The following is a 270,987-nucleotide window of genomic DNA, read 5'->3' as shown; positions in this document are numbered from 1 at the left end:
GTCATACTAAGAGATCGCACTATGATTCTGCCTTATACAATGTGGTAGCTTTATATGTTGAACTTTAATCGAAGGGGTTCCAGTTTTACTGCACATATGCAATTGTACATGCAAAGTTCTGTTTTGCTGATATACTGGTGCCTGGGAGCGCGGGGTGATTTTATTGTTGCGCATGACCTGGAGACACAACCATAAATAGAACATGCCGGGGAGGGGGGGGAATGGTCACAGCCCAGAAAAAAAGTGAAGTCATGCATGCTGAAACGATGCCTGTATCACTGAGACTGATGCAGACATTTCTGGTTGGGTATTATGTTTTCATCTGTTATTAGTTTTTTTAATGTTTTTACATGACATTGTTGTAATGTTGGGAGCAAACTGGAGCAGACATAACCGAGTGGCAATCATAGTAGCGGGGCATTCGTAGCCAGACATAGATATATATGAACGGTCATTATCGATTCTTTTAGCGAAACATAGAGTATGCAGCTGACCTCTTGGAACGTAAAGGGGCTCCGTTCCCTAAATAAACGGATGATGGTACTTCGACATCTAAAGAAAGTTCATACCGATATCGCTCTCCTACAGGAGACTCCTATGGAGGAGAGTGACTTCCACGGCATGAGCATGGGCTCAGTATACGGCTCTTCAGCTTGTGGCCGTAATGCAGGAGTACTCCTGATCAGTAGAAACCTGGTACATGAGGTGCTACACATAGATTCGGACAAAGAGGGACGTCTGCTCCATATTGCTCTTAGCACCCCTTGCGTGGTTTTAAGCATTTATAACGTCTATGGACCCAATAGTGATAATGTTTCCTTTTATAGCAGACTAGAACAATCCTTGTTCTCCGACACTGTCCTACATAAACTAGTGGGGGGTGACTTTAGCTCTGTTCTAGACCATAGAGAGGATAGACGCTTACCCATGACTCAATGCCTTGATTCCATCCCTAAAGGGGCCCCGAGAAAACACGACAGGGTATTGGGCCCTTTATTGGAGAGTACTCAACAAATAGACCCATGTCGGGTAGGTAACCCAGATGAATGGGAATTTACTCACTATTCCCACACCCAACAGTCTTGGTCCCAGACAGATTACTTTTTCATGGCCCAATCCTTACAGCAAAGGTTGGGGTCCTCTACTATAGGAGACTTGGTGATCTCGGATCATGCCCTATCTCTCCAGGAAATATAGAGGCGCTCTGATTTTATATGGCGATTTCTGGCTCACTTGGCCTCTGATGACTCATTTATACGGTCGTTACAGGGATGGTGGCTGGAATACGCCTCAGCGAATGAAGAACATAGGGCAAATACGTCACTATCATATTCTGTGAACAAAAAAAGGGAAATAACGCTAAAATTTAATACCTCTAGCACCGCATTGAGGAACGCTTACATGGTTTACCTTACACACTCAACGTTAGAGGCTAGACGGGCATGGATACAGGCTAAACAATCCTTTGATGAGTGGGCTTCCTAGAAAGGACTACTCCATAGCCATGATTTTGAAGCTAAACTGCATAGATATGGTAATAAGGCGGGAAAGTTGTTGGCTTAATGTGGATCGCGGAAAGCGCACAATACACAGCAAAACTGCGAGACTACCGGAAACGACACTAGTGATCCTTCACGTATTAATGCTATTCTGTCTCGACTCTGAGGAACTGTGTTCAGATGACTTTTCCCCACAATGCAGTATATCGTGCAAGCGATCGAACGATCGCTAGTTGAAGACCCCTAGGGGGACTAATAAAAAAAGTAAAAATGAGAAAGTTGTTTTTTTTTGTGTAAAAAAAAAAAATAAAAGTTCAAAAAAAACCCTTTTCCCATTTTCCTCCTAGAGCATAGTAAAAAAAAAAAAAAACAATAAACATAATTGGTATCGCCGCGTCCGTAAATGTCTGAACTATTACAATATATCATTATTTAACCCGCACGATGAACACCGTGAAAAAAAAAAAGAATTGTAGTTGCCAGAATCTGTATTTTTTGGTCACCTAATCTCCCACAAAAAATGAAATAAAAAGTGGTCAAACCGTCGCATTTACACCAAAATACCACTTAATCGACGGAAAAATAAAAAAGTTGTGGCTCTGGAATTTGGCGACACAAAAATTTTTTTCTTTTTTGCACTTAGGTTTTTAACTTGTAAAAGTAGTAAAATATAGAAAAAACTATATATATTTGGTATGGCCGTGGTCGTATTGACCCAGAGAATAAAGTTAACATGTTGTTTTAATTGCACAGTGAATTCCGTAAAAACGGCGCGCAAAAAACCAAAGTGGAATCGCTGTTTTTTTCATTTTTTCCACATTTCCTAGTACATTATATGGCAAAATAAATGGTGCTACGAAAAACTACAACTTGTCCCGCAAAAATCAAGCCCTCATAGGACTATATCGAAGGAAAAATAAAGACGTTATGGCTTTTGGAAGGTGGGGAGGAAAAAACGAAAATGAAAATCTGAAAAGGGGCTGCGGCGGGAAGGGGTTAAACTCCTTTTTTCACTCCAGTTCACTGGCTGGTGATGTCACTGAGAGGAGGCTGTTCATATGATAATGAAGCATACTCCTCCCATTACACAGTTGTATTTCTATAGAGAAACATAAAAGTGGTCATGTGTCCTTGCAGGAATCCCCTAGAAATATAATATTACCTGCATTCACCTGTGCCGACATTTACCCACCCGGACATATCAAACACCGCTGTAATAGGCCCATGTTTTTAGCCAACAGTCAATTCCAGTTAGTTCCTCTGGGTGTAGGGATGTGACATATATATATATATATATATGAGGGCTATTTCCCCTGATCATAACTAGCTATGTGGGTCACTACAAATATCAATTATGATGGGGTTTGCCTTGATGTATCATATTTTCTTTGAACATAGGCCATTGTCACATGTTTCACCTGGTCCACAGGGCAGACACACCACAGGCATCCATTTGCATAGCTTTAGATATTTGGTCAGGATGTGTGGGCAATTACTTCTAACCCTGGGTGAGAATGCTATCTAATGCTAGATACAGGCCCTAGTGACAAATTCTTAATCAACACATCTCGCACCTTGGTGAGGAAAGGGCTAATTAAACATTTGTCAGACCGTGGACGTCCTATGATGGCCAACGATATGCATTTCTTAGGTAAATCAGATGTATCTTCTGTGTCAGAAGGGGTTGTGAACGGACCTCTTAATAACCTACTTTTGATGATATTACCTATAACACCACACCTCCCCCTTAAGACATGGCATGGGATCATTGATATAGCAATCAATATCCCAAGCCAATCTCCTGATGGCACTGGTACACACAGCATTTGCATCTCTCCCGACAGCTATTAAGAGGTCATCTCTTTTACAAGATACCATCATTACTTGGAAAATATTGCGCAAACACTATAGTCTTCTATATAGGATTTCAAAACACATGCCTCTATGGAAACACTGAGAATTTGAAGCAGGAGGATCCAATAAATTACTGTCATATTGGAGAGAGGGAGGGATAGCGACACTGGGGGATATGTTTCATGAGCAGGAGGAGAGGTGGTTGTCCTTACAGGAAATTCAGTCCAAGTTTCACTTCGAACATCACCAGTATTTGCAGTATTACCAAATACTAGCACACTGTAAGCCTAAACTTATCAATATAGCTAGTGAAATACCATCTAACATGTTTGACTCATGGTTCATGGGCACTCAGAAGATCCATATCGCTAATGTACAGCACTTTAAGGCCGCTACCATTAAAGATGTCCCCTAAACAGGCCTTTGGGAGATGGGAAACACTGTTCAGTATGTGAGGTATCGAAAAATATATTGAAATGGGGTTGGTAGATCTCAGGGTCCATGTTACTAACGAGAAGTGGAGGGAAACCCATCTGAAGATCATTCATCAGGCAATTTATGTGTTTATTTTACCCCCTTCCATAATCAAATCCGATAGGAAAACTTCCTGTCCTAGGTGCATTGCATCACGAACAGACATATATCTTGGTTTTTGGGCCTGCCCGAACATACAACAATTTTGGAGGGAGATGGCTTCCTTGCTGTAGCAAGTGAGTAAATTTAAGGGGGTATTTGGACCAATGGAAGTATTTTTTCATGTACAACATGATGGAGAACTGGAAGATGCGGAGGTGACACACCTTCCTCCCATAGCACATGCTACACTTATGGTGGCAAACCGGTGTATCCTTCAGAACTGGTTGACAGCAGATATCCCGATCCAAAGTTTAGTTATCCAAGGGATGAGGAAATTGTTCTATCTAGACAGAATCAGCATCTTAAATCGCAATGATACACAAGGCAAAAAAAAATTTGGGGAAATGGAAGCTGTTTCTTACATGTCATTTCTCTATTTCGGAACTATGAAATGTAATTGACCCATTCACTGGTTTGCCTTGGTATCTGATAGAAGACCTCAAGGACACATTAGGGGCACTGAAAGTTCCTTAAACATAATATCTATATTTTTGACGTCATTACCTTGCTGACTTGTGTGTGTATTTTGCTACATCAGGCTCCAGTTTAGTTAAAAGTTTAATGTGAATTGTTGACATGAATGCTTCGAAATAGCGACATCTAGGTGGCGACACTGTCAGATGTGAGATGATTGGGCTGGATGTCACTGTTTGCGTCTTCCTGTCCATATTTGTATGACAACGACATTGCATTTTGTACTCTATGACATTGTGGAGATTTGCTCAATATTTCACAAGCTATTGTATTCATGTAAAAACACAAACAGAAAAAATGGGACATAGATATCATCAAAACCACAAAAAAGGCCATACTTACTAGGTAGGTGGGTGGGTGAAAACCCGTTCCCATCAGGACGCAGACGGGTCAAAGAATGCTGCAGAAGGAGTGTGCATTAAATAGTGATAGCCCCTCCCACTAGTCTTGAGGGGAGTGGCGAACTAAGTGCTCAAAGGTGTGCGATAAATGAGTGTCAGTGTAGTGCTAGGGTGTGAATGGATGGTAAAAAATAAATATGTATGTATGAAAGTGTCAGAACTGTGTAATAATGTAATAAAAATAAATAAATAAATAAATGTGAGGAATAGGGGTCAGTGCTGTGAATAGTACATGGGGTGTCAGTACTATGTGTAATACGTGGAGGGATAATGTGCTGGTCGTCAGGCATGGTGTATCTTGCCGAATAACAGCCTATTTGTAACGCCGCTAGTGTTAGCTAAAGCGGGCTGCTCTGCATTCCAAACCAAACGCCAGCACATCATGCCCTCTCAGCATATAAGACCCGGCTGCGTCCTGAAAAAAGTGTAGTATACGTAGTAAGAAATATCCATGAAACATGGGGTATTAGTTGTTATTTTGGCCAAAATACGCAAAGCTCGCAACCCAACGTCAAGGGTCCCCAGTGCCTTGCGAGTCCCTAACCAGAACTTTTCGTTAATAATTTAAAAACACAAACAGAAAAAATGGGACATAGATATCATCAAAACCACAAAAAAGGCCATACTTACTAGGTAGGTGGGTGGGTGAAAACCCGTTCCCATCAGGACGCAGACGGGTCAAAGAATGCTGCAGAAGGAGTGTGCATTAAATAGTGATAGCCCCTCCCACTAGTCTTGAGGGGAGTGGCGAACTAAGTGCTCAAAGGTGTGCGATAAATGAGTGTCAGTGTAGTGCTAGGGTGTGAATGGATGGTAAAAAATAAATATGTATGTATGAAAGTGTCAGAACTGTGTAATAATGTAATAAAAATAAATAAATAAATAAATGTGATGACCCGTCTGCGTCCTGATGGGAACGGGTTTTCACCCACCCACCTACCTAGTAAGTATGGCCTTTTTTGTGGTTTTATTGTATTCATGTAATTGTTTTCTTATTTTGTTTTTTATTTCTTGTATGTTGTGAAAAAATTCTAAAACAATAAAAATATATTTTCAAAAGAATCATTAAAAAAATTAGCATACGGCTGCTACGGATGTTCACATGCTTTGTCAAACTAACTCTTAGGACCAAAATTATTCTTCCTATGCCGGAGTGGACCTGAAGGGGTTTTTCAAATCTGCTAACAAATATATGAAAGACCCTTGGTAGCTGGCAGGCTGGATATATGAACTAACAAACAGATGCCAAAAGGCAAAATAGCCTTATTTCCCAGCTACATGAATAAAGGAACGGGGAGTAGGAAAAGTAGTGCGTTTCATCAATGTAAAAAATAAAAAATACTTTATTATTGAATTATTATTAAAAACAATGTTAGATGAAAAGTGACGTTGCGCCAAAGTCCCCTAAATTGGCACACTATGACAAATTTTGTCTAAATTGGATTGCTCCGGATTATTAAAGGATATATGTGTCTGGCCTCCCCCTTTTTATATAATCGAGAAGAAACTGTAATAGTCCCTGGACCAGAGATTGAAATGTACAGCACAATAAAGATTATAAAGGTCGATTTTGAGGCCTCCCTTTTATTAGGCACCATGTCCGGTTTGAATAGGTTTTGTGGTGCCAAAACAGTGGAAACCCCCCAAAAGTGACCCCATTTTGGAAACTAGACCCCTTGAGGAATTCATTGTAGTTTTCATGGGGTGCATGCGGCTTTTTGATCAGTTTTTATTCTATTTTTAAGTGGCGTGGTGACTAAAAATCAGCAATTCTACTATTGTTTTTTTATTCTATTTTTTTACAGCGTTCACCGTACGCTATAAATGACATATTCACTATATTCTGTGGGGCGATACGATTACGGCGATACCAGATGTTTATAGTTTTTTTTATGTCTTATGGCATTTGCACGATAAAATACTTTTTGTAAAAAATCATTTACTTTTTGTGTTGCCTTATTCTAAGAGCCAATACTTTTTTATTTTTCCATCAAGAAAGCCGTGCAAGGACTTGTTTGTTACGTAACGAACTGTAGTTTCGATCAGTACAATTTTAGGTACATGCGACTTTTTGATCTCTTTTTATTCCATTTTTTGAGAGGTAAAGTGACCAAACAATTCTGTTTCTGGTACGGTTTATTATTATTTTCTTTTATGGCGTTCACCGCGCGGGATAAATAACGAAATAATTTTGTAGTTCAGGCCGTTACGGACACCAATTATGTATAGTTTAATTGTTTGTTTATGTATTTTTATTAATAATAAAGGACTGATAAGGAAAAAAGGGGAATTTTTACTTTTATTACTTTTAAAACGTTTATTTTCACACATCCTTTTTTTACTTTATTACTTTGTCCCACTAGGAAACTTGAGGGCATGCGTAGTGCAGTGTATTAGAGCTGTCAGCTACTCACTGAGTAAATGAATGGAGAGGAGTGCATGAGGTTGATTGGTCAGCGTCATACACTCCTCTGTACAACGCCCACTTGGTCTAAAGTAAAAACACGCCCACTTGGGCATTAAGCAACTCATTAGCATAAATCTAAAATCGCTAATAAAGTGGTAAAAATAGATCGTTTTTTTTAAATAAAAAGCACTGCTGTCACTTACATTATAGCGCCGATCTGCTTATGTAGGAGATAGGCCACTTATAACGTGGTGACAGAGCCTCTTTAAATATAATCTGTTGACAGTTGAAATGTACTGCCGTATAGCTACTACAATATACATAGAGAAAGTCTATAGGCGCAACCCCAACACCCGTCTTTGCATGACAGTGAGTTTAAATATGGTGATGTCTTGACTATTATGAGGGTTATTTCAGTTAATGGTTATAGCCAGTAGGGTTATAACAATACTTCTAAAGAATTATAATACATGTCTAGCATGACATTATATTAATGGGACATCACCTTTAGATGTTCCAAGTTTACATTATAATATGGTGGAAAGTATCTTATTCATAAGAAATCATGATATAATGGAATACCATACAATGCAAACTTGTTTATAGTAGACATATTGAGGATTAAATATTTCAAACAGGGAGAAATGTTATCAAATATACATATGGAAACGAATTTTGACCTATACTAGATCCCTCAGTAATGGAACATGAGTTCCCTTTTTAGATTGAGCCCCAACGGAAATCTGGTTTTGAGACTGAATATTCACAATGCTTCTCTATCTAATAGTAGCTGCTTCTTGTTGCCACCCGCACAGTGAACAGCGTAAAAAATAAAATAAAAAACAATGCAAAAATTGCTGTTTTCTTTAAAGCCTGCCGTAAAAAAAATGTGATAAAAAGTGATCAAAAAGTCGCATCTACTGCAAAATGGTACCAATAAAAACTACAAGTCGTCCCGCAAAAAATGCCCTCAAACAACTGCATCGGCGAAAAAATAAAAAAGTTATGGCTTTTCAAATATGGAGACACAAAAACAAATAATTTTGAAAAAAAAGTGTTTTTACTGTGTAAGGGTATGTTCACACGCCCTATTTACGGACGTAATTCGGGTGTTTCAACCCCCGAATTACGTCCGAAATTACGGCTTGAAAGCGTTAACAAACATCTGCCCATTGAAAGCAATGGGCTGAAGTTTGTCTGTTCACACGAGGCGTATATTTACGCGTCGCTGTCAAAAGACGGCGCGTAAATAGACGCCCGCGCCAAAGAAGTGTCATGTCACTTCTTCAGACGTAAATGGAGCCGTTTTCCATGGACTCCATGGAAAACCAGCTCCAGTTACGTCCGTAAAGGACGCGGCGTTCAAGCGCCTGCACAAGCCGTTACGGCTGAAATGACGGGGCTGTTTTCTCCTGGAAACAGCCCCGTAATTTCAGCCGTTACGGACGCTGCCGTGTGAACATACCCTAAAAGTAGTAAAACACACAAAATCTATATAAATTTGGTATCGTTGCAATAGATTTTTTGTGTTGGAAGTACCAGGTGAAACGGAGGAGAACCGTGGATTAAACCCAAAGTTAAAGAAAAAGGGGGAGACCCCTGACGAGTTACTGACCCGGTTATTAAGGGAAAATTCGGAGAGGGGAATGAATGAGACCCAATCATGTTGACAGTCAGAGATAAAACACCTTAAATATTTTTCTAGAGACTGATTAGTCCTCTCTGTTTGGCCATTAGTTTCAGGATGGAAAGCTGAGGAGAAGGACAGATCAATCTCCAACTTTTTACAGAAGGCTCTCCAAAACAATTAAACAAATTGTACCCCTCTGTCAGAAACGATATTGACAGGAACCCCATGGAGACGCAGGATGTGTTTGACAAACAAGGTAGCTAACGTCTTAGCATTGGGTAGTTTCTTGAGGGGCACGAAGTGGCACATCTTACTGAAGCGGTCTATAACAACCCACACCACCGACTTGCCTTGAGATGGAGGGAAATCGGTGATAAAATCCATGGAGATATGGGTCCAAGGTCTCTGGGGAACGGGCAAAGAACATAGTAAGCCCGCTGGTCGGGACCTGGGAGTCTTGGACCTAGCACAAACCTCACAAGCGGCGACGTAGGCCTTAACGTCTTTAAGAAACCCAGGCCACCAGTAGTTTCTGGCAATGAGGTGCTTGGTACCCAGGATGCCTGGATGGCCAGATAGTGCAGAGTCATGATTTTCCCTAAGTACCCTTAGCCGGAATTGCAGGGGAACAAACAGCTTGTTCTCAGGAAGGTTCCAGGGAGCTGAACCTTGATCAGCCGCAATTTCGGAGACGAAATCAGAATCAATAGAGGAAATGATTATACCTGGAGGCAAAACACAAGCAGGATCTTCCTCCGAAGGAGGGCTGGCCATGAAGCTACGCGACAGTGCATCAGACTTAATATTTTTAGACCCAGCCCTATAGGTGACCAAAAAGTTGAATCTGGTAAAAAATAACGCCCATCGAGTTTGTTTCGGGTTTAGCCTCCGGGCAGATTCTAAGAAAACCAGATTCTTGTGGTCGGTAAGGACCGTTACCTGGTGCCTAGCCCCCTCCAGGAAGTGGCGCCACTCTTCAAATGCCCATTTAATGGCTAAGAGTTCGCGGTTGCCAATATCATAGTTACTCTCAGTGGGCGAAAACTTCCTGGAGAAGTAGGCACAGGGACGGAGATGGGTGAGGGACCTGGTACACTGGGACAAGACAGCACCCACTCCCACCTCGGAGGCGTCAACCTCCACGATGAATGGCTCCATTTGGTTGGGCTGAACCAGCACTGGGGCCGAGATAAAGCACTTCTTAAGGACCTCAAAAGCCTGGACAGCCTCAGGGCAGTGGAGGAGATCAGCATCTTTGCGAGTGAGATCCGTAAGAGGCTTAGCGATGACCGAGAAGTTAGCAATAAATCTCCTGTAATAATTAGCGAACCCCAGGAAGCACTGTAACGCCTTCAGGGAGGCAGGTTGGACCCATTCCGCCACAGCCTGGACCTTGGCGGGGTCCATGTGGAATTCATGAGGAGTGAGGATTTGACCCAAAAATGGTATCTCCTGCACCCCAAACACACATTTTTCGGTCTTAGCAAACAGTTTGTTTTCCCAAAGGGCCTGGAGCACCTTCCTGACATGCTCAATGTGGGAGGATCAGTCCTTGGAAAACACAAGTATGTCATCAAGGTACACTACAAGAAATACCCCCAGGTAGTCTCTTAAAATCTCATTTATGAAATTCTGGAAGACCGCGAGAGCATTACACAACCCAAAGGGCATGACGAGGTATTCGAAATGACATTCGGGCGTGTTAAACGCAGTCTTCCACTCATCCCCCTCTTTGATGCGGATAAGGTTATAAGCCCCCCGTAGATCAAACTTAGAGAACCATTGGGCCCCCTGAACCTGATTGAAGAGATCAGGAATCAAAGGAAGTGGGTACTGGTTCCTTACAGTGACCTTATTCAAGTTCCGGTAGTCAATGCACGGCCTAAGACCACCATCCTTCTTCCCTACGAAGAAGAAGCCAGCACCTACCGGAGAAGTAGAGGGGCGAATGTAACCCTTAGCCAGGCATTCCTGGATATACCCTCTCATGGCTTCACGTTCGGGACAAGAGAGATTAAATATCCTACCCTTAATGAGCTTAGCTCCTGGTACCAAATCGATTGCGCAATCGTATTCTCTATGAGGAGGTAACACTTCGGAGGCCTCTTTATAGAAAACATCAGCGAAGTCCTGAACAAACTCAGGTAGAGTGTTCACCTCCTCAGGGAGAGAAATAGAATTAACAGAAAAACATGACGTCATGCATTCATTACCCCATTTGGTAAGATCCCCACTATTCCAGTTAAACATGGGATTATGCAACTGCAACCAGGGAAGGCCTAAAACCAAATCGGACGATAATCACTGCATCACCAGTACAGAGCACTGCTCCAAATGCATGGAGCCAACAAGGAGTTCAAAAACAGGGGTATGCTGTGTAAAATAACCATTAGCAAGAGGAGTGGAGCCGATACCCACTACCGGGATAGGTTTAGGCAAATCAATCAATGGCATAGCTAGAGACATAGCAAATTCCACAGACATAATATTAGCAGAAGACCCTGAATCCACGAAGGCAGTGCCGGTAGTAGACCTACCACCAAAAGAGACCTGAAAGGGAAGCAAGATTTTATTAGGTTTCATATTTATGGGAAATACCTGTGCGCCCAAGTGACCTCCCCGATGATCACTTAGGCGCGGAAGTTTTCCGGCTGCTTATTCTTACGCCTAGGACAGTTGTTCACTTGATGCTTGTCATCCCCACAGTAGAAGCAGAGACCATTCTTCCTGCGGAACTCTCTACGTTGTTGGGAGTCTTCCGTGGAAGAACGAAGCAACGGAACCTCGGGGGGCATCATGGGGGAGTCAGAGGAGAAGGCACAAAAACGTTCAAGTCGTCGTTCCCTGAGACGTCGGTCAAGTCGTACCGCTAAAGCCATAACCTGATCTAGGGAGTCAGAAGAGGGATAGCTAACTAGCAGGTCTTTCAGGGCGTTCAACAGACCCAATCTAAACTGGCACCTCAAGGCAGGGTCATTCCACCGAGAAGCTACACACCACTTCCTAAAGTCAGAACAATACTCCTCAACAGGTCTCTTACCCTGACGTAAGGTCACCAGCTGACTCTCGGCAAAGGCAGTCTTGTCAGTCTCGTCATAATTGAGCCCGAGAGCAGAAAAGAAAAGATCAACGGAGGAAAGTTCAGGGGCGTCAGGAGCCAAGGAGAAGGCCCATTCTTGGGGCCCGTCCTGGAGCCGGGACATAATTATACCCACCCGCTGGCTCTCAGAACCTGAGGAGTGGGGCTTTAAGCGAAAATAGAGCCTACAACTCTCCAGAAAGGAGAAAAAAGTCTTCCGGTCCCGTGAGAACCGGTCAGGCAACTTGAGGTGGGGTTCAAGAGGTGAGGTGGGGGGGCACTACCAGGGTAGCATCATGCAGGTTGTCCCTCTGAGCCAGGGCTTGGACCTGTAGGGAGAGGCCCTGCATTTGCTGAGCCAGGGTCTCAAGGGGGTCCATAGCTGTGTCAGGGACCAGGGTAGACTAGGTATATGGGCCTGTGATTATGTAATGACGGGTTAGGGAGACAGACAGGTAAGCCCTAATCTACCCGCCACTCAGTCCCTGCCTACTTGCAACGGCCCGTCCTAGGCGACGGGGTACAACAGGGCGATGGTCCCTACGCTCAGTAAGTGCACGACACACAAACGGACAAGGGTACACAGAAGCTAGGGAAACGGGGCAGCTGCCCACGGAGACACCCTGAGCAACGAGAGTAGTGAACGAGCCGAGTCAAACAAGGAGTGCACGAGGTACAAAACGCTGAGCAGGAGAGTGGTCAGTAAGTCAACGTCAATAACAAGCAGAGGATCAGTAGTTCAAACAGCAGCAGCAGAGCCAGGAAACAAGCAGAGCAGAATCACAGGCAAAGGAGGAACAGGAAAGGCAGGTATAAATAGACAGTGGGCGGGAGCTAGCTCCGTCTGGCCAGGCTTTGATAGGCTCTCCCACTTCTAAGCCTGCCATCCTGAGTGGTGGAAGATGGAGTCAGTCTCACAGACATAGGTGCAGGTGCAGACTGATTACCCACGGGCGTCGACACAGAAGCTGTGTCTGGCAGATTCTTTACAATCACACTGTGCAGTGTATACTGACACAAAATACAAAACATGGAATTTTGAAATTATTCCTTCGCACTCTTCACCAGTAGAACTAAAATGGCAAAATATCCAAAAACTGCTCATAGATATTGAAAAAATGGCTTACATTTTTTTTTTAGATAAAGGTACAATTCATAAGTGCTTAAAGTGGTTTTCCCATCAGAGACATTTATGATATATCCACAGGATATGAAGAAAAGTAGAAGGTTTTGAAGCAGCACAAGTCCCGAGTCTGGTGCGGTGCACGCTGTCAAGCCAGGCAAACCCACTCCGGCATAATGCAAATTCCAAGACAAATAGTAGGACAACGGCACACGTCTCCAGATCTTCACAGTGGTTTTATTGTCAAAACATCCACGACAAACAGGCAACGTTTCGACCGATAGTGAGTGTAGGGTCTTTGTCAAGCCTAACATTATGTCTAAAAACATCATCTTAAAGAGGCTCTGTCACCACGTTATAAGTGCCCTATCTCCTACATAAGGAGATGGGCGCTATGATGTAGGTGACAGTAATGCTTTTTATTTAAAAAACGATCTGTTTTCACCACTTTATTATCGATTTTAGATTTATGCTAATGAGTTGCTTAATGCCCAAGTGGGTGTGTTTTTACTTCAGACCAAGTCGGCGTTGTACAGAGGAGTGTATGACGCTGACCAATCAGCATCATGCACTCCACTCCATTCATTTAGTCAGCGCATAAGGATCCTTTTAGATCACTATGTGCTGTCTTATACTAACACATTAACGATACTGAAGTGTTTAGACAGTGATTAGACATTCCACGGGATGTCTATTCACAAGCTCTGCACTTCGTTACTGTTTCTGTGGTAGTTACAGCAGAGGAAGCGTGATCTCGCTAGATTACGCGGTAAATGACAGGTTACAACGAGATTACGCTTCCTCTGCTGTAACTGCCACAGAAACAGGAACGAAGTGCAGAGATTGTAAATAGACATCTCGTGGAATGTCTATTCATTGTCTAAACACTTCAGTATCGTTAATGTGTTAGTATAAGACAGCACATAGCGATCTAAAAGGATCCCTATGCACTGACTAAATGAATGGAGAGAGGTGCATGACGCTGATTGGTCAGCGTCATACACTCCTCTGTACAACGCCCACTTGGTCTAAAGTAAAAACACGCCCACTTGGGCATTAAGCAACTCATTAGCATAAATCTAAAATCGCTACTAAAGTGGTGAAAACAGATCGTTTTTTTAAATAAAAAGCACTGCTGTCACCTACATTATAGCGCCCATCTCCTTATGTAGGAGATAGGGCACTTATAATGTGGTGACAGAGCCTCTTTAAGGCCTCATGCACACGACCGTAAAAACGCCCGTTATTACGGGTCGTAATCACGACCCGTAATAACGGGCTCATAGACTTCTATTGGCGACGGGTGCCTTCCCGTTTTCTCACGGGAAGGTGCCCGTGCCGTTGAAAAAGATAGAACATGTCCTATTTCAGGCCGTAATAACGGCACGGACAGTCCATAGAAGTCTATGGAGCTCTCGTAATAACGGGTGGCTACATGTGTGCACCCGTCATTACGGCAGCGTTGCTAAGCGACGTCAGTAAATAGTCACTGTCCAGGGAGCTGAAAGAGTTAACTGATCGGCAGTAACTCTTTCAGCACCCTGGACAGTGACTACCGATCAGTATAAACCTGTAAAAAATAAAAATAAAAGACGTTCATACTTACCGACAACTTCCTGCTTCCTCCAGTCCGGTCTCCCGCCCGTTGCCTTGGTGACGCGTCCCTCTCGACATCCGGCCCGAAGTCCTGGATGACGTTTCAGGCCATGTGACCGCTGCAGCCAATCACAGGTCAATCACAGGCTGCAGCGGTCACATGGACTGCCGCGTCATCCAGGGATGTCGGGCTGGATGTGAAGAGAGGGACGCGTCACCAAGACAACGGCCGGTAAGTATGAATTTCTTTAACTTTTATTACAGAAAAGGCTGTCCCTTCTCTCTATCCTGCACTGATAGAGAGAAGGGGGTGCCGATTAGTGCAGTGCTATTTTGCCGGGCACGGGTTCGTAAATACTGGTGCAAAACGGGTGGAATACGTGTGACACCGGACCCGTATTTACGCCAGTATTTACGGGTGGGAAAAAATACGGTCGTGTGCATGAGGCCTAAATAGGTGAATTCAAATGATCACATGGTACATTTCAGCCAGTGAAAATCGTGATCAGTGTCTCCCAGGTGAATTATACATTAATCTTAATGACATCCGTCAACTTGTTACATAATAGTAAAAATGTGTATAAAAACGACATACAATACATCTTCAATCAACAGTTAATAGAAATGCATCAATCGTTATTCTGGTAATAGAAAACGAAGAAGGGAAGTTCACCACACTCCAGGTTCCAGCTCCGATCCTAGGACGCTACTGCGCATGCTCTGCAATCAATAAATCGCTGAGGCACAATAGAAACAGGGAATTGACCACCAACTGAACAAATCAGCCAGGAATATCAATCAGGTACCTATAGAAGCCATAATATCCTCGATCCCACATCTTGTGGCTCAAATATATTGACCACAACAATTGTAATTGTAACAGTGAAATTTGTAAAGGACGCTGTGGGACATAATCTGTTGTGTTGTCAAGGACGCCATCACTACGTAACAATAAGTCACATGTTTCCAAATATCCAATGAGTCAATGGGAAAAAGGGAGGGGGGTTTGGGGGGGGGGGGTTTATTAACCGACCCCTAACTATATGTATGGATCAATAAGTAGTTTAATCTTTACTCATCCAATCAGTCATCTACTATGTTAAACCGCCTATATAAACTAGATCACAATCAAAGATAGTTGCAGGGAACGCTCGTAATATGTGTCCGAAGAAAATCATCAGATAGATATACAGCATAATAAACACAAGACTTCTGATTGGCTACTGATCGTCTCCTATAGTGGCTCCCTTGAGACCCATATGATCTCTTCAATTATTACAAAAATCGAATAAAAGCAGTCGCATTTATGACCACAGACAGACGATTGACAGAAAGAGAGGAAAAATTGTAGTCTTCATCCTGGTCGTATGTTCGCTGGTGTGTGGTGAACGAACCTCCAAAAAGGACAATCTTCAACTGTAAAAAATATATATATAAAAATGAGAGTATATTGAAAATCACCCATGATGTGCAAAATATTAGATAAAAATGTTAAAAACAGCAATGAAATCTCAGAGTCCAGGTGTTATCTTATACTCTAGATTCAGACCTCTGGGGTACAAGGTGTCAAGTTCAAAGATCCAACGAAATTCCTTTATTTTTAATAACTTCTGTCTGTCCCCTCCCCTTCTGAGTGTTGGAACACAATCTATTATCCTAAATCTTAATTGATTTAACTGATGATTTTTTCCAATAAAATGTCTCGGTAATGGTAGTTCAATAATTTTCTTCCTAATTGTACTCTTGTGTTTATTGATTCTCAATTTAATGGGCATAGTCGTTTCTCTTTGTAAATTAATGAACAATGACATGTTATCATATATACGACGAAATCCGAGTTACATGTAAACCTGTGTCTAATATTGAAAACCTTCCCAGTGTAGGGGTGCTGGAATTTATTACCCTTCAAGATATTGTTGCAATTACAGCAATTCAAACACGGAAAATTTCCATTTTTAGGGGGGCAAAGTAACAATTGTGTATTTTTCTTTTTACTACCCACATCCGATTTAACCAATGCGTCTCTGATATTCTTGGTCCTACGATGGGACAATGGGTGTACTCAATGTGTCAATCTCATTGTGTCCCTTCGACACTATCGACCAATTCTTTCGCAGAATGTTACCTATGCGACCACTCAAGTTGCCAAAGGTTGAAATAAAGGGTATACCTTCAACCTGTTTATTCTTAGTTTTTGGTTCCAATGGATTAATGTCTAATCTATCCCTATGTTTCTGCACAAGATTCCTAGGGTAACCTCTCTTCTTGAATTTATTTCACATCTGTGTCAACCTAACCTGTTTCTGTGTTGTATCTGACACAATTCTATCAACTCGTATCAGTTGACTCCATGGTAAAGATTCTATCATGTGTCTGGGATGATTACTGCTATATAAAAGGAGATTATTTCTGTCTATGGATTTCACTAATAAATCCGTAGAGAACAATCCATCTTTCAATTGTACCAATCTATCCAGGAACTGCAGCTCATGGTCATAGCAAACCATTGTGAACTGCAGGGCCGGGATATGTCTATTCAACTCCAATCTATCTCCTTCCCAGATGACAAAAATGTCATCAATAAATCTCCACCAGCAGAGGATGTGACCCATATGTGTAGAGGTGTGGACGTGCTCCTCCTGAAAGGTGGACATAAAGATGTTGGCATACGTTGGGGCCACATTGGAGCCCATCGCTGTCCCCCTGAGCTGTAAGTAGAACTGGTCACCAAAGAGGAAATAATTCCTCCCTAGTACCAATTCCAACAGCTGGAGGATGGCGAGACAATTCCCTACTGCCCTTAAACCTCTATCATGTTCAATGCTATTATATAGTGACACAATATCGAACGATACAAGCAATAGTGAACCTCTAACCTCGATGTTCTGTAATCTACTCAGAAAGTCAGTCGTATCTTTGATATATGATGATGCCTTAATGGCAAAATCTCTCAGAACTTTATCCAAAAAAATTGCAATGTAAAAATACGCCGCAAAAAACGCTCCGTCGGAACAGAACGCCGATTTTCCATTGAAATCAATGGCCAGTTGTTTGGAGGCACTCTGCTTCCGATTTTTCAGCAGTTTTTGGGCGTTTATGGCCCGAAAAACGGCCGAAAATAGGCCGTGTGAACATACCCTAATACTTCTAAGGGTATGTTCACACGGCCTTATTTCGGCCGTTTTTCGGGCCTTAAATGCGGAAAAACGGCCAAAAAATCGGAAGCAGAACGCCTCCAAACGTATTACGCTGCGTTTTTTTATGCGTAAAAAAATGGCCGTGAAAAAGAGATGCAGGACACTTCTTGGGACGTTTTTGGAGCCGTTTTCCATAGACTCTATTGAAAAAAGCTCTAAAAACGTCCGTAAACAAACACTGCGAAAATCGCCGCGAGTTGCACAAAAAACGTCTGAAAATCAGGAGCTGTTTTCTCTTGAAAACAGCTCCATATTTTGAGACGTTTTTTGACTCTGCGTGTGAACATACCCTTACTAGAGACAAATATATATATACAAGTGGAGAAAATCGATATCAGGAACATCGACAAAAGGAAAATGGTCAATACCGATATGAAAATCAGGCCAGTGATTTTTTAGGAGGAACAAGTATGGAGCACAGAAACCAAAACCCACCAGGAGGGCAGGACGTAAAAGAAACCGAGGAAGGAAGAACCCGCTCACAAAGGCAACAGCGTCAAGTGAATCAGAGGACTGTGTACAACAACCAAAAAAGGAATGTAGTGAAAACGTGGTAAATATCTCTTCTCATATATTGTCTGATGCACAGTTACAATTGTTAGCCAGAGGCCTGTCTTTTTGTCCGAGTCAACGCTTAGATTGGTTTCAATTAGAACTGGATTTATATAATTTTATTAGATCAATTAAACTGAAAGTGTGGTTTGATTCTAAGCCCCACGACAATGTAGTGGAGACTGAATCTAAACCAATTTGTCTTAAGGACTTTGGTTTATTTAACAAAAGTGGCTTTCAGCCGCCTGTGATATCTAATTCTATTGAGACATATGTTGAGTTAGTCAAGAAAGATCTGTCTAAATTACGTGAACAGAATAATGATTGTCTTAATCACCCTAACGTCACTACTGCAGAAATGACGGCTATGCATGAGTTGATCCATAACCACGACCTCACCATCAAACCCGCTGACAAATGGGGTGCGGTCGTGGTTATGGATACCGTAACATATATGTCAGAAGCTCATAGACAACTGAGTGATACAGATATTTACAAATTATTAAAAACTGACCCTAGGTGTGATATTGAGAAGAAGATTAGAAATTTTTTGACATCAGCAGTTGATGAGGGCATTATCGACTCTGCGTTACATGCCTTCTTGCTTATAGATCATCCAAATACTCCTTGTCTTTATTTACTTCCCAAGATTCACAAGGGATTAGTGAATCCGCCAGGTCGCCCGATTGTATCTGGTAGGGGTTCCCTTTTAAACAATATCTCGATTTTTGTAGACAAGGCATTGAGACAATTTGCAACAGGCACTAAATCCTATATTAGGGACACCACAGATTTCCTTCAGAAATTAAAACAGACAAGACCCCCAGCAGGAGCACTGTTGGTGTCTTTTGATGTTGTCTCCCTCTATACCTCTATAGGACATGATAGAGGTATGGAAGCAGTGAGACGGAGACTAATGGATTCTGATTATGATATCCCGTGTAGGGAATTCATCATGTCTCTCCTAGAACTGATTTTGACTAACAATTACTTCATGTTCGATGATAAATTTTACATTCAATTAAAGGGGACGGCGATGGGGTCCAATATGGCCCCCACCTACGCCAATATTTTCATGGACATGATGGAGGAGACATGCGTCTATGTGTCCCACCACTTCACCCATGTACTGGGGTGGTGGAGATACATAGACGATGTCTTCCTCATCTGGACGGATACTGCAGCAAATTTGGAGTCTTTTCATCAGTTCCTTAATCAGATTGATCAGAATATCCGATTTACTATGACCTATTCCAATGAAATGGTACAGTTTTTGGATGTCAATGTAATACTGAGGGACAATGTCCTAACCACTAGGTTATATACGAAGGATACAGATCGTAACACCCTTTTACAATTTGAGAGCTGTCATCCTAAGAACATGATACGGTCTTTGCCATTAAGTCAGATGATGAGAGCAAAACGGATTGTGGATGATCCGAATGATTTAGATACGTCCCTAGACCTCATGATTTCCAATTTTGCTCAAAGGGGATACCCTAAACATTTATTATATACTCACAAAATGAAGATCAAGAGTATCCCGAGAGAAACATTGACTAAACCATGTAAGCGCATTAAAAGCAAAAGATTACCATTCATATCTACATATAATGTGTTGAGCGGTAGTGTATCCAGCATTTTGAATAGACACTGGCCTATCATTAAAAATAGCTATAACCATATTTGTGAACTTAACAACCCGCCCTTAATGTCTTACCGTAGATCTAAGAATCTGCGGGACAATCTTGTCAGAACCAGAGTTGGTGTACAACAGCTAAAAGGGACACAAGCGTTATTAAAGTCTTTAAGACCAGGAAATTTCCCATGCCATAGATGCATCAACTGCAATCTTATGCAGAGGGGTAATATTTTTGATCATCCTGTGACACATAAGTTATTTAAGATTAAACATCATGTAACCTGTGATACAGACTGGGTTATTTATGTACTTTGGTGCCCCTGCCATTTATTGTATGTAGGGGAAACTACATGTGATTTTAAAACGAGGTTGAATAACCATCGGTACTCAATAAGAAAAAAGAAATGTGACTTACCTGTTGCAAAACATTTCACTGATCATGGCCATACTGAGAAGGATCTGAAATTTATGATCCTTGACCATATCCCTTTATCTTATAAGGGTGGTGATCGACATAGGGCACTACATAAATGTGAACTTAAATGGATCTTCCAATTGAATTCCTTGCGACCTAATGGTCTTAACGTTGAATTTAATGTATCTAGAATTGCTCCCTGAGTCTGTTACCTTCTGTTGTGTCTCGACTTCTGGTGATGTTCTCCTCTTTAAAAAGATAATGTGTGATACATGAACCTGACATGTTTTTAATAAAAAAATCTTCTATTGTAGATAAACATGGGACTGCAGGACCACTTCAGATCGACTTCATTGATATTATGATAAACCAATATTAGCTATATCTGCGATGGAGAGGTGGTTGAAGTATTCTCTTGCTCAAGGTGTCTGTTTCTCAGCATATTTGATATTTTATTAGTTTCTTCCATTCCCATGACTGGGTTGTATTTACGGCACATCTTTTCTCTTTTTTATTTTTATGATTTTAAAATATTGTGAGTCCGTTACACGTGTTATAGGCGATATGGTTGGGACCGCGTACACGATGTTGTGTGCGTTTCTTTCCACGAACCTGAATGACGGAGACCGCCGTACACGGAATGTGATCGGGATCCTGTCTTCCTCGTGTGGATTCTATTGGTTATTTTCTTATATATTACCATGAATGAGCTTTTGACACTCTAATTATGATGTGCAGTAAATTGCCTATTTCCATGTAGGTATAACATTTGGGTATATTTACCCTGTAGGTGCTGTGTAAAGACAAGATGAGCAATATTCTTATTTGATTTATATTTCCTACCTGTATTATACGCAATGGTCTTTTCGGAGGATCGATATGTTTAATTCTTGAAGCGATATGTCATTTCCGGGTTATACTGATCGACCAAACTGAATGCTGAGAGGACTCTGTTTACTAACGATCGGTATCCTAGTTACTATAGCGAGACGTCATATCCGGTCCGGACTGATCCGACGCATGCGCAGTGGAGCCGGACAGATACGGGCTGTGAATGACAAGTGTTATATGTCTAACAACAATACCTGCATTCTGATTGGTTAAGTGGTCGTGCAGTCTCCGTATTTCACCCAGCTGGTGAATATTGTGATTTATGGAATTTTGTATTTTCTTGCATAAGAAATGTATGTTTTATGTTGTTTTTAACATCAACTTATTGTTTTCACCATATGTATCGACTTATGTCACTTCGATACTCTTTCTTTGTTTATATCACGTTGTTTTAAGATGTATATATCAACCTCATTTTCTTAATGAGATTGACGACACTGATTGGATACACACTATATAAATCACTGAACTTGTATGTATCACTATGCTTGAGAAAGGTCCCAAGGTGGGACGGAAACGTTGCATTGCCATGTTGGCACAATAAATTTCACCTTTTTTTCACCTTGATTACTGGAGTGCTGCTGAATTTTCTTCTTGGATATATATATGATTATATATAAGGATCCATGTTTGGCGGCACACAAAGTTCCATGTAATAACCTGTAGGCACTCAAGGGGGGAATACATCCAAAATACGACATGCGATGGGAGTATTTTTTATTTCTAATGGATTCCGTATGAATCTGTGAAAGAAAACCTCTGTGCCTCAGTGTAAAATCTGAGGAACGCAACATTACAGGATGGGCACATAGCAGTCTTGCTTTGCGGATCCGTACAACACAAATCGTAATACGTCAATGTGCATGAAACCTTTTTGTGTCTCCGAGCTTCTATTCAGAAGTATGTACCTCAATGGTTAAGTACTAACAAATGGTAACAAACCTTGTGTAGTCTGGAGTCTGCAGTCATGACCCTGCCATCTGTCCGCTTCTTCTTGCTAATGTACTGCAGGGGACATAAATAAGAGGGTTAGACTGCTGAATCTGACTACACAAGGTTTGTATGTAGTCTGTAACCATTGAGACTAAAGTGACTAAATAAGCAGATTTGCTACAAAGAATGCCGCCATATTGTCACAGATTTTCCAGCTATCTAAGAAACATCTGAATAGAATTGTATAACTTCACATAACGTTTTATTTCATTAAACTGAAGGAAGAAAAAAAAAAAAAAGATTCTGCTGGGTAGCGTGAAATCCAGTCTCTAAAGCGCCACGGACTGGAGACGCTGCACTAGTTGTACTTTTCCCTCTAGTGTCCGGACGTCGTGCGTACCGACGCTAATGACGTGAGAGGGTAAAGGGAAATGATATTCAAAGCAACATGGCGGCCACCAAGCGGGTGTTGTACGTGGGTTAGTACTAATGAAAGTAACTAAGTCGCGCTAGGACGGAACTAGACGACATTTAATGCACATAGCGGCGTGTTAATAGCGTTACATAAGAAGTTACTATGACTGGCGTTATAGGGAGGATAGAATTTTTTCTCTCTGTGCAGTTGTAGTGAGGGCTCTGCTGATATTACAGCTGTTCTCTATTGCAGGCGGCCTGGCCGAGGAGGTGGATGAGAAGATCCTACACGCTGCGTTCATCCCGTTTGGAGACATCACAGACATTCAGATACCTCTGGACTATGAAACTGGTGGGTACATCCAGTGTCTTCTCTTAATTTCACTCTACACCCTACTGAGTTTACCAGCCCCCCCAGCAACTCTATGTAATTAAAGGGGTTATCCGACTTGTACAATTTTTAAATGAAAAACTAATCGTAGTCACTTCTATCCTCTGGTGATCCAACGCACGATCGGTCCTCCCAGTATTTGGCTGCAGCAGTCGCTTGTAAATAATCAGAGGCCTCGGCGGTAACGGGCTGTATTCCTGGTATTCTCGCTCTGCCGTGAAGCTAGGAATACGGCACGTGACCGCTGAGGCCACTGATTGGTTGTAGTGGTCACGTGCTGGCCGCTCATAGAGAGAGACTGGAAGGACCGCTGGAGTCGGATAACCCCCTTTAATTTCTCCTAATAACAGATATTTCCCAGTTTTATGTGACAAAAGCTTAAAGGGGTAGTCCCAACGTGGCAAACCTTGTCCATACTACCTACTAGGACATCATAAAGGGGAGCAACCCTCGATTTAACAGGGTATCCTGATGATGAAAAGTCAAACCGTTTTTCACGATGCCTTCTTAAAGGTTTTCAGGATCTCTTCTAGGAACCTTCATTGTTTACTTCTAGAGGATGAAAACCTGTCCTGGATGGCTTTCATATCCCAGCACAGTTCTCATTCAATGCATGTGAATGGGGTTTTGGTAACCTTGTTCACATTCAGTACACAAAAAAAATCACCGAAAACAAAACCCCATGAGCATGCTACTTATATCGGTGGATTCTGCACAGAAAAAAACAGCGGTTTAGCCCCATTTCTGCCACTGATCCTGTAGTAAATACGTGTCCGTGTGAAGGGTACCTCAGATGAGACGGCTCTGATACACCTACTGTAACTCTAATCAGTCCTGTACCTTTGTGTCCATTACATGCATCAGACAGATTTCATTCTCTGGAAGTATTGAGTGACTGCAAGCAGAGATCTTAAAAACCGTGAGAATTTATACTGAAAGTATATCGGTAAATTGCAGAACTTTTCATTATACCAAGAATAAATTGTTTGAAATCGGACAACCTCTCTTAGGCCCCATGCACACGAACGTGCTTTTGCAGCCGCAATTCCCCCGAAAATCCACGGGAGAATTTCGGCCCCATTCATTCCTATGGGCCCATGCACACGACCGTGGTTTCCACGGTCCGTGCATGGCCCAGGAGCCCAGACCGCAGAAACAACGGACATGTTTTATTACGGCCATGTTTTGCGGTCCAGGCTTATATGAAATAAGGGACGCGGCCATGTGCACGGCCCTCGGCTTGTGGGTGTCACAAAAATCACGGCCGTGCACATGGCTATGGTTGTGTGCATGAGGCCTTAATCTCTGTATAAATTAAAAGTCTGAGGGCTTGTTTACACGAGCGTGTTATTCGTCCGTGCGACGCGCATGATTTTCACGCGTGTCGTACGGACCTATAATAGCCTATGGGGCCGTGCAGACAATCCGTGAATTTTTGTGCAACGTGAGTCCGTTGCAAAAAACTCATGACCTGTTCTATATTTGTGCGCTGTTCACGCATCACGCACCCATTGAAGTCAATGGGTGCGTGAAAACCACGCATTTCACACGGAAGAACTTCCGTGCGAACAGCGTGATTTGCGCAACAGCTGTGAAAAGGATGAATGAAAACAGAAAAGCACCACGTGCTTTTCTGTTTACAAACATCCAAACGGAGTGTCATAATGATGGCGGCTGCGGGAAAATCACGCAGCCGCGCATCTTGTGGTGATGACACACGGAGCTGCTAAGTGCATTTTGCGCGCGCAAAATGCAGCGTTTTTTGCGCGCGCAAAACGCAGCGTTTTTTGCGCGCGCAAAACGCCGCGTTTTTTGCGCGCGCAAAACCCACACGCTCGTGTAAATGAGGCCTTAGGCCGGGTTCACTGAGTTTTTTGCAGGAGGAAAATCTGCCTCAAAATTCCGTTTGGAATTTTGAGGCAGATTTTTCTCTGCCTGCACGCCGATTTTTGCTGTGTTTTTCGCCCACGGACATTGAGCGCCGCGGGCATAAAACGCAGTGAAATACGCTTTCTCTGCCTCCCACTGATGTCAATGGGAGGTCAGAGGCGTAAACGCCCGAAGATAGGGCAGGTCCCCTCTTCCTGCGAGCAATTACGGACACGTTCATTTCTTTTGACCCTGGACACCTTCCCGTATAAGCCCCCGCAAAAGATAAGACGTGCTATCTTTTGCTTTTTACGGACCTCCTGGGATGACTCTGCATGTTATGTGACTGCTGCAACGGTCACATGGGATGAAACGTCCTCCCGGCAGGCTGGCCTGTAGAAGAAGCAAGGAACTCTGGGCAAGTATAATTATTTTTTTTTCTTTTCCGTAGCAAACGTCACAACACACGCTACTTTATTGCGTGTTTAAGCTCCCCATTGAATTCAATGGGAAAAACCTGCAACAGAAGAGCAGCGATTCCGCAGCATTAATTGACATGCTGCAGTTGAAACTGCATGGCAGGTTAATTTTTGTGCGTCTTTTTCGTCTGCATTTTTCCGCAGTGTGGACGAAAATTGTTGAAATACCACCCACACTGCTGCTACTGTAATACATTGCAGATTTTCTGCAATTAATCCGTTGTGGAGAATCGGCAGTGTTTACGCTGTGCGTGTTCGTACCCTAACCAAGTATCTGCTATTCCTTCTTGATTGTTCCCTGGTTTGCAGTAACTTATTGTTGTATTTTATTTATAGAAAAACACAGAGGATTTGCTTTTGTTGAATTTGAGCTCCCGGAGGTTAGTTTGCACTATTTTTACTAGTTTCCCTTCTTTGCTAAATTATATTTTTGGCATTTGTACGTAATAACGTATGTTTAACTTCATCAATTTCTGTATTCTTTCAGGATGCGGCTGCAGCTATTGATAACATGGTATGGACGACTTCCGTTATGGTGGTGATAAACTTTACTTTTGCTGAAATAAAAATATGCATGTACTGTATTTTTCAGACTATAAGACGCACCCAGGTTTTAGACAACAGAAAATAGGAAAAAATGTCATATTTTACTACTTTTACAAAGAAAAAGCTATTTGTTAAAAAAAAAGAATTTGTTCATTTTCACCACATTCTGAGAGCCGTTTTTTGTTAAATTTTTTTTTACATTCTGCTAGGGGAAACTTGGGAAAAGGTTTCTTTTTTTAACTCTTAATATTGTTTTTAGACTCCTGAAAATGTATTAAACTTTTTTTTTTTACACATTTTATTAGTTCCCCTAGGGGACTTGAACTAGCGATCACTAGATCGCTGGTACAATACACTGCAATACATGGATGAGTTACAGAAACTACGCTGTTTCCGTAACTCCCGTAGTAGTGAATGGCAGTTACATAAGCGGCGTAGCATTCTACGCTGTTTCAGTAACTACTATTCAGTTCTATGGGAGTTATGGAAACTGCGTAGCTCAGCAAGCAGTCTGCTTTTTCCCTAAGGGTATGTGCACACACACTAATTACGTCCGTAATTGACGGACGTATTTCGGCCGCAAGTCCCGGACCGAACACAGTGCAGGGAGCCGGGCTCCTAGCATCATAGTTATGTACGATGCTAGGAGTCCCTGCCTCTCTGCAGGACAACTGTCCCGTACTGTAATCATGTTTTCAGTACGGGACAGCAGTTCCACGGAGTAGCAGGGACTCCTAGCATTGTACATAAGTATGATGCTAGGAGCCCGGATCCCTGCACTGTGGTCGGTCCGGTACTGGAGGCCGAAATACGTCCGTCAATTACGGACGTAATTAGTGTGTGTGCACATACCCTAACACCCGACCACCTAACCAGGAAGTGGCCGTGAGACAGCGGAGTGAGTAAGCTAGAACGGAGTTTAGGGGGGCCCCGTTCTAGAGATAGGTGCGGGTCCCAGAGGTGGGACCCGCATCTAACTGACATTTATGGGAAGACCCCTATAAATGCTGCAGTCGCTATTGACCGCGGCATTTAACTAGTTAAACGGCCAGGAACAGCGCCATCGATGTTCCTGGCTGTTAGAGCAGCGTGTCCGCTGTAAAACACAGCGGACACCTGCAGTGTATGAAGCGGGCTCGGCGTGTGAGCCTGCTCCAAACATCATCCCCTCCCTGCTCCATGATGTGCCAGGTCGGGAAGGGGTTAAGTAAGGAGCAGTCAGGGGGCCCGGCGCTGCCGACTATAAGACGCAAGGAATTTTTAGCAAGATTTATTCTTGCTGAAAACTGCGTCTTATAGTCCGAAATAAGTGTGTGTGTTAGTTAAACATTTACCGCTCTCTGGGACTGATGGTAGAGAGATGTGTTTTTGTTTGCTCCCCTGGGAGATAGGTGGTGCGGAGCAGCAGCTTATCTCCAATTGAGAGAATTTATGATCAGTCATAACATTAAAGCCACCTGACTAATATTGTGTAGGCCCCCCTTGTAAAGCCAAAACATCTCTGACCTGCCGAGGCATGGACTCCACACCACCTCTGAAGGTGTCCTGTGGTATCTGGCTCAAAGTGCAGCCCTATTGGTTTTTATTTTAAAGGGCACTACTCCCCATGTTACTGTGGATTTCCTCCCACACCCCAAAAACATACAGAGAAATGAATTGGTTTCCTATGAAATTGTCCCTAGTGTGTGTGTGTGTGTCCAAGACTGAAGTGAATGGTAATTTCTAGTGCTTCCTTCATTGTTCAAAGGTGATATATACCGGTTTGTACATTTTCTATTAATAAAACCAAAGCTCAGTAATTCTTCAATGAATTTGTTGTGTATGTTGTGTTCTACCTTTTGAGGATGGTATTATTAGCATCTCTGTGCTAAAATCAGTGTATGGTTTGTGGTGTCATATTTCCCTATAGCCTCTAGATGGTGCTGTGTTCTTTGTGTAATTTATATGTAAATATTGACTCCGTATTGAAACTTTTTGCTCTAGGCTACGGTCACATGGAGACTTTTGGTAGTAAGATTTTTTTTTCCCACAATGCAATCAAAGCAAGAATAGATTTATAAGGCTTTAAGGAATTATTCACACAGTGCGTCAAATAGCACTATTTTTCCACTAAGCTGCGTATGACCACAATGTGTGAATAAGCCTTTAGTGTAGCTTTCGCCTTGGGCTTTAGATATGACCACTTCTAGTGTAGTATAAATTTATTTTAATCTTGTGCCATATACATGTTTTGTTAATGCTTCACCTTTTATAGTTAGTAACTAATTCTTGATCTTTAATATCTAGAATGAATCTGAACTCTTTGGTAGAACCATACGTGTAAACCTCGCAAAGCCTATGAGACTAAAGGAAGGCTCTTCAAAGGCAGGTGGGTTCTGCTAATGTATGTAGTTTTACAAATGTTTTTCGCTTTATTTCCTTTATCTAATGTTTCTATTTCTTGCTCATAGTTTGGTCTGATGACGACTGGCTCAAAAGATTTTCCGGTAAAACGCTGGAGGAGGCTGAACAGGCTGAAGGGGCAGAAGCTCCTAAACCTGCAGCACAAGAGGTATACTCATCATAGCTCAATGGCGTAGTATAGATATCATTTATATTATGTAGATACAGGGTGTTATTTCTTTCCTAGCGTAAAATGTAATGTTCAATGAGTCTGTCCGAAAATGTCTGCTTGTGAATTTATTAAGGATATGTTAACACCACATTTTTGAATCTGGTCTTGAAGGTCCATTTTATTTTTTCCCTAGTCTAAAAAAAAACCAAAACATGACCTTTTTAACAGGATGCAAAAAAATGGTGTGAACATAATCTTACTGTTATAGTCTATCATATCTCGGTGCCTCTATTTTTATGCAGGGAGAACCACCTCTTAAAAAAGTACGAGCTAACCCCCAAGTCTACATGGATATCAAGATTGGGAACAAGCCTGCTGGGCGTATTCGCTTTTTACTACGAGCAGATGTTGTTCCCATGACAGTAGGTAAGTGTCTAAATCAGATATTGCATATCAATAGTGAGCGCCGCATTTGAGTGGTTTTGGAGAGAGGGAGGGAGCTCCCTCTCATCCCACCGGCGATAAGATCGCCGAGTGTCTGTGTCTCTGATGGCAGCCGGGGGCCTAATCAAGGCCCCCAGGTCTGCCTGTATTGTATGCCTGCTAGGTCATGCCAGAGGCATGGCCTAGCAGATGCCTGTCCATTTTACACAAGACAGGCATAATACACTGCAATACAGAAGTATTGCAGTGTATTATAAATGCGATGGTAGGATCGCATAGTGAAGTCCCCTAGTGGGACTAGTAAAAAAAATAAAAATGAAAAACCCACTTTTTCCCCTTACAAACTGCTTTATTATTAAAAAACAAAATAAAGTTAAAAAGTTACACATTTGGTATTGCCATGTCCATAAAGACCCCATCTATAAAGTTATTACATAATTTAAAGGGAAGGTGTCGCGAAAATAATTTTTTTTTATGTTATTGCTTTTAGTTTCATTAAAATAAATATTATTTATTTGTGTTTTTGTGTTGTACTTTTTTTCTTTTTTCTTTCTTTTACTTCTCTATGGGGGTTTCCATTTTTTTTTTTTTTAAATCTGTGTGTCGATTAACGACACATACAGAGATGGAATATGGCACATACATCCCCATAGAGAATGCGAACGGGAGCCGTTCCATTCACTATATCGTACGCGGTCTTGTGGGAACGGCGCATGCGCCGTTCCCACACAGTCCAAAACGAAGGTCTTCGGCAGAGCGACATCCGGCGCCATTTTCATGTGGACCGGAAGCCGCGGCCGGACAGTAAGAGGACTACTTCCGGTCGTGGCTTCCGTCCATATGTTCAGAAGCAAGGACTAGGAGCGGAGGCAGCGACGGCGGCAGGAGCAGGTAAGTTATGTTTGTGTATACGTTCGTGTTATACTGTGTGATTACTACTGTATGTAATCCTCCTACACTGTGCATTCGCTCAAAAAATGGCGGCACACAGTGTAGGAGGTTTGAACATTCAACCCCCTCCTTTCTCCTGGCACTAGCCAGGATAAAGGAGGGGGGATTGTTTGAGCACACTAGAGCGAGTGTGTCTTCTCCAATTTTGCAGCATAAAGCAATGAGGTTGCTTTACCACATGCCAATGCTGCAATTTTGGGAATTGCTCCCTCTAGTGACCAGCACATGGAAATGTTATAAATTAGAATCTAATTTATAATATTTCCTGACTTGTGAAAAAATTTAAAAGTTAGAACAATGTGTAATCATTTATATACTAACAGTTTAACTAAAAAAATAAAACCATTTTCTAGCGACACATTCCCTTTAACCCGCACAATGAACGTCATAAAAAATAAAATAAACAATGCAAAAATTGCTGTTTTCTTTAAATCTTGACGTGATAAGTGATCAAAATGTCGTATCTACTCCAAAATGGTACTGATAAAAACTACAAGTTGTCCTGCAAAAAAAAAGCCTTCATACAACTGCATCGGCGGAAAAATAAAAGTTATGACTCTTCAAATATGGAGACACAAAAACAAATAATTTTTGAAAATACAAGCGTTTTCACTGTGTAAAAGTAGTAAAACATACAAAATCTATATAAATTTGGTATCGTTGCAATCGCAACAACCCACTGAATAAAGTTATTGTGTTATTTATACCACACCGTAAACGGCGTAAATTTAGGACGCAAAAAAGTGTGGCGAAACTGCAGGTTTTTTCTATCCCCCCCCCCCCCCCCCCCAAAAAAAAGTTAATAGTTAATCGATAAATTCTACGTACCCCAAAATGGTGCTATTAAAAATTACAACTTGTCCCGCAAAAAACAAGACCTTATACAGCTATGTAGACGCAAAAATAAAAAAGTTCTAACTCTTTGAACGAGACGATGGAAAAACGTAAATAATGGCTTGGTCATTAAAGAGGCTCTGTCACCAGATTAAAAATTCCCCATCTCCTACATCATTTTATCGGCGCTGGAATGTAGTTAACAGCAGTGTTTTTTTATTTTGAGAAACTATCTTTTTTCAGCAAGTTATGACCTTTATTACTTTTATGCAAATTAGTTTCTTAATGCCCAAGTGGGCGTTTTTATACTTTTAACCAAGTGGGTGTATTACAAAGAAGTGTATGACGCTGACCAATCAGCATCATACACTTCTCCATCACACCCAAGCTTGTTTCACTGAACAGCGTGATCTCGCGAGACCACGCTGTGACGTCACTTCCGCCCACAGGTCCTTCATCTCTGCGTCTGAAGGCTGAACATAGATTGTCTCCAGGCGTATGAGAAGTTAGTCGTCTGATTCGCAGCAGCAGTGGAGGAGGCAGCATCACACAGTGCAGGTAAGCATATAGAACTCCCTAGAGACGAAGGACCTGTAGGCGGAAGTGACATCACACGAGATCACGCTGTTCAGTGAAACAAGCTTTGGTGTAATGGAGAGAAGTGTGTGATGCTGATTGGTCAGCGTCATACACTTCTTTGTAATACACCCACTTGGTTAAAAGTTAAAAAACGCCCACTTGGGCATTAAGAAACAAATTTGCATAAATGTAATAAAGGTCATAAATTGCTGAAAAAAGATTGTTTCTCAAAATAAAAAAACACTGCTGTTAACTACATTCCAGCGCCGATAAAATGATGCAGGAGATGGGGAATTTTTAATGTGGTGACAGAGTCTCTTTAAAGGGAACCTGTCACCAGCATTTCACCTATTAAACCAGCAATACCTGGTGGTAGTGGGTGAAAAATCATTTCTATATAACCTATAATTATCTTCTTAGTCGGCTCTGTAGCTTTAGTATTCAGTTTTTTACTGTTCCCACACCGTATGCTAATGAGCAGAAAAGAGTCAAATCTTCATTTGAAAAGAGTTATATCTTCATTCCTCAAGTCTTTCTGAGTTTACCCCGCCTCCTTACTTTTGATTGACAGCTCCTCGCCTTCCCCCAGCACACAAAATCCCGCACTTGTGCATTGATGTCCTCTTTTGGTGTGTGCGCACAAAGGGACACCGCATAATTACGATAAAAGGCGCAAAATGTTTGCAGACCGATATTTACAGTCGGAAGAGGAGTTTAGGAGCGGGGATAACGGCAATGAACTTTTTATAGCAGCGGCCAGTGAGGGAGAAGTAAAGTTCAATAGGTGAAATGCTGGCGACAGGTTCCCTTTAAGGTCTAAAATAGGCTGGTCATTAAGGGGGTTAAAAATGGTGAGGTGAATTGAGGGAAGCTACACACGAAGGTTCCAAGCTGGTACAAAACTGCTAATACAGATTTCAATACATTCATCCTGAAATACACTAAACATCTACGTGTAATGTTGGCTATAACATTTTAAATCTGGCACTTCAGGTTCTTTTACCCACATTCAGACGCAGCTGAAATCTTTCTGCTGTAGGTATGCAGTAAATTCCACGATTTCCATTGCACGTGTGAATGGTGTCGTAAAATTTCACTCACTGGCAATGTACTCTACTTTGTTCGTGGATATTTGCCACCAAAGTTCTGCAACAAATCCGCCATTTCTGAAAGTACCCTATCCCAAAGGGGGTGAGCTTCAGGAGTTGGGCTGCATTCAGACTTCCATATGAAAAGAGGGTAGGGGATGTAAGGATAGCTCTGTTGTACTGCCAGAATACTAGATAAAGGCAGGATAGTATCACTAAACACAAATCAGGCTCTATATACATCTCCATGGTCTGTGGGGTATGGGGGTGTGCCCAATCACTTCCTGGAGACTGACATTTTTTTGTGTCAATTGATTTCAGCTGCCATAAAGTGCACACACCGTGCTGCACTGTCTATACAGGAAAAAACAGGAAGGAAGTGTGTCACCAATATCGCTGCTTCCTGGGAAGTTCTTAAATTCTAAATAATAGCTACAATATTTAAGAAAATAACAAGTTATTTCTTATACATGAAACTATTAAATACATGAGACAATCCCTTTAAGAATGAAAGATCTAAAAGTAGAACATTTTGTCCTAATTTATATAAAGAAAAGGTGCTTCTGATTTCAGACAGCTGTTTTCTGAACTACCTCTAAAGTCCTGATCGTGTCGAACCAGTGCCCAACTCATTAGAATAGAGTGCTGCTTGTTGGAAATGGTCAAAACAGGTTTTCAGCCTTCAGGATATAAGCAATGCGTCTATCGTTAACTCACAGCAAGCAGGGATCTTGAAAATGCAGCGCAATTGAAATAGAAAATCGCAGAACTTTATTTTTGTCTTTTTTTATTGCACAACTATTGAAGGGGTTTTCCACTACTGGACAACTGATGACCTATCCACCGGATAGTTCAGCAGTATATCATCGGTGTGGGTCCGGCACTCTGACTCCGAACCGATCAGTTGCTCCGGCTGCCTGTGGGCGCCGGATGTCATTGCACAGTATGCAATGTCCGGAGCTGGAAACAGTTGGCTCCGTACTTTGCATAGCGGCCGTGTTGCCAAACTGCAGCTCTGCTCATTCACTTGAATAGTAGCAGAGCTGCAGCTCGGCTGCTATTCCGTGGCTTGAGCCATCTGCTTCCGGCATGGCAACCGGTGCCCAGAGCAGCTGATCGGTGCGGGGTCCGGTTGTCGGACCCCCACCAATAATATACTGATGACCTATCCAGTGGATAGGTCATCAGTTGTCCGGTAGTGGACAACACCGTTCAGCTTTGTCACACTGGATGTGGCTTTACTTTTATTTTATTACTTGAGCCAGTTGATTTTAAAAAGATTGTATTCTCTTTGGTAATAAAAGTATAAACTTCTTCAGTAATGTCGCACACTCTGTTTTTATGTTCTCTATTTGTAACTTACAGAAAACTTCCGCTGCCTCTGCACCCATGAGAAGGGTTTTGGTTTCAAGGGAAGCAGCTTCCATAGAATTATCCCACAGTTCATGTGCCAGGGAGGCGACTTCACCAATCATAATGGCACAGGGGGAAAGTCCATCTATGGGCGGAAGTTTGATGATGAGAACTTCATTCTGAAACACACCGGTCCAGGTGGGCACGCGGGGTTAGCGTTTTATGACAGATTTACTGATAAAGTTGGTCCCCTAAATTTTACCTTCTAGATGTTTTAACTTAAACTGCAGTATACAAGAAGAAACTAAAAGCAAGGGTATAGCTACTACTTAATCTAAAATCTAGAAGCTACATCATAGTTTACTTTACTACACTGCAGCCAATGTGAGTTTAAGGGTATGTTCACACGTCCGATACGCCTGAAATTACGGAGCTGTTTTCAGGAGAAAACAGCTCTGGAATTTCGGACGTAAAGGCAAGTGCAGGCGCTTTTCGCAGCATCCATTACGGACGTAATTGGAGCTGTTTTTCTATGGAGTCAATGGAAAACTGCTACAATTACGTCCCAAGAAGTGACAGGCACTTCTTTGACGCGGGCGCCTTTTTTACGCGCTGTCTTTTGACAGCGGCGCGCAAAAAAAAATAATGGTCGGCACAGAACATCGTAAAGCCCATTCAAATTAATGGGCAGATGTTTGCCGGCGCATTGGAGCCGTATTTTCGGATGTAATTCGAGGTTAAAACGCCCGAATTACGTCCGTAAATAGGGTGTGTGCACCCAGCCTAACCGTGTATATGCTGTATGCTGCCCTTCTCGTGCCCTTCTCTGTGACTGATGGACTGCTGTGTATCTGCTTACACAGCAGTCATCTGTCAATCATTGTGAGGGAGGCGGGGAGATCTGCCCTTTTTATAGTACTGCATATTTAGTTAGATGTGCTCTAAAGGGAATCTATCGGACGGGCAAACCCCCTGTAACGAAAGACATCTACCATACTAAAGAGTCGTGGTCTGACATGCAGTTTGCATACGGGGGACAGGTTCTGGTGTTGCTTTGAACAGTTCAGAAACTCTCACTTATTTTTCTTCTGACATGAATTAATTGGTTAGGATTTTGCGTATGATCAAATTGTAAGCTTGTAGGACAACATATTAATTATTGGATGTGCGCTACTATAGTTGTAGAAGGTTGAGATTAAATGTTTCGTTTTCAACACTAAAGTTCTCTTTGTACAGGTTTACTGTCTATGGCAAATTCTGGTCAAAATACAAATGGATCACAGTTCTTCATCACGTGTGACAAGACAGACTGGCTTGATGGGAAACATGTTGTATTTGGGGAGGTGATGGAGGGAATAGATGTTATGCGTCAGATGGAGGTCAGTGTTTCCATATTTCCCTCACAAATGCTCTACAATTCATTTGTCCTTGCTTTTAATTTTACAAAAATGGTGCCCCATTTAAAGGGGTTGTGCAGAATTTAAAAAAAAAAAAAATAGCTTTTTCCCATGGTTTTATGGACTGTCTGGTATTGCAACTCATCCCATATAAAGTCTTATATTCATGTAGAAATCTTTTTTTTTTTTTTTTTTTTTTTTTTTTCCAAAAATAAAAAATTGTTTCCGAGATAATGGATGCATGAAAATGCAAGAAGTCCAGGTTTTACCCATGAACTCTACTCCTTTACCACCACCCCAGGCAGAAACCTATTAAATATATATATATATATATATATATATATATATATATATATATATATATATGTTTGTTTTTTGTTTTTTTTTTTGTGTGTTTCATGTGTTCTATGAAAACTCTTCCATTCCAAATATGGAAAATGTATTATGGAGTCATGTACATATGTGTGTTTTTTTTTTTTATTTCAAGGCTCAAGGTGTCAAGGATGGAAAACCAAAACAGAAAATAATCATCTCAGACTGTGGTGAATACGTATGACATTGGATGATGGTGCGTTGGTTTGTACCTTTTCCACACGATGACCAACAAACGTTAAAAGAACACTTAACATTTTCCACAAAAAATGTTTGTAAATTATTCATTTATTAAAAATAAATATTTTTGTTTTCTAGCCTTGGTTTAGCCATTGATAGATCTCTAATTAAAAGGCTAGGTTCTGAGGAATAACGGTGAGAAAAGGACAGGATTCGTTTTATGGAATGTGGGTAGGTTTACCTAAAAAGTTCTGCGATTAATACACTGGATGTTGGGAATTCAAGATTTTTCCTGGGTAGCACATTCAAGATAACTGGTGCAGCACAAGACAAGTCTTGGAGACAGGAGGGGGAGGCTCGGATTATGGAGGATGTTAATCTTCGATCGTTAGAAGAACGTAGAGCACGGGTAGGGTGGTAGACAGAGATGAGGGAGGTGTGCCACTATGGAGAGCTTTGTGGGTGAGAGGAATAAGTTTAAATTGAATTCTAAAGTGAATGGCCAAACAGTCATTGGTGTAGCGGTTGGTCAGAAAGATGAGCCTGGCTGCTACCTGCAGGACAGATGGGAGAATGGACCGTTTAGTGAGGGGAAGACCGATTAGTAATGAATTACAGTAAAGTTTTGTGTTTTGGCTTTTTCCACAGTAAGAAAAGGGCGGATTCTGGACATGGTTTTTGAGGTGTAAATGACATTTGCGTGGTAGTGATTGAATATAAAGAGTAAAGGAAAGATCAAAGTCTAACATAACCCCAAGACAGTTGGTGTACAGCTGATTTGCAGGGGTTCACACTTTGAGCAGCTTATTGCCAAGGGACCTTTCTAATAGTCAGCAGTACCTTGCATTGTGAATCCAGGAAAGGACTCAAACTACCACTTCCCTCTATAAGCAGTGTATTTCTATGGTAGCCAGAAATCAAATGCATCACTGAGCTACCATAGCAACTGCTCCATTCAAGGTGTGTGATTCCAGATAAAAAGCTTATCCGCTTAGAACACTCTTGTTGCTAGGGGATTTTGGACATTGTGCACCTTCTAGTAGCCAGAACATTTTTCACACTTATGACATGTACAAAAAAAAAAAACGTAAATTATATTAAAAAAAATTGATATTAAACCCCCTTATCCTGTATATTTTCTGAGTGTATACCTGGCACATTGTCAAAATGCCACTCAGCACTTTTATAGACACGGGCATCGTAGTGCAATTTTGTGTCAAAGTACATGTTTTCTTAAAACCATTTTATATTTGTGGTTTTTAAAAGTTGTCGTATATCACATTGTATGCAAATTCAACTTTGTGACAAATGCGTACTCAAGCAGACCCCTTATGCAAACATGCTCTGCAAAGAACTGTAATATGTGTGAAATGTCATGTATACCACACATGTCTACATTCTCATGTGCGTGTGTTAGGCTCTTTTCATTCATGCGTTCAGTGTTTATATTGTTCCACTCCATCATAGGAGCAGAACAATAAAAATAACGGAAGAACCGAATCCATTACATGATTGACGCCAACGGTGCCCGACGGAACGCATTGATTTTTTTTATGGGATCTGGTGGGTTTCTGTCATTCTGTCTGACGTTGACCCGAACAAAATGGCCTCTGCATGCTGCCCTAATTTGTCTGGCAAAAACGATGAAATTTGCGCTGGGTGCTCTGACAGAGCCTCAAAGGCAGATGTGAACATAGCCTAAAAGAAACTCCAAAACCACCAGGATGCACCAACCAATTTTTGCATGCAAATTAAATTTGGGATTATATAATTTTCCGTCCCCCTACACCAACTCTAAGGCTGTTTTCACATGTCACAATAAAATCAGGTTTATCTACGCAATTTTTGAAATTTTTTTGTAAAACCGCTCCATTTTGTCCAGGTTCTGTGAAAATCGTGGCAAAAAACACATTGACTTTACCGTGAGTCAATAATTTCAAATCCCTAAATTTAGTCTAATGCATTAACTAATACAGATTTATTTAGTGGAGGTGGTTGGAAACTATCATTTATGGCAACAGTCAGTAGATGAAAATTGTATTTTCTAAACTGCCGGAAATCTTTTACATCCATTCTAAATGTTTTAGACATTCCTCGCTAGTGGTCGTTATTGCTATGACTGTAGCAGGTATTGCTGAAGATCTGGATAGGATAGGGATAGTGTAAAATGTACAAACTTTGTGTGTGTGATCCAAGTGCTTGGTGTACCTTATTTGACCTTGTGTTTCTGACGCTGGTAAATGTTGCAGTCGCGTAGTCAATAAATGGCCTAATTAGGTGCAGGGGTGATTAGATGAGCTACTTTCCATTGAACGCCTTTTCTGAAAACGAATGATGCTGCACCATATGTGACAGAGTGCAAGTATGCTCTCTGATTGATGGTGGGGAAATAACATTTATGAAATTTCTTGGTACCCCTCCCCCTGGGCTAATAATCCACAGCCATACAGGGACAGGAGGAGGATCACAGCGTCTCCTCTTCTCCCTGCAAGCCTCCAGCAAGTCCCCTTGCTTTTCCTCCTTTCCCAGCACGAGCTGATGTGAGTACTGCAAATATATAGTCATGAGGAAGTACACCGTCTTGACTTCATGGTTTTTCGGATCAGGATATAATAAAAAAAAAAACATCTAGACCTTAGAAGTTCCTAATACTACATAAATACAACATTAGCTGAACAGCATCACATGACAAGTTGCACTGTCATTATTTAACAAAAACTAGGTCAAGATAGAAAAACCATCTGTGAAAAACGAAGTACATCCTTACTGTTTCCATAGGAACTAAGAGGGTAAGTAGCAGCTAGGTGCTGCTAATCAAATGCCTTGATTAATTGATCATGATCAAGTTTGACCACCTCTATAAAAGCAGAAGTTTTGGCAGTTTGCTGGTGTAAAGCATTCAGGCGTGTGTTAACACGATGCCAAGGAGCAATTCCTGCTGCCCATCAATCTGGGAAGGGTTATAAGGCCATTTCCAAACAATTTGAAGTCCATAATTCCACAGTGAGAAAGATTATTCACAAGTGGAAAACATTCAATACAGTTGACAATCTTCCTAGGAGTGGACGTCCCAGCAAATTCACCCCAAGGTCAGATCGTGCAATGCAAAAAAAACAGCTACATCACGGACTCTACAGGCCTCCGTTCATGACAATACAATTAGGAAGACTGAACAAATATAGCTTGTTTAGAAGGTTTGCCAGGAGATGGCCTCTTCTGTCTAAAAAGAACATGGCAGCACAGCTTAAGTTTTCAAAGTTGCATCTGAACAAACCAGAGAGGGCATCCTCTATGTCTAGAGGAAAAAAGGCTTCACCATCATCACAGTAAAGGGGATGCCTTTCTTGAAAAATATAATATTACAAGTTATGAGTACTAGATTCTGGAGATGGGACATTGATCCAGGGATTTATTCTGATTGCCATATTTGGAGTAGGGGAGACATTTTTTCCCCTAATGAGGCAGTTGGCATCAACCTCATGGGGGTTTTGCCCTCCTGGATTAACATGGTAGGATTATAGGTTGAACTTGATGGACCTGTCTTTTTTCAACCTTATCAACTATGCAACAAGGTTTCTGGAACAATGTCTTTTGGTACAGACCAGATCAAAGTGGAGAAGTTTGGCCATAATATCCAGTGCCACTTTTGGAGAAAACCACAGCATATCCGCACGATCACCTCATACCATACCACTGTATGGAGGGGTGGTCATTTGTCTTGTTTTGCAGCCAAAGGATCCCTGGGCACCTTGCATTAATGGAGTCGACCATAAACTCCTCTGTATACCAAAGTATTTTAGAGTCAAATGTGAGGCCTCCTTTCCAATAGCTAAAGTTTGGCCGACACTGGGTCATGCAACAGGAAAATGATCCCAAGCACCCTAGTAAATATATAACAGAATAGTGGAAAAAGAATCATGGTTTTGAAATGATCCAGATGTCCACTCAATTGAAATGCTGTGGTAGGACCTTAACCCCTTCCCGCAATTTCACGTACAGTTACGTGATGGGAGATGGTGTTTTCCCGCAACTCCACGTAACTGTACGTGAAACAGATGGAGCTGAGCCAGCGACATCACCGCCGGGTGGCAGCTGTATGTTACAGCTGGCACCCTGCGGTATCAGCCAGGACCGGAGCTAGCCTCCGATCCGACCGATTAACCCCTCACATGCTGCGTTCAATAGAGATCGCAGCATGTGAGGAGTTTATAGCCACCGGCACCCCAGCAATGTGATCGCTGGGTTGCCGGTGGCTGCAAAGGCGATCGGAGGGCTAATACTTCCCGGTCCGCCAGTAATGGAATCCTCCTATGCCCCGTCGTCGGCGGGACCCAGGAGGCTTCCGGTACCATCGGCAAGATGGCGCCGGCTCAGAAGCTGAGCCGGTGTCATCAGCAGTGGGTGTCCGCTGTATGTTAAAGTGGACACCCCGATCAATTGGCAGGAACCGGAGCTAGCTCCGATTCCTGTCATTAACCCCTTCAATGCAGCGATTCAATGCAATTGCTGCATCAAAGTGGTTTGTATGAAATCAACAGCCCTGCCATGCGATGGCAAGGCTGGCGACTGTTACTATGGCAACAGGATGCCTAACAATGGCTTCCTATCTGCCATTACGGAAGCCGATTAAGCCCCGCCTTGAGGCGGAGCCTGATCGGCTTGCTGTCAGTGAACAAATGACAGTTCTAATACATTGCACTACATAGGTAGTGCAATGTATTAGAACATCAAACACACAGTTGGACCTTCAAGTCCCCTAGTGGGACTAAAAAAAAGTGTAAAAATAAAAGTTGTAAAAAATACAATAAAAGTTTCAAATAATGACACAATCGCCCTTTTTCCCTTATCAAGTCATTTATTATTGAAAAAAATAATAAAGCCATACATATTTGGTATCGCTGCGACTGTAACGACCTTAACTATAAGTATTATGTTATTTATTTTGCACAGTGAACGCCGTAAAAAAACAAACTAAAAAATACTGACATAATTGCTATTTTTTGGTCACTTTGTCTTCCAAAAATTGAAATAAAAAGTGATCAAAAAGTCGCATGTACCCAAAAATGGTATCTATAAAAACTATAACTCGTCCCGCTAAAAACAAGCCCTCATACAGCTCCGTCTACTAAAAAATTAAAACCGTTATGGCTCTGGCTACCTGGCAACAGAAAAAATCCATTCTCTTTACAAAAGTTATTTTATTGTGCAAAAAGTTGTAAAACATAAAACGTGCTATAAATTAGGTATCACCGGAATCGAACTGTCCTGCAGAATAAGGCTGGGTTCACACGAGCACATTAACGTCCGTAATGGACGGACGTATTTCGGGCGGAAGTCCCGGACCGAACTCAGTGCAGGGAGCCGGGCTCCTAGCATCATAGTTATGTACGATACTAGGAGTCCCTGCCTCTCTGCAGGACAACTGTCCCGTACTGTAATCATGTTTTCAGTACGGGACAGTAGTTCCACGGAGAGGCAGGGACTCCTAGCATCGTACATAACTATGATGCTAGGAGCCCGGCTCCCTGCACTGAGTTCGGTCCGGGACTTCCGCCCGAAATACGTCCGTCCATTACGGACGTTAATGTGCTCGTGTGGACTCAGCCTAAAGGTAACATGTAATTTATAACGCATGGTGAACGCTGTATAAAAATAATTAAAAAAATATGCCAGAATTTCTGTTTTTTGGTCACCTTGCCTCCCAAAAAAAAAAGGATAACAAGTGATCAAAAAGTCGCATGTATGCCAAAATGGTACCAATAAAAACTACAGCTCATCCTGCAAAAAAAACAGCCGTCATACCACTACATCTATGAAAAAATAAAATTAGTTAAGGCTCCAATAAGCCAGGAAATAAAAATATGCAGTTGTGCCGGCCCAAGGGGAACGTTTCTTCTGTTTCAAATGGTGAATTATCGTAGGGCCCTAAAATTAGGGAACCAGGAAGGGGAGGGCCCAAACGTATCTGCTGGAAGGGTGCCCGTATTATACCAGGACAACACTTCCCAGCAAAATTCCTCAAACTGCAAAGATTCCGAGTGTGGACCAAAAGGGGAATAAGTAAGGACCATTTATTAGTGCGACACCGGCCTGTGCAGAAAGGATTGTGTCACAGCGTAACAAATATCTATGGATTATTTTATCGGTTTTTTTTACCCCATTATTATACCACCTGACTATGCCCCTTATATACTCCGCCCGGCTTACATGTACGGAAAAACCAGTAAGACTCCAAACAAAACTACTACAAGCAAAATCCACGCTCCAAAAGCCAAATGGCGCTACCTCCCTTCTTAACCCTACAGTGTGCCCAAACAGCAGTTTACTTCCACATATATGGCATCGCCATATCCGGGAGAACCCTTTTAACAATTTTTGGGGTGGGTTTCTCAAGTGGCACAAGCTGGGCGCCACATATTGGCAGATCTATGGAAAAAAAATCACATTTTCACTCTGCAACATCGAGTGCACACCAATTTCTGCCAATCACCTGTGGGGTTAATATGCTCACTACACCCCTAGGTGAATACCTTGAGGGGTGTAGTTTCCAAAATGGGGGGGATCCACTGTTTTGGTACCACAGGGACTTTGCAAATGCGACATAGCGCCCAGAAACCAATCCAGCAAAATCTGTACTCCAAAAGCCAAATGGCGCTCCTTCCCTTCTGAGCCCTACTCTGTGCCCAAATAGCAGTTTATGACCAAATATGTGGTATTGCCGTACACAGGAGAAGTTGCTTTACAAGTGTTGGGGTGCTTTTTTTCATTTATTTGTTGAGAAAATGAAACATTTTCAGCTAAAACTGCTTCTTATTGAAGAAAAAGGATTTTTTTTATTTTCACTGCCCAATTCTAATAAAATCTATGAAACATCTGTGGGGTCAAAATGCTCACTACACCCCTAGATGAATTCCTCAAGGGGTGTAGTTTTGTGAATCGTGTCACTTTTGGGGAGTTTCCACTGTGCTGGTACCTTAGGAGCTTTGCAAAAGTGACATGGTGTCAAGAAACCAATCCAGCAAAATCTGTGCTCCAAAAGCCAAATGGCGCTCCTTCTGTTCTGATCCTTGCCGTGTGTCCAAACAGCAGTTTATGACCACAAATGGGGTATTGCCGTACTCTAGAGAAGTTGCTTTACAAATGTTGTGGTTCTTATATTCCTTTATTTTTTGAGAAAATGAAAAATTTTGAGCTAAAGCTACGTCTTATTGGAAAAAAATGATTTTTTTTTTTATCTTCCCTGCCCAATTCTAATAAAATATATGAAACCCCTGTGGGTTCAAAATGCTCACTACACCCCTAGATGGATTCTTCAAGGGTTGTAGTTTCCTAAATGGAGTCACTTTTTATGTGTTTTCACTGTTTTGGTCCCTTAGGGGCTTTGCAAATGCGACGTGGTCTCTGCAAACCATTCCTGCTAAATTTGAGCTCCAAAAGCCAAATGGCGCTCTTTCCCTTCTAAGCCCTGCCGTGTGTCCAAACAGCCGTTTATGACCACATGTGGGGTATTGTTTTACTCGGGAGAAATTGCTTTACAAAAGTAGTGGTGCATTTTCTCCTTTTAGACCTTTTGGAAATTAGAAAAAAATTAGCTAAACCTACATTTTCTTTGAAAGAATGTAGATTTTCATTTTCACTGCCTACTTCCAATAATTTCTGCAAAAAACCTGCGGCCTCAAAATGCTCATTATACCCCTAGATAATTTCCTCAAGGGGTATAGTTTCCAAAATGGGGTCACTTTTGGGGGATTTCCACTGTTTTGGCGCCGAAAGAGCCTTTCAGACCCGACATGGTGCCTAAAATATTTTCTAATAAAAAGGAGGCCCCAAAATCCTCTAGGTGCTCCTTTGTTTCTGAGGCCTGTGTTTCAGTCAATAAGTGCACTAGGGCCACATGTGCGATATTTCTAAAAACTGCAGAATCTGGGTAATAGATATTGAGTTGCATTTCTCTGGTAAAACTTTCTGTGTTACAAAAAAAATAGATAAAAAATGAATTTCTGCAAAAAAAAAAAAAAATATTTGAAAACTTCACATCTACATTGCCTTAATTCCTGTGAAACATTTAAAGGGTTAAGAAACTTTCTAAATGCTGTTTTGAATACTTTGAGGGGTGACGTTTTTAAAATGGGGTGACTTATCGAGGGTTTCTAATATATAAGGCCCTAAAATCCACTTCACAACTGAACTTGTCCCTGTAAAAATAGCCTTTTGAAATTTTCTTGAAAATGTGAGAAATTGCAGCTAAAGTTCTAAGCCTTGTCATGTCATAGAAAAATAAAAGGATGTTCAAAAAACAATGCCAATCTAAAGTAGATATATGGGTAATGGTAATTAGCAACAATTTTGTGTGGTATTACTATCTGTCTTACAAGCAGATACATATAAATTTAGAAAAATGATAATTTTTTAAATTTTTCGCTACATTTTGGTGTTTTTCACAATTAAATACTTAATGTATCGAGCAAATTTTGCCAGTAACATAAAGTCCAATGTGTCACGAGAAAACAATCTCAGAATCGCTTGGATAGGTAAAAGCATTCCGAAGTTATTACCACATAAAGTGAAACATGTCGTTTCTGTTCGGCTTTTTCCGGAAATCAATGTATTGGAGGATGGACTCAATAGTCTATGAGCCCGTACTCCGATACATCGGCTTTCCGGAGAGAGCCGAACAGACACGAAGCAGCTGAGCGCTCACACGACCGCTTCAGCTGCTTGGTTTTAGCGATTGGTTAGGATCCGATCACTGAGACCCCCACCAATCAAAACTTCTGACATGTCACTATGACATGTCAGAGGTTTGTTAAACATTTAGCTACACTTTAAGGGGGCTGTGCATAAACGAATGACCACAAACCTTAAAGAGACTCTGTCACCAGATTTTGCAACCCCTATCTGCTATTGCAGCAGATCGGCGCTGCAATGTAGATTACAGTAACGTTTTTATTTTTAAAAAACGAGCATTTTTGGCCAAGTTATGACCAGTTTTGTATTTATGCAAATGAGGCTTGCAAAAGTCCAAGTGGGTGTGTTTAAAGTAAAAGTCCAAGTGGGTGTGTATTATGTGCGTGCATCGGGGCGTTTTTACTACTTTTACTAGCTGGGCGTTCTGACGAGAATTATCATCCACTTATCTTCAGAACGCCCAGCTTCTGGCAGTGCAGACACAGAGCGTGTTCTCGAGAGATCACGCTGTGACGTCACTCACAGGTCCTGCATCGTGTCGTACGAGCGAGGACACATCGGCACCAGAGGCTACAGTTGATTCTGCAGCAGCATCAGCGTTTGCAGGTAAGTCGATGTAGCTACTTACCTGCAAACGCTGATGCTGCTGCAGTATCAACTGTAGCCTCTGGTGCCGATGTGGCCGACACGATGCAGGACCTGGGGCAGGAAGTGAGTGACGTCACAGCGTGATCTCTCGAGAACACGCTGTGTGTCTGCACTTCCAGAAGCTGGGTGTTCTGAAGAGAAGTTGATGATACTTCTGGTCAGAACGCCCAGCTAGTAAAAGTAGTAAAAACGCCCCGATGTACGCACATAATACACGCCCACTTGGACTTTTACTTTAAACACGCCCACTTGGACTTTTGCAAGCCTCATTTGCATAAATACAAAAATGGTCATAACTTGGCCAAAAATGCTCGTTTTTTAAAAATAAAAACGTTACTGTAATCTACATTGCAGCGCCGATCTGCTGCAATAGCAGATAGGGGTTGCAAAATCTGGTGACAGAGCCTCTTTAATGAACTGAGGCAACGTAAAAAAAAGAGTGAGCCAAAATTACCCCAGAACAACGAAAGAGACTGATGAAGAAAATAATTACTTGTAGTTATTGCTGCTAAAGGTGGTTCTACAAGCTATTGATTCATGGAGTGTACTTTGTTTTTCACACGTCTTTTCCATTTTGGCCTAGTTTTTGTTAACTAAATAATGACACTGTTTAATTTGTCATGTTCATCAGAGATGGTATTTACCTAATTTTAAGACCTTCTAAGGTTCAGATGTTTTTTGTTTTTTTTATTATGCCCTGTAAAGTAAAACCATACAATTCATAGAAAGTGTACTTTGTTCTTCTCATAACTGTATGCAGCTCCCACTTTAACCTGCCCTAACGCAGGCCATGGTAAGATTTAGTGAGAAGAGGTAGAGCAGCTTCAAGCTGAAATTTTTTTTGAAATAACCTCATCTGAGCTTTAACGTTTCACATTCCAAGCTCTAATGTGGGTGAATAAAACTGAATGGAGGCTTCAAAACTTGCTCCTCGATAGTTCTGATGCTGTTGTGCAAGATAAGAGAATCAAAACCTGCAAAAACATAATAACGTTTGGAACATGAAATGTATAGAGCCTCTATCAAGGGAAGCTTAAAACTGTGAAGATGGAAATGGATCGCTTACACATCAATATCTTAGGCATAAGTGTACTGAACCAGTCTTTCACACTTTTTTTTAGGAGAACACACCATCTATTATTCAAGTCATAAGCAACATAGAAGAAATAGCGTGGCTGTCATAGTCACTAAAGAAGTTAATACGATTTTTATTGTCTCTAATGTGAACGACCGACTGCTGATCGTTCACATTAGACACACTGACAGCTCGCTCATCTGCTGATCGTATAGTTTAAAAAAAGTTAAATGTTATCGTTGTCGGCAGCACATCTCCCTGTGGGACCTGCATCTACCTGCCATTTATGACATATTCTGTGGATATGTCATAAATGTCCCTGATGGGAAAAACCTTTTAAGTAAGTCGGAACAACTTACTGCTGCGAGTTCTTTTCAAAACGTACTGACTGACTAACGCAATATCATCAATACCAGCTAACATCACACGCCTCACCAAAGAGAAGCAGTTCCAGACATCACATTAGGGGTGAGTTAATTCAATGTTTGACCATACATAGCAGGCGAAGTTGATAATTATGTGTGGCCCGTGAATAATTTTATAAATATCCAAATGGCCCTTGACAGAAAAAAAGTTCCCCACTCCTGGCCTAGCAAATGCCTATTCGTTTTACATGGACAGGCAGTAATATACTGCAATACAGAAGTATTGCAGTGTATTATAAAAGCGATCGGATGATCACATAGTGAAGTCCCCTAGTGGGACTACTAAAAAATAAAAAAAAAAGTTTAATAAAGTTAATAATAAATAAAAATCCAAAGTGAAAAAATACTTTATTATTATTAAAAAAAAAGCAAAACGTAAAAAGCTACACATATTTGGTATCGCTGCATCCGTAACGACCCCAAACTTTAAAGATATTACTTCATTTAACCCGCTCGGCGAGTGTCCTAAAACATTAAATAAAAAGCAATGCAACAATTGCTGTTTTCTGTGAATCCTGCGTTAAAAAAATGTGATTAAAAAGTAATCAAAAAGTCGCATGTAATCCAAAATAGTACCAATAAAAACTACAAGTCGTCCCGCAAAAAAAAAGCCCTCATACAGCTGCATCGACAGAAAAATAAAAAAGTTATGGCTCTTCAAATATGGAGACACAAAAACAAATAATTACAAAAAAAGTGTTTACTGTGTAAAAGTAGTAAAACATACAAAATCTATACAATTTTGGTATCGTTGCAATCGTAACAACCCGTTGAATGAAGTAATTGTTTTATTTATACCACACGGTAAACAGCGTAAATTTAGGACGCATAAAAGAGTGGCAAAATTGTCTATTTCTATTCCCCCCCTAAAATGAAATGTTAATCAATAAATTATATGCAACCCGAAATGGTGCCGTCAAAAAAAAAAAACAACTTGCCCGCAAAAAACAAGACCTTAGACAGCTATGTCGAAGCAAAAATAAAAGATGTATAGCTCTTTGAATGAGATAATGGAAAAACTTAAACAAAATAGCTTGGTCATTAACCCCTTCCCGACATTTGCCGTATGGGTACGTCATGGAAAGCGTTGACTTCCCGCAAATTTGTGTACCCATACGCCAAATGTTTGGCACCAGCTCAGAAGCTGAGCCGGTGCCATCATCGTCGGATCTCAGCTGTCTCTTACAGCTGACATCCGACTGTAACGGCGGGGACCGAAATTAGCTTCGATCCCCGCCATTAACCCCTTAAGTGCAGCGCTCAAACGTGAGTGCTGCACTTAAGGTGTTTGCAGCTTATCGGAACCCCAGCAATGAAATTGCCGGGGTTCCGGTGGCTGCAATGGCAACCGGAGGCCTAATACTGGCCTCCCGGTCTGCCTAGCACGGAAACCGGTCAAGATCCGCCCGGCGGCGGAGCCTGATCGGCTTCCGTAGCCGCCGGCAAGATGGCGCCGAGTCAGGAGCTGATCCGGCGTCATCAGCGGCGGAAGTCAGCTGTATGTTACAGCTGACATCAACCTGTAATGGCAGGAACCGGAGCTAGCTCCGATCCCTGCCATTAAGCCTTTCGATGCAGCAATCGAAAGCGATTGCTGCATCCTAGCGGTTACTAGCAGATCGCCAGCCCTGACAGGCAATCGGGACTGGCAACTGCTGCTATGGCAACAGGAGACACAATGGTCTCCTGCTCTGCCATTACGAAAGCCGAAAAGGCCCCGCCGGGAGGCGAAGCCTAATCGGCTTGCTGTCAGATGAATAACTGACAGATCTAATACATTGCACTACGTAGGTAGTGCAATGTATTAGAAAAAATAAATCTGACAGCTGGCCCTTCAAGTCCCCTACTGGGACTTGAGAAAAAGTGTATAAAAAAGTGAAAAAAATAAAAGTTTGAAAACAATAAAAGTTGCAAGTAATAAAATAAGAGTAAAAGAGGGATTGTGTTTTATCAAGTCCTTTTATTATTGAAAAAAAATAATAAACCATACGTATTTGGTATCGCCGCAACCGTAACGACCTGAGGTATCAAAATATTATATTTATTGCACGCGGTGAACCGCATAAAAAAAAACGTAAAAAAACTATACCAGAGTTTCTGTTTTTTGTTCACTTTGACCTATACATATAGGAATAAAAAATGATCAAAAAGTCGCACGTATTCCAAAAATGGTACCTATAAAAACTATAGCTCGTCTCGCAAAAAACAAACCCTCATACAGCTGCGTCGACAAAAAAATAAAAAAGTTATGGTTCTCACAACTTGGCGACAGAAAAAATATATTATTTTTACAAAAGTAGTTTTATTATGCAAAAAGTTGCAAAACATAAAAAAGTCCTATAAAATAGGTATCGCCGGAATCGTACTGACCCGCAGAATAAAGTTAACATGTCATTTATAATGCTTGGTGTACGCTGTATAAAAAAAACTAAATAAAACTGTGCCAGAATTGCGTTTTTTAGGATAAAAGGTGATCAAAAAGTCGCATGTACCCCAAAATGGTACCAATAATAACTATAGCTCGTTCCGCAAAAAAAAGCCCTCATACAACTACGTCTATGAAAAAATAAAATTAGTTATGGCTCCAATAAGTCAGGAAATAAAAAATATGCAGTTGTTTGAAGAGGCGATTTATCAAGGACCTAAAATTAGGGAACCAGGAAGGAGAGGGCCCAAACATATCCGCTGGAAGCGACGGTGCCCGTATTATACCAGGACAACACTTTCCCACCAAAATCCCCCAAACTGCAAAGGTGCGGAGTGTGGACCTTGAATGGGCATAAGAAAGGACGCCATATATCAGTGCGACACCGGCCTGTGCAGAAATTATTGCTTCACAGCGTAACACAGATCTATGGATCATTTTATTGTTTTTTTTTACCCCATTATTATACCACCTGACTATGCCCCTGATGTACTCTGCCCAGTTTTCATGTACCCCCACATTATAAACGGAAACACCAGCAATACTCAAACAAAACTACTACCAAGCAATATCCGCTCTCCAAAAGCCAAATGGCGCTCCCTCCGCTCTGAACCCTACAGCGTGCCCAAACAGCAGTTTCCTTCCACATATATGGCATCGCCATACCCAGGAGAACCCTTTTAACAATTTTTGGGATGTGTGTCTCCATTGTCATAAGCTGGGCATGACATATTTGCCACTGAAATGGCATATCTTGGGGAAAATATACATTTTTAATTTGCACTATCCGCAGCGCATTCATTTATGGAAAAGACCTGTGGGGGTGAAATGCTCACTACACCCCTTAATAAATTCATTGAGGGGTGTAGTTTCCAAATGGGGTAACTTCTCAGGGGTTTCTTTTTATTATTTCACATCAGAGCCTCTGCAATTGTGAACCAATACTTTGTAAATCGCCAAATTAGGCCTCAATTTCGCATGGTACTCTCTCACTCCTGAGCCTGGTCAAATGTCCAGGCAAAAGATTAGGGTCACATGTAGGGTGTTTCTAAAACCGGGAAACACCGCATAATAATTAGAGGGCTGTCTTGTTATGGTGGCACAAGCCGGGCACCACATATTGGCATATCTATGGAAAAAATCCCATTTTCACTCTGCAACATGGAGTGCACACTAATTTCTACAAAACACCTGCGGGGTTAGCATGCTCACTACACCACTAGGTAAATGCATTGTGGGGTGTAGTTTCCAAAATGGGGTCACTTCTGGGGGGTTTCCACTGGTTTGGTCCCACAGGCGCCCATAAACCAATCCAGCAAAATCTGCACTCCAAATGGCACTCCATGCCTTCTAAGCCCTTCCGTGTGCCCAAATAGCAGTTTCTGACCACATATGAGGTATTGCCGTACTCGGCAGAAATTGCTTTACAAGTGTTGGGTTCTTTTTTTTTTCCTTTACTTGTTGAGAAAATGAAAAATTTTGCGCTAAAGCTACGTTTTATTGAAGAAAAAGGATTGTTTTTATTTTCACTGCCCAATTCTAATAAATTCTATGAAACATCTATGGGGTCTAAATGCTTACTACACCCCTAGATGAATTCCTCAAGGGTTGTAGTTTCCTAAATGGAATCACTTTTTGGGAATTTTCATTGTTTTGTCCCCTCAGGGGCTTTGTAAATGTGACCTGGCCTCCGCAAACCATTCCTGCTAAATGTGAACTCCAAAAGCCAAATGGTGCTCCATCCCTTCTAAGCCCTGCCGTGTGTACAAACAGCCGTTTATTACCACATGTGGGGTATTGTTTTACTCGGGAGAAATTGCTTTACAAATTTTGTGCTGCTTTTTCTCCTTCAGTCCTTGTGGAAATGAGAAAAAATTAGCTAAACCTACATTTTCTTTGAAAAAATGTAGATATTAATTTTCACGGCCTACTTCCAATAATTTCTGTAAAAAACCTGTGCGGTCAAAATGCTCACTATACCCCTAGATAATTTCCTCAATGGGTGTAGTTTCCAAAATGGGGTCACTTGTGGGGGGTTTCCACTGTTTTGTCCTCTCAGGGGCTTTGTAAATGTGACATGGCCTCCGCAAACCATTCCTGCTAAATGTGATCTCCAAAAACCAAATGGTGCTCCATGCCTTCTAAGCCCTGCCGTGTGTCCAAACAGCCGTTCATTACCACATGTGAGGTATTGTTTTACTTGGGAGACATTGCTTTACAAATTTGGTGGTGCTTTTTCTCCTTTAGTCCTTGTGGAAATTAGAAAAAAAAATGCTAAACCTACATTTTCTTTGAAAAAATGTAGATATTAATTTTCACGGCCTACTTCCAATAATTTCTGTAAAAAACCTGTGCGGTCAAAATGCTCACTACACCTCTAGATAATTTCCTTGAGCTGTGTAGTTTCCCAAATGGGGTCACTTTTGGGAGATTTCCACTGTTTTGGCACCGCAAGAGCCCTTCAAACCTGACATGGTGCCTAAAATATATTGTAATAAAAATAAGGCCCCAAAATCCACTAGGTGCTCCATTGCTTCTGAGGCCGGTGCTTCAGTTTATTACCACACTAGGGCCACATGTGGGATATTTCCTAAAACTGCAGAACCTGGGCAATAAATATTGAGTTGCATTTCTCTGGTAAAACTTTCTGTGTTATAAAGAAAATTGGATTAAAAATTAATTTCTGCAAAAAAATATGAAATTTGTAAATTTCACCTCTACTTTGCTTTAATTCCTGTGAAAAGTCTAACGGGTTAAGAAATTTCGTAAATGCTGTTTTGAATACTTTTAGGGGTGAAGTTTTTAAAATGGGGTGACTTTTTGGGGGTTTCTAATATATAAGGACCTCAAAGCCACTTCACAACTGAACTGGCCCCTGTAAAAACAGCCTTTTGAAATTTTCTTGAAAATTTCAGAAATTGCTGCTAAAGTTCAAAGCCTTGTAACGTCCTAGAAAAATAAAAGGATGTTCAAAAAACGATGCCAATCTAATGTAGACATATGGGGGATGTTAATTAGAAACAATTTTATGTGTTATAACTGCCTGAGTTACAAGCAGATACATTTAAATTGAGGAAAATGATAATTTTTGCAATTTTTCGCTAAATTTTGGTGTTTTTCACAATTAAATACTGAACATATCGAGCAAATTTTGCCAGTAACATAAAGTCCAATGTGTCACGAGAAAACAGTCTCAGAATCGCTTGGATAGGTGAAAGCATTCCGGAGTTATTACCACATAAAGTGAAACATGTCAGATTTGAAAAATAAGGCTCTGTCAGGAAGGTCAAAAGTGGCTAAAGAGGGAAGGGGTCAAGGCCTAATAAAAGGCAGTGGGGACCCTAAAGCGGCAGATCCACGGCATAGGGGAGTAATTGGAGGGCACAAAGTAATATTAGTCCATATACCAATCACATTTATAATCTTGTCCTGAGACCATAGGGTGCGTTTTAAGGATCCTATCAAAGGACTCCCCCCAAATGCCTTCATATTTCCCTGTTTGTTAGAAATTGTGCTCTTTGTAAGAGATAAGGACAGCAACCTAGTCTACCATTTGCCTGAATGAAACAGATGCAGATTGTCAAAAAACTGTGTAATTGTTCATGAAGATCGAAAATAATAAAATTTTATATGTGTAAAGAGAGTCTTGCAATGAGTCATTTGCTATCATTAACCCTTTCTGTGCTAGCCATGTCCTAGGTGCATGAGTGAGAATACATTTACTCATCTGGACACACCATGGGGAGATTTACTAAGGCCTTATTTACACGAACGCTGCGCTTCTCGGACGTGAAAAACTGCTGTTTTGCATATCCGAGGTGCATCCATGCTCAGCACTGCGGGACGCGATGTCATGCATTCCCCATAGTTGAGTCTATGGAGGGATGCGTGATGCGCGAAAAGAACGGACCCTTCACACGGTGTCCGTTCTGACAAAGCAGTCAGAAAATGCACCAAATTTATCAAAGTGTTGCATTATGTATGATAAATTTGACGCATTTTGCTAGACATCCTAGACACTTTTCTCTTCTGTATACCACCTATTGGTTGGCTAAGTCTACACCAGTGTTTGGATACCAAATTTGAGCGCATGGTGGCACGTCCCAAGCCACGCCCCTTTGCAACAAACCGCATTCATTTTACAATAAACCACACCTCCTTGTCGAGAGTAGTGCAAAAAAGTGTCTAAAATTTTTAATAAATGTGGCGCACAGTAATCTGGTTCTTCAAGCTCCTTACAGTTCAATCCACTTTAAGACTATGAAATTTCCATGTTAGATTTAAAATATCCCACTTTTCTAACAGTGTTCCCGAGGCCTGTGTGCACAGCAGTTCATTCATTTGGCCAACTTAATAAACAATTCTCCTTAGCTACTTGCTGGCTCAAGTAGAAGGATTACTAACATAACTAAATGAGCACACTAATAAATTGCTGAAGACATGCCAAAAGCAAATCCGAACCAGCAGCAGACGCTAGGGCGGTCTCCTTCTCAGTTGTATCCACCTCGCCCATAATGCGGCACAGCAAATCCCCTTCTTTTTGGGTGACATTATAAACCGATTAGGACAGTGTCCTTCCCGAAGCCAGTAAGTTATTCCTTTAGTTAAGCTGGCCACACACAGTCCAATATTTCAGCTTGATCTGATGTTCGTGCTGATAATAGGCACTTCTGATAATCAGCAACACTAGTCATCACCAAAGAGAGACTCATAATGTTGTAAAACTCCCAGCAGTATAAACAATCCATGTCCTGATACAAAAAGGAAGAACTCTAGCGGCTAGAGACATAATAGGTTCTGGGAACAGGCCAATGTTTCGTACTCCGTGTCATCCAGCCATTGGTGACTAGCTTTAGAGTCATTAGCTCTTTTGGTGCCAAACATGAAGAGGATAGAGATTTCCCATGACTCCCAAGTGTTTATCTTATGTCATAAGTCTTCTGTCCATATATGGGGAATTGACCTATTTTTAAGGCTTTTTTTTCCACTTGTAGATTGTCAGTGATGAAAGCTGAGGGTTTCAACAGCAGACAATCCTCTTATCGCCAGTGGGAAGTGGGGTGGTGGTGTATCTTAATATGGGTTTGTTTATCTACAGTTGACAACCCCTTTAACCTTTTCTCTGTCAAGAACGTATCTCATATGTCCTGGCAAGGAGGCACTTCAGTAGCCAAGGACGTATCTGATACTCCCTTGCTAATAAAGGCTCTAGATCCAGCTGGATCACAGGTAAGATTCTTGGCTATAAAACAAGACCTAAATCGGAGCTCTAGTTGCGATCTAGCCATAGTTAGAGCAGGTTGAAGTGGAAGTTGCATATAGTTGCAGCTCTCACGTCAGCCGGTGTGAAGTAGGAGGGGGAGGGCAGCAGGGTGCATCGGAAAGAGGAGAATCTGTGATCTGTGTACTGTTCCTGTATGGCTGCAGATGAACCCAAAGGGGAGGGCTAACATGAACTTTTTTTTAAGTTATCACCCACTATATCTATCAGAGAGTATACGTTCTCCCAGTTACATAAAAAGGGTCTTTTATTTCAGAAAAGGAGTAAGACGATGAGCAGTAGCCAATCTTATCACCCCTCTGCACCTTATTAGGCCGTTTATTGACTCCATGAACCAGACGTTTACCAGCATCCGGTATTAGGAAACTCCCATCACTTTTAGGTTGTCATGACTACTAGCCAAGCTTCTGGGTGGCCCTGGTTTGAAATGCGTGTATAGCAATTCCATAAGCTTACACTCTGGGGAATTGCTCAAGTAGTGATTCCTCGACATCCGGATTGAGGCATCGACTAACTGTCACACTGTCCATAACCGATCTTTAGCATAAAAGTCACTGACCACATCTCTCAGGGTATGTTCACACGTCAAACAAAAAATGGCCGTAAAATACGGAGCTGTTTTCAAGGGAAAACAGACTCTGATTTTCAGCTGTTTTTTTATGCATTTTTTATGCCCGTTTTTTGAGCTGTTTTTCTATTGAGACAATGAAAAACGGCTGAAGAAGTGACATGCACTTCTTTTTTACGGGGCAATTTTTTTTAAGCCCGTTTCTACAAATGGCCGCGTTAAAAAACGCCTTGTGGGAACAATACACAGTTTTTCCCATTTTAAATCAATGGGCAGATGTTTGGAGGCGTTCAGCTTTTGCATTTTTAGCCATTTTTCAAGGCGTTTATGGCCCGAAAAACGGGTGAAAATAAGCCGTGTGAACGTACCCTCATAGTACTAACAATTATCACTAGAGAGGAATGTTTAATACACTTCTGATGGATCGAAAAGATTTCCGTCGGTCAGAAAATTCCTTTTTATCCACTGACGGTCGCCATAAATGATCGTTTTCAACTAGCTCCACAAAAAATATTCAGTATTAGTTAACACATTAGTTTGAGATTATTGATTAGGGTTAGGCTGTGTTCACACGTTGCAGTAAATGTGTGATTTCTTGCTGTGAGTTTTTTTGCAATTGACCACGACATGTGAACAAAGCCTTAGAATCTGTATAGAGGGATGGAAATGATATACCTATATAATTATCAATAACATTTGCATGCAAAAATCGGTTGGTGCATTCCTTCATTTTGGCGTTTCTTTAACACATAAACCTGTTAACGTAGATGTCTGGTATGTATCAACACCTCATATCTTAGTTTTTTTGCAGGGCACATTTTGTTTTCATAAGTCTTCTTGAGTATGCATTTCAGTGGCAAAGTTGAATTTTCATGCAATTTTTGTTTAGAATCACTGTTTGATGCAAAGTTGCATGAGGGTAGTTGTGTGTATAAATTAATATATTGTACTTTTATACCTTTTATGCAGCTGTTTGCTGTGTGCAGTTTATATTTTCCATATATTTGTGGATAATGGCCAAACATCACATGACCTCTGTTTCTTCCTTTTTTGAGAGAATAAGCTCTTGTTGATGTAGACGCTGCTTGGCTCTTTCCGGAACAACACAGATCAAATTGGAGAGAGCTGCATACATGCGTGTGGCCCCCTCTCCAATAGTCCACGTCCGGAATAATCAGTCAGCGGCTGCCTCACCAGGCGAAATGGGGGTCAGGTGACCACCGTTCTCTTTATAGTGCGGGTCCTGGAGCATCTATCAGACATCCTGTGGATATGCCATACATTTCTAAATTGGGAATAACCCTTTATGTAAAGGGGGGCATGGCTGTTAAATGCACGTCAGGACAACTGCAATTGTCAGGTTGTCTGCTTTTTGGAAATATATAGAATCTATAGCGCTGGCGGCCGTTCTGGATACGGGAGCCATGGAGATGAGCAGGACGCTCTGTCTCCCACTGAACAGCTACTTTACACAGTCCGTGCTGCTGCTCGATGCAGAGTCGCTAATAAAAGTTATTTATAAAAACTATTATTGTGCACACTCCTGAACTATAATTGTTTTTTACTAAAAGTAGATGTACACTTTAAGCAGAAACGCTCTTCAGGATGTTCTTCTAATTCTAGAGTTAATATTCTCAAGGAATCAAGCACTTGCTACATATATACTGTGCTCTATGCATTCCCTGTATTATATTTCACTGTGGTGTTGTTGTTAGGGCAGATTCAGACGAACGTTGCGTTTTTGCGCGCGCAAACCACGCGGCGTTTTGCGCGCGCAAAAACCATTTGACAGCTGCGTGTGTCATCCGTGTATGATGCGCGGCTGCGTGATTTTCGCGCAGCCGCCATCATAGAGATGAGGCTAGTCGACGCCCGTCACTGTCCAAGTTGCTGAAAGAGCTAACTGATCGGCAGTAACTCTTTCAGCACCCTCGACAGTGAATGCCGAACACAATATACAGCAACCTGTTAAAAAAAAAGAAAAAGTTCGTACTTACCGAGAACTTCCCTCCCGGCCGTTGCCTTGGTGACGCGTCCTTGGTGACACGCCTCTCTTGACATCGGGCCCCACCTCCCTGGATGATGCGGCAGTCCATGTGACCGCTGCAGCCTGTGCTTGGCCTGTGATTGGCTGGAACTGTCACTTGGACTGAATTGTCATCCCGGGAGGTCAGACTGGAGGAAGAAGCCGGGAGTTATCAGTTAGTGAGAACTTCGTTTTTTTTTTACAGGTTCATGTATATTGGGATCGGAAGTCACTGTCCATGGTGCTGAAACAGTTTAACTCTTTCAGCACCCTGGACAGTGACTATCTCCTGACGTCGCGTACCGGAAATTTTTTTGCCAGGTTCGGCCAAAACGAGTTCAGCCGAACCCGGTGAAGTTCGGTTTGGTTGTCCGGGTTCGCTCATCTAAAAAGACACTCCGTTTGGATGTTTGGAAACAGAAAAGCACTTGGTGCTTTTCTGTTTACATTCATCCTTTTGACAGCTGGTGCGCTGTTTCAGTCGGTTCGCACGGAAGTGCTTCCGTGCGACCTGCGTGGTTTTCACGCACCCATTGACTTCAATGGGTGCGTGATGCGCGAAATACGCGGAGATATTGAACATGTCGCGTTTTTTGCGCAGCTGACAAACGCTGCGCAAAAGCACGGACTGTCTGTACTGCCCCATAGACTTGTATTGGTCTGTGCGTGGCGCGTGAAAACCACGCGGCCCGCACGGACCGAATACACGTTCGTGTGAATCCCCCCTTACTGTGTTGTTGTTACTGTGATTTTATACACAGTAAATATATGTATATTCTGCTTTACGTCGTTTTGTTACCATTTTCATTCCCAACAAGCTGTGTTCTGTATCGATTTTCACCTAATGCTTCATGTTGTGTTTACCCAGCGCCTGTATGAATGGTTGTTCTCAGTGACTGAACAGGGTGACCTGCTGAACCAAGTGCTTCTAAATGAAAGCATACAGAAACAGGTAAAAAAAAAACAAGGCGTTTGAATTTCCACTTGGCAGAGCTTTAAGGTTTGGTCATGTTATTCTAGCCCACTTAAACTGCAAACCTTTATAGACTCAGATCACAAACTGACAGAAACACTGGCTCAGGTCTTCAGGATGTGAAAATAGGCTGATGGCTGAGGAGCAATGACCTGATGACTTGAGGCAAAGAAAACCCCTTCACATAGTAAATATACCCTCGCATAAGTGAGTCGCTTGATTCCTTCCATTCCAAACAATACCAGTAAAGGCAGCCCTGTCACCATGGTGGTAATGCATTGGGTTTGCCCATAGTGGAGTTGTTTGGAGTTAGTCCAAGTATAAATTATATAGCCAGAAATGTTTACGGACACCAGAAGTGTATAAATGTGTGTATTATACAAGTATCCCTTATGGCAATGAATATGCTCAATGGATCCTACTAAATAAATATATCACTGTATAAAATAACACAATCATTTCGTAGCGAGTGAGAAATTAAATTGAGTTTATCTTTTTTCATGCTCCTTAATCATGTGACTCGATGGGTTGGGAAGGTACCACTAAGGGTATGTTCACACGACCAAATTTCAGACGTATACGAGGCGTATTATGCCTTGTTTTACGTCTGAAAATACGGCTCCAATACGTCGGCAAACATCTGCCCATTCATTTGAATGGGTTTGCCGACGTACTGTGCAGACGACCTGTTATTTACGCGTCGTCGTTTGACAGCTGTCAAACGACGACGCGTAAAAATACAGCCTCGTCAAAAGAAGTGCAGGACACTTCTTTGGACGTTTTTGGAGCTGTTTTCTCATAGACTCCAATGAAAACAGCTCCAAAAACGAGTTGGTAAAAAAACGAGTTGGTAAAAATGCGAGTTGGTAAAAAAACGTCTGAAAAGCAGGGTCTGTTTTCCCTTGAAAACAGCTCTGGATTTTCATACGTTTTGGTTGACTACGTGTGAACATACCCTAAACGCACACAGAACGGTATTTTTAATAGCCTGTAGCCGGTATTTGATAAATAGGGATTTTATAAATTTCCACCGAAGCGTTGATTTTTTAATTTTTTTTTTTAACCGCAGCATTTTCTAGCTGTGGAGTTTTTGTGCCTCCTTTCCTTATTAATTTAATATTGTTACCTGCGATTCTTCCCATGAGAAAATTCCATAGGATCCATGGTAGGATCATGGTAGGGCGTGTATAGTGAGTTATATTATATCAATAAGTGTTAAAGGCACATTTACACAAGTATTCTTATGAATACTCATTTCCAATTATTGGACCATGTAAACATGACAGCGATCAGCCGACAAACGAGCAAACGATCGTCAGTCTGCTAATTTCATCTTTTATCCTGCCCTGAAAATCATTGTTGTCAGCAGCACAACTCCCCTTGTAAACAGGGGATGTGCTACCGACATTATGTAAACTGTATGGGGACCAAATGATCGTATTAACAATGTTCGTCGCCATACAGTTTACATTGACTCGTGAAAAGGGCCTTTTAAATAAGCGCCGACCGTCATGTAATTATCGGCGCTCAGCTCTCATTATGAGCACGTATTTGCCCTTATAGACCTGCCTTTAGGTTTGCAATCTGAGGCTCTAGTTCAATGATAATTTTGCTGAACACTATGATGATGTAATTTTCTATTCTATATGACATCTATAATGTGATCATTATACCCCTTGAAAAAGCTGACAGCGAAACATACGTCGGGGGTGTCTTGTTGTGGTCTGTGGTTGATCCTTTAAGGGGCAGACATGCAAAACATGGGTTGGTATAGTATATGATCTTGGTCTCTATATCTTGGATAACTCTCTGACCTTTTCATTTGTACTCTGTATCCAGTGATTACATATCTATATATCGATAACTCTTTGTGATATTTTTGTACAGTATTCTCAATACCTTGATAATACATTGACTAATCACATGTATGTGTAATATGATACATTTACTGCTCCCTTGTACCACTACCACATTTTTATGATGTGTTGTTTTATAGTGTATGTGATGGTCTATGTATGTTTTTAAATATTTTCTAAATAAAGATATTTTTTTATATATTGGTTAGTGCTTTACTTGTACTATTGGTGACTTATACTCTTGATTTGTTATCCGTATATATCTTGATAGGTATTCTGTATTCAGTTATTTCACATTTTAATGGATTCATTATTTTCATGCATGAAGTTTTGCCACTTATGTGAATATTTTATTTTTATTTTATGATCTATACTGTCAACTGTATGGCCAAATGTTGTGTGACCGTTGCCTAACAAATTCAAAAGATATTTATTCTGTAATTATGTAATCTGAAAATCCGTTATTTTATAAAATTAACCCTTTTACAACCAACAATGGTACGTATACGTCATAGGGGAGGGAGCTTGTATGGAGCGGGCTCATGGGCTGAGCCTACTCCATACGCTGTGGGTGTCAGCTGCTAGCAACTGCGGCATCTAAGCTGTTAGAGGAAATAGCTCCCTCTGATAGCCAATCACCCCCCCAAAATGCAATTGCAGGGTGCCGATGTTTGCCCCCAGGTCTGCCATTTGCAATACATAAGTACTTCAGTATATTGTGAAAGCAATCGCTGCAAAAGTCCCATAGGAGGATTAATATAAAAAGTCAAAATGTTAAAGTGTAAAAAAAAAAAAAAATAAATAAATAAATATATATATATATATATTCAAGGTTTAAAAAAAAAAAAAAAAAAACTTTTCCCATTTTCCTCTAAAAGCAATATAAGAAAAACAGAATTGGTATTGCCGCATCCTTAAGGGCATGCCCACACGTGGCGGTTTTCCTCCGCAACTGTCCGCATCAATGCCGCACAGAATCTGCGTTGCAGATTCTGTGGCGGATCTGCCCAAAATGTGCAGTAAATTGATGCGGATTAGCTGCTGCGTACTGCGGTAAAAGTGCTTCCCTTCTGTCTATCAGTGCAGGATAGAGAGAAGGGACAGCACTTTCCCTAGTGAAAGTAAACGAATTTCATACTTACCGGCCGTTGTCTTGGCGACGCGTCCCTCTTTCGGCATCCAGCCCGACCTCCCTGGATGACGCGGCAGTCCATGTGACCGCTGCAGCCTGTGATTGGCTGCAGCCGTCACTTAGACTGAAACGTCATCCTGGGAAGCCGGACTGGAGACAGAAGCAGGGAGTTCTCGGTAAGTATGAACTTCTATTTTTTTTACAGGTTGCTGTATATTGGGATCGGTAGTCACTGTCCAGGGTGCAGAAACAGTTACTGCCGATCGCTTAACTCTTTCAGTACCCTGGACAGTGACTATTTACTGACGTCTCCTAGCAACGCTCCCGTAATTACGGGAGCCCCATTGACTTCCTCAGTCTGGCTGTAGACCTAGAAATACATAGGTCCAGCCAGAATGAAGAAATGTCATGTCAAAAAAGCAAGACGCATCCGCAGCACACATAACATGTGCATGACAGCTGCGGACTTCATTGCGGAATTTAGAATCTCCATTGAAGTCAATGGAGAACTTCCGCAATGAGTCCGCAACCAGTCCGCAACATCCATTGTATGCTGCGGACACCAAATTCCGCACGGCAGCCTATGCTCCGCAGCGGAATTTTCAGCCTCGTCTAAACGAAGCCTACTAAAAAGAAGTGGAAGGCAATGGAGAAACGGCTCCGCTGCGGATTAACGCTGCGGAGTGTCCGCAGCGGAATTCAAGAGCAATTCCACCACGTGTGGCTTTGCCCTAAAAGTCCAAACTATTACAATATAACATTATTTAAACAGCACAGTGAACGCCGTAAAAAATTAATAAACGCCAGAATTGCTGTTTTTTGGTCATCTCATCTTCCACAAAATTTTTTTAAAAAGTGATCAAAAAGTCTTATTTCCATTCCAAAATGGTACCAATAAAAACTGCAGCTCGCCCCACTAAAAACAAGTCACCACACAGCCCATTGATAGAAAAATAAATAAGTTCTGGGTCAGAATATGGTGACACCCAAAAATGATTTTTGGAACAAAATGTTTTTATTTAGTAAAAGTAGTAAAACATAAAAATAATAATAATAATAAATATCGTTGTAATCATATTGACTCACAGAATAAAGTTAACCTGTGATTTTTACCGCAGGTTGAACGCCGTAAAAATAAAACCCAAAAATCTATGGGGTAATTGCTTGCTTTTTTTCCATTCCACCCCACAAAATAATTTTTCAAAGTTTCCCAGTACAGTATATGGTACATCAAATGGTGCCATTAAAAACTACAACTTGTCCTACGAAAAAATGAAAAAATAAAAAATGTATGGTTCCTGGAATGCAAGGAGGGAAAAACAAAAATGAAAAAACTAAAGATTAAGGCTGGGTTCACACGACCTATTTTCAGGCGTAAACAAGGCGTATTATGCCTCGTTTTACGCCTGAAAATAGGGCTACAATACGTCGGCATACATCTGCCCATTCATTTGAATGGGTTTGCTGACGTACTGTGCAGACGACCAGTAATTTACGCGTCGTCGTTTGACAGCTGTCAAACGACGACGCGTAAATTGACTGCCTCGGCAAAGAAGTGCAGGGCACTTCTTTGCAACGTAATTTGAGCCGTTCTTCATTGAACTCAATGAAGAGCAGCTCAAGATTTACGAGCGTCACAGACGCCTCGTATATTACGAGGAGGAGCATTTACGTGTGAAACGAGGCAGCTGTTTTCTCTTGAAAACAGTCTGTCTTTTCACACGTAAATGCCTGCTATCGTGTGCACATACCCTAAAGGGTCATTAAATGGATAAATTGTAAATAAATTTTGTTTTCATCTAAAAAGACATATGGGAGAATGGATCTCCTGAACGTAATGTGAACCTAGGCTAACACAAGTCATCCTCACTGCTACTCTACTATTGCCTGAATGTCTTCTGTGCAACACCCCCCACCCCCTAAGAATTGCTCTAACAATTCTCAAAATGTATCCAATTATTTTTAATTCTTCATTGTATTTAAAAATGTCATTTATTTCGTCAGATGATTAATTTAATGTAACATTTTAACATAAATATATTCAGCAAATCTTTCATCTTGTTCAGTGGCATCCACAAGACTTGACCACCATGTTCCGGTGCTTCTTTAGTATTACGTTGTTATTGTTGTCATAATAAAGGACTGATGTTGCTGAGAGTTTGGTGGGAGCGCAGCATGCTTTGGGAACGCTTTCTGGCTTCATAAGGTGAACCTGCGGGGTAAAACAGCAGCAACTGATAAATACTGTACAGCTTTACTATATCTTAAGTAAAACAAAGCATAAACAACCTGGCCAGCCAGCAAACCACACACACCCGGAGAGTCTATATGAAATACACAACTCATAAAAAGAGCAATTCTACTCAGCCAGAAGGCTACGATTCAGGAGTTATTTTATTTTCAGAATCTTGACTGTTTTTCTTGGCAGAATGTTTGCTAGTTTACATTGGATTCCCTGCTTATTTCAAAGCTTGCCTTGAGCGCTTCTCGGTAATTTGCCGGTAGATGGCTTCATCCTGCTGGATCGGTGGCAGGCACACATGTTGATTTGTCTTTTGTGTTGTTACTTTGTAGCGACTTTATTAGGCTCAGATCTTATTCGCTTATCCTGGTGGTGAAACTTAATAAACTAGAAGTCTGAGATTTGGCTGTTTTTATCAGTTCATTTGCTTTCTCTGAGTTAATAAAATAAAATAAAAAATCCCAAATATAAACCATTGCACACTGCTGTTACTGTTTTACTTCCTTCTATTCATGTTTTATTTTACTTAGTCTGGATAGAAGTTGACTACATGGTAACACAACCCCCTAAATGAGGCACATCCGGAATGTAACCTTGTATTTGTATGCAGGGAGAAAAACAGCACACTTTCTGATCTTTAACGGAATAGGAAGTTCTTCAGACCTAGGGGATTAGTCAACCAATGACCACAGTAGCAGTAATAATATTGTAATGGGGAAAGGGTTTGGGCGGCCTCCTTTGGTAAGTTGTAGCCTTCTTTTGATTATTTTTCTGTAGAAACCTGAGACATTTTGGCCAATGAAAACTATGTTCATGTTTTACACATTTTTGACTAAAAACTATATGATTTAGCTTCATTACTAGCAAAAAACTCTGTTAAAAATATATTATTAATTCTGATCATTATTATGTAGACTCTCTTTCATTCATAATGCGCAAACTAGTAAAGCAAATACAAAAGTACATAGTACACTATGTGACATTTTCTTTACTTCACTGACAGTAAGTAATTCTGGTGTTCATGTGAAATACATTCCACATTATATTAATGATCACTTAATTTGGGTATTTCCATAATTTACATTATCACCAATCACTAGAAGGGGGGGGGGGTGTCCTGAGCCCCTAGTTACTTATCGCTGCACCCCCTGCAGTGAGGAGAAGTTTGAATGTGGGGCAGACGAGCATGCACCCTGTCGCTTTATTCAATTTCTATTGGACTGACGGAAACAACCAAGGTGCCTCCGTCAGTCCCATAGACTTTGAATAGGGCGGCACCACGCATGGAAGGGGTCGCAGTGATCAGAAACTTATCATCTATCGTGTGAATAGGTGATAAATGTCAATTCTGGGAATACCCCTTTAAATGGGTTTCCCACAATCAATCAGCTATGCTATGTGTGTGATTGATGGACGTTTGGTGGAAGTTGCGTGCTTGGATGTGTTTTCATATCTCTCATAGAGTAAAATTGATATGACATACACATGTGTACAACCCTCAGCCAGGAAGGGACACAACCATATGGGGTTAAGAAATTGTCCGCACATATAGAAGCAATAGGATTTTATATAATTTAGTTTCTTCTCAGTAATTTACATGTAGACTTCCATTTGTGTTTTGGATTATTGCATCACTTCATAACCCAGTTACCCTTCAGCTTCTGGACTAATTATTTTCTGATACAATGCCGTTTACCATGTTTCATTGCTGTTGGACTCTTTTCTTTAGGCTCTAGAGGCACCTGCCCAGTGAAAGGGCACATGCTGCCCCGGGGCACTAATTATTATTGATGTATTGAAAGTTGGTAGTGTAGTCTACATTCAGTACTTATATACATATAATGTAATACTATTGGTAGATGATTACTATTCTGGTGGCTTTGGTGGTGGATTTACTAATGAGAGGGACCTAAGGCATAATGTGCCTACAGACTCCAGATATGTAATACATCACTTACTTATTGCATGATGATCATACCTTGCATGCTGTTGTGCATACATACTGTAATTGAGCATGTTTAGTCTTAATAGTTCCACTTTTGACTTCTTTCATAATACAGTATCATAAATGGCTTGGTTCCAGGTTATTCTTGGAAATGTGAGACAGGCATTGATGCTACCCTTCAAAAACAGGCTTTCAGCCTTGTGTAATGTAGACTGCCCTTAGCTAAAGCCAAAGAGGCCTCAGCTCTTTAGATGTCTATTTGGTATTTCATGTTGTAGCGTCCAATGCCATGGACAGTCGGGATTACTCACCCGCTGACGCCCGCAGCCATGGATCTGTGAGTGCTGGCCTGCATCTCCTCCCTATGAGACGCCAGCACTCCCTTCCGCTCCTTTCTGCTGTGTCCCGCACATGAAAATCATCATCTATTAGCCCATGATTCCCTGGACTTTATGAAGGGCCCTGCCCCTTAACTCCTTGCCTGAGCGTTGTTGTGTTTACCCGGGTTAGTCTTGCAAATGGTCCCTTAGTGTTATCCTGTTACCAGTGTTCCTGTACCTTCTACCTTCTACCTGTATCCTGTATCCCATGCTACCTTTGTTCCTGTGCCTTAGAAAGTTGGAGTCGTGTTGTGCCACCGATCACTCCTGCGGTGTTACACCACGCCTGGTGTCTGCTGCCAAGGTCCTATCTGAGCCTAGACGTTGCTACTGTCTGAACTACTACAGGTCAACCTAAAAGCACAGGGAACATAACACCCAATTAGAATATGAAAATATGTAGCTAACACGTATCGTCAAAAATAGTAATCTTTATTGATAATAAATAGCAACAATACATGGTATCACATAAGTATATATAAATGAACACAATAAAACAGGTCATATACGAAGAGCAGCACAAGAGAGGTATAGATGTATTTATACCCAGAGGTAAACAGAACAACCCTATTCAGACAAGACATACCATGCCATAGCAACATATGTTTTGTATTTTATGGTGAGGTAGGGTATGGTATGTCTTGTCTGAGATGGGTTGTTCTGTTTACCTCTGGGTATAAAGACATCTATACCTCTCTGGTGGTTCTCTTCGTATATGACCTGTTTTATTGTGTTCATTTATACACCCCGTTCCAAATTATTATGCAAATGTTATTTTTCGCTGATTTTCCTAAATAGTCGATGCAAATGACCGTCAGTATAATCTTCAAGCCATCAACCGTTGGAGTATAATGCAAATTTTATTGAACAAATCTCCTAATGATAACAGATTTTTTTTTAGAAGTAAAAAACTCAAAATGCACAGTTTCAAATTATTTTGCACAACAGAGATCAAAACATTTTAAAGGTTGTAAAGAGAACTAAAAATGGTAATTTGTTGAATTTGCAGCATCAGGAGGTCATATTTACAGAAATCAACAGCTCTTTCAATCCAAAAAAAACTTAACAGGCCAAGTTACATGTTAACATAGGACCCCTTCTTTGATATCACCTTCACAATTCTTGCATCCATTGAATTTGTGAGTATTTGGACAGTTTCTGCTTGAATATCTTTGCAGGATGACAGAATAGCCTCCCAGAGCTTCTGTTTTGATGTGCACTGCCTCCCACCCTCATAGATATTTTGCTTGAGGATGCTCCAAAGGTTCTCAATAGGGTTGAGGTCAGGGGAACATGGGGACCACACCATTAGTTTCTCTCCTTTTATGCCCATAGCAGCCAATAACACAGAGGTATTCTTTGCAGCATGAAGATAATTTTGCTATGGAAGGCACGGTTCTTCTTTTTGTACCACGGAAGAAAGTGGTCAGTCATAAACTCTACGTACTTTGCAAAGGTCATTTTCACACCGTCAGGGACCCTAAATTGGCCTACCAGCTATCTCCCCATGATTCCAGCCCAAAACATGACTCCGCCACCTTCTTGCTGACGTCGCAGCCTTGTTGGGACATGGTGGCCATTCACCAACCATCCACTACTCCATCCATCTGGACCATCCAGGGTTGCACGGCACTCATCAGTAAACAACACGGTTTGAAAATTAGTCTTCATGTATTTCTGAGCCCACTGCAACCGTTTCTGCTTGTGAGCATTGTTTAGGGGTGGCCGAATAATAGCTTTATGCACACCTGCAAACCTCTGGAGGATCCTACACCTTGAGGTTCGCGGGACTCCAGAGGCACCAGCAGCTTCAAATACCTGTTTGCTGCTTTGCAATGGCATTTTAGCAGCTGCTCTCCTAATCCTATTAATTTGTCTGGCAGAAACCTTCCTCATTATGCCTTTATCTGAACGAACCTGTCTGTGCTCTGAATCAGCCACAAATCTTTTCACAGTACGATGATAACGCCTAAGTTTTCTTGAAATATCCAATGTTTTCATACCTTGTCCAAGGTATTGCACTATTTCAAGCTTTTCGGCAGCAGAGAGATCCTTTTTCTTTCCGATATTGCTTGAAACCTGTGGCCTGCTTAATAATGTGGAACGTCTATCTTAAGTAGTTTTCCTTTGATTGGGCACACCTGGCAAACTAATTATCACAGGTGTCTGAGATTGATCACAATGATCCAAAGAGCCCTAAGGCTGGGTTCACACGACCTATTTTCAGGCGTAAACGAGGCGTATTATGCCTCGATTTACGCCTGAAAATACGGCTCCAATACGTCGGCAAACATCTGCCCATTCATTTGAATGGGTTTGCCGACGTACTGTGCCGACGACCTGTAATTTACGCGTCGTCCTTTGATAGCTGTCAAAAGACGACGCGTAAAATTACAGCCTCGTCAAAAGAAGTGCAGGACACTTCTTGGGACGTTTTTGGAGCCGTTTTCTCATAGACTCTATTGAAAACAGCTCCAAAAAACGGCTGAAAAAATGGCGCGAAAACGGCAAGAAAAACGTGAGTTGCTCAAAAAACATCTGAAAATCAGGTGCTGTTTTCCCTTGAAAACAGCTCCGTATTTTCAGACGTTTTTGGCTCAGTGTGTGAACATACCCTAAGGGTATCTGCACACGTAGTGACCAAAAACATCTGAAAATACAGAGCTGTTTTCAAGGGAAAACAGCCCCTGATTTTCAGAAGTTTTTCGAACAACTCACGCTTTTCGCGGCGTTTTAGCTGCGTTTTTTACGTCCGTTTTTGGAGCTGTTTTCATTGGAGCCTATGAGAAAACGGCTCCAAAAACGTCCAAAGAAGTGTCCTGCACTTCTTTTGACGAGGCTGTATTTTGAGGCGTCGTCGTTTGACAGCTGTCAAACGACGACACGTAAATGACAGGTTGTCTGCACAGTACGTCGGCAAACCCATTCAAATGAATGGGCAGATGTTTGCTGACGTATTGTAGCCCTATTTTCCGATGTAAAACGAGGCATAATACGCCTCATTTACGTCTGAAAATAGGTCGTGTGAACCCAGCCTAAGACACAATACCATCCATGAGTTTAATTGAAAAACTAATAATTAAATGTTTATGACACTTAAATCCCATATGCATAATAATTTGGAACACGGTATATATACTTCTGTGATAACATGTAATGTTGTTATTTATCATCAATAAACATTTATATTTTTGACGATACGTGTTAGCTACATATTTTCATATTCTAATTGGGTGTTATGTTCCCTATGCTTTTAGGTTGTTCTACATTCTAGTGGGGACTCCATTGTTCTTTTGTTTGAGGTTTCTTCTAGGTTTACAATGAACTACTACAGGTACCCTTGTGCTTGGACTATATATACCAGGGGTCTCAAGCATGCGGCCCCTGGGGCTGTCATCTGTGGCCCGCGGGACACAGAGCGCTAGTATAGGCTCTGCTGCAAGACTCTGGAATTCCCTGACATCGCTGTCCACATATGAACAGCGATGTCTGGGGCTACCCCAGAGCCGGAGTCTCGTGCAGAGCGCTAGTACAGGCTCTGCTCCTGGACTCTGTGGAATTCCCTGACATCGCTGTCCATATATGGACAGTGTTTCAGGGTCTTCCCCTGAGCGGAGTCCCGGGCAGAGCGCTAGTATAGGCTCTGCTCCGGGACTCTGTGGAATTCCCTGACATCGCTGTCCATATATGGACAGTGTGTCAGGGTCTTCCCCAAAGCGGAGACCCGGAAAGAGCACTAGTATCTGCTCTGCTCCGGGACTCTATGGAATTCCCTGACCTCGGTGTCCATGTATGGACACATGATGTCTGGGGCTTCCCCAGAGCCGGAGTCCCAGGCAGAGCACTAGTATAGGCTCTGCTCTGGGACTCTGGGGAAGCCTCTGACATCGCTGTCCATACATCGACAATGATGTCAGGGGCTTCCCCAGAGCAGGAGTCCCAGTGATGTCAGGAGCACAGCTGGAGTCCCAGGAAGAGCCTACTAGCGCTGACATCTCTGTCCATATATGGCTCTGCTCTGGGACCCCAGCTCTGGGCAAGCCCCTGACATCACTGTGGCAGCATCTGTGGAGGGCACTGTGGCAGCATCTACGGTGGGCACTGTGGCAGCATCTACGGTGGGCACTGTGGCAGCATCTACAGTGGGCAGTGTGGCAGCATCTACGGAGGGCACTGTGGCAGCATCTACGGAGGACACTAGCATTATCTAGGGGTGTGTTGCATTATTTACAGAGGGCACTGTGGCAGCATCTACAGAGGTCACTGTGGCAGCATCCACAGAGGGCACGCGGCAGCATCCACAGAGGGCACTGCGGCAGCATCCACAGTTGCTGCAACAGTGCCCTCCGCAGATGCTGCCACAGTGCCCTCCGCAGATGCTGCCACAGTGATGTCAGGGGCTTGCCCAGAGCTGGGGTCCCGGAGCAGAGCCACTTCTAGCACTCTGCTTGGGATTCCAGCTCTGCTCCTGACATCACTGTCCATATATGGACAGAGATGTCAGGGGCAACACCAGAGCTGGAGTCCCGGGCAGAGCGCTAGTAGCAGTGTGGCACTATCTGTGGCACTATCTAAAAAGGGGCTGCCCAATCTTGACGTGTGTCTGCCAAACGCTGCTAACTGAGCCGCCGGACTGCATTTAGCGACACTTAAACTGGTATTATTATAGTAATGTAGTATTATTATTATTGTAATATAGTGTTACAGTAGTTCAAATAACTAATTGATTAACAATAATTTTGTATTGTATCAAATTTGAAAGTAATGCGGCCCGACCACTTCACATTTTTTCTATATGTGGCCCACTTACCCGGCCGAGTTTGAGACCCCTGATATATACATTGACTTGGTACACTGTTTGGCCAGCTGCTATCCTGCTATGGTGGTACGGCCTAGTGGGTCCACATACACACAGATCGTGACAGTACGCTCAGGCCATTGACCCCGCTGGTCAACCCAAGATCTTGACGACATCACAATTCATGCAGGGGGATATGCTAGTCTGCCAATTACGACAGGACTAACTCCTCCAAGCGGTAAACGCCATTACACATCGGCTGGATACACAAGCTACAGTCATCTTCCGCATCCATTCCTGTTCCACCGGCTGTTCCTCCTGCTACACCTCCTGTCAGTACCAGTGCTGACTCCCGATTCTCGCTGCCTTTACCTTCTCGCTACGACGGAGACGTGAGGCCCTGCAGGGGATTTCAGTCTACATGCCAGAGCATTTTCTTCTGATGGCGCAAGGATTGCATTTATGGTCTCGCTCCTTACTGGAAAGGCCCTAGCATGGGCGAATCCTATCTGGGAACATCAGGGACCGGAGACCCGTGACTTCCAGTGTTTCCTACAGACTTTTCGCATGGTATTTGGGGAACCTGGATGAGTCTTCTCAGCAGCTGTATCTCTTCTGAACCTTCGCCAGGGGGACACCTCCGTGGGTGAGTACGCCATTCAGTTACGCACCCTGGCATCAGAGCTGTCCTGGAACCACGAATCCTTGGTGGCTACATTCTGGCAGGGACTGTCTTCTAAAATTAAAGATAAGCTTGCCAATCGTGACCTGCCACCTACCCTGGGTGACCTCATTCTTCTAGCCACCCGGATTGACATGAGGATCCAGAGCGATCCCAAGAGGTTCGTCAGGAGCGAAAATTCCCTAAGCTGGCTCCTATCTTCCAGCAATACCTGTTGCCCTTACCAGTTGTTCCACCAGAGGAGCCTATGCAGGTGGATCGGCTCAAACTGTCTGCCCAGGAGAAACACCGCAGACGCACTTCGGGACTTTGTCTGTATTGCGGCCTCGGAGGCCATGTTGTGCATTTGTGCCCTCAGAAGACAAGAAAACTTCAATGCCTAGGATTGGTTGGAGAGACAACCCTAGGTGGAACGGCGCTAAATAGAAAGTTCTCCTCTAAACTGTCCATTCCCGTGACCATAGTGTCTGGTGAAAAGACGCATCGGGTCTCTGCCTATCTGGACTCAAGGTCCACAGCAAACTTCATGCAAAAAGACCTAGTGGATCTTCTCCAGTTACCCACAGTCCCTCTGGAGACGTCTTTGGCTGTTGCCTCGGTGATTGGACTGCCTTTGCCGACCCGATCGTATCTGAAACCAAGCCGCTGAAGCTCCAAGTTGGGAGTCCTTCATTCTGAACTAATTTCGTTTCTGGTTTTGCCTAAAGCCGTCAATCCCCTCCTACTGGCTCTGACTACATGCCCCAGTCCTGGACTGGAACTCCGGAGAGAATCTCCAATGGGGTTCCAAATGTCGCAGATGCTGTCTGTTACAGATCCATCCTGTTGTAATGGCAGGAAGGAGGTGAAGGGAAAGTGAGCCCTAATCTACCCACCGCCCTGTCCCTGCCTACTTGCAACGACCCGCCCTAGGCGACGGGGTACAACTGGGCGGCGGTCCCTACGCTGTCTAAGTGCACGGGAGAACAAACAGGGAACACGCAAGGGAAGGGGCTGTAGCCCACGGAACGCCGCGAGGAAACGGAGCGGTGAATGAATAGTCAGGACCAGGATGAAGTGGAGTATACCAACGTGAGCACGGAGAAGGAAGCAAGCCAGGGGCAAAGCGAAGCAGGTTAAGCGGAACTGCAGCAAGGCAGAAGCACGGCAGAAGCAGGCTGGAGCAAGCAGCAGTGGGGCCAGGAATCCAGAAGAATTACAAGCACTGAGGAAGAGAACACGGCAGGTAATAAAGGACAGGGGGCGGAGCTAACTCCGACTGACCAGGCCGCGATAGGCTCTCCCACTCCTGAGCCTGCCACCCTGGTTGGTGGGAGACGGTGTCAGTCTAACAGGTCTGGCCTCAGGTGTGGATTGATTAATCCCAGGAGTATACCTAGACGTAGTACCTGGCAGATCCCTAACAGTACTCCCCCTTTTATGAGGGGCCACCGGTCCCTTACTAAGAGGACCCGGTTTAGTAGGGAAGAGAAGGTGGAACCTCCTGATCAATACCCCAGCGTGAACATCACGGGCAGGTACCCAAGTCCTCTCCGGCCCGTATCCTCTCCAATGGACCAGGTACTGAAGGGAGCCCTGGACCATCCTACTGTCCATAATCTTGGCCACCTCGAATTCCACCCCCTCAGGGGTGAGAACGGGAACAGGAGGTTTCCTCGAGGGGGACCAGGACGGGGAGCAGCATTTGTGGAGGGAGGCATGGAAGACGTCATGTATGCGAAAGGATGGGGGCAGCTCCAGACGGAAGGATACAGGGTTGAGGACTTCAATGATCTTATAAGGTCCAATAAATCGGGGAGCAAACTTCCTGGACGGGACCTTAAGGCGCAAGTTCCTGGACGACAACCAGACCAAATCCCCGACGACAAACCGGGGGTTAGCAGAACGTCTACTATCAGCCTGAATCTTTTGTGCGCTCTGGGACGCCTCTAGGTTCTTCTGAACCTGGGCCCAGACTGTGCACAGTTCCCGATGAACATCCTCTACCTCAGGATTATTGGAACAACCAGGGGAAACGGAGGAGAACCTTGGGTTAAACCCGAAATTACAGAAAAACGGGGAGACCCCTGACGAGTTACTGACCCGGTTATTCAGGGAAAATTCCGCAAGGGGAAGGAATGAGACCCAATCGAATTGACAGTCAGAGATGAAACACCTTAAATATTGTTCCAGGGATTGGTTAGTCCTTTCCGTTTGGCCATTGGTTTCGGGATGGAAGGCGGAGGAGAAGGACAGATCAATCTCCAACTTTTTACAAAAAGCTCTCCAAAATAAGGAAACAAATTGTACCCCTCTGTCAGAAACGATATTGACTGGTGCCCCATGGAGACGCAGGATGTGTTTCACAAACAAAGAAGCTAACGTCTTGGCGTTAGGTAGCTTCTTCAGGGGCACAAAGTGGCACATCTTGCTGAAGCGGTCTACTACCACCCACACCACCGACTTGCCCTGAGATGGGGGCAAATCGGTGATAAAATCCATGGAGATATGGGTCCAAGGTCTCTGGGGAATGGGCAAGGAATGTAGTAGGCCCGCAGGTCGGGACCTAGGGGTTTTGGACCTAGCGCAAACCTCACAAGCGGCGACGTAAGCCCTAACGTCTTTAGGCAACCCAGGCCACCAATAGTTTCTGGTAATGAGGTGTTTGGTGCCCAAGATGCCAGGATGACCAGATAGAGCGGAGTCATGGTTTTCCCTGAGTACCCTTAGCCGGTATTGCAGGGGAACAAACAGTTTGTCCCCAGGGACGTTCCCGGGAGCTGAACCCTGATCAGCCGCAATATCAGAAGCTAAATCAGAATCCGTGGCAGAAACGATTATACCAGGGGGTAAAATACAAGCAGGATCCTTCTCGGAAGGAGGATTGGCCATGAAACTACGTGACAGAGCATCAGCCTTAATATTCTTGGACCCAGCCCTATAGGTAACCAAGAAATTAAATCTGGTAAAGAATAGTGCCCACCGAGCTTGTCTAGGATTAAGCCTCTGGGCCGATTCTAGGAAAACCAGATTCTTGTGATCCGTAAGGACCGTTACCTGGTGTCTGGCCCCCTCCAGGAAGTGCCGCCACTCTTCAAAAGCCCATTTAATGGCTAGAAGTTCGCGGTTGCCAATATCATAGTTACTCTCCGTGGGCGAAAACTTCCTAGAGAAGTAAGCACAGGGGCGGAGATGGGTGAGGGAGCTGGTACCCTGGGACAAGACGGCCCCCACTCCCACCTCGGATGTGTCAACCTCCACAATAAATGGCTCCTCTTGGTTGGGCTGAATCAGCACGGGGGCCGAGATAAAGCACTTTTTGAGGGTCTCAAAGGCCTGGACGGCCTCAGGGGGCCAATGGAGGACATCAGCACCCTTGCGAGTAAGGTCCGTAAGAGGCTTAGCGACGACCGAGAAGTTGGCAATAAATCTCCTGTAATAGTTGGCGAACCCTAAAAAACACTGTAACGCCTTAAGGGAGGCAGGTTGGACCCATTCCGCCACAGCCTGAACCTTGGCAGGGTCGATGCGGAATTCATGAGGAGTGAGGATTTGCCCTAAAAATGGTATCTCCTGTACCCCAAAGACACATTTTTCAGTCTTAGCAAACAGATTATTCTCCCGAAGGACCTGGAGCACCTTCCTGACATGCTCCACGTGGGAGGACCAGTCCTTGGAAAACACCAGTATGTCATCAAGGTACACAACAAGAAAATTACCCAGGTAATCTCTCAGGATTTCATTAATAAAATTCTGGAAGACAGCAGGGGCATTACACAACCCAAAGGGCATGACCAGGTATTCGAAATGACCCTCGGGTGTGTTGAACGCAGTTTTCCACTCATCCCCCTCTTTGATGCGGATAAGGTTATATGCCCCCCGTAGATCGAACTTAGAAAACCATTGGGCTCCCTGAACCTGATTAAAAAGATCCGGAATCAAAGGAAGTGGGTACTGGTTCCTTACGGTGACCTTATTCAGGTTACGATAATCAATGCACGGCCTAAGACCACCATCCTTCTTCCCCACGAAGAAGAAGCCAGCACCTACAGGAGAAGTCGAGGCCGAATGAAACCCTTGGCCAGGCATTCTTGGATATACACCCTCATAGCTTCACGTTCAGGACATGAAAGATTAAATATCCTACCCTTAGGAAGCTTGGCACCAGGCACCAAATCGATGGCGCAATCGTAATCTCTATGGGGGGGCAACACCTCGGAGGCCTCCTTAGAAAACACATCGGCGAAGTCCTGAACAAACTCAGGAAGCGTGTTTACCTCCTCCCGGGGAGAAATAGAGTTAACAGAAAGACCTGACATAAGACATTCATTACCCCATTTGGTAAGCTCCCCAGTATTCCAATCAAACGTGGGATTATGCAACTGCAACCAGGGAAGACCTAAAACCAGATCAGACGATAATCCCTGCATCACCAGTACAGAGCACTGCTCCAAATGCATGGAGCCAACCAGGAGTTCAAAAACAGGAGTATGCTGAGTAAAATAACCATTAGCAAGGGGAGTTGAGTCGATACCTACTACAGGGATAGGATAAGGTAAATCAATAAAAGGCATCTTTAGAGACATAGCAAATTCCACAGACATGATATTAGCAGATGAGCCAGAATCCACGAAAGCACTGCCCGTGGCAGACCGGCCAGCAAACGAGACCTGAAAGGGAAGCAAAATTTTATTGCGTTTCACATTAACGGGAAATACCTGTGCGCCCAAGTGACCTCCCCGATGATCACTTAGGCGCGGAAGTTTTCCGGCTTTTTATTCTTGCGCCTGGGACAGGTGTTCAGTAGATGCTTGTCGTCCCCACAGTAGAAGCAGAGACCATTCATTCTGCGAAACTCCCTACGTTGTCGAGGGGACATGGAGGCCCCGAGTTGCATAGGTACCTCCGAGTCCTCCGTGGAGGGGCGAGGGGACGGGACCTCGGGGGGGATCGCAGAAAAGTCAGAGGGGAGCACATTGAAACGTTCAAGCTGACGTTCCCTGAGACGTCGGTCAAGTCGTACTGCTAGGGCCATAACCTGGTCAAGGGAGTCAGAAGAGGGGTAGCTAACCAGCAGATCCTTCAGGGCGTCAGATAATCCTAACCTAAACTGGCACCTTAGGGCCGGATCGTTCCACCGAGAAGCTACGCACCACTTTCTAAAATCAGAACAGTATTCCTCAACCGGTCTCCTACCCTGACGTAAGGTCACCAGCTGACTCTCGGCTAAAGCAGTCCTGTCAGTCTCGTCGTAAATGAGTCCGAGGGCAGAGAAAAAACGATCAACAGAGGAAAGTTCAGGGGCGTCAGGAGCCAAGGAGAAGGCCCACTCTTGGGGCCCTTCCTGGAGGCGGGATATGATGATACCCACCCGCTGGTTCTTGGAACCTGAGGAGTGGGGTTTTAGGCGGAAATACAGTCTGCAACTCTCCCAGAAGGAGAGAAACGTCTTACGGTCCCCTGAGAACCGGTCAGGTAACTTGAGGTCGGGTTCTAGAGGTGAGGTGAGGGGTACTACTAAGGCAGCGTCACCCTGGTTGACCCTCTGGGCCAGGGCCTGGACCTGTAGGGAGAGGCCCTGCATCTGCTGGGTCAGGGTCTCAAGGGGGTCCATGATAGCGTCAGCGTAGGAGAATGGTAGACTAGGTATGGGCTTGTAATTATGTAATTGCAGGAAGGAGGTGAAGGGAAAGTGAGCCCTAATCTACCCACCGCCCTGTCCCTGCCTACTTGCAACGACCCGCCCTAGGCGACGGGGTACAACTGGGCGGCGGTCCCTACGCTGTCTAAGTGCACGGGAGAACAAACAGGGAACACGCAAGGGAAGGGGCTGTAGCCCACGGAACGCCGCGAGGAAACGGAGCGGTGAATGAATAGTCAGGACCAGGATGAAGTGGAGTATACCAACGTGAGCACGGAGAAGGAAGCAAGCCAGGGGCAAAGCGAAGCAGGTTAAGCGGAACTGCAGCAAGGCAGAAGCACGGCAGAAGCAGGCTGGAGCAAGCAGCAGTGGGGCCAGGAATCCAGAAGAATTACAAGCACTGAGGAAGAGAACACGGCAGGTAATAAGGACAGGGGGCGGAGCTAACTCCGACTGACCAGGCCGCGATAGGCTCTCCCACTCCTGAGCCTGCCACCCTGGTTGGTGGGAGACGGTGTCAGTCTAACAGGTCTGGCCTCAGGTGTGGATTGATTAATCCCAGGAGTATACCTAGACGTAGTACCTGGCAGATCCCTAACACCTGTCCAGTCTCCTCTGCCTCAGTCATTGGCAGGATTACCCCCTCATTTCTCTCAGTTTGCGGATGTCTTCAGCAAGAAGGAGGCTGAGACGCTTCCTCCACACTGGGCTTACGACTGCCCCATTGAACTGGTTCCAGATGAGTCTCCTCCCTGTGGATTGGTATACCCTCTCTCCTTGCCAGAGACTCAGTCTATGTCGGCCTATATCAAGGAGAATCTGGAGAGGGGTTTCATACAAAAAACCTCCTCCCGGCCGGGGCCGGGTTCTTCTTTGTCAAGAAAAAAAGACGGATCTCTTCGAACTTGCATTGATTACCATGGTCTCAATCAAATCACTGTCAATAACAAATATCCGTTGCCACTAATTTCTAAACTATTTGACCATATACGAGGATTTTTCTAAATTAGACTTGCGTGGGGCTTACAATTTGATCCGAATCCGTCAAGGTGACGAGTGGAAGACGGCGTTTAACACTTGAGACAGGCACTACGAATACCTGGTAATGCCCTTCGGTCTGTGTAACACTCCCGCGGTCTTTCAGGAATTAGTCAATGATATCTTCCGAGATCTTCTCTATGTCTGTGTTGTGGTCTATCTCGATGATATTCTGATTTTCTCTCCAGATCCGATGACACATCGGAGGCATGTTCGTCATGTTCTGCTGTGTTTAAGGGAGAATCGTCTTTATGCCAAGCTGGAGAAGTGCGTCTTTGAAAAAAACTCTCGCCCTTCCTGGGCTACATCATCTCGGATCAAGGTCTCAAGATGGATCCTCAGAAAGTAAAGTCCGTCCTGAAATCACCACGTCCTCAGGGCCTGCGGTCCATACAGCGTTTTTTGGGATTCACCAACTTCTACCGGCAGTTTATCCTAAATTTCTCATCATTGAAGGCTCCCATCTCTACTCTTACCAAGAAGGGTGTGAACGCCAAGTTGTGGACTTGAGAGACAGAATCTGCATTTAATAGCCTCAAGAATGCCTTTACCTCAGCCTCAATCCTCCATCATCCTGACATCTCTCGACAGTTCTCGTTGGAGGTGGATGCTTCCTCTGTTGGTGCAGGTGCACTTCTGTTCCAGAGAGGCCTCAAAGGAAAGGCAGTGATATGTGGCTATTACTCAAGACTTTTTTCCTCCGCAGAGCGCAATTACTCTATTGGGGATCGGGATTTACTGGCCATTAAATTGGCTCTGGAGGAGTGGAGACATCTGCTATAGGGTGCAGCCCACCCCATCCTGATATACACCGACCACAAGAACCTTACATATCTCCAGTGGGCTCAACGGCTGAACCCCCGACAAGCCAGGTGGTCACTGTTCTTCACCCGGTTCCAATTTGTGCTCCACTAGCATCCCGCTGACAAAAATGTGAGGGCCGATGCCCTATCTAGGCCATTTGAAACAGAGGACACTGTGGACTCCCCTCAATGTATCATAGACCTGTCCTGCATTATTTCTGCTAACCCACTGCAAGTTAGAGACATCCCTCCGGGGAGGACGTTTGTGCAGTTGGCAGACAGGAGGAAAATCCTTCGCTGGGGACACAGCTCTAAACTGGCTGGGCACGCGGGGGTTTGTAAGACGCGAGATCTCATTGCTAATAATTTCTGGTGGCCCACACTGCCCAAAGAAGTTGTGGACTTTGTTGCTTCCAGCACTGTGTGTGCTGGAAGGCAGATACAAGAAGAAGAGTACCACCTCAGTATCTTCCGGGTACCAAAGTCTGGCTGTCTTCAAGGAATATTCGTCTAACGGTGCCTTCGTACAAGTTCGCTCCCAGGTTCCTCGGACCTTTTGAGATCCTACAGCAAATTAACCCTGTATCTTACAAGCTTTGGCTGCCTTCTACTCTCAAGATCCCCAACTCCTTTCATGTTTCCCTCCTAAAGCCTGTGGTTCTGAATCGCTACACAAAAACGTCTAGCCCTGCAGTTGCTCCCAGCATTTCTTCCGATGTGTTCGAGGTTAAGGAGATCCTGGACTTCAAAAAAGTAGGAGGAAGAACTTTTTATTTGGTGGATTGGAAGGGGTTTGGTCCAGAGGAGAGGTCCTGGGAGCCAGAAGAGAACCTCAATGCTCCTACCCTCATTAAGAAGTTCCTCTCTCGCTCTGGCCCCAAGAAGAGGGGGCATAAGAGGGGGGATACTGAAGCGTCCACGGCCTGTCGGTATTACTCCCCCCCCCAGACGGCCGCAGCCATGGATCTGTGAGTGCTGGGCCGCATCTCCTCCCTAGGAGACACCAGCGCTCACTTCCGCTCCGTTATGCTTTGTCCTGTAATGAAAATAATCATCTATTAGCCCATGATTCCCTGGACTTTTTTGAAGGGCCCTGCACCTTTACTCCTTGCCTGAGTGTTGTTGTGTTTACCCGTGTTAGTCTTGCAAATGGTCTCTTAGGGTTATCCTGTTCCCAGTGTTCCCGTACCTGTATCCTGTATCCCATGCACCCTTGGTTCCTGTGGCTTAGAATGTTGGAGTCGTGTTGTGCCACCTGTCATGCCTGCTGTGTTACACCACGCCTGGTGTCTGCTGCCAAGGTCCCATCTGAGCCTAGTCATTGCTACTGTCTGAACTACTACCATTGTGCTTGGACTATATATACATTGACTTGGTACACTGTTTGGCCTGCTGCTATCCCACTACAGCAGTATGGCCCAATGGGTCCACATACCCACAGATCGTGACACGTGACTTTCTGGATGAGCTATCACTGCACCCCTGGAAAAATATATGGGCAAGCTACCATTTCTATGAAGATTAACCAATGTTCCATATCTTCTTCATTTGAGATAATGTCTTTTATTATGGTTTGATGAAATCCTAAAGAATTAGAAATGTTTTTATAACACTTTCTCGACTGATACATTTTATTATTTTTCTCAGGTCTTCTGGACCTGAAACAAGCCGTTCATACATAGAAATCTTCCAATGTGTCTCACTTAAAGCTGTTCTGTCCAGTAGACTGGGTTGTAATTCCAGTGTTTGGTTTCCATTAGTTCTGGTAAATATGGTGCAATAAGTTATCGACTGTAACTTTGTTCTATAGGCAGTAATAATTGAAAAATGTAGTCATGTGTTTACTCAGGTTTCCTTTACTAGAACTATTCCTGGAAGGGGGCACACACTTTTGCACAGCAATGCACAATGGTGACTAGTATTCATACCTCTTATTACTCTATTACTGGTACACTAATACACATAGTGGACCTTTAAATTGTATTATTTGTCAAATATGTGCAGATTATTGTAGAAAAAAGCAAGATAGTAGTCTGTGAGACTTATATTGTAGAATAGTTATGAATGGAATGATTCTGTTAGCAGTTTCTACAGAATGTTAAACTGTTTATCACTGACACTTGGTATCAGTTATTTGTGCCTATCCCAGTGTGGATTTTCATGGGAGTCTAGACAACACTTCGGGGTATCAGTAACATATGTATCTCAGCCCTGTGATTTGATATAAAAGATCCATTCACTACAATTCATCTCTTTTCAAAGTTGTCTGAATCTTGGTAGAATCTGTCTCTAAATTCCTTATCAAGAGGATTTGTTCAGAAACCTAGTAGGACAGTCAAGCAGTTAAAAATTGTCACTATGTATCAGTATACAAATGCGGAGCCAAAAGCCTTGCTGCTAATTAAAGAAAGTAACAATGGAATTGTTCTATGCACTAAGCAAATTCAGAACACTCAACCCTTTTCCTGCCAAGGACGTATCCTATACGTCCTGGTAGGGAAGAATCACTTCCGTAGCCAAGAATGTTACGTCTCTGCTACTAAAAAATCTATCTCAGGCTAGATCGCGGGTAAAGTTGTAATCTTGGTTTTGTTTTAAAGCCATGCTGTTTCTGTCAACTATTTCCTTTAGCCCCATAGATATTGAATGGAGCAGTAAGGCGCATGCGTGACCACTGCTTTTGTCAAACTTCTCCACATTGCAGTGTTGCAGTGAGGAGGAAGGGGGGGCTTGGGACCCCCGTTCTAGTAATCAGTGGTGGGGCCCCCAGCGATCAGACTTATCCTGTAAATAGGTTATAAATGTCCTTTATGGGACTGCCCTTTAAGTCGATATATTGGGCTTTTTTAATTTTAAGGTGTGGTATCTCTTTCCGTATACTCTTCTAGGGCAGGGGCACCTCCCTCTATTAACTAGATATCAGTGTCTCCTATTCTGGCAGACCCAGCTCATCCATGCATTACATGGCCGACAAGTAATACCACATTTACTCTCCAGCTACTAAAGGGAATATTTATGGTTGGCTACCCCTTCCCCCGGGGGTTTTAAAAGATGGATCTGTGGCAATTACTAGCTTCATTTCCAAATAAGTCATCTAGATGAGACCAACCCTTTAAACCAATGATGATTCATTCTATAAAAACATAAAATAGTAAAACTTAGCCGTAAAAATGTGACTGAAATACTTATGTAGCGCTTTCACAAGCATATTTTGTGATAAATTTCAAAATCTGAAAAAAGTATTCATATGCTATACGAGGTTTAAGTTTATAAAAATTTTTTTTCGGGGGGGGGGTGTCTAGGTCATTAGAAAAGAGGTCTGCTTTTTTTCCCTTTAAACAGTGGCAATCTTGTCCATGGGCTGTGACTGGTAAGAAAAAGGGGCTACTTCTCACATTCTTTTGATGGAAAAAGACCCAGAAAATATAGGTTAGTTGCTGACTGCACTTCAGTTATATACATCTACAGCTGCCTAAGGAGTGGTTGTGATTTTTATTTTATTTTTTCATTTTTTACAAATAAGTATGTTTTAATAAAGAGATAATAACCAAAAATGTAGCTACCTAGGCAAGCAAATAGCCCTAGTCCCATAGTCAAATTCTAAATGATTGCAATTATATTGAAGGACTGATTACTTCACTATCAATTTCTTTTTATTTCTAACATGAATATGGATATTGTATGGCCATGGGTGTTGTCAAAAATGTGGTACTTGTGGTCTTTTCATGGATCCACCCTCACAAGTTACTGTGTGGCATTAGCCTGTATTCAGTTTGATATCCATAAAGCCAATAATATCTGATCTGCACAACCGAATACCCAAAATGTGTCTAAAATGTGATCGTTCAAAGCAGCAAAGTGTATATTTAATCTGATAATGTAAATGTTGACATCAGATTTTAAATCAGTACATAGGACGTTTCTATTGACTCTACAACTGAATCTAATTGCATGTAACCTCTATATATCCTGTTCTCTCTGTCACCCAAATGGCAAGCTTCATCCTTAGTGTTTGTCTCCTAAAGACAACTCTTTTCCATATGCTCTTTTAGAGCAAATAAACATCATAGAGGGGGGTTCCCCCGTTAGTCTCTGGGGAAACAGCATGACCATTTGTTACATGGTCAGCCATCAATCTAGAGCGGCTCTTCTTACTTGTTTGCAATCATCTACCAGCTGCCCTAACGTCATGCAACGGAAGTTGGGAGTGATTCGGCCACTTATATTGTGCCATTCAGTCCTTTGAACTATTTAATCTGATAAGCCATGTTCATGACCTTGTTCCTCAGTATTCATGACAAGTAAGGCATCGTTCACATCTGCGTCAGGGCTCCGTTCTGGCGTTCCATAGGTTTCTGTTTCCATGACCATTGATGGAAATCATGTTTTGACGGAATGAATAGCGTAGTTTCTGTTTGTATCAGTCAGGGCCTCGTTCTAACGGGAAACTCCGATGGAACGCCAGAACGGAGACCTGACGCAGATGTGAACGAAGCCTTAAAGGACTGGAATTTTGCAGGCTTCTCTGCATTGTCCATTTATTAGTCCCTATCTCAGCTTACAGTCCACAGCAGTCTACCTTCTGCGTGGAAAATATTCTTCTTCCTTCATATATTATTCTTATTATTATTATTGCTGATTCAGAATCAGGCCATTACTTGTCTTCCCAGTACCTCGTGTTCCCTAATCATCATTACATGTGGATGAACCCCTGTTATTTAGGATGGCTAAAAATCAAGACATCGAATAAAATTGAATAGCAAAACTTACTAGTGATTGTAGTATTGCATGATTGGTGGCGTTCATACAGGAATCAAGTGGAAACGAACATTCTCCCTCACAGTAAAATGCTGAGTACCCCTGTGGAGCGATTACCCAGTCCTATAGTATGTAAAAACATAAACAGGTCAACGCATTTACACAGTGTAATGATGGACAGGTAAGTGTTATTCATTTTTATATTGCATAGCCATAAAAGCAGATCAAATATATGGACCCTTTCAATAAGTACACCTGTACTTATAGGTACACTTATTTGTACACCCTTTCAATAGGCTAAATCTGCACTTTAATTCAAGTCTGAATCTTCAAAGAGCCAATAATATTTGCACCATACATAAAAAAGATTTTTAGAAAAGCTTATTATTATAGTGTATTTTTCATGACTACTAAATAATGAAGATATACTACAAAAAAACTATTTCTGGTTTTATAATTCAGCCAAATAAAATAATGTTTTATTCAATGCGTATCTGAATTTTTTTTAATTTTTTTCCTTAAGTATTACATGTAAATGTATGAAACTTTTTAATCTTTTTAGGGGAAAGTAGCATCGTTTCCGGTCTGCAAGCTCTCGGTAGATGTTCAGAAATCTTTGGACACTTAAAAAAAAAATGCATCTACCAACAGTTAATACTAGACAGGGAGGTAGGGTGTGGAGGGGGAAGCTGTAGCAGTATCTCTCCCTTGTATCTTTGTAAGACTCATGCTGTGTCAGGGGAGGAGGAGGTGTGGGATTATGCTACAGTCTCTATGTTAACCTGTATGTGAGACTCTGGCTATGAGGAGAGGGAGGAGGAGGGAAGATTATGCTACAGCCTGAGACTCCTGCTGTGAGAGGGTGGCAGCAAGGGAAAGGCAGCTGATTGCTGTGCTCTGTGTGTTCTGACCAATGACAGCACACCAGGTAGAGCCTGCCTACTCAACAAGCTTGTGAGAGGGGAGGGAGGAGGTGGGGTATTATGCTACACTCTCTACCTCAACCTGTGTGTGAGACTCATGCTGTAAGAGGGGTGGGGCAGCAAGGGAAAGGCATCTGATTGGTCAGCGCACACAGCAGAGCTGTGACATCCCACAAGGATACTCCGCTAGCATGGAAACAGTAAAAGTGAATTTAAAACAGTGATGCAGAGGAAAGGTGAAAGACAAATGATATGCAGGTCAGACACAACATTGCTGCCTGCTCTACATCTAATACACATCTACATCTGTCTAAGGAGGGATTTTGTTTTTTTTTATATGTGGATCATTATAGTTCAAAAGCATTTTCCACTTTTATTTTTGCTAAAATTCTATACATCAATAAAAAAACAATATCTGTTGGAGAAAAACACCATGAGTAGATAAGACCAAATAACAATAAAGGACATTTACCAGCCAACCTAAATCCCGAAAGCTGACGTACAACTCATGCCTTTTGCACACTTGTCTGCCATCAGGGACATGCACATGATCTAAAATGACATAACAAATTTACATATATAAATTACACTTGTCTAAGAGTACACATTTGCAAATTAAGTACACAACTAAAGTTTCTAGGCGGTGTGAAGGAGGGTGTGTGTGTAACCACACATGTTTGTGCACCGTGTTCCATATATAAACCTCTATGTAGACAAATGGGTCCATAGAATGACCATATGGACTTGCATGTGTAAAGAAACATACACACGTACCATAGGCCCCTGAGAAATAATTTACCACCTTCCCGCATTCCATGTTGAATCTAATAAAAAAAACTCACATAATAAGCTTTACCAGAAGTAGCATAAAAATGCAACTATACAGCAAATAAGCAAAACAACACACTGAACAGATTAATGACTATAATGCTGACATATGCTTTATAAATAAAAGATATATACTTAAAAATATTTACAAAGCTGCACACAGTCAACACTGAATGTAAAGACTAATGTTTTTGATGGAAAGATTTTTATATATTTATGTTGCCTTTGCCAGAGCTTTGGATGCACAATTATTTATCCTGCCTTAGTTATGAAAACATGCAAAATTTTTCTCTAACCATGTGAAATATTTTGCCCACAATAAGTATGTTTATAGAAAATAACAATATACAGCTTCAGGTTAGATTTCATCATAGCAGGAAGTTGTTTAACGGACGTAATAGTTGGTGAGGCGCCTACTGGACTTAAAGGGAATGTGTCGCTAGAATTTTTTTTTTTTAGTTAAACAATTAATATATAAGTGATTACACATTGTTTTAATTTTTTACATTTTTTCACAAGTCAGGAAATATTATAAATTAGATTCTAATTTATAAAATTTCCATGTGCTGGCCACTAAAGGGAGCAGTTCCCAAAATTGCAGCATGGTCAATGTGGTAAACCAACCTCATTGCTTTATGCTGAAAATTTGGGGTAGACACACTCTCTCTAGTGTCCTCACACAATCCCCCCTCCCTTATTCTGGCGAGTGCCAGGAGAAGGAGGGGGTTGAATCTTCAAACCTCCTACACTGTGTGCCGCCATTTTCTGAGTGACTGCACAGTGTAGGAGGATTAGATACAGTGCTAAGCAGACAGTATAACACGAACATAATACACACATCACATAGACTAACATAAATTACCTGCTCCTGCCGCTGCTGCCGCCTCCGCTCCTATTCCTTGCGCCTTCGCTTCCTTGAACATATGGCCGGAAGCCGCGGCCGGAAGTAGTCATCTTACTGTCCGGTAGCTGCTTCCGGTCCACAAGAAAATGGCGCCGGATTTCGCTCTGCGAACAAGCTTCGTTTTGGTCTGTGTGGGAGCAGCGCATGCGCCGTTCCCACACAGACGGCGTACGCTGAGGAGAATGAAACGGCTCCCGTTCGCATTCTCTATGGGGTTGTATGTGCCGTATTCCATCTCTGTATGTGTCGTTAATCGACACATACAGAGATGAAAAAAAAATGGCAGCCCCCATAGAGAAGTAAAAGTAAGTACAAAGTAAAAAGTAGAACACGAAAACACAAATAAATAAAATTTATGTTAATATCATATTAAAAGCAATATGATAAAAAAAAAAATAATTCATGACACCTTCCCTTTTAAGTCCCCTAAGCTCCATGGCAGACATAGTTAGAAGAAGTCGCTGTGCAAGAACCATATATTGGTCTCTTACTGCCTAACAGCTAATATGTCATGAGCAAGGTGGCCATCATATATCTATTCTCTCATGGCTCCTGGAATCTATTTCTCTGGTATCTTGCAATCCAATACTAATTGTGATCTAAGGGAATCATCAACACAGTCCATGACACGCAATCTTTTAGATAGTAGGATGAAATTATTATTTTTTAGGTATGTTGGTAGGCCCCCTGTGCAGACACCTTAAAGAGATTTTGCACCTTACAAACTATGTGTATAGAATGAATATTTCAGTACATGATACAATACACACTATGGGGGAAAATGTATCAAATGTTCTACACCAGTTTTCCGGCCTAAAAAAGTTGCAAATACATCAAGTCTTTTGATGCATTTACGCCGCTCCCATAACTTTAGTAAAATATGTGGGGGGCTTAGTAGAAGTGGGAGGCCCACCCGTGCCCCAACACATTTACTATAATTTACCCTAGATGCTGTCTTAAATTATGGTGGAAATCTACACCAGCTCTTAGCTGGAGTAGATTTCCCTTTCTGGTGCGAGGACAGCAGAATATGCAACAAATTTAATAAATTAGCCACATCTCACTCCTGAGGGCTATATAACTGACGTATGAAACACCAGTCTAAGTAAATTTCCTTCATCATATTTTAGTTCCATCTATTGTTAACATTAAAAAACACGAATATAAGTTAGCTTTAAAGAGGACATGTCATCTCTCCTGACGTGTCTATTTTAGTAAATACTTGTATTCTTCGTAGAACACAACTCTGTGTTGTGCCGTTCCTCTATGAATAAATTGACATCTGGGTGTTCCCATTTCCCTTGTGAAAGAAGCGTGTCCCTACACAGTCCAACTCTGTCATTGTCCAATGAGTGCGAACAGTCTGTGTAAGGACACTCCTCCCAAATGTTAACACCCAATTCTCAAATTATTCATATATTTCTAGTAGGAATAACAGAGGAACTGTTTCCTTAAACAGACATGTCAGGAGAGACAGGTCCTTTTTAAGCACAATGAAAAGACACAATTCATTTTGCCACACAAGTCTTACCAAATACACCAGGCAGTTTGTTGGGATGTGGAAGATCACTGTGTTTCTTCTGTTGCCTTTTTTTTAGCTGTTTAATTGCTCTTGTTGATCTGATCTGGTTTTTACTTGCCCGAAAAAATGTGACCATGAATGGCTGTTTGGAACGAGGTGCCCGTCTTCCTAAGATGCCCGCCAAGCTTGGATCAACACTTTGTCCTGTTACATTAAAGCACATCATTATAGTATATAATGTGTACTATGTAATCTTCAAATTATACATTTAGAGGAGTATTTTGCCTGAAATGTTTCAGTTTATTTAGTATTTTTATAAAACTTGGATGCATTCTCCACATTTGAAAATGTATGTGTATATATGTGTTAACACAGATGAATGGGCAATTCAGTACTGGCGTAACATAAAACCAAACGTAGGCTCTATTCACATCACGTTCGCAGATTACTTTCGGCGTGAACTTTTGAAAGCGCTTGTACAGTTGCATACATCTGCCATTGACTACCATTGTAAAAAAAAAAGAAAATGTTTTCTCGAGAGATCCCCTTGTTTTGAAAAGCGTAGTCAACTGCACCTTCAATACAGTTTCAAAAAAGTTATAAGAATGTTATATTGACATACCTTTTGGTAATAGAAGTCTATGGACACACTGCACATATGTCAGGAAGTCCTCCCGAAGTTTACAACGAAAGTACACCTCAGACGTGATGTGAACAAAGCCTTAAAGGTTAACCCCCCCCCCCCCAAACCTGTGACCATTGGCGCATAGAAAACACAACAAACTTATGAAATGGAAGCTGTCACTTGATGCTATTAAAGGGAAATCTCAGTCAACAGCTTGTAATAATCTTTCGGCTATAGAAACCAAATTAGTTCTGCTAAAGTAGATGATATTTATATAAACGGAGCCAAATAAGAAAGCCAAGATGACCCATCTCTACATGTGTAATGAAAGTCAACATGCAATTTCCACTTAAGACAGTAATTCTTAGTGTTTAACCTCACCGTCGTCATTCTCCACATAGAGGCGCAGCCCTGAATTATATTTTGAGTTAAGCAACCAGTGGTTACTGGCTGCTGTCACATCAAAGACCAGCCACCCTTCATCCCCAGCCTGTATGCTCTCGTGGTCCAACAAAGTTAACTCCGGCTGTCTATAAAAGAAAGAGATGGTATATATTACATGTACTTAATATCATCAGCTAGATTTAGGACTTCACCTGACTAATATAAGGTCCGGCTCTAGTGCAGCTTAGTGTTCTCAGTAAGATAAAGGCACATACCGGTTAGCAGGCTCTCGATGTATCTCGTAGATGCTGATATGAAGCGTCCTGTTTAACTGTCGTGAAAAACTGCGGGTTTTGAAAAGCCGAAACTCAGCTGCTGTCACAGACTCTCCAGTTGGAATCTGAGTCATGTCAAACTTAAACTCTTTCCAGTATGGCTTCTGATGGAAGATATCTCTGTCATTTTCAACTGTAAACATATAAGGAAGTATTTTCTTATTCAAGTGTTACCCTAATACTACTGTTAGATAAAACAACTGTGCCTCACCATAACAAGTAAAATACAGGAAGGATCACCCAATAAATGACTGAAACACAGGAGTATTGTTCTGACAACGTGAAACCATTAAGAAATATTTGACATACCATATAGGTAATCCATGCGACTTCTACGGGGCCCCTGGAGAGAGTGGCCCAGAAATGTTTGACTTCATCCTTTATTTTAGTGGATGGTGAGAACCTGCTTAGCTCCTCTTTACAGGCCCTACAAACATTGGTATGGGGGAATTAAACTAATGACCATGGAAAGGAGATGGGGCAAATAAGATTCAAGCCCTTTTGTCCTAGATGTTTAGAGGTCTGGTAATTAGAGTTGAGCGAATTGATTCAAAATAAATCTAATTTGGTCTGAATTCCATAACATTTTACAGAATAAAAAAAGGATCACCTGAGCTCAGGCAGGCTTCCCCATAATGCCTTGGAGGCAGCCTTCCCAAAATACACTACGGTTATCCCTCCCTCTTCCCATATAGGTTGCTGTCCCTTTCACATTACTAATGCTGGCTTGGCATTAAGAGCTTAAAAGGGGTTAGATACTGTCCTAGCAGACATCAGAGAGTCAGACATGAGTTTTCAGTGCAATCAGGATAGTTTAGATTTGCGGGGAAGTTTTTAACCCTAATCGAATTGGAGGGGCGATTTGACTGAATCGACCCGAAATTAATTTTGGGAAATTCGCTGATCTCTAGTGGTAGTGTTAACCAGCACAATAAGGGGACCCTATTTTAATCTGTGCTATGGGTCCCCTCACCTCTAGGTTCTCCCCTGATCGATAATTAAAAAGATAGATAGACAGACAGACAAATAGATATGAGACAGACAGATATGAGATAGACACATGATAAATAGATAGATAGACAGATATGAGATAGACACATGATAAATAGATAGATAGTTAGTTAGACAGATATGAGACAGACAGATAGATAGATAGATAGATAGATAGATAGATAGATAGATAGATAGATAGATAGATAGATAGATAGATAGATAGATAGATAGATAGATAGATATGAGATAAATAGATAACAAATCCAAAACGTTTGATCAGCACAATGTAACAAAACATGTATAAAAGTGCAAGGAAGCCTGATACTGCAAGGCAATACAATATAAAAAAAATGGCGACCACGCACTGCGAACACTAATGCCACCTAAGCACTATAGATAAATAAATATGCATGACTGCTAAATCTACTTACAATAGTGAGGTTCTTAGAGCACATTTTGATCAAATTGTGTGCGCCCATCTGCTACGACAGGGCCTCTATAGGTGGGTCCCTATGCTGCTCGTACCCCCAGAACTGAGGCTAAGCCTACATATACCTAGGGATGGTAGGAACCAACATTAAATTAATCAAAATCACCCAGAGCAGAATGGGAGGAGAGCAGGATCAAAAATGGAGGCAGTCACCAACTCCACATATATCCAAAAAGTTTGATCAGCACATTCCAGCAAAATGAAACAAAACATGTATACAGGTGCAAGGAAGCCTAAGACTGCAAGGCAATACAATATACAAAAATGGCGACCGCACTTTGCGAATACTAATGCCACCTAAGCACTATAGATAAATAAATATGCATGACCGCTAAATCTACTTACAATAGTCACAGTCTTAGGTTTCCTTTCACCTGTATGCGTGTTTTGTTTCATTTTGCTGGAATGTGCTGATCAAACTTTTTTGATTTCTTTTTGTATATATGTGGAGTTTGTGACTACCTCCATTTTTGATCCTGCACTCGTCCCATTCTGCCCTGGGTGATTTTAATTAGTTTAATTCTGGTTCTGACCATCTCCATGTATATGTAGGCTTAGCTCCAGTTCTGGGGCTACGGGCAGCGTAGGGACCCACCTATAGGGGATGCCTTGTCGTGGCAGGTGGGCTCACACAATTTGATCAAAATGTGTGCTAAGAACCTTACTATTGTAATAAGATTCAGCAGCAATGCATATTTATTTATCTATAGTGCTTAGGTGGCATTAGTGTTCGCAAAGTGTTGTCACCATTTTTGTATATTAGATAGACTGACAGATGTCAGACAGATAGATATGAGATAGATAGATAGATAGATAGATAGATAGATAGATAGATAGATAGATAGATAGATAGATAGATAGATAGATGATAGATAGATAGATAGATAGATAGATAGATAGATAGATAGATAGATAGATAGATAGATAGATAGATAGATAGATAGATAGATAGATGTTAGATAGAAAAGCAGAACGGTGGTTTCATAAATATGATTGTTGGCTTAAAAACACCATATTTCTTAATGTACTAGTACGTTACTAACACATTAACAATACTGAAGTATTTAGACAGTGAATAGACATTCCACGGGATGTCTATTCACAATCTCTGCACTTCGTTACTGTTTCTATGGTAGTTACAGCTGTGGAAGCGTGATGTCGTTGTAACCTGTCATTTACAGCGAGATCTTGCGAGATCACGCTTCTTCTGCTGTAACTACCACAGACAGATTAACGAATTGCAGAGATTGTGAATAGACATCCCGTGGAATGTCTATTCACGGTCTAAACACTTCAGTATTGTTAATATGTTAGTATAAGACAGCACATAAGGATCTAGCAGGAACCCTATGCGCTGAGTAAATGAATGGAGAGAAGTGTATGACGCTGATTGGTCACTGATTGGTCAGCGTCATACACTCCCCTGTACAACGCCCACTTGGTCTAAAGTAAAAATACACCCAAAATCTAAATCTAAAATCGCTAATAAAGTGGTAAAAATAGATCATTTTTTTAAAATAAAAAGCACTGCTGTCACCTATATTATAGCGCCGATCTCCTTATGTAGGAGATAGGGCACTTATAATGTGGTGACAGAGCCTCTTTAAGTAGTCACTACATTTATTTAATTTAGTTTAAATTTGATTTAATTTCTCTACCTTGCAATTTTACCAGTATATAACGGCATTCTTAAGTCCAACTGTTGTTTTTCGTCTTTTTACAATTTACATATTATGAATATTGAACCGTTTCCTTAAGAGGAAACGTTAGCAGAAAAGGAGGCTTGCCAAGGCAGAGTCTGAATGAATTGGCAGTTGCCCGGTAAAAGGCCTAGTGCAAGCGGTACCCAAGCTTGATCTCCACACTGGAGACCTGTATTGTCACCTAAGTGATGGCATTGCCACCTGCACTTGCACCTATTGCATTTTTCAGAGGAAAATTGAATTCCCCAGTTCTAAAGTAAAGTATTAGTACACTATTCCTTTTATACAGCTCCCGTTAAGTTCAGTTCTAGCTGTATAAATCCATATGCAGTGAGCTCCCTCTAGTGGTGGCTTAATGAAGCCAGAAGTATATTATTTGTGAAGTCAGAAAAACAGCTTACCTATACAGATAGATTATGAAATTAGTCAGCACAGAATTTGACCAAAAAAATTAAATAGGGTACATTAGCTTTGATAATAGTATTGTACATTTTTAAGAGCTCCTGTGATTTTTTTTAAAAATGATTGAATTAATTTTAAGAAATTCAGTAGAAATTAGGAAAGATGGAAAAGGTATTTTTGGATGACATACAATATTGATCTGTCTTTCAGTGATTAATAATTTTTTAGAATAATTTTTTTATTTACTCACAGGCTCTAGAAACGGATACACTACAGAATTGGTTGTTCATTTTTATCGATGACTTGTTAATGAAAACAATGGACAGGCAGGAAAGCCTTCGCGGTACCTATAGTAGTCGTTCCCGATGTTCTCTGCTAATAATTTTCTAAGTACTACTCCGGAATATCACACAATGTATGATCATGAATGTATGGTACACATATGGTATTTATTAAACTGCGGTACTTCCCATAGAAGAAGAAGGAATAGAGGAAATTAATAGTCAAGGTAATGGTATATGGTAATAAAAAGCAAAATATAAGTGATTGTAAGTTGTACACATATACATCTTCATTTTATACAGTTTCTTCAGCGATGTGTATAGAAAAGGATTGAGAGGCTAATCTTACCATTTTAATAATGTTAGTAAAAGTAATATCCCATCCATTCCTAGCTGAATTATCCGAGGCCTCTAGTGCCATTTCCTCAACCACAAGCCCTGGGTGGTTATGAAGACACAACTGGTCAATGAGACTCAGCAAACCTCCCCCAGCAACGTTTGTAATCCACAAGGATTCTCCGGGATACACACACTTATGAAGAATTTCAGATAGAAATGATAAGGCTCAACAAGACTCTTTTATGAGAGAATTTCACAGGAAATTTGAGGTGTTGATCCACCTATCAGATTGCCGCATGTAGAGCAGATATTATTATTAGTTGCTGTGTGAGACTTCTTTGTTGTAATTTACAGCTCACACGCACATAAAATAATACTAGGTTAATGTTACAAACTTTAGCGTCACTGTTAAAAAATATTCTGAACATATTTGTAGAATTCTTTAATGTAGAAATGAATTCATGTTTTTCAATCTCAATGCACCAATAACATTTTGCTATCAAGTCTAAGTAAACTTTAAAAGCCCAAATAGAACCACTTGTCAGTATTTTAATACAGGTCATGAAAGTAAAGGCTTTGCAACCAAATTTTTCTATTATTGCTCCTCAAGTTCTCCCAATTCTACCACTCAGTATATTTGCAGGGTTGTACTAGCTCCGTTATCTCCTGTCTGGAGTAATGAGCCCCAATAAATAAGTTCCATTTACTGAAGAATTTTAGCTGAACCTCTTTCTCTATGTCTTTCTGTGTCCAGTCCTTACCTATATGTTTCTATGGTTACAAACTATAAACAAACCCTGTGCAGTCATATTGCCATCCATCTGCCCCGTACTTCTTGCTAATCTATCAAATGTAAGTTAGGCTTCGTTCACATCTGCGCCAGGGTCCCGTTCCGATGTTCCGTCTGAGCTTTCCGTCGTAACGGGACCCTGACTGACACAAACGGAAACCAAATGTTTCCGTTTCCATCACCATTGATTTCAATGTTGACGGATCCGGTGCTAATGGTTTCCGTTTGTCTCAGTTGTGCAAGGGTTCATAGACACAATATGGTCAGGAATTTCTAATTAAAAATATTTTCAGTTGCTTCATTTTTTTTCTCCATTTTAGATGCATTAAAACAATAGAATAAAATTGATTGCATAGGTAGACATAGCCTATAAGAATTCTTTAGATATTACAAAGTGTTTTTAATAAAACGTAAGTGTATTAGTATCATGAAGGCACATGCTAAACATTTTATCAGAGTATTGTGCATTTATTAACTAAAGTTTGCCAATGTAGTGGAATTGTTAATTCATTTTAGACTCAGTTCACATGGCTTCCATTTGTAACAGCGATGAAAATTTGACGTATCTGTTTTGACAAAGATTCTCACAAATCTTGATGGACTCCATTTACCTATAATGGTTCGGGGCTTCCTCTTTTAACCCTTTCATGCCGACAATCTGTACATAAACGTCCTTTTCGCACTTACTCCGTGCTGCCAGGACGTATATGTACAGATGTCTGTTCCAGCCGGCATAGCGCTGTGGAAAGCGCTCGGACGCCGGCTGGGTCAGTGTCTGCGGCTCCCCAGCAACCTGTTCTCTGACAGCCGAACCGATTGGTTCGGCTGTCAGAGAATATGATCACCGGTATTAACCGCTTCCTGACCGCCCACAGTAAATTCACGTCGGCGCTTACTGGGCTCTGTGCAGCGCCGACATTAATTCACAGTGGGTGTTAAAAGCGAAATCCGCGTGTCTCAGAGTAGTGCTGACACCCAGATCGCGCTGTCAACCCCTGCCTCTGGTCCCGGAAACATGACCGGGACCTGATTGGTTCAGGTCCCGATAATGTGATCGCAGGGAAAGTTTGTTGTAGCAACAAACTGGAAAGTTTGTTGCTACAACAAACTTTCCCGAGGACCGATTGCGGGTGCTGCCGTCGGTTGCATGGCAAAACCGGAGGCCAGCTGGTCCTCATAGGCTTCCTGTCAGTGTGACTGTCAAAGTCAGACTGACCGTTTATAACACGTTACACTACCTAGGTAGTGTAATGTATTAAAGCAGCGATTAGTGCTGCAGGTCTTCAAGTAAAACAAGTAAAAAAAAAAATGTTTTATAAAAGTGTAAAAACAAGTTGTAAGTTACAAAAACAAAAAATTTTAAAAAAGTACACATATTTGGTATCACCCCGTTCGAAACGACCCAAACTATAAAACTATAATATTATTTTTCCCGCGCGGTGAACACCGCAAAAAATAATAAAAAAACAATACTAGCTTCACTATTTTTTTGGTCATCACCCCTCCCAAAATATAGAATAAAAAGTGATCAAAAATTTGCACGTACCCCAAAATAATACCAATAAAAACTACAACCCGTCCCACAAAAAACAAGCCCTTACACAGCTTTTTTGACTGAAAAATAAAAAAATTATGGCTCTCAGAATATGGTGACACAAAAAATAAATTATTTTCTAGAAAAGTGATTTTATTGTGCAAACGCCACAAAACATAAAAAAAACCTACATACATATGGTATCGCCATAATCGTACCGACCTGCAGAATTAAGTAAAATGTCATTTATAGCGCACAGTGATTACTCTAAAAAAAAAGGACAAAAAACATTGTCAAAATGTATGTTTTTTTTGTCACTTTGCTTGCCAAAAAAATCGAATAAAAAGTGATCAAAAAAAATATCACATGTACCCTAAAATGGCACCAATGAAAACTACAGATTGTAACGTAACAAATAAGCCCTCGCACGGCTCCGGTGGAGAAAAAATTAAAAAAATGTTCTGGCGCTCAGAATATAGCGACAGAAATTGTGCAGAGTGTCCAAAAGCGGATAAGATCGGGCACCATTTATCAGTGCGACACCGGCCACATATGTATGAATTATTATTTATTTACCACATTATTATACCCTCTTATTATGCCCTGATGTACTCCGCACAGATTACATATGCCCCCACATTATAAACTGAAATACCAGCAAAACCCCAAACTATTACCAAGCAAAATCTGCGCTCCAAAAGCCAAATGGCGCTCCTTCCCTTCTGAGCCTTGCCGTGGGTCCAAGCAGCAGTTTATTAACACATATGGGGTATTTCCATAATCGTGAGAAATAGCTTTACAAGTTTTGGGGTGCTTTTTATTATTTATTCCTTGTAAAAATGACATTTTTAAATATTTTTTCATTTTTCATTTTTCATTTTCACAGACATATTCCAATAAATAAAGCAAAAGACCTGTCGGGTCAAGATGCTAACTATACCCCTAGATAAATTCCTTGTGGTGTGTAGTTTTCAAAACCACTTTTGGGGAGTGTCCACTGTTTTGGCACCACAAGACCTCTTCAAACCTGACATGGTGCCTAAAATATATTCTAAAAAAAAAGGAGACCCCAAAATCCCCTAGGTGCTCCTTTGCTTGTGAGGCCTGCGTTTCAGTCCATTAGTACACTAGACCCACATGTGGGATATTTCTAAAAACTGCAAAATCTGAGGAATAAATATTGAGCAGGAAAGATAAAGAATGGATCCAGCGCTGAGACCAATGTGTCTGTTAAAATCGGAAACTTCTTCCGTTTTATTCCACAAGAAAAGGTGATTTAAAACATCCATTGTCTATTTTAAATCACCTTTTCTTGTGGAATAAAACTTGGAAGAAGTTTCCAATTTTAAAAGACACATTGGTCTCAGCGCTGGTTCCATTCTTTATCTTTCCTGCTCATCCAACACGTGTGCCGACACGAGGACCTGAGCGCTACAGGCAATGTGAACATATAACCAGGTGAGCTGGAGGATCTCTCCCATTTTCTACGAATAAATATTGAGTTGCATTTCTTGGGTGAAACAATCTGTGTTACAGAAAAAAATGTATTACAAATGAATTTTGGCAAAAAAAATTTACATTTGTAAATTTCACCTCTACTTTGCTTTAATTCTTGTGAAGCACCTAAAGGGTTAATAAACTTTCTGAATGCTGTTTTGAATACTTTGAGGGGTGCAGTTTTTAAAATGGGTGATTTATGGGTCTATCTAGTACATAAGGCCCTCAAAGCCACTTCAAAACTAAACTGGTCCTTGACAAAATAGCCTTTTGAAATTTTCTTGAAAATGTGAGAAATTGCTGCTAAAGTTCTAAGCCTTGTAACATCCTAGAAAAATAAAATAATGTTCAAAAAACAATGCAAATATAAAGTAGACATATGGGGGATGTTAATTAGCAACAATTTTGTGTGATATTACTATCTGTTTTACAAGTGGATTACATTTAAAATTTGAAAAATTATAAATTTTGCAAATTTTATTTACATTTTGGTGTTTTTCACAAATAAGCTATGAATTTATTGACCAAATTTTTCCACTAACATAAAGTACAATATGTCCCGAGAAAACAATCTCAGAATCGCTTGGATAGGCAAAAGCATTCCAGAGTTATTACCAAATAAACTGACACGTCAGATTTAAAAAAATGGGGCTGGTCATTGAGGTATCGATGACCCTTGGTCCTGAAAGGGTTAATAGTGCTGCAGACTGCGCATACTTGTCATTAAGAAGCAACGGAAGCCCAGTGGATCGGAGACTAGCGCTAATAAGAACACAGCCTTAGTAATTCAAGAGAGCACTAATAAAATAAAGCTGAGGCCATTTCCATGCAACTCATATACTGTATATTCCATTCAGTTCGCTACTTTGGTCTTTTTAGTCACCGTTCTGAGATATAGTTCATTTTCAATATCTAAATACAGAATTTTGTGTTAAAAAGTGAAACCTTGTGCCTTTTTTTAAAAATAATAGTCTGTAGTATTTGAGAGATTTTTAGAATTAAGTATTTGTCTTATCAAAGACATTGGTAGCATACCGCTAGAATATGACACCAATGTCCGATCAGTAGGAGTCCGACTACTGTGACCTCTGCCTAATACAAAGTGGCAGTGGTGCTTGGAAACTGCCCTGCCACTTCGTCTGCCGTTGGCTCTGCTCAGCATCTTCCTTGTGACAATATCAATACATCTGCCCCATTACATACCGTACATGCAATAGATACATAAGAAAAATGACAACGAAATAAGAATTATAATGGAAAAGTGTAATGTCATCATCTTTGTGATGAGAATCTTAAAATAATATTTTACATAAGAAAAGTTGCTGCGGATGTGGAGAAGTCTTGTGGCTCTCTGCTGGCATTGTGAAGGGGACATCTGCATGGTGAGAGGATGGAAATGATTATCTCTTACGATCATACTTTTTAATCTTCTGTGACAAAACATTAAATTTCACAGTTTGCCTCTATATAAATAGCAGTTGTTCATTGCAAGATGTGATGTATTTTCTAGTTATTTCTACTGTTCTATACCCCGATGTATAAATATTTGCTTTTAAAAGGCAATGTATAAGAGAGGTTCTGTGATCTCAGGCTATGAAATGTGAATAGAAGTAATCTAGGACAAATTATGGTAATTGGTAGAACCTAAACAGAAGTACCCAATGTTCAAAAGCCCTGAGGCTGTTTCCTCCCACGTGAATAAAGTAATGAGTTTATTTTTCAAGATCTCTTAATGTGGTTTTAATATATAAATCTTTGCCAAATGTTGACATATGGAGGAGCTAACTGTATATATGAGAAAGATGAAAAGAGCATATGCACAATCTAAATAATGCTATTTAACTGCAAAACTTTCCCTGACCACTCAGGTTTTGGGATTTCCACTAGGAGCGGAGAAAACTGATAGATCCGTTTAAGACTGGACACACTTTTCTCATCATAGACTGCAAAGTAATGTCATAAAATAAAACACACACATGCACAGGGGATATTGTAGAGCTCATAGGAACTGCACCACGATTGTATAAAGATGGAGGAAAAAATTATACGCAAGCGCGCATCAGTATATCCATCTAAAAGGACTCCATTCTAGGAAACGTTTCTCAAACTGTTTCCATTGAAAATGGATGTGCAGTAGAGATGAGCGAATCGATTCTACACAAATCAAATTTGTTACGAATTTCCCAAAAGTTTCCGATTTTAGCAAATCCGAATCTTTGAGATTCATCTCCCAAAAATTGCTCAAAAGGGCGGCTGCAATTTTTCGAATCAGAAGAAAAGAAGACAGAGAAGAAGGATCACATGACCTCGGGTGGTGGTCCAGCGGCCCCTACCCATAATACCATGCAGGCATTAGGCTATGTTCACACGGGGTATTTTGCCGAGTTTTTTGACGCGGAAACCGCGTCGCAAAACTCGGCAAAAACGGCCCGAGAACGCCTCCCATTGATTTCAATGGGAGGCGTCGGCGTCTTTTTCCCGCGAGCAGTAAAACTGCCTCGCGATAAAAAGAAGCGACATGCCCTATCTTCGGGCGCTTCCGCCTCTGACCTCCCATTGACTTCAATGGGAGGCAGAGAAAGCGTATTTCGCGCTGTTTTTTATGCCCGCGGCTCTCAATGGCCGCGGGCGAAAAACGGCGCGAAAATCGGCGTGCAGGAAGAGGAAAATCTGCCTCAAAGTTCCAAACGGAATTTTGAGGCAGATATTCCTCCCCCAAAATACTCCGTGATCGTATTAGAGATCTGGAGGAGCAGAATGCAACACTGAGGAAGATAGACAATTTTGAACGGAGCTTGCTGCTCACAGAGCATGCAGTTAGTGGGTTACAACTGGAGGGTGAAGACATGGGTGAGCAGGATCAGGTAAGTAGCTGGGTTAATGTAGTTAGGGGCAGTAGAAAGGGGTCAAAGACAAGGAAGGCCGATCCGGTTTCTGACATTCCAGGCAAAATTGCCAGGTTGGGTGATGATGCGAGGGTGTCAGTCTCAGAAATGGCAGCCCTAGTGGATACTGATCTCCCTAACAGCCGGGAGAACAGCCCAGCTAGTAGTCGGCGGGATGGTAATGCAGGTAAGCCAAGACAATTGATAGTCGTAGGGGATTCTATAATCAGGAAGACGGATAGAATTATTTGTCGCCAAGACCACCTCAACCGAATGGTTTGCTGTCTCCCTGGTGCCAGGGTTCGGCATGTGGTGGAACGGGTGGACAAATTGCTGGGAGGGGCTGGTGATGATCCAGCTGTCGTGGTCCATGTCGGTACCAACGACAGAATAAATGGTAGGTGGAGGAGCCTTAAGAATAATTTTAAAGAACTAGGCTACAAGCTGAAGGGAAGGACCTCCAAGGTTGTATTCTCAGGAATACTGCCTGTGCCATGCGCATCACAGGAAAGACAGCGGGAGCTTAGGGAGTTAAATGCATGGCTGAAGTCTTGGTGTAGAGGAGAAGGATTTGGGTTCCTAGAGCACTGGGCTGACTTTTCATTGGGGTACAAACTGTATTCTACAGATGATTTGCACCTAAATGGAAGGGGGTCCGCTGTGCTGGGGGAGAGAATTCTAGCTGGGGTGGCGGAGTATTTAAACTAGGGCTGAGGAGGGAGGTCAATGTAGAAAAAAAAGGGGTAGCCAGGTTAGAGAGGGGTCAGACTATATTGGTGGGGGGAGAAACAGAATGTGGGGAGAGGACTAGACAACAAGATAAGGAGATCCTTTCGTTACAAAACATCAGTGTAAATAAAAAGGACCGATTAATGTCAAATCACATTTCTGATAATAAAAGTGAAAAACTGACAGGCAAGTTAAAGTGTATGTTCACAAATGCCAGAAGTCTAGCAAGCAAAATGGGGGAGCTGGAGGCCTTGATACTGGAAGAAAATATAGATATAGTTGGTGTTGCTGAAACATGGCTGGACTCTTCACATGACTGGGCTGTAAATCTACAGGGTTTTACACTTTTTCGTAAAGACAGGACAAATAGGAAAGGTGGTGGTGTATGTCTGTATGTGAGAAGTGATATGAAGGCGAGTGTGAAAGAGACAATAGTGGGTGAAGACTGTGAGGAGGTTGAAACCTTGTGGGTGGAACTAGAAAGGGAGGTAAACACTGAAAAAATTACTTTTGGTGTAATCTATAGACCCCCCAATATAACTGAGGAGATGGAAGGTCAGCTATATAAACAGATGGAGCGGGCTGCACAGGCGGGTACTGTAGTGATAATGGGAGATTTTAATTTCCGGGATATTAATTGGTGTCATGGTTCGGCTTCAACTGCAAAGGGGAGACATTTCCTCAACCTGTTGCAGGAAAATTTTATGGGCCAGTTTGTGGAAGACCCGACTAGAGGTGAAGCTCTGTTGGATCTGGTCATTTCTAATAATGCAGATCTTGTTGGGAATGTCAATGTTCGTGAAAACCTCGGTAACAGTGATCACAATATAGTTACATTTTACCTATACTGTAAAAAACAAACGCAGGCTGGGAGGGCAAAAACATTTAATTTTAAGAAAGCCAATTTCCCCAGGATGAGGGCTGCAATTCAGGATATAGACTGGGAAGAACTAATGTCAAATAATGGAACAAATGATAAATGGGAGATTTTCAAATCTACTTTGAGTTATTATAGTGCAAAATTTATTCCTACAGGTAATAAGTATAAACGACTCAAATTAAACCCCACATGGCTTACACCTTCTGTGAAAGGGGCAATACATGACAAAAAAAGGGCATTTAAAAAATACAAATCTGAGGGTACAGCTGTAGCCTTTGTAAAATATAAAGAGCTTAATAAAATCTGTAAAAATGTGATAAAATTAGCAAAAATACAAAATGAAAGGCAGGTGGCCAGGGATAGTAAAACAAATCCCAAAAAATTCTTCAAGCATATAAATGCAAAAAAGCCAAGGTCTGAACATGTAGGACCCCTAGATAATGGTAATGGGGAGTTGATCACAGGGGATCAAGAGAAGGCAGAGTTACTAAATGGGTTCTTTAGCTCTGTATATACAACTGAAGAAAGAGCAGCTGAAGTAGCCGGTGCCAGTGCTGTTAATATATCAGTTGATATACTGAATTGGATGAATGTAGAGATGGTCCAAGCTAAATTAAATAAAATAAATGTGCACAAGGCCCCGGGACCAGATGGGTTACACCCTAGAATTCTTAAAGAGCTTAGTTCAGTTATTTCTGTCCCCCTTTTCATAATATTCAGAGAATCTCTAGTGACTGGTATAGTGCCAAGGGACTGGCGCAGGGCAAATGTGGTGCCTATTTTCAAAAAGGGCTCTAGGTCTTCCCCAGGTAATTATAGACCAGTAAGCTTAACATCCATCGTGGGGAAAATGTTTGAGGGGCTATTGAGGGACTATATACAGGATTATGTGACAATAAATAGCATTATAAGTGACAGCCAGCACGGTTTTACTAAGGACAGAAGTTGTCAAACTAACCTAATCTGTTTTTATGAAGAGGTGAGCAGAAGTCTAGACAGAGGGGCCGCTGTGGATTTAGTGTTTTTGGACTTTGCAAAGGCATTTGACACTGTCCCCCATAGACGCCTAATGGGTAAATTAAGGACTATAGGTTTAGAAAATATAGTTTGTAATTGGATTGAGAATTGGCTCAAGGACCGTATCCAGAGAGTTGTGGTCAATGATTCCTTCTCTGAATGGTCCCCAGTTATAAGTGGTGTACCCCAGGGTTCAGTGCTGGGACCACTATTATTCAACTTATTTATTAATGATATAGAGGAAGGGATTAATAGCACTATTTCTATTTTTGCAGATGACACCAAGCTATGTAATATAGTTCAGGCTATGGAAGATGTTCATGAATTACAGGCAGATTTAAACAAACTAAGTGTTTGGGCGTCCACTTGGCAGATGAAGTTTAATGTAGATAAATGTAAAGTTATGCATCTGGGTACCAACAACCTGCATGCATCATATGTCCTAGGGGGCGCTACACTGGCGGATTCACTTGTTGAGAAGGATCTGGGTGTACTTGTAAATCATAAACTCAATAACAGCATGCAGTGTCAATCAGCTGCTTCAAAGGCCAGCAGGATATTGTCGTGTATTAAAAGAGGCATGGACTCACGGGACAGGGATGTAATAATGCCACTTTACAAAGCATTAGTGAGGCCTCATCTAGAATATGCAGTTCAGTTCTGGGCTCCAGTTCATAGAAAGGATGCCCTGGAGTTGGAAAAAATACAAAGAAGAGCAACGAAGCTAATAAGGGGCATGGAGAAGTTAAGTTATGAGGAAAGATTGAAAGAATTAAACCTATTTAGCCTTGAAAAAAGACGACTAAGGGGGGACATGATTAACTTATATAAATATATTAATGGCACATACAAAAAATATGGTGAAATCCTGTTCCTTGTAAAACCCCCTCAAAAAACAAGGGGGCACTCCCTCCGTCTGGAGAAAAAAAGGTTCAAGCTGCAGAGGCGACAAGGCTTCTTTACAGTAAGAACGGTGAATTTATGGAATAGCCTACCGCAGGAGCTGGTCACAGCAGGGACAGTAGATGGCTTTAAAAAAGGGTTAGATAATTTCCTAGAACAAAAAAATATTAGCTCCTATGTGTAGAAATTTTTCCTTCCCTTTTCCCTTCCCTTGGTTGAACTTGATGGACATGTGTCTTTTTTCAGCCGTACTAACTATGTAACATAGCCTTAACAGGGAAAAAATTTGCTGCCGCATCTGTTGTGTCTCTTTGCAATACCTGAAAATTGGGAGGTATGCAAAAGTTGTTAATGTAGTTACCCATGGCAATGCAACAGATTCCACATTTCATTTTTCAAAAGCCGTTTGAATAATGGAAGTAGTGACCTGCCATGCACCTACTCCATTTTTTCTACCTACTTACTAGTTTTGATATATCTCCCCATTGTTTTTCAGCAGCATTTTACTTTTTGCATAATTTTCTTTCTGCAGGCTTCGGGCATAATCCTTAATGAGAAGCTATGGGCCGCCCCTGGGCATTGCCCTCGGACACTTTCCAAATATCCAGCTGGTCAGTTCCCCCCTGATCATTCTTGACAATAAACTTTGTTGCCACTAATTCATTATGTTAAAAAAAATTGCTACAGGCTTGTTTTCTATAGGTTTCCATAACTGCAATTGATCTAAATGGAGATTAGCAATGCACGCATGGCGAACATTCCCTCTAAAACCTTGGACCAGGACTTTCTTCTCGGTGGGCATACCAGCTTCCAGATTCCTATGTCAAAATCATTATGGGAAAACCCCTTTAAGCAGTTTTGGGATCTTTGCTAAAAAAAAAACTACATCTGTCACAAACCACAAGAACACCAACATCATAGTTAGATTATGATTAACCAAAATCTGGCGGTGTTTTGTCATGAGCAGTCATTCTTACACAGGAAGTAAAAAATAAAAATAACATCTTTTAATCTTCTGTAACCCATCTGTTACATGATATACACTGAAAGCTACTTTGTATATTACACATTGTAATTTATTAAAAGGATGCTCCTGTGTTATACAAATAAAGATGAATGGAAGTTACGCACTCTTCTAATATAGTGTATATTCCAATTCTCCAACATTGCTGTCATCTCTGCATACTGTCAGTGAATAAAAGTTTTCTAGTCCTATGTTCAGAGGTTGTATAGACAAAATTACTAAACTAGATAGATGATAGATAGATAGATAGATAGATAGATAGATAGATAGATAGATAGATAGATAGATAGATAGATAGATAGATAGATAGATAGATAGTGACACAAGTTTTGACATTTTAGCTATCTACCAAAACATATTTAATATACAGTTATACAATCAGGGGCGTAACTAGGAAAGACTGGGCACCATAGCAAGCTTTTGACTGGGGCCCCCCTCCCCTGGGTGTCACACAACCCCCCTTTGTAGATAGTGCCTTTTTTAAAGCACCCCCTGTAGATAACGCCATACAGCCGCCTCTGTAGATAGCGCCATACATCCCCCTGTAGATAGCGCCATACAGCCCCCCTGTAGGTAACGCCATACAGCCCCCTGTAGATAACGCCATACATCCCCCTGTAGATAACGCCATACAGACCCCACTGTAGATAACGGCATACATCACCCTGTAGATAACGCCATACAGCCCCCTGTAGATAACGCCATACATCCCCCTTGTAGATAACGCCATACAGCCCCCTGTAGATAACGCCATACATCCCCCTGCAGATAACGCCATACAGACCCCACTGTAGATAACGGCATACATCACCCTGTAGATAACGCCATATAGCCCCCTTTGTAGATATCTACGGAGGGGGCTGTATGGCGTTATCTACAAAGGGGGCTGTATGGCGTTATCTACAGAGGGGGCTGTATGGCGTTCTCTACAGTGGGGGCTGTATGGCGTTATCTACAGGGGGGCTGTATGGCGTTATCTACAGGGGGGCTGTATGGCGCTATCTACAGGGAGATGTATGGTGTTATCTACAGGGGGGTCTGTATGGCGTTATCTACAGGGGGGGTCTGTATGGCGTTATCTACAGGGGGGGGTCTGTATGGCGCTATCTACAGGGGGTCTGTATGGCACTATCTACAGGGGGTCTGTATGGCACTATCTACAGGGGGGTCTGTATGGCGCTATCTACAGAGGGGGCTGTATGGCATTATCTACAGAGGGGGCTGTATGGCGTTACCTACAGAGGGGGCTGTATGGCGTTATCTACAGAGGGGGCTGTATGGCGTTATCTACAGAGGGAGCTGTATGGCGTTATCTACAGGGGGGGCTGTATGGCGTTATCTACAGGGGGGCTGTATGGCGTCTACAGGGGGGCTGTATGGCGTTGTCTAGAGGGGGGCTGTATGGCGTTGTCTACAGGGGGGCTGTATGGCTTTATCTACAGGGGGTCTGTATGGCACTATCTACAGGGGGGTCTGTATGGCGCTATCTACAGAGGGGGCTGTATGGCGTTATCTACAGAGGGGGCTGTATGGCGTTACCTACAGAGGGGGCTGTATGGCGTTATCTACAGAGGGGGCTGTATGGCGTTATCTACAGAGGGGGCTGTATGGCGTTATCTACAGGGGGGGCTGTATGGCGTTATCTACAGGGGGGCTGTATGGCGTTGTCTACAGGGGGGCTGTATGGCGTTGTCTACAGGGGGGCTGCATGGCGTTGTCTACAGGGGGGCTGTATGGCGTTGTCTACAGGGGGGCTGTATGGCTTTATCTACAGGGGGGCTGTATGGCGTTCTCTACAGGGGGGCTGTATGGCGTTGTCTACAGAGGGGGCTGTATGGCGTTGTCTACAGGGGGGCTGTATGGCGTTATCTACAGGGGGCTGTATGGCGTTATCTACAGGGGGCTGTATGGCGTTCTCTACAGGGGGGCTGTATGGCGTTGTCTATGGGGGGGCTGTATGGCGTTGTCTACAGGGGGGGCTGTAAGGCGCTATCTACAGAGTGGGCTGTATGGCGTTATCTACAGAGGGGGCTGTATGGCGTTATCTACAGAGGGGGCTGTATGGCGTTATCTACAGAGGGGGCTGTATGGCGTTATCTACAGAGGAGGCTGTATGGCGTTATCTACAGAGGGGGCTGTATGGCGTTCCCTACAGGGGGGCTGTATGGTGTTCCCTACAGGGGGGGCTGTATGGCGTTCTCTACAGTGGGGGCTGTATGGCGTTGTCTACAGGGGGGGCTGTATGGCGTTGTTTACAGGGGGCTGTATGGCGTTCTCTACAGGGGGGGCTGTATGGCGTTCTCTACAGGGGGCTGTATGGCGTTGTCTACAGAGGGGGCTGTATGGCGTTGTCTACAGGGGGGGCTGTATGGCGTTACCTACAGAGGGGGCTGTATGGCGTTATCTACAGAGGGGGCTGTATGGCGTTATCTACAGGGGGGCTGTATGGCGTTCTCTACAGTGGGGGCTGTATGGCGTTATCTACAGGGGGGCTGTATGGCGTTATCTACAGGGGGGCTGTATGGCGCTATCTACAGGGAGATGTATGGTGTTATCTACAGGGGGGGTCTGTATGGCGTTATCTACAGGGGGGTCTGTATGGCGTTATCTACAGGGGGGGTCTGTATGGCACTATCTACAGGGGGGTCTGTATGGCGCTATCTACAGGGGGGCTGTATGGCGTTGTCTATGGGGGGGCTGTATGGCGTTGTCTACAGGGGGGGCTGTAAGGCGCTATCTACAGAGTGGGCTGTATGGCGTTATCTACAGAGGGGGCTGTATGGCGTTATCTACAGAGGGGGCTGTATGGCGTTATCTACAGAGGGGGCTGTATGGCGTTATCTACAGAGGAGGCTGTATGGCGTTCCCTACAGGGGGGCTGTATGGCGTTCTCTACAGGGGGGCTGTATGGCGTTCTCTACAGGGGGCTGTATGGCGTTATCTACAGAGGGGGCTGTATGGCGTTATCTACAGAGGGGGCTGTATGGCGTTATCTACAGAGGAGGCTGTATGGCGTTATCTACAGAGGGGGCTGTATGGCGTTCCCTACAGGGGGGCTGTATGGTGTTCCCTACAGGGGGGGCTGTATGGCGTTCTCTACAGTGGGGGCTGTATGGCGTTGTCTACAGGGGGGGCTGTATGGCGTTGTTTACAGGGGGCTGTATGGCGTTCTCTACAGGGGGGGCTGTATGGCGTTCTCTACAGGGGGCTGTATGGCGTTGTCTACAGAGGGGGCTGTATGGCGTTGTCTACAGGGGGGGCTGTATGGCGTTACCTACAGAGGGGGCTGTATGGCGTTATCTACAGAGGGGGCTGTATGGCGTTATCTACAGGGGGGCTGTATGGCGTTCTCTACAGTGGGGGCTGTATGGCGTTATCTACAGGGGGGCTGTATGGCGTTATCTACAGGGGGGCTGTATGGCGCTATCTACAGGGAGATGTATGGTGTTATCTACAGGGGGGGTCTGTATGGCGTTATCTACAGGGGGGTCTGTATGGCGTTATCTACAGGGGGGGTCTGTATGGCACTATCTACAGGGGGGTCTGTATGGCGCTATCTACAGGGGGGCTGTATGGCGTTGTCTATGGGGGGGCTGTATGGCGTTGTCTACAGGGGGGGCTGTAAGGCGCTATCTACAGAGTGGGCTGTATGGCGTTATCTACAGAGGGGGCTGTATGGCGTTATCTACAGAGGGGGCTGTATGGCGTTATCTACAGAGGGGGCTGTATGGCGTTATCTACAGAGGAGGCTGTATGGCGTTATCTACAGAGGGGGCTGTATGGCGTTCCCTACAGGGGGGCTGTATGGCGTTCTCTACAGTGGGGGCTGTATGGCGTTGTCTACAGGGGGGGCTGTATGGCGTTGTTTACAGGGGGCTGCATGGCGTTCTCTACAGGGGGGCTGTATGGCGTTCTCTACAGGGGGCTGTATGGCGTTGTCTACAGAGGGGGCTGTATGGCGTTGTCTACAGGGGGGGCTGTATGGCGTTACCTACAGAGGGGGCTGTATGGCGTTATCTACAGAGGGGGCTGTATGGCGTTATCTACAGAGGGGACTGTATGGCGTTCCCTACAGGGGGGGCTGTATGGCGTTCCCTACAGGGGGGGCTGTATGGCGTTGTCTACAGGGGGGGCTGTATGGCGTTATCTACAGGGGGGCTGTATGGCGTTCTCTACAGGGGGGGCTGTATGGCGTTGTCTACATGGGGGCTGTATGGCGTTGTCTACAGGGGGCGCCATACAGCCCCCCCCTGTGGGAAACACCATACAGCGTCCCCCCTCCCGAAAACATCCGACCTACAGTGTGTCCTACAAAACACATGTATCCCCTATCCACAGGATAGGCGATACATGTGTGATCGCTGGCAGCGATAGGACTGAAAGTCCCCCGAAGTTCTCCATGACTAACCTCTGACTTCCGGCGTTTGCGCAGCTCAATAAAAATGAAAGGAGCGCTGGTCACGCATGCGCACAAGCGCGACCGGCGGTCCATTCATTTCTACGGAGCTGCCGACACAGACCCCTGAAGTCCGAGGTTTGTGATGGAGAACTTCAGGGGACTTTCAGTCCCCCGTTCTCCCTATCAATGCCAGCGATCACACATGAGTACCTCCCTACTCTGCCGTAGTGTTCAGTGGCGTCGCGCTGTAGCAGCCATAGCGGCTGCTAGCGGAGCCTCCGGCCATAGTGGGGGCCCGTGCCGGCGGGCGACATGGGCCCCCTCATGCCGCGGGCCCCGTAGCAGCCGCTACGGCTGCTACGGCGGTAGTTACGCCACTGTATACAATATATATGGGCTTAAAGTGAAGTCTCTCAGCTTTCATTTGATGGTATTCACATCCTAATTTGAGGAAGGGGTTAGGAATTACAGCTCTTTAATATGTAGCTGCCTCTTTTTCAAGGGACCAAAAGTAATTAGACAATTATCTCAAAAGCTATTTAATGGGCTGTTCCCTTGTTAATCCATCATCAATTAACCACTTCGCGCACCCAGATGTGATGTATGCTGTGGGTGTCAGCTGTATTTTACAGCGGACAACTGGCACTAACAGCCGGGAGCAGCGATCGCGCTGTTCCTGACTGTTTAACCCCTCAAATGCTGCGGTCAATCGCGACCGAATCAATGAGATCGGGGGGTGACGATGGTTGTTATGGCAGCCCAGGGGCCTAATGAAGGCCTGTAAAAATGGCGATAAACTGCAATACGTTAGCATTGCAGTATATGGTATCAGCAATCTAACGATCGCTGGTTCAAGTCCCCTAGGGGGGCTGGTAAAGTGTGTAAAAAAAGTGAAAAAAGTTTTAAAAAAATTAAAAATATTAAAAGTTAAAAAAAAAATATTTTCCCATTTTCCCCCTAAAGTAATGTAACAAAAATTAAAAAGTAAACAAAATTGGTATCGCTGCGTCTGTAAAAGTCTGAACTATTACAATATACAATTATTTAATGTGCACGGTGGACAAATTAAACCGCCGAAATCGCTGTTAATTAATAAAAAGTGATCTAAAAGTTCTACGTACTAAAAAATGGTACCGATAAAAACTACAGCTCGTCCCGCAAAAAATAAGCCCTCAATCGGTAAAAAAATAAAAAAAGTTATGGCTCCCAGTGTGGCGACACAAAACATTTTTTTTAACAAAAAGTTTATTATCAATAAAAGTAGTAAAATATAAAACGCCTGAATTAGGTCCGTAAATAAGGCGCATGAACATACCGTTAGAGGCACGTCCTAATTGATGCCAGTCAGTTTTACACCGACAGTATACCAAAGCATTATATCTGTGATCTAAAGATCGTATAGTGAAGTCTCCTAGTGAGACATAAAAAATAATTAATGTGATAGAAAAATTTATTAAAAGGTACGCATAAAAAAAATGGTTTTATTTAGTAAAAGTGTGAAAATAAAATTAAAAATGAAAAATAAATAAAATAAAAACTACACATATAGGCGGAATTCACACGACATTGTTTCCCGGCCGGGTGCCGGCCGTTCATAAATCGGCCGTCACCCGGCTGCATTAGGAACAATAGACCCCTAATGGGGCTATCCACACGACCGATTTTTTGACGGGCCGGGAAAACCGGCCGTCAAAAAATGGGACATGCCCTATTTTCGGCCGGCTACCCGGCCGCCCGGCTCCCATAGAAGTCTATGGGGCCGGGTAATACACGGCCATCACCGGAATGTGTCCCGAGTGATGGCCGGGTCTACCGTCACTCGCGCACTCTTTCCTCCTTCTCACAGTGCAGAGTGTATGTGAGGAGGAGGAGGAGGGTCTTTTTTTGCTCCCTGTAGGAGTCGGAATCCCCAATCCCTGGCCAGGGATTGGGGATTCCGCTACAGGAGAAGTGCGTGACTACACTGTCCATATATGGACACAGCGATGTCACTCACTTCTGCAGCGGAATCCCCGACTCTATGGCCAGGGATTCCGCTACAGGAGAAGTGAGTGACTACACTGTCCATATATGGACACAGCGAAGTCACTCACTTCTGCAGCGGAATCCCCGACTCTATGGCTGGGGATTCCGCTACAGGAGAAGTGCGTGACTACACTGTCCATATATGGACACAGTGACGTCACTCACTTCTGAAGCGGAATTCCCGACCTGTGGCAGGGAATTCCTCTCCAGGAGAAGTCAGTGACTACACTGTCCATATATGGACATTGAAGTCAGTGACTTCTCCTGGAATGTGGGGGGGGGGGATGGGTGCAACCTACAGGGGGCTGTGTGGCATCACCTACAGGGGACTTGGTGGCAACCCCTACAGGGGACTTGGTGGAATCACCTACAGGGGGCTGTGTGGCATCACCTACAGGGGACTTGGTGGCAACCCCTACAGGGGACTTGGTGGCAACCCCTACAGGGGACTTGGTGGCATCACCTACAGGGGGCTGGGTGGCATCACCTACAGGGGGCTGGGTGGCATTACCAACAGGGAGCTGGGTGGCATTACCTACAAGGGGCAGGGTGGCATTAGCTACAAGCGGCAGGGTGGCATTACCTACAGGGGGCAGGGTGGCATTACCTATAGGGGGCAGGGTGGCATTACCTATAGGTGGCAGGGTGGCATTACCTGCAGGGGGCTGGGTGGCATTACCTACAGGGGTCTGAGTGGCATTACCTACAGGGGGCTGTGTGGCATTATCTACAGAGAGCTGTGTGTGGCAACAAATTTAAATGAAATTCATCCGATTTTAAAACGGACAGGGAAAAAAACGGATGCAAATCGGGTCCAAATCGGCCGGTAATAACGGCAACATGGCCCGGAACGCAATCGGAACGGATGCAAACCGGATGCAAACCGGCCGGGAAAATCGGCCAGGAACGGCCGATTTTCCCGGCCGACACTCGGACCCTGTCGTGTGAATGAGGCCATATGGTATCCCTGCAATCGTAATGACAAAAAAAAATTAAGTTAGCATATTATTTAAACCGCAAGGTGAACGCTCTAAAAAAAACGCAAACAACAACGGCAAAATTGCTATTTTTTCCCATTCCCTTCAAAAGAATAATAATAAAAGGTTATTCAATAAGTCCCACATACCCCAAATTGTTAGTAATGAAGTCCCGCAAAAAAACAAGCACTCATATGGCGACATTGACAGAAAAATAAAAATGTTATGGCTCTTGGAAGCAGCGATGCAAAATAAAATTATTTTAGGTCAAACGTTTTTTTATTCTGCAAAAGTAGTAAATCATAAAAAAACTATACATATGTGGTATCACCGTAATCGTACCGACCCATAGAATAAAGGTAGCATGTTATTTACACAGCACGGTAAACGAAATAAATGTAAAATGCATAGAACAATGGCTGAATTGCTGTTTTTTTATATCCCCCCCCCCCAATAAAAGTTAATAAAAAAATTCTATATACCCCAAAATGGTGTTATTGAAATATACAACTTATCCAGTAAAAAACAAGTCCTCATACAGCTATGTCCACATGAAAATATAAAAGTTATAGCTGTTTGAATATGACGATGGAAAAATGAAAAAAATAGCTTAGTCATTAGGGCCCAGAATGCAAGCAGGGGGAAGGGGTTAAATTAATACTTACATAAACCATAAAATAATAATTATAGTGCCCCTTTTCTTAGTACTCTGCCTTGTGTTACTTTGTTATTCCTGAAAATATATATCCAATGTGAAAAAATTGGGTGTTAGCATTCACCGTCAATGGGGCGTATCCCTATACATTCTGACATTGTCCAATCTGTGCTGACCGTGTTGGACCATGTAGAGACACAATCTCTTGATAGCGGAAATGGTAACACCATTTATTTATACATTTCCAGGAAGAATAACAGGAATGACAAAAAAAATGTGCCCCAGAATTGTTATTTCATGGGGTATTTATTAAAATAGACATGTCAAGAGAGCTGACAGGTCTTTTCTAACTTTTTATGATGTCATCAACAGATCTATTGGGGTCCTGCCACTGGGAACTCCTACTCCTACTCTTTCTGCAACTTCTATTCATTTCATTGGAGAAAAAACATGCATGGGTGACTACTCCTCCACTGAGAAGAGGACTTATTTGTTTATGGGACTGGTGAGGTTTCCAGTAGCTGAATACCCACTGATCTGACTTTTATGACATGTCTGAATGATGTCATAAAAATATTTTCCTGAGAAACTTCTTTAATATCTTTGTTGCAGTCATTTTGCCAATGTAAAGGGAATACAATAGAAGGCAATAGTTCAACACATGAAAAGTTTTAGTAAAAACAATTTCTGCAACTAAGAATGATTATTAAAAGGAACAGGACATTACTGGTGCCACAATACAAACCACTACACCAAACCACTTCTCTTTATATACACAGATCAAAGTATTCCTGGCATAGGAGTACACAGTGACCAAGCTTAAAGGGAAATCATTCATGGTTTAAACCATTTCTAACAATGTCAATTTAGTAACAACATCTGCTCCTTACACACATGCTATGACTACAAAACATGTATTAACAAATTCAGCCATTGGCGGCATGCTTCAATGTGGCCAGAATGGCTGCCCTGGTTGCAATAAAAGGGCACATGGGATTATTGCGAACCCCCTGCCTTTTTTTTCTCCTTTATTTTGCTTTCCTTTTTATTCAAGGTTTGTAGACTATTTGGCACTAAACAATGCTGTTTTACTTGTTTGCATAGTTTACAATGGGTTAACTGTGCATCACTGTGTGCAAGCTAATTCTAGAAGACTCTAGTTTTAGACATCAAGATCAGGAAGGCCTGCCTGGATTGGTCAGCGTGGTGAAGTGGCCGGAATGGAGTTTATTTAAACCCTGCTGTTACCTCAGAGATGTCAGTTTTAGCGGAAGAGCCCCCTGTCTCCCTCCCAGTTTTATGGACTTTCCTTCCATGTCACGTGCTTTGTCGGAGGGTTGGGTGGATATAAATATTTGTTCATTATGTGGTTTATGGTTTTAGGAGCTTGAGATATTATGGCTGAGTTAGAGTTAATTCAATTTAATGTTTGCTATAATTATTCTTATCTTTTAATAAAGAACTGCGGGCATAATTTTCCACAAGCTATGCATCTCCTATTTATTATATAAAGTTATTATTTGTATAGTATAAATGTAGCATATAATCCCATGCATAACGGGGATACAAGGGTAGAACTACCCTCAGGCTCTGCCTGTCTACAAGTGACCTTTTTGGGGAAAGCCCTTCCGAGCCTAAAAGGTGATGCCTGACATTCAAACATTTCCTCAAAATGCCCTAAACCTGTAAGAAATAAGAGAATAAAAATCTCTGTAATATACAAATCGTTAAAAATCTCCTCCAGTCCTGCACCCACGCCTGCCACCAGATCCCCATAGGACTTTTGTATACTCCAGGCATCAGTGATGCTGCGTTCCTTGTGACGTAACATCATATGGCCAGGTTGTTGAATTACCGCTGTGGGATTTTACATTGCGTTTGTGTAAATAAAAGTCAAATCAACTGATCCTGCAACCCGGTGGTCATAATACTCTGCGCAACAAAGTTTTCAAGAAGATCTAAACTTTTACAAGTATGTCAAATAGATAATAGCTTTCCCAGACTCTTACATTCCCCCTCATAGGTGTTTGTGTGTTGTGTACGTTTGTCTGTATATGTATTAGTCTACATGCACACGACCGAATGTATCTTGCAGACCGTAAAAAACGGATCCGCCAAACATGAATATTACACGGGTGGGATCCGTGTATTGTCCGTGGTTTTCATGTCACAATATACTTTAATGGGTGAGACCAATGCCGCAAACACAGACAGAAATAGGACCTGCTCTGAGTTTTGCGGCCCAGACCCACGCGGATCTGTGAAAACCACGGTTGTGTGCATGGGGCTATAGAAATGAATTGGTCAGTGTGCTATCCGTTAAAAAGACCGATAGCAGACTGGTGAAAACAACGGTCGTGTGCGTGTAGCCTGAAACTGCTTACTGTAAGTGTGTTTAGGTATACTTGGGTATGAAACTGCTTACTGTAAGTGTGTTTAGGTATACTTGGGTATGAAACTGCTTACTGTAAGTGTGTTTAGGTATACTTGGGTATGTATGTGTAGCTGTGTTTTGTTTGTCTATATATATATATATGTATGTCTATGTAAGAGACCACTCCTTGCAGCTTAGGATCCTGAACAGATTACCCCCCTATATTAACTCAGAATACCCTAATGGGGCGTACGAAGAATGGATTTTCTAAACTGGAAGGGTACTCACACAGAGCTCACAGCCTGGGAAGATCAGGTGAGTCAAGCCTGCAGGAGCCGTGCTGGCACTTGCTGGTAAATACCAAATTGTATGGGCATTGTGTGGTTTGTGGTCCTGGGCCTTCATCCTCACAGTTAGGGATGCTTAGTTAGTGCCAGAGAGGACTTTTGTATGTTTTTCATGTGGATATTTGCACCATTTGTTGAATATAATAAAACTAGAGGTTAGTAAAAAAATTGGACTGGATTTCCTGGTGTTCCTGCTGCTGTGAGTCTGTCTACCCATGGAGACGCTGATCCCATTCTTATGAAGTGGTTCACAAATAACCTATTATTTCAGAATATGCCCTGCCATTTTATATAGGACCCGGCCCCAAACGACGTCATTTAAATCAGAAATAGTTCATATGACCCCTTTATCACATTCAAAAAGGAATACAGACCTACTAAACTAATAGATCCCTATCCAGATCTATCTAAATATAGACCCCAGACCCCTAAATAAATACAGGCTCCCTACATTAATACATTGCATACATTCAGGGCCGGCCCAAGGATAGATGGCGCCCTGTGCGAAATGATCTTTCGGCGCCCCACCCCATCATTAAAAAAAATGGCCCATGAAAAAATTATAATGCCCCTTTAGTGCCCCCATACAGTAGAATAATAATATTTAATAATATAATATATTACAACCTCTTCAAGGACACAGTATTTTGTCTCTAATTGTGCCCACAGTATTATGCCACCTGTAGTACCCCTACACAGTATAATGTCCGCTTAGTGGCCCCCACACAATATAGTCCCCCCCTGTAGATTTTGCCATATAGCCTCCCTGTAGACAGTGCCATAATCCCCCACCTCCTTTTTGTAGATCGTGCCATACAGCCCCCCCACCTCCCCCTTGTAGACAGTGCCATACAGTCCCCCACCTCCCCCTTGTAGACAGTGCCATACAGTCCCCCACCTCACCCTTGTAGATCGTGCCATATAGTCCCCGCACCTCCCCCTTGTAGACAGTGCCCCCAAACAAAAACAAAAATTGTACTCACCTAAGCCCCGTTCCCATGACGAACTAAGCTGCTCCATGACGGGGATCCTGTAGCCCAGTACAGAGTTTCCCAACCTTTTCAGACTCGAAGCAGCACTGGAAAAATAAAATTTCCTCAAGGCCCCCCTACCAAAAATTGTTTAGAGAAAGACAGAAAATGGCTAAGAACAAGCACTACACTTGTAGGGTCTGTTCACACAAGTTTTTTGTAAGGCAAAAAAAATCTGCCTCAAAATTCCTTCTGCAACTGACAGCGTTGTTTGACCTTTTTTTTGTGTTTTTTCTTAAGCTGTTGAAGCGAATGCAAAAGACGCAACAAAAAAAGCTCCAAACGAGCGCCGCAGGTATTTTCTGCCTCCTATTAATTTCAATAGGAGGTCAGAGGTGGAAACCACTTGAAGACCATCAGCCCCCCACTCACAGTAAAATGACCATCAGCCCACCACTCACAGATTCCCCCTGTAGGTAGCGCCACACAGCCCCTTGTAGGTAGCGCCACACAGCCCCTTGTAGGTAGCGCCACACAGCCCCTTGTAGGTAGCACCACACAGCCCCCTTGTAGGTAGCGCCAGACAGCCCCCTTGTAGGTAGCGCCAGACAACCCCCTTGTAGGTAGCGCCACACAGCCCCCTTGTAGATAGTGCCACACAGCCCCCTGTAAAGAGCGCCACACAGCCCCCTTGTAGATAGCGCCACACAGCCCCCTTGTAGATAGCGCCACACAGCCCCCTGTAAAGAGCGCCACACAGCCCCTGCAGGGAGTGACATACAGCCCCCTGGTAGGAAGTGCTGCACAGCCCCCTGCTAAGGAGTGCCGCACAGCCCCCTGGTAGGGAGCACCACACAGCCCCTTGTAGGTAGCACCACACAGCGCCCTTGTAGGTAGCGCCAGACAGCCCCCTTGTAGGTAGCGCCAGACAGCCCCCTTGTAGGTAGCGCCACACAGCCCCCTTGTAGATAGCGCAACACAGCCCCCTTGTAGATAGCGACACACAGCCCCCTTGTAGGTAGCGCCACACAGCCCCCTTATAGATAGCGCCACACAGCCCCCTGTAAAGAGCGCCACACAGCCCCCTGTAAAGAGCGCCACACAGCCCCCTGTAGAGTGCACCACACAGCCTCTGCAGGGAGTGCCATACAGCCCCCTGGTAGGAAGTGCTGCACAGCCCCCTGCTAAGGAGTGCCGCACAGCCCTCTGGTAGGGAGTGCCGCACAGACCCCTGGTAGGGAGTGCCACACAGCCCACAGCCCCCTGGTAGGGAGTGCCACCCAGCCCCTTGGTTGGTAGTGCCCCACAGCCCCCTAGTTGGTAGTGCCACACAGCCCCCAGCCCCCTGGTTGGTAGTGCCACACAGCCCACAGCTCCCTGGTTGGTAGTGCCACACAGTCCACAGCCCCCTGGTTGGTAGTGCCATACAGCCCACAGCCCCCTGGTAGGTAGTGCAAGGACTACAAAATGCCCCTGATAGCTGGCGGGCAATAGACATTCAAAAAAGGACAACTGTGCAGGAGCACACAAAATACCCAGCTTTCCCAGCTATCAAATAAATGTGTGGAAATAAACTAAGATATAACTTTTATTTAGTCTAGCTAAAGGATTAATCCTTTTGGCTAGATTAAATAAAAGTTATATCTTAGTTTATTTCCACACATTTATTTGAGAGCCGGGAAAGCTTTGTATTTTGTGTACTCCTGCACAGTTGTCCTTGTAGATAGCAACCCCCCTTCCCATATAGCTAGCGTGACTGTAGTTCCCTGAAGGAGCGGAATCCCCGTGTGGCCGGGGATTCCGCTCCTAGAGCGCTCCTTGATGTCTCTGTCCATATATGGACAGTGACATCAGGGGAACTGCTGAAGCGGAATCCCCGTCCACACCGTTGCCGATGCTGTGACCGTCGATTCCACTCCAGGAGAAGCTCCTGTCGTTTGTGTCCATGACGTCATTGGCTTCTCCTGGAGTGGAATCCCCTGGTCATAGCGTCTGCAACGCTGTGACCAGGGATTCCGCTTCTGGAGTTTCCCCTGATGTCACTGTCCATATATGGACAGAGACATCAAGCAGTGCTCCAGGAGCGGAATGCCCGACCACATAGGGATTCCGCTCCTTCAGGGAGCTACAGTGACACTAGTAGATAGCAGAGCAGGGAGATACCTCCCTGCTCTGCTATAGTGCTGTCGCTACCGCTATAGCAGCCACAGCGGCTGCTAGCGGCGCCACCGTCCTCATGGCTGGTGTCGCCACTAGCAGCCGCTATGGCTGCTACAGCGGTAGCGACGGCCACTAAGTGAAGAAGCGCCCGGGCAGAAAGGCAACTGCCTAAGGCCGGCCCTGGGTCCTGTTAGCGAGTGGCACCTGAACCGCTGGTATTTGCAACGGTGCGGGGATACACACACCCGCTGAAGCCCCTCTTGCAGTGTGGCGGCTGGCGCCCTGTGCGACCGCACTGGTCGAACGTATCTAAGGCCGGCCATGCATACATTAATACCAGACCAGATGCAAATACTCACCTCTCCTGTCCTTGCAGTCCTCTTCCCTCCCGGGTGCCAGTGCAGACAATGTCCTGACGACACCCCGGCATCCGGATGATGTCTGCAGCGGCACTTGGTAGTGAAGAGGACTGCAGGAACAGGGAGAGGTGAGTATTTTGTCAGAACGTGGGGCACCCAGGAGATTTGCCTGCTATTCCGGGAGAGTTGAGGGTCTTGAACTTGTGTTAGTTGATGTGGAACAGAGCAGACTATTCAGTTTGTTTATTCACTACTAGTCCTATAAATGGACATCTAGCTACCAATTCTAAGTGCAAATAAATGTCCCATCTATTAGGCCCTACCTTATCACGGTTATGGAACCTCTAAAAAATTCTTCCACTTTCAGGGAGAGCCTGCTTCCATTCCTTCCATTTTGCTATTGCTATATTCTGACGGAGATATTTTTACCGCTTTGCCAAGCATCTCTGAGCAGGTTAAAATCAGTTTGCCATCCCTACTAAAAGTGACAGCATTTGCTAAATGCCGTGTTCTGATGAACCCCTGATCAAGGTCTAAGGAACCCCAGGATTCCTAATATCCATGATGGAGAAACGCTTTCTTAGACCAAGAATAAAACAAAAACTTGAAGGTATAGAAAAAAAAATTCATGGGTCATTTGAGGTTAGAATTTGTTGTGGATAGTGAAAATCACATGAAAAACATCAGGCGTGTATTCATAGGCTAGGACATTACACTAGACTTGTGTGTCTGAAATCCTGCTGGAGGCCGACGTTACTGTGCCAGATATGGATATTAAAGACCTCTGAGGTATAAAAAAAGCAACAAAGCTTCCCATTGTCGCACTTTGTTCCTACTTTAATGTTGGTTGTTTAATGATCCGACTGTACTGAGGTTTCCCTCCTACACAATGCCAGCAAAATGTATTTTCACTGACATGTGGTCCGGATTTCATTGTAAGCGTACTGTGCAAGCTCTTCCCTACTATAAATGACACATCATCTGTAATTACTAGTCCTGGCTTTCTTTTTTTCAGACACTAAATTAAAAAGAAGCTTTAAAGTGATGAACCACATCACATGTGAGGATGCCAAAAATAAATAGGCAAAATGTATTGAGCATTACGCCAGGAAATGCAGACCATAAATATCACTGATTTATATAGATTAACAAGTGATGCTTGTGCCATTTTGGAAATCTCGCTCATGGCTTCAATGTACGCAATTTACAGTAATGAGAATGTATATTCATCGTACAGTTCTTATATGGCATCTATACAATGGATAAGGGGACAAAGGTAAAACATTCTGTAAGATTGATAGGTAATGGTCTTATTTTACAATATTTTCATGTTACTATAGTGACTCTTGAACTAAAGTTGGTTATTCACATAGGGTAGAGGCTGACAGATATTTCCACCAACTCACCCATAAACATACATGCACAGATCAGCCTAGTGTGAATGTTTACTGACAAAGGCACCTCTGGCTGTGCTTATCTCCTGCGGGTATAGGTTAAAATCCTACATGACTGATCCTTGTTTCTTCGGATGGCAGATGGTAGGGTTATAATTTGGCATAATCCACATGAATCCATGGATCCATCCTGCTTTGTGTCAGTGATTCAGGGTGGTGGTGGTGACATGTCATGGGAAATGTTTGAGCAGGCATTTAAATCCCACAGCCTACCGTTATTCCTACATAGCCCCAGTCTACCCATGTTCTAATGGCTACTTTCAGCAGCATAATACAGCATGTCATTATGCACACTTCAGGATTGTTAAATTAACCCGACAATGAGTTCAGTGTAATTCAATGGTCTGGACAGTCAACAGATCTCAATCAAATAGAACACCTCTGGGATATGGTGGAACGAGAGAATGTGCAGCTGACAAATCTGTACTAGAAAGACGTACTTAAAGTGGTGACTGATTTTATTTATGCACTACAATATTAAAGGCTATATTAAAGAAATCATATTTATTTATTTTAATTGTGCATCAGTGTGATTGGTGCAACTTGCGAAATATATTTTATTAAAAATTATTTTTACTTTTTGAGATACAGCTGCTTTGTATTCTGTATACAGAGCAGCTGTATTGTTCGCTAAGACCTGAATCTGTCCGTCTTTCAGGACTGACGGGTTCAGTGAAAGCGGGTCCTGAGTGTATCTGACACGCTGGATCCACCTGTAAATCGATCACATCTAAATTTACTTTGATGTGATCGATAGCAGCTCGATCCTGCGTGTCAGAGACACGCAGGACCTGCTGTACATGAACCCGTCAGTGCCGCTGAACTGACAATTGCAAATCAGCTGTATCTCAAAAAGTAAAAATTATTTTTAATAAAATGTATTTAGGAAGTTGCACCAAACACACTGATAGACATTTTTGTTTAAAAAAAACAAACAAAAATGAGTAGTTGTGAAATACTAAAAGTATATAAGGAGATTATGATAATAAATTCATACATTTGAGGCTAATCATTTGTGAGGACTTAACAATCTCTGTTTACATGCAGTGATCACCACAATTTGGCATGTCATTTACATGAATTATTAGTAGATGTGATTGGAGAGACCTAGAACAAGAATTGTAGTGTATAAACCCACATATAGCAGAGGCGTAGCTAGGTTCTCCAGCACCCGGGGCAAAGATTCAGTTTGTTGCCCCCATCACCCCGAACCTCTTTCCTGACATCTCCTTCCCCCTCCCCATGTTTGCTTTCTCTACCAATCAATGTGATGTCATTTTTTTTTTTTAATGTAACTCGAGCATAAAACCATTTGTACATTTTACAAGCAATATAGTTATATAAGGGAGTGAACATAAAAATAAATTAAACGAAAATAAGTAAAGAGTTCAGTGCCTGACTAGAACAGATTGTATAACTGAGGCTAATGAGACTATATGTTGACATAATGAACAGCCCCCTCTTGTTGATACAGTAGTGGCACACGTATAGTCACGTCAGGGACTTCTCCAGGAGTGGGATCCCTGGGACAATCGTCAGCAACGCTTTGGCTGGGGATTCCTCCACACCTCCCAACTTTCAAGTAGAAGGACAACTGATGCGGCATCCATAGCAACACAGTATAATGCCATCTAGCTGCCCTCACACAGTATAGTGCCCTCTAGCTGCCACCATACAGTATTAGACCAAATAGCTGCCACCATACAGTAGAACGCCCCCATAGATGCACCCATACAGTATAAAGCCCGCACAGATGCCCCCATACAGTATAATGCCCAATCAAATTCCCCGATACAGCATAATGCCCCTATAGCTGCTCCCATACAGCATAATGCCCCTATAGCGTCCCCATACAGTATAATGCCCCCATAGCTGCCCCATACAGTATAATGCCCCATAGTTGCCCCATACAGCTTAATGCCCCAAAGCTGCCCCATACAGCTTAATGCCCCCATAGCTGCTCCATACATTATAGTGCCCTATAGCTGCCCCTATACAGTAAAATGAACCCACAGCTGCCCTGTACTGTATAATGCCCCTATAGCTACCCCCATACAGTATAATGCCCCCATATCTGCCCCCATACAGTATAATGTCGCCTTAGATGCCCCATACAGTAAAATTCCCCCATAATGGCCCCATACAGTATAATGCCCCCTTAGATGCCCCTAGTGCCAGTGCCCACATAGATATTACCACAGTGCCCATGTAGATAGTTCCCACAGTACACATGTAGATAGCACCAGTATCCCCTGTAGATAGTGCCCATATATACTGTGACAGTGCCCATGTATATCGTGCCACACCCCCTTGAGGATAGCACCACCATCCCTGTATATAGCCCTACCCGCTACCCCCCTGTATTGGGACCCCCTCTAGGAGCGGAATCCCCAGCCAGAGAATAGGCCGGGGATTCCGCCCCTAGATGCTACTGTTCATATATGGACAGTGACATCACTGTCCATATATGGACAGTAATGTCAGGGGCTACTCCTGGAGCGGAATCCCCTGCCATATCGTCGGCAACGGCGATTCTGCTTCAGAGCAGCCACTGACGTTACTGTCCATATATGGACAGTGACGTTGTGGCTCTTCTGAAGCGGAATCCCTGTTGCTGGCGCTATGGCAGGGGATTCCGCTTCAGAGGAGCCACTGATATCACTGTCCATATATGGACAGAGAGCGCTCCTCCGCTCGCCGAGGACTCCCGCCACAGCGCTACTTAGTACCCTGTCCCCGGGGAAGTCCTTGACGTTACTGTCCAAATATGGACAGAGACGTCAGTGACTCCCCTGAAGCGAAACCCCTGTTGCCATCGCTTTGGCAGGGAATTCCGCTCCAGGAGTAGCCCCTGACGTTATATATATGGACATTAAAGTCAGGGGTTACTCCTGGAGCGGAATCCCTTCCATAGCATCGGCAACAGGGATTTCGCTTCAGGGGAGCCACTGATGTCACTGTCCATATTTGGACAGTAACGTCAAGGACTTTCCCGGGGACAGGGTACTAAGTAGCGCTGTGACGGGAGTCCTCGGCAAGCGGAGGAGCGCTCTCTGCTCCTCCGCTCTGAACTGATGCTGAAGCAGGGAGCTTACTGTTCCTTGCATTAAATTCAACTGTATCTGCGTGCTGAGGACGCAGATACAGTTGACTGTGGGACATACTACCGGCCGCCTGGGATGGATGAGAGGTATGATTCCTCTCCTGGAGGAGGTGCCCCTGACGTCACTGTCCATATATGGATAGTGACATCAGGGGGGATTCCGCAGCAGGAGGAGTAGTCAATTGTACCTGCGTTCCCACTGTCTCAGCCAGTTGCGCCGGAGCACATGCCCTGCCTGCCAACCCCCCCCCCCCCGCTACGTCTCTGCATATAGTCATGATCTAAATCACAGAGAAAAAACTGCAACACTATAGCAAGTCTATAATCACCATATCGGCATATAGATGCACTAACACTGCTATGTAAACGGCCGCGAAAATTGCTTAAAACTCATTGACATTGACTTATTATGGCCCCTTGTCCTGAACGGTCACCTAATAATGTTTTACCAATGCATACACTCTAGGATCAAAGGTATCATTGAGAAAAATACATTTTAAAGATTTTTCTTTCAGTGTCTTTTCAGTTTTTCAGCACATGCTCAGGAAGAATGTGGGTGGGTAGATTGTGGTAACCTGTTCTTTAGAGTAACCAGCATCACCACAAGAAAATTATAGACTGAAAATGCCAAATATGCTGCTTGTGTTTCTATTTGCATAAGAAACTCAGGTAAATATAACACACTGGTTCTTGGTCATTTATTATTTAAGGCAGAAAGTGTATTTACAATATACTTTGTGTGCACTAGGTCACTATAGTATCATTATTATTGTATTTCTAAGAATTGGATTCATAGTAAAATATATCATATAATGCACCAACACATAGGCAGAACATCTACAGGTGCAGTAGGTTTTGTTCTGCATCAGTGGACAATATTCCTTTTAAACCTTTGTAGCTAGTGAACGAGGCAGTAAGAGACAAGGGCATTGTTAACTCTAAGCCGGGTGATCCAAAACAGCATCAAATAAATAATTATAGTTGTATAGCATCCTAATAATGACCCACACAGCAGGCAGATACACAGTGCCACATAACGCCAAGGGAAATAGAGCTTTTTTTGTCTAGACTCTAGACACTAAACACTAACAAACTATAAATATTGCATACATCATCCATATAAATAAGGGCAGCCCATAGAATTTCTGGGCCCACAGACAAGACAATAAAACAGATTAATGCCAACATCCCTAGTGTTCTAAGACAGTAAAGGGGTTAATGCCAGCTTTCATGGTGGCCATTAAAGAGATTAATTCCAGCATCCCTGGATTTACTAGGTTAGTGAAGGGGTTAATGCCAACTTCCCTGGTAAATCTAAAGTAGTGGAGGGGTTCATGCCAAAATACCTGGCAGTCTAGTACACTGAGAGAGTTGATGGTAACATCACTGGGGGTTAGGACAGTGAAGGGGTTAATGTTTGCATCGTAGGTGATCTAGGGCAGCTGAGGGGTTAATGTCTGCATCCCTGGTGGTCTAGGGCAGTGAAGGCATTGATGTCTGCATATTTGGTTTTCTATGGAAATGAAGGGGTTAATGTCTGCATCCCTGGTGGTCTTAGGCAGTGAAAGGGTTATTGTCAGCATGTCTCATTCAGCCTTGTTTTCCATCCTTGCACTGATCATAGAACAAGGAGAGGATAAAGAGGACTGTGAGACATTGTTTTAGGATTAATTTTATAATATGTCTGTACGGAGATTGGAGCTTCATTTTTCTGAAAGGGAGCTCTAAATCTCCTGAGTCCTTTTACTCAGTCAACGTCATAAGATAACATTTTGGGTGCATGTTACCACCAATAGAGGGAGCCAACTGGATGAAATACCAGCTGTATGAAATTCCTATGCAATGAATTTATAACACACACACACACACACACACACACACACACACACACACACACACACACACACACACACACACACACACACACACACACACACACACACACACACACACACACACACACACACACACACACACACACACACACACACACACACACACACACACACACACACACACACTCTTCAGGCTTACGCTATGTCTGTCAGGGGAAGCAGTTCAGTGCCTCCCACCACAGAGAGTGGTATAGCTGGGGGAGGGGGTGTGAACAAGCCACTATACCTTGTTGTGTGGACTGCTTTTATGGTAGGTACATTACTGCTCTGTTGTCCAATATCTTGAAATAAAAGCTTAGGGCAGCTTAATATCAAGCCTATTGAATCTTTGTTTGGCTGTCTGACACTAAAGAAATTTGATTGCGAGTGGATCCTGACATTTTAAGGTTCGGCAAACAAATATCATAAGTCTGGCCTGCTTTTTCTGTAGCTAATAACAATGGCTACAATGATCACATTTCTTGCTGCAAAAACGATACAATTAGCCAATGAACGAGCGTTTAGGGCAATGATCGGGAACAGGCCTTCATATGAACGCTCGTTTGCCCAATCACTGGCCCGTGTAAAAGGGCCCTTAGCGTACTTTGATGAAGATTGATGTATTTTTTCCTAGAAACTTTACATTATAATATTAAACTTTGTTTTGAGAGTACCGGAAATGTACATTATCAGAAAAGATAATGGCTAACTTTTGCTGAGTTTACACTACTGTTGCGGAAGCGACAAAGAGTTGCCGGATCAGTCACCCGTTGGATACCACCAGCGGCTGACGAACTACATTGACTTATAATGTGGTCTGTCAGTTTCCATCGTGGTTTTTGTCATTTTGAGTGGAACGCTTTTCTTTTAATCAAAACTGCCGAGGCTGCAGATGGAGGCTCTGAACGGAACTTCTGACAGCATTGTGAACGGAGCCTTACATAAACCTGATAGGATGCTGTATATTAAATACAACTATACATATAGGTTTATATTAATCTATTACTAGAAATTATCTACACATATTGTATAAAGACAGATATTTAACCCTTTACCTCTTTGGCCACTTTTGACCTTCCTGGCAAAGCCTCATTTTTTCAAATCTGACATGTTTCAATTTATGTGGTAATGACTTCGGAATGCTTTAACCTATCTAATCGATTCTGAGATTGTTTTCTCGTGACACATTGGACTTTATGTTACTGTCAAAATTTGCTCGATACATTTCGTATTTAATTGTGAAATCACCAAAATTTTGCAAAAAAATTGCAAGAATTTGAATTTTTCTAAATTTAAATGTATCTGCTTGTAAGGCAGGAAATTATACCACACAAACTAGTTGCTAATTAACATTCCCCATATGTCTACTTTAGATTGGCATCGTTTTTTGAACATCCTTTTATCTTTCTAGGACGTTACAAGGCTTAGAACTTTAGCTGCAATTTCTCACATTTCTCACAATTTCAAAAGGCTGGATTTTCAGGGGCCGGTTCAGTTGTGAAGTGGCTTTGAGGGTCTTATATATTAAGAACACCCAATAAGTCAACCCATTTTAAAAAAAATAGCACCTCGCAAAGTATTGAAAACAGCATTTAGAAAGTTTCATAACTCTTTAGACATTTCACAGGAATTAAGGCAAAGTAGAGGTGAAATTTACAAATTTCATTTTTTTTTTTCCAGAAATTCATTTTATATCCATTTTTTTGTAATACAGAAGGTTCTATAGTAGAAACGCAACTCAATATTTATTTCCCAGATTCTGCAGTTTTTAGAAATATCCCACATCTGGCCCTAGTGTGCTAATGGACTGTTGTAGCACCGGCCTCAGAAGCAAAGTAGCACCTATGGATTTTAGGGCCTCCTTTTTATGAGAATGTATTTTAGGCACCATGTCAGGTTTGAAGAGGTCTTGTGATGCCAAAACAGTGGAAACCCCCACAAGTGACCCAATTTTGGGAACTACACCCCATGAGGAAATGATATAGGGGTATAGTGAGCATTTTGACCCTACAGGTTTTTGCAGAAATTATTGGAAGTAGGCCGTAAAAAAGAAAATCTACATTTATCCCAATAAAACATAGGTTTTTCTCATTTGTTTTCATTCCCACAAGGACTAAAGGAGAAAATGCACCACAACATTTGTAAAGCAATTTCTAAAGAGTAAAACAATACCCCACATGTGGTTATAAATGGCTGTTTGGACACACGGCAGGGCTCAGAAGGGAAAGAGCACCATTTGACTTTTGGAGCTTAAATTTAGCAGGAATTGTTTGCGGAAGCCAAGTCGCATTTGCAAAGCCCCTGAGGGGACAAAACAGTGGAAACCTCCCACAAGTGACCCCATTTTGGAAACTACACCCCTTAAGGAAATTATCTAGGGGTATAGTGAGCACTTTGATCCTACAGGTATTTTGCAGAAATTATTGGAAGTAGGCAGTGAAAATTAAAATCTCAATTTTTTCAAAGAAAATGTAAGTTTAGATATTTTTTTCTCATTTCCACAAGGACTAAAGGAGAAAAAGCACTGCAATATTTGTAAAGTAATTTCTCCCGAGTAAAACAATACCCTACATGTGGTCATAAACGGCTGTTTGGACACACGGCAGAGCTCAGAAGGGAAAGAGCGCCATTTGGCTTTTGGAGCTCAAATTTAGCAGGAATGGTTTGCGGAGGCCATGTCACATTTGCAAAGCCCCTGAGGGACCGAAACCTTGAAAACGCCCAAAAAGTGACTCCATTTAGGAGATGACACCCCTTGAGGAATTCATCTAGGGGTGTAGTGAGCATTTTGACCCCACAGGTGTTTCATAGATTTTATTAGGATTGGGCAGTGAAAATAAAAACAATCTTTTTTTATTCAATAAGATGTAGCTTTAGCTCAAAATTTTTCATTTTCTCAACAAATAAAGGAAAAAAAGAAACCCTAACATATGGAAAGCAATTTCTCCCGAGTACGGAAATACCCCATATGTGGTCATAAACTGCTGTTTGTGCACACGGCAGGACTCAGAGGGGAAGGAGTGACATTTGGCTTTTGGAGTAAAGATTTTGCTGGATTGGTTTCTAGTCGCTATGTCACATTTACAAAGCCCCTGTGGGACCAAAACAGTGGAAACCCCCCAGAAGTGACCCCATTTCGAAAACTACACCCTCAAGGTATTCACCTAGGGGTGTAGTGAGCATGTTAACCCCACAAGTGTTTTGAAGAAATTAGTGTGCACTCGATGTTGCATAGTGAAAATTGGATTTTTTGCATGCATATGCCAATATGTTGCCCAGCTAGTGCCACCATAACAAGACAGCTCTCTAATTATTATGCTGTGTTTCCTGGTTTTAGAAATACTCTACATGTGGCCCTAATCTTTTGCCTGGACGGTCGACGGCTCAGGAGTAAAAGAGTACCATGCGAAGTTGAGGCCTAATTTGACGATTTACAAAGTATTAGTTCACAACTGCAGAGGCTCTGATGTGAAGTAATAAAAGAAACTCTTGAGAAGAACTCATTTTGAAAAAGACACCCTAAAGGCATTTATTAAGGGTTGTAGTGAGCATTTTGACCCCACAGGTCTTTTCTATAAATGATTGCGCTGTGGAAGGTGCAAAGCAATTTCAATTTTTCCCTAGATATGCCATTTCATTGCCAAATATGTTGTGCCCAACTTGTGCCACTGGAGACACACACACCAAAAATTGTTAAGAGGGTTCTTATATGTGGCAAACAGTTTGGGCACACTGTAGGGCTTAGAAGGGAGGGAGCGACATTTGGTTTTTGGAGCGTGGATTTTCTTGGTAGTAGTTTTGTTTGCAGTTTTACTGGTATTTTAGTTTATAATGTGGGGGTATATGTGAGCTTGGCAAAGTACATCAGGGGCATAGTCAGGTGGTATATTAATGGTGAAAAATAATCCATAGATGTGTGTTACGCTGTGAAGCAACCCTTTATGCACAGGCCAGTGTCGCACTGATAAATGGTGTCCTTCCTTATCCCCCTTTTGGTCCACACTCGGCAGCTTTGCAGTTTGGTGAATTTTGCTGGGAAAGTGTCCTGGTATAATACGGGCACCCTCGCTTCCAGCAGATACGTTGCTGAACTCCTTCCTGGTTCCCTAATTTTAGGGCCTTGATGAATCGCCTTTTGAAACAGAAGAAATGTTGCCCTCCTGCCTGCACAACTGCATATTTTTCTTTTCTGACTTTTCGGAGCCTTAACTAATTAATTTTTTTCATAGACATAGTGCTATGAGGGCTGTTTTTTTGCGGGATGCGCTGTAGTTATTTTTGGTACGATTTTTGGGTACATACGACTTTTTGATCACTTTTTATCCTATTTTTTGGTAGGCAAGGTGACCAAAAAACAGCAATTCTGGCATAGTTTTTTAAGGCTTTTTTTACATGTTAGCTTTATTCTGCGGACCAGTACAATTCTGGCGATGCCAAATTTATAGCACTTTTTTATGTTTTACAACTTTTTGCACAATAAAATTACTTTTGTAAAAATAATATTTTTTATGTCGCAAGGTTGTAAGAACCATAACTTTTAAATTTTTTCGTCGACGGAGCTGTATGAGGGCTTGCTTTTTGCGAGACGAGCTAGGTTTATATAGGTACCATTTTTGGATACATGCGACTTTTTGATCACTTTTTATTCCAATTTTTGTAGGGCAAAGTGACTAAAAAACTGAAATTCTGTCATTCTTTTTTAAGTTTTTTTTTTTACACCATTCACCACGTGGAATAAATAACATTATATTTTTAGAGTTCAGGCCGTTACAGACGCGGTGATACCAAATATGTATGGTTTATTTCTTTTTTTCAATAATAAAGGACTTGATAAGGGAAAAAGGGAGATTGTGTTTTATGTTATTACTTGAAACTTTACTTATATTTTTACAACTTTTTTTTCACTTTTTTTTACACTTGTCTTTAGTCCCACCAGGTGCAACTGTCAGATTCTTTTTTTCTAATACATTGCACGAACTATGTAGTGCAATGCATTAGATCTGTCAGTCATTCACTGACAGCAAGCCGATTAGGCTTCGCCTCTGGGCGGGGCCTAATCGGCTTTCATAATGGCAGAGCAGGAGGCCGTTGTTAGGCCTCCTGTTGCTATAGCAGCAGTCAGCAGCCCTGCTATAGCATGCAGGGCTGCCAATCTGCTGCCAACCTCTAAAATGCAGCGATCGCTTTTGATAACTGCATCTGAGGGATTAATGGCAGGAACTGGAGCTAGCTCCGGTTCCTGCCGTTACAGGTGGATATCAGCTGTAACATACAACTGACATCCAGCTCTGATGACGCCGCCTCCGGTCGGGGCCTGAAAGTCTTCCGTACTAGGAGTAACGGGAGGCTATTGTTAGGCCTCCGGTTGCCTTTGCAGCCACCGGCACCCCGGCAATTTCATTCACTGAGCCGGTGTCAACCATTTGTCATATGGATACAGAAAAATGCAGGAAGCACTAGCTTTCCATGACGTATCCATACGACAAATGTCGGGACGTGGTTAAACACACTAGGTAGTAAAGCACCAGGGGTAAGGGCAAAACTCATAACTTGATCTTTTGCCCAGTCAGTGCCTTTAAGCCCAAGGGTATGTTCACATGCACTAATTACGGACGTAATTCGGGCGTTTTTGCCCCGAATTACGTCTGAAAATAGCGCCTCAATAGCGCCTCAAATAGCGCTGTCAAATGACGGCGCGTAAATAGACGCCCGCGTCAAAGAAGTGACCTGTCACTTCTTGGGGCGTAATTGGAGCCGTTATTCATTGACTCCAATGAATAGCAGCGCCAATTACGTCCGTAATGGACGCGGCATTCAAGCACCTTCACATGCCGTTACGGCTGAAATTACGGGGATGTTTTCAGGCTGAAACATCCCCGTAATTTCAGCCGTTACGGACGCCCTCGTGTGAACATACCCTAAGGCTACACTGAGACTTTCTGTAGTGCTATTAATTGATTTTTCACTATCGAGCACAGCTGCGGTCCAAAGGAATACATTGAGTTGCATGCAGTCTTGTGGACTGCAGCTGTCACTTAGTAGCTAAAAATCAATCACTAGCACTACAAAATGTCTCCGTGTAGCCTTAGCGTGAAAATGAAATGTGTAAAACTAGAACATTTCCCCTTAGTTTAATAAAGAAAGGCGGCCTCTCAACATTATTGATACTTTATAGGAATCAGTGGCATCATTGTCATAGGTAGTCAGCCAAACCGAGAACATGTCTCTATAAGAAAACATCAATCTATAAGTAACAATAAGAGTACCATTATCTAAGTCTTCGGACCTAAATTAGCAGTTTAATAAAGAAAGGCGGCCTCTCAAGATTATTGATACTTTATAGGAATCAGTGGCATCATTGTCATAGGTAGTCAGCCAAACCGAGAACATGTCTCTATAAGAAAACATCAATCTATAAGTAACAATAAGAGTACCATTATCTAAGGCTTCGGACCTAAATTAGCAGTTCAATTACAGAATATTGGTGGAATGCCACACTCTATTCTATGCCATTCTATTGTATTTTTTAACTTATCAGTGATGATTTATCTTTGCCATATCTGTTGTCCTATCTGTTCTGTGGTGTTATTACTGTTAAACATCGGTATAGCCATTGGCTGATGTGGACACATGACAACTTTGATTGTGGCATACAAGCGGTTAATGGCGAACATCAGAGGTTACTCTGATCTCTGTCGAGAGATCACTATGACGAAAATTGACATTACAGAATGGGAACTTACCCCCACCCATGATGTACATTCATCATGGGGTATTACGTGGTTAAGATTATGCATCACAGGGACAGATCTCTTTAAATACGTGTAGCTTTTAACACTAACGCTATGCTTGCAACTATGATAAAGAAAAATCACATCAATTCGAATCATTTGAATACTGTTCGTAGATTGTAGTTGTAGCATTATGAAATGTATGTGGAAATTCACCATAAGGCGCATTGTGGTTGTGGATTTCCAGCAGATGATCCAATGAGAATGAATATGTTCAAATCATTACATTTGATTGATAAGTTCTCAGATCATCTCTGGTCACCTTCATATACTGATGTGCGGGAATATTACTTAGCAGTGAAGCTCAGAACATCTCAAGTTTCTGAATATGTGCAACCCAGACACAATCTATGAACTAGATATACATATATTGTAAAGGAAAAGGTTGTCCTTACCCATATTGACAAAACTCATGACTGTGTCAGCCTCACTGATGACTGCTCCCAATGGAGGGCTTTGTGTGCTTAGAGTAGTGAACAGTGGCCTTGATACCCCTTGCCCTCCATCATCCTCTTCCTCGCTGCACATAGCATGATAAAGATCCAACATGAACAAGGGTGCTGATGATGGGAACTGGCCTCCATTCGCAGGTCTGGGTCTCCCAGGCAACCCCAAGATGGAAAGTATTTCTCTCTGCATTTCACGCTTTTCTCTACCACTTAATTTCCTTTGGATAAAACTTGATCTGAGATGATTTTTCACAAAACTTCCACTAGTAAAATGGCACAAAAATCCAGCAATACAAAGTATGGTCCAAATATAGCGTAAACCGCTTGACATCTTAGCAGTTAATAGAACAGTTAGTGATATAAAATAAATATATTACCATCCCTGAATCCAGAGGGAACAGTTCAGTCTATGATCGAAAGTCTTCTCTTCAGCTTCGCTGTCTGGATACTTGTCATATACAATTTCCACTATAATTCAAGGTTCAGGAAAACTACAAGTGCTGGATCTGAACTTTCCTCCAGTAACAGGTAAATCTTGCTTCCCCAAAAAAGAGAATGTATACCTAAGGAGACAAGGAATTCCTGGCAGAGCTGGCTTTAATTTCCTTGAGTGATTACAAGTTCTTAAGTCTCCTGCCTGTTCCAAGCAGACTAGCAGAAACCTTCCTCCAGCAATGGGCTCTAGAGGTCTCCAGCTCTCTGTCCTTGCTTTGTAACTTGGCAAATTAAATTATAGGTGTTAACTTGCAATCTGCCCAGGGAATGATTGGTTAAGCATTTGGTCAACATGTTTTTTCATTTATGATGAAATCTGATTATTTCGTAGGTGCACACTTCTTCTGAGCAATATTCATTGCTGGAAATGATTTTGGTGGCACATTTTCTCGGAGGATGTGAAATGAATATTATTCTGTAATACATGAACAGCTAACTTTGTTTAGAAACTGGTTACATTTAACATACATTCTTCCAAACTGTGAAAATAGATTTTTAGCCAAATACGACTTAAATTTTAAATTTATATATTCCATGATATCATGCTTACCTTTATTGGTAAGGGTTAATAATAAAGCCGTGCGTCTAAAAAAGTAACTTAAGTTCTATGGTCAATGTTTATTGGGTTGACACATCAACATATTTCCCCTGTCAGGAGAATCATGTAAGGTGGCCATTTACATGCATGTTTTTTCTAGAATTGGAACAATTTAACAGAAATGCCATTGTTTCTATTGTAGTCGAATAAATGGTTATCGTTACGGAAACAGTTCAGTCTTCTCAATTGATTCAATCATTGATTCAATCATTTTGTCTATTTACAAGTTGCAGCAAGGTTAATTCCTTGGTAATATTGCCATGACAGTTATTATGCCCCAGTCACCCTGACTTGGTACTTCCAAATGAACCGTGTATTAACATATTGGAGCAGGAGGACTGTGTGAGCTGTGCGGTGTTTGCGTAAACTTGAACCTAGAGTCCTGTAATTTTTGGAAAAATATTATATAGCTGAAAAGACAGAATACCCAAGATGTATGTGATAATTGATTTTATTACATACTTACGATTTGAAGAAAAATAAATGATTTGGCTATTTGTGTGAACATGTGAGCTCTTGGTCTCATTTCTGTTCTTGATACTTACTGACTCTATAGCTGCCATGCAGAAGGGAACATACAGCACTAGGAGATACAGCACTAAAAGCAGTTTAACATTTAAAGTGTCCAAGTGTCCGCCGTTTCTTCCCCTTCTTTCCTTTTTGCTTTCTGTCTTCCCGATTTCCCTCCCCTAAATCTTTGATGTACTTATTTCTGGGTACCGTCTTGCCCTGTTTGCATATTTGTCTTACTTTTTTGGTACTTCTTACACTTCTTCTTTATCTGCACTTCTTTCGCTCACAGGCCCCGCAGTCGTTGAAGGGAGGGTGTTGTAGAGAAGTAGGAGAGTGCATCTTTTTACTAAAGTGCTTTATTTTTGCATTTTGACTTTGCATAGAAAAAAAAAACCACTTGGAAGTTGTGGGATCATATTTAGTAGTCTCCACACATATATCATTAGCTTCTAGCCCATTTGTTTCTAGTATTTACGACAGACAATAAATTCCTTTTAGTTTAGACAGCAGGATAATGCCAGGTGTAATAAAATCCTGGCTTTGGATACCCGACACCTTGACAAATAGATATTGGTATTAAAGGTACCATGAATTCAGCCATAGCATTATATTTATCAAAATTCTAAAAACATCTTAAGCACCTGTTCACACAGAGTTTTTTTGCAAGCGGAAAAATCGGCCTCAAAATTCCTTCAGGAATATTGAGGCAGATTTTGACCTGCCGGCAGAACATTTGCCTCATTTTTCAACATTTGCCGCGTTTTTCACGCTGCGTTTTTCGGCCATGGCCATTGAACTACCCCTTAAAGTTAAAATTATATAAATATTGTCAAATAAATATTTTTTCTTACCGGAGTTATCCTGAGATTTTCACAAGGCAAATATTCCATATACTAAATACAAGTGAAAGACGACAGTGCCACCATATGGCTATGGAATGAATGGCTTGCTAACAAGTTAAAAAAAAAAAAAAAAAGTTAAGTTCTGATCTAATACTATGATTTTCATCTAATACACACAAGCTCCGTTTTGCAGTAAATACACAGATTCCTTTGTGTTGACTTACAGTGTCGTGTGTGTGTGTGTATATATATATATATATATATATATATATATATGTATGTATATGTATATATGTATCAGTGTGTATGGTGCAACTATGTAATTACTTTTTACTAAAAATTATTTTTACTTTTTGAGATACAGCTGCTTTGTATCCTGTATACAGAGCAGCTGTATCTTGAACTGAACCTATAAACTGACGGGTTTAGTGACAGCGGGTCCTGCTTTTCTCCTAACATGCAGGATCGAGCTGTTACTGATCACATCTAAGTTCATAACTCAGATGTGATCGACAACAGATGGATTCTTAATGTTCTAGACACGCAGGACCCGCTGACACTGAACCCGTCAGTACCGCTGATCCGAGGATTCAGGTCTCAGAGCACGATACAGCTGCACTGTATACAGGATACAAAGCAGCTGTATCTCAAAAAGTAAAAATAATTTTTTAATAAAAAGTAATTAGAAAGTTGCACCAAACACACTGATAGACATTTTTATTTTTTAAAAAAAAAAGTTTTTAAAGGTGTACATAGCCATACATGTTAGATATATGTTAGCACTAGGACCCACCACTATCTAATGTTTATGGGTGCAGTCTGATTGGCTTTTATCATGACTCATGTGTCACATTATTGCTCATCTTATTCGTGTTACTTTGTATGCAGTATTTTCATGTAAACTATTTATATTATTGTAAAGTCTGGCTTAAGATATCACAAAGGGTTTTACATTTTGCAAGTGATCTTATCATGGATCACTTCATAGTTTTTCTATGTACAGTGTTTTAAAACTTTTTAGGTGGTTCAAATAGTGAGTGGTATTCATTGATTTATGGTTGGATTTGCATTTCTTCGTATTTCCCTTTTCTTTATTGTTTCTGTATCGCTATTGGACTTCCAGTGATGCCGTGTTTCATTGACATGGCAGTGTAAAAGAGCATTGTCATTACGTTTAACCCACTGCAAAAGGGGTGGAGATCCGCCAGTAGCATGGACCCATTTCCCTTCCCAATCAGCTTCTGGCAGAGCGATCTATAATGTGACTCAGGGTTATCCAAACGAAAAAAAAAAAATAATAATTCTTTACTCCCATAAAGCAAACAGAAAATGGAACATTTCATAGTTAAAGGGATTGTAAGATACCAGAATGGAGCAGAACTGCAATACCATACACAGCCCATAGATCAGAGTGGCGCCGTTTCTGGAAAAAAACAACCATATTATTCTAATCTCATACAACCCCTTTACGAAGCACATACAGCATACACCCCAAAAACCTGATGTAAACAAAGTATTAAGTTCCATATGCTGGCAACAGCACAAAAGGTATAGAAAGTAAAATACAAATATTTATAAGGTTACTCTAGGTATATTACTTGGTGTCAAAAGATTTCTATATAAAAAAATTATTTTCTCTGCTTGTCTAAACACATAACAAACACGAGTTACAATATTTACTCAGGCAAACATGAGAAACAAACTGATCTTTCCTTTTATCATGTCTAATGTGATGAAAACAAGCATAGCTATCAAAGCAAAGCGTGCGGAGCAAGTAACAATACCTAAACAACTTTCTCTTTCATCACCAAAGTAGGAGTGCTGATGTGTATGTTATAGCATCATTCTCAAAGCCAGCGTGTTTACACATCCATCAGCACATTCATGTTTACTCAGACATTGCTTTTACATTTGCTTACTTCAGAATGGCTGTAAAATGAATACATTTTTTAATTTATTTTTTGCGTGATCATCTATGTCATTTCCGGTCATGGATTTTACTCATTAACAGAGTGTATTTTACTGGGTTTAACTCATAGAGATTGTTTCCTTGTATACAGGACATGTTGCATCTGTGCTTTTAGGACCTGCTGTCACCAGGAGTGCCCTCTAGTAGACATGGAATATTTTTTTATTTTTTTTAAATAATAATTTTAAAGGTGTACATAGACTTTAAAAAGACACAAGAGGCATTTCTACATACCTTTTATTATTTTTATTTATTTAAAAAAAAAAAAAAAAAAACAAGCGTACCATATACATAAGTGGAAATGTTTTACAGAACAAAAGAATTTCATATATCATGATTTCTGGTCTAATTGAATGTAGTCATGCAGTAAAAACAATTTACATTTTTACAAGAATATAACTGACTTAAAAGTCAATTAGTAGGTAAATCTATAAAGCCTATACATATCTGGGAAATTAAAATAAGGACTTTTGGTGAAGTGACAGCCACTAAAGGAGGAAATTTCCGACGAATCTGGGAAAATGTTTTGATTATTGAAGTAAAGCATGTGCATCTCCATTTACACATTTAAGAATGAAGTTGAGCACTGCCATGACCTTTTATATCTTAAATCCATTACTACCGTAGTACCTTGTTGCATATTTAGCCATTTCCAATCTGAGCAGAAATTTGATTGCCTGACTGCCACCTGCAAAATACAAAACGATTGCTCTTTTTTTTCAATCTGAGAGAGTATATAACAGGGTTTCCTAATGAATTCAGAGTAATCATTATAGCACTGACGTTCCGAAACACAAACATACTTGTTTTTAACTCTTCTGAGCAAACTGTGTATATTACATCCCACAGAACTCCACCGAAGAAAGGAGCATAAGACACCACCGCGAGGATCCAGACAAAAATACAGGTCTTGGCTACTTGTATTTCAGCAGCTTTAAAGGTTCCATCATGCTGCCCGTGTGCCAACATGCAAAGCTTTTGCTTTCGTAAAATTAAAATGATTCCAATATAGCATATGAGAGGAAAGAAAAATGCAACAATGCAATTAGGTATAGTGATGAAAACCAAATAGTCAATGCAGAAAGGTCCATAGAGAGTAGATACGTTTCCATCCTTTTTCAAACAGTCCCATCCTAATAAAGGCAGACAACCAAGAATAATAGCTACCGTCCAAGTAATGAATACTGTTAACAAAATATGGTTCCTGGAAACGCCATATTTTAATTTGGTGCTTCCAGATACTGTCAAATAGCGCTCAATTCCAATACTTACTAAGTTGTATATTGTAGATAATATGGAAATGGTGTAAGAGACATAGGCAATAAGGATCTTCCAGGTACCGATTATAGTATTGTTAGGTTCGGTTATAAACAGCAGAGAGATCCAGAAGCCAGATAAGCTCGCCAGCAGGTCCGATACAGCCAAGTTGCAAAAAAGTATAAAAATACATTTTGGATAGTCTCTTGAAAATGCTATAGTAATGATCACAGCAGAGTTAAAGATGACGGACACTAAATTTGTAAGCATTTGAGAAATTCCTAGTGCAAGAACAACATTTGGACTCCATATATCTGAGCTATTCAGTTCTCCACCAGTGCAGTTCAAAATGTCATTCATGGTTTTGCTGCGATATGTATATTGCTTCAATATGCGTTAGTCCATAGAAATCATCATAGCCAATCTACATGTTTAATGACTCGCCTTAATACAACTCTTTAATCTTAAACCTCATACCCTGCAGAAATTAAATATTAACCCTGTCTATTTTAAAAGACAGCTACTAAAATTAGAGTTGCTAAGCGGAGTGCAGAAAGCAGACATTATCTTCTTGTCATTTTCCACATTTTACCTTATCTAGGCTAAGAGATTTGCTGGTACATAATAGCAGGAAATTACTGTTTGCAAAGCAGCAGACTTGATAATAAAAATAACAGAACTAATTAAAAGTAAATCTGCCACAAACTATATACATTAGTGTATCCATCTTTCCTTTGATCGATTGCAATGGACATCTCTGGGGGTCATTTGTTGCAAATTTGTAGGAGAAATGTACCAGACCTTTGCAACTGTTATGGGGCCCTTGGAAAGAGGTCTCTCTGGTCTGTCTTTGATACAGAGTTCTAAGAACATGTGCAAAACTTCCATCTCCAAAAGAACTGCAAACAAGAGGTGGGCAATGGGCCCCACCGTCATAAAAAACATAAAACATTAGGTCATCTTTCATCTCTGCTTTTATTCTTTAACCCCTTCCCGCCACAGCCATTTTTCAGATTTTCATTTTAGTTTTTTCCTCCCTACCTTCCAAAAGCCATAACTTTTTTTATTTTTCCGTCGATATAGTCCTATGGGGCTTGCTTTTTGCGGGTCGAGTTGTAGTTTTACGTACCACCCTTTATTGTGCCATATAATGTACTAGAAAACGGGGGAACGATGATTTGTGGGGTAGAAAATGGAAAAATCAGCGATACCTCCATATTTTTTGCACTTCGTTTTTACGGAATTCACTGTGCAATTAAAACAACATGTTAACTTTATTCTGTGGGTCAATACGATTACAGCGATACCAAATATATATAGTTTTTTCTATATTTTACTACTTTTACAAGTAAAAACCTAAGTGTAAAAAATAATATTTATTTTGTATCGCCAAATTCCGAGAGCCATAACTTTTTTATTTTTCCGTCAATTAAGTGGTATGAGGGCTTATTTTTTTGTGGGATAAGCTAGTTTTTAATGATACCATTTTGATCACATTTTCATCACTTTTAGGCTGGATTCACACGAACGTTGCGTTTTTGCGCGCGTGAAAAACGCGCCGTTTCGGTTGCGTGGAGTTGCGTGTGGCATCCGTTTGGGCAGCGTGATAGCGTATTTAACGCACATATGGCATGCGTTTTTTACGCGCGTCAAAACAACGGAGGGTGGAGTAATGGAGAGGGCAGCCTACAAAAAGACACCTTCTCGAACACCTGCTTGCTGTGAGCACATGTTCGCATCAAGATTTCACGTTACCTCACACTTTGGCCCGTGTTTGTTGTTTTTGGGTGGTTTTACAGGTAAAAAAAACTACAATATGCCCTTGACTCCGCTGGGCCGTGTGCTGCTAGCATGGATGGTTTCTAGGAGATTTGGTGAACGCCGACCCATGCTTGAGGAGGGAACCCGTAGAAGAGGGAGGATTTGGGTTCATCCACTTGTGGCCCAGCGCAGCTCCAAAGGCCATTTTCATACTCTATATGAGGACCTTCGCAGCCACCCTGAGAAATTTCGATCGTTTTGCCGCATGTCTGTGTTGACTTTTGATATTCTACTGGAGCAGATTCGCGCAGGCATAACCTACACGGACACCAATATGCGGCGCTGCATTTCCCCCGAGGAGCGACTCCTAGTGACGTTAAGGTATGTGTGTTTAAAACTATTGCTGCTTACAGGCTGGTGTGTGGTTGTCATGTCCTCCAGCACGCTTATTTGTGTTGTGTGTTTTTGCATCTCGCCCATGTAGATTTCTAGCTACCGGAAACAGCTATCATTCGTTACATTTCGTATTCCTTCTTGGAGTGAGCACAATTTCGGCCATTGTCACAGGCACCTGTGTTGTGTTGTGGCTGCGATTGAAGGCCACAGTGATGCCGCAGCCGACGACAGACCACTGGCTTTCCATTGCATCAGACTTTATCACCACCACCCAATTTCCTAATTGTATTGGTGCCCTAGACGGGAAGCATATTCGGGTCAAGCCCCCCCACTCCGGATCCCGATTCTATAACTACAAACAGTATTTTTCAATCGTCTTGTTGGCCCTGTCCGACAGCAATTATTGTTTTACCATTGTACATATAGGGTCCTATGGAAGCTCAGCTGATGCCCGCATCTTTCGTACATCCCGGATGGGCCATCGTCTGATGTGCAATCTGCTCTCGGTGCCGACCCACCTGCCTGGCTCGCGAGGACCACCAGTCCCTTATGTGATCGTGGCAGATGAGGGTTTTGGACTCACAAGTCAAGTAATGCGCCCATTTGCTCGAAGAGGCTTGGACGACCGCCGGCGCATATTCAATTACCGGCTTAGCAGAGCACGCCGATGTGTGGAATGTGCATTTGGCATAATGTCCTCCAAATGGCGTGTTTTCCTCACCACCATGCAACTGACGCCGCTAAATGTCACCCGTGTCATACAAGCGTGTGTCGTGCTTCATAATTTTTGTCGCATACATGATGGGGGTTGTGATGCCGAATATATTCAGCAAAATGTTTCCTCAACAACCATTCCACTGCCAATTCCACTTGGAAGGGCGCAAACATCGGGAATACGAGTACGCAACATATTTGCACAATATTTTGACAGCCCGGATGGAGCTGTGCCATGGCAGGAGGATGTTCTGTGAGGGCTGTCCTAGTTGAGATTAGTGGGCCACAGTAGCATTTTTCTGTCACTTTTGTTGTTCTTTGGGGAGGGGATATTTTGATTCGGCACTCGCAAGACATGAGGACCCTTGACGTGGGTTGCGAGCTTATATCTTTGGTGGTTTTCCTTTTTACGTTAAATCTCCTCTAGACAAATTAGCTTGGGAGGCCGGTTGCCTTAGCCCTTGGTCACTAATTCCATGACAAAAATCATTTGTTCCCCATTTCTCACACGACTGCAATGCAGGCGAGGGCAATATGAGGAATGGAGGTAAACCACCAAAGACAAACTAATACCTCAATCATGGCATGCTACACTCTTGCTCCACCGGCCTAATTTGTGAACATTACATAAAAGAATGTTTGGGGGAACCTGGGTTCCAACACATAAATGGAGGCAAACACATATAATCTGACTTGCAAACAGCATAACCATTTAATCTGTTATTTCAAAAGTAAACTGTGACCAGCAACCAGCAGCCATAAAAACATATACAACGCACCAACATGATGCTACATAAACAAACTGGGACTTCCATGTTTACATCACCACATAGAAACAGCCGTCATCGGCCTACACACTTCTATAAATCAGGATACCTGTGTGAGGGAGACTGTTGGCTCTGCATTTCAGCACCACTATACTGTCCCTGGGCCTGCTGAGGATGTTCCTCAACAGCATAGTGGTGCTGATACTGAGGGTTGAGCCCTGCCGGGGGGCCCTGGACAAAGGGAGGCTGGGGTCTGACGTAGGGGGGGAAAGGGCGCTCGCGAGGCACCACATGACCTGGTGACATTACGCTCACCATCGGCCGTTGGTACTGTGGCTGTGGAAAGGTGCGAGCAGGCTGGGAAGGGAGAGGAGCAGTAGAGGTCAGGCAATCTTCAGGCAATCCACGCCATTGCTCTACTACCTGGAAGCATTGCCGTGGATTGTTAGGAGGAGTGGCAGAGTCAATGATAGCAAGGATGGCCCCTTGGACGCGTGCCATCCGGTAGTCCGGTACTCGCCGAAGTAGTGGCGCTATGGTACGGCCAAAAGCGTCACATCCATCCTCCTCCGCACAGCGCCTAAGGTACTCCAGGACTCTGGAATCCACGTTGGCACCTGCTGGGGCAACCTGGGTGCACCGGCGTCTGGCTGGTGGCGTCCGGGGATTGTCCAGGCCCGGTGGCAGCTGGGGTTGGCTGCTTAACTGGGTGGCTGCTTGTGTTTGCGTGCGGTCGGGGGTCAAGGGCAGCACGGGATGTTGTTCCGTGACCTGCTGCGACTCCACATGGCCAGCCTCCTCCTCGGTGTCATTGAGATTATCACTGCATCTGCCAGAAACATTTAGCGTTACTCATTTGACCATGTCCACAAGGGCCATACAGCTTTTTATACAGGCTATGCAGTGAACACACACATGTCATCAATGTACTGTCAGTACTTACGGTCGCATCTCCATAATGTCCTTGAGAAACATCAGCTGTTTCATATATATATACACGGGCGTTTTTTGGACGCCCCATCCCCACTTCGCCCTCTATTTCCATATTCCCTCCTGAACTGATCCCGACAGCTCCTCCACCGTGTTTTAACATCATCAACTGGACATAGGAACAGGAGACAGACAACAAAATGAGACCATGTGACCTTACGGACAACTTCACCTGTCCCAAACGTTGCTATACTTAAAGGAACAGTGTCATCACCCAAAAAAATTTTCATATGTTCAAGATGTTAGTGCTTTATTAAAAACGTTTATATTTATTTGTGTGTTTGTGTTTTACTTTTTCTTATTTTTACACTTTTTCTTCCCTATGGGGGCTGCCATTTTTTGTTCCATTTCTGTCTGTGTCGATTAACGACACATACAGACATGGAATACGGCAGCCACAGTCCCATAGGGACTGCGAACGGCTCCCGTCCCATTGACTTCAGTGTACGGCGTCTGTGTGGGAACTGCGCATGCACCGCTCCCACACAGTCCAATTCGAAATTGGCGCCGTCCGGCGCCATTTTCCTGTGGACCGGAAGTCGCGGCCGGACAGTAATATTACTACTTCCGGTCGCGGCTTCCGGATTTGTGCACTTGGACCAGCGGCAGCAAACGTAGCGGACGGGCCGGAGGGAGCCGCGGCGGCAGGAGCAGGTAAGAGATTTCAATGTATGTTCGTGTTTGTGTGTGTTTACTACTGTATGTAAACCTACTACACTGTGTGTTAGCTCAAAAAATGGCGACACGCAGTGTAGGAGGTTACACCGTTCAAACCCCTCGTTTATCCCGGCACTAGCCAGGATAAAGGAGGGGGGGATGCTGAGAGCTCACTAGAGCAAGGGCTTTTAACCCAATGTTGCAATGCTGCAATTTTGGGAATAGCTCCATCTAGTGACCAAAAATGGGTAGTATTATAAATTAGAATTAATTTATAATATTTCCTGACTATTTCCTGACTCGTGAAAAAAATAAAAAAAATTTGAACAATGTTTAATCACCCACACACTAAATGTTTAATTTTTTTTAAAAAAACATGTTTTTCTGGCAACACATTCCCTTTAAAACACAACCACACATTAAACACTGGCCTATAAATGAAGCAGTGCCACACCCGCGACCAAGCACAGTACAGAACATGTGAAACACAAGGATATACACTACAGCATGGCCGATTGCATTAGCATCAATTGAGATCAGCGCTTACCTATGCTTTTGCGGTCTCTTGTGGTACTTTTATCCCACTCCTGCCCAAATAGGCTATGCGCGACCTCATCCCAGGCTACCTCCTTGCCCATGCGGTCATGGTAGGCCTCTGCGTTCGTGTTCCACAACTGGGGTCTGTCATGGACCAAGCATATAAGTTTTTCCACATCGCACGCACGTGGCATTGCTGCAGATGTCAGTTTAAACTGTGCGCATGTGCTCAGAAAGTGAAAAGCCACTTCCTGGTTTGTAGTTGTTTTGTCTAGTCTGCTCAACTCATTTACATAGACTTAACAAGTGTTGCGTGAAAAACGCTGTGCGTACGGAGGTGCTTCCGTGTGCCCTGCGTTGTTTTCACGCACCCATTGACTTCAATGGGTGCGTGATGCGTTGAAAACGCTGAATCAACGGACATGTCGTGCCTTTTTGGCAACGGAGCAACGCTGCGCAAAAACCACGCACATGTCTGCACGGCCCCATAGACTAATATAGGTCCGGGCACCGCGCGTGAAAATCACGCGCGTTGCACGCGCGTATTTTACGTTCGTCTGAATAAAGCCTTAATTTCATTTTTTGTGGGAGATGAGGTGACCAAAAAAATAGAGATTCTGGCGTTTACAATCTTTTTTTTTTACGGCGTTCACCGTGCGGGTTAAATAATGATATATTGTAATAGTTCAGACTTTTATTGATGCGGCGATACCAATTAGTTTTTTTTTTCTTTTTTACTATGCTCTAGGGGGGAAATGGGAAAAGTTTTTTTTTTTTTAAGTTTTAATTGTAATTTTTTTTAAAAATAATTTTAACTTTTTTTTATTAGTCCTAGGGGACTTCAACCAGCGATCGTTAGATCACTTGCAGTATATGCAGTATTGCAGTATATCGTGATTCTGACAGGCTTCTATTGAGCCCTGCCGGAGGCAAGGCTTAATAGGAGCACAAAGATGGCGGACCTGGGGGCCTTTATTAGGCCCCCAGGCAGCCATAGCAACCATTGCCACCCCGTAGCGTCCGTCAGAAAAAAACACCATCCGGTATTTTTCCCTCATTCTTCGGAACTTTGCACTGCGCATGCGCTGAAATGTACATACGCAGTGCAAAGGAAGAATTGGCTGCGGCCGGGCATACTTTCAGATTCCGCTTGAATCCGTGGAACCTGGAATTATTCAGGCCGCTGCCAAGTGGCCAATATGAGGTCAGTGAGTGGACCAATCCAGTCACCTGACGTGTCATCTGACCTCACCTCAGCGTCATGAGGTCAGGTGACTCAGGTCAGGTGACTGGACTGGTCCACTCCCAGGCCTTCACCGACCCCAGTCAGAAGTGGACCTGTCACCTCCGCCGCTGTGCCACATGACCTCCTCGTCTCCTCCTATGGTGAGTCACGTTAGGCAAAGCAGAGAGAGGTAGCAGTAGGCTACTGCTCCACTCTGTTTGCAGTGTGACACTAAGAGCAAGGGTGTGGCACTAAGAGCAAGAGGGGGAGTGTTGCACTAAGAGCAAGAGGGGAGGGGGAGTGTGGCACTAAGAGCAAGGGGGGAGAGCGGCACTAAGAGCAAGGGGGGAGTGTGGCACTAAGAGCAAGGCGGAACGTGGCACTAAGAGCAAGGGTGGGAGGGTGGCACTAAGTGCAAGGGGGAGTGTGGCCCTAAGAGCAAGGGAGGGGAGAGTGGCCCTAAGAGCAAGGGAGGGGAGAGTGGCCCTAAGAGCAAGGGAGGGGAGAGTGGCACTAACAGCAAGGGGGGAGTGTGGTGCTAAGAGAAGGGGGAGTGTGGCACTAAGAGAAAGGAGTGTGTAGCACTAAGAGAAGGGGGAAGTGTGGCACTGAGAGAAAGGGGGGGAGTATGGCACTAAGAGAAAGGGGGGGAGTGTGACACTAAGAGATAGAGGGTGTGGCACTGAGAGAGAGGGGAGCATGGCACTAAGAGAAAAAGGGGGGTAGCACTAAGAGCAAGGGGGGGGTGTTTGGCACTAAGAGCAAGGGGCGGTTTGGCGCTAAGAGAAAGGGGGGTTTGGCACTAAGAGGAAGGGTGTGTGGCACCAAGAGAAAGGGTGTGTGGCACCAAGAGAAAGGGGAGTGTGGCACTAAGAGCAAGGGGAGGGGTGTGGCACTAAGAGCAAGGGGGGTGTTTGGCACTAAGAGCAAGTGGGGATTGGCGCTATTTACAAAGGGGGAGCTGTGTGGCGCTATCTACAAGGGGGAGCTGTGTGGCGCTATCTACAAGGGGGGGCTGTGTGGCGCTATCTACAAGGGGGGGCTGTGTGGCGCTATCTACAAGGGGGAGCTATGGCACTATCTACAAGGGGGGAGCTGTGTTGCCTGAATTTCTGAAGTGGAGATTGGCAACCCTGGTCGCCCCCTCTTTCTAACGATTTAAATGCTGTGGTCGCTATTGACCGCGACATTTAACGAGTTAAACGAGCGGGACCGCGCTAGAGCGTGATCCCGCTTCGTTACTCTGAAGTGTCGGGGGGAGTGTGGCGCTAAGAGAAGGGGGGAGTGTGGCGCTAAGAGAAGGGGGGAGTGTGGAGCTAAGAGTAAGGGAGGGGAGAGTGGCCCTAAGAGCAAGGGGGAGAGTGTGGCACTAAGAGCAAGGGAGGGGAGAGTGGCACTAAGAGCAAGGGGGAAAGTGTGGCGCTAAGAGCAAGGGGAGAGTGTGGCACTAAGAGAAACGGGGGAAGTGTGGCACTAAGAGAAAGGGGGTGTGGCACTAAGAGAAGGGGACAGTGTGGCACTAAGAGAAAGGGGGGGAAGTGTGGCACTAAGAGAAAGAGTGTGTGGCACTGAGACAGAGGGGAGCGTGACACTAAGAGAAAAGGGAGGTAGGACTAAGAGCAAGAGGGGTTTGGCACTAAGAGCAAGGGGGTGTTTGGCACTAAGTGAAAGGGGGCGTTTGGCACTAAGAGCAAGGGTGTGTGGCACTAAGAGCAAGGGGGTGTTTGGCACTAAGAGCAAGGGGGGATTGGCGCTATTTGCAAAGGGGCTGTGTGGCGCTATCTACAAGGGGGTACTGTGTGGCGCTATCTACAAGGGGGGAGCTGTGCGGCGCTATCTACAAAGGGGGCTGTGTGGCGCTATCTACAAGGGGGAGCTCTGGCGCTATCTACAAGGGGGAGATGTGTGGCGCTATCTACATGGAGGGAGCTGCGTGGCGCTATCTACAAGGGAGGAGCTGTGTGGCGCTATTTACAAGGGGGAGATGTGTGGCGCTATTTACAAGGTGGAGCACTGTGGCGCTATCTACAAGGGGGAGCTGTGTGGCGCTATTTACAAGGGGGGCTGTGTGTGGTGCTATCTACAGGGGGCACGGTTACCGATGTGGCACTTTTATTGTGTCGAGCACTGAGGGATCATTATTACCATCTTGACCACTGGAATACGAGTTTGTTTAGAGGATAGGGTATTGGTGGGGAAGGTGCTGAAAAAGCGAGAAACCAAGATGTCCGTGTGTCAAATTCTGCAGTCGAGTCGTGGCTGGAATAAGTCGTCACAGTGGTCTGGGCGGGATGGAGGAAAAAAAGGGAAAGTGAACGACTAATCAGAGAGAACATCACCTAAGTTAGTGGGGGAAAGCTACAAGCGGAGCTGTGACTGGTGAGTTACTTCTAGAACACTGCACAGGCAATGATTTTGTAATGGGTCCGTAAAAATTTTGATCTGTCCGTGATTTTTAGCTCAGTTGTCCAGAAATTTCTGAAGTGGAGGTTGGCAACCCTGGTCGCCCCCCTATTTCTAACGATTTAAATGCAGCAGTCGCTATTGACCGCGACATTTAACAAGTTAAACGAGCGGGACCGCGCTCGAGCGTGATCCCGCTCGTTACTCTGAAGTGTCGACTGTGACATACTCCGTGAGCCCGTTCCATACTTCCCCTACCCGACTTTGGGGTATGGATATGTCAAATGTCGGGAAGGAGTTAAAAGTCATTTTATAGTGCTAAATGAAAGACCTTTTAGTATTTGAGGTAGGGCATTCCACAGTGTAACTACTCTAACTGTAAAGAAACCTTTTCTAATATTGAGGTCTAAAACGCCGTTCCTCCAAACATACATAAAATGTCCCCTGGTCTTTTGTACACTTCATGGAATAAATAAATCATGTGGCAGTTCTTTGTGTTGACCACACATATATTTATACATGTTAATAATGTATCTCTAAGGTGCCTTTTCACCTCTAAAGCGTCTTTTTTCGAAGCTGAACAAGCCCTCTTTTTCTAGCATCTCACTGTAAGAGAGAACTCCCATCTCATTTAATAGTCTAGTTGCCCGCCTTTGAACTTTTTCTAGCTCTGCTATATCATTTTTACCATGTGGAGATCAAAATCTAATGCCATATTCAAGATGTGGTCTTACAAGAGATTTTTAGAGTGGCAATATTACATTGGGTTCACAGGTTTCTAGGTCTCCTTTTATACACCATAAAATCTTATAAGCTTTTGCAGCTACTGCTTGACATTGAGTACTGCTGCTTAGCTTACTTGTAATCAAAATACCCAGGTCCTTCTATTGTTCCATTATCCCCAGTTTTGTTTCATTTAACCCCTTTCTTCTTTAGCCACTTTTGACCTTCCTGACAGAGCCTCATTTTTCAAATCTGACATGTTTCACTTTATGTGGTAATAACGTCGGAATGCTTTTACCTATCCAAGCGATTCTGAGATTGTTTTCTCGTGACACATTGGACTTTATGTTACTGGCAAAATGTGCTCGATATGTTCAGTTCTTATTTGTGAAAAACACCAAAATTTAGCAAAAAATTGCAAAGATTAGCATTTTTCTCAACTTAAATGTATCTGCTTGTAAGACAGGCAGTTAAAACACACAAAATTGCTGCTAATTAACATCCCCCATATGTCTACTTGGCATCATTTTTTGAACATCCTTTTATTTTTCTAGGACGTTTCAAGGCTTTGAACTTTAGCAGCAATTTCTCACATTTTTAAGAAAATTTCAAAAGGCTATTTTTACAGGGGCCAGTTCAGTTGTGAAGTGGCTTTGAGGGCCTTATATATTAGAAACGCAAAAAAAGTCACCCCATTTTAAAAACTTCACCCCTCAAAGTATTCCAAAAATTTCTTAACCCTTTAAACTTTTCACAGGAATTAAAGCAATGTAGGGGTGAAATGTACAAATTTCATATTTTTTTGCAGAAATTAATTTTTAATCCAATTTTCTTTATAACACAGAAAGTTTTACAAGAGAAATGCAACTCAATATTTATTGCCCAGGTTCTGCAGTTTTAAGAAATATCCCACATGTGGCCGTAGCGTGCTACTGGACTGAAACACCGGCCTCAGCAGCAAAGGAGCACCTAGTGGATCTTGGGGCCTTATTTTTATTCGAATATATTTTAGGCACCATGTCAGGTTTGAAGGGCTCTTGCAGTGGCAAAACAGTGGAAATACCCCAAAAGTAATCCCATTTGGGAAACTACACACCTCAAGGAAATTATCTAGGGGTATAGTGAGCATTTTGACCACACAGGTTTTTTACAGAAATTATTGAAAGTAGGCCGTGAAAATTAAAATCTAAATTTTTTCAAAGAAAATGTAGGTTTAGCGATTTTTTTTCTCATTTCTACAAGGTCTAAAGGAGAAAAAGCACCGCAAAATTTGTAAAGCAATTTCTCACCAAGTAAAACAATACCCCACATGTGGTCATAAATGGCTGTTTGGACACACGGCAGGGCTTTGAAGGGATGGAGCACCATTTGGCTTTTGGAGTTCACATTTAGCAGGAATGGTTTGTGGAGGCCATGTCAGATTTACAAAGCCCCTGAGGGGACAAAACAGTGGAAACCCCGCACAAGTGACCCCATTTTGTAAACTACAGCCATTGAGGAAATTATCTAGGGGTATACTGAGCTTTACAGAAATTATTGAAAGTAGGCCGTGAAAATAAAAATCAAAATTTTTTCAAAGAAAATGTAGGTTTAGCTAATTTTTTCTAATTTCCACAAGGACTGAAGGAGAAAAAACACCGCAAAATTTGTAAAGCAATTTCTACCGAGTAAAACAGTACCCCACATGTGGTAATAAACGGCTGTTTGGACACACGAGCTTAGAATGGAAAGAGTGCTATTTGGCTTTTGGAGATCACATTTAGCAGGAATGGTTTGCGGAGGCCATGTCGCATTTGCAAAGCCCCTGAGGGGACAATACAATGAAAATGCCCAAAAAGTGACTCCATTTAGGAAACTACACCCCTTGAGGAATTCATCTAGGGGCGTAGTAAGCATTTTGACAACATAGGTGTTTCATAGAATTTATTAGAATTGGGCAGTGAAAATAAAAACAATCCTTTTTCTTCAATAAGACGTAGCTTTAGCGCAAAATTTTTCGTTTACTCAACAAATAAAGGAAAAAAAGAACCCAACATTTGTAAAGCAATTTCTCCCGAGTACAGCAATACGTACATATGTGGTCATAAACTGCTGTTTGGGCACACGGCAGGACTCAGAATGGAAGGAGCGCCATTTGGAGTGCAGATTTTGCTGGATTGGTTTCTGGGCGCCTGTGGGACCAAAACACTGGAAACCCCACAGAAGTGACCCCATTTTGGAAACTACACCCTCAATGCATTAACCTAGTGGTGTAGTGAGCATGTTAACCCTGCAGGTTTTTTGTAGAAATTAGTGTGCACTCGATGTTGCAGAGTGAAAATGGGATTTTTTCCATAGATATGCCAATATGTGGTGCCCAGCTTGTGCCACCATAACAAGACAGCTCTCTAATTATTATGCGGTGTTTCCCGGTTTTAGAAACACCCTACATGTGGCCATAATCTTTTGCCTGGACATTCGACCAGGCTCAGGAGTGAAAGCGTGCTATGCGAAATTGAGGCCTAATTTGTTGATTTACAAAGTATTGGTTCACAATTGCAGAGGCTCAGATGTGAAATAATAAAAAGAAACTCCTGAGAAGTGACCCCATTTGGAAACTGCACCCCTCAAGGCATTTATAAAGGGGTGTAGTGAGCATTTTCACCCCACAGGTCTTTTCCATAAATGAATGCGCTGCGGATGGTGCAAATTAAAAATTGATATTTTTCCCTAGATATGCCATTTCAGTGGCAAATATGTAATGCCCAGCTTATGCCACTGGAGACACACACCCCAAAAATTGTTAACAGGAAGGAAACTGCTGTTAGGGCACACTGTAGGGCTCAGATGGGAGAGAGCGCCATTTGGCTTTTGGAGAGCAGATTTTGCTTGGTAGTAGATTTGTTTGAGTATTACTGGTGTTTCCATTTATAATGTGGGGGTACATGTAAGCTGGGCAGAGTACATCAGGGGCATAGTCAGGTGGTATAATAATGGGGTAAAAAAACAATAAAATAATCCATAGATGTGTGTTACGCTGTGAAGCAATCCTTTCTGCACAGGCCGGTGTCACACTGATATATGGCGTCCTTTCTTACTCCCCTTTTGGTCCACACTCCGCACCTTTGCAGTTTGGGGAATTTTGCTGGGAAAGTGTTGTCCTGGTATAATACGGGCACCCTCGCCTCCAGCGGATATGTTTGGGCCCTCCCCTTCCTGGTTCCCTAATTTTAGGTGGTTGATAAATCGCCTCTTGAAACAGAAGAAATGTTCCCCTCGGGCTGGCACAACTGCATATTTTTTATGTCCTGATTTATTGGAGCCATAACTAATTTTATTTTTTCATAGACGTAGTGGTATGAGGGCTGTTTTTTTGCGGGACGAGCTGTAGCGATTATTGGTACCATTTTGGGGTACATGCGACTTTTTGATCACCTTTTATCCTATTTTTTGGGAGGCCAGGTAAACAAAAAACCGCAATTCTGGCATAGCTTTTTTAGTTTGTTTTTTATACAGCGTTCACCATGCGTTATAAATTACATATTAACTTTATTCTGCGGGTCAGTACGATTCCGGCGATACCGAATTTATAGCACTTTTTTATGTTTTACAACTTTTTGCACAATAAAATTAGTTTTGTAAAAAGAATGTATTTTTTCCGTCGCCAAGTTGTGAGAACCATAACTTTTTAATTTTTTTGTCGACGGAGCCATATGAGGGCTTGTTTTTTGTGAGACAAGCTATAGGTTTTATAGGTACCATTTTTGGATACATGCAACTTTTTGATCACTTTTTATTCCAATATTTGTAGGGCAAAGTGACCAAAAAACAGAAACTCTGGTATAGTTTTTTACGGGTTTTTTTTACGCTGTTCACCGGGTGCAATAAATAATATTTTGATACCTCAGGCCATTATGGTCGCGGCGATACCAAATACGTATGGTTTATTATTTTTTCACTTTTTTTTTACACTTTTTTTCCAAGTCCCACTAGGGGACTTGAAGTTCCAACTGTCTGATGTTTTTTTTCTAATACATTGCGCTACCTACGTAGTGCAATGTATTAGATCTGTCAGTTACTCACTGACAGCAAGCCGATTAGGCTTCACCTCCCGGCGGGGCCTAATTGGCTTCTGTAGTGGCAGAGCAGGAGGCCATTGTGTCTCCTGTTGCCATAGCAGCAGTCGCCAGTGCCTGTCAGGGCTGGCGATCTGCTAGCAACAGCTAAGATGCAGCAATCACTTGCGATTGCTGCATCGAAGGGGTTAATGGCAGGGATCGGAGCTAGCTCCGGTTCCTGCCATTACAGGTGGATGTCAGCAGTAACATACAGCTGACTTCCACCGCTGTTGACGCCATATCAGCTCCTGAGCCGGCGCCATCTTGCCGGCGGCTATTAAAGCCAATCAGGCTCCGCCGCCGGGCGGATCTTGACCGGCTTCCATGCTAGGCAGACCGGGAGGCCAGTATTAGGCCTCCGGTTGCCATTGCAGCCACCGGAACCCATTCAATTTCATTGCTGGGGTTCCGATGAGCTGCAAACACCTTAAGTGCAGTACTCATGTTTGAGCGCTGCACTTAAGGGGTTAATGGCGGGGATCGAAGCTAATTTCAGTCCCTGCCATTACAGCCAGATGTCAGCTGTAAGATACAGCTGAGATCTGGCGATGATGGCACTGGCTCAGCTTCTGAGCCCGTGCCAAACATGTGGCGTATGGATACGGCAATTTGCGGGAAGTCATAGCTTTCCATGGCGTACCCATATGGCAAATGTCGGGAAGGGATTAATGTATATGCAATAATACCAATACTGCGGCGAAGGGTACAATACTTTACATTTATCAACATTACGTTTCATCTGCCGCCTTCTTGCTCATACTGCCAGCTTATCAAGGTCTTTCTGTAACATTTTACAATAAAGCTCAGATTTATGTATCCTGCAAAGTTTTGTACAGTATAATCAGTAAAAACGGACACTTACTTTCAATAGTTTCATTAATAAAACATATTAAAAAGAATTGGGCCAAACACAGATCCCTGTGGTACCTCACTGGTAACATCAGCCCATTTTGAGTGTCTACCTGTAATTCTTCTCATCCCGTCGTGCCTTTCTCTTCAGAGATGCCAGCACATGCGGCCGTCTTGTCCCGCAGTGTCCGCAGTGACCTCTAGGGTGCGCGCATGAGCTCAGTCCAGCCTTAAAGAGCAAGAGCGCACACATGTGTGAGATTGAGCGGATTGCTCCAAGATCACCCTGGACTATAAGAAGGGCCCTGCCCCTTCCTTCATTGCCTGAGCGTTGTTTGTACCTTCCTGCGTTAGTCTTTGCAAATGGTCCCTTGAGTGTTCTCCAGTTCCCAGTGTTCCCGTTCCTGCTACCTGTATCCCGTGCTACCGTGTTCCTGTGCTGTACAGAGTTGGAGTCATGTTGTGTTGCCTGCTACACCCGCTGTGTTTCACCGCACCTATTATCTGCCAGAGTTCCATCCGAGCCTAAACCACCGCTACTGCCTGTATTGCCACAGGTACATTTATCCGAACTATAGACATTGACTTTGTTCCGTGTTTGGCCATCTGCTATACCGCTACGGCGGTACGGCCTAGTGGGTCCACATACCCACAGATCGTGACAGTACCATTTATTACAACTCTTTGTTTTCTGTCCCTTAACCAATTCTTAACCCATGTACATACATTTTCTCCCAGTCCATGCCCCGCTAGCTTCAGTACAAGACTGTTGTGAGGTACAGTATCAAATGCTTTTAAAAAATCCAGATATATCACATCAGCCACTTTACCAACATCCAGATTTGCACTTACACTACCGTTCAAAAATTTGGGGTCACCCAAACAATTTTGTGTTTTCCATGAAAACTCACACCTATATTTATCAAACGAGTTGCAAAATGACTAGAAAATATAGTCAAGACATTCACAAGGTTAGAAATAATGATTTTTATTTCAAATAATAATTTTCTCCTTCAAACTTTGCTTTCGTCAAAGAATGCTCCATTTGCAGCAATTACAGCATTGCAGACCTTTGGCATTCTAGCTGTTAATTTGCTGAGGTAATCGGGAGAAATTTCACCCCATGCTTCCAGAAGGCCCTCCCACAAGTTGGATTGGCTTGATGGGCACTTCTTGCGTACCATACGGTCAAGCTGCTCCCACAACAGCTCTATGGGGTTGAGATCTGGTGACTGCGCTGGCCACTCCATTACAGATAGAATACCAGCTGCCTGCTTCTTCCCTAAATAGTTCTTGCATAATTTGGAGGTGTGCTTTGGGTCATTGTCCTGTTGTAGGATGAAATTGGCTCCAATCAAGCGCTGTCCACAGAGTATGGCATGGCGTTGTAAAATGGAGTGATAGCCTTCCTTATTCAAAATCCCTTTTACCTTGTACAAATCTCCCACTTTACCAGCACCAAAGCAACCCCAGACCATCGCATTACCTCCACCATGCTTGACAGATGGCTTCATGCACTCTTCCAGCATCTTTTCCGTTGTTCTGGGTCTCACAAATGTTCTTCTGTGTGATCCAAACACCTCAAACTTCGATTCGTCTGTCCATAACACTTTTTTCCAATCTTCCTCTGTCCAATGTCTGTGTGCTTTTGCCCATATTAATCGTTTCCTTTTATTAGCCAGTCTCAGATATGGCTTTTTTCTTTGCCACTCTGCCCTGAAGGCCAGCATCCCGGAGTCGCCTCTTCACTGTAGACGTTGACACTGGCGTTTTTCGGGTACTATTTAATGAAGCTGCCAGTTGAGGACCTGTGAGGCGTCTATTTCTCAAACTAGAGACTCTAATGTACTTGTCTTGTTGCTCAGTTGTGCAGCAGGGCCTCCCACTTCTCTTTCTACTCTGGTTAGAGCCTGTTTGTGCTGTCCTCTGAAGGGTGTAGTACACACCGTTGTAGGAAATCTTCAGTTTCTTGGCAATTTCTCGCATGGAATAGCCTTCATTTCAAAGAACAAGAATAGACTGTCGAGTTTCACATGAAAGCTCTCTTTTTCTAGCCATTTTGAGAGTTTAATCGAACCCACAAATGTAATGCACCAGATTCTCAACTAGCTCAAAGGAAGGTCAGTTTTATAGCTCCTCTAAACAGCAAAACTGTTTACAGCGGTGCTAACATAATTGCACAAGGGTTTTCTAATCATCCATTAGCCTTCTAACAGTTAGCAAACCCAATGTACCATTAGAACACTGGAGTGATGGTTGCTGGAAATGGGCCTCTATACACCTGTGTAGATATTGCATTAAAAACCAGACGTTTGCAGCTAGAATAGTCATTTAGCACATTAACAATGTATAGAGTGTATATACACACATAGGAGGCATCTATATATATACACACACACACACACACAGGAGCCATGTAAACATATATATAAATATATATATACACACACACACACACACACACAGGAGCCATGTAAACATATATAAACACACACACAGGAGGCATGTAAACACATATACACGCACAGGAGGCATGTATACAAACACACAGGAGGCATGTATACATACGCATACATACATACACGCACACACACACGCACACACACACGCACACACACACACGCACACGAGGCATGCATACATATACACACACAGGATGCATGCATACATATACACACATAGGAGGCATGTATACATATATACACACACAAACACGTATACATATACACATACACACATAGGAGGCATGTATAAATACACACACAGGAGGAATGTAAACCCATATACACACACAGGAGGCATGTATACATACGCATACATACATATATACATACATACACACACAGGGGGCATGTATACATATGCACGCACACACACACACACACACACACACACACACGAGGCATGTATATACACACACACACACACAGGAGGTATACATATACATACATACACACACACAAACACACATGAGGCATATATACATATATATACATATACACACACACACACACACACACACACACACACACACAGGAGGCATGTATAAATATATACACACACGGCATGTATACATATATAGGCTCATAGGCCCGGATGCAAAGGTTCTTCTTGGGTCCCCCCAAACTTCTCATGGCCGACAGCCCGCAGCTTTCAGCTGCATTGCTGGGTCTCCTAAGTGACCCAACGATTGAGCACTAGCAGCCAGAGGCGTCACTAAGGTCTTGAAACGTAAGGGGAAATAGCCCCAATACATATAACTCCCCCAAAAAATGTGTGTGCGTGTATGTATATGTGTATATAGGAGACAGCATATCTATAGCACTACGACCCTATAGCTATGCATCGGATAGATACAGTGGCTCAGCAGACATCACACATGATAGGATTAGATACAGTGGCTCAGCAGAAGAGTATCACACATGATAGGATTAGATATAGGGCCCAGCTCGCTGACATTGCAGCTCCAGCGCTGGACCCCTGAAAGGTAAGTATAATAATTGTTTTGCTTTTTTATGTGTTACTAATTATTTTTGTGTGTTTGTATTTTTTTACAAGTTTGGTTGTTGGACTACTTCGATGACGGCGGGTTTTTTATTCTCAATAAAATGGATAACGAGTGTTGTGCGGGATTTTTATTTCAATAAAATACTTTTCCTATGTCTTTCTAAACTTTATTACTCCCACTTTAGTAATGGCCACTGGCTGATTGACAACGTCCATTACGAAGGCAGGGTTTAGTATTAGCCGGTGCAGAGGCTAACACTAACCATCATTATTACCCCGGTACCCACCGCCACCAAGGGTACCGGGAAGAGCCGGGTACGATCCAGTACCCGACAATCTGTAGTGATGGTCGAGCACTGGCGCGGCTGCAGGCTGGTATTATTAGGCTGGGAAAGGACAAACACAATGGCCCTTCCCACCATGGTAATGCTAGGCTGCTGCTCTGTCGTATCTGGCTGGTTATGAAAAATGGGGGGAACCCCACGTCATTTAAAAAAAAAAAAAAATTAATGGAAAGAACGATGTTGGGTTCCCCCATTTTTATAACTATCCAGATACAACATAGCAGCAGCAGGTTAGCATTATCGACCTCCTTCTGATCGAAACTCATAAACCGGGAGTTCAGGATCGATGCGCTTGATCACGACGTATGGTTTTCTTTCCCATCAAGGTTTCAGCTTACCCCCACGTGTCTTCCGGACCAGTACCCGATCTCCCAGATAAAAGATTGCTTGTCGTGTAGCTCGGTTTGGATGTTGCTCATTGAAAGCCAATTTTCTCCAACCCACCTTTCGCAATGTTCAAACGCTTCTGATGTTCCTGCACCCACTCAGTGGGGGATCTGTCTACATGCGACTCTGGGGTCTCACACAGGAGTGCTAATGGCAACTGACTGGGCCGGCCGAAAATCAACTGATATGGGGTGTATCCCGTAGTGCGGTGTATCGTGTGGTTGTAAGCCCACACCAAGTCATGTACATACTAGGGCCCTCGTTCTTGTTTCTCCTCTCCGAGAGTTCTCATCAGACCAAGGAGTGTGCGATCAAATCTCTCACGAGCCCCGTTACCTTGCGGGTGGTATGGAGTCATCCTCGACTTCTTGATCCGATGTAGAGTACATAGCTCTCGGATGAGTTCTGATTCGAAGTTCAGCCCTTGATCGGACAATAACCATCTTGGACACCCATACAGGCGTAGGACGTATTTCCACAATGCCGTGGCTGTTGTCGATGCCATCTGATCCTGGGTGGGAATTACTACAGCAAATTTGGAAAAATGGTCGCGACACACTAGGGCATATTTATGACCCGACATGACTTCTTGGATGGTCAAAAAGTCAACTGACAGCAATTCCATTGGCTCCCCCGTCTTGATGACCATAGGTTCCTCGCACTGTTCCATAGCTTTGTGCACAACGCAGGTCGTGCATTCTTTGCATACGCATTTGGTTACTTCCTCTAATCCTGGGGAGTAGAAATGTTTATGTATCGATTGGACCGTTTTGTCCGCTGCAAAGTGCCCTCCTTTTTCGTGCATCCATTTGCATACCGACTTCATGTCTGCTTCTGGCAACACCAACTGCCATAGTTCCCGGTACTCTCGCGGAGCCCACACCCTGCGATACAGGACTCCATCTCTCAGCTCCAACCACTCGAGCTGGCGAGCCAAGTTCCGTGCTCGCAATGTCAGTCGGTTTCTCTCGGCCGGTGTTGGCCCTTTTCCTTGTCGTACCCATTCTGCAGCCCTCTTGATTTTTTCATCTATCCATTGATGTCTCTCCCATTCGGGTTGGTCATACATCTAAGACATCGTGGTAGTCGCTTGTGTCACTATGGCGACCCTCCTGGTCTTTGACCCTGCGTGGGGGCCACCCTCAATGGGGGAATCTCAATTTCCTCCTGTTCCTCATCCACCTCCCCGCTAGGGGTTTCACAGGGTTGTTGGGAAAGTGCGTCTGCATTAGTGTGATCTTTGCCAGGTTTGTAGTGGATCACATAGTCGAATTGAGCCAGCCGGGCTACCCTCCTCTGCTCTATTGCTCCCAATTTTGCGGTATTGAGGTACGCAAAGGGGTTGTTATCGGTTTAGATGTCCACCTTGCTGCCGACTAAGTATTCTGCAAAACGTTCCGTCACAGTTCACATGATAGCTAGAAGCTCAAGTCAGAATGAGCTATAGTTCATGGGGGTTACGCTCCGTTGGTCGTAGGCTGCGGCTGCTATATGCAATCACCCGTTCTACTTCTCCTTGTTGTTGCGCAAGTACGGCTCCCAGTCCTTTTAAGCTACCATCGGTATACAGCCGAAATGGCCGACTGAAGTCAGCAAACACTAAGATGGGAGCTGTCACTAGTCTGTTCTTTATTTCTTTAAACGCCAGTTGTTGAGATTCGCACCACTGTTCATTGACCCTATCTTCCTTTCTTCTGGGTGGGTTTTCCGCACAGAAGCGGATTCAAAGGCCCCGCGATCTTGGCGAAATCTCGGAGGCACGTCCTAACAGATTGCCTGTCAGATTTACACTGACAGGCAATAATGCTCTGGTATACGAAGTATACCAAAGCATTATAGCAGCGATCTGAAGATCGCACAGTAAAGTCCCCTAGTGGGACTAGTGAAATAAATAATAAATGTGAAATAAAGACGAATAATAAAAATTACAGTAAAAAATAAATAAAACCATTTTTTTCCATAAAAAGTGGTTTTATTTAGTAAAAATGTAAAAAAATAAATAAAAGTACACATATATGGTATCGCCGCGACCGTAATGACTCCATTAATAAAGTTAATATATAATTTAAACCGAAAGGTGAACACCGTAAAAAAAAAAACTGAAAAAACAATGGCGAAATTGTAATTTTTTTCCATTGCCCCCCAAAAAAGTCATAATAAAAATGAATCAATAAGTGCCATACACCCCAAAACAGTACCAATCAAAACTACGTCTCGTCCCACAGAAAACAAGCCCAAAAAATCACTACATTGATGGAAAAATAAAAAAGTTACGGCTTTTGGAAAGCAACGATGCAAAAACAAATAATTTTAGTTCAAAAGTGTTTTTAGTGTGCAAAAGTCGTAACACATAAAAAACCTCTACATATGTAGTATCGCCGTAATCGTACCGACCCATAGAATAAAGGTAACATGTTATTTACGTCGCACAGTGAACGGCGTCAATTTAAAAACGCATAGAACAATGGCGGAATTTCAGGTTTTTTTTATAATCCCCCCAAAAAAAGTTAATATAAAAATTATATGTACCCAAAAATGGTGCTATTAAAAAGTACAACTAATCCCGCAAAAAACAAGTTCTCATACAGCTATGTAGACGAAAAAAATAAAAAAGTTATAGCTCTTTGAATGAGACTATAGAAAAACGAATAAAATAGTTTGGTCATTAGGGCCTAAAATGGGCTGGTCACTAAGGGGTTAAACATTTATTCTGGATTGCATGTGTAGCAGCGGCGATTGTGGTCCTATCTTTTTTATGGATACCCTTTTCTATACCTTGCGGTGACATTGTTACTGGATCGGACCGTGGCAGCAGCACACCTTCTGGATTAATCATTCCATGATTACGTCAGAGTTGTGTCTGAATTAAGCACAACCTGCACAGGTGAGCACATCCTTGTCTCTAGCTTTTTGTCCATCCTCATTGGTTTACCTCCTTCTCCTGCGCATCCACAAGCATCCGACTTCCAGGGAGTGTGTCTGTTTACTGCGCTGTCTTGTCAGCGTTCCAGTGCTGGCTATGATGACCCCTCTTACATGCGCAGGTTTCTTGCAGGACGGGCTGTGGGCGGAGCTTCCTCCTCTGCTTTGCCTCCTCAGTGTGTAACGAGGAGCAGAGAATATAGAGTTCAAACGGCCTGCACACTGGCGCCCCCTACATGCTAGGAGGCTGCAGCGCCCTGTGCAAACGCACATGTTGCACACCCCTAAGGCCGGCCCCGACTGTTTGTCCTATGTACGGCCTGATGAAGACGCTAGTTCAGCGTTGAAACGCGTACCCTTTTAGCAACAATAAATACACTTCAATTATTTAAACACTTATTCTGGATTGCATGTGTAGCAGCGCCGATTGTGGTCCTATCTTTTTTATGGATACCCTTTTCTATACCTTGCAGTGACATTGTTACTGGATCGGACTGTGGCAGCAGCACACCCTCTGGATTAATCATTCCAGCGTCACAGTTGTGTCTGAATTAAGCACAACCTGCACAGGTGAGCACATCCTTGTCTCTAGCTTTTTGTCCATCCTCATTGGTTTACCTGCACTATGTGGTGCCGTGCATGTCTCCTTTTTCTCACTATTTAGATTTCTAATAATGAAAATAACCTTTATTAAAGGCATGTAGCCTCTATTCTAAAAACAACCCATGAGCCTAGAAACTTTATCACTCAAAAAGATGTAATGGTCAGTTTCTGCTGACAGCAGTAGAATTAATATACTATCTATACTAGAGGGAAGCATCTGCAGACCGCTATTCCAGAATTGATTCTGAGCTGATGGTATGTTAAAAACATTCAACAAAGCCCCCTCTACATGTTTTGCCGAGATGGCGTCCTCAGGTGTACAATGGGGCAATGGCAATGGAAACAGCAAGTCTGAGGCTTATAAAACCTGGTAGAACATCACTAGAGTGATGCACAGTGCAACAGTGCACAGGAGCCAAATCAGGTGGCTTGGTGTATCGTTGGTCATTCAGACACATTTGATAGACAGTGGACGTAGCCAATACACGAAGCTCCTACAAGAGCCAATTGCTTCTTACGTTCGGAGCATGCTCAGTAGCACCAAAACACAGACTCTACGTATGGGTTACGGTGGACTGCGCATGCATCCGTTCTTAGATAATTTTATGATATTCTTAACCTCTTCCCGAAATTTGTCGTATGTATATGTCATGGAAAGTCAGTATTTCCCGCAAATTGCGGTATCCATACGACAAATGGATGGCACAGGCTCAGAAGCTGAGTCCGTGCCATCATCCCCGAGTGTCAGCTGTATGTCATAGCCGTCACCCTGCTGTAATGGTGGGAACCGAAGTTAGCTCCGATCCCCGCCATTAACCCCTTAAATGCAGCGGTCAAAAGCGGCCTCTGCATTTAAGGTGTTTGAAGCCAATCGTCACCCCAGCAACGAAATCGCCGGGGTGCCGATGGCTGCAAAAGCAACCGGAGGCCTAACACTGGCCTCCCGGGCTGCCTAGAACAGAAGTCTCATAGGCCCCACCTGGCGCCGGGACCGAAAAGGCTTCCGATGCTGACGGGTAGATGACGTATGCTTAAAAGCTGAGCCTGCATCATCTGTGGTGGGTGTCTGCTATATGATACAGCTGACACCCTGCTGTAATGGCAGGGACAGGAGCTATCTCTGATCCCTGCCTATAACTCCTTAGATGCAGCGATCCAAAGCGATTGCTGCATTTTAGTCGCTTGTAGCCAAATCGGCAGCCCTGCGATGTGACCGCAGGGGTGCCGATGGTTGCTATGGCAACAGGAGGCCTAACAATGGCCTGCTAGTCTGCCATTATGGAAGCTGATTAAGCCTAATCGACTTGCTGTCAGTGAACGACTGACAGATCTAATACATTGCACTACATAGGTAGTGCAATGTGTTAGGACATAAATCAGACAGTTAGACCTTCAAGTCCCATCGTGGGACTAAAAAAAATATTTAAAAAAAAAGCAAAAATAGTTGTAAAAAATAAAACAAAAGTTTTCCAGTAATAAAATAAAACACAATTGCCCTTTTTCGCTTATCAAGTCCTTTATTATTGAAAACAAAAATACAAACCATACATATTTGGTATTGCCGCATCCATAACGGGCTGAACTATAAAAATATTATGTTATTTATCCTGCACGGTGAACGCTGTGAAAAAATAAATAAATAAAAATAAATACAAAGCCAAAATTGCTGTTTTTTAGTCACCTTGCCTTCCAAAATTTGGAATAAAAAGTAAACAAAAAGTCGCATGTATCCAAAAATGGTACCTATAAAAACTATAGCTCGTCTCGCAAAAAACAAGCCCTCATACAGCTCAGTCTGCAAAAAAAATTAAACGTTATGGCTCTCAGAACATGGTGATAGTAAAAATACATTCTTTTTACAAAAGAAATTTTATTGTGCAAAAAGTTATAAAACATAAAAAAGTGCTATAAATTTGGTATCGCCGGAATCGTACTGACCTGCAGAATGAAGTCAACATGTAATTTATAATGCATGGTGAACGCTGTATAAAAAATACCAAACAAAAAGAATTGCTGTTTTTTGGTCACCTTGCATCCCAAAAAATAGGATAAAAAGTGATCAAAAAGTCGCATGTACCCCAAAATGGTACCAATAATAACTATAGCTCGTCCCGCAAAAAAACAGCCCTCATACCACTAAGTCTATGAAAAAATAATAATAGTTAAAGGCTCCAATAAGTCAGGAAAGAAAAAATACGGAGTTGTGCAGGCCCTAATATTAGGAAACCAGTAATAGGAGGGTCCAAACATAGCTGCTGGAAGCGAGGGTACCCGCATTATACCAGGACAACACTTTCCCAGCAAATTTCCCCAAACTGCAAAGGGGCAGAGTGTGTACCAAAAGGGGGCTAAGAAACTACACAATTTATCAGTGTGACACAGGCCTGTGCATAAAGGATTGCTTCACACCGTAAGACACATCTGTGAATTATTTTGTATGTTTTTTTTACCCCATTATTATACCACCTTATTATGCTCTCAAGTACTCTGCCCAGCTGACATATGCATCCACATTATAAACTGAAATACCATTAATACTTCAAACAAAACTACTTCCAAGCAAAATCCATGCTCCAAAAGCCAAATGGCACTCCCTCCATACTGAGCCCTACAGTGTGCCCAAAAAGCAGTTTACTTCCACATATATGGCATCACAATACCCGGGAGAACCCTTTTAACAATTTTTGAGGTGTGTGTCTCCAGTAGCACAAGTTGGGCACGACATATTTGCCACTGAATTGGAATATTTGGGAAAAATTGCTATTTTTACTTTGCACCATCCGCAGCGCATTAATTTATGGAAAAGACCTGTGGGGTGAAAATGTTCACTACACCCCTTAATAAATGCATTGAGTTTGTTTCGTTTCCAAATTGGGGTCACTTCTCAGGGGTTTCTTTTTATTATTTCAAATCAGAACCTCTGCAATTGTGAAGCAATACTTTGTAAGTCGCCAAATTAGGCCTCAATTTCGCATGGTACTCTTTCACTCCTGAGCCTGGTCGAATTTCCAGGCAAAAGATTAGGGCCACATATAGGGTGTTTCTAAAACCAGGAAACACAGCATAAGAATTAGAGCGCTGTCTTGTTATGGTGGCACAAGCTGGGCACCACATATTGGTATATCTATGGAAAAATTCCCATTTTCACTCTGAAACATCGAGTGCACACTAATTTTTGCAATACACCTGCGGGGTTAACATGCTCACTACACCCCATAGGTGAATACCTTAAGGGATATAGTTTCCAAAATGGGGTCACTTCTGAGGGGTTTCCACTGTTTTGGTTCCACAGGGGCTTTGCAAATGCTACATAGCGACCAGAAACTAATCCAGCAAAATCTGTGCTCCAAAATTGAAATGGCGCTCCTTCCCTTCTGAGCCCTGCCGTGTGCCCAAACAGTAGTTTATGCCCACATATGGGGTATTGCCGCACTCCAGAGAAGTTGTTTTACAAATGTTGGGGGCTTTTTCTTTTTTATTCCTTGTGGACATTGTTGTTTTTTTAGCGAATACTAAAACATATTATTGTAAAGAATGTAAATTTCTAATTTTCACGTCCAAATTCTAATAAAATCTATAAAACACCTGTGGGGTCAAAATGCTCACTACACCCCTAAATGAATTCCTTGTGGGATGTAGTTTCCAAAAACGGGGTCTCTTTTGGGGTATTTCCTTTGTTTTGGCATCACAAGACCTCTTCAAACCTGACATGGTGCCTAAAATATATTTTATATATTCTTTGCTTCTGAGACCTGTGTTTCAGTACATTACCATACTAGGGCCACATGTTGGATATTTCTATAAACTGCAGAATCTGGGCAATAAATATTGAATTGAGTTTCTCTGGTAAAAATAATTGTATTTATATATGAATTTCTGCAAAAAAAAATAACATTTGTAAATTTCACCTCTACTTTACTTTAATTCTTGTGAAACGCCTAAAGGGTTAAGAAACATTCTAAATGCTGTTTTGAATACTTTGAGGGGTGCAGTTTTTAACATGGTGTGACTTATGGGGGGTTTGTATTGTGTAGGCCCCTCAGAGCCACTTCAGAACTGAATTGGTCCCTGTAAAAATAGCCTTTTGAAATTTTCTTGAAAATTTGAAAAATTGCAGCTAAAGTTCTAAGTCTTGTAACGTCCTAGAAAAAGAAAAGGATGTTCAAAAAACGATGTGAATCTAAAGTAGACATATGGGGATGTTAATTAGTAACTACTAGCTTTTATACCCGGCATTGCTCGGGAGGTTGACTTACGGCATAGATAGAGTAAAAGCTCACTATTTAAATACCTCTCAGTATAAATTTAATTGCTACCTCTAGATATGAATTAAATTGCTAAGGCTAGGCGTACTGGGAACTGTTGCCGCTTGAACTCGAAAGGAACATCATTTGGAGCGAGGGGAATGCGAGGAATAAAGACAACTTCGGCCTCATGCACACAAACATATTTTTTTCCTCCCGTAAATACTGGCGTAAATACGGGTCCTTGGTCACACGTATTCGACCCGTATTCCACCAGTATTTACGGACCCGTGCCCAAAAATACGGGTCCGGTGTCACCAGTATTTCACCCGTATTTACAGACCCGTTTTCTCTGCACTAATTGGCAGCCCCTTCTCTCTATCAGTTCTGAATAGAGAGAAGGGGCAGCACTTTCGGGCAGAGTTTCCGCAGCGATTGAAAGTAAAATAAGTAAAGTAAAAGAAGTTCATACGTATCCCGACTGTTGTCTTGGTGACACGTCCCTCTTTTGACATCCAGTCCGACCTCCTTGGATGACGCGGCAGTCCATGTGACCGTTGCAGCCTGTGATTGGCTGCAGCGGTCACATGGGATGAAACGTCATCCCGGGAGCCCGGACTGGAGGAAGAAGCAGGCAAGTTAACTTTTAATACTATTAACTCCAGCTGTAGTCACTATCCCGGGTGCTGAAAGAGTTACTGCCGATCGGTTAACTCTTTCAGCACCATGGACAGTGACTATACCCTGACGTCGCCTAGCAACGCTCCCGTAATTACGAGTGCACACACATAGTCACCCGTAATTACGGGAGCCCCATAGACTTCTATGGGCCTGCCCGTGCCGTAATTACGGCCTGAAATAGGACATGTTCCATATTTTTCAACGGCACGGGCAACTTCCCGTAATCAAGCGGGAAGGCACACGTGGCCAATAGAAGTCTATGTGCCAGTAATTACGGGACATGATTACAGGAGTGGCCTCGATGACATGATCCATTTTAAACCAATGAAAAATCGGGCTTCAAACAAGCTTTCGAAAATATATATAAGATTTTGTGTGGTATAACTGCCTGTCTTACAAACAAATACATTCAAATTTAGAAAAATTCTATTTTTTGCTGTGAAACAAGCTGGGCTGGAATAAAGAGACGTTTATAACGCTGATGGGTCAAGGTCATACACTTTTCTTTACAGCGCCCACTTGGTGAAAAGAAAAAAAAACGCCCTGTTGGGCATAAAGAACAAATTTGCATAAATCTTAAAATGTTCATAACTTGGTCAAAATTAAACATTTAAAAACAAAACAAAAAAAAACAATAGTTATCTACATTAAAGCGCCTATTAGATTAGGTAGGAGATAGGGCAGTTATAAACTGGTGACAGAGCCTCTGTAAGTTAGTGGTAAAATATGGTCGATACATTCAGTATTTAAAGAAGCACTCCACTTTATTTTTTTTATTGCACCTTCCATTTGTACATTGGTGTATCAGTGGGGTGCTTTGTGCAAATATACTGACCGATCCCCACATCTTGTCCTTTCCGGGTCCAGCGCCGCTCACATGATCTTCCCTTGTCTGGAGTCACTGTGCTTTTGAATAAACCGGAACTCAGGCTCTCAATGCATTCCTATGGAGCCAGAACGAGGCTCCATAGGAATGCATAGAGAGTCTTACTTCCGGTTTTCTGAACAGCAGCAATTCCAGGTCAGAATGAAGATCACGTGAGCGGCGCTGGACCTGAAAAACGACAAGAAGTTGGTATCGGTAAGCATTTCTACACACAGCACCCCACTGATACACCAATGTACAAATGGAGGGAGCAATAAAAAAAATAAAGTGGAGTGCTTCTTTAAATACTGAATGTATCGACCAAATTTTACCACTAACATAAAGAGGCTCTGTCTCCAGTTTATAACTGCCCTATCTTCTACCTAATCTAATAGGCGCTTTAATGTAGTTAACTACTGTTTGTTTTTTAAAACTTTTAATTTTGACCAAGTTATGAACATTTTAAGATTTATGCAAATTAGTTCTTAATGCCCAACTGGGCATTTTAATACTTTTCACCAAGTGGGCGTTGTAAAGAAACGTGTATGACGTTGACCAATCAGCATCATACACTTCTCTTCATTCCAGCCCAACTTGATCCACAGCACAGCATGATCTCACGAGATCATGCTGTGTTGTCACTTCCTCCCGCAGGTCCTTCACCGGAGCGACGAAAGAGTGAACAGACATATATTGATTTCAATTTGTGCACGGACCGTGGAAACCACGGTCGTGCGCTTGAGCCCATAGAAATTAATGGGTCCGCAATTCATCCGCATTTTTATGGTCGTGTGCATGAGGCCTTACTCTTTCTTTTCACTCTGGGCGGTGCAATGTTTTCTGTATGACACTGTCCAATCATCATACAGCTTATTCTCTTCCCAGCCCAGCAACACAGTGTGATCATATAGTATACAGCTTCCATTCGCCACTGGGTTTTCAAATGATGAAACCTCCGGTTGTTTCACAGCTAGAACTGCCATCCTGGTGTCATATGAAAGATTAGAATCTCATCTTTCATATACCACCAGGGCTGTTCTAGGTGGTCCACAGCCCGAGATATAGCTGTTTGAAGTGATCCCCTTCCCTCCAGCTTTAAGGGGGTTTTACACTGGAGGCAATATATTGTGGGGGCAGCTATGGGAGGCATTATATTGTGCGGGGGCAGCTATGGAGAGCATTATACTGTGGGGGCTGCTATGGGGGGCATTATACTGTGTGGGGCAGCTATGGGGGCAGGTATGGGGGTATTAGGCTGCATGGGGCAGCTATGGGGCATTATGCTTTATGGGGGACTTTGTACTGTATGGGGCATCTGTGTGGGCATTATACTGTATGGTGGCATTATACTGTGTCGGGGGCACTACAGGAGCATGATACTGTGTGGGTTGAACCAGGTGTGTATGGGTGGGGATTGGGTAGAATTAGAGGCGTGGCTTAAGAAAAAAATTGCTGCTCCCCACCGCATCGATTGTCCCTCTTTGTTATACTTGAAAGTATAGCACTGTATGGGGAGGCTGTATAGCCCTGTCTACGGGGGGGGGGGGCTCGCATGACACCGTCTATGATGGGGGGGGCACATGGCACCGTCTATGGGGTGCTGCATGGCACCGTCTACGGGGGGCCGCATGGCACCGTCTACGGGGGGGACGCATGGCACCGTCTACGGGGGGGACGCATGGCACCGTCTACGGGGGGGACGCATGGCACCGTCTACAGGAGGGGGCTGTTTAGCACCATTTACAGGGGGCACTATCGACAAGCGCAGGCTGTATGTGGCACCCAGGGGAGGGGGGCCCAGTTAAAAGTTTGCTAGATATGGGGCTGTGTTTCCTAGTTACGCCCTTGATTATCAGTGTGACAGCGTCTATTCGATTAGCTAGGAGATTGGGCATTTTACTAAACTAGTGACAGATCCTCTATAAAAGCAGCTTCCTAATGTCTCTTAGATTGCATAGGACTGAGCTAACGACAATGGATTACAATTCTTGATGGATTGTTAGAGGAATAAGGGGCTGCTGTAACATGAGCTATTAGACATATACCCTTCTTGAACGGGGCCCTCTGATATCTGTGTCTGCTACTGTCCCCCCTTTAGATTTTAAAGAACCCATCCTTATCAAGGGATACAGGTACATTGTGTACCACATCTAAACCTTATACTGCAATGTTTCAATCATCTTTCATTTTCACAATAACATAGAATATTTATTTTTCCTAGGTTTCAGTCAGCAGCTCCTTTAAAGGAACAGTGTCACCACAATTTTTTTTTAAATATGTTAAAGATGTTAGTGCTTTATTAAAAACGTTTGGATTAATTTGTGTGTTTGTGTGTTACTTTTTCTTATTTTTACACTTTTTCTTCCCTATGGGGGCTGCCATTTTTTTTTCCCATTTCTGTATGTGTCGATTAACGACACATACAGACATGGAATACAGCAACTCCAGTCCCATAGGGACTGCGAACGGGTCCCGTTCCATCCACTAACATGTACGCCGCTGTGTGGGAACGCCGCATGCGCCGCTCCCACACAGTTCAATTTGAAATGCGCGCCGTCCGGCGCCATTTTCCTGTGGACCGGAAGTCGCGGCCGGAGAGTACGATTACTACTTCCGGACGCGGCTTCCGGACTTGTGCACATGGAGCAGCGGCAGCAGACGGAGCGGATGGACCGGAGGGAGCGGCGGCGACTGGAGCAGGTAAGTTATTTCTATGTATGTTCGTGTTTCAGTGTGTGTTTACTACTGTATGTAAACCTTCTACACTGTGTGTTAGCTCAAAAAATGGCAACACACAGTGTAGGAGGTAAGACCGTTCAAACCCCTCGTTTCTCCCGGCACTAGCCAGGATAAAGGAGGGGGGGATGATGAGAGCTCACTAGAGCGAGGGCTTTTTACCCAATTTTGCAGCATAAAGCAATGTGGTTGCTTTACCACATGCAATGCTGCAATTTTGGGAATGGCTCCATCTAGTGACCAGCAATGGGAAATATTATAAATTAGAATCCAATTGAATCCAATTTATAATATTTCCTGACTCGTGAAAAAAAATAAAAAATTAGAACAATGTTTAATCACCTACACACTAATTGTTTAACTAAAAAAAAAACAAAAAAACATGTTTTGCTGGTAACACATTCCCTTTAAGTGCCTGTAATAACCCCAGCTGCCAGCAGAGGGCGGCTCTTACAGTCCGGCAGCTTGGACGGCTCCGGTTCTGGTTTTCGATCTCTCCAGAGAAGCTTGGTAGACATGTGCTTTACATAGCAACAAATAGGAACGTTGCCTAGCATCTACGTGTCGGGTTTTTTTTTTTTTCTTCAACAAGTGGCAATTGTATATTATAGTGTAAGACATGTAGCATAAAAGCGACTATGCGATACAGCACGGAGCGCTAAAATTCACAGGCCTAGGCAGCTAGTAGTTTCTCCTACTGGGCAGCTTCCTGAATGAGAGGGGTGGTGGTGACGCTGACAGCCTTACTTGCAGGGACTACCTTTGTCTATGAGAAGCAATATAGTGCTCACAGTGAAGATACCATCTTACCAACAGCATGAAGACCAGCCCGGCGGGGACTAGCGTGCATGAGAAGGGCAGACAGCAGCAGGGCGCGCGTATAAACCTGCCTCAAGCGTTCACCACACAGACGAAGGTTTGTGCGTCTAACAGATGTTCCCTGTTGTTTGCATAAGGTAATGCCCTAGCAGCGCCCTTGCTCCGCCCTATCGCCCACCCCCGTCTTCTGATTGGCCCCTGAAGAAAATGGGCTTTGCCGAGCCGCAGCCAATCATCTTAGTGTTGCTAGCTGCTCGCTGTTACGTATAGGTGGATTCAGGTGTCAGTTATGTGTGAGCTGGTTCGGTTCTTCTTGTATATAACTGCATAGAGCTGAAATGCAGATCTGGCTGGAAAGTGGCTACAGCTGCGTGACCATTTCCACTCGGGACACTTTATAACGTCTCGCCGGGCTCTGTAAGTGGCGGAGGAGCTGGGCTTGTGTGCTTGTCTGTGTGGATGTGCACAATCAGAATAGTGGTGGCAGCCTGCACGCTGATGGTGGTGGAGTGTGACTTGTCAGCCAGCAAAACATGCGCAAGAAGAATAAGAGTTCTGCTAGAAGCTGTCCTGCTGCTGTGGCCTATGCGGACAAAATGCCGCTCTGATGCCAACGTTGTGCGTCAGTTGTGGGAGCCGTCCTGTGTGGACGTGACTGTGTGCAGTGGCTGCAGTTCCTGCTTACTATCTCACCTGGCCAGGTCTTGTATAGGATCTGCTTGCTGGATTATAACATAGTTTTGGTGTCTCGTTTGCAGCCTCTTGTATGTGGAGCTGACTCCATGCCGCTCTGTTTCTCAGCAGAATGCAATTAGTTACTGGTTATTATTGCGACATGACGTAAACCTACACAGACTCACCTGCATTGTATGGACGCGGCAGGGAGCGCAGACTCTGACTAGATTGTGACCCATGGGAACACTTCAGGGGGATACAAGCCATTACAGTGACTTGGCCTAGTTCACTATCTCACCTCTGCGGTTTAGGTGGTGGACAGTGCGGTTGTCACTCATGAGAGGAGGCAGTGAGACTAGTCCTGTGTGGAGTTTACATTGCATTCCTGTCTACGTTCACAGCTGGGCCTGTTGTGAAAGACAAGCCTGCAGGAGGATATGGTGGCGGTTGCTACATTACTGTGTCCATGTGGTTGTCTTATTTACCAACACACCAGAATGGAGGAGTGTTCACCTCAGGGCGGGAGAGGATTGTGTGACAGCTTGTGCTGTGGACTATAAACCTATTCTACTATGTGGAGGACTCTTATCAGTCCTTCCAGCAAGGAGAAAGTAGAGGAGTCACCTATAGCAACCAATTACACTGCTGCTTTTATTTTATTAAGGGCCTCTGAAAAATGGCCGCTGATTGGTTGCTATGGGCAACTCCACCACTTTTACCTTGCCCTAGTTTTAGTAAATATCCCACTTATGAGTCTAAGCCATTCTATTGTGAAATGTGTAGCTGTTAATGTTGTACAATAGATTGGAATTTGTTTGTTATTGTTTCTCATGTTTGGTCCAGGAGGAAGTGATTCTTGTGGTGTGATCAAACCCGGTCACATGGGTGGCTCAGTTTTTGTCACTGAGTTTTAAGAACCCTTATGTTAGACACCATTAAAAGGGACGCTAAGCCTATAGTTAGTAGCTCGTAACGTTTTATATGGCAAGAACTGTTTCTCTTTCAAGTATGTAAGTCCATGTTTCTGGAGGTTCTCAGAACTGGGGATGTGAGATAAAGTAGAGATCATGTGCAGACAACTTTCTCATCTTGTCAGTAATCCCAATGAAGAATGCTACAGTCAGCTTCTCCCCAGTCTGAAACCACTTCTTTATAGCTATTGACTGCTAAGCTGTACTTAAGATGTAGCCGAGATGGCTTTTACTTTTACTATACCTTTTTAATATGATAAAAATGGCAGCATTTTACGTGGTTTTAATCGAGCAAAGTATCATTTATTCATTTTTTGTTTACCTTTATACACCCTGTATATGTGAGCATGTATACTAAGGAGCTTTGTAAAAAGGTGTTGGCTTATTTGTATGGGATTTTTTTTTTTCCGGCCGATATTCGGTCCTAAATGGGAAGAATAAACTCTTCTGAAATGCTTAAAATCACTAGCACATTAGAAACCGGTCTCTGCTAAACCGTAAGAGACTCGCCCCCTTGTGATTGGTGGATACTTCAAAGGCTGTCTCTGTTGTTGACTATTCCAATCATGGGCGGCTGTAGCATCGGACTGGGGATAACCAGCAGAATCTTGGCATTTGTCAGACCAATGGTGTTGCTTTTACCGGTCACTAGGAGTCATTTTTCATTGTACATAGTTTTTATCCTACTACAAGTATTAGATAAGTACAGTCTTTCATAACCATTCCAGATTCCCCATTAAAGGTGTTAGCAGAGTTCTTAACATTTTTTACTAATGGCTGCAAATGCCCTGAAATAAAAAAATAAAAAAAACACGTGACCACTGAGCCCTCTGATTGGTTGCAGCCATCGCATGCTGCCTGCATGTGAACAATCACCCGGAGGCTGCCAGTGTGTCAGTGCTGGATCGCTGGCGGAAAGGATAAGTGAGTGCTGGTTTTTGTTTTGTATTTTTTAACATTTCAGAACGTTTGCAGTCATTTGTTTAAAAAATGTAAGACCCCGGATAACCCCTTTCAACTATGACAACATTGCGAACTCTGTGTCAGTAATTTGCAGTGAGGTAGATCCTGTAAGATTAAAGGGGTTACAAGTTATTTTGAAATGGATGGCCTATTATTGGGATAGGCTGTCGCTATTGGGTCGGTAGGGATCTGACTCTAGGCCCCTCAGCCTCTTTATTATTAACATGGATTTAATTTCCATTCGTACTTCCACACGCAGTTACACTTGTAGTGGCTGTGCAAGGTATTGCAGCACTGGAGTCGGACCACCACCACCGATCTAATATTAGGATAGGCTGTCAATTTTAAAATCCTGGATAAGCCTTTTAAGATGACTATTGCTTTCATGGAATAGTGATATTAGGTAGGAATACAAATCTATTGCTGTTTTTAGACTTCCTTCCATAGCTGAGCTTAAAATGTACCTCCTGTTTGTATAGAATGGTAAAGAAAGCAGGAGGATATGGGGATGGAAGTATTTTCTCGAGACAGTGCAACTTTATCCGCTGGTCCCTCACACACTTGCGCCTCAAAATGTTGGCAGGTGTATTCGTGTCATTGGGAGGCTTCTAGAAGTACATTCTGTTTGGAACCCACATTGGAAGCAGGCCACTGATAATCTGGCACGTAAATTTGTGGGAAACCAAAGTCTAAGACCCTTTTCACACTGCCTTTCCCGGTCACGTTTGACATGCCGGAGAAACTCCTGGCGTATACGTCAAACATACACATAGGCTCCCATTATACCAACAGAGGCCAAAAGAGTATTCTTTTTTACCTCTGTTGGGCGATATGTGTTGGGTATGCTATTCTTTTGCTGCATTTTATAGAATAACGTAATTGACTACAGTATTCTATCCGGAGGGATCAAGTAAAAAATGTATACCACTCGATATACGTTTTTGTTTTTTTGTTTTGTTTTTTGTGGAAGCCTATTGGTGACTGATGGCGCTGTATAGCATCCGTTTAACGGATACATTGTGAAGAGCTCATGATTATGTTAAACATGCCATAATAGCCTATGGGTGACTGATGCCTTTCCGTGGCATCCGCCACCCATAGACTATTATGAGATCCGTTAACGAATACGTCATGAGAGTAATGACATATCCGTCTAACAGATCTCACAGTTGTCTATGGGTGGCGGATGTCACGCAATGTGAAAGGGGACTAATCCAGTATATTGGGAAGTGCTTCAAATCACATATACTGCATATTTTTTTCAGTTCTGTATGATGGGAGGGACACTTTTAAATCCTATCTACAATAAGATGGCGTTTGAATTTGGCGTGACACAGTAGTAACCAGTTTATCTATGTATGCATTGAAAATTACTGTTTCTACATAAGCGTTTTATTTGCTTAGGGTTGTCTGCTTTGAACAAATGCCTTTTTTGTTAGAGGGTCCTCCGATGAGGAGCTAACCAAAGGGTGTCCTGCTGCTGGGACCCCCTAGCAATCAGGCCTAATCTGTGGGAGCATCTGGCAACCTGTTGAGTACCCTTGCAGCGTCCCCACAGGGAAATTAAATTCGGCTCTCACTGAAAATAATGGGGCAGATTTATTTTATTTGAAATTAATAAAAAGCGTATACTTGCCCCCGGCTTAGTCCTAGCAACGCTATCCTCTATTCTGAGCGCAGCCCGGCCTCCTGGGATGACATTGCAGCCAATCAAAGGCTGCAGTGATCACATGGACTACGTCATCCCAGGAGGTCGGGCTACGCTCAGAAAAGGAACATGTCGCTATGGCTACGGCCGGGTTATGTATAAACTTTTTGTAATATATATTTCTGCAGGTTTTCCACATTGGACATGCCGCCCGAGAAACTGCACCACAATTTGGTGCGGATTTTCGGGCGGAAATTCTCTACGGTTTCCAGGTGTCGTTTTACGCAGTGTATCTGCCTAGTGTGTTCCTACACTAAATGTAAGTTTGCTACATCAATCTTTGTTGGATGCTTTTCTCCTCCTTCTACGTACCACCGCTTGGCTTACCACATTTTTAGCCACATCCCCTTTCTGCTAAGCCGCTTATATTTTCTAGACTTCTCTTTTTTTTATAGAGTTTAGTGAGGTGCAAACCTCTGTAATAAATATATCCAAAACGAAATGCAACCTCGTGCGTCAAAAATGTGCCACATTTGGAAGTAAAATATGGAAACTAAACAGCCATGGCCTCGATAGTAAGGGTCCTCTTACGCAGCATGACTTGGGCCGTGTAAACTAGCTCCGATTGACGAGACAGCTCGTTGATCGGCGCTCGTTTGCTCCTCTCACAAAGAACTATGCAGGGGGACGAGCGCTCGTTACTCAGGTCGCTCGTCCCCATACATTTCTATCCTGACGGCAGCGCGCCTCCCTGCTGCCGATAACGATAATACTCATGCTGCATAAACGATACGATCAGCCGATGAAGCAGCGTTTGTTGGCTTGGCTGATCATTGACCGGATTACACAGGGCAATGATCGGGAACGAGCATTCATATGAACACTCATTTGCCCGATAATTGGCTTGTGTAAAAGAGCCTTTAATCTGATGTTCTGTTTGTGTAATGGACAGAGACGTACTTCAAGGCCATTCTATGCTCTGGCTAAAAGATGAAGCTCCTGAATCAGAAATTCTAAATACAGTATTTGAAAACTGTACCTTAGCAAACCTCCTTGAAGCCTTGCAATGCAGTGCCTATATGGAACAGGTTACCAAGTGGAGAATTTGGGTACGTCCTGTGGGGGTTTTGATTTATTTATCCTTTCCCCACGCATTCAGGCAATGATTCACCACTATCCCATACATACACCGCAGAAAGCATTAGTGTTTGGTCTGTCCCGGTGTTGGTTTTTCAGATACCAGTAAAATAAAACATATGTGACCATAAGCAGAAACAAACTGAGATCAGATGACGTCTTCAAGAACAGAAATAGCACACATTTTTCATGCATAGTTGGTGTCTTCTGACACTGTATACTAATACTGAGCTGAGGGAACATAACAAAGGTGTACAAGGCCAAATGTAAGTTGCTGCTTGAAATCTTTGTTTACTAGTTAAAGGTCAGGGCTATAAATACTTGAATGGACACATTGCAGCCGATCCCTAGATTGCTAGCTAATATCATAGTTCACGTTTGCTTTGCTATGTTTTAACCTTGTATGTTTATGGTCTTAATATAATAAATGTATAGTGAAGAGTGAAATCTAAGATTCATATAGGGATGTCACATTCAGACTGGGAAGATTTCAAATCGATGTTGATAGAAGTACATCTCATTGAAAGGTATATACTGGAATTATTGCCTTATATCATCGGCCTGAAACTTACTTGCATCAATAATTCATTTAAGGCAATGTCCAGTTGTGATCTTAAAGGAACACTCCGGACATATTGATACCCTGTGTTATGCATAGTGCAAGGACTGAGGTTGGCGGTGCGTGACCCAGGCAATCGAAGAGCAAGAAAGACAGAATCCCTGTGCTGCCCCCTCAGGCCATACATTACGTGCAGTAGGCATAACACACAGTATTTATTATTTTTTTTTCAATGTGTTCATTGATGTGGCTATATAAGCGCACGTTCAGACGTGGCAGAGTTTTTCCGCTGCAAATGTTGGTGCAGATTTGTGGCATTTACGCAACGAATCTGCACCAACATTTGCATATTTGACAGGTAATTCAGACGTTGCAGATATCACAGCGGACTTGCCACAGATTTCAGTTTTTGCATTGCAAAGGATGAAATCTGCAGTGAAATTCCGCTTCTTCACCGCAATGTAATGAGCATGCTGCGGAGGGGAAAATCTGCACCGCTGCCTAATTTCCGCACGGTTATTTTCTGCAACGTCTCAACGAAGTTTCCTAAAAATGTATAGAAAGAGATGGAAAAAAAACGGCTGCTGCAGAATTCCACTGCGGACTGTCAGCAGCGGAATTCAACAGCAATTCCGCCATGTCTGAATGTGCCCTTAAGCTTTGATTTATGGGGGAGAAATTGTATTTTTTTTTCCTATGCAGTTTGGGAGTACGAAAGTTTACTGTGTAGGCATTGTAATTTATTTTTGTGCTGTGAATATAGAAAAAAGGCCTTTTTCAGTTTTTGGTTTTTGTTTTTATCACTTTTACACTAAATAACCTGTTAGATGAATTCAGGTTATTACGGTCATGTAGATACCTAATGTGTTTTATATAATGTATGGGTGATAAAATGTTTTATGCGAGATAATGACTTTTTTTTTTTTTTTGGGGGGCCAAAGGGAATCCCCTTTTATCATACCGTGCTCATGGACCGTGGCAATCAAAGGGTTAGACAGCTGAGGCCTGAGTTTTTTCCGATTCCCCCGCTGTATTCACTAGGCTTCTCTAAGTACAGGAGCTGTTCGTAACAGCTCCTGCTTATGGAATGAGCGCTCAGTAGCCTTTTCTACAGGGATGCCAAAATACATCACTGTAGGCTCCAGACCTGCTCCACCTGCCGTCAAGACAGTGGGCGATCGGGAAGGGGTTAAGGGCCCATTCACACATTCATATATTTTGCATCCTGTTGAAACCGTACCTTTCAACAGAATGCAAAAACATGGTGTGAATGAGGCCTATGGTTGATTGCTTCACTAGCTGCTGTTTAGCTGTGATACATTCCTATGATCGGTGACTGCAGCTCAGCTGCGTTATCTGCGGTCAGGGCCGGCACTAGGATAGATGGTGCCCTGTGCGAAATTATCTTTCGGCGCCCCACCCCATCATTAAAAAAATATATTACAACACCTTCAAGGACACAGTATTTGTCCTCTAATTGTGCCCACAGTATTATGCCACCTGTAGTACCCCTACACAGTATAATGTCTTCTTAGTGGCCCCCACACAGTATAGTGCCCCTCCTGTAGATTTTGCCATATAGCCTCCCTGTAGACAGTGCCATAATCCCCCATCTCCTTTTTGTAGATTGTGCCATACAGTCTTCCACCTCCCCCTTGTAGACAGTGCCCCCAAACAAAAATTGTACTCGCCTAGGCCCCGTTCCCATGACTAACTGAGCTGCTCCGCAGCGGGATCCTTGCGTAGGCCGTCGTGATCCTGTAGCCTAGTACAGAGTTTCCCAACCTTTTAGGACTCGCGGCAGCACTGGAAAAATAAAATTTCCTCAGGGCACCCCTACCAAAATTGTTTAGAGAAACAGAAAATGGCTAAGAACAAGCACTACACTCGTAGGGTATGTTCACACACAGTTTTTTGTAAGGCAAAAAAAATGTGCCTCAAAATTCCTTCAGGAACTGACAGCGTTGTTTGACCTTTTTTTTGTGTTTTTTCTTAAGCTGTTGAAGCGAATGCAAAAGACGCAACAAAAAAAGCTCCAAACGAGCGCCGCAGGTATTTTCTGCCTCCTATTAATTTCAATAGGAGGTCAGAGGTGGAAACCACTTGAAGACCATCAGCCCCCCACTCACAGTAAAATGACCATCAGCCCACCACTCACAGTAAAATGACCATCAGCCCACCACTCACAGATTCCCCCTGTAGGTAGCGCCACACAGCCCCTTGTAGGTAGCGCCACACAGCCCCTTGTAGGTAGCGCCACACAGCCCCTTGTAGGTAGCACCACACAGCCCCCTTGTAGGTAGCGCCAGACAGCCCCCTTGTAGGTAGCGCCAGACAACCCCCTTTGTGTTTTTTTTTTTCTTAAGCCGTTGAAGCGAATTCAAAAGACGCAGGAAAAAAAAAGCTCCACACAGGCGACGCAGGTATTTTCTGCCTCCTGTTAATTTCAATTGGAGGTCAGAGGTCACAGTAAAATGACCATCAGCCCCCCACTCAGAGTAAAATTACCATTAGCGCGCCGCACAGCCCCCTTGTGGGTAGCGCCGCACAGCCCCCTTGTGGGGAGGGCCGCACAGACCCCAGCGTTGGTAGTGCCGCACAGCCCCCTTGTAGGTAGTGCAAGGACTACGAAATGACCCTGATAGCTGGCGGGCAATAGACATTCAAAAAAGGTCAACTGTGCAGGAGCACACAAAATACCCAGCTTTCCCAGCTATCAAATAAATGTGTGGAAATAAACTAAGATATAACTTTTATTTAGGCCTCATGCACACGAATGTGCTGTTGCAGCCGCAATTCCCCCTATGGGGCCATGCACACGACCCTGGTTTCCACGGTCCGTGCATGGCCCAGGAGCCCGCACCGCAGAAAGAACGGGCATGTCTTATTACGGCTGTATTCATTGAAATTAATGGCTGTGACCAACTGCAAAGCCCGCGATTTGCGGGCGGCTCGCGGCTGTCACTCCTTGGCCGGCCGACCCGACAATCACGGCCTTGCACATGGCTACGGTCGTGTGCATGAGGCCTTAGTCTAGCTAAAAGGATTAATCCTTTTAGCTAGATTAAATAAAAGTTATATCTTAGTTTATTTCCACACACTTATTTGATAGCCGGGAAAGCTGGGTATTTTGTGTGCTTCTGCACAGTTGTCCTTTTTTGTAGGTAGTGCCACACAGCCCACAGCCCCCTTGTAGATAGCAACCCCCCCTTTCCAGTATAGATAGTGCCACTGTAGCTCCCTGAAGGAGCGGAATATCCGTGTGGCCGGGGATTCCGCTCCTGGAGTGCTCCTATATGTCTCTATCCATATATGATAGACGAGGAGACAGCATCTCCAACATATGCAGCTTTTTAATCACCCGTGCAACGTTTCAGTCCAGCAGGACCTTTCTCAAGCATAGTGAACGCAGCAGTACAGGAGTATTTAAGGACTCCGAGTGGTCCAGTGCTGTGGTAATCTTCTGCTTTGGATCTATCCATATATGGACAGTGACATCAGGGGAAACTCCTGACGCGTAATCCCCGTCTACAGCTTTGCTGTGACTGTCGATTCCACTCCAAGAAGCTCCTGTCGTCTGTGTCCATGACGTTATTGGCTTCTCCTGGAGTGGAAATCCCCGGCACAGCGTCGGCAACGCTGTGACTGGGGATTCCGCTTCAGGAGTTTCTCCTGATATCACTGTCCATATATGGACAGAGACATCAAAGAGCGCTCCAGGAACGGAATCCCCGGACACCTGGGGATTTCCGCTACTTCAGGGAGCTACAGTGGCGCTAGTAGATAGCAGAGATACCTTCCTGCTCTGCAATATTGCCACCACTATGGCTGCTACAGCGGTAGCGACGGTAGCAACGGCCACTAAGTGACGAAGCGCCCGGGCAGAAAGGCGACTGCCGGCCCTGGGTGCAGTTAGCGAGTGGCACCTGACCCACTGTTAGTTGCAACGGCGCGGAGATACACACACACCCGCTGGCACCCCTCTTGCAGTGTGGCGGCTGGCGCCCTGTGCGACCACACTGGTCGAACATATCTAAGGCCGGCCATGTCTGCGGTAGTCTGAATTTCCCCTTCTGTTTACCCCAACATCGGTTTAAAGGGGTTGCAAAAGATTAGAAAACATGCGTGCTTTCTTCCAGAAACAGCACCACTTTTGCTAATTGGCTAGGTGTCTGGTATTGCAGCTCGGACCCTCTGAAGAAAGCAGCCATGTATTTTGTAGTCACTCCTATGAGCCAATATCACACACCGTTTTGATGCGGTTTTTGGCTCAGGTTTTTGTTTTTTTTTAAGCTAAAGCCAGAAGTGGATCTAAAAAAAGTAAAGGTAAAAAGAAAAGAATGCATCTCCTTTCTTTTGTGTCAACTTCTGTGTTTGGCACAAAAGACTGAGCCAAAAACGACATCAAAACTGTGTGTGTGATCCTGGCCTTAGGGTGTTTGTCTCTCCATGTTTGCGCTGCTTTTCCCACCAGGAAGTCCATGCGTAGAGAGTTGATTCTCATTACAGCAGGGATAAGGTATACTAGAAAACTGCCTTGTATATACTGGGGTAAACAAGCCTTGAGAAAGGGGATCCTGGAGCTCCACTTTAACCCGTTAGTGACCGGCCCATCGTGTTTCTACGTCGGTCACTAACGGGCCTTATTCCGATGCCATAGACTTTTTTACGTTGCGGCATCGGAATAAGTAAACCGAGCAGGGAGCTGTCAAATCTCCCTGCTCTCAGCTGCTAGAGGCAGCTGAGGGCTGGGAGCGTCCCTGCTCTGCCGGTTGAGATCGATCTCACACGTTTAACCCCTCAGATGCCGTGCTCAATAGCGAGCACCGCATCTGAGTGGTTTTGGAGAGAGGGAGGGAGCTCCCTCTCTCCCCCACCGACACCCGGCGATACGATCGCCGAGTGTCTGTGTCTCTAATGGCAGCCAGGGGTCTAATAAAGGCCCCTAGGTCTGCCTGGAGTGAATGCCTGCTAGATCATGCCGCAGGCATGACCTAGCAGATGCCTGTCCGTTTTAAACGGACAGGCAGTAATACACTGCAATACAAAAGTATTGCAGTGTATTATAAATGCGATCACAGAATCGCATATTATAGTCCCCTAATGGGACTAGTAAAGTTTAATAAAGTTAATTTAAAAAAAAATGTGAAAAAAATGAAAAACCCAGCTTTTCCCCTTACAAACTGCTTTACTATTAAAAAAACAAAATAAAGTTACACATATTTGGTATCGCCGCGTCCGTAACGACCCCGACTATAAATCTATTACATTATTTAACCCACACGGTGAACGCCGTAAAAAACTATTGCTGTTTTCTGTGAATACTGACTTTAAAAAAATGTGATAAAAAGTGATCAAAAAGTCGCATCTACTCCAAAATGGTACCAATAAAAACTACAAGTCGTCCCGCAAAAAAAAGCCCTCATACAACCGCATCGGCGAAAAAATAAAAACTTTACGGCTCTTCAAATATGGAGACACAAAAACAAATAATTTTGAAAAAAAAACGTTTTTACTGTGTAAAAGTAGTAAGACATACAAAAACTATACAAATTTGGTATCGTTGCAATCGTAACAGCCCGCTGAATAAAGTTATTGTGTTATTTATAGCACACGGTAAACGGCGTAGATTTAGGACGCAAAAAAGTGGCAAAATTTATGCTTTTTTTTCTATTCCCCCCCCCCCCCCCAAAAAAAAAGTTAATAAGTTAATCAATAAATAATATGTACCTAAAAATGGTGCTATTAAAAAATACAACTTGTCCCGCAAAAACAAGACCTTACACAGCTATGTCGACGAAAAAATAAAAACGTTATAGCTCTTGGAATGCGACGATTGAAAAACGTAAAAAATAGCTTGGTCATTAAGGTCTAAAATAGGCTGGTCATTAAGGGGTTAACCATTGGAAACTAAAATCTATTTTTCATTACATTGACACCAGACTATATAGCATTTTATTCAATAACCAAAGTTTTCATTTCCCAAGCTAGGTGCTTACAGTTCGCACACTGCTCACATCTCCCTTCAGTTAGATTTAGCAATCCTAGCTGAAAATCTCCATTTTGGTTTTATCTGCCTGGTCCAATACCTGTAGGCCAAAGAAGATAAAGAAAAAAGTAACCATATGACTTCTTTCTGGGTCGTTTGTTTTCAATTGTTGTATGGAAGATGGAAATAGAATGGGAGTGAGAAGCTATGCATGTATACCTTAGGCTTCGTTTGCGTCAGGGCTCCGTTCATGTGTTTTGTCTGAGCTTTCCGTCAGGGGAACCCATAAATGGAATCCAAACGGAAACAATAGGTTTCCTTTTCAATCACCATAGATATCAATGGTGACTGATCCGGTGCAAATGGTTTCAGTTTGTCACCGTTGTGTAAGGGCTCTGTCGTCTTGACCGAATCAATACTGTAGTCAACTGCGCTATTCATTCTGTCAAAATAACTGAACAATTACACAACGGTGACAAACAGAAACCAATATGCACCATTAAAATCAATGGTGATGCAAACGGAAACCTATGGCTTTAGTTTGGATTCTATTTATGCTTTCCCCTGACTGAAAGCTCAGACGGAACCCATGAACGGAGTCCCAACACAGATGTGAACGAAGCCTAAGATTAAAGTGGACATCCATTCTATAACAACCAGCACCTTGTCTGTGCCAATGATTCAAGGGCTCACATATGTAAATATTGCATTATGTATGCCTTTGTGGGGTAAAAAGGGACATGGGATTTGACCTGAATTTTCAAGGAATTGAAAGGCACATTCAAATGTCTGCATTTTTGTGTGAGCACTCCCTCTGTGTTCATTTTGAGGAACCCCTTGGTGTTCATTTTGGAGAATTCTTCAAAATTCTTCACTCCTGGGGGAAAAGAAAAATATGAAGCAATTTTGCAGACTTGATTAAAAATTCTATTAGGACTCGTGCACGATACCTGCTGGGCATCGGGCGGTTGTCTCTGCAACTGTCCCACCTAACATGAAGCAGCGCTTCTCCACACATGTTGTCAGATCGGGCAAAAGGGAGAAACGCCGCACAACTCCTTTAGTATAATTTACAGCAGAAAAGTCCTGTGAAAAAGGAAGTGGATTACTTGTTGAAAAATATGTACACATAGTTGCGATAGCGTGTAGAATGTAATGTCTTCTCATGAAAACCAGTGTTCTGTGTACACACACATTCACACACTCTCTCTGTCTCTCAGACTCCTGACCTCTGTTGTATTAAATTTAGCCATAGAAAGATAAGAAGAGTGCTCTAACAGCTGCTATCAGCAACTCCACAAGGACAATGAATAAATAAGCATATACATTAATAGCATAAAGACGCTGGATGGATTTTCAAACCATTTCATTAAACATCCCAGTGAGATTTGAATAAATTACATACAACATCACTTTGTGCTTTGCAGATTAAAATAGTAATACTGATATCTTGTACTAAACAATAGAATAGATAATGGCCGATATGTCGTCTGTGGCTTCGAGCAAAGCTTGTAGATGAGAACTTAAAGAGGCTCCGTCACCACATTATAAGTGCCCTGTCTCCTACATAATGCGATTGGCGCTGTAATGTAGATAAGTGGTTTTTATTTTGAAAAACAATCAATTTTGACCAAGTTATGCACAATTTTAGATTTATGCTAATTAGTTTCTTAATAGACAACAGGGCGTGTTCTTACTTTTTTTTACCAACTGGGTGTTGTAAAGCGCGTCAATCAGCGTCATATACTTCTCTCCATTCATTTTTAGCAATACCCACGAGATCACGCTGTGCAGTCACATGCTCCCATATTAACTTTACCAAAGTGTCTTGGGAGTGAATAGACATCGCTATCAGCCAGGACGCGATGTCTATTCATTACTCCCGACACTTCAGTAAAGTTTCTTGGGGACTTACTCGCACAGCACGGCGTAATCTCGCTGTGTTGCGAGTACTGCTAAAAATGAATGGAGAGTGTATGACGCTGATTGGTCCCGAATTGGTCAGCGTCATACACTTTCTTTACAACACCCAGTTGGTAAAAAAAAAAAAAGTAAAAACGCGCCCAGTTGTCTATTAAGAAAGTAATTAGCATAAATCTAAAATTGTGCATAACTTGCTCAAAATTTATCGTTTTTCCAAAATAAAAACCACTGTTCTCTACATCACAGCGCCGATCACATTATGTGAGAGAGCGCAGTTATAATCTGGTGACAGAACCGCTTTAACAATCATCACAGCAGGTGCTTGCTTGTAAACATAACATTTAGGCCGGATTCACACGAGCATGTACGTTTTGTGCGCGTAAAAGGTCCATAACAGCTCTGTGTGTCAGCAGCATATGATGCGTGGCTGTGTGATTTTCGCGCAGCCGCCATCAATATTACACTTTTTTTATGTCTGTTTTCACACATAGTTTTGACTACTGTAGCGCGCGGCACACGGAAGTGCGTCCGTGTGTCGTGCGCGGTTTTCACGCACCCATTGACTTCAATGGGTGCGTGATGCGTGAAAAACGGGCAAATATAGGACATGTCGTGAGTTTTACGCAGCGGACATACGCTGCGTGAAAATCACTGACCGTCTGAACGGCCCCATTGACTAACATAAGTCCGTGCGACGCGCATGAAAAATCACGCACGTAGCACGGACGTATTATAGGTTCGTCTGAATAAGCCCTTAGGGTCCTATTACATGGCCCCACATGGGTCGTGTAAAGGAGCGCCGCGATCATCTGCACGGAGCAATGATTGGATAAGTATAGGGACGAGCGCTCGTTACGCCGATCGCAGCGCCATGATTACATCGGGAGATGTGTGGCCGACAACGATTATTTTGAATTCCGCATAAAAGAGCAGATCAGCCGATGAACGGCGTTTGCTCGTTTATCAGCTGATCGTTGCCCCGATTACACAAGGAAATGATCGGGAACGAGCCTTCAGTAATTAAATTCCACATTGAAAATCTGCATCAATTTACAGTGCAATATACGTAGATGGGGTTTCCAAAACCCTATCCCCATGTAGCGGAAGAATTCTGCGTGGAATTGAGGGCTTGCTACAGATTTTAAAATCCACCTCATGTCAATTCTGTTGCAGATTTGTCTTGGATTTCATCCTTTGTAATGATTGGGTCAAATTTGTAACAATACTAAAGTAAAACGTGGATTTGTAGTGAAATCCGCGTTGGAAAATATCTGCCTCGTCTGGCCTTTAAAGTGGCGCTTAGTTATTACGTGGGTATTCTGATGACATGGACATCCCTTTTGCAGCCAACAGCTATGAAATCTGGTCAAATCTGCTCTTCCATTTTGGTTCTCTTTTATGTATGGGTAAATTGGACAGATTGAAATTCCAGTTTTTCCCAATTTTTGGAATATTGTGTGCGCGATATTTTCCCTGTGAGGGTATGTTCACACGACAGCGTCCGTAACGGCTGAAACTACGGGGATGTTTCCGCCTGAAAACATCCCCGTAATTTCAGCCGTAACGGCATGTGCAGGCGCTTGAACGCCGTGTCCATTACGGACGTAATTGGCGCTGCTATTCATTGGAGTCAATGAATAACGGCTCCAATTACGGCCAAAGAAGTGACAGGTCACTTCTTTGACGCGGTCGTCTATTTACGCGCCGTCATTTGACAGCGGCGCGTAAATATACGCCTCGTGTGAACAGACAAACGTCTGCCCATTGCTTTCAATGGGCAGATGTTTGTCAACGCTATTGAGGCGCTATTTTCGGACGTAATTCTGGGCAAAAACGCCAGAATTACGTCCGTAATTAGTGCGTGTGAACATACCCTAAATGTTCTGCAGTGTAGCTGGTCAGAAGACATTTATGTAATGACTTACTATTCCCATTAAAAACTCCCTTATTTTTTTATTTTTTTTTTTCAGGTCATTGGAAAATTGAGGCGTGTTGGTGGACACACTGTAACAAACAATTAGTGTTTTCTTCAGCGTGTGGAGCCTGCTCCCACACCCATAACCTGCCAAGCCACGGCCTTTACCTGTGTCTTCCGGTGTTTCCCGTGCGATCCTTCCTGCGGGAGCGCCTCGTGGGCCACTCCAGAGTTTACTCAGCGTTCAGTGGCTCCAATGGTGAAAATGACAAGGTCCAAAACGTTTCAGGCCTACCTGCCGTCCTGCCACAGAACATACAGCTGCATTCACTGCAGAGCTCACCTGGCAAATCACGATGAGCTCATTTCAAAGGTAAAATGGGTTTTCTACTTTTTTAATAAAATGCTCTTCTTGTTTCTCCCAGACTTTTTGCTCATTGTTACTCGTAGCGTGTAAATATTTACTAAATGTTTATTGTACGCTCACATTCACCTCATCCATGCTTTTCTACCTCAGCGCTGTACTTATGATTGATCTTTGCATAGTTTCTCCTGAAACACCAACTTTCAATAACATGCCGACTAATAAATTGTCTATGTATAGGAATATTAGATTGTAAGCTCCACTGGGGACAGGGACGAGTGATGACGTTACATCGTCAGTGCTGCAGAATATGTTAGTGCTACGTAAATAATGGAAAATAAATAAATATTTTTAAATATGTCTGCTTTGGCTCTTGGGTGCATAAGCTTTTCCATCCGTGCTATAAAATATTAATTTGCTGGTCTGCCATTCTGTTGGCTCTGATGTATGTTACGTTTGTACTACTGGCTTTTCCAAGACTAAATTGGAGAACACATCATATTCCTTTAAACCAGTTTCTATAAATAAGCTGGATCAATTTGGCTTTAAACTTTTTATAGTTGACATCACGTTAAATGGCCTAAGTTTGCTGTATATGCCAGGACAAAGCTCCCGACGTATATGTTACACGTAGGCTTTGACCTCCCATGGCATCCAACACCATAAACTGTAATGATATCCATTAAATGAATAAATCATGAAGGCTATTAGAAAGCCCACGATGTATAGGGGAGACCTTAATGAACAGTGTTCTACGCAGACTCGTTTAAGGTTCCTTTATATGGGTGGGATATATCCATAGGCTTATCCCATATATCTATACGGACTCCCTACTGAAGTAGGATGTTGAGTAGCAAAGCATTTTTTACTAGTGAGAAATGCCCCATTGACCGTTCAGGGGCTTATTTGCATATCTGGCGCCAAATATAACGGTACAGATATGTAACTAATGGAGGAAGTTAGAAAAATAATTTCAAGTGAGACAGTGTTTGTGAAACCCTGACTATTACATGCTGCACATGTATGGGCAGGTAAAAGGTTCTCTTTAACCCCTTCCCTCTATAGCCACTTTAGACCTTCCTGACAGAGCCTCATTTTTCAAATCTGACATATTTCACTTTATGTGGTAATAACTTGGGAATGCTTCTACCTATCCAAGCGATTCTGAGATTGTTTTCTTGTGACACGTTGGACTTTGTTACTGGCAAAATTTGCTCGATACATTTAGTGTTTAAGGGTATGTTCACACGCTGAGTCAAAAACGTCTGAAAATACGGAGCTGTTTTCAAGGTAAAACCGCTCCTGATTTTCAGACTTTTTTTAAGCCACTCACGATTTTCGCTGCGTTTTTTACGGCCGTTTTTGGGGCTGTTTTCTATAGTCTATGAAAAACGGCTCCAAAAAAACGTCCCAAAAAGTGACCTGCACTACTTTTTCGCGGCTGTTTTTTTTCACGCAGCCATTTTTCAAAACGGGCGCGTATTAAAAACGGCCCGTCAGAACAGAACGCAGTTTTCCCCATTAAAATCAATGGGCAGATGTTTGGAGGCGTTTTTGCTTCCAGATTTTTCAGCCATTTACGCCCCAAAAAACGGCCGAAAATAGGCTGTGTGAACATACACTAATTGTGAAAAACACCAAAATTTAGCAAAAATTTTTAAACATTTGCATTTCCTAAATTTAAATGTATTTGCTTGTAACTCAGGCAGTTATAACACACAAAATTGCTGCTAATTAACATCCCCCATATGTTTACTTTTAGATTGGCATCGTTTTTGAACATCCTTTTATTTTTCTAGGATGTTTAGAACTTTAGCAGCAATTTCTCACATTTTCAAGAAAATTTAAAAAGGCTATTTTTGCAGGGGCCAGTTCAGATGTGAAGTGGCTTTGAGGGCCTCATATATTAGAAAGCCCCAATAAGTCAAAATAATATTCAAAGTTTCTTAAACCTTTAGACGTTTCACAGGAATTAAGGCAAAAGAGAGGTGAAATTTACAAATGTGTTCCAAAAAAACCCCCAAAGTTTTACCAGAGGAATGCAAATCCATATTTATTGCCCAGGTTCTGCAGATTTAGGAAATATCCCACATGTGGCCCTAGTGGGGTAATGTACTGAAGCACCGGCCTCCGAAGCAAAGGAGCACCTGGTGGATTTTGAGGCTGCCTTGTTATTAGAATATATTTTAGACACCATGTCAGGCTTGAAGGGCTCTTGCGGTGCCAAAACAGTTGAAATCCCCCAAAACACACCTTGGAAATTAGGGGTATAGTGAGCATTTTGGCCCCACAGGTTTATTGCAGAAATTATTGGAAGTAGGCCACGAAAATAAAAATCAACATTTTTTTTCTAAGGAAATGTAGGTTTAGCTAATTTTTTTTTATTTTTTTTAATTTCCACAAGGACTAAAGGGGAAAAATCACCGCAAAATTTGTAAAGCGGTTTCTCCCGAGTAAAACAATACCCAACATATGGTCATAAACGGCTGTTTGGACACACGGCAGGGCTCCGAAGGGAAAGAGCACTATATGGCTTTTGGAGATCACATTTAGCAGGAATGGTTTGCGGAGGCCATGTCACATTTGCAGAGCCCCAGAGGGAACAAAACAATGAAAACGCCCAAAAAGTGACTCAATTTAGAAAACTACACCCATTGAGGAATTAATCTAGGGGTGTAGTGATTGTTTTGACCCCACAGGTGTTTCATGGAATTTATTAGAATTGGGCAGTGAAAATAAAAACAATCCCTTTTCATCAAGAAGATGTATCTTTCGCTCAAAATGTATTCATTTTCTCAACAAATAAAGGAAAAGAATAACTCCAACATTTGAAAAGCAATTTCTCCTGAGTACGGCAATACCCCATATGTGGTATTAAATTGCTGTTTGGACACACAGTAGGGCTTCAGAAGGGAAGGAGCGGCTTTTGGAGTGCAGATTTTGCTGGATTGGTTTCTGGGCGCTATGTCGCATTTGCAAAGCCCCTGTGGGACCAAAACAGTGGAAACCCCACAGAAGTGACCCCATTTTGGAAACTACACCCCTAAAGGTATTCACCTAGGGGTTTAGTGAGCTTGTTAACCCCGCAGGTGTTTTGCAGAAATTAGTGTGCACTCGATGTTGCAGAGTGAAAATGGATTTTTTTTCCCGTAGATATGCCAATATGTGATGCCCTACTTGTGCCACCATAACCAGACGGCTCTCTAATTATTATGCAGTGTTTCCCGGTTTTAGAAACACCCTACTACATGTGACCCTAATCCTTTGCCTGGACATTTGACAGGGCTCAGGAGTGAAAGAGTATCATGCAAAATTAGGGCCTAATTTGGTGATTTACAAAGTATTGGTTCACAATTGCAGGACTCTGATGTGAAATAATAAAAAAACCATGAGAAGTGACCAAATTTTGGAAACTGCACCCCTCCAAGGCATTTATTAAGGGGTGCAGTGAGCATTTTCACCATACAGGACTTTTCCATAAATGATTGCGGTGCGGATGGTGCAAAGTAGTATAATATTTAGTGGAGACACATCCCAAAAATTGTTAAAATCTTTATCCCAGGAATGGCGATACCATATATGTGGAAGTAAACTGCTGTTTGGGCACGCTGTAGGTTTGAGGGGAGGGAGCACCATTTGGCTTTTGGAGCGTGGATTTGCTTGGTAGTAGATTTGTTTGAGTATTGCTGGTGTTTCCGTTCATAATGTGGGGGCATATGTAAGCTGGGCAGAGTACATGAGGGGCATAGTCAGGTGGTATAATAATTGGGTTATTAAAAAAAACAGTAAAATAATCCATAGATGTGTGTTACGCTGTGAAGCAATCCTTTCTGCACAGGCCGGTGTCGCACTGATATATGGCGTCCTTTCTTATCCCCCTTTTGGTCCACACTCTGCTACTTTGCAGTTTGGGGAATTCTGCTAGGAAAGTGTTGTCCTGGTATAATACGGGCACCCTCGTTCCCAGCAGATATGTTTGGGCCCTCCCCTTCCTGGTACCCTAATTTTAGGTCCTTGATATATCGCTTCTTGAATCAAGAAATGCTCCCCTTCCGGCACAACTGCATATATTTTATTTCCTGACTTATTGGAGCCATAACTAATTTTATTTTTTCATAGACTTAGTGGTATGAGGGCTGTGTTTTTGCAGGGCGAGCTGTAGTTTTTTATTGGTGCCATTTTGGGGTACATGCAACTTTTTTTATTTTTTATTTTTTTTTTGTAATATTTTTTATATATATATATATATATATATATATATATATATATATATTTGACACAAACAGAGTTCACCATGCGTTATAAATTACATGTTAACTTTATTCTGCGGGTCAGTCAAATTCCGGCGATACCCAATTTATAGCACTTTTTTCTATGTTTTACAATTTTTTGCACAATAAAATCACTTTTGTAAAAAATTTATTTTTCCTGTTGCCATGTTGAGAAGCATAACATTAATTTTTTCGTCAACAGAGCTGTATGAGGGCTTGTTTTTTGCAAGACGAGCTATAGCTTATATAGGTACTATTTTTGGATACATGCAACTTTTTGATCACCTTTTTTTTTTTATTACAATATTTGTAGGGCAAAGTGAGCAAAAATCAGAAATTCTGGTATAGTTTTTATTTTTTTTATTTTTAGGGGTTTTTTTTTTTTTGTTTTTATGCTGTTTACTGTGTGGAATAAATAACATAATATTTTTATAGCTCAGTTTGTTACGGTCACGGCAAAAAGGGCTTTTTTTATTTTATTACTTAACTTTTAATATGTTTTAAAACTTTTTTTTTTTTTTTTCCTCCTGTCCCGCTAGGGGACTTGAAGGTCCAACTGTCTAATTTGTATTTTCTCTAAAACATTGCACTACCTATGTAGTGCAATGTATTAGATCTGTCAGTCATTCACTGACCGCAAGCCAGTTAGGCTTTGCCTCCCGGCAGGACCTTATCTGCTTCCGTAATTGCGGAGCAGGAGGCCATTGTTGGCCTCCTGTTGCCATAGCAGTAGTCGACAGCCCTGATTGCATGACAGGGTTGCCGATCTGCTAGCAACCTCTAAGATGCAGCGATCACTTTCGATCACTGCATCTAAGGGGTTAATGGCAGGAATCGAAGCTAGCTCCGATTCCTGCTGTTACAGGTGGATGTCCGCTGTAACATATAGCGGACATCCAACACTAACGACGCCGGCTCAGATTCTGAGCCGGCGCAACCTTGGCGTTGGCTACAGAAGCCTTTCAGGCTCCCCCTCTGGCCGGGGGTTGGAATGCTTCCGTGCTAGGCAGACCGGGAGGCCAGTATTAGGCCTCTGGTTGCCATTGCAGTCACCGGAACCCCGGCAATTTCATTGATGGGGTGCCGTTGAGCTGCAAACAACTTAAATGCAGTTATCTCTCTTGACTTCTGCATTTAAGGGGTTAATGGCGGGGATTGAAGCTAATCTGATGTCTGCTGTAATACAATGATCCGGCGATGATGGCACCGACTCTGCTTCTGAGCCGGAGTCCACCATTTGTCGTATTGATACGACAAAATGTGGTAAGCACTAGCTTTCCATGAATTATCCATACGGCAAATGTCGAAGGGGTTAAAGGTTTTGATCACAGTAAATATTTATATATTGCTCTGAAGGCCAGTTCATCTTGAACAACTCCTACATCCAGTGTGTGTGTAAAGTAGTTTAACCCCTTCCCCTTAACCCTCATTACGTACAGTTACGTGAAGTATGGAGCGAGCTCACGGGCTGAGCTCGCTCCATACACAGCGGGTGACGGCAGTAAAGTGAACTTTGATTCCGCCCGTTTAAGACCTTAAATGCCGCGATCAATCGCGACCAAGGCATTTAAACTGTTCGAATCAGTGGGGCGCCCCTTCAAATCCCCCTCCCCCCCCCCCCCCCCCCCCGTGGCACGGTCGGCCGGTTGCTATGGCAGCCTGGGAGCCGAACAAAAGCCTCCAGGTCTGCCATCTTTGTACTCCTTTTGAAGCTCTGCCTTCAAAGGAGACTGTCAGAATCACGTTATACTGCAATAGATTAGTATTGCAGTATATCATGCAAGCGATCCAACGATTGCTGCTTCAAGTCCCCTAGGGGGACTAATAAAAAAAAAAAAGTAAAAAACAGTTAAAGATTTTTGTTATGTTCCAAAAACAATAACTGGTATCGCCGCGTCCGTAAAAGTCCGAACTATCACAATATAACGTTGTTTAACCTGCTCGGTGAATGCTATCAAAAATATATAGATAAAACACACAATTGCTGTTTTTTGGCCACCTTAGCGCTCCAAAAAAATGAAATAGAAGATGATCAAAAAGTCGCTTATACGATTTGATACAAAATGGTATCGGTGAAAGCCCCATCTCCTACATATTCTGATCGGCACTTCTCATTGTTCCAGCCCAGCTTCTTTCCCTGCACAATCACACTGTGCTGTGGATCATGCTGGGCTGGAACAATGAGAAGTGTATGTCACTGATTGGTCAGCATCATACACTCCTCTGTACAACACCCAGTTGGTAAAAAGTAAAAACACGCCCAGTTGTCTATTAAGAAACTAATTGGCTTAAATCTAAACGAGCTCATTACTTGCTCAAAATTGATCGTTTTTCAAAATAAAAACCACTGCTGTTATCTACATTACAGCGCCGATCACATTATACAGGAGATGGGGCACTTATAATGTAGTGACAGAGCCTCTTTAAAGAGGCTCTGTCACCAGATTTTGCAACCCCTATCTCCTATTGCAGCAGATCGGCGCTGCAATGTAGATAAGAGTAAAGTTTTTTTGTTTTAAAAAAAACGAGCATTTTTGGCCAAGTTATGACCATTTTTATATTTATGCAAATGAGGCTTTATAGTACAAGTGGGCGTGTATTGTGTGTACACATCTGGGCGTTTTTACTTCTTTTACTAGCTGGGCGTTGTGAATAGAAGTGTATGATGCTGACGAATCAGCATCATCCACTTCTCTTCGTTACCACCCAGCTTCTGGCAGTGCACAGACACAGCGTGTTCTCGAGAGATCACGCTGTGACGTCACTTCCTGCTCCAGGTCCTGCATCGTGTCGGACGAGCGAGGACACATCGGCACCAGAGGCTACAGTTGATTCTGCAGCAGCATCAGCGTTTGCAGGTAAGTAGCTACATCGACTTACCTGCAAACGCCGATGCTGCTGCAGAATCAAATGTAGCCTCTGGTGCCGATGTGTCCTCGCTCGTCCGACACGATGCAGGACCTGGGGCAGGAAGTGAGTGAAGTCACAGCGTGATCTCTCTCACGCTGTGTCTGTGCACTGCCAGAAGCTGGGTGGTAACGAAGAGAAGTGGATGATGCTGATTCGTCAGCATCATAGACTTCTATTCACAACGCCCAGCTAGTAAAAGAAGTAAAAACGCCCAGATGTACACACACAATACACGCCCAGTTGTACTTTAGAAAGCCTCATTTGCATAAATATAAAAATGGTCATAACTTGGCCAAAAACGCTAGTTTTTAAAAAGAACAAAAAACGTTACTGTAATCTACATTGCAGCGCCGATCTGCTGCAATAGGAGATAGGGGTTGCAAAATCTGGTGACAGAGCCTCTTTAAGCCTTCACATCGCTAAATTGATGGAAAAATAAAGTTATGGCTCTCAGGATACGGCGACACAAGTTTTTTTTTTTTTTTTTTTTTTTTTTTATATAGGTTTTTGTTTGTTTTTTTGGGATTTCCCGGGCTGATTTTGACTGCTTGCAGGAAAAAGAGTGTCATACCGTATCTTCGTGCGGTTTCCACCTCTAAACCTCCCTGGTAATCAATGGGAGGCCAAAAAAAAAGCTGGGGTTTTTTTTTTTGGACCAAAAACCACCTGTGGTTTTTGGATCTGCTTAATTTACAAGGCACCAAAAAAACAAAAACACACTTGCATTTCAAAATCTGCCTCAAAAATCCTGAAGGAATTTTGAGACAGATTTTTATTTTTTTTTTGTCTGCCTGGCAAACAACTCGACTGTGAATTAGGCTTTAGGGATCTATTCAGCTGGTGCAGTCAAATCACAGTTGATTTCCACAAAAAGCATAACCATTCCGCAGTAATGCACCCCCGATGTGACTTCGGTCTGAAATATACCTTAAATTGCGAAAGTTCTCAGGCGCATAATTTGTGTAGTCTTCTTCTCCGAGCTAAAGTTTCTTGAAAAATCTCAAACCTGATGACTACCAGTAACTGCCTGTAATGTGCGTCATGTAAAGCAATTAACTTTTTATGGTTTGAAATCGCCTCTCATTAGTGGTTATTGTTCTAGTATGTATTACACATCAACAGAAGCACTGTGCTTAAAGAGGACCTGTCACCAGTTCAGTAATCCCAATTTCCAACCTCATGTCACAGGTGCTGTCATGCTGATGTCCGTGTAATATGTATCCCAATCTGTGGCATAATAAGAGAAATGGCTCAAAACTCAATCGAGCTATCCGTGTCATGCAGCTCCTTCCCTTCCCTGCATGGCGTGATATCTGTTTCTATCGTGAGATCACTCTGGGAAAGGGGAGAAGCTGCATGGCTCTAATAGGACAGCGTCGTACAGCCATCAGCGTCATGTAGCTTCTCCCCTTTCCTGCACAGCGTGATCTTGCGATATTTGAAAATGGGCTGTACTGCACTGGTGACAGGTCCTCTTTGTGGTATGAAAAAAACAAAAGTATAACGTATCTAGATCCACCGGATAGGTGATAAATGTTGGGGACGACATGGGGTCCAACCTCCAAGGACCCCTTAATTGCTAGGACCGCCATCCTCTACCTCCTATCACGAATGGCAAATGTAGAAATTACTTGTAGAGAGCGATGGCCAAACGTATATACATGGCCTGCTTCATACAGGTCTGTGGGAGGTGCTGTAGCAGCTCAGTGAGCGAGTGGGGGTTTAACATTTTATCACAATTCTGTGAAGGTACACTTTTGTGTACTGATGCGTCTAAGGCCAAAACAGCTGATGGGTGTGGGTCCCGGGTGTTGGGCCCCGAACCATCAGTTATTGATGGCCTATCCCCAGGATAGGCCATAAATTTTTACTGGCTGGAATACCCCTTTGAGGCTGAGTTCACACGTTACGTAATTTGATGCGAAAAATCTGCTTCAAAACCGCAGGTATACGCACATAATACCGCTGCAAAAATCGCACCTTATGGTGTGTTTTTTTTTTCGGTGCGTTTTTTTTATATTTTTTTCAATTTGGATGCGTTTTTCGGTGCGTTTTCATGCTGCGGATTTTGGTGTGTGTGCTTGTTTTTGGTTTTTTTTTGTTTTTTTTTTTGTTGTTCCTCTGCACTAGGCAGAATTCGCAAGCAAAAAACGCAAGACAAATGGACATGCTGCGGATTATGAAAAACGCACCACAGGTCAATTTCAGTCCCGAAAAATAACGCAGCATGTACATGAGATTTCCTGGAATGGCATGGAGTATGCTGGTACTGTATTACGCTGCAGATTTGCTACACGCAAAACGGCACGTAATACGCATCGTGTGCATTGACCCTAAAGGTGTTACAATTTTTATTTGCTTCTCCAGGTAGCGGTTTCTCTTAAATGTTAATTTTTCATGTACCACTTCAAAGCTACCAATTTTGAATTATGCTTGTTCATTTCATATTATATAAATAAACGAAAACTATTGTGATCATCTTATTGTCAAGGGGTCCTTTTATTTTAACAAAGTTTCTTCCTGGTGGGACCCCTAGGGATCAGATGTAATCTGTGGGGAACCCTGGCCGTAAGTATTCCATTTCCCTGCAGCGCTAACACAGGGGAAAGGAAGAATTTCACAGTTCTCACTTAAATCAATGGGTTATCTGTGTAATGCAGCCTTTATAACCGCTCTACAGTCTGGGCAAGAGATGAGGATCTTGAAGAATCCCTCTGTTAACTTAGAATTCCTACAAATGGTATGTGATTTTTTTATTTATTTTTTTAAACTAGGAGAGAGTAAACCGCTTTTATACTGAGAAATTATCGCTGGAGTGCTTGGCAGGTAACGTATTACCATTCACTGGCTTTTTGTACATTGATGAGACTAAGACATTTGACACAGTGGAAGGGTAGTTTATAACTTCGTAAGACACATTGATAACGCGCAGTATGAACATTACCTAAGGCAAGCGTATCACAGTGGCAGGAGTGTACAGACTCCAATATCGTGGGGCATTGCAGTTGGGATGTGTTTCCCCACAACATTGCATCATGGTCAGCAAATGGTTCTGCAATGAGCTGCAACTGGATATAATGGTGATACCATAGTAAATACCATAGCACCCTGTGAATAAGGCGTGGATGTCCTCTGTTAGCTCTAGTCTAAATATGCCACCACTCATCAAATTTTTGCTTTTTCTGGTATGGCAATATTGTATAGGTAGTAATGTGATCCAGTATATATGGCTTGAATCTTCTATGTGGTACCGTGAACCAGGGCTGTCTCGACCACCAGAAGGGTGAATTCGACCATCTCGGGCTCTGGCTCCTTTGTTGAAGGTGGGGGGCTGTTCCCAGAGCTTGTCAACTCTCGTCCTTCAGTGAAATCGAGCGGGTGGGCAGCTGAACAGCAGTGATGAGTTGAGTGAGCCCAGGGGCACCGGTATACTTATCCTCAGGTGCGTAGCTAAAGGCTCATGGCCCCTGGTGCGAGAATTCAGCTGGGGGGGCTGTACCCCTCCCCAACACCACCAGACCTCTGCATGCGCCTATGCCTTGCCCAACAGCCCCTACAGTATAATGCCCCCACATAGTATAATGCCTCCACCTGTTATAATGCCCCCCCTTAGACTGGCTGGAACGCCCCTCACGTGACGTCATCACATGGTACACTGAGTGAGCAATTTAGACTGCCTTGACCCCCTATAGCTATGCCACTACTTATCCTCCTGGCTCCTCTTCAGCTGCGGGGTCAGCCACATTGGGTCCTGTCGCTGCACAGCCGAGAGGAACCAAGAGGAAAAAAAAAAATCTGGAAGTCTGGTCTGGGGTCTGATAAAATTAGGGGGTCTAATTTTAATTTAGGTGTCTGGTCTGGGGTTTGAATTTGTTTTGCTATAGAGGGTGGGGATGGTTGCAGCAGAGTGGCGCCAAAGTTGTCTGGGCAGCAAACACTACAGTCTTCAGGAGGTCGTAATGGCGAATGAAGGAAAGTGAACAACTACAATCCGTGAAGACGTCGCCTGTGAGTCACTGGATTTAATAGTTCTGTAATTGCATCTGATCGGTACTGAATTTTTTTCTTGTATGGTCAGCAGCATGATAATAATCTTCTGACCACTTGTGTAGAGCTGGTATCCTACCACGGTGGGGCAGTATTTGTTATATTGCTCTTTGTATAGTGGTAGCATATGCCTGTCCCTGATTGTGTTCCACTTTTATTTTTGTGTTGATGATGTGGCTTACATATTAAGGATATGTTTGCTAAAATTCGATTTGGTGCACATTGCGCTCAGAGACTTTAACGTGAATACAGCATTATTTGATGGTTGGGGGGGGTGGGTGGGTGCTTTTTGATATTTGCCCTGTCCGCAAAATTCCCTAGAAATTGTCCTGCTGTGGACAGCCAGTTTGTTGAACTGAATGATATTGGTAGTCCTGTTGATGGTGTATTTTGTTTCAGAGAACGGGAATAAGAGATAAGCCGGAATGTACTCCCTATCAGAGATGATGAATAATATCGGTTTGTCTCTACAGTTCTTGCTGTAACAAAATCTCCTGTGCAAGCCTGGTTTATAGAAGCTAAAAATAGAGTTGAAATTAAATGCACAACAGAGCCAGCAGAAATGTGGATAAAAAAGCATGGAAAGTTTGACTTGTGCTAAATAAAGTCTAGGCTTATTCTCTGGAAAATATGAGTTGCTGATCTTTAGAAAGATGTCGGTTTAGTTGGCTAACATTTACAAATTGGTAAAGAAAATACCGGTAGTTGGGTCTAAAATGCCACATGAATCCATTGAAGTACTGCGTTTGTATAAGGAACTTTTTTTTTTTATACAGCAGGTTTTAAGCTATACAGCAGTTCCCTCAGTCTGATTGAGAGTCCCTAACAAAGGCATATTGTAAGCACTCCATCCAAAAAAGGATATATTGACTTTGGGGGAAGTGAGGCAGACCGCGTTCTGACTGTATACATTATAGTGCGAGTGGAAACTACGTTTTTAATGGAAAGTGGCATATAGACACACTTAAAGGGAATGCAATATATTGCCCCAGCATTTGCAAAGCAAAAAGCACAGCTGTTTTAGATTTAAAAACTGCCATATTTTAAGGTGGTTTGGTCCAAATATTAACATTTATAAAGACTCTAATAGAAGGCCTTGAAATGGCTAGCTTTTTAGATACGCGTGCGGGTGTTGTTGCCTTTAAAGGGGGTTATCTGGTCGTAGGGCGTGTGTTTTTTTTTTTTTTTTTTGTTTCGTTTTTTGTACAGGATAGGTCATCCGTATATGATCGGTTGGGGTCTGACACCTGGACTCTGCACCAATCAGCTGTTTCGGCTGCCTCTGCACCGTAAGTTATGCAGTGGCCGGTGTCTAAGCAGAAGGCTCCAACCACTGTATAGCGGCCGTACTGCTGCTCTGCACCTATTCACTTAAATAAGAGCAGAGCTGCAGTAACCTGTACGGAGCAGTCTCCTTGCGGCACTGTCCTGGCACCTTTAAAAAGGCTCTGGCACCAGATTATAAGTGCCCTATCTCCTACATAATGTGATCACCGCTGTAATGTAGATAACAGCAGTGGTTTTTATTTTGAAAAACGATAATTTTTGACCAAGTTATGAGCAATTTTAGATTTATGCTAATTCGTTTCTTAATAGACAACTGGGCGTGTTTTTACTTTTTACCAACTGGGAGTTGTACAAAAGAGTGTATGACGCTGACCAATCAGTGACTAATCAGTGTCCTACACTTCTCATTGTTCCAGCCCATTGTTACAGTGTGATTGTGCAGTGAAAGAAGCTGGGCTGGAACAATGAGAAGTGTATGACGCTGATTGGTCACTGATTGGTCAGCGTCATACACTCTTTTGTACAACGCCCAGTTGGTAAAAAGTAAAAACACGCCCAGTTGTCAAACTAATTAGCATAAATCTAAAATTGTTTATAACTTGGTCAAAAACTATCGTTTTTCAAAATAAAAATCACTGTTGTAATCTACATTACAGTGCCGATCAGATTATGTAGGGGATAGGGCACTTATAATCTGGTGACAGAGCCTCTTTAAGTTATTCAGTGGTTGGTGCTGGAAGCACTGTATCTTATCGTTTATACAGGGAGATATGCTGTAGTCCATGATATTTTGTGCTACATAAACGGAGAGATGTGCTGCAGACATGATGGAAATGCATAGAGATGATTGATCATGTTAACTAGTGAAAGGAGCAAACTAGCACCGATCAACGAGCTGTCTCGTTCATCGGTGCTAGTTTTTACGGCCGATATTGGCCTGTGTAAATGGAGTCTTAGGGCAGCATAATGTAGACTGTTTTTCTTTTGAACAGTAACAAATGTATATGCAGTAAGCTCCCCCTAGTAAGGGTAGCCAGAAGCCAGAATTGTATCTCTATGGCTGTGTGAAGAGATGCAGCGGAAGATTATCGGTACAGAATTTGTGATTTAAAAATTAAATTGTTAAAAGGTGGCCATTCATATAATGGAACATGAAAGTCCTGCTACAGTTGCATGATAAAATAAGACTTACTATGGAAATAAGCTTATGCAAGGGGTGAAAAGAAGATCCCAAAGTATGTTCGTAACTCGTATCCTTGTCAAACCATTGTATCACAAATATGGCCACGACCATCATCAGGGGGAGCAATATGCTTTTGCTTTCATTTTGTAACATTGCATCATGTCTCTCTGCCAGAGTTTTCTTTTAGCGTTTGCATAGCTCCATAGTTAGTCAGTGCATTTATATAGTTTCTATTTAGATCAGAAGTAGAAGCATTGGTTAGACTCCGGGAGGCATCATCATATCTAAGGAAAGTGTGCTTCCCATTAAATGACAGCTTCTCAAATGCTGTTTTACTTGGCAAGCAATGCATACATAAAATACATTATTTTGGATGCTAGAACAAGCGTTTTGAGTTGTGTGTTTTTGTTTTTTTAAGCGATTTTGTCTTGTTTTAGAATGATACATTCTTAGTTTGTTTTACACTGATGTAAGACAAATGAACACTTAAGAAGGTATGACAGGAAAAATTAACTTTTATATGTATAAATCCCATAAAATAGCCATTCTATAGCCCAAATTAACTTGCTACAAGCCCTTATTCACACGACAGGGTCACCCGGCTGCAGTAGGAACAATAGACCCCTAATGGGGCTATTCACAGGACTGATTTTTTTTTTTTTTTTTGACGGCCCGGGAAACCTGGTGGTCAAAAAATGGGACATGTCCTATTTTCGGCCGTTTACCTGCCCGCCCGGCTCCCATAGAAGTCTATGGGGCTGGGTAATACACGGCCATCACCGGAATGTGTCCCGAGTGATAGCCATGTATTCTGTCGCTTGCTCCCTCCTCACAGCGCAGAGTGCATGTGAGGAGGAGGAGGAGTTTATGCCATTCGGACTGCGCTGGCTCCCTTCCCCTGCTTGTTTTAAAAGGGCCCTGGCCCGGCGACACCTTCCATGGCCGATGGCGCCGCTAGCAGCTGCTGCGGCTGCTACTACTGTAGCGACGCCACTATAGCAGAGCAGGGAGGTATCTCCCTGCTCTATGTGCTAGCCCCACTTTAGCTCCCTGAAGGAGCGGAATCCCCGTGTGTTCGGGGATTCCGCTCCTGGACAGAGCGCTTGATGTTTCTGTCCATATCTGGGCAGTGACATCAGGGGAAACTCCTGAAGCGGAATCCCCGAGCGCTCTGTGACCGGGGATTCCACACCAGGCGAAGCCAGTAACGTTCAGTGTCCATAAATGGACACAGACGACGGGCTTTTCCCTGAAGTGGAATCACCGGCCACATGGGGATTCCCCTTCAGGAGTTGCCCCTAATGTCACTGTCCAGATATGCCCGGCCCGGAACGGATGCAAAACTAATGCAAAACGGACGATTTTATCCGCCGACACTCTGGCTCGGGCGGGACCCTGTCGTGTGAAGAAGCCCTAAGTGATTGCTTTAGCCAAGTGCGATTCCGTTAGATGTAGAGAATCCTCCCTTATTATATTTATTGTCCTGGGTATAAATAGATCATTCGATAGATCTCTGTATTGACCTTTGACATATGTTATTCGGTTAGCTGTATTTGTTTCAAACTATATATCCTCAAATCTGATAACCCTTCTGGGTACTACAGTCCAGCCATTCAGTTTTTTGTTACTTTAGTTGCCTACCTTTTGATCCTGCTGTACTTTTGATTTTGTTTTTTTTTTTTTTGTACACTGGTGCCCAAAACCATACACAATCTTCCATAATGTTCTCATCACGTGCATCTTTTGATACATTCCTTTATCTTATGTGCCTTGGCAGCAGCTACCCAGTGTTTTCCCATCACAGTATTCCTTTCAAATGTATACTTCTTATGTGGCCAATAAATGAGGAGAGAAAGAGGCCTAATATTTAATAATGTTTTCCCAACTTTGTGTCGCTTTTATGAGTTAAGCTGGCCATAAATGAGTGATTTCAGATGGCCATTTTCTAAACCATGGTTTCTGGGCGACAACTCCATAAGTTAAAATGACGACAAATCGCCAAACGATATCGGCCTTAGAGGCTCTGTCACCAGATTATAACTACCCTATCTCCTACATAATCTGATCGGCGCTATAATGTAGATAACAGTGGTTTTTATTTTGGAAAAATTATAATTTTTGAGCAATTTTAGATTTATGCTAATTAGTTTCTTAATGCCCAACTGGGCGTTTAACTTTTGACCAAATGGGGGTTGTAAAGAGGAGTGTATGACACTGACCGATTGGCGTCATACACTTCTCTCCATGTCCATTTGTACTCCGCACAGCATGATCTTGCGAGATCACGCTGTGCTGTCACATACACCCACATTAACTTTACTGAAGTGTCCTGAGAGTGAATAGACATTGCCTCCAGCCAGGATGCGATGTCTATTCACACTCCCAACATTTCAGTAAAGTTTTTGTGAGACTTACTCACACAGCACAGCGTGATCTCGCGAGATCACACACTGCTGTCATGAAGTCCCAAACAAACTTTACCGGAGTGTGAATAGACTTTTTTTTTTTTTTTTTTTTTTTTTTTTTTTACATCTTAATTTTACACGGTTTACCGTGTGGTATAAATAACATAATAACTTTATTCAGCAGGTTGTTATGATTACGGCAATACCAAATTTTCTAATTTTTTTCCTACTTTTACACAGTAAAAACACTTTTTTTTTTTTTTTTTTTTTTTTTCTCAAAATTATTTGTTTTTGTGTCGCCACATTTTAAGAGCCATAACTTTCGTCTTTTTTTTTTTTTTTTTTTTTTGACCAATGCAGCTGTATGAGGGTTTTTTTTTTGTTTTTTTTGTGGGACGACTTGTAGTTTTTATTGCTACCATTTTGGAGTAGATGCAACTGATCACTTTATCAAAAAAGGTAGAATGAACAGAAAACAGCAATTCCGGTGTTTTCTATTTTATTTTTTTACGGCGTTCACCGTGCCGGTTAGATAGTGTAACCGTTTTATAGTTGGGCTTGTTACGAACGTGGTGATACCAAATATGCGTAACTTTTTTTTTTTTTTAGTCCAACTATGGGACTTTACTGTAAGATCTTTTGATTACTTGTATAATACACTGCAATACTTCTGTATTGCAGTGTATTATTGCCTGTCAGTGTAAAACTGGCAGGCACCTGTTAGGCCATGCCTCTGGCAGACCTGGGGGCCTTTGTTAGGCTGCCATAGAAACCACTGCGATGCATGCGGGGATGCCAGTGGGGTGAGAGAGGGAGCTCCCTCCCTCTAAAATCACTCAGATGCGGCGCTCGCTATTGCGCGCCGCATCTGAGGGGTTAATATGATCGGAGAACACTGCTAGTGGTCTCCGATCGTTGCCCTGAAACCCGAGGCTGTTAGCAACAGCCCGGTTTTCAGGAGATCCCCGCACAATGCGAGAAAAGTTCTTCTGACGTGCCGACATGAAAAGGCGGCGCTTCAGAAGAACTACCCCAAATGGCCGACGTAAAAACACTATACGCCGGTTGTTAATGGGTTAAAAAATGGCCAGTTGGGCATTCAGAAACGAATTAGCAGAAATCTAAAATTGCTTATAACTTGCTCAAAAATTATCGTTTTTCAAAATAAAAGCCACGGTTATCTACATTACAGCACCGATCAGATTATGTAGGATATAGGGCATTTATAATCTGGTGACGGAGCCTCTTTAATCTGTGGTCTGCTCTGGGCTTCCATCTATGGGATGCAGATCTGTTTTGGCATGAATGATTTTTCAAGACCTTACCCGAACATGACCAAAAAAGTCCAATAGGGCAGATCAACTTCTCCTCCGATATGTCTTCGGATCTAAATAGTCCTTTTCAGCTAACCAAACTCTGGATAATCCATACATTACAAGCAATGACATTCCAAAGCAGTGATGGGGGAAAAGATGATTATCAGGTTCAGGAAAGACCCTGATCCAAAACAAAGCTAAATTATGCTGTAGTGAAATATTGCACAACCTTGTATAGCATGAGGCAATCGCTGAAATCTATTTCATCGGTTCATAAAAGTTTATATAGGCCCCACCCTCATGGGAAACTTTGATTTCAGTCAACTTAAAATGTAAAGGTTGTAGCGCGCACAATATATCTGTCCATCAGCAGCCGGTGGGAGCCTGCTCATAAATACACTAGGCTCCAGGCTTTTGGCAACTATTTCTGTGACAAGTAATATGTAACCATAACTTCTTTACACATCATAGTTATATGGTTTATCATACCTCCCAATTTTCAAGTATTACAAAGAGGGACAATCGATGCGGCACGGGTAGCGGCAATTTCTTTTCTTTTAAGCCACACCTTTAAGCCTACCCATACATCATACTCATAGTAGAATTCCCACACAGAGGCCCCCATGCAGTATAATGCCCCGTAGCTGCCCCTAGTGCCAGTGCCCACATATAAAGTGCCAGTGCCCATGTAGATAGTGCCACACACCCCTTGAAGATAGTATCCCCCCCCCCTGTAGATAGCGCTATTGAGACTCCCTCTAGGAGCGGAATCCCCAGCCAGAGCATATGCTGGGGATTCCGCCCCTAGAGGGAAGCCCTGATGTCACTGTCAAAAATATATGGACAGGTCATCGGCAACAGGGATTCCACTTAAGGAGTAGCCACTGACGTCACTGTCCATATATGGACCGTGACGTCAAGAGTTACCCCGAGCACAGCGCCTAAAGTAGCGCTGCGTCTGGGGAGTCCTGGGTGAGCGGAGGAGTTCCCTCTGCTCCTCCGCTCTGAACTAATTCTAAAGCAGGGAGCTGATGGTTCCCTGCTTCAGCATTGGGTTCAACTGTATCTGCGTCCTGAGGATGCAGATACAGTTGACAGCAGGACGTACCCTCGGCCGCCCGGGACTGTGGGTCACCGCCCGGATCTGGCACTGTCCCGCTGAATACGGGACGGTTGGGTGGTATGCTCCACGGGCCTGTCTTGATTCTGATCTGGATATATTAGGGAATATGTACTGATTAGCCGAATTCTCCTATTAACACCTACATCATTATGGTATTGTGGTAACCTCTCAGATATTCACCACAAATTTCGCCCTTTGCAGTGAAAAGTGTGAAATCAGCACATGCAACACAACAAAATCCGCAACGGAAAAACGCCTTACCATAGGTGGTGATATTATACTTGCATGCTATGTTTCATTTGTTTTCACTGTCCTAACTGTCTGTATTAACCCCTTCCCCTGCTTGCATTCTGGGCCCTAATGGCCAAGCCATTTTCTACGTTTTTCCATTGTCACATCTGAAGAGCTATAACTTTTTTATTTTTGCGTCGACATAGCTTTATAAGGTCTTGTTTTTTGCGGGATGACTTGTAGTTTTTATTGGTACCATTTGAGAGTAGATGCGACTTTTTGATAACTTTTTATCACATATTTTCTTTAAAGTCAGGATTAACCGAAAATAGCAATTCTTCCATAGTTTTTTATTTTATTTTTTACGGCGTTCATAGTGCGGGTTAAATAATGTAATCGATTTATAGTCGGGGACGTTACGGACATGGCGATACCAAATATGTGCAACTTTTTTGCTCTATTGTGGGGTGTTTTTTAATAGTAAAGCAATTTGTAAGGGGAAAAAGTGGGTTTTTCATTTTATATTTTTTTCTCTTTTTTTTAAAATTAACTTTATTCAACTTTTTTTTACTTTTATACTAGTCCCACTAGGGGACTTCACTATGCGATCCTCCGATCGCTATTATTATACACTGCAATACTTTTGAATGGCAGTGTATTACTGCCTGTCCGTAGCAGGCATTCACGACAGTCAGACCTGGGGGCCTTTATTAGGCCCCTGGCTGCCACCGGAGACAGACACTCGGCGATCTTATCGCCGGGTGTCGGTGGGATGAGAGGGAGCTCCCTCCCTCTCTCCAAAACCACTCGGATGCGGTGCACGCTGTTGAGCACCACATCTGAGGGGTTAAACGGGTGAGATCGATACTTCTATCGATCTCACTCGGCAGAGCAGGGACGCCCCCAGCCCTCAGCTACCTCTGACAGCAGGGAGATTTGACAGCTCCCTGCTCTGTTTACTTTGTTCTAATGCAGCGCCATGGAATAGCAGCACTGTAGAATAAAGCCCATTAATGACCGCCGTGAAAAGGCTAATCGGTGGTCATTAAGGGGTTAAACTCTATAACCGTTGGATTTTATAAAACTGAAAACTGATCTTCCTAATAGGTCAGTTTTTCAATAGTCTACTGATAAGATAAGATAGACTTATGATCCCCAGAGGGAAATTACTGCATTTTGTATGGCAAAAAATGTACAGCACAGCTGACGTTCCTTTATGTATATTTCATTTCTGAACATGCAGCCGGTGTGACTGGTACAGCTCTATGATCAGTGCTGACGTGCAGAAGTAAACAGGAATGACTGATCTGAAAAACACACAAGAAAGCATTTGGACAGTTAAATTGTTTTACTGTAATTCTCTAACTAGTAGCAATGACGCAAGACCATAATCTCTCTGCACACACCTTATTCTGCATTCTAAATTTAATACGTGTTTTTAGAACGATGGCTGGATAAGCCATTTAGAACTGCAAATAAGGGCCAAAACAACATAATGTCACATTTATAGCTATTTTCTCTACAGTAATCTGTTCTATGACAAATCTTTATTGGCCTTGTATTCATACTGACTGTGATCTGATAACTTAATTCCAAATATATTTAACGTTTATGTGAAATGTTTCCTCCCATGATTTTTCACTGTTATGCTTGCAAATAAGCGCAATCAGGCAATAGGTGCCACTGAGGAGGGGGAGCCCAGACCTTGTTGGTCCCATCCCCTTTAAGTGTCAAAAACCTGCGCAGGACTATCCTTTCCAGAGTAAGTGTATTATTGGCAAACAAGGGGTGGCAAACTAAGCACCTTAAAGGGAATGTGTCGTTAGAATTTTTTTCTTTTCCAGTTAAACAATTAGTATATAAGTGATTACACATTGTTTTAATTTTTTCATAAGTCAGGAAATATTATACATTAGATTATAATTTATAACATTTCCATGTGCTGGCCACTAGAGGGAGCAGTTTCCAAAATTGCAGCATGGTCACTGTGGTAAAGCATTCTCCTTGATTTATGCTGCAAATTTGGGGTGGACACACTCTCTCTCTAGTGTCCTCACACAATCCCCCCTCCCTTCTTCTGGCTAGTGCCAGGAGAAGGAGGGGTTTGAATGTCTTCAAAACTCCTACACTGTGTGCTGCCATTTTCTGAGCGAATGCACAGTGGTAGGAGGATTGGATACAGGGCTCAGCAGACCGTATCACACATGAACATACACTAACATAATACGCACATCATGCACTAACATAAATTACCTGCTCCTGCCGCCACCTCCGCTGGTCTAACAAAGTTCTTGCCGCCTACGCTCCTCTTCCTTGTGCCTTCGCTTCGTTGAACATATGGCCAGAAGTCGTCATCTTACTGTCCGGCAGCGGTTTCCGGTTCACATGAAAATGGCGCCAGATATCGCTCTACGAACTAGCTTAGTTTTGTTCTGTGTGGGAGTACTAACACAGACCGCGCACTCTTCTGTGAATGGAACGGCTCTCGTTCGCATTCTCTGAGGTTGTATGTGCCGTATAGCATCTCTGTGTCGTTAATCGACACATACAGAGATGAAAAAAAATGGCAGCCCCCACAGAGAAGTAACTATGAATACAGTAAAAAGTAAAAAATGAGAGCACAATATATTAACAAAAATTTTATTTATTTAACAGCAATATCTTAAAAAGGGAAGGAGTCATGATTTTTTTTTTTTTTTTTTTCATTAGAGGACAATTATTTTACTCCACTGAGTTCCAGAGATATTGCCCTCTGTTGTGTTGGCTCCCTTAATGCGAATTTCACGTAGTTAGCCAACCGGGAGTAAACTACCCTCAAGCTGCCTCATGCTGATTGGTCAGAAGCCGGGAAGCTAGCTCAATCCCGTTGGCTAACTACTGTAAATTCGCATAAATGGCCATATCTCTGGAACGGAGGGTCCAGGGGAAAAAAGGAAACCGCGCTGGAATGAGTATTACAGCGCTATTAAAATCCATAAACCAGTTCAATTTATATGACCTAGTGACAGGTTCTCCTTAAATAGAGCCCTCTCCCTACTAAATAACCAATCTCAAAATTAAAATTTTACATTGCCTGTAGTCGGCGGTTTTTATAGCAATCTAGTCTGCAAAATGGATGCAGTCTGTAATGATCGAAGAGTGGATAAGAAAAAGAGAAGTAGCATCCTTTCCTTCAGATGAAATCCTAGTTTTGGTTAAAGAAGAAAAAAAGCTTGTTCATACAGCACATTTTGGTGCTATTTTTAAATGAATTTATCTATTAGCAGGCACTCCTGGATGGTGTGAAGGTCTACCAATGGTTAAATAATATCTGACATTTCTTCACTAGACTTCAGACTTACAAGGTCAAGATGTTTACCGAGTGCTGTCTCACCAGACTCTCCTTTTGTGTCTTCCACGCTCGGTTACAATGTAACAAAATATATACTGTATGGACCTATGAACAAGTTTGGTGTATGCACATGGAGGCTTACGCTGAATCAAGGTTCTGACGTAATGTAAACCGAGCCTAATCTAGATTAACATTAAGCATTTTTCTTTCCTGCATGTCTAGTACTTGAGGGTGATCAGTTGGCTCTTTTTGCATATTGTATTTTTGGTAAATAATTGTATTCCCTGTTGCAAACTAATTTTTATTTATTTTCGTTGTTTTTTTTAACTCTGCAGTGTCTTTCCTGGAAATGTATGAATAAATTGAAAACTGGGTGTTCTCACTCCCATTGTCAAAAGGGCACGTGCCTACATAGTCAGACTGACATTGTCAACACAAATAGGAGTGTCAGTCGGGACACATGCTATTGGCAAAGGGAACGGGAACACCTAGTTGTAATTTATGCATTTCCAGAAGGAATAACAGAGGAACAGAACAGGGTTTTAGAAAAAGTGCCCCAGAGTTGTTGTATTTTATTTTATTTTTTATATGGCTAATACAAGTATTTACTAAAATAGGCACATAAGGAGAGAAGTCCTAAATTGCCTAGATGCCTGAATAGTCCCTCTACTCTTGCTGTATTAAGCCCAAGCTAGACTGAACAAAAATAAAATGGGTGTTGTGGGCTGAAGTTAATGTTGACTCTGATGCCTGTATTCGACTTTGCACACGTTGGACTATTCTAGCTACATTGGCAACGTTGTATAGACGTAATTTAGCATCTTTGCCAACTCTGCAGCACGCCAGTGTGAAATACAAGTATAGTGTCCTTTTTGTATTCTCTCACCTTGTGCACACCTGTTAGAAAAGACAGCTCACGCTAGTGAACAGAAAAAATATAGCCACTCCCCCTTATACCAACATAATTTATGCAATTCTTTGTGTATCTGGCGCAATTGCATTAATAAATATTCCCAATGAAATATTAGCTGAATGTCTAACTAGTAGTGGTAATAATATGTTATCATATTGAGTGTGGGAATTGTTGCAGCAATATTCCATGTTTGTGTTACTAAATTACATTTTGGAATATTTTGTTTTCATAGTGCTCTTTGTTAAATCTAAAGGAACACTAAACCTAGAAATAAATGCTAGAAGTAAACCGGAGAAACTTGGTTACACTGTGTGCATGGGGAGGCTCCTACTGCAGACAGCCAGACACAGTATTTTGAGGAGGATGGGGACGTGGCTGATCTCCCGGGACACATATAGAAGATTTCTTCATATATTTGTCAGTATTGATTGCAATATGGGACTAAATATAGGATCAAAGGAAATAAGCTTAAGTGAGGCATTGTGGAAATATTTTTATTTGCGTGCATTTTGTCTGTTTTAGTGTTCCTTTAACTGTACTGACGTTTTTGTTTTTTTCAAGGAGGCCTATAAGAAGAAACATGTACATTAAAAATTAACATTTATATAATATACTATCCTGAAATATGATCACTTGCAGGACCAAAGCTTGCACTGTGTAGAGATTCTGATATGTGAACCAACATTTTATATACACCACTATTTGCATCATTGGTAATGTTGTTTTAGTATGTTTTTGTCCCAATTTTTAGGTATTTTCTTTGTGGTTGGAATAAATGATGAGATTTCAATTTTTATTTTATTTTGTTCATTTTAGCTATTACGAACCTAGGGAGTTTATCGTATTAATATCTTCAGTCTACTTTTGATTGAATATTGAAATATGTGTGAACATAAATGTGGATGATTACTTAACCCCTTAGTGACCAGCCCATTTTAGGCCCTAATGACCAAGCTATTTTATTCGTTTTTCTATAGTCTCATTCAAAGAGCTATAACTTTTTTTATTTTTTCGTCTACATAGCTGTATGAGGGCTTGTTTTTTGCGGGATTAGTTGTACTTTTTAATAGCACCATTTTTGGGTACATATAATTTTTTTGAACTTTTTTTTTTTTGGGGGGATTATAAAAAAACCCTGAAATTCCGCAATTTTTCTATGCGTTTTTAAATTAACGCCGTTCACTGTGTGTAAATAACATGTTGGCTTTATTCTATGGGTCGGTACGATTACGACGATACCACATATGTAGAGGGTTTTTATGTTTTACGACTTTTGCACAATAAAAACACTTTTGAACTAAAATTATTTGTTTTTGCATCGTTGCTTTCCAAGAGCCGTAACTTTTTTATTTTTCCATCAATGTAGTGATTTTTTGGGTTTGTTTTCTGCGGGACGAGACGTAGTTTTGATTGGTACTCTTTTGGGGTGCATGGGACTTGATGCATTTTTATTATGACTTTTTTGGGGGGCAATGGAAAAAAATTGCAATTTCGCCATTGTTTTTTGCGTATTTTTTTTTTTTTTACGGTGTTCACCTTGCGGTTTAAATTACATATTAACTTTATTAATGGAGTCATTACGGTCGCGGCGATACCACATATGTCTACTTTTATTTTATTTTTTACACTTTTACTAAATAAAACCACTTTTTATGGAAAAAAAATGGTTTTATTTATTTTTACTGTAATTTTTATTATTAATCTTTCACATTTATTATTTATTTCACTAGTCCCACTAGGGGACTTTACTATGCGATCTTCCGATCGCTGCTATAATGCTTTGGTATACTTCGTATACCAGAGCATTATTGCCTGTCAGTGTAAAACTGACAGGCAATCTGTTAGGACGTGCCTCCGGCGTGTCCTAACAGGCATATTTCCAGGGCAGACCTGGGGGCTTTTATCAATCCCCCGGCTGCCATGACACCCCATCGGAGACCCGCGATTGCATCTGCGGGCCGCCGATGTGTGACGGGGAGCTCACTCCCTCTCTCTGTAAACAAAGTTAAATGCTGCTGTCGCTATTGACGGCGGAATTTAACGGGTTAAACTTCGATTGCAGGCGTTGGAGCAGGAGCTCAGCTGTCATCAGACAGCTGAGCCCCGGCTCCAGCCTGCACGGGAGACCCGTGAAAAGGCGTCAGCCTAGCCTAAGGCCCCTTAGTGACTCACGTGAAAAGGCGTATTGGTGGTCACTAAGGGGTTAAAGGCATACCAAGTCACAACGACTACACTACACCAGGCCATGATCAGAATAGGAATTTTTTTTTAGTGCACAAGTGAAATATTCAAAAACTTTCATATTTTCATTGTACCCTTAAAGGGGACCAGTCACCAGCATTTCACCTATTAAACCAGCAATATCAGGTGGTAGTGGGTGAAAAATCATTTCTCTATAACCTATAATTGTCTTCTTAGTCGGCTCTGTAGCTTTAGTATTCAGTTTTTTAGTGTTCCCAAACCGTATGCTAATGAGCACAAAGAGTCATATCTTCATTCCTCAAGTCTTTCCGAGTTTACCCCGCCTCCTTACTTTTGATTGACAGCTCCTCGCCTTTCCCCAGCACACTAAATCCCGTGCTTGTGCATTAATGTCCTCTTCCTCTGGGGTGTGCGCACAAAGTGACACCGGATTATTACGATAAAAGGCGCAAAATGTTTGCAGACTGTTATTTAGAGTCGGAAGAGGAGTTTAGGACAGGGGATAACAGCAATGAGCTTTTTATAGCAGCAGCCAGTGAGGGATATGTAAAGTTCAATAGGTGAAATGCTGGTGACGGGTTCCCTTTAAGAACCTTTTAAAAAGTTCTTCTGGTAGGTCTTCTACTAAATATGAGCTGGTGTTCAGAATTGAATTATTCCATAGTTAGAAATGCTGAGTCAGATATTTACTTACAGCAATTGTAATCCCTGATCATCTAATAGTCATGACTCTTTGAGGCGTATAGGGAGATGGTTAATTGGTGTAAAATGATAGGGTGTGGTGTAATGGCAGCAAAGCTTGAATTGGTATATGTAGAAGAATCAAGTTGTAATGATGCTGAACTAGGAGGCGGGTGCTTTATTGACAATATATTGGGATCTTGTACCTGTGGGTCTGTATATTCCTCCAAATCTATATTTATGATGAGTTTTTAACATGGAAAAAAAAATGGTCGTGACTTGTAAATAAAGTGGAAAATTTGAGTGTAGGAGAGTGGCCAGGCCGGTCTTGGGACCAGTGCATAATGGAGGAAAAAATAAGCTACAATATTGAAACAAAAATGTCCAAAGACCAGACCAATCAGCGGGAGGGCTCCTAAATAGAGGGCCTGTTGGGGCTTAACCAAAGGAGGTGGGAGGAGAGGAGAGCGCCAACATGGCCAGAATTGGGTTCACAGAGATGCAGAGGTGCAGTAGCTGCCCATAGAATTCTAAGGGAGACCTATTGGGGATTTGATGTGACATGGATCCAGATTACGGACTGGGTAAAAGTGGCAAATGATCATCTGTAATTAAACATACATGTTTATTTTCAGATGAAATAATACAACCTGACCACAATTTTGTCAGACTAGTAATTTTCAAACTACAGTGTCGAGTGCAATGGTCAAAATCGCCATTCCCGACCACGTTGATCTTATTTTATATGAAACCACTCCTCTAAGGTGGAGACATTTGACTCATCAGGTGCCTGGATATTAAGTTTTTGCCTGCTTGAACCAGATGTTACACCAGAGAATTTTGTATGTAGGCTGAAACCCCCTATCGGGAACATGTCCGGGCAAGCTTCTCTGACTTTTTTTTTTTTTTTTTTATGGCATCCCTCACTATAATACATAAGAACGTTGTTGCAAAGCCACAGCTCCAGCAGACACCGTTTTATGATTGAAACGAGTAAGGACCCTGTACGATCCGGAGACCATATTACAACTAGTCTCCTGGGCCTTGTTTTCAATAATCGCTTTATGGGAGAGGGAAAAACTCATGCCTCGGAGAAGAAATGATTTATCTTGTAGGCACCACATATGGATGGCAGACCTTGGGAAGCTGTAGGCATGTGAATAAAAATCTCCTGTAGATTTGATCTACCTGGTTTACTACTTTTGTGAAGAAACATGTCGCTGCCGAATTTGCCTCTTTAGTTCTAATTGCCTTGGAATTTCTTTATAGGATGGTGAAAAATGTATACATAATATTTCGGAACTTGATTGTAGCGCTCCCCAATTTCCTCTGTATGCATTGGCACGCAGCGGTATGATTTTGTGTTTTGTTGATATAGTTGTTTGTTTTTTTTGTCGGAGTTAAGAGTTGCCTGAAAATGGCAATGAAATGACTGTATAGAAATGTTCAGGGTGAAAACCCTTCTATTCATTATCGCCTCTTCGGTGCTGCAGCAGATACCTTACAATATGTATCACATTTCTCTGTCTGCATTTAAACAAGGCCTGCTCCTGATGTGAAAATGTTAGCAATCTTGCTTCAGTCCTATTTGCGCAGTTCATGTTGGGAGTCACAAAGTGTGTCCTTGTTTTAGATCTACTGTGGAACCCCATCCTCCACTTTCCACCCCCAGATTATGAAACTGCCTAAATAGACAATGGTTACATTTTGCAGTTGCCTGTTCGTTCTGCAAAAGGTCTGTCTAAGATGCAAATTTAATGTATCTGCTGGAAAAAAAATAATCTTTACAGCAATGTAAAAACCGCATAAAGAAATGTTCTGGTATTACAGGACCAGCTTCTATTAATGACTATATTTGTATGTGTACATGAGCACTACACTGACCCAGATGAAAAGCACATTTTATTTTGTCATTTAGCCTATGTTTATACCTGCGCTTTTACATACTGGAGGAATTTACGTGTGTTTTTTTTTGTTTATGGCCAGAGAAGCACCGCATGTAGCGCTGTTCTTGGTGTCAAAACAACGGCACCCCAACGGACTCCATAAGAAGTCAATGTGGTCCGTCATACGATGGATCCAGCCCAATGGAATAGCTTGTTGTGAACAGAAGCCATGCCTCATTTAAACTGAACCTAATATTTTTAACAGTATTTCCAACTCAAACCACATTGGACTAGAACCCCCCCCCAGCCATCAGCTGTACGGTAGGAATTACACACAACGTATTCAGTGCGGATACGCTGCGTTAAGCTACGCAGCGTATCCGCCCTGAACACCGCAGGGAATGCCATCCGAAATCCTGCACCACACTGGTGCGTTATTTCGGGTGTACATTCCTCTGCGTAAATGATCGCACATACTTACTCCCTCTCTACTCTGACATCCACTCCGGTGTCCCTGGATGACGTTGCAGGCCCATGTGACGCTGCAGCCTGTATTTGGCTGCAGCGGTCACATGGCCTGCAACATCATCCAGGGAGGCTGGACTGGAGAAGCAGGGAACTCTGGCTAAGTATAACTTTTTTTTAATTTTTAATTTTTCTTACTTGTGATTTTTATTTTTTGCGGCGCATCGCTGTGATTCCACCGAAAATATCGCAACACGCTGCTTTGTTGCGGGTTTAAGCACCCCATTGATTTCAATGGGTAAACCTGCAACAGAAGAGTTGCATATCCGCAGAATTAACTGACGTGTTGCGGTTGACGTAACGGCACCACAGGTCAATTTACGTGCGTTTTTTTTGGTGGAAATTTACCGTAGTGTGGGGGTGAGATTTGTTGCAATCTCGCCCACACTGCTGCTACTGTAATATGCTGCGGATATTCCGCAATTAACCCGTTGCGGAAAATCCGTAGTGTTTACACTGTGTGTTCCCACCCATAATCTGCGAGGAAACCTGACGGCAAGCGTTCAAATTTCCTGCAGCGCCATTACAGTGGAAATGAAATTTATTTATTTTAAAAGTCAAAAATGCTGCAGAAAGATGTTACTTCTAGTGACATATTAAAAATGCTATGTACACAGAATTTTAGTTTCTGCCATTGTTTGTGGGGGGGGGGGTTCAGTGGCCTTTTTATATTAAAACGCAACATATATTAATGGGGGATTTTTCTGGCCTTTTCCCCTTAAGCTTCTCTGTAGAACTTGAAAAATTGGTGTTAAAAATGATAGATTTTTAAAAATGGTGTTTTTAAATGTTTCTTTGTTTTTTTTTTTTCTTCAGTTTAAAATGGCAGACGTTTTGTGACTGTTTTTGCCCATTTTTTTTTTTTTTTAGCCAAACACTGGAGTGGGTACATTCATCAGGCTTCATTTTTTTTTTTTTCTTTTATACCTTTTCTGCCTTTTTAGATTCACTTCTGGCTTTGGCTAAACAAACTGACACATAAACTGCGTCAAAACTGAGTGTGATGCTGGCCTAAAAAAAAAGTTTTGACACGGTCCAATCACTGCTGGCAGAGTGAGACTGCAGGGACATACCCCATTGACAGAATTGTACTTTCCTCAAAAAACAAACACAAGTATCTACTGAAATAGACCGTCACTTAGCCGATAACTTTCTTTTTGTGCTGTCTTAGTTACTGGAGTACAGTGTGTTGTGGCGGCTCAAATGGCCGTTATGTAAAAAAATATATATAGAATTATGGAGCGATTACGGCTTTGAGGTTGGACATTGGGTGCACCGAAATGCTTACCCATATTAATATGGCTGTACAATAAACATATTTGACTTCTACAAAGTAGATTTGTTTTCGTATTTTGCAATATAAAGTGATTGTCTTAAAGCAGGTACGTGTGTTTGCAGGTAATAGAGGGCCCTAAGCAGGTATCTGGAGATAAAAATGGATAGATATTATTATTTGTAATTTTTTATTTTTTTCCTTGGCATCAAATTAAACCATAGAAGGTCTACAGCACGAACACATACACTTGCTTGCCTATTGCTAATTTGTCTCAGCAGGTAGAAATCTGAGCAATATAGTAGATCAATAGGTTTAAAACGTAGGTCCAAGTCAAGTGTGACTTTTTTACGCTCCTCATTTTTCAACCCAATGTTAAGATCCTGCCAAACTATTTTTTTAACATCTGCTGTTACACGTGAATTTAGACATTCGGATATATGCTGGTAGAACTAAAACAGTGATATGTGTTGCGTTTACTATCCATTGCTGTATTAAACTGAAAATTAGAGTAATAATTGACTGTGCTCTTCAATCTAAAGTAGAAAGTAGAACTTCAGCTCTTACACAGTCGTATTACATGTGGACTAACGTGTAACTTCTTAATACCCAATGGTGAAAAACGTGTGTGTGTCTAACCTTAAAGCTTAGAATATATTCTAGCACTACACTTTGCACAGTACTATTCCATGATTATCCTTTTTATGTAACAATCTTATCTACAAACTCGCATGTATATGTTATGTAAGACCGATTTTCCTTTAATACAGCTTGTTGGACATTGCCTGTTACATAGTGTTATGTATCAGGTGCATATTTACTGTATTCATGAGCTTTTTCTTTGCTCCTTCTCAGGCATGTTGCTGAACTTTGAAAAACCTTAGGGCACTGGTTTACCAGGGGGTAAAGGCAGTATGTTTTTCCATCCCAAAATTAATAATACAAATGTATTCACAAATACATATAGTTCCGATGGCACTTAGAGATAGGGAATTAGCTGCAACCCTAATGGTTGCAACTGCTTACCTGCTAGTTTTCAATTGTACCCGCGTCCGAAGACTGTGGATACAACTGAAAGTGGTGATTGGTGGCACAGGGTACTTGCCCAACTAGGCTATTGCTCCTTCATCAACTTTCTAAGCTGGCGGTATTCTGTTCGCATTGGATTTCTAAAATGCAGGCCAACCAAAGCTACTTTGTATCATCTAATGCAGTGTTTCACCAACTAGGGGCTCAGGTGCTACATGTAGCATACCCCCCAACTTTCAAGTATTGCAAAAAGGGACAAACAATGTGTAGCGAAGCAAATTTTTTTTTATTCCTCTTCGGCAACGCTCTGGCAAGGGATTCCGCCACTGACATCACTGTCCCTATATGTCAAGTGTTTTCCCAAGACAAGAGTCCCCGGCCAGGCAGCTTGCATTGCTATGGTCGGGGACTCCATAGTTGAAAGCCTGACACCACTGTCCTTATATGGATAATTATGTCAGGGGCTTCCCTGGGCTCAGCGCTTAAAATGGCGCTGCGGCCGCGGAGTTCTTAAAGAATGGCCAGTGAATGCTGAAGCAGGGAGCTGATGGTTCCTTGCGTCAGGATTGGATTTGACTGTATCTGCGTCCTGAGGATGCAGATACAGTTGGCACCAGGACAACGTAACCCCGCCCAGAATCCGGGACTGTCCCGCTGAATCCAGGACTGTTGGAAGGTATGATTTAGTTCCCCAGCTGTTGGAGGTTCCAGATACTATTGGTCACCAGGATTATCATAGCATTAGTAGAAAAAATTATTTTCGGTGTAGCTCCTTCCTAACTGTCATATCTGTGAAAATGGCTTGCCATCTAAAGAAGGCTGAGGACTTCTGATCTAATACATAAAGGAATCCATTTTGTGTCCTTTTTCAGACCAGGCTTGTTTGTGAATACTACTGAAAATGACCTTCAATCGCCACCTTTATTTTTACTGCGCTAGGCTACATAAACTATATCTAATGCAGAGGTAAAGTACATGTTTATGTACATTGAATGCTACAAAGATGTCGTAATATAATTCACAGAATAGTGTTTATTGCTTAAATAGAGGCAGAGGCGTAGCTAGGTACTCCAGCACCCGGGGCAAATATTCAGTTTGGCGCCCCCCGCCAACTTCTTTCCCGACATCTCCTTCCCCCTCTCCATGTTTGCGTTCTCCTACCAATCAATGAATGTAATTTTTTATTTTTTTTAACGGAACTCTAGCATTAAACCATTTGTACATTTTACAAGCAATATAGTTATATAAAGTAGTTCACAACAATAAATTAAAGAGTCCACACACAGCCCCCCCCTCTTGTAGATGGTGCCGCACACAGCCCCCCCCTCTTGTAGATGGTGCCGCACACAGCCCCCCCCTCTTGTAGATGGTGCCGCACACAGCCCCCCCTCTTGTAGATGGTGCCGCACACAGCCCCCCCTCTTGTAGATGGTGCCGCACACAGCCCCCCTCTTGTAGATGGTGCCGCACACAGCCCCCCCTCTTGTAGATGGTGCCGCACACAGCCCCCCCCTCTTGTAGATGGTGCCGCACTCAGCCCCCCCTCTTGTAGATGGTGCCGCACACAGCCCCCCCTCTTGTAGATGGTGCCCCACACAGCCCCCCTCTTGTAGATGGTGCCGCACACAGCCCCCCCTCTTGTAGATGGTGCCGCACACAGCCCCCCCCCCTCTTGTAGATGGTGCCGCACACAGCCCCCCCTCTTGTAGATGGTGCCGCACACAGCCCCCCCTCTTGTAGATGGTGCCGCACACAGCCCCCCCTCTTGTAGATGGTGCCGCACACAGCCCCCCCTCTTGTAGATGGTGCCGCACACAGCCCCCCCTCTTGTAGATGGTGCCGCACACAGCCCCCCTCTTGTAGATGGTGCCGCACACAGCCCCCCCTCTTGTAGATGGTGCCGCACACAGCCCCCCCCCTCTTGTAGATGGTGCCGCACACAGCCCCCCCTCTTGTAGATGGTGCCGCACACAGCCCCCCCTCTTGTAGATGGTGCCGCACACAGCCCCCCCTCTTGTAGATGGTGCCGCACACAGCCCCCCCTCTTGTAGATGGTGCCGCACACAGCCCCCCTCTTGTAGATGGTGCCGCACACAGCCCCCCCTCTTGTAGATGGTGCCGCACACCGCCCCCCCCCTCTTGTAGATGGTGCCGCACACAGCCCCCCCCCTCTTGTAGATGGTGCCGCACACAGCCCCCCCTCTTGTAGATGGTGCCGCACACAGCCCCCCCTCTTGTAGATGGTGCCGCACACAGCCCCCCCTCTTGTAGATGGTGCCGCACACAGCCCCCCCTCTTGTAGATGGTGCCGCACACAGCCCCCCTCTTGTAGATGGTGCCGCACACAGCCCCCCCTCTTGTAGATGGTGCCGCACACAGCCCCCCCCCTCTTGTAGATGGTGCCGCACACAGCCCCCCTCTTGTAGATGGTGCCGCACACAGCCCCCCCTCTTGTAGATGGTGCCGCACACAGCCCCCCCTCTTGTAGATGGTGCCGCACACAGCCCCCCCTCTTGTAGATGGTGCCGCACACAGCCCCCCTCTTGTAGATGGTGCCGCACACAGCCCCCCTCTTGTAGATGGTGCCGCACACAGCCCCCCCTCTTGTAGATGGTGCCGCACACAGCCCCCCCCCTCTTGTAGATGGTGCCGCACACAGCCCCCCCTCTTGTAGATGGTGCCGCACACAGCCCCCCCTCTTGTAGATGGTGCCGCACACAGCCCCCCTCTTGTAGATGGTGCCGCACACAGCCCCCCCTCTTGTAGATGGTGCCGCACACAGCCCCCCTCTTGTAGATGGTGCCGCACACAGCCCCCCTCTTGTAGATGGTGCCGCACACAGCCCCCCCTCTTGTAGATGGTGCCGCACACAGCCCCCCCCTCTTGTAGATGGTGCCGCACACAGCCCCCCCTCGTGTAGATGGTGCCGCACACAGCCCCCCCTCGTGTAGATGGTGCCGCACACAGCCCCCCCTCGTGTAGATGGTGCCGCACACAGCCCCCCCTCTTGTAGATGGTGCCGCACACAGCCCCCCCTCTTGTAGATGGTGCCGCACACAGCCCCCCCTCTTGTAGATGGTGCCGCACACAGCCCCCCCTCTTGTAGATGGTGCCGCACACAGCCCCCCCTCTTGTAGATGGTGCCGCACACAGCCCCCCCTCTTGTAGATGGTGCCGCACACAGCCCCCCCTCTTGTAGATGGTGCCGCACACAGCCCCCCCTCTTGTAGATGGTGCCGCACACAGCCCCCCCTCTTGTAGATGGTGCCGCACACAGCCCCCCCTCTTGTAGATGGTGCCGCACACAGCCCCCCCTCTTGTAGATGGTGCCGCACACAGCCCCCCCTCTTGTAGATGGTGCCGCACACAGCCCCCCCTCTTGTAGATGGTGCCGCACACAACCCCCCCCTCTTGTAGATGGTGCCGCACACAGCCCCCCCCTCTTGTAGATGGTGCCGCACACAGCCCCCCCCTCTTGTAGATGGTGCCGCACACAGCCCCCCCCTCTTGTAGATGGTGCCGCACACAGCCCCCCCCTCTTGTAGATGGTGCCGCACACAGCCCCCCCTCTCGTAGATGGTGCCGCACACAGCCCCCCTCTCGTAGATGGTGCCGCACACAGCCCCCCCTCTCGTAGATGGTGCCGCACACAGCCCCCCCTCTCGTAGATGGTGCCGCACACAGCCCCCCCTCTCGTAGATGGTGCCGCACACAGCCCCCCCTCTCGTAGATGGTGCCGCACACAGCCCCCCTCTCGTAGATGGTGCCGCACACAGCCCTCCTCTCGTAGATGGTGCCGCACACAGCCCCCCGTCTCGTAGATGGTGCCGCACACAGCCCCCCGTCTCGTAGATGGTGCCGCACACAGCCCCCCGTCTCGTAGATGGTGCCGCACACAGCCCCCCGTCTCGTAGATGGTGCCGCACACAGCCCCCCGTCTCGTAGATGGTGCCGCACACAGCCCCCCGTCTCGTAGATGGTGCCGCACACAGCCCCCCGTCTCGTAGATGGTGCCGCACACAGCCCCCCGTCTCGTAGATGGTGCCGCACACAGCCCCCCTCTCGTAGATGGTGCCGCACACAGCCCCCCCTCTTGTAGATGGTGCCGCACACAGCCCCCCTCTTGTAGATGGTGCCGCACACAGCCCCCCTCTTGTAGATGGTGCCGCACACAGCCCCCCTCTTGTAGATGGTGCCGCACACAGCCCCCCCTCTTGTAGATGGTGCCGCACACAGCCCCCCCCTCTTGTAGATGGTGCCGCACACAGCCCCCCCTCTTGTAGATGGTGCCGCACACAGCCCCCCCTCTTGTAGATGGTGCCGCACACAGCCACCCTCTTGCAGATGGCGCCACACAAGGAAGATAGCCTGTTTAATCCTTCTGCCGATAGTGCATTTATTAGCAGCCCCCCACCGCTGTAGATGGCGCCACACACGGCTAGCGACGCCACCGGGCATGAGTGTCCCAGTGCTGCCCGGCTTATAAATGCAGTGGGCCCTGAGAGGATGGGGACGCCGCATCAAAACAGCTGATCGCTGCTAATAGTTGCCCTGTATGCCGGGCGGCTACAGAAGTGATCAGCTGTAATAGTGGTAGCTGTACCAGCGGCGCCCACCCTTCCGTCCAGTTCCCAGGGGAACATGCTACGCCCCTGGCTTAAAACATTCATAGGTCATTATTATTATTTGCACAAATCACAAAGCCCATGATTTCAAAGTGTGGACAAATAAGGCCATTGCAATACCACCAGTATGGTTATGAAAGCTGATCCTTCACCGACCATCCCCTTTCCCGTTCCCCTTTTGTGCTATCCACGCAAGGCTCCGTGCTGTCATAAGCTATACTGTTTCTAACATTTAATGCTACTTACTGTAATAGCTATATATAACTCTTGCCCTCCCTACTTCTTTCTATAATATATTTCAGCCTTTTGTAACTCCATTTCTCTGCATTGTTCTAAATATTTCCTATTCTGTTTGTCACAATTTGCTCTAATGGATCCATGGTAAATCACCTGATTTTCACGAGCACATAAAGACTATATTGAATGTTACTGGCAGTACAACTTGAAGCAACTCGTATGAAATAATTGTAGCTACACAGTAACGTGTGTAATGTCTATTATAAATATATATATATATATATATATATATATATATATATATATATATATATATATATATGCGCAGCGCTCTTTACAACCATATTTTATAAGCAACGTTATATCTGTGGTTTATTGCTCCTTTTCACCTGTAGTCTACGTTCATTAAATTTGTTATAAAATGTTATATTAATTTTTTATTTTGGATGATTCCATTAGTATTTTAGAAGTATAAATAAAATGTATTTTTTTTTCCCCCCTCTTTGGCAGTCATTTCAAGGAAGTCAGGGTCGAGCTTATCTATTTAATTCTGTGTGAGTATTCCTTCCAATATCAGAATGTATTGTTTATATTCTTGTGTGTGTGTTTTATATAATATATATATATATATATATATATATATTTTTTTTTTTTTTTTTTTTTATATACTGTTGTGAATGTCCTATTTTGAGCATAATGTCCATTGTGTATATTACTGACCAGAATTATATTTTTTTGCAGGCAGAAAAATCTGCCTCCAAATTCCTTCAGGAATTTAGTGGCAGAATTTGGCCTGCCTGCAATCTTTTTGCAGCGTTTTTCGGCCGTGGCCATTGAGCGCCGTGGGCAAAAAAAAATGCAGCATTAACTGCTTTCTCTGCCTCCCATTTTGTCAAACACCTGAAAGAGCATGTCGTTTTTTTTTTTTTTTTTTGTTTTTTTTTGTTTTTTTTTCTGCTTGCATGAAAAACGCCTCTGCCTCCTATTGAAACCAATGGGAGGCGATTTCGGGTGTTTTTTGGCACAGTTTCCATGTCAAAAACAGCGCCAAAAAACTCTGTGGGAACTAGACTTTAATGTCAGTGCATACTTAAGAGGTTCCAACAAACCAAATGAATATACCAACCAACCAGAAAATGCTTTTTGGATTTCAGACCAAAAACTTTGCTTGTAGTGATGGCACCCTTCATAATGGACATGTGTCTCTTATTAAGGAAAAATTGTCTGTAGACTACTAATTTAGTTTTGATATTTTCAGAGATATTGCCAGTGTCAGACTGGGGGCGCATTGGGCCCACTTAAGGGAATGACTTTGAAAGCCCACTATCAATATCCACTTGCAATTGCACCCGAAATAATACTGTTACAATTGTTCTTAGAGGTGATTATAATTGATGAATTCTAATAGACCATTTGAGAATCAACGTTGTAAGAATTGTCCCTAGCAGCAGGTGATTCGCTCTGAATCCGCTTCCTCTATTTTTGTGGGGTCGTTTCTGGTGTCTTGGTGCTCTTGTGGAACAGTCTCCCTGGATATTGCCCCAGTGTAAACTAGCTGGTTCATATGGTTTTACCTATAATTTTAGCTAACCATAAAATGTCTTATATATGCACAGATAATAATTTACAGCAGTTTTGTCCTCAGGGCATTCTGGCTATTGGCGGTTATTTTGTCACTAGTAAACTGCTTTTTCTTCTCTGATATCATTTTGTTTGCTACAGTCTAGATACTTCTGCAATTTACGGTTTTACTCTTCACTACAGTGTTAATGTTGGTTGTGGACCTGCAGAAGAGCGCGTGTTACTTACAGGACTCCATGCTGTAGCAGACATCTACTGTGAAAATTGCAAAACCACATTGGGTTGGAAATATGTAAGTATTCATACATGACATCCATGTAAAAAAAGCGGAACAACAATGTAAATATCTCAGCCTTATACCAATTTTCCTGAATAGTTCCCAGCTATTCTCTAAGGCCCCATGCACATGAACGTAGAATTCTTCCGTAATTACGGATCCATTCATTTCTATGGCAGACGCACACCTTCCTGTATATTTATGGGAACGTATCCGTGTCCTAGAAATCTTCTATAAAATATAGGACGTCCTATTTTTTTTTTTTTATTACTGTCCGCGGCCGTCTGTGCCTGTAATTACGGACTGTGACTACGGGAAAGGTCATGTGCATGGGGCCTAACACTGTAAATCTTCAATTACTTTCTGATAAACTGCGTAATAGTCGCTAATGATGAAACTACAACCTGTTAATTCCCATCACTATCCGTAGCTTAACCCGTTAGTAACCGCCAATGCGCCTTTTCACGGCCACTAATGGGCTATATTCCGATGCATACACCTTTTCACGCTGCTGCATCGGAATAAATAAACAAAGCTGGGAGCCATTAAATCTCCCTGGTCTCCGCTACCTCAGGTATCGATCTCGTCCGTTTATACCCCTCAGATGCGAGCGCCGCATCGGAGTGGTTTTGGAGGGAGGGAGCTCCCTCTCACCCCACCGGCACCCTGTGTAAGATCGCTGGGTGTCGGTGGTTTCTATGGCAGCTGGGGGGCCTAATGAAGGCCCCCAGGTCTGCCACTAGTTATGCCTGCTAAAAAAAAAAAAAGTAAAGTTACACATATTTGGTATTGCCACTCCGTAACGACCCCAACTATAACGTTATTACATTATTTAACCTGCACGGTAATTGCCGTAAAATATAAAATAAAAAACAATGCAAAAATTGCCGTTTTCTATGAATCCTGCCTTTAAAAAAAATGAGATCAAAATTTATCGAAAAGTTGCATCTACTCGAAAATGGTAAAAATTAAAACTACAAGTCGTCACGCAAAAAAAAGCCCTCATACAACTGCATTGGTGGAAAAATAGAAAAGTTATGGCTCTTGAAATATGGAGACACAAACAATTAATTTTGAAAAGTGTTTTTACTGTGATAAAAGTAGTAAAACATACAAAATCTATATAAATTTGGTATCGTAACAACCCGCTGAATAAAGTTATTGTTAGTTATAACACACGGTAAGCTGTGGAAATTTAAGACGCAAAAAAGTGTGGCGAAATTGCTGTTTTTTTTTTTTTTGTATTCAATACCGTATATCCTTCCATTGAATGCATGCATTTTGAAGAAATCCATTATAATCGACTGTAGAGCCACTCACTCCAGATATGGGGAAGTCTTTGTGTAAGAATGTAAATGGCTCTGATCAAATACCTATTGGTCATAATCCATATCCTCCATTCAATCCCTCTTCAGTAAAGCTCTGAACGCCCAATGTTACCAGTTACCTGTAGAACCTTCAAATGCCAAGTGTTTTATGCAGGTTTCCATGTTTTCTCCGTTGTGAATTCCTGCAATATCAGTCCGTTATTGCTGGTAAAGGCAGCGCTTATTTCCGCAGATTTTTGCAGGGCCTATTGGACAGCTATGTTCTTCCAGGGTTCTAGTTTATTTGTCCGTTCACTACACTACAATATCTGCTTTTTTTGTTTTTTTATTTTCATAGATCTATTTATAGTACAACATTATAATTTCTCTGTCTCATTACAGAGTTCTCATTGAAAATAATCATGTTTGTCCTAAATATTTTGCCTAATCTCCTTTCAGGCCTCTGCTAAATTTAGCAAATTCTTTGATTTCTTCCGCTCTACAATTTATTTTAATTTTGTTTTATAAAGTTGTCACTGTACAAAAATGTTCAAATCATGCAGATCTTAGCAAGGCTTTATGAACATTTAATGAAAAATTCTAGGCTTTATTTATTATTATTTTTTTTTTGTTTTTCCTTTTCTCCAGCTTGAAGTCCTTATGGTTCATTTGACCAGGACCAAACAGCAAAAGTAGTTAGCACACATTGCTATGTTCTGGTGTACGGTCAGCAGGATGGAGTGTGGAGTGGGGGGGGGTATAATTAATGGATCTCTCCTTTCTCCATGCCCTGTCTGTACTATGAATTCAATGCACGGCATTCTGGTATGTGTAGTCCATGTTGGTGCCCGTGTTTACTTTGTGCAGAAGCCTAACTGCTATTCCAGCTGTGAAGCTTCTAATTTGTTTTTATTTTGGTCTTGGTGTTCTGGAGTATTGGGCTGACTACAATATAAGATTTTGTTGTGTAGCTTACAGAGCCGTTCAGACAACATTATTCATGCCCTCCAAGTGTTGAAGGCATCTGTTAAAGGAATTGGGGCTAATAAAAGGTAACTGTTCTACAACGCACTGCCCCACGTGACCCAGGTTGTCATTGGTTTCACCTTTGATTCCGAGGATGGGGTGTGCATTTTTATTTCCAAATGTTAAAAAAATTGTAATAAGGTTCCATATATAAATGCTACTTAAAGAAGTTGTCCTGTTTGCCACCCAAATAGGGCATACGAAGCAGGCAACCCCCTTGTAATGGTTATCAAATTCAGAAACTAAGTATTACTACTAAAGTTTTTTTGTTTTTTTTTTTATATCTCATGTTTACCAAGTCAGTCTGCCCAAGTTCTCTTTTTATATTTCTGTACAGATTAAAAGAGTAGCTGGTGTTTTTTAACTTCGATCTGTGTTTTCAATGAAGGAATGACCGGAGATGCGGGTGCATATAGCATTGTCGAGTCACATCGAGAGAAATTACAGGTTGGGTCTAATGTGTCCATTTACCCACAAAATCAATCACATTGCACGCTAGGGTGATTAAACTGTCAAATCTATTCCTAGCGAGATAGATGTAAGGCGGAATGTAAAAATTGTGCAGGAAATAGATGGCGAAAATGGGAAACTACATTAACGAGTATATTTTTAGAAAATCTGGACACTTGTTATATTATAAATAGTTCAGTATTTTGCATTGTCAACTTTCAAATAAAAAAACGTTCCTGAATTACCTAATGAGCCTACGGTGACGAAAGTTGATCCCTCTCCATTATAGACAAATGATTTAATCTGTTGCACTGTCCTCATTGAACATCTTGACCCAATTATAAGGTCATTGAACTAAAATTGTCTTACGGCACTTTTACGCACAGGTTTTTATTATTTTGCCTGTAAGGAGCGACTATTGATGATATAGCATGTAGATCGTCATTGGTTTAGTTCTATTTACATGGCGCAGTCATCGGTTCTGTATGTGACCAAACCATCGTTCAGGCACATACAGCTAATTATTTTCAGCAGCACATCCCTGTTTTACACGGGCAGATGTGCTGCTGACAACCGATGAGTTTAATGCTCGCAGAAAAGGTATGACAGCCGACTTTTGAACGTTTTGTCGTTTGTTGGCTGATCGCTCGGCTGGGTTCACATGTAGCAGTCAAAATCCTATTTATTTGCCGCGACTGGTCTTTGCTGCACGTTTTGACCGCGACGTGTAAGCACAGTCTTAGTTCTCTGCATTACACATCAGAGGCACGTTAATCCACAATTTACATTTGTTTTATATGCACCTGTAAAATGTAGATTTTTCTGGCTTTTTTTTTTTTTTGTGTATGACCGTATTACAAATTAAGGTACTGAACTTTGGGGTTCCAAGGGGTTCAAAAAAAGACAGCCGCACCAAAAGCTGACTGTTTTATTATAGGGAAATTAATTTTATCCTGCACAAAGCAGTCAAGCAGTCAACATCATCCAGGACATGCTGCTGACTGAGAATAATGGAATGCTTTACAGATGTAGAAGTTCCCCAAGATGAGAAACTTTTTTCTTTTTAAGTGTTCTCTCTTGGTAAAGTTAGATTATAGTCTATGTAACCCTATGAATGGGACGGCATCTATCGGTTATACTCTTCCAGTAACTCTCCTGGAGGTGAACGTGTTAATGTGAAACATTTGTGGTCTGTGGTAGACTCCCAATACATAGGCAGGCAATTTGGTGTATGCAGTTTATGGAAATAATAGCGCTACACAGTACCTAACATTAGCATAATTCCTATTCACACACTACTCGTGTCAGATTTTCTATAGCAATATAAGGTTATGTCTAGAGTTCTATGAAATTGTGAATGTCTCAAATACAATAGCTTTGTTCTACTGGATTAGTTTAGCTGAATGAAGGTGAACTTGTCTTGTCAAATATGTCAGGATTGTTATAGGATGATCACTGAAAAAAGAACATTACTGAATGGCCATATTGTTCTCGCATTGAAGTAATCCACTCATCGGCAATTCTGATCAGTCTTAGGTTTACTTTCTAACCCTGCTCCATGTAAAAGCAGAAAACATACCATTAAACCAGCACCTTCACAGTATTGATAAATGTATTGATCTCTACGGAAGTTATCGACGTCTGAAAAATTGGGCTGTTTATTTAATTACCTGCTATTGTACATTATATGGGCCGTGTTTTAATGTTAAAAGCTGGCGAAGCTCTTGCATATGGTAGACTTCTGTGTACACCGCTTGTTCATAGATTTACTATATGAATGTGATAAAAAAGAACACCTGTTCATATAGCAAAGGCCCCAAATCTTGTCTCATGAACCCCGTTTTTAAGGAGCAGACAGAACAATGTTTATGCACTTGCTGGGGCAATTCGGCTCTAGTACTCTACCTTTTAATATTACTATGTGCTTTATGGAGTTTCAGGGTATTACTATGGATGTAGCTTTTTCAAGTATTCTATAAAAGTATCTTGGTTACAACAGTGAGTGGTGTAAATGGAAAAGAAAATGTCCATATCCAAGGCAGACCATAAAGGCCATTAACGCTACTTTTCTCTGTCTATTTTAGGAACATGCTTTTGAAAGCAGCCAGAAGTATAAAGAAGGAAAATACATCATTGAATTAGCTCACATGATCAAGGATAATGGCTGGGATTGAAGAGCTGATGAGAAATCTGAAGACCATCCAGCTGAACATGTTATCCTTAGAATGAGCGAGTAACTGAGTGCTTGGTTTCATATGATTCAGAGGCTGTGCCGCATGGAGCATCCTCTCACCCTTAATCCATCATTCTTGGTGAATGGCCTCTAAATTTCTGACACTCTGTCTCTTTGCTTTGTATCCCTTTTGTGAGTTGCCCTCGGCCTCATGCTCTTTTGTAGAGTTGGCTAAAGAAAGCATCAGGAGCCTCATAGCCCAGTCACTTCTTTTACTGTTAGAGTTGATTTAAAGCTGTGTGCAACATGATGTACAGAAAGCGGCACACCAGGGGTCACATTGTAGAGCAGAAAGGCGGTGTAGTAAATGAATTGGGAGGGGGACTGGAGAAGATAATGTCCTGCATTATAAGGTCTGAAACCTGGTTCCTACTAGAGGAAAATAACTCCATGTTCTCTTTTGGAGAATGTCTGGGGTTGACGTAAGCAAAGTGTGTTAGTATCTTATACCTTTTAAACCAAAAACACAGAATAGACAAGTCATGAAGCTGAATCAATGACGGTCTTGTTATGGTAGTGGGTGAACTTCAATCCCTCGATCAATCGATCTAATATAATGATGTGTTTCTTGAAGTTCTGATGATGATGGTTCATTTGGCTTAGGGATTTACAAGAAAATAGTATGTCCCTATTACACACTGACTTCCCATTGTACTTTGCACTATGAATCTTGTACATCACAACATATGTACAGAACTTGAATTTAAGAGCGTTGTCCTTATCTATGCGAACACTGCGTCATGAAAGAGTTAGACCGGAAGTAACAGGGAATAGCTTGGTAACTCATCATATTGCCACCATTTGTCTTTACAGAGCGGTTCTCTTCTGTTATGATGATGATAAAGAAGGGAAACTACAATTTTATAAAGACGACCTATACGTGCGGTTTCCAAGTAGAATCAAATTTATGTTATAGGGATATTGGGAATTATTCTCAGTCCTTTTATCTTATGATTGTCATCTGTATTTCACATTGCTGTCCCTGTTGGAATCACAATATGACAGCTTTTTTCAGGTAAACAAAAAAAAGAATTGATTCATTTTGTTATTGATATCTTTATTATTATTATTATTATTATTATTACTAGGCATATACATTGCATTGTTTTACATTAATTTAGTGTTCGGTGACTGATTGTCCATAATAGAAACCATTTGGCTGAAGAGCAGGTCATTGGCTTTTCTGTTTCTTCAGTTATTTTTGTATCTATACACCGTGTGAGGGCCGTTGATGCTTTGTACGGACGCTGCATTGGTCCCCTTCCTTCAAATGTTAGTTGCACTGTTTAGCTTGGGAGAGGAAGAGGTAATTTTGAACCTACTGTTTTTTGTTTTTTTTTGCTTTTTTTTTTTCCCCCCCCCTACTGGTTTTCCTCCAGCATTACATATAGAAAAATGCCTGTAGGAAAGTTTTCTCCAGTGTACCTGAAACTTTATGGCTATTAATACTAATATTAACTAATATTAATATTAATATTGAAGTTTTGTTGCAAATTCCTTTTTTTAAATATATTGTTTAGGAGCAATTTTTCGATGGAAATAAAGTTGAGAAGTCAAACCAAAGCATAATTTTTTTTTATTTTTCGCTACTGCGCTAGCTGTCAATGTATAAACATGGCGTTTGTATCGTGAATATTCTACTACAGCATGTTCATATCTGTATACCTACATTGCAGATGGACTTGTGCAGAATGTACACATTTCACTGTTCTATGAACCATCAGCTTTAATGTATTGTCACATTGCCATTTTCTGTTCAGTTAGCGGTAAGTGTCCTGTCATTTTCTTTACAATACTCATTGAATCGAACAGAGTTACCAGTTTCTTGTACACATAGCCAAACCGATCATGCGGTCTTCAAAGTAATTTCAATCTCCAGATCCTACATTTTACATGAAACTTCCCCTTCACTCTTAATATTTCTATGTAGTAAAAAAGAACTGTCCATTTCTCTTCATATACCTCTGCCCATTGTATATTGTATGGAATTGTGTTTGTGATTTGAAATGTCTTGATATATCAGGAATAGGTTAAGGCTGTTTGAATTATATTGTGGCTTGATGTAAGTGGTTACAGAGCTTTCTAAGACTATTCTCACTTGACCAACTTTTGGTAATATATTGGTTCATATATTCGAATCCAAGAAGTGATATACTTACAAATTATTTCTGGAAACACCAAAGGAGACTATTTACTGGAAACTAATTCTCAGCAGCATCCCTCTTTCATGAGTTTTCGTAAAGCGTGTCACTTGGGGGTTACATCCGCCAAAACAGCAAAGATCATAACTACACAGTTACACCCAGTATTATATACAAACCCTAGGCATTAATCGTGCATCCTACATTCATATTCACAGTGTAATTCTTAAAGGGAACCAATCAACAGCATTTCCCGCATTGAACTCTACTCGCCCCTCGCTGGTCGCTGCCGTCAAAAGTTCATTGCCATTATCTCCTTTTCTAAACTCCTCCTCCGACCTTAAATAACTGTCTGAAAACATTTAGCGACTTTTATGGTAATAATTCGGCAGTCTCGTTCGTTCCTCTTCTTATGCCCGCCCACCGCCAAACTGGCCTGCCCTGTATGCTAAAATCTTGTCTGAGCTGAGCGCGCATGCGCCTGCCATGTATGATTCGACACCCTTCCCTGCTTCGTCCAGGCCTCAAATCTAGTTACTGTGCATACACGCTACGGTGTCCCATTGTGCGCGCACACCAGAACAGGACATCGATGTGCAGGATTTCGTGTGTGCTAGGTGGAAACAAACAGCTGTAAATCAAAAGTAAGGAGACTGGGTTAACTCTGAAAGGCAAGAGGAATGAAGATATGAATCTTATGTTCATTACACTACAGCACGGGAACACAAAAAAAAAAAAACATACTAAAAGTACAGAGTCTACTTGGATTAATTATAGGTTACCTAAAAATTATTTTTCCCCCCTGCACCATGTATTGTTAGTTTAATAGATAAAATGCTGGTGACCGGTGCACTTTTAAGATGAGCTTGGCCAATTGTTGTGACAATTGGCACAGGTTTCATTCTATCATTTCTAATCAATCAAAAATTAAAATTTTGGATTTTACCTGTGGTATCACAGCCGATGTTCTAAATTTAAAAAAAAAACATGAGGCAAAAGCCAAATTTCATCATCTTCAGAGAAAAATTCCTCCCCAACTCCTCCAATATAGCAGTAAGAATAAATCCCTGCATCAAAGAACATTACAAGTTCTGGTTATTACATTACTGTAGATTGGTCAAACACTCAAAGGCACCCAGGCCCCTTTTGAACTCTGCCAGAAGAATTTATGGTGAATTTCCTGTGAGCATTCTACCTTCACTCCTCTTACAATAAAAAATCCCCTTCTGTGTTTGTGTAAAAATCATCTATCCTCTAGACGTAGAGGATGCCCCCTTGTTATAATTACAGTACTGGGTATTAATAGATCATGAGAAAGATGTCTGTATTGACCTTTGATGTATTTATACATCGTTATTAAGTCACCCTTTAGCAATAATTTTTATTTTATTTTTTCTAAACGAAATAACCCCAATTTTGATCTTTCTGGATACTGTAGTCCACTTATTTCATGTTTTACTTTAGCAGTCCACCTTTGAACCCAGATAGGGGTTGTTTGGTTCACATTCTGATCGCATTTCACTGTTTAATGATGACCCTCTTCTTCATTTAGAGATGAAATGTTGAGCTTAGGCTATGTCCACATCTGCATCAGGGCTCTGTTCCGTCGGAACGTAGCCCTGACCGACACAAAAAGGAGACCAATGGTGATTAATCCGGTGCCAATGGTTTCCTTTTGTCTCCGTTGCGCAAGGGTTCTGTTGTTTTGACTGAATACTGTATTCGACTATGCTATAGATTCCTGTCAAAATGACGGAACCCTTGCACAATGGAGACAAATGGAAGCCATTGGCACCGGATCAGTCACCATTGAAATCAATGGTGATGAAAACGGAAACCTATAGTTTCTGTTTGTGTCAGTCAGGGCTCCGTTGGAACAGAGCCCTCATGCAAATGGAAAAGAAGCCTTGCTATGTATCTGTACATACTGATGGGTAGCAGCAGTGTTATATAGACTATACCACGTGATACTTCTCAGCTAATCAACAGCACTGACAGATCTTGTGATACATTCTGTGACTCAACAGGTAGTCCTTTAATTTTAGCACCCTTTTTCGTCAGTGTGGGGCTGTTCGATTGCTAGATATTGTTGGTAAAATTACATTAGGGTGTCCTCTATTAGACTAGGTATGTTATAGTGACCAGTTCTCTTTAAGAAAGTTTACTTTTTCTTATGGGTTCCTGCTTTGGAGTTTAAAGGCTCTTTAGATGAATGGAAATTACAAATATGGAACGCTAATGTCCGTGAAATTGACATTGTTGGTTGCTAAGCAGCAACCGGATGGCAGATTATAGGTCTGTTGCATTTAAGCCTCACGCACACGGCCATAGATTTTTGTCCATAATTACGGACCCATTTATTTGTATTGACCACTGACACCTTCCCGTATATTTGCGGGAAGGTGTCTGGGCCGTAGAAAGCCTCTGCAAAAGATAGGAAATGTAGTTTTTTCAAAACGGCCGTGTAAAAAAAAACGGCCCATCGGAACAGAACGCCGTTTTTCCCATTGAAAACAATGGGCAGATATTTGGAGGCGTTCTGCTTCCGATTTTTGGGGCGTTTATGGCCCTAAAATAGGCCAAGTGAACATACCCTAATAGTTATACTAATGGGTACAATTAAACAGCCCACTAAAGATCCAAAGGCATTGAAAAGAAAACATTTTATTTCTTATTAGCACTGTTGATTGGCTGAGAAGGATTATGTGGTATTGTCCAGGACTACTTCATTGAAATCAGAGACTGTACCACTTGTATAATTTCTCTTCAGTTCTGATAATAAAATCCCTTTAGGTCCTACTGAAGTTAACATTATACTCCTTACAATATTCCTAAGATTTGTACATGCACCACGCAAACCTAAGCAATGCAAAAAGTCCATAAAACTTATTGCAGCCTTCTGGTATCTCCCCTCAAAAGACTATGATGTGAATGGTGTTTACTGTTTATTTTTAGTTGGTAAAAGACATTCGTTATCCTATATTTTTTTTTATAGATGCCCCCTGTATTTTTATTTATTTTTGTGTGATTACTTTGACTATTTAATGTTATCCAGCTAGCTTGGCATGCTCTTACCTAGTACAAACACACAGATGTAGGACATGACTGTACTGCTAGCACCATGTTGTATACAACTATACAAGTAGGAAGGCTATATCTATAATTCTTTAACAATTGTTATAGTATTTCATGTCATTTTGAGAAAAAGCATTGAGTTGTATTGTATGATACCTTCTACCAGGATGACCAGGCACCAGACTTTTGTCTTGTATATGTGTGAAATAGATTTATATTGTCTCCCTTTTTAAAGGGCTTTGCTGTCATTACGAGACTATACCTGAGCACGTGTAAGGCTTTGTTGACATCTGCATCAGGGCTCCGTTCCGACGTTTCATCGGAATGAAGCCCTGACTGACACAAACGGAAACCAGAGGTTTCCATCATCATTGATTTCAGTCGTGACGGATCCGATGCCAATGGTTTCGGTTTGTCTCAGTTGTGCAAGGGTTCTACTCTATTGATTCCGTCAAAATGACAGAACCCGACTGGACAACTGAGACAAACGGAAACCATTGGCACCGGATCCGTCACCATTGAAATCAATGGTGATGGAAACCGAAACCTCTGGTCAGGGCTCTGTTCCGATGGAAAGCTGTCGGGACGGAGCCCTGACGCAGATGTCAACAAAGCCTTAAACTGCTAGTCATGGACCTTCAGTTTCATTGCTTTGTATGGAAATTGGAAAGGTCATCCAAAAAAATGATCACATTTACTTTTGTTTTGCATCTTGTCAACGTCTTAATGTTATTTATCTTGAATAGAGTAGGCTCTTTCAGTCAGTCTAAGTAGCGTTAAGCTCACCAACCAAAGCCGAGTACAACCTGAGCTTGAAGATTCATTGCCAACATTAATAGGACTGGAGCAGGACCATATTATATATGAATGCATCTACTATACTTTTCTGTCTACAGTACAGCTCCTATGATTTCTAATAAATTACCGTACATATAAATACGTCTGTTTTAGATTAGGACTCAATCATTCCCTTGTCAAGGTCCCTTAGGACCCTTTGAATACCAAAAAAACAACCGAACAGTAAAATCAACTGCATGCAGGGCCATAAATTAAGAGGTTTTTTTTTTGGTCAACTCCGAAGCCTACATATGAGATGTTTGCTCACTGATGCCATTACGTTGATGCTCCCTATACAAACGGTTTCCAAAAAAGTGTACTCTCATGAGTGACAACCCTAATGCTATCTTTTTTTTTTTTTTTTTTTTTTTTTTTTTTTTTAGCATTTTCTACTGGTGTACGTAGACTAGATTAAGGTTGAAAATATGGGCCATAGATTTTTGTTTTTTAACTATTCATTGGACCAATGCAAAGTCTGTTAAAGCAGAAGCAATTATTGAGCTAAAGCGCCATGGACTGAAACCAGAATCCATACTTCTGGAAAAAGCCTGAAGATCTTTGCTTTCCCCTCTTATCTCTGATTGGGCTTCCTAAATGTCTGGTTTTATTTTTTATCTTCACATTCATTTAACTGGGTTGTTTTGCCCATCCGTTTTCTTTCTTTTGTAATTGTGGGCATCCTAACCAAAGTTACATTGGTGTCAATTCACAAAGCGTTAGAGGAGAGGAGATCTTTATTTACTGTGTTACCATGTAATGCTGCTAAAACAACATATTACACACAGGTGTAACTTGCAACCCGAATTGTAGTGAATTGTGTGTAGCTCATATTGTATATTTCTATAGGAAAATTATCTTGCACAGTTAGAAGCATTGCTCCATTAGAATATGTAAGTCTCTGAATTGTGAGGATGTGGTAATTTTTCCTTTACCAAAAGCATGCAACTCCAAACAAACTTGCCATTTTGTTTAAGGTGAAGCTTTACCTGTTGGAGCTGACTGAAAGAATATATTAGGAAACTGAATAAACAGTTCCCCAATGTTATAATTGGAGGCGATCCTTTTAGCCACAGGAGCTTTCAGACAGGGGGCTGCAGTTAAAGGGGTTGTCCACTACCGGACAACTGATGACCTACTCACCGGACAGGTCATCAGTACATGATCTGTGGGGGTCCGACACCCGGACCCCGCAATGTTAAGCCGCTCTGGCTGCCTCCGGGTGCCAGACGTCCATGCCGGAAGCAGTTGGCTCTGGTCATGGAATAGGGGCAGAGCTGCAGTTCTGCACATTGGCCACTATGCAATGTACGGAGTCAACGGCTCCCGTCTCCGTATATTGCATATTGTGCCATAACATCCGGTGCCCGCAAGCCACTGGAGCAGCTGATCGGTGCGGGGTTCGGGTGTCAGACCCACACAGATTTACTGATGAACTATACGGTGGATAGGTCATCAGTTATACGGTAGTGGACAACCCCTTTAATTTAAAACTGCTTACATATCTGTTAACAGGTTGCCATTTACAAAAGCCTGTCAACGGACTGCAGACTACATGCGTAAAATATTCCCTTGTTTTTCTATTGTGTTTGTATATAAATTGAAAAGTCCCTTTACAAGTCAGCAGAATAGGGATGAACCCTTAATTGAGATCTCAAAACGTAAAAGATATATGTAGCGTGAAATAAAAATTTTTGCTTTCACATGCTGAATAAGTGTACCCCAATGGGTAATTTCTTTTATCTGAGCACCTCAAACACCACTATTCTGCTGGCTTGGGGAAGTAATCACATGTATTGTCCCATGAATTGTATAGGTATAATGACTGATAGCAGTGCAGCTGCTATGATTGTAAGGCCCCCTGCACACGGCTGTAGGTGTGTGTGTGTGTGTGTGTGGGGGGGGGGGGGGGTACGTGATTACGGCACAGACAGGCCGCGGACTGTCACCCGCATTTGCGGGCCCTACTCACATTAAAAAGTATAGGAGCATGGTCTGTAAATGCAAGAAATAGGACATTTCATATTTTTTGCGGGTCATTTCTACTGCCCGGACACTTACCCGTAAATATACGGGAAAGTGTCCGTGGCCCATAGAAATAAATGGATCAGTATTTTTATCCGCAATTACGGATAAAAATTATGGTCGTGTGCATGAGGCCTTAAGCTGGGTTTACACACCGGTTTTGGCCAGTAAGACCTTCTGCCAGAATTTTAGCTGATTTGCTTACGAATTATCATCTGACACCATTAACTATTATCTTAAGGAGGCATTGTCACAAGTTTATTAATTCCCTATCTCCTAACTAATCTAATAGGTGCTATGGTGATAACTACAGTGTAAATTGTGTTTCAAAATGTTTATTATTTGCAAAGGTATGAGCTTTTTTGTAAATATGCTAATTTGCCTATACTTTTTCTATTTACACTGGACGGTGTAATATTTTCTGTATGACGCTGGACATAGTTCTCTTCCCAGCACAGCCTGAGATATGGCTGTTTTTAAGTGATCCTCCTTCCCTCGAGCCTCAGTCTCCCACACTGTGTGAAGCAGCTTCATTCTGATAGGACAGCGTCAGAGGCTGTGAAGTAGCTCTACCTCAGGAGAATCGCTGGTGTTGAAACCCACTTGTCTAGTATAGCCTCATTTACATATTTAGAAAAAAAGCTCAATATTAAACATTTTGGGACACCATTTTCCATAGCATGGTCAGTGTGACATCTATTAGATTAGCTAGGAGATTGGGCATTACTAAACTAGTGGCAGATCATCTTTACACCAACCATTACAATTCTGCGTGTAAACCCAGCTTTATACAGCTGCAAGACGGTGGTAGAGGTCATTGATATAACCTGCTTTTCTGTAATATTGTCAAGGAGATTATAAAGTTTGCTGTGAATGGACATTTGATTGAGAAAGCAAGTTAAAATGTTTCTATAAGCATTGTGAGGTTTCTGAAATCTGGTATAGAGGGGACTTGTGAGGCTCAGCATTGCATGTAGCAACCTAATGTGGAATATTTCTTCCCTGTAAAACTTCTTTACAAATGTAATTCAGTTGTGAGGTAAGAGAAATCCATATTCTATCTTACAAGAAATAAGAGTTGAATACCTGTGTGTATTGCTTTTGTGTTTACAAAATGTCTCATTCTTATTTTTGGCTTTTTTATGAGTTTCAGGTCATTTTTTGTTTATAAATTGTTTGTCTTCATGTTTTGTGTAAATGTACATAGTTTATTCAGTATTAGAGGAAAGTGCATTATTTCTGTCATTTACAATGTGTTGGTGCTCATTTGAAAAAAATAAAGTTTTCAAATATTAAAACTTCATGTTTTTTTTTTTTTTGTTTTTTTTAACCTTCTTTAACCCCTTCCCGCACCTTGGCGTAAATGCACGTCCAGGTGAGCAGTAACTTCGTGCACCCGGGCGTGCAGTTACGTCCGGGCTTTAAAAGTTAACCGCCGCGCGGCGCTACACCGCAGCGGCGGTTAACTTCTCAGGCAGTCTGCCCTGATGTCCGGGCACACAACAAGGGACCAATTGAAGCTGTCCCTTGTTCTAGATCGCTCTGATTGGTAAGTCTGTGCAGACTTACCAATCGGAGCTCACTTCTGAGTAGGAAATACGTCCCAGGTTCTGATCTCCACTGTTGGAGTCTGGAAGTCGAGGATATCCGAGCCTGTAGCGTCGTCGTCGTGTGAAGAGAGCTGTTACAATCAGAAAACCCCATAATATCCCGATTTAACCCCTTGATCACAGTGTGTAACTGTGATTTTTTCCCCCCCCCCCCCTCCTCTCCCAGTCTATAAGGGAGTGTTAGTCAGTGTTAGGCCTCATTTACACGAGCGTGTGCGTTTTGCGCACGCAAAAAAACGCTGCGTTTTGCGTGCGCAAAAGGCAATTGACAGCTCAGTGTGTCATCCGTGTATGATGCGCGGCTGCGTGATTTTCGCGCAGCCGCCATCATAGAGATGAGGTAGTCGACGGCCGTCACTGTCCAAGGTGCTGAAAGAGCTAACTGATCGGCAGTAACTCTTTCAGCACCCTCGACAGTGAATGCCGATCACAATCTACACCAACCTGTGAATAAAAAAAGACGTTCACACTTACCATGAACTGCCTGCTTCCTCCAGTCCGGTCTCCCGGCCGTTGCCTTGGTGACGCGTCCCTCTCTTGTCATCCGGCCCCACCTCCCAGGATGACGCGGCAGGCCATGAGACCGCTGCAGCCTGTGATTGGCTGCAGCCTGTGCTTGGCCTGTGATTGGCTGCAGCTGTCACTTGGCCTGAATTGTCATCCCGGGAGGTCGGACTGGAGGAAGAAGCCGGGAGTTATCGGTAAGTCAGAACTTCTTTTTTTTTTTACACGTATATGTATATTGTGATCGAAAGTCACTGTCCATGGTGCTGAAACAGTTTAAGTCTTTCAGCACCATGGGCAGTGACTGTCTCCTGACGTCGCGTACCCGAAAATTTTTTGCCGGGTTCGGTTAAAACGAGTTCGGCCGAACCCGGTGAAGTTCGGTGCGCTCATCTCTAATTTGACACTCCGTTTGGATGTTTGTAACCAGAAAAGCACGTGGTGCTTTTCTGTTTACATTCATCCTTTTGACAGCTCTTGCGTGATTTTCGCGCATGCAACGCAGGACCGTCAGTGTGGCATGCGTTGTTTTCACGCACCCATTGAAGTCAATGGGTGCGTGTTGCGTGAAAAACGCAAGAATATAGAACATGTCGTGAGTTTTACGCAACGCACTCACGCTGCGCAAAATTCACGCATCGTCTAAACAGCCCCATAGACTATTATAGGTGCGTACGACACGCGTGAAAAGCACGCGCGTCGCACGCGCGTATAATACGCTCGTGTAAATGAGGCCTTAGTCAGTGTTAGTCAGTGTTAGTCAGTGTTAATTTATTCAGTGTCAGCGTCACTTAGTTTCAGACCATCTGTTAGCGTCAGATCGTTCCATTTGTCAATCAGTCAGCGTCCGTCATAGTCTTTGTCAGTGTAGTTTAGTCAGTGTTAGTTTTAGTGTCATAAAATAAAAATAAATAAATAAAAAAAATATTAGTGTGCGTTAGTGTTAGGTCAGTCCGTCTGTTAGTGTCAGACCGTCTGTTTATAAAATCAGTCAGCGTCAGTTAGTCATCGTCTTTTTGTCAGTGTAGTTTAGTCAGCGTCAATTTAGTCTGCGTCTATTTAGTGTCAGTCAGCGTAAGACCGTCAATCAGTGTGTGATTGTCAGTTATTGTTTTTTTTGTCAGTATAGTTTAGTCAGTGTTAGTGTCATAAAATAAAAAATTAAAAAACATTAGTGTACGTTAGTATTTAGTGTTTTACGTAAAAAAAAAAAAAAAAAAAAAAAACGACCCAAAAAAATATTTTTTGTATACATTCAATAAAAATGGCCCGCAAAACCTTCACTGCAGAGGAGGCATATGAGATGCTCGCATCGGACACCGATACTGCAAGTGATGCTGGGTCCGCATTTGCTCTGTCCTCCTCAAGCGACACCGAGGAACCCCGTCGCAGGAGGGTTAGTGTTCAGGTAACACCTGAACCCAATTGGTTGCCCCCAACCTCCTACACTCCCCAAGTACCGGACTTTACTGCTGCTGCACGGGTCCAAGTCCAGACAGCAGGGCTGTCCGAGATTGAGTTTTTCCAGCTCTTTTTTTCGGACAGCCTTGTGGAAAATATTGTTGAGCAAACGAATCTATGTGCTCAACAATTTATTGCGGTCAACCCCGAAAGTTTTTATGCCAGGCCATACAGGTGGCATCCCACTGACAAAGCAGAAATGCTGCAGTACTGGGGATTGGTACTAAATATGGGCCTAACGAAAAAGCCATCGGTGAGGTCTTATTGGTCCACCGATATTCTGTACCACTGCCCCTTATACCACACCACAATGCCCAGGGCTCGTTTTGAGGCAATACAGAAATTTTTACATTTCAATGACCATTCCCAGTGCCCCCCCCCCCCAGGATGACCCCAATTTTGATAGACACTACAAAATTAGACCCCTTATTTCCCATTTGGCCCAAAAATTTTCAGCATCTTATACCCCTGGCAGAGAAGTTGCCATTAACGAGTCCCTGGTGCATTTCAAGGGAAGGGTGAAGTTCAGGCAGTATTTACCCAACAAACGTGTCAGGTATAGCATAAAAATTTACAAGTAGCCCACACCCACACACTCGTTTAAAATATGAGAAGGGACAGTCAAATTGAGCCCCCAAACTGTCCACCCGTCCTGACCACAACTGGGAAGATTGTCTGGGACCTCCTGCACCCACTGTTTAATAAGGGGTACCACTTGTAAGTGTACCCCTGTTCAAATGCCTGGCGGAGCAAAAAACAGTGGCGTGTGGGACGGTCCGCAAAAACCAGAGACCGCTCCCAAAAACCCTTCTCGGCCAACCCCTGAAGCGTGGGGAGAGTAGGGCACTCCTTAGCGAAGGGGTCCTCTTTTTGAAGTTCAGGGACAAGGATGTCCTAATGCTGACATCAATCCATGATGCCACCTGCTCTCTTGTCCCTGTGCGTGGTGCAACACACACCACCACGTCACGGCCTGTCTGCATCCAGGCCTATAATAAGTTCATGGGGGCAGTGGACCTTTCTGACCAGATGCTTAAGCCGTACAATGCCATGCGGAAATCAAAAATTTGGTATAAAAAACTTGCGGTGTACTTTATCCAAATGGCATTGTACAACTCCTTTGTCATCTACAGGAGCACTGGTCAGGAGGGGACATACCTGGAGTACCAGGAGAAGGTGATCAAATCCCTTCTCTTTGGGAATGTGGCAGGGATAGGGGAAAGTTCTGCCTCAGCAAGCACGGATGTCCCCAGGATAGTTCCAGGCCAGCATTTTCCTGGTGAAGTGCCGCCCACAGAAAAAAAAAGGCGCCCCCAGAAAAAGTGTCGTGTCTTTGCCAGAAGAGGCATAAGAAAAGACACGACATATCAGTGTAACACCCACCCCACCCACCCTGGACTGTGTATCAAGGAGTGCTTCCAAATATATCACACATCTCTGGAGTTCTAAATTTTATTTTCACCCGTGCCTTTCATTTATAATTACCGTCACTTTGATTTACCATAACCATTTCACCATTTAAAAATTGAAGATCCCCCATAACAAAACTAAAAATTCCCATTATACCCCTAGATGAATACCTAGGATTTGTAATACCGTGTAGTATCTGCAAAATTTTTTAGGCCTTTGCAAACATGACGTGCCCAAAAATCATCCAAGTAAAATAAGGCCTCAAAATCCTTGTGGTGTTCCAATACCTTCTTGCCCTGCCATACGTCCAGCAACAGCAGATTAGAGCCAATTTGAGGGTATTTCTAAACTCAGAAGAAATGGGCCAATAAGTGTTGAGGGGCTTTTCTTCACTTGCATGATCAGTGTCTGAAAAATCTGTCCTATAAGTGAAGCATTTGTGAAAAAATTTGAAAATGTCCTTTTTCACTCCACATTTCCACAAGATTCTGCAAAGAAACTGTGCCGTCAAATAAGTGATGACACCCCTAGATAAATTCCTTGAGGGGTGTAGTATTCAAAATGTGGTAATTTCTGGGTGTTTTCCATCATTATGGGGGCTCAGTCTCTTCAAAGATCAAATGGGGCTGTTGAACCAATCATGCAAAACTTGGGCCCTGAAAATCTAAGGCTGCTCCTTCACTTCCATGCACTGCCATGTGTCCACACAACATATTTGGACCACTTTGGGGGTATCTCTGAACTCGGTACAAATGGGCCAATAATGCTTTTCTTCACTTGCATGCTCTGTGTCTGAAAAATCTGTCCTATGAATGAAGCAGTTGTGAAAAAATTTTAAATGTTCTTTTTCACGCCAGATATCCACAAGATTCTGCAAAAAAATTATGGGGTTAAAAAAATTGATCACACCCCTAGAAAAAAAATTCTTGAGGGGTCCACTTTCCAAAATGGGGTCACTTTTGGGGGGTTTCCACTGTTTTGGTCAGTCCAGGGCATTGCAAACGCGACATGGCAATGAAAACTATTCCAGCAAAATCCGTTCTCCAAAATCCAAATGACGCTCCTTCTCTTCTGAGCCCTGCTGTGGGTCCAAACAGTAGTGTATTACCACATATGTGGTATTGCTGTAATCGGGAGAAATTGCTTTACAAATGTAGTGGTGCTTTTTCTCCTTTATTCCTTGTAAAAATTTAAAATTTCTATGTTTTTTCAGAAAAAAAGTAGATTTTCATCTAAACACACAAATTCAAATAGATTTCGCGAAACAACTGTGGGGTCAAAATGCTAACCATACCCCTAGAAAGATTCCTTGAGGCGTGTAGATTCTAAAATGGGGTCACTTGTATCGGCAGCACAAGAACTCTTCAAACCTGACATGGTGCCTAAAATATATTCTAAAAAAAGGAGGCCCCAAAATCCCCTAGGTGTTCCTTTGCTTCTGAGGCCTGTGCTTCAGTCCATTAGCACACTACGGCCACATGTGGGATATTTCTAAAAAGTGCAGAATCTGGGCAATAAATATTCAGTTGCATTTCTTGGAAAAAACTTTGAGTTACAGAAAAAAATGGATTACATATGAATTTTGGCAAAAAAAATGAAATTTGTAAATTTCACCTGTAGTTTGCTTTAATTCCTCTGAAATGCCTAAAGGGTTAAAACACTTTCTGAATGCGGTTTTGAATACTCTGGGGTGCAGTTTTCAAAATGGCTTGATTTATGGGGACTTTCTAATATATAAGGCCCACAAACTAACTTCAGAACTGACCTGGTCCCTGAAAAAATGGCCTTTTGAAATTTTCTTGAAAATATGAGAAATTGCTGCTAAAGTTCTAAGCCTTGTAACGCCCTAGAAAAATAAAAGAATGTTCCAAAAATGATGCAAATTTAAAGTAGACATATGGGAAATATAAACTAGTAAGTATTTTGTGTGGTAATACTATCTGTCTTCCAAGCAGATAGATTTACATTTCGAAAAATGGTAATTTTTGCAAATTTTTTCACTAACATAAAGTACAATATGTCACGAGAAAACAATCTCAGAATCGCTTGGATAGGTAAAAGCATTCCAGAGTTATTACCACATAAAGTGACACATGTCAGATTTGAAAAATCTGCTTCATCCTGAAGGCCAAAACAGGCTCAGTCCTGAAGGGGTTAAATACTCCGTATTCAGTGTCTGAAAATGTTTAAGGAAATTTCTACTATCCTTGCTGACTACACTTGTATGCTCTATTACAAACTGAATTATAACTATCTAAGATTGGCCATGTACACAAATGGAAATTAGAATGTGCGCAGTAAGATTTTAAAAGACTTACCAGGCAACCCTTACTAAAGATCATTTCTCCCCATTCTGGGTATGGTAATAATTTTCTCACCTGTGGTTTAGTGGTCATTCTGCCTTTGATGTAATAGAAATTGGCTCTCCATTGTCACAGAGCGGGGTGTGGACCCACTTGGCTGTACCGCGTAGCAGGATAGCAGCTGGCCAAACAGGTATAGGCAATGTCTATAGTTCTGGAAAGGGTACCTGAGGCAATGTAGACTGCAGCAGTGGTTTCAGGCTGAGATGGGGTTCCGGCAGTAGACAGACACCCGGCGGGGTGCAACAAAGCAGATGCAGCAGAGAGCACAACACGACTCCAATACTTCAAGGCACGGGATACAGGGTACAGGCAGCCGGAACGGGAAACACTGGGAACTGGAAAACACTTAGGAGAACATTTGCAAAGACAAACTAGGGTAACTCAAGAACACTCAGGCAATGAATGGAAGTTCAGAGCCCTTTTTATAGTTCGGAGGAATTCTGGGCTAATTTGCAGATATTTGGCATGTGCGTGCACTGGCCCTTTAAGACCAGGCACTCGGGAGCCAGTACTACGATGTGGAAGTGAGTACCGGTGTCTCCCAGGAAGGAGATGCCGCCCGGCACTCATTCGTCCGTGGCCGTCATAGTGTAAGTCAGGACGACGGTCCGCAGTCATAGATTTTACGTCCATGCACTGTCTTCTTGGTAATCATGTGTTAGACTTGTGTTTTATACGCAGCAGCCAACTTGAAGTGGTAGAACTGCAGTAGGTAGGGGGGAGAACAGCCTGAATCCATGATCAGCCAGGAGGTGGATTTCAGACTACCTCACACTCCTTGTAGGTGCTGTCGCTAAGTTATAGTCACAAATTACAGCTCCTCCCTATTGAAGCTGAACCAAAATGCAGCCTAGCAGGAAGAACCGAGGAAATGAAACCGCTGGAAAGCATTACCTATAGATACAGATTTTTGTATAACTTTTAAGCTCATGACTGGATAGTCTCTTTAAAGATACCATTTCACAGGGGCATGACTGGATGTCTGGCTGAGCAGATGTGCAGCACTGAGCTACCTAGACTCCTGACCCGTTATCCTGCTGAATACTCAGCCGTCCTGCTTCAGTGCACTGCCTAATGTTTGAGGGAGAGCCTGCTCCCTCCCCTGCAGCTGTTACTCTGGCTATCTATGGCATTATCTGCTGTATAGGGCCCGGGAACAGTATCTCGGCGGGACACGTGCGCCTGGTGTGTACCTGGCCGGTGCTATCAGCCGGTGAACGGCGGTGTCATCCTGATGAGGCAGTCTGTCCACCCCTGCTACCTAAATACGGGCCCCATCTCCAGACAGCCGGTGAAGGCTGAGGATGTACCTCTAGTGGTTGGGCGCCATCCGCAATAGTGGTGGTGCCATCTTGGAAATCCGGTATCGTGGGGCCTAGTCCTGTAAGGTAGATCAGACTGGCGGTTTACACCTGTGATCGGTGGACTGCCTTCCTCTTGTGCACCCTCACTGGTTACTGGGACATTTGTGTGGGGTATATACCCTGTTTGCTTCACTATGGGCAAGAGTAAGGGAAAAGGCAAGTTTCCGTCTAGATGCTCTAGGCCCTCTGATGATTATGAATCTGCAGAGGAGGACCCTCTATTCCAATCTCTAAATCGCATAGATGATGATGCTTCTTCTACTGTTTTTTCTTGAGAAATTGTCTTGAGTCCTTCACGGCTACTGTTCCCTCAAGACGCACTTCCCTCCTCCCACATGGGTACAAAATTTGCAGAATTTCTGGCTGACATAAATTTGTATCAGTCCATACTAGTCATGTGGAAGATACAATGCATCCATTTCCAACTTAAAGGAACAGTGTCATCACAAATTATTTTTTTATATGTTAAAGATGTTAGTGCTTTATTAAAAACGTTTATATTCATTTGTGTGTTTGTGTTTTACTTTTTCTTATTTTTACACTTTTTCTTCCCTATGGGGGCTGCCATTTTTTTTCCATTTCTGTCTGTGTCGATTAACGACACATACAGACATGGAATACGGCAGCCACAGTCCCATAGGGACTGCGAACGGCTCCCGTCCCATTGACTTCCGTGTACGGCGTCTGTGTGGGAACTGCGCATGCGCCGCTCCCACACAGTCCAATTCGAAATTGGCGCCGTCCGGCGCCATTTTCCTGTGGACCGGAAGTCGCGGCCGGACAGTAATATTACTACTTCCGGTCGCGGCTTCCGGATTTGTGCACTTGGACCAGCGGCAGCAAACGGAGCGGACGGGCCGGAGGGAGCCGCGGCGGCAGGAGCAGGTAAGAGATTTCGATGTATGTTCGTGTTTACTACTGTATGTAAACCTACTACACTGTGTGTTAGCTCAAAAAATGGCGACACACAGTGTAGGAGGTTACACCGTTCAAACCCCTCGTTTATCCCGGCACTAGCCAGGATAAAGGAGGGGGGGATGCTGAGAGCTCACTAGAGCGAGGGCTTTTAACCCAATGTTGCAATGCTGCAATTTTGGGAATAGCTCCATCTAGTGACCAAAAATGGGTAGTATTATAAATTTAGAATTAATTTATAATATTTCCTGACTCGTGAAAAAAATAAAAAAAATTTGAACAATGTTTAATCACCCACACACTAAATGTTTAATTTTTTAAAAAAAAACATGTTTTTCTGGCAACACATTCCCTTTAAATCGCTGACCTGCATCGACCGGTGTCAACTTCAGTTGAAAGGGCTAATGACTTTGAGAATCGCCTAAGGCGCAATAATATTTGCATTGTCAGATTTCCTAAAGTCTGAGAGCCCAGACCCTGTGGCCTTTCTGGAACACTGGCCTAAAACAATTCTGCATAGAACAATTTTTCTTTTCTCCATTCTTCACTATAGTAATGTCACACTCTGTTCCTGGACCCGGTCCTCCATGGCCACTACTTTCCTGTCCATTACATTTCTGGGACAGGGATGCTATGCTAGAGGTGGTGAGAAAAAAAGATGTCCTATTTGATAACCAATGTGTCTTCTACCTGAATTTTTCTGTTGCTGTACAGACCAAACAGATAAAAACAAGGGGACATATAACACAAAAACACAGAAAAAGGCCATACTTACAAATGGACACAGACATGTCAGAAACGCTGATGGAGAGTGAACAGGTGCTTTAAATAATAATAGCCACTCCCACTAGTCTTGAGGGGAGTGGCGTGTAGTGCATGAGATGTGAAGTAAAAAATAATAAATGAATGGTGTATGTGCAATTGATAATAATAGGGGTGAAATATAGGGGGCAGTAATGAGTAAAGTGCATAATTAAAAATAAATGAATAATGGGGTGCCAGTGTGTGAAACATGGAGAGATAATGTGTAGGTCATGAGGCGCAGCGTGTACAGCCAGGCAGAAGCCTATTTGTGATGCCTTGATAATGCATAGAGCGGGCTACCCTGCTTACTATGCCAAACTGCACACCATACTCTCCCAGCATCAAATACCTGGCTGTGTCCAAAAGAAGCAAATATAAGTAAGAATGAAAAATACCTGGGGTATTAGTAATCATTTTGGCCAAAAGAACGTAAGCTCGCAATCCACGACAAGGATCCCCAGACTTGCGAGTCCCTAACTGGCACTAAATGTTCCAGATACACAAACGAAACAGATAAAAACAAGAGGACATATAACACAAAAACACCGAAAAAGGCCATACTTACAAATGGACACAGACAGGTCAGAAACGCTGATGAAGGAGAGTGAACAGGTGAATTATCAAGGCGTCACAAATAGGCTTCTACCTGGCTGTACACGCTGCGCCTCATGGCCTACACACTATCCCTCCATGTTTCACACACTGGCACCCCATTATTCATTTATTTTTATTTATGCACTTTACGCATTACTGCCCCCTATATTTCACCCCTATTATTATCATCACTTGCACATACACCATTTATTATTTTTTACTACACATCCCATGCACCACACGCCACTCCCCTCAAGACTAGTGGGAGTGGCTATTATTATTTAAAGCACCTGTTCACTCTCCTTCATCAGCGTTTCTGACCTGTCTGTGTCCATTTGTAAGTATGGCCTTTTTCGGTGTTTTTGTGTTATATGTCCCCTTGTTTTTATCTGTTTGGTTTGTGTATTTGGAACATTTTGTTCCAGTTAGGGAGTTAGGGACTCGCAAGTCTGGGGATCCTTGTTGTGGATTGCGAGCTTGCGTCCTTTTGGTCAAAATGATTACTAATACCCCAGGTATTTTTCATTATTACTTATATTTGCTTCTTTTGGACACAGCCAGGTCTTTGATGCTGGGAGAGTATGGTGTGCTGTTGTTTGGCATAGTAAGCAGGGTAGCCTGCTCTATGAATTATCAAGGCGTCACAAATAGGGATTTACCTGGCTATACACGCTGCGCCTCATGACCTACACACTATCCCTCCATGTTTCACACACTGGCACCCCATTATTCATTTATTTTTATTTATGCACTTTACTCATTACTGCCCCCTATATTTCACCCCTATTATTATCACTTGCACATACACCATTTATTATTTTTTACTACACATCCCATGCACCACACGCCACTCCCCTCAAGACTAGTGGGAGTGGCTATTATTATTTAAAGCACCTGTTCACTCTCCTTGATCAGCGTTTCTGACCTGTCTGTGTCCATTTGTAAGTATGGCCTTTTTCGGTGTTGTTGCTGTACAGAAACAACGTACTCTATTTACAGACATCTGCAAATAAAACTGCTGGAGAAGGGATATAAATATGCCATGTTGTAGATGGCTCGAACACCGGAATTTTCACAGTCCCTGCCGAGGCCCAAACCCGGGAGAAACATGCCCCTCCTCTGCCTGGGGAAGCTGGTTTGCTCATTTGAGACTCCCTGTGTTTATTAGGGCTTATTCAGACGAACGGGATATACATCCGTGCAACGCGCGTGATTTTCACGCGCGTCGCACGGACCTATATTAGTCTATGGGGCTGTGCAGACGTGTGTGATTTTTACTCCGCGTAAGTCCGCTTTAAAAGTCACGACATGTCCTTTCTTTGGGTGTTTTTCGCGCATCACGCACCCATTGAATTCAATGAGTGCGTGAAAACCACGCATGCCACACGGATGCACTTCCGTGCGATCAGCGTGATTCGCACAACAGCTGTGAAAAGGATGAATGAAAACAGAAAAGCACCACGTGCTTTTCTGTTTACAAACAACCAAACGGAGTGTCATAATGATGGCGGCTGCGCGAAAAGCACGCAGCCGCGCATCATACGGGGCTGTCACACGGAGCTGTCAAGTGCCTTTTGCAAAACGCACACGCTGGTGTGAACCCGGCCTTACTCTGGTCTTCTCAAATTTTGTCTTAAAAGAGGCTATGTCACCACATTAGAAGTGCCCTATCTCCTACATAAGGAGATCGGCGCTATTATGTAGGTGACAGCAGTGCTTTTTATTTAGAAAAACAATCTAGTTTTACCATGTTATTAGTGATTTTATCTTTATGCTAATTACTTTCTTAATGTCCAACTGGGCATGTTTTTACTTTAGACCAAGTGGGCATTGTACAGAGGAGTGTATGACGCTGACCAATCAGCATTATACACTTCTCCCCATTCATTTAGGCAGCGCATAGTGACACTGCGTTATTCACTATGTGCTGTCTTATACTGACATTAACGTTACTGAAGTGTTTAGACAGTGAGTAGACATTCCTTCCAGCCAGGACGGGATGTCTATTCACAATCCCGACACTTCCGTAACGTTTCTGTAGTACTTACAGCACAGCAAGCGTAATTTCGCGAGATCACAATGTAAATGACGACCGGTTACAGCGAGATTACGCTTGCTCTGCTGTAAGTACCACAGAAATGTTACGGAAGTGTCAGGATTGTGAATAGACATCCCATGCTGGCTGGAAGGAATGTCTATTCACTGTCTAAACACTTCAGTAACGTTATTTTGTTGGTATAAGGCAGCACATACTGATCTAGCAGGATCCCTATGCGCTGTGTAAATTAATGGGGAGAAGTGTATGACGCTGATTGGTCAGTGTCCTACACTCCTCTGTACAATGCCCACTTGGTCTAAAGTAAAAACATGCCCCGTTGGGCATCAAGAAAGTCATTAGCATAAAGCTAAAATCGCTCATAACGTGGTAAAAATAGATTGTTTTTCAAAATAAAAAGCATTACTGTCACCTACATTATAGCGCCGATCTCATTGTCAGAGATAGGGCACTTATAATGTGGTGACAGAGCCTCTTTAAGGACGTATCCCTAAGCCAACAGCTATATATTCTGTATAGAGGTGCACTTAAGATTTTGTCTGATTATCTCATGTCTTAAGCACTTTTTTCTCTTTTCAGGGTTAGGTCTCGGGTCTATGTACAGTTAGGTCCAGAATTATTTGGACAGTGATACAAATTTTGGATGTTTGCCAAAACCATATTGAATATACAGTTATATAATCAATATAGGCTTAAAGTGCAGACTCTCCGCTTTTAATTTGAGGGTATTCACATCCTAATTTAAGCATGGGTTTGGGACTTACAGCTCTTTAATATGTAGCTGCTTCTTTTTCAAGGGACCAAAGGTAATTGGACAATTATCTCAAAAGCTATTTAATGGGCTGCGTGGGCTATTCCCTCGTTAATCCATCAATCGATCAGGTAAAAGGTCTGGAGTTGATTCCAGGTGTGGCATTTGCATTTGGAAGCTGTTGCAGTGAACCCACAACATGAGGTCAAAGGAGCTCCCAATGCAAGTGAAACACCATCGTTAGGCTGAAAAAAATGAAGAAATCCATCAGAGATATAGCACAAATATTCGGAGTGGCCAAATCAACAGTTTAGTACGTTCTCTAAAAAAAAAAGCGCGCACTGGTGATCTAGTGAACTCCAAAAGGCCTGGACGTCCACGGAAGACAACCGTGGTGGATGATTGCAGAATCCTTTCCATGGTGAAGAAAAACCTCTTCACAACATCTACCAAAGTGAAGAATGCTCTCCTGGAAGTAGGTGTATCAGTATCTAAGTCTACCATAAAGAGAAGCCTTCATGAGCGCAAATACAGAGGGTTCACCACAAGGTACAAACCATTAATCAGCCTCAAAAATAGAAAGGCCAGATTAGACTTTGCCAAACAACATCTAAAGAAGCCAGCCGAGTTCTGGAACAGCATTCTTTGGACAGGTGAAACTAATATCAACCTGGACCAGAATGATGGGAGGAAGAAAGTATGGAGAAGGCTTGGAACGGTTCATGATCCAAAGCACAGCACATCTTCTGTAAAACATGGTAGAGGCAGTGTGATGGCATGGGCATGCATGGCTGCTAAAGGCACTGGGTCACTAGTGTTTATTGATGGTGACTGAAGACCAAAGCAGCCGGATGAATTCTGAAGTGTTCAGGGATATACTTTCTACTCAGATTCAACCAAATGCAGCAAGGTTGATTGGACGTCGCTTCACAGTCCAGATGGACAATAATGCAAAACATACTGCGAAAGCAACCCAGGAGTTTAAGGCAAAGAAGTTGAATATTCTGCAATGGCCAAGTCCATCACCAGATCTCAAACCGATCGAGCATGCATTTCACTTGCTTAAGACAAAACATAAGGCAGAAAGACCCACAAACCAGCAACAACTGAAGACAGTTGCAGTAAAGGCCTGGCAAAGCATCACAAAGGAGGAAACCCAGCGTTTGGTGTCCATGGGTTCCAGACTTCAGGCTGTTATTGCCTGCAAAGTATTCGCTATAAAGTATTAAACATTTTATTTATGGTAATGTTAATTTGTCCAATTACTTATGAGCCCCTGAAATGAGGAATTTCAACCATTTTTCTACACAGCCTGCTCAACGTTTCACAGGATATTTTTGTTCAACCCCTTGAATTAAGCCTGAAAGTCTACACTTCAATTGCATCTCAGTTGTTTCATTTCAAATCCAATGTGGTGGCATGCAGAGCCCAAATCATGAAGATTGTGTCACTGGCCAAATAATTCTGGACTTAACTGTATATGCGACAGTTCATTGCTTAGTCAGGGATCGCTGTTCTTGTTACCTAGTTAGTGGCTATAGGTCTGCTGCACTTTCACATTTAAGTGCTTACAGGAGGTTTGTGGGGAATATTAATGTTTTCTGATATTGTTGTCTTGTTTGTGTGTGTGTGAATGTGTGTCTCTGGCTATGTGGCATTTGCTGGTTATGCTATGGCGCCCATTAAGATCTTAAGCTGGAACGTGCGGAGGTTAAACTCCAAATTTAAAATGGCTATTGCTCTTGATTTTGTTAAGCATTCCCTGCATATAATCTGTTTCAGTTTACAGGAGACTCCTCTGACAGAGCAAAAAATCCTTGCTCTCAAGTGTGCTTGGGTTGCCGGAGGCTATCACTCTACGTACAGTGGCAGGTCAAAAGGGCCGGTTTTAGGGGGGGGACTGGGCATTTGCCCAGGGCCCTCATCCTCTTAGGGCTCCCTTCTGCTGCGGGGCCCAAGGCATGAGGGCTCGAGCCGCCCGGCCCATAACATTTATGGGTCAGGCGGCACGTGCCCCCTCATGCCCTGTGGCATCGCTAGGCCTGGTGCTAGCGACAGCTACATGCACTTGTATCTGCATTCTCAGGACGCAGATACAAATGAATGCTATATGCTGCAGGACATGTTAGGCCTGCAGCCTATAAGGTGCTGGGAAGACTCCCTGCGGATGCCGGCGTGATGACGTCACTGCATCACAGAGGCTGTGCAGTGCTCAGTCAGTCGTGGGAATGGGGCAAAGTAAGTGCAATATTTTTTTTTGGGGGGGGGGGGGGGTTATGTGGCAATATACATGGGGATTGCTGTGTAGCAGTATATACAAGGGGGAGCTGAGTGGCACTATATACAAGGAGGGTCTGCTGTGTGGCACTATATACAAGGGTATGGCTGTGTGGCACTATATACAAGGGGGTGAGGGCTGTGTGTGGCTCTATAGGGGGATGTATGTGGTGCTATCTACTGGGGGTCGCTATCTACAGGGGACTGTATTTTGTGCTTTACTTTTCAGTGTTTAACACAATTATATTCAGGGGCACAGTGTTTGGTATGATTTTATTTAGGGGTGTAGTGTATGGTGCTACTATTTTACAGGTACAGTGTGTGGCACCATGATCATTTTATCTTCGTTTTATAGGTGTGGAAATGTTGGAAAAATGAGGAGCCGAAGACATCTGAGTGGTAAATTCTGCAGAATTGGGTCATGGCCGGGAGAAATCATCACGAATTCTGGACCAGATGTAGAAGAAAAGCGGGTGGAAAAATATTCGAATCTGAGAAGTCGTCATCTGTGAGTCACTGGATTTATAGAGAATCTGTCACCTCTCCTGACATATTTTTATAGGAAATCCTTGTATTTCACAAAGTCTTTGTGCAGGCCAGGACTGATAGACCAATGGGTGTTACCATTCCCCTTGTCAGGAGGATGTGTCCCTGCACAGTGTGATACTTTCAGTATGTATGGACACTGCCTTTTGACCAGGGGAATCGTAACACCCATTTGTTAATGCCTGCACAAAAAGGTAGTGTTCACAACCGTTGTGGCGTGGCAGGGTGGCGGTGGAGTAGAGGGGCCCAAGTTTGGGTAACAGCCCAGGGCCTATGGTCTACTTAATACACCACTGTCTATGTATTCTACGTACTCGTGTGGGGTGTCTGTCCTAGTTGCAAAAAGTCTGCTGAAAAAGTGTACTAAAAGTAGCCTGTGACCATTTTGGCCGATTATATAATTATACATTGTGTACTAGATGGTTTTCTCTTTAACATAGTTAACACATATGTCCTTCTTCCCCTGGACCCAGCATTGGTATCTGGGAAATAGTCTGAAATCCCTGTGTTGGGGACTTTAATGCAGTGCCTGATGCTTCTATGGATTGTACCGGTGGTCCTGACTCGGCCTCTGCACATCTTAACACCTGGTCTCTGGCTCTTAATCTTATAGATTTATGGCAATGGAAATTCCCTATGGATAGGAAATATACTTATTATTCCATGACGTATAAAACATACTCTCAGAATTGATCTAGCCCTGGCTTCTCCCAATTTATTACCGGCAATTACCTCTATTGACTTTGCCCCTAGAGGGATATCTGACCACTCTGCCTTTATTTCAACTTTCTTAACTGGGTCTCCGACCGACTCGAAGGTTTGAAGACTTCATCCTGCTTGGTTAGCCTCCCCTGTCTGTAGTTTCCAAAGCCCAGGATAACTATTGGGCAGTCAATTCCTCCCACCCAGACTCCCTGGTCAATGGAAAATCCAGCCCCGTATTCCTACCAACCAGTCTCAAATGTTCTTGACTGCAAAAGAACAGGTCCTGTTATACATATTGTTTCTCAGTTGCTGTGGCATTGTATGTTTATGTATAGGTCTCAAAGGTTTCCCACTAGAAGAAGTGAAGGCATATTGATAGGATATGCCATGACTTAGTCATTGGTGGTCTGACTGCCAATATACCCCCTCAGCCCTCGTTAAACCATAAGTACCATTTAAAATTTACATAAATCAGTAGTACAAAGTAGTAAATATATGAACCTTTTATAATATAACTTAGTGGAAAGAGGCATATTCCACAGCTTCCAGCAGCCTGTAGTTACCCTTTCCCTGCCTGCAGGATCTCTTCGGCCCTTTTCACACGGCAGAACCCGCTGCAAAATTCCGCCTCCGATTCATTTCAATGGGCGTCGGACACTTCTTTTTCCCACTAGCTGATTTTTTTTCAGCTAGTGGGAAAAAAAAGCGTACTGCTCGACCTTCGAGCAGATTCCGCCCGTACCTCCTATTGAAGTCAATGGTAGGAATCTTCCTGCCAACGGCAGAAATAATTCTGCAGTGGATTTTGCGGCGGGACCCACAATGCAAAATCTGCCGTGTGAACAGGGCCTCAATGTTCAGGAACCTCTTCATTCACCAAAAAATCCATCTTCAGTAATACAGTAATTAGAAAACACACAACATTTCTGACTGCGCTGCAGCCAATACACTATACTAATCTAGATCTAATACTGTAAAATTTGGAGTATACTCTCTTAAACACTGACTACACCCTTTGTCAGCCATATAGTTAAAGAGGCTCTGTCACCACATTATAAGTGCTCTATCTCCTAGATAATCTGATCGGCGCTGGAATGTAGATAACAACAGTGGTTTTTATTTTGAAAAACGATCATTTTTGAGCAAGTTATGAGCAATTTTAGATTTAGTTTCTTAATGCCCAACTGATCAATCAGTGATCAATCAGTGACATACACTTCTCATTGTTCCAGCCCAGCTTCTTTCACTGCACAATCTCACTGTGCTGTGGATCATGCTGGGCAGGAACAATGAAAAGTGTATGACACTGATTGGTCAGCCTCATACACTTCTTTACAACACCCACTTGGTCAAAAGTAAAAACACGCCCAGTTGGGCATTAAGAAACTAAATCTAAACTAGCTCATAACTTGCTCAAAAATGATCGTTTTTCAAAATAAAAACCACTGTTGTTATCTACATTCCAGCGCTGATCAGATTATGTTGGAGATAGAGCACTTATAATGTGGTGACAGAGCCTTTTTAAGGTTGAAAAAAGACACAGGTCTATCAAGTCCAACCTATAATCCTACCGTGTTAATCCAGAGAAAGGCAAAAATCCCATCAGGTTGATGCCAATTGCCTCATTAGGAGAGAAATTCCTCCCCAACTCCAAATATGTCAATCAGAATAAATCACTGGATCATCGTCCCATCTCCAGAATCTAGTACTCATAATTTGCAATATTATTATTATATTTTTCAAGAAAGGAATCAAGACCCTTCTTGAACTAGTTCAAAGAATCAACTATCACAACATCCTGTGGCAGAGAGTTTCATAGTATTATTGCTCTCACAGTAAAGAATCCCCGTCTATGATTATGGTGATCTTTTTTTCCTCCATACGTAGAGGGTGCCCCCTTGTTGTTGTTACAGACCTAGGTGTAAAAAGATAATTAGAAAGATTTCTGTAATGTCCAGTTATATAATTGCACATTGTAATTAGCCCCTAAGGCTTTGTTCACATCTGCGTCAGGGGAAACCATGAACCGAATCCTAACTGAAACACACCATGAGTTTCCGTTTGCGTCGCCATAGATTTCAATGGTGACGGATGCAGTGCAAATGGTTTCCGTTTGTCACCGTTGTGCAAGGGTTCCGCAGTTTTGACTGAATTAATACCGTAGTCGACTGCGCTATTCATTCCGTCAAAACGACAGAACCCTTACACAACGGGGACACACGGAAACCATTGCACCGGATCCGTCACCATTGAAAATATTGGTGATGCAAATGGAAACATATGGTTTCCATTTGCTTCAGTTTGGATTCCGTTCCTGGGTTCCCCTGATGGAAAGCTCATACAGAACCCCCCATGAACTGAGTCCCGACGCAGATGTGAACGAAGCCTAGGCTGCGTCTTATTTTTTTTTTTCTAAACTGAATAGTCCCAAGTTTGATAACCTTTCTTGGAACTGATACTAACCTGTTACCTTATTTACCTTGGTAGCCCTTCTTTGCACCCGTTCTAAGTTAGCCATGTCCTTCTTATACACAGGTGCCCAAAATTGTACACAATGTGGTCTGGCTAGTGACTTCTATAGAGGCAAAACAATATTTCTCAAATACTCCCTCCATGACCACACATCGGAGGTTGAATCTCCACCCTTAACAGGGACAGGAATACACAAAAGGTTAAATAGCCCCTCCCCACCTTAGTGTTTTTCCTATCCCTAATAGGGGCACACAAGAGGTTTCTGCTCTTGTAGCTGCGAAGATTTAACAAAAAATGTCCTTCCTTACAGCCTAGTCTTCAGTTCAGTTACCTGTTCCCTTGCTCCAGGATAAGACCTCTGGTCGTGTGCCGCCTCTCCTGCACCTCCGGGTAATGCAGAGGCGGCTGAACAAGCAGGAACGCACGCCTTAGTCCTCCAGAGGGAGTGCTAGGGGTGCGTGTATATACTTCCGGTCATGCGTTTGACGCACTTCCGGTCTGGAGGACTGCATGCATGCGCAGATTATAAATTTTACGGCCTTCCTCTGGACAGGCAACTCCAGTGAACGGGGGGAGGAGTCCATCGGCACGCATTCTTCGCGGTGGATTTAAACACCGACAGACTACAAGATGATCTCCATCTGGTAAGACATGTAACTATTACCATGATGACAGGAGATGAGGCTCTAATCTCTAAGCTAGGTTCTGAGCCCTGCGTGCTCCCAGCTCCAGTAAGTAATCTGGCTATGGATTTATCTTCCCTATACATATTGTGGGTCTTATTTTCCCTTGTATGTTTTATAGGACACTCCCAGAGAGCTTTCCTCTAACTCTAAAAGGTAGAGGCAGTATCGGTAATGTGCGATATGTTGCAAGAAGTTGTCATCTACTAAAAAAACCTCTCTGTCAACATTGCACAGGGAAAATGATTAGGGAAGAACTGCCCTCTTTAATTGATGAAGTTAGAGGTATTGTAAAGCAGGAAGTTCAGACCTCCTTGGCTTCCTTTTCCCAAACCTTTGTACCATCACCTGCACCTAAAAAGTGGAAACTGGCTGTAAAAATTGAGTCAGATGAGAGCGACTCATATATTCCTTCTATATCAGAAGATTATTTAGAAGAAGGAGAATTTTCAACCCCCCGAATTGAGGAGGTTAAAAAAATATTTTTGGTCTGAATTTACTAACTAATTTCTGCTGTTAGAGCCACAATGAACATAGAAGAGGTTCAGGAATCTCATTCTATGCATGACAATATGTTTGCAGGGCTTAGGCCTAGAAGACTACTAGTTTTTCCCTTTCATGACAACCTAAAAGCTGTTATAGAGGAGGAATGGACACACCCTGAGAAAAGGCTATTCCTGCCTCAAGAAATAAAAGACCAATTCCCTCTTGATGAAGAGGATATTAAAGGTTGGTCAGTGGTGCCAAAATAGATATTCAGGTGGCAAAAGTTTCTAAGAAGACTACTTTACCCTTTGAAGACTCTTTTTAGCTCAAAGATCCCTTCGATAGAAAAGATGACCGTTTGTAGAAAAAGACCTGGGAAGCCTCAGCAGCCCTTCAACAAATTAATATTGGTGCCACATGTGGCAAGAGCGATGTATAGATGGCTCAATCAATTAGAAGACCACTTAAAAGAAGGTACCCCTAGAGAGGAAAAAAAAACAACCAGTTGGGATTATCGAGTTATAATAAATCTGAAGCCACTAAATAGATTTATAGTATATCATCGTTTCAAGATGGAATCAATCAGATTATCCATCCCACTAATAGGTCACAACAGCTCTATGGCAACCATCGATCTACAGGACGCCTATTACCATGTCCCAGTACATCCACAATATCAAAAATTCCTCAGATTTGCCATTCTACAAGATCAAAAGATACATTATCAATTCAGGGCCCTTCCATTTGGAAAATTATTCTGCACCCCGTATATTCACGGAGATAATGATGGAGGTAATAATAGCATTCCTCAGGAAACAAGGTATGAATATAATACCTTATCTAGACGATCTGTTAGTAGTTGCTCCACGCCATCTCTTTCCATACAGCTTCATCAGATTTCTCAATCCCTCTTGAATTTAGGATGGATTATAAACCTCAAGAAATCCAATCTGTCTCCTTCTCACCGAAGAAGATTTCTAGGGTTTCTCCTGGATTCACATCAGCAGATGTAATTTCTCCCTCCAGAGAAGAAATCTATGCTGATCAAGAAGATATCCTTGTTTCCAACAAAATCAAGGACATCTATAAGACGAGCAATGTCTTTACTAGGGTCCATGACTTCATGTATTCAGGCAAGCCCAATCAAGGACGTTGCAGGCGTTAGTCCTTTCAGAGTGGGACAGATCCCCCTTATCTTTATCAGATAACCTATAGGAGTGAAACATTCACTAAATTGTTACAAATCTTACAAGCGGCTCAAATATAAACATTTATTCCGACAACATAACGACAGTGGTCTACTTGAATCATCAAGGAGGAAAAACCTCCAGATTCTAGCAGCCCAAATCTTCAACTGGGCAGAAAAACATGTCAGATCCATCTCTGCCCTCCACCTAAAGGGGTCCCTAAACGTACAGGCAGACTTTCTTAGTCGGAAGGATCTCCGTACACAAAAATGGTGCCTAAACAAAGAGATATTCTATCACATCACACAGTTGTGGGGCAGCGCAGAAATAGATCTATTTGCGAATCAACAAAACTCCAAAGTGGACATTTTCTTTTCACTAAATCCAAGAGATTTCAGTTTAGTAGTAGACCCCTTGGCTCACAACTGCCATTTCTCCCTAGCCTATGCCTTCTCCCCCCCCCCCCCACCATAGCTCCCCTTCCGAGAGTCTTTCATAAGATCCACAGAGAAAGGCTCATGGTAATCCTAGTAGCTCCTCTATGGCCCAAGAGGGCTTGGTATGGTCTGCTCCACAGCCTAAAGATAGCAGAACCCTTGATCCTGCCATCATTCCCGGGCCTTCTGTACCAAGGGCCTATCTATCAGGAGAATCCTTCAAAATTCCAGCTAGCAGCCTAGCTTCTGAGAGCGCAGTCTTAAAAGCTAGGGGTCTATCCGAAGCAGTGATTAACACTCTTCTGACAGGCAGAAAAGATGTCACCAATGCTATATATAATAAGGGATGGAAAAAATTCCTGTCCTGGTTCAAGGATGATATCCCTAACTTATGCCATCCAGATATAGCTCAGATCTTAGAATTTTTACAGGGAGGTCTAGGAAAAGGGCTAAGACCTACTACATTAAATGTCCAGATTTCTGCCCTTCATATTTTGACCAAGATTTAGCAAATCATCGTTGGATCAAAAGATTCTATTCTGGGGCCAATAGGTTATCCCTTAGTAAACAGTCTGACCTTGCCACGTGGGATGTAAATATTCTCTTAAAAGGTCTAACATCCTCTCCCTTTGAACCCATAGCAGATATTGAAATTAAAAATCTTTCCTGGAAAGCAGCCTTTCTGGACGCTGTTGCCATGTCTAAAAGGGTAGGGGAGATCTAGGTTCTCTCAATGCGTCAACCATATCTTCAGATTTTAGATGATAGAATCATCCTATGTCCTGATCCTAACTTTTTACATAAAGTAGTTTCCCATTTTCATATGTCACAAGATATTATACTCCCCTCTTTTTTCCAAGAACCCGGAAACAAAGAGTAAGAGAGTTTCCATACACTAGATGTTAGGAGAACCATACTTACCTACTTGGCAGATACAAAAGACTGGAGGATAGATCACAACTTATTTATCCAGCCTTTTGGAGAAAATAAGGGGAAGTCCTCAAAAAGGACTCTTTCCAATTGGATAAAGAAAGCCATGTGTGAGGCTTGCCTAAATCAAAATTTATCCCCTCCAGACAAATTAAAAGCTCATTTAACTAGGGCCATGTCAACATCTTGGGCTGAAAAATGTAACGCCTCAATAGAACAGATTTGTAAAGCTGCCAAGTCCTCTATCCATACGTTTGTGAGAAATTATAGATTAGATGATCTTTCTCACAACAGTGATCTTTATGGGAAAGTCCTGAGAACTGTGTCACGAAGGGTTTGTGGACCCACTGGGCCGTACCGCCTTGGCGGTATGTGTTAGGAAAGTTTTATAAATGTATGTATCGGAAACTAAAATGTGTATTGAGCTATACAAGTTTCTCTGCAAAGGTTTTTCTGCTGACAAAGTGTTCAATATGTTATCAAGTAGAGGGGAGGTGGGCAGCTGAATCCCTTTAGAGAGAAAAGTGAAGTATTTACATAAGTGTCGAGGTTGAATAAAGAGATAACAAAGCTGTCTAAGGACTAGTTTGAACTAGGTTTATCCCATGTATAAAAGCCATGATACTGAAGGTAGCGGCAGACATTTGCTGATGGATTTTTGATCTACCTGTTATAATGTCTCCTTATCAATAAGAATAAAGACGCGCCATTTTTATTCAGATGACTCCTCAAATCTATTTGATAAGAACCTAAATTCTTCTATCATTTGGACCTTCTAACCGGAAATCCAACACCTCCTGACCCCTCATCTACCCGAGGACTGCTTACTGTGTACGGGGTGAGTTATTCTATGAGCTCACTAAAAGAAAGACCTCCAGGTCAATTGCTGTCAAATAGAGGCCAGTCTGATGGGACGCATGGGGGTTGGAGTAAAGGATTCTAAAAGAACGTATAGAGAGGAATTGAGGATTCGAGTTTTCATCTGAATAATGGTAATATAATTTTGTTTATATATGTTTGTATTACTTTTCATATTTAGATGTTATAAGGTTATTTGATAAAAACCTAAGTTGGATCTTAGGTACTAAGACTGGGTCTTAATTATATTAAGCACAGGTCTTAATATAAAAAGCTGGGAATAACGGTTCTCGAGGTTAGAAGTCCATAGCCTGTGTGAGAAGGCTACAGGTAATAAATAACTCTGTGCAGCACGTAAAAGATAAAGTACTTGGAGATTTGGAGGATCTCCTATAGATTAAGGATTATAGAGTATTACGATTATTTGTTGTCTAAAGTTCAATATTGTGGGTATTGAATGATTGAGATATGAGGGGAACAGCTGTTTGTCTTTGTAAGTGTCTGAATTGTGCTCTGCAGGGTAATGATGTGTATAGGTTTATGCTTCTGTGAATGTATGATATGAAACATATATGAGACTCCTTGACTGTGAAGAATGAATGTATGAGAGTTAAATAAATAAAATCCTGTGTGTATAAGGGAGTCCGATTAGGTATGGTCCTAGGTAAAATTGTTACCAGGACAGATTCGTAAGAAAAATACTGTTAAAACACCCAGGAACATTAAGTATATGACGGTGTGAGTGAGATAGAAAACATAAAGAAATTAAACTTTTTACTAATGTATTAACATGAAGAATGATGACGTGTCTTGTGGGAGAACAGAAGTATACTGATTCTATTGTGTGAGTTACCAGACAGTCACAGGAATTCCATCTGTTCAACTAACCATTGTATATAATAAATTAACCTTTATCTTTACCGCATTATATTATATAGACATGTGCCAGTGGTATTGTACACTAGGTCTCTCTATCTCCTGGTGTGGATACGTCATATTGGCTATATAAACTGCTGTAATGAATGATTTGATGTTCAATCTTCATAGGAAAATGTGGGTTTATATTATAGATTGCAGAATATGTGTAATATTGAAAAATATGTAATATTGTTATGCTAACTATATGTTTGCTGTTTGAATTAACGGAAGTATATGGTATAGTCACTCCTGTGTTTTACAGACTTATCCACCAGAATGTGGGTCTAAGTTGATGCACTTTATTATAAACTCTGTGTGTGAAGAGGCGGGTAACCACTCCCGTCCGCGAATCTGGACAGCACTCTTGCACGTCCACGTTGTGATTATTATTGCGCTCGTGGTCAGGAGTGAGTTAGCGAGTTAACAATTGAGAACACTAAGATCGAAGTGTATGTATGACTCGTTTTGTATACATAAGTTCTGCATAGCTTCTGTTGGGGTTATAAGCGTTCTACTATACTTTTATGTTGTGTTCTCTTGTGATGTGGATGTATGGACTGTTCTGTCACTAACAATACAGTGAATGGGTAATAGAAGGACCTTGGAAAGGTGTGTGAATGTATAAGGCAAGTGAAGGGTTACCCCTGAACTGTCTGTCTGCTATGAGGGACGGTAAGTGTCTCTGAATCCCATAACAGGTCCGCTGTCTAATCTAATGCTCCGTGTTACACTCAGTAGCAGGAGTTGGTAGGGAGTGAAGCAGGGAATGTTTGTGTACTGACAGTTTGATTCTTTGTATCTATAAGAGTGTTTCTCTATTGTATATTTCTGTGCCTGTGTTTGAGTTACTAATCTCTGACTGCTATGCTATAGAAGCAAAATGTGACGTGTAGTAGTAAGGCTTAGTACAGTGATATTGCCTATTAAGGGTGGTCTGACAAGATCCATATTGTGTCCCTGTAGTTTGGGACTTCTGTAGAGGAGAGTGAAATTTGGGGTTATGGTAAAACCCCACCGCAAGGTACAAGGTTTGTGGCATATCCAGAAGGAAGCCGTATGATCATAATGATCCAGGCACATGGTAAGAAAGCATACAAAATGTGGAACGGGTGGAGAACTGTGCTTCCAGCTCCACATTTGGGAGTACTCTAGATATTAAAGTGCTGAAAACTATTACTCCGTATTGTAAAAATGATGTAGAAAAAGAAAATTTATTATAAATGGTTGGATTTAGTTAACACAGATATTAGAGTAATGCTCTTACAGCAATTATAACCCTACATGCTTCACCAATGTATTGTATGTCACCTAACATGATGATGATGATGATGATGATGATGATGATGATGATGATGATTGATTATCTACTAACCATGATAAGCAGAATGCCAAAGCCTAGAACAGGGGAATCTATCCAGTTAGTGAGTTACAGCAAGTAAAAGAAGTTTTGATGACTGATGGTTACACTAATGTAGATATTGCCAACGTGATTAAGTCTAGGTGATTAGAGAAAGCTTTAAACTTGTACTAAATTGTTGGAGTTAAAGAAACAAAGCGGTAATAATAATAATGTGCGCAGATGTAAGTCTATAGTTCGTATAGGGTACCTGTGGCAGCTCGGACAGTAGCAAGGCAGGCTCAACTGGAACTAGGCAGCAGGCAGACATAAGGCGTGGTGAAGCAGGTCAGGCATGGTATACAGCACGGCATGACTTAGGCTCAGAACAATACTCGACCAGGATAGTACGGAATGCAGGGAACAGGAACACACTAGGAGGCCATCACATAGACAAACTTAGGAAACCATCAACAACGCTCAGGCATAGAAGCAAGGGCCTGAACCCTTCTTATAGTTCAGGGACTCATGGGTTCAAAGTTCAGCAAAAGTCTGGTGCGCGCGCTGCCCCTTTAAGAGCGGGCATGAGCGTGCGCGTGCACCCTGCGGGATCCGGCTGAGGTGAGTGGAAGCGAGCGCTGGCATCACCTGAGGAGGGGGCTGGGGCCAGCAATTGCCGACTCATGGCTGCTGTTGTTAGGGGGAGGTTGGAGCTGACGGCCCGCAGCCATGGATATAAAAAAAACTGTAATCCCTCCCTAGTAGTATTTATTTGGTACTCTCCGCTGTGCTGTCATGGAGGGTGTATTTGAGAAAATTGAATTAGTACTTACTGGTAATACGGTTTCTATTAAGCCCTCCATGACCGCACCGTTATTACCCTCCCAATATGTATATGCACTTCATCAGTATGTTTATAAAGTAATAGATATGTTGGATACTATGCCATTCGGTTATTTGAAATACCCTGAGGTGGGGGGGGCTATTTAAGCTTTTGTGTGTTCCTGTCCGTGTAAGGGGGGTAGATTCAACCTCTGATGTGCTGTTATGGAGGGTTTTATGGGAACCGAATTACCGGTAAGTACTAATTCTATTATTAGGGATATAGATCCCTAAAAATTTCTGCCTCAGAAGTAGCATGTCATGGTTTTGCAATGGTTGCTGGCTACATTGACCCTTTGAATAAATCAACTGGAAAGGTTGTGGTCTATTTGTTGCTGAATGCACAACAGCAGTTTGCTGACCGCATATTATCTTTCCCCAAGGCTCATGAGCTGCAGCATGTCATGGCAGAGTCTGACTGTGCACATGATAAAGTGCTGTGTGGTAAATCGCAGAAGGTGGCCGTGTTGGGGACTAAGAGGGGGACTCTTGCAAAGAGGTTAGGGAACTTGCAAATAACGAGGTATCAGAGTGCCAAACCATCTGCAGAGGTCTCACAAGCTCCATTTTTAGCCTTGTGGAATTATATCCCTACCAGCAATAATCACTAGGTTGACCCAGTGGGCAGCAAAATTGATAAATTAGCCCTGTCAATAGTTACTGCACCAGACGCCCATACCGACTGCACCTCCCCGGTCCGTATTAAACTTCTGGCAGGAGACCTGGCTGTCAACACGATTGGAGGTCCCATTTAAAGAGGCTCTGTCACCAGATTTTGCAAGCCCTATCTGCTATTGCAGCAGATAGGCGCTGCAATGTAGATTACAGTAACGTTTTTATTTTAAAAAAACGAGCATTTTTGGCCAAGTTATGACCATTTTTGTAGTTATGCAAATGAGGCTTGCAAAAGTCCAAGTGGGTGTGTTTAAAAGTAAAAGTCCAAGTGGGCGTGTATTATGTGCGTACATCGGGGCGTTTTTAATACTTTTACTAGCTGGGCGCTTTGAAGAGAAGTAACATCCTCTTCTCTTCAGAACGCCCAGCTTCTGACAGTGCAGATCTGTGACGTCACTCACAGGTCCTGCATCGTGACGGCCACGTCGGCACCAGAGGCTACAGTTGATTCTGCAGCAGCATCAGCGTTTGCAGGTAAGATCGACTTACCTGCAAACGCTGATGCTGCTGCAGAATCAACTGTAGCCTCTGGTGCCGATGTGGCCGTCACGATGCAGGACCTGTGAGTGACGTCACAGATCTGCACTGTCACAAGCTGGGCGTTCTGAAGAGAAGAGGATGTTACTTCTCATCAGAGCGCCCAGCTAGTAAAAGTAGTAAAAACGCCCCGATGTACGCACCTAATACACGCCCACTTGGACTTTTACTTTTAAACATACCCACTTGGACTTGTGCAAGCCTCATTTGCATAACTACAAAAATGGTCATAACTTGGCCAAAAATGCTCGTTTTTTAAAAATAAAAACGTTACTGTAATCTACATTGCAGCGCCTATCTGCTGCAATAGCAGATAGGGGTTGCAAAATCTGGTGACAGAGCCTCTTTAAGTATATGCGAGAAAATCGTAAATTAAATACATAATGCCTGGCAACTTTTACACCAATTCAGGATATGTATCACTAAACACCAGAATGCTCTCTGGGCACAATACATTCTTATGAACGTTACTACTTTGATACTGAAAGTCATCCAGATATTTTTACCAAAGTTTTAGCTGTGCACTACTGGGCACCACAGGTTTCTTGTGCATTAATGACACCCAATTAAATATGAACCATAAAACGGAAGCATTTATTTATGGAACTAGATAGTTTCATCTAGTGAAAGTACATAATTGATCATGTAACATTGCATGCCATTGTACCTTTGGCGTGCCCGCTTTTGGTGTTACCATATGTGGCACATTAGCTTGTAAGGCATTGGGTCCTAATTGTGACTGCTTCTACTACAACCCCTATTACTACACCACTCATCTTTTCTGTAACCTTGTTTCAAATGAATATGACAGATTATAGTGCAATCAAGGACAAGAACTGAATAATTGATAAGTGCATTGACTGTGCCTGTAACAAGCCGACAACAAGGTTATGTCAGCGGTACATGTACAGTGATTACAGAGGCCGTGTCTAATAATAACTGCTAATGGACAGTGAAATTCTATAAAGTGTTCAGAGCTTTTATCCAAATCCAGAAATGCATGTGATGATGACAATTAAGAAGGCCACTGATATCTAATATGCTACAGTAGGGGTTTTAACAGTAAGAAACAAGAAATCAATTGTTTTTGCTATTATAGAACCATATAAATGCATTTTTCATTTCTTTAGCTTCAAAACTTTCAGGTCATATGCAAAGATTGAGAATGATGCATTCTAATGTTCTTCACAGGGTATGGAGGGGTGCCAGCTTTTCCACACCCTATGCTTAGAGCAAACTTTAGTGAAGAACAATGGCTGGCATACATAGAATGCTTCTGTGTAGGAATAGTTTGCTTGGGCTCAGTTCATCGCAAGTAGTCACTTGAAGGCAGCATATATCTCCATGTATCCTCCTATTTTTATTATTTTCACTAAGAAAATCAGTTTCAGTGATTCACATACAGTGAAATTCCTTTAATTCAGCATCAGTGGGACTTGGTAGGAATTTTACTTTGTAATGAGTGAATTATCAGATGGTCACAGGAAAGTATATCAGTCACTTGTAAAGGTACAGAATATAAAGAGAGACAGACTTCAGACAAATGGAAGCAACCTGAGACTTTACATAGAAGCAATAATAACTTCGGAATCTTTATAAGTGGCCTTATTTACCTGTGAAGAATCTTTTTTTGGTCACTTGTGAGAATTTATTGTCGCTTATCTGAATGACCTTTATATGGAAACTTGGAGGTGTGAAGGATTTGCCTGACACAGCTTCTGTGTCGACGCCCGTGGTTAATAATAATAATAATAATAATAATAATAATAATCTTTATTTATATAGCGCCAACATATTACGCAGCACTTTACAATTTAGAGGGGACATGAAACAAACAATATCAGACATTACATAGTGACAAAGTTCATTTACAATTCAAACCTGGGGAGTGAGGACCCTGCTCGCAAGAGCTTACAATCTATGAGGACATAAGGGAGACACAAAGTGTAACAGTGTTTGTTCTGTACAATGGTCCGGCCATTTTTATACACATGCGGTGGTAACATAAAGCTGCATGAGCCGGTCACCAGCCAGTATCCGTGTATGATGGACATGAAGAGAAGGAGTGTGAGGGAATCTTATTCTGATGACTAATCTAAAAGGAGGGCCATGGAAAGGAGTCAGACATCTGTTCCAAAGTCTGCTAGAGTGACTCGATCTGCTACCACTCAGGCTGGTAGGCTGAGGAGTGGGAGAGCCTATCTCAGCCTGGCCAGACGGTTCTAGCTCCTGTCCTTGGTCCACTTATACCTTCATTTGCTGCTTGTCCTTTGCCTGTGATTCTCCTGCTTCCTAGCTCTGCTGTTACTATTGACCTCTGCTTCATATTCACCCTGGCTTGACTGACTATTCTCCTGCTCTGCATTTGTTACCACGTACACTCCTGGTTTGACTCGGCTCGTCCACTACTCTGTTGCTCACGGTGTTGCCGTGGGCAACTGCCCCACATTCCTTTGCTTTTGTGTTCCCTTGTCTTGTTTGTCTGTCGTGCACATATTGAGCATAGGGACCATCGCCCAGTTGTACGCCGTAGCCTAGGACGGGCTGTGCAAGTAGACAGGGACTGAGTGGCGGATAGATAGGGGCTCACCTGTCTGTCTCCCTATCCTGACATTACAGCAGGATCCCGTTTCTGCAATTTAAATTAACTCCTATTTCCCAAAAATGTAATTACTAAAATCTGTTGCATTGTTTCCAGTGTAGAGTACAGTACTTAAAGAGGCTTTGTCGGACTTCCGGTTCCGGCGCAGGCGATGCAGGACGCGAGTGACTGAGCTCCCGCTCCCGTCCAGCCTGCTTGCTCGCAATAGTCGCTCTGGCGACGACAATCAGCTGTGAAGCCACCAGCCCTGCACACAGAAACATACCCGGTGGTGCCTGTATGGACAGATACCTCCTCAGAAGTGCGCATAAGCCAGCCATGGAAGATTCAGCCGCGGCCGTGGAAAAGGGAGGTAAGATGGCGGCGCTTCCCGCCTCTGCTCCCCTGCTATACACACAGGAAGATGAGCTGCAGCACCCTCAGTCCCAGCTTTCAAGCCCTGCAGAGCCCCTAGTCTCTTCTCATCCTGCACCTATTGATTATATAGCCCTGGCCCGTGAAGTGGCCAAGCAGATAGCGCCAGACCTGCAAAAGGCACTGGAAAAAAACGGTGCAAGATTCCCTGAACCGCGTGCATGCGGAACTGGCACAAGTCACTTCCAGGACTGATGAATTAGAACAGTGTATGACATTGCTGGAGGATGAAAATGAGCGCCTGCAATCCAAACTTAAAGTGGTGCTGTCTGCTACTACGCAGTTGGGGGACAAGGTGGAGGATCTGGAAAACCGCTCCAGGAGGAGCAACATACGACTGGTGGGTCTGAAAGAAGCGGTGATCCCTTCTGATTTACAGCGATTATGTGAGAGGACATTGCCAGCAGCGTTAGGTCTTCCACGTCCCTGCCGGGTGGAGAGGGCACACAGGGTGGGGCCGGACCCCAGACATCTCCCAGCAGCAGATGACCACAGTTCGCTTCGTCCCAGACAAGTAATCTTTAAGCTGTTGGATTACAATGATAAGGTAGCACTTATGAAGGCATTCCGCAGCAGATCGCGTCCTTTGGAAATAATGGGCATTAAAGTGCTACTTTTCGAGGACTATTCTACGGAGGTCGCAAAACGAAGGCGTTCTTTCAGCAAGATCTGTACCGCGCAATTCCAAGCGAAAATATGTTTTAACCTGCAGTACCCAGCCATATTACGGGTGTTTCAAGAAAACGGGCGGACCAAGATTTTCACCACACCGAAGGAAGTGGAGGACGCACTTACAGAGCTTTGCAGACACAGACCCCAGCACGAGGAGCATCGCAGTCCAACACACAGTCCAAATCGCAAGTCAAAAGAAGCCAAATGGAATCAACTAGATATGGAGCGAACCTGGGCAGAAGCTTTAATGCCCACACCAGGAAGATCCCGGGGGGGGGGGGTCGATCCGGAAATGGAGGGGACTCTCCGAAGCCGCAGAGGCGAACGCGAGACCGCACCCGATCTACGTCTCCTGATTGACGGGCGAAGTTTTCTCAGCACCATTTTATCTGATGTGTTGATGGTCATGTGGACGCTGTAGATCAATCGCAGGTTCCGATCGGCTGCAGATAAGTTTGCAGATAATTTTAAAAGTTCTGAGGGCGGCATTTGGCGGTCTTATAAGGCACCTTGTACCGGTCAGCAGCTGACCTAATGTTATAACGTTATAATGTTAAAATGTATGCATTTTGGTATTTTCCCGCATTTTCACTACAGGGGATTAGAGAGTGAGTTAGGGCATGCTCTGAGATCTCTCCTTGTGGGCGTGCTCGACCGGGAATGATACAATGCCTCCCCTATGCAAGGGATTAGTTATATCTGCCACAGATCGCATATTTGGGGAAGGTTCGGTAGGGGATCTTGGAAAAGGAGGCAGGGAAACCTAGAGGTGAAGCAGGATTCATTTTGACATGTTATGTTATAGTCCAAACGTACTCTAGGATGTCAAACCGTTGGTATAAGAATGTATAACTTTGTGTACAGGCGGCAAAGGGTTAATGAGGTGGCAAGGGCAGGTGCAGCTTACTCATTGAACGTGATATATATGCAGGTCTGGGGGGGAGGGAGGGACGTGTTTTGGCACAACAGAAAAAAGTGAAGTCTCTTACGCCAATGGGTATTAAGGGGTTGGTGACCCTTGCCGCAGGTGATTTTTCGTTTTTTTTAGGTAATGGCCTGATGGCCTTGATATGGAGTTTAGTTTTGGTTTCTAAGCCGGGTTTTGGCTACGTTCTTAATGTTTACGCATGGCTTTTGGGAAAAGATGGATCTGACTCCCCGAACCTATCACGACTTTTAGACATTTTAGCTCATCTTATGCACTGCCCAATAACATGAAAATAATCTCATGGAACGTTAAAGGGCTTAGGTCCCCACAGAAACGGACCAAACTTTTGCGACACATGAAACGATTACACCCAGATGTAGCCCTATTACAGGAAACTCAACTTACCGAGCCAGAATTTAAGTATTTGCAAAAATTCTGGGTGGGCCAGGTTTTTGCCTCGCCGGCAAGGGAGGGTAAGGCGGGAGTTATAATTTTGGTACATAAAAATTTTGCATTTTACGCTGGTGTCCCAGGAGCGTGATGATGAGGGTCGTTGGATCCATCTAGTGGTGGAACATGCAGGGGAAACTATCAGTATTCATAATGTGTATGGCCCAAATACGGTTAACACAGGTTTTTTTGGTCATTTGGAAGCCCAACTCCAGCAGGATCGTACTAGGCTTTTAATTCTAGGGGGAGACCTTAACACTGTAAGGTCCTCCAGGGAAGATAGGAGCACAGGGACTAGTTCGCAGAGAAATAGGGATAAGATCTTGCCAGACTTTTTAAGACACACTGCCCTAACAGATGCTTGGAGGAGTCTACACCCTGATGCGCGGGAATACACACATTTTTCTCATGTCCATCAGTCATGGTCGCGTATTGATTACTTGCTAGTTAATGATGCATTATCTCGACGATTACGTGAAGCGGCGATTGAGGATCTCGTTATTTCGGACCATGCCCCGGTTACCATTACTTTGGCCGACACAGTAGCTAGGGGAACAGATTTTATCTGGGAAAGGATGAGGGCTTTCTACAGAAGCTTAAGGGGTGGTGGATGGAATTT

At 42.7% G+C, this 270,987-nt stretch overlaps 3 protein-coding genes and 1 long non-coding RNA gene across 8 annotated transcripts; 2 read left to right on the top strand and 2 right to left on the bottom strand.

Moving 5' to 3' along the window:
- Positions 1-22,750: 22,750 nt before the first annotated feature.
- On the top strand, positions 22,751-36,883 carry PPIE (peptidylprolyl isomerase E). Of its 4 annotated transcripts, XR_012881452.1 has the most exons (12): positions 22,751-22,808; positions 22,997-23,095; positions 25,819-25,862; positions 25,970-25,996; positions 28,315-28,396; positions 28,479-28,579; positions 28,885-29,008; positions 33,844-34,029; positions 35,068-35,210; positions 35,716-35,796; positions 35,919-36,011; positions 36,429-36,883. XR_012881452.1 is itself a non-coding variant. In XM_075853048.1 (11 exons), the coding sequence occupies exons 1-10, from the start codon at positions 22,778-22,780 to the stop codon at positions 35,782-35,784; spliced, it is 906 nt and encodes a 301-aa protein (XP_075709163.1). In that variant the 5' UTR covers positions 22,751-22,777; the 3' UTR covers positions 35,785-35,796; positions 36,429-36,882. The 4 variants fall into 4 exon arrangements, 3 of the variants coding, with proteins under 3 accessions (XP_075709163.1, XP_075709162.1, XP_075709161.1); XM_075853048.1 differs by lacking the exon at positions 35,919-36,011 and having other exon boundaries at positions 36,429-36,882; XM_075853047.1 differs by lacking the exon at positions 36,429-36,883 and having other exon boundaries at positions 35,919-36,404.
- Positions 36,884-62,869: 25,986 nt separating this feature from the next.
- On the bottom strand, positions 62,870-132,974 carry LOC142741072 (bone morphogenetic protein 8B-like). Its single transcript, XM_075850461.1, has 7 exons — positions 132,016-132,974; positions 88,605-88,797; positions 88,327-88,475; positions 87,330-87,524; positions 84,539-84,618; positions 83,156-83,266; positions 62,870-63,089 (listed from the first exon to the last, which is right to left on the bottom strand). Exons 1-7 carry the CDS (start codon positions 132,398-132,400, stop codon positions 62,940-62,942), a joined length of 1,263 nt encoding a protein of 420 aa, XP_075706576.1. The 5' UTR covers positions 132,401-132,974; the 3' UTR covers positions 62,870-62,939.
- An 8,327-nt stretch (positions 132,975-141,301) lies between these two features.
- Positions 141,302-170,087, bottom strand: LOC142742866 (uncharacterized). Its single transcript, XR_012881451.1, has 3 exons — positions 169,962-170,087; positions 142,325-142,480; positions 141,302-142,210 (listed from the first exon to the last, which is right to left on the bottom strand). It is a non-coding gene; the product is annotated as an uncharacterized LOC142742866 (long non-coding RNA).
- YPEL2 (yippee like 2) lies at positions 169,764-237,836 on the top strand. 2 transcript variants are annotated; one of them, XM_075853045.1, is made up of 5 exons: positions 169,764-170,107; positions 185,806-186,123; positions 222,100-222,143; positions 223,354-223,462; positions 228,315-237,836. In XM_075853045.1, the coding sequence occupies exons 2-5, from the start codon at positions 186,007-186,009 to the stop codon at positions 228,402-228,404; spliced, it is 360 nt and encodes a 119-aa protein (XP_075709160.1). In that variant the 5' UTR covers positions 169,764-170,107; positions 185,806-186,006; the 3' UTR covers positions 228,405-237,836. The 2 variants fall into 2 exon arrangements, with proteins under 2 accessions (XP_075709160.1, XP_075709159.1); XM_075853044.1 differs by lacking the exon at positions 169,764-170,107 and adding an exon at positions 170,263-170,387.
- Positions 237,837-270,987: the final 33,151 nt, after the last annotated feature.

The sequence above is a fragment of the Rhinoderma darwinii genome, chromosome 2 (assembly GCF_050947455.1).
Source record: "Rhinoderma darwinii isolate aRhiDar2 chromosome 2, aRhiDar2.hap1, whole genome shotgun sequence".
In the NCBI taxonomy this organism is placed as follows: domain Eukaryota; kingdom Metazoa; phylum Chordata; class Amphibia; order Anura; family Rhinodermatidae; genus Rhinoderma; species Rhinoderma darwinii.
The sequence above is the reverse complement of the archived record's forward strand: the minus strand, read 5'-3'. Positions and strand labels throughout refer to the sequence as shown.

Excerpts from the sequence above, each read along its gene's own strand:
- PPIE (XM_075853048.1), top strand. The coding sequence starts at position 22,778 with ATGGCGGCCACCAAGCGGGTGTTGTACGTGG. Across the intron at positions 25,997-28,314 it reads CTGCAGCTATTGATAACATG|AATGAATCTGAACTCTTTGG; the intron begins GTATGGACGACT and ends TTTAATATCTAG. Across the intron at positions 28,580-28,884 it reads CTAAACCTGCAGCACAAGAG|GGAGAACCACCTCTTAAAAA; the intron begins GTATACTCATCA and ends ATTTTTATGCAG.
- YPEL2 (XM_075853045.1), top strand. The coding sequence starts at position 186,007 with ATGGTGAAAATGACAAGGTCCAAAACGTTTCAGGCCTACCTGCCGTCC. Across the intron at positions 186,124-222,099 it reads ACGATGAGCTCATTTCAAAG|TCATTTCAAGGAAGTCAGGG; the intron begins GTAAAATGGGTT and ends CCTCTTTGGCAG. Across the intron at positions 222,144-223,353 it reads GCTTATCTATTTAATTCTGT|TGTTAATGTTGGTTGTGGAC; the intron begins GTGAGTATTCCT and ends TCTTCACTACAG.
- LOC142741072 (XM_075850461.1), bottom strand. The coding sequence starts at position 132,400 with ATGTCAAGCGGTTTACGCTATATTTGGACCATACTTTGTATTGCTGGA. Across the intron at positions 88,798-132,015 it reads CATGAGTTTTGTCAATATGG|TTGAAAATGACAGAGATATC; the intron begins GTAAGGACAACC and ends ATATGTTTACAG. Across the intron at positions 88,476-88,604 it reads CATCGAGAGCCTGCTAACCG|ACAGCCGGAGTTAACTTTGT; the intron begins GTATGTGCCTTT and ends TTTCTTTTATAG.